Raw genomic sequence first — 288,358 nt, 5'->3', positions numbered from 1 at the left:
GCTTCATTATGTATGCTTGGCTATGAGCCCAGATAACTAACTAGTGCTAGAACACCTGCTCCTCAGTGAAAACATTGTTTGATTGACAACTTAACTCTTTGATCTCTACAGTCAATTTCACAATATTTGTTTACACAAGTTGTGGTTTCACAGATTTGTGGTTTTATTTGTTATTGATACTTTAAAAGGCCTGGATGATTGACACCTTTATTAGCTTGTAGACTTTTTATTCAAACATGTGAGAAAGTTGTGAATGAATTACTTTTTTAAAGCTTTTCTTTATACGCCCCACTATACACTATAGGGTTCATTAGTTCTAGAAAGTGTTTAGTGGGTCAATGGGCATGGCAGTGCAGTAGCTTGGTATAGAGGAATGAGGGGGCATGGATGAGCGGAAGGGCAGAGCTTGACATATGGGACATGAGGAGCCATGGGGGATAGGTGGAAAGCCAGGGCTTATAAGGTGGGTCTTTTAAACAGCCCGTTTCCATACACAGCAGCCCCTGTGCTGCCTCCGACCTCTTTCCCTGGTTGGCTGGGCTAAATCTAGCCCGCACCCACCCCCAGAAATGAAGATCCCACCTTTGCAAACACTTTTTCCCGAAGCAGGTGGGCTGAAGCGGGAATTTTCCCGACTCCCATTGCCCACTTTGACACGAGCAACTGGCTGGGAGCAGGTGGGTGGATGGGCAGAACCTGGCATAACTGCATGTTTGAACTAAACATTAGACCAGGAAGGTTCACAATTCAGATGTTACATTATCTTCCATTTATTTAAAAATCCAGGCAGTATTGTATATTTAAATAACAGGTCACAGATCAAAATTCATGATTTTTATCTGGTCATTCATCCCCAAGCATTCAATAAGTTAACCAAGAAGTTATGGGTTTGATTTTAGCCAACTTCTTGACACTTTGAGTCTCATTTGATTATTGCCAGCAAGCTCACAGTAAGCAAAGAATTTCTGTGGGGCCAGGAGAAGCATTCATTTTGGGAGCAGCTGTTTCAACAAACTGAATGGGCAGAATTTTGCCCTCGGATGGCGTGTGAGCCCCATCAACTCGGCGGCGGGCGGACAGCTGACCCCTGCCACTGAAACAGGGCCCACCGCCATTTTAAGTGGGTAGGCCAATTAAGGCTGGCTCAGCGGCATCCCTGACAGGAAGCACTGTGCACTTCCTGTTCTGGGGTGGGGGTGGGGGGCGGGGGGGAGGGAGGGATTCCCCATCTATCAAAGAGCGCTCTTTCACACATGCAAAGTCCTGTCTCAGGGAGATTCGTGACACGTGAGTAAAGTGTAAAATTAGAAACATTAAAAAATTAACATGTCCCAGCTTATGTGACACATAAACTTTATTACTTTTTTACAAAGCAGACATGAAACTTCATCCCGCCAGTGGGTGAGGTTTCATGTATTATCAGCAGTCCGCGGGGGCTCCTGGCCTGCCCGCCAGCCTTAAGGTTGGCTGGGCAGGTCTTTAATTACTTTAACTAGCCTGTCAATGGCTGATTTCGCTGTCCGCCCGCCTTCCTAAAAATTTAAAGGGACCGGGATGACGTTGGCGATTCCTCCCGAAGTCATCCCACGTCATTTTCCCCTTGGCAAGCAGACCCCACCCCCTAATCGCTGCAGGGAAAATCCTGGCCAATGGATGTCTGTGCTCTCAGCCAAGCTGTCTGCTGTCCATTTCGCAATGTCTGTTTACACAAGTTTAAGTGCTTTCAGGATCTGTGGTTTTTTTGTTATTGATACTTTAAAGGAATTGGTTGATTGACATGTTTATTAGCTCATACTGAAGACTTTTTTTCTATTAAAGACTTTTTTTCAAACATAGGAGAAAGTTATGAATTAATTACTTCTTTAAAAGCTTTTTTTCAAATATGCTACAATACACTATAGGGTTCATTGGTTCTATGCAATGCATTGGAGGTCATTAGCCATGAAAGTGCCATAGCCTTAGATAGAGGGCATGAGGGACCATAGGGGGTGGGTAGAAAGGCAGAGTTTGGTATGGGGGCATGAGAGGCCATAAGGATGGGTGGAGGGGCATGGCTTGGCATTGGAGGTATTGAGGATGCCTAGGGCATTGGTGGTGACATGAGGTGGCATGGATGGGACATGGGGAGCATTTGGAGGGTGAGGGATTGTGAAGGGTGAGTGCTGGAGAGTCTTGGTATTTTTATTTTAACTGGGACAAAGTCCCATGACACCAAGGTGGCTCTGCTAAACAGCCTGCTTCCACACCAAGCAGCCCCTGTACTGCCTCCGACCTCTTTCCCAGGTCAGCCGGCACCCATCCCCACCAACCCCACTCCAGAAAGGAAGATCCCACCTTTGCAGGCACTTTCTCCTGAGGCAGGAGCGGGAATTTTCCCGACTCCCACTGCCCGCCTCGAGGATGAAAATCCAGGCCTAAGAGTTGAAAAGTTTGCAACTTTAGGTTACTGTCAGCCTTCAGTGGAATTATATCTATTTAATTAATCTATTTAATCAGAGAGATATAAAATAAAATATCCTTGTAATTATTAACACCAGGCAAGAAGCAACTGCTAATCTTAAATTTTAATTATTTATACATATTTCTGTATTTCCTTTGCAAGACAAACAATGATTTTGGAGGTATGCCAGCAAGCTGACTGAAATGCATTACATTTGGTTAAAGTTCCAAGAACTAATGGCTCAAATAATGCTCATATAACAGCTATTTTAAGTACAAAAACATTCCCATATTTTTACTAAATATGGGAATATGCTAACAAATACCATAAATTGAACTTAAGTCCAATAATCTAACTGGCTCACTAAACTGTCCTCTGAAAAAGGCTGCTACATCTCTGCAGCTTCCAGCACAGGTTAAATATTAACAGAAATTTCAAGCTGATGATTCCATGCAGACCTATAACTTTTCGCATTTGAAACAAGTGTCAGTATCTTCAGTCTTTCTCAATTCTACAAAAAGATCACAGTGATTATTTAGCATCAGATGATTCAGAAGACCATAACAAAACCAGTTATCTTCTCATGGGGATAAACTAAAAGCATTTACAAAAAGATCAATGACTAAAAATGCATCTTAGGCAAGATCTTTTTTCAAAGGCTTTTTTTCTTCAGATTCAATTAAACTTATAGGCAGCTTCTGTGGACCCTGGAAGACTCCAGGGATCTGTGACCGACTGAGTATGTAAACATTGTGCACACTCCCTGGAAACCATGCCCGCACCTGCAGGATGCATTTATGGTGGTCGCACACCAGCTGCACATTCAGCGAATGGAACCCATTGCGGTTGATGTAGTCCACCATGAGTTGTGACGGAGATCTGAGCACCACATGAGTGCAGCCGATCGCACTCTGCATCTGTGTGCAACCCAAAATCTGGGTGAATCCAATCGCTCTTGCATCCTGGCTGTCCTGGTCCCAGGAGAAATGCACTGAATTGTGTGCCCTCGCAAAGATGGCATCCGTGGCCTCATGAATGCTTTTGTGGATGGAGGCTTGAAAAATCCAGAGGTCACCTGTGGAGCCCTGAAGGGAGCCACTGGCGTATAAATTGAGTGCCGTGGTCACTTTCATAGCCACTGGCAGCAGATGGCCTTAATGTCCCCATGGTGCCAATTCTTGCAGCAGATGGCATATATGACCAACCTGTTCTCTTACATGTGCAGTCTTCGGTGACACTCTTCTGGGTCATCTGCATGATTGAGAGGCAACATCTTTAGACCCTGGGTCTAGCTAGGTGCCAACCAGCAATGGCTCGCTGTAGCTCTTCAGCAACATGTATGGGAGCCCCAGCCACCCCTTCTTCCTGAGGGTGCTGTTCTTCCCTCTGCGCAGCCAGGCGCCTCCCTCGCTTTCTTCTCCTTTGTCTCTGCTCTCTGTATGCCATAAGCTAGGTCACCAGGCTCCATGTACTCCTCCTGCAGCATGAAAGAAAGAGACACATTGGTTAGTTCGGGTGTACTAAGAACCTGTCTTGGTTAAGTCTGAAGGCCCTTAACGTTTCCTGGAGAGTGCTGGCCACCACTTGGATGGCCAGAGTTTAGTGCACTGCATGTCTGTCTGAAACCCCACCCACCTCCACCCCAATCCACCTGACCGATTGGCGGATGCTTCACCCACTGGACTACATGCTGTACTCTCAGCTCAGGCGCAGGCATTCTCCTAACCCACACTGCAAGGCTGCACTGTTAACTTGAACTGTGGGGAGACTTGTCCAAACCTGAATGAAAACATTGCAAGGGGCTGTGATTGCCTCCACCAATGACTGCTCCATGGCCAGCTTTAGCAAGGAGATTGTACAACTCACGCAGGTGTCCAACTGTTCTGCAGTCCTCTAAAATGCTCATTAGTTTGCAATCTGTGCCCTAGGGGTGAAAAGGTCTGGAGCATTTGGTGGCACTTTCATGCCTCTGTGTTGCTTGAGTGGGCAGATAAGCTAGAGGGCTGACTCGAAGCACGTCAATGTGGTGGCACCTCAACTGTCTCAGCTGCAGAGGAATGGTCACTTTATACAATATTTCCCTCATGCATGGCCGCTTCCCTCCACCCACAATCCCACACGTGCTTGTGCACTACCTTTAGCTGCAGGGCGGCCGTTACCCCACCCCCCCCAAGAAGCCAGCCTCAGCCACAGTGCTGCCCTTGCATCATCGTGAAACCGATTTTGACCTTCCCGCCATATTGTCCGCTCACACCCGCCATGACATCTGATGACACCAGGCATGGAAAATTCCGTCCATTTTGTCTGATTTTTTTCATTATGCCTGCTGCTAATATCACTTCTGCCTTTTAACCATTTGCTGCTCTCCATTCAATAACTTCACTGGTCATTCTATTTATTTTCTTCTTTGTGTTTTTCTTTTTACTCCCCTTGTTCTGTTCCTTTTTAAATGCAATAGCTTCCTGTCCCGAGGAAGAGTCTTAGGCCTGATATGTCAACAATTCCAGCATTTTTTTTAAGTTTAGAATCTTGTTGATTGGGCACAGACAAAAACTCTTTGGAAACAAATATTAAAATTACATTCAATTAGTTGGGTGACTGTTCTTTGTCATGTTATGAATTACACTCAATATGCTGTACCGAAACTACTTTTGCATGTTGCTATTGAAGTATATCAGTCATCATTTACATTTTTGAGAGAGTTTGTTATATTCAGTGAACCCTACCTGCACAACCTCAGTTCCTTCAATTACCTTTCTGTAACATGAGACAGATGGACAATTCAAAGCATCATTTGGACTTCCTACTCCAATATATGATCGTTCCGGGTATGCTGGATCCCAAAACCTGCTGGAATAGAACTGTAGTTAATTTTAAAGTAACATAATTATAGTTTGTAAAAGATATAGCTGCAGTTGATTAAATGGCTGGAGAGAACTGTTACAAAATTGGTCTTTTAAGGCAGTTTCTATAAAAGCAGCTCATCTAACAGGTTAACTCAGCAGAGAAGGCTCTCTTGATGACTCAGTTGATGGTTCCACTAAATCATTGCCATTTTGTGGGGGAATTAGAAGGACTTTCTCCTATTTGGGTGCATGATATTATTCAAGCTAATTATTTCATAGGAGAGTAATTAAATCCTATTTTATCAGTAATCTAATTAGCTAGAAAGATCAAACGACTCCTGGGCAACAAAGTGGGTTGACTGAGCAACATAGGTCTTCACTGTCAGTGAGAAGCATTGGAGCCCTTAGTTATCTCTGTGCGACAGAGCTTTTAAGAGGCCCAAGGACAAAGACTGAACTGTTCGCAATGGTATCTGTGTTTTGATCAGCAAGTCTAAAGATTCTGCTAATTGCACCTTCTCACTATAATATATTTTAAATATCTACTATGCAATACAACTTTATCATGATATTTCATTAAACTCATAAAAGCACCAAGATGTGTTGGGATAATAGCTGAGTAGTCAAAAGGACAGGATTAAGGTCAATGGAAAAGATTCCTGAGAATCATGTGCAGGGTCAAACAGGTTACTTACTTTCAATAAGCCCATTACGTACTCCTATCCTGGCAATTTCAGCCCACAAAGCCTGTTCACAGTAAACATCCATTAGCAACAAAATAAATAGAACTCCAGCCATGATTCCACCCTCTGTATGCAAGATAATTATGGATGATAAAGGCCACCTAGCCCAGCTCATCTCACCCATCCAGAATGACATATAAACATGCGTATCAGGAGCAGTAGTAAGCCATTCAGCCCCTCGAGCCTGTTCAGCCATTTTGAGAAGTGCACAGCATTTAATTCTGTGCTCCTAAACCTTAAAAGTGACACCCCATACCCCATTCCACACCCCAACCCCACCCAACCCTAACCTCCCCTCAAATAGACCAGAGACTGTGTTACTATGGCCTGAATTTTTAGGTCAGCGAGCAGGTGTCATTGGCTGGCTCGGGAGTGGCCGGGAAATGGACTGCCGACCATGAACTGCCCCCGACCGCAATTTCACGCTGGCTAGTGTTGAGAAGCTCAGCGCTGCCAGGGTGGGGGCAGGAAGAGGGCGGGTACTGACATCAGCGTGGGCGCGGGCTAGCACTGTCAGAAAACGCCCTGAAGGCAGAGAGCTGCCTCAGGGAGCTAAAGACCTGAGAAGCATGAAATAAAGTTTTTAAAATCAGGAAAAAAAATGTGCAAGCACCACAATCAGTCACTTCAACATATACATTATAAAAATGCTGTCCATGGATTTTTCTTTTTCTTTCATTTATTAATGGAAACCTCATCCCACCTGTTGATGAGTGTTGCTTGAGTGGGCAGATAAGTTAGAGGTCCGAATCCAAGCATGTCAATTTGGCTGCGCCTGAACTGTCTCGACTGCGGAGGAATGGTCACTTTATACAAGATTTCCCCCAATGCATGGCCACTTCCCTCCCCATCACCCCCATACCCCTAGAGCGCCACCCCCCACCAACCCGCATGTGCTTATGTCCAACCATCAGTCCCGTGGACGAGGTTTGAAGAAAAATACTAAGGCCGCCTGGCCGATTTGCCCGTCCACCAGCTGTAAGGTTAGACGGGCAATGTAAAATTAAAGACAACTGCAACTCTAATTACCTTAATTGGCCTCATAATTGTCGGCAGGCACGCTTCCGACTTTTGCGCGTGCCTGCCCACCAAAATATTGTGCACTCGCCCAACATCAGCTCACACGATTTCGTGTCCAATCAGGTCAGGCGCGCACCCGCCCACCAAACCTAAAAATTCTGCCTTATGCCTGTTATACAGTTAGTAAGGACAGAAGATAGGAAGGATGAGGGATTGTGATTAGACAAGGTCATTTCCGTTATTTCAGTATTGCCGGGCCCACCAGACCATTTAAAGGAATCAGAGAAGAGAGTCTCTTGGGATTCTGTGCCATCTGGACTGTCGGGACCTGAGTGAGAGAGGGTTCATAGTCATGTGCCTTGTCAGTGGAAGATGATGCCGGGGAGGTCATCTGTGATGGGGGAGAAGAAATGGGTGACTGGGGGAGGGGAAAAGAGAGAGGACTGCAGAAAGAACAGAATCCAGACCATGCAGCTCAAATCGAAACTGAAATGAAATTTGTGGTGGTCGAGATCAAGTGCTACATGGGAGTGTGATCAAAGGGTGGGTGGAGATGCAGGTCAGTTCAGATGGACAACTGAAAGCGAACCCCAGTAGGCAACATTCAAATTGCGCAGGACACTGAGATGAGTGTTAACCATGAGGGATCCGCATGCATGGGGGAGGGCTTCCAGTCTCCGCTCCGAAAGGCCATGCCACACATACACTTTCCCTCCAGAATCACTCATGGGTCAGCTGCTCTCTCTGTGGTGACAGGTCTTCCGGGTTTCTTATTTCCATCCTTTCCCTGGAAGAGGAATCCTCTTGGCTGCAGATAAGGATATGGATGGAGCTGAGGGACTGGCTGGCTGAGGGTGTTGGTCCCTTGACAGAGCTTCCTGTGAAACAAAGTAGAGAAAATTAGTGCATGTCAGCAGAGTCAAAAGCAGGAGAGAGAGCACTCAGAGTTGTGTTGAGCGAGGGATGATGACGTGCAGGATCCTTAGGCAGGTGTTCACCACCGGCCTCACCGTCACTGCAGGCAGGGACCACATCCTCGCCAGTCAGCGTGATGGCACACTCCTCAAATTGAGTGAGGGGTCTAATGTGGGCCATTCTACCCCCAGTCTGGGACCTCTCCCTGCAGATGTGAGCCAGCTTCTCCTGCATTAAAACAGATGGAGAGAGCGTGAGCAGGACACACGGCACTGCCTGGAATGTTTGGGTGGTGAGGTGCGCCATGAACAAGAATGAGGATGTGAGCTCAAGAGGATATGAGCCTGATGGGGATGTGAGAGTATGTGTGAGAACTAATGGTGTTGTCCCTTCAGGTGTGAGATCCCTGTGGATGTGTGATGGGTTTGTGAGCTTGTGAGCTGAGAGTGATGAGAAGAGTAAGTTGCCCTGGTGGAACAGATTGGGAATTGGGAGGTTCCAAGCCTAGTTGGTAATACGCTGCCCATTCTGCAGCCAGAATGGGGATAGAGGACATTGTGTCAGGCCTCCGTGGCATCCAAAGGTGTTTCAGTGACACATCTTAAACCTGGGGACTGCAGTCTTTTTACCTTTTGTGAACATCTTCCCTGCAGTAGTTGTGGCCTGGAAGCGCTGAGATATGTGCATGCGGCTGGACTTTAAATATGGCGCCCGGCATGATGAAGTGATGAGGTGATGGCGGGTGGGCGAATGAGAGCCCGCCTCCTATGGAAACGGTGTGTTTCCCAGGAATGCATAAATAATGTGGTGGGATTTGGACAATATGGCGTGAAAGCCCGCCATCACGGCCGGCAGGTAAAATGTCATTTCACTCACCCGCTACCGCACTTAGTGCAAATCTGGGACAATTCCACTCTAAATGTTTCCATTGTAACAAGGGAGGACATGTTCATGCAGATTGTTGGAAGTTGCGCAGGAAATCCATGGGACTTGTTGGGGTACGTAAGGGCGATGCAGGAAAAGGAGTCCTGACTGAAAATGCAACATATCAAGTAGTCGCATTAAGCACAGCTGTAAAACCAAGTGTGAACACTGCTGTGAGTTCAGGGCAGGTGATTAAGATACATGAGAGCTATAAAGAATTCTTAATGAGTGGAAAAGTAACCCCTTATCCCTCAAATGAGACAGCTAAACCTATAATCATATTAAGAGATATGGGAGCCATCCAAACACTTTTGCCTGGGAAAGGCATAAGTGTTCCCCCAGAAAACACCCTAAAAGCCAAAGTTTTAATGAATGGTATTGGAGGGGATTGTATACCAGTACCTTTGTACCAGGTACACTTGTAGTGTGACCTCATGTCTGGGACATTGACGGCAGGGGTTGTTCAGAAATTACCCACGGATGGAGTTGACTTACTCCTGGAAAATGATTTAGCCAGAGCTTCTCCCATAATTACAGGAAACCCAAGTGAGGTTAAAGAGATGGAGCAGTTACAGGTAAAGGTTCCAAGAACTTTTCCTTTGTGTGTGATGATCCAAGCAATGACAAAAAAATTCCATCATCGAAAGTCAAAGTGATACCACAGACAGATATTTGACTATCTGAAACTTTCTTTAAGGACTTAGATAATCGAAAAAGATGCTTAATAAATTCTAATGAGGAAGTGGAGACCTCCTCACAGACCTGCAGATGAGGAGTAGACGGTTGTTCATCAGATAATGGTACTGCTCAAATATCGTAAAGAGACATTACGGATAACACATGAAATTCCTATGGCAAGACATGTAGGGATACAGAAAACTCAAGAACAGATAAACTGGCAGTTTTACTGGCCAGGTCTTCACAAGGACACATTGCAGTTTTGTAAAACATGCCATACGTGCCAGATGGTGGGAAAACCACAACATGCAATCAAACCGGTACTTTTAACACCTATACCAGTTTTTGAGGAACCATTTAGTAGGATGTTAGTAGACTATGAGAGCATTACCAAAAATGACAGTAGGACATCAGTATACTCTTACGGATATAACAACTCGATTTCCAAAGGTAATGCCTTTAAGAACAATTACAGCTATGGTAGTGGTAGAGAAGTTAACCCAATTTTTAAATCAATATGGATTATCAATAGAAATCCAGTTCGATCAAGGTTTCAATTTATGCCTAAAATTTTTCAATATATAATAAGTAATTTGGTCATGAAACATTTTAAGTCCACAGCATATCATCCACAAGCACAAAGGGCTTTAGAGAGGTATCACCAAATTCTCAAAACAATGATTAAAGTATATTGTCATGAATATCACCCCGATAGGGTCAAAGGACTGGACGTTCTTTTATTTGCTACCCCAGATTCACCGAATGAATCTACTGGTTTTAACCCTTTTGAATTAATTTATGGACATGATGTAAGAGGTCCTCTGAAATTAATCAAGGAAAGGTTTTTAGGACAGAGGGATGAATCCTCTATGTTAGATTATGTGTCCGGTTTCCAGGAACAGCTCACAGGAGCCTGCAAATTGGCTCAAGAACATCTTAAAATTTCTCAAATAAAGATGAAAGAATGGGCAGATAAGCAAGCTGTGACCCAAATATTACAACCAGGAGATGAAGTGTTAGTGTTATTGCCGTTACAGGGAGAACCTCTGAAAACACGGTTCAGTGGTCATACAATGTAATGAAAGGGTTGCTGAAGTTAATTATTTGATAGACACCCCTGATCATAGGAAAATGAATACCATCATAGGGAGGAGGATAAGAAGGAGCAGGTATGTCAAGTTGCAAGTGCAATAAAGGACGGAAGAGACAGTGAGAGTGAGGCAGGAGGAGGCTTAGACAGTTCACAAATTGAACCTTTTACTATCCAATTAGTTAACACTGAAATATTAGAAGAGTTAGGCTCTATATTTTCATACTTAGAGGTAGGACAATGAGACAACCTAGTGAGGTTATTTACAGAATTTAAAGGGATCTGTAGGGATAAACCCGAATGTACAACATTAGCCATACATGATGTGGATATAGGAGAATCTCATCCTATAAGACAGCATCCTTATTGCTTAGTACCAGAAAAACAGGCTCAGGTAAAAGCAGAGAACCAGTACATGCTGGAAAATCATCTCATTCAACCCAGCCAAAGCAGCAGGAGTTCCCCTTTGTGTTAGCGCCTAAACCAAATGGCTTGACCAGATTCTGTATAGACTACAGAAAGGTCAATATAATAACAAATGCAGATTCCTACCCAATTCCTCACTTGGAAGACTGTATTGACAGAGTTGGCAGTGCAATGTTTCTGACCATAATAGACCTGTTGGAGGGATATTGGCATGTTCCTTTAACACCCCAAGCTAAATAAATACCAACCTTTGTCATGCAAGACAGTCTTTTCCCATGCTGAAAGATGCCATTTCGACTAAAAAATGCCCCAGCAACTTTTCAGAGGCTAATGAACCAAGTGGTGGCTGATGTTCCTAACCGTGTGATTTATCTTGACGATGTGCTATAGTGAGGAATGATATAGGCGCTAGAGGGCAAGATGTTGAGTCTGTCTGGGTAGAAATAAGAAATAGCATGGGAAAGAAGTCCCTGGTGGGAGTAATCTGTAGGTCCCCAAACAGTAGCTCAGCAGCAGGGCACAGTATAAACTAGCAAATACTGGGAGCATGTAAGAAAGGCACGGCAATAATCATGGGTGATTTTAATATACATGTAGACTGGACTAATCAAATTGGCAAGGGTAGCCTCGAGGGAGTGTTCATAGAGTGTATTAGAGATTGTTTCTTAGAGCAATATGTTGTGGAACCAACCAGGGAGCAGGCTATTCTGGATTTGGTTTTGTGTAATGAGATGGGATTAATTAATGATCTCATAGTAAAGGATCCTCTAGGGAAGAGTGATTATAGCATGCTAGAATTTCAAGTTCCGTTTGAGAGCGAGGAACTTGAGTCCTACACAAGTGTTCTGGAGTTAAACAAAGGTAACTACATAGGCAAGAGGGCAGATTTGGCCCGAGTGGACTGGGCTGGAAGACTACAAGGTAGGACAGTTGATGAACAGTGGCAGATATTTAAAGAGATATCCAATTCCTCCCAAGTAAAATATATTCCAAAGAGGAAGAAAGATGGTAAGACAGGGAAAAAGCATCCATGGCTAAGCAAGGAAGTTAAAGATAACATAAAGGCAAAAACTAAGGCACACCAAATTGTAAAGGTCAGTGGCAGGCTGGAAGATTGGGAAACTTTTAAAGATCAACAAAGGATTACTAAAAAAATAATAAAAAGAGCAAAGGTAAATTATGAAAGAAAACTAGCACAAAATATAAAAACTGATAGCAAAAGATTCTACAAGTATATAAAAGGAAAGAGAGTAGCTAAAGTGAATGTTGGTCCCTTGGAGGATGAGATTGGGGAGTTAATAGTGGGGAATGCAGAAATGGCAGAGACGCTTAATCAACATTTTGCCTCAGTTTTCACAGTGGAGGACATTAGTACCACCCCAATAATAACAGGTAGTACAGAGGGTATAGAGAAGGAGGAACTTAGAACAATCACCATCACTAGAGAAAAAGTACTGAGCAAACTATTGGGATTAAAGAGTGACAAGTCCCCAGGACCTGATGGCCTACATCCCAGGGTCTCAAAGGAAGTGGCAGCGGAGATAGTGGATGCATTGGCTATAATATTCCAAAATTCCTTGGATTCTGGAAAGGTTCCAGTGGATTGGAAAAATGCTAATATAATGCCCATATTCAAAATAAGGAAATTGAATTTTGGCCTGTATTGCTAAAGGAATAGAATATAAAAATAGGTAAGTTTTGTTGCAACTCTACAAGGCATTGGTGAGACCGCACCTGGAGTACTGTGCACAGTTTTGGTCCCCTTACTTGAGGAAGGAAGTAGTTGCATTGGAAGGGGTTCAGAGGAGGTTCACTAGATTGATTCTAGGGATGTGGGCTTGTCTTATGAAGAGAATTTAAAAGGATGAGAGGAGATTTCATTGAGGTGTATAAGATGCTAAAGGGGATAGACAAAGTAGACGTGGAGCGGATGTTTCCCCTTGTGGGCAAGAGGCCATAGTTTTAGGCTAAGGAGTGGTAGATTTAAATCAGAGATGAGGAGGAATTACATTTCTCAAAGGGTTGTGAATCTGTGGAATTCACTACCTCAGAGTGCAGTGGATGCCGGGGCACTGAATAAATTTAAGGAGGAGATAGACAGATTTTTAACTAGTAATGGGTTGAAAAGTTATGGGGAGAGGGCGGGAAATTGGAGTTGAGGCCAAAATGAGATCAGCCATGATCATATTAAATGTTGGGGCGGGCTTGACGGGCTGAATTGCCTACTCCTGCTCCTAGTTCTTATGTTCTTATGTACTGATGCATGGTGATACTTGGAAATCCCACCTGAAACAGCTAGAAGCCCTGTTTAAAAAACTACAGTTAGCTGATTTGGTAATAAATCTTGCCAGAAGTGAATTCGTGAAAGCATGAGTAACTTATCTAGCGCATATCGTGGGGCAAGGCCAAGTGTTGCCAAGAACAGCAAAAGTGCAGGCATTGGTGGAGTTCCCTACCCCTAAAACTAAGCAGGAGGTCATGAGGCTTTTGGGGATGTGTGGGTTTTACCATAAATTTGTACCAAATTTCAGTACTGTAGCTGCTCCACTGACGGAGTTGTTAAAAAAGAAAGGCAAGGTAGTGTGGAGCGGAGAGTGCCAAATATCTTTAAGAAGGCTGAAAGCAATTTTGATCAATGAACCGGTGTTGACTGCTCCAAATTTCACTGAACCCAAAGTAGCAATTGATGCTAGTGACCCAGCGGTAGGTGCAGTCCTGTTACAAGAAGGTGAATTGGGCATAGAAGGGCCTGTGGAATACTTTTCCAAAAAGCTGAAGTGACACCAAAAAAGAGACTCTACAGTAGAAAAGGAAACCCTGGGCTTGATATTAGCTCCAAACATGTTGATGTGTATGTCTGCCATGGAGTCTTGTCTTCCCTACTTTGGTACACCCGGGTGTAGCTGAAAGATCATAAGCTAATAATTTTTTACCTTCAGAACTTGCACACTGGCCTGAATATTTTGGATGGCAGGATTTCTCTACCCACCATTCGAAGAGTCGGCAGGGACTCTGGCTGCCCTGCAGCCATTTCACACTCAAACGAGCATTAATTGGCTGCAGGCAGATCTTCCGCCCCTTTCTCGGGAGGAAGTCCCGCCTTAGAAGGCTGCCAGCCAATCTCATCCCTGCAGCAACAGGAGCTAACGTGTACAAAAGAGGAAGTGCCAATGCCTACGTCCAGGGATCAGACGGCAAAGTAGATTTTGGGGGTCCCAGGGTGGGGAGGGCAGGGAAGGCCTGGGGTTGGGGCTTGGGGAGGAGAGGTGGAGAGTGTGTATTTGGGGTTCCGGGGGAGAGGCCTGAACAGGGAGGGAGGTCAAAAGGCCACCAGACTTAGTGGGGGGGGGGGGGGTGCCTGAAGTCAGAGAGGGGCTTTTGATGGAGGTGCGCTCCCCCCAACCCCCACTTCCCACCAATAATTGGCCACTTAAGAGTCTCAACTGGGGCAAGGGAGGGCAGCCCATCCAAGGCCTTGCCCACTCCAGCGTAAAATTGCTGCAAGGTGGGGCGAGCGGGAACCCAGAAGGAATCCCCAGACCTCAACTCCTCTTTCATGCCAGCTCCTCATAGTCCTCAACTCCCCGATATTTCAAAAATCTATCTACTTCCTCATTAAATACTTTCACTTATCTACCTTCAACAACTCTCCAGGATAGAGAATTCCAGACATTCGCTACCCTCTGAGAGAAGAAATTCCTTTGCATCTCAGTTTTAAATGAATGTCCCCTCATTCTGTAACTATGGCCAGGATTTTGCCCTCATCGGGCATTCTCAGCTGGGGCGAGCGGGAGCGGGAACGGCCAGGAAGCTGACTGCCACCTGTGATCGGGCCACGACCATAATTTCATGCCGATGGGCCAATTAAGGCCCGCCCAGCATGAAATGTGTACTGCAGCGCTCAGCGCTGTCTGTGTGGGGATGGGGAGAGGAGGACGAGTGCAAAAGTTTGCATATGTGTGCAGGTGCACACATGTAAAGCTCCCTGAGGCACAGAGCTGAAGATGAAGATTTATGAAAATAAAAAGGAAAAAATTTAAAAATGTCCCCATGTGCCCTCATGTGACTTGCTGCAGATGTGGTCACTGGATCGTACTGGCGTCTACCACCTCCCACACACTACATCTGCAACACATCGCCTGCCCAGCCATCTCTATTTTATTTAATTAATTAATTTGGATGTTAGATATTTTTAAAGTGAATTTCTTAACTGTACTCTTCAGCTGTAATAACATCTCCTGATTTAAACCACTTGGCCAATCAAAAGAGACACAGAACAGAGAGCCACCAATCATCTATCTGTTTTCCTTTGATGTCACACTTCTGCTCTGACAGATAGAAACAGGTCTTCCTCTCACACTTTCTTCTAGGTGCTGCTGACTGCCTGTCCCAGGGTCCTCCTCTCACACTCTCCTCTACATATCATGCCATCAGCATATCATTATTAGGCCTGCCCACCGAAATCATCCCCACCTCCCCTGTTGGATTGTCCACCCACGTCGGCAGGAAAGCAAGCTGGTGTAGAACACTTCTTCACAACTGTGATGTACAGAAGTCGCAACTTACCCACCAGGGCTTTGCTCACATCACTGACATCCGAGGAGCAAAAGATGCTGGAGTCCGACACCATCAGCACACAGGAGGAACGTCCCATGGATGCTGGATGGATTCTCATGGACATGGCTTTGTGCGAAGCAGCCTACGGAGGTTGGACAGACACCATTGATGCTCATAACAGACGATGGATGAGGGGATGGGAGAGGAAGGCTCAGGATTGGCTGGGAGATGAAGAGGTGTTCAGGTGGGGTGAGTTTGGGAGGGGGAAATGAAGATGTCAGGATAGGGCAAGGTTGGGAGGGGGAAATGAAGGTGTCGGGGGGGAGGTTGAGATGGGGGAGGGAGAATGGGGGAGGAGGAGGGGGCAAAGGGGGAGAAAACGGCAGCTGGAGAGGTACCTGTAAGGGAGGTGGAAGGTGCAAAGGAAGGAGTGTGGAGAAGAGAGTGTGTCCGGGGGAGAAAGGGGTGCAGAGAGGAGAGAGTGAGAAAGGCGGGAGTAAGGGCAGAGGAAGAAGTTAGAGTGGAGGAAGGAGTCAGGAAGTGGGTAAGAGTAAGGCTGGAGAAAGAAGTGTGGCTGGAGAGAGGTAGAGCTGGAGGAAGGAGTCGGGAGGGGGGAGGGACTAAGGGTGGTGGTAGAGGTAAGGGTGAAGGAAGGAGTCAGGAAGGGTGAAGGGCTAAGCACATGGGGGAGTCCCCTGGAGTGGGAAGGCAAAGGGTTCCAGGGCAGGAAAGGGTTGGGGGGGAAGGGGTATGAAGAGGGGAAGGGGAGCAAAGGGGAGGATGTGCAAGTGAACATGCACAGGAGGGGTCAGATAGGTCTATGTCTGCCTCCTGGGGAGCGAACTGAGGGTGGGCGTGGTATGGAGGAGGGGGTGAGAGTGACCAAGGGCAGTGTTTTTCCTTGCTCATTTCCTTTACCTGCCTTTTTGGGCTCCATATTTCCCTTTTTACTTTCTTAACTCTGGGACTTTATCATTAGTCTGTGATAAATCCAATGCTGCCTTTTCATCAAAAATCAATTGACCTTATCCTGCTAGCCACAATTCTTTCAAAGGCAGGGGGTGGAATCGTCCTAGATTTGCACTAAGTGCGGTAGCAGCCTGGAAAAGCAACATCTTACTTGTCGGCCACAATGGCAGGTTTTCACACCCTACTGTCCCAAAGCCGCCACATTACTTATGCATTCCCAGGAAACATGCCCTTTCCATGGCAAGCGAACTGTGATTTGCCCACCCGCCATCACCTCGACACTTCATCACGGCAGGCGCTATATTTAAACCCCAGCCACACGCACACATCTCAGTGCTTTCAGGCCACAATTACTGCAGGGAAGATGTCCATGAGAGGCAAAAAGACTGCAGCCCTCAGGTTTAGCAACGTGTCACTGGAACACCTTTTGGATGCCGTGGGGGCCGACCTGCAGGATGGGCAGTGGTGTTACCAACTAGACTTGGGAGGCGGTGGCAGCAGTGGGCAGTGCCAATGCCCTGCAAAAGAGGACAGCCACCCAGTGCCACTACAGGATGAATACTCTCATCCATTCCGCCAGGGTGAGTCACTCTTCTCATCACTCTCAACTCATTCACAAACCCGTCACACATCCACAGGGATCTCACACCTGAAGGGACAACACCACTAACTCTCTCACACACCCTCACATCTCCATCAGGCTCATATTCTCTCGAGCTCACATCCTCATTCCTGTCCATGGCACCACTCACCACACAAACATGGCAGTGTCATTTGTCCTGTTCACACTCTCTCCATCGTTTTCATGCAGGAGAAGCCTGCTCAGATCAACAGGGAGAAGTCCCAGACCGGGGGTGGAATGGTCCACAATATCCCCCTGACTCACTTTGAGCAGTGTGCCATCACGCCGACTGGTGAGGGTGTGGACACTGCCTGCAGCGATGGCGAGGTCAGCGTCAAACACACAGCTGAGGATCCTGCACCACATCATCCCTGTCTCAATACAATGTGAGTGCTCTCTCTCCTGCGTTTGACTCTGCTGCCATGCATTAATTATCTCTACTTTGGTTCATGGGGAGCTCTGCCAAGCGACCAACACCCTCAGCCAGTCAGCCTCTCAGCTCTATCCACATCCTCATCTGCATCCAAGAGGACTCCTCCTCCAGTGAAGGGGTGGAAATAAGCAGCCTGGAAGGCCCATCACTGCAGAAGGAGCAGTCGGCTCACAAGTGATTCAGAATACCCCAACTCCCACATGGATCTCCCAATTACATCCCCCCTCCCCGACTACACCTCTGCCCAACTACACCGCTCTCGGACCACCCAACACCGTGCCCCCTCCCCCCAACCCCCCTGGACCACACTATTCCCCCTGGAATACCCTAGTTGGTGGGGGGTGGGGGATGTAGTCCCCCTGCCCACAGACCGCCCTAATCCCCCAAAGTCTACCCTATTCCACCCCCCAACCCTGCCAACTCACCCTTATACGCTTATCTTCTTCCTGAGCTGTCCTCAACTATAGCCTTGGGAACCCGCTGCGCTCCACAGATCTCACCCAGCCTGAGTTGGGAGGCCGGGCGAGACAGGAACAGCTGGGTTTCAAGGTAAGTAATTACAAGCTCAGCGGCAATCCAATTCATTTGTCATTCCACTGGAAGTTACAAGCCAACAATTTGCATTTATATAAAAACAAAATGCTGCGGGTCCTGGACATCTGAAACAAAAACAAAAATTGCTGGAAAAACTCAGCAGGTCTGACAGCACTGGGGATAGGAAGACAGAGTTAATGTTTTGAGTCCATATGACTCTTCATCAGAACTAAAGAGAAATAGAAATGTGGTGAAATTTGCATTTATATACCAACTTTAACATGGGAATCCCGAGACACTTGACAACAAATGTTAACCTTCTTTCTCCTTTTCTACTTCTATTTTTAATTCTAGTTTCCAGAGAAAGAGATCGCCCACAACCTTGATGTCATATTTGATCCCCAGGTAAGCTTCCAACCTCATATCAGTGTCATCACAATAGCTGCCTATTTTTACCTCCACAACATCATTCGCTGGGACCCTGCCTCAGCTTATCTGCTGCTGAAACTTTCATCCCCATATTTGTTGTCTCTAGACATGACTATTCCAATGCAATCCTGGTCGGCCTCCCATGCTCTACCTTCCCTAAACTTGAGGCCATTTAAATCCCTGCTGCCCGCTGCCCGTATCCTAATTCACGTCATGTCCTGCTCACAAATCACCCACATGTCAGGTATATGCTCTTGGTTAAGCGATACCTCAATTTTAAAATTCCCATCCTTGTTTTCCACTCTCTGCAAAGGGTTTTCCCCTCTCTGTCTCTAATCTCCCATCCCACAACCCTCTTGAGACACCTGCACTCCTCTAATCCTGGCCTCCCAAACATCCTGATGTTAATTGCTCCACCACTGGTGACCGTGCCCTTCAGTTGCCTGGGCCTTGAGCTCTGAGTTTCCCTCCCTAAACCTTTCCATCTGCTACCTTGTTTTCATTCTTTAAAGAGCACCTGAACATCGACTTCTTCAGCCACAATTTGGTTTATCGACCCTATCATTTCATTGTGTGCTTCGGTGTCATGCTTCATTTATAATGCTCTGTGAAGCACTTTGGTGCTACTTAAAAAGATATTGTCATTTACAAATTTTCTTATTGGCTGGAATTTTCTGACCCTGTTGGCGTCAGGCGTTATGTGGGGTTGGGGGGGTGGGGGTTGGTGGGGGGGGGGTGGGTTGCGGAGTGGTGGGAAACAATATGGCGAGAAAGCCAAAAATCAGATTCATGCCAGCATGAAAGCACAGCGGATTATCCGATGGTGTTCGCCATGGCGGAATGTGAATCTCACTGGACACCAGCATGAACCCAATTTGCAAGCTGATAATGGGATGCAAAGTAAGGCCTGACCGGAATTGTCCCTCCATGCCCGATTTACCATTATGCCTGTAGGAAAACATGCTGGCCCAGAACAAGGCTGAATAAGTGTGACACGCAGCAGTCAGGGCTTAGCATTAGGGCCTTGCTCAGATCGCGGACATCTGAGGAGAAGAAGGTGGTGATACACTTTGGAAGGAGTAATTTGGCAAGGAAGTATTCAATGAATGGCATGACACTAGGAAGTTCTGAGGAACAAAGGGCACTTGGCGTGTGTGTCCATATGTCTCTGAACGCAGAGGGGCATGTTCGTGGGGTGGTGATAAAGGCATATGGGACACTTGCCTTTATCAATCGAGGTATAGATTACAAAAGTAGGAAGGTCATGTTGGAGTTGTATAGAACCTGGGTGAGGCCACAGCTGGAGTACTGTGTGCAGTTCTGGTCGCCACATTATAGGAAGGATGTGATTGCACTGGAGGGGGTGTAGAGGAGGTTCACCAGGATGTTGCCTGGGATGAAACATTTAAATTATGAAGAGAGGTTGGATAGACTTGGGTTGTTTTCATTGGAGCAGAGAAGACTGAGGGGCGACCTGATCGAGGTGTACAAGATTATGAGGGGCATGGACAGGGTGGATAGGGAGCAGCTGTTCCCATTAGTTGAAGGGTCAGTCACAAGGGAGCATAAATTCAAGGTGAGGGGCAGGAGATTTAGGGGGGATGTGAGGAAAATCTTTTTTACCCAGAGGGTGGTGACGGTCTGGAATGCGCTGCCTGGGAGGGTGGTGGAGGCAGGTTGCCTCACATCCTTTAAAATGTACCTGGATGAGCACTTGGCACATCATAACATTCAAGGCTATGGGCCAAGTGCTGGCAAATGGGATTAGGTAGGTAGGTCAGGTGTTTCTCATGTGTCGGTGCAGACTCGATGGGCCGAAGGGCCTCTTCTGCACTGTGATTCTGTATGCTGGAGCCCTACAGCTGCTGGACCCTGGAGGAACACATGCATCACATGCTGGGTGGATTCACATGGACATGGCTCTGCCATGAAGCAGCTCACGGAAGGCGGGAGGTCTCCACTGATGTCTGGGGTCTGCTTTGGATCATCATGGTCTTGGCCATGGGCTGCTACGGATGATCAGCGATGGGTCGGAGGGGTGATCTAGCTGTGAATGGGAGAGAAAGGTGTACCAGGGAGTTGAGAGAGGAATGTCTAGTTATGACTGGGAGAGGAAGGTGTACTGGCAGTGAGGGGTGGGATGGGGTGTGTGGTGAGTTTGGGAGGGGAGGGGATGAAGGTGACAGCACTGGTCAGGTTGGTAGGGAAGAATAGGGGAGAGGGGGGAGTACATGGGACGGTGTAACAGGGGGAATGTGGCAAGTGGGGAGGTGTGTGTAAGGGGGAGGAAGCTGTAAGGGAAGGTGTTTGGAGGGCGGAAGGAGTTCAGAGGGGGGAAGGAGTTCAGAGAAAGGAGTTCGGAGAGGGAAGGTACCTGGGGGGGAGGAAGGTGTCAGGGGACGGGGGAGTAAGGGTGGAGGAGGGAGTAAGGATAGAGGAGGGAGTAAGGGTGGAAGATGGAATAAGGGTGGAGAAGGGAGTAAGGGGTGCGGGATGTTCAGGTGAATGTGCAAGGGAGGGGTCTGTGGAGTCAACGACTGTCTCCTGGGGAATGAACAGAGGATGGGTGTAGTAGGAGGGAATGGTGAGTGTGAGAAGGGGCAGAGGGAGCCAGAATGATGCAAGGGTGAGTATGCATCAGTAGTGGCAGAAGGGTCAGCAAGGGTGGGTGGTGGGGACTCGGAGGCAGACATGGACCCTGAGGTTGGGAAGAAGGAGCTCGGGGAGGTTAATGTGGATGGGGATTGGATTCGCAGGTCATAGAACCAAGGTGAGTAGATGGAGTTAAGATACAGATCAGCCATGAGCTAATTGAATGGCAGAACAGGCTTGAGGGGCTGAATGGCTTACTACTGTTCCTATCTAAGAATTTTAGAAAGCAATCCCCCAGTTGCCAGTCTCAAAACACCTTTATAACTTTTTCCACATTGAGTTGCCCCACGGGAGTAATATTCAATAAATAACAAAGTACATCTGGCCAGGCAAATTATATCAAGCCACCAGTGCATTGTTGGGAAACAAAAGAAACATCTTGCCAATCAGGAAACAGGGAAATATTGAAGCCCAATGTCTTAAATCACAGGCTTCACTGTATGGAAAATGTTGAGAGCTTTTGGAACACATTGCTATGTAATCAAGTTCCTTTAACACCTCTATTTAAGGATCATATCCCTTAAATTCACAATTTAAAAAAATGTGTAATTAATATCAAACTGATGTGTCAATTTTTTTAGAGCAGTAGCCAAACCACAGAGTACACTTTTGGAAAACATATTCTTGGGTAAAGCAGGAATAAATTGTACCAAGCTGATCATAACCACCACAAATCTGCAACAGCTTAATTACAGAAAATGTCCATAAAAGCTTTCAAAGATGTGATAAAATATCACAATTTGAAGCAAAGTTTCCAGTACACTTCTACATTAAGCTACTTCCACATGACTTAAAAAATACTCTGACGCAGTGATCTACACAGAGGAGAAGAGTATTATTTCAAGCAGAAGTCAATTAAAGCAGAAATAATTGTTTCAAGTGGTGGTAGAAATAGAATGGAAGTTATCCTGAGGTGCGCTAACTTTAATAAGAATGCATAATATGGTTATCTTTATATCCTAATTATGGGCTGAATTTCCCACCGTTGGGGGAGTTGTACAGGGATGGGTGTGAACTTGATCAGTGCCCCCGATCAGGGACGCACCGCCATTTTACCTGGGCGAGCCAATTAAAGCCCGCCTAACGTGACACTCGCCTGAAAGCGCTGAGCGCTCCCTGTGCGGGCGGGGGGGGGGGGGGGGGGGGAATCCCCTAAGTCAGAGATCTCCCTGAGGCATGGAGGTGCCTCAGGAAGATTGGTTTGACATGTGTAAACTTTAAAAAAGGGAAATAAAAATTTTTAAAACACTGTCACATGAGCTGGGACATATGAAAGAATTATTTTTAAAATTTTTATTGACTTTTAAAACACTTCATGAAACCTCATCCCGCCCATGGATGGGGTTTCATGAAAAATTCGAAGGCCGCCTGGACTCTTCACCTGCCCGTCAACCTTAAGGTTGGATGGGCAGTTCAGATAATTGAATTAATTACTATTAAATGGCTGTAATAGGCCTTTGACAGTTCGGCGGTCGTGCAGCCAAGTTGGCTGCGTGCCTGACGAACTGAAAATCTAAATGACGCACAGTGACGTCGGGACACCTGCCCAACATCACCGCACGTCATTTTACATGTCGGTAAGCAGGCCCACCCCCCTCGACGACCAGAGACTTCTGCCCAATAATTTAATGATCACATTCCTTGTTCTGTCTTCATCTTTCAGCTTCTCCCATTTTACTTGTGGTCACCACAATACTGGTTGATCACCCTTCTCAATCTCCTCCTATCATTGACCCATTCCTCTTCCAACCCCACTGTGTTTAAGTTTGTCATCTCCCTATCTTTTCATCTGGTCCTCAGCCTTCTCTTCTCCTTCCTGGCAGTCCCATGTCCATCACTTGCCTCACCACGTTTTTCCCCTCTCTCTGCAACAGGTATACTATTTCAATCTCTTCTCAATTACTTTTTTTGATGCTCACACAATTTTAACTGACCCCATGATGTGCTGGTCCCTGATCTTGTCCTTCCTCCTCATGCCACACATCCATCTCAGCATCCATATCTCATTACTATCCAGTCGCTGTTCCTCTCTCCTCGCAGTTGCTCAAGTTTCTGCACTATATAACAAGGCCAGACTCACAACTGTTTGTAGCTTCTTCCTTTCAGTTTCAGGGGTACTTTTCCATCACACAACACTCCCCTGTTTCTTCCCATTATTCCAGCCAGGGCTAATCCATTGCTTAATTACCATTTCCATACTTGCACCTTCTGCCACCACCAACCACAGGTATTTGAAACTACTCAGCTATCTGAAAGATCCGCCATCAATTCAGCATTTATAAAGCCTCAGAAGCGACCAGTACTGATTTGAATCAAATGGTGTAATTTGCAATGAGTATTGGTCGCAGATCATTGAAGGACTCATAGCTTGCTTGTTAAATTTGTGGATTTTTGTGAAAATTCATGTTCAGAAGTTCACATTTGGCATTAAATGCAATCATTAGGTATCAATGCTATCCAGGAGGATACTAGTGCAGCTTTCTACATGTTATGATGGAAAAATAAACAAATTTTACTGCTTAATTCCTAAATTTTTATCAAGAATTTCCTCACCCCATTTCATTCTCTGGTGCCTCTGCTGGGCTGATTCCACTAGGGTCACCAACTCTGGGGAAAAACAAGGGGCACTTCACTGGGGATGGGAAGGTGACAGGGTAAAGAAATGGTCAACAATGTAGGTAAAAAGGAACCACTGAGAAGTAACAGTGCAGTGGAATTAAATTTAAAAGTATAATAAGAAAGCTAGCAACTCATCAAGGCTCCTCAATAGTATCTTCCAACCCGCGACCTCTACCACCTAGAAGGACACGGGCAGCAGATGCATAGAAACACCACCACCTGCAAGTTCCTCTCCAAGCCACACACCATTCTGACTTGGAACTACATCACCGTTCCTTCACTGTCACTGAGTCAAAATCCTGGAGTTCCCTTCCTAATAACCCACATCTACTTGGTTGCTGTTCTTGAGTTCCTAATCATCGAGATCTAGGAGATGGCTGGCAATGTGGCCTGGGACAAGAGGCGAACACACATCAGCCTCCACCACATGCAGCTCACCATCAGCAATGACCAGGATCTCAACAAGCTGCCAAGAGGAGTCACCATAGCCCATGGTGGGATCCTCCCCAATACCCAGGCCATGCTACTGCCCAAGAAAACTGGACAACCAAGCAAGCTTTACACCTGAAGGGGCTAGATCAGCAAAAGGTAAAAACAGTGAATTTAAAAATTTTAAAGAAAGATATGTAATCACCCAATGCATGGCTAAAACCCACAAACTTGCAGTACATACCTCCCATCTTTAGTTCTTCCCTGATCCTGCTACCTCTGCCTTAAGCCAGCAACACCCAGCACCAAGCTCTCAGGCTGTCCCAGACCCTTTCCCTCCTCCTCAGGCCTACCGGAAATGTGCCTACATGGGACTGTGTGTCAACCCCCGCCCTTGTCTTGGGATCTAGCCTAACACCACCGCAAGAGATTTTATAACGAAGAGAAATGTTGGAGATTAGAAATCTGAGGTTGAATGCTTACAAGTTGATAGATATCAGGAATGGTGAATTCTTTCTCTTGCCAAGATCTGCCTTGATGTTTATTCTTGCACAGGATGCGGGTGTCGCTGGCTAGACCAGCATTTATTGTCCATCCCTAATTACACTTCAGAAGATGGTGGTGAGCCACCTTCTTGATCCGCTGCAGTCCATGTGGAGTAGGTATACCTACAGTGTTGTTATGAAGGGAGTTGCAGGATTTTGTCCCAGTGACAGTGAAGGAATGGAAACATTCTTCCAATTCAGGATGGTGAATGGCTTGCAGGGGAGTTTCCAGGTGGTGGTGTTCCCAGGCATCTGCTACCCTTGTCCTTCTGGGTGGTTGAGACCCTGAGTTTGGAAGGTGCTCCAGGAGGAGCCTTGGTGAGTTACTGCAACGTATCTTGTATATGGTACACACTGCTTTCACTGTGTGTCAGTAGTGGAAAGAAAAAATGTTTAAGGTGGCGAATGGGGTGTTATTTTGTCCTGAATGGTGTCAAATGTCTGAATGTTGTTGGAGCTGCACTCATTCAGACAGGTGGAGGGTATTCCATCATATTCCTGACATGTGCCTTGTAGATGGTGGACAAGTTTTGGAGAGTCAGTAGATGAGTTATCCACTCCAGAATTCCCAGCCTCTGACCTGCCCTTGTAGCCACAATATTTGTACAGCTGGTCCAGTTCAGTTTTTGGTCAATGATAACCCCCAGGATGTTGATAGTGGGTATTCAGGGATGGTAATGCTACTGAGTGTCAAGGGGGGATGGTTAGATTCTCTAGTTGGAGGTGGTCATTGCCTGGTACTTGTGTGACGTGAATGTTACTTGCCATTTATCAGCCCAAGTCTGAATGTTCTCCAGGACTTGTTGCATATGGACATTATATATGCTTTAGTATCTGAGGAGTCACAAATGGTGCTGAACATTGTGCAATCATCCCTACTTCTGACCCATGATGGAAGGAAGGTCATTAATGAAACAGCTGAAGATGATTGGGCCTAGGAGAGTACCCGGAGAAACCCCTGAAGCAATGTCCTGGAATTGAGATGATTGACCTCCAACAACCACAACCATCTTCCTTTGTGTTACATATGACGTCAAACCTTGGAGTATTTTCCCCAATTCCCATTGAGCATTTTTCCCAATTCCCATTGACTCCAATTTTGCTATGGCTCCTTGATGGCACAATCAGTCAGATTCTGCCTTGATGTCAAGGGCAATCACTTTCACCTCAGATCTTGAGTTCAGTTCTTTTGTCCATGTTTGTACCAAGGCAGTGATGAGCTCAGGAGTCGTAACCCAGGCAGGACCCAACTGAACTTCAGTGAGCAGATTATTGCTGAGTAAGTGCCACTTATTAGCACTCTCAGCGACACCTTCCATCACTTCGCTGATGATCGAGGGTAGACAGATGGAGCAGTAATTAACTGAGTTGGGTTTGTCCTGCTTTTTATGGACAGGACATACCTGGGCAAATTTCCACATTGCCAAGTAGATGCCAGAGTTGCAGATGCACTGGAAGAGCTTGGCTAAAGGCACAGATAGTTCTGGAGAACAAGTCTTCAGTACTATTGCTGGAATGTTGTCAGGGCCCATAGCCTTTGCAGTATCCAGTTCCTTCAGCTTTTTCTTGAGTGGAGTGAATCAAAATGGCAGAAGACTGGCATCTGTGATGCTGGTGACCTTAGGAGGAGTCCAAAATGGATCACCCACTCAGCACTTTTGGCTGACAATAGTTGAAAATTCTTCAGCCTTGTCTTTTATACTGAAGTGCTAACTTCCCCATCATTGAGTTTGGGAATAATTTTGAAGCCTCCTCCTTTGGTTGGTTGTTTAATTGTCCATCACCATTCATGATTTGATGTGGTAGGTCTGCAGGGCTTTGATCTGATCCATTGGTTGTGGGGTCGCTTAGCTCTGTCTAGCACATGCTACTTCCACTATCTGGCATGCAAGTAGTCTTCTACTGTAGCTTCATCAGATTGACACCTCATTCTTAGATATGCCTGGTGCTATTCATGGCATGATCTCCTGCACTCTTCATTAACCTAGGGTTAATCTACCAGCTTGATGGTAATGGTAGGAGGAGGGATATGGCGGACCTTGAGGTTAGAGATTGTGGTTGAATATAATTCTGCTGCTGCTGATCAGCCAGTTTTTTAGTTGTTAGATCTGTTCAAAATCTACCCCGTTTAGCATGGTGGTAGTGCCACGCAACATGATGGAGGGTATCCTCAATGTGAAGATGGGACTTTGGCTCCACAAGGACTGTGCAGTGTCATTTCTAACAACACTGTCATGGACAGATGCATCTGTAATATTTTAATAATAGTATTAAATCCTTAGGGATTCTGTTTTGGTTAAACTAATATTTATTAATTTTGTCTTAACTACCTTTTAAATAGTTCGGTTTGAATTTCTGTTTGGGAGATGATTAACAGTTATTAAAAACAGAAAGTGCTGGAAAAACTCAACAGGTCTGGCAGCATCTTTGGAGAGGGAAATAGAGTTAACGTTTCAAGTCCAATATGACTCTTCTTCAGAACTCTGCTGTGGAGGAAAGATCTTTAGAGGAGCTGAAGTCAGGGACAGTCTTGGAAATGACATTTGGTGGTAGGGTCAAGGCCCAGGAAGAGGGAGAAAGAAGTTTTGAGAGTTAGCGCTCAGCCTCTGCAAGGTAGAGGTCAGTTTGTCAGACAACAACAGCACCACTCTTATCAGCAGATATGATAACAAAGTCAGGATTGAACCTGAGAGAACAGGTTGCAGCAAGTTCAGGGACAGACAGGTTAAAGTGGGTGGGGGGAGCAGAGAAAGTAAGACAGCCGATGTCATGCCAACATTTCTCAATTCGAAGATCAAGAGTGGGAAAGAGACCAGAAGGAGGGGGCCAGATGGTGGGAGAATACTGGAGGCAGGCGAAAGGGCCCAAGGAGTCGGGGGAGGGATCCAGCTCAAATAAGTGAGCGCAGAGGCAAAGATGATGGAAGAACAATTCAACGCCATGCCATGCCTGAAATTTATTGAGGTGAGAGCGTAAGGAGATAAAACTGAGGGCGGACTTTTCCCGTGACCCCCATGGTGGGATTAATGGCAGGCCGGGGTGGGGGGCAGGGGGGCGGAGAATGCAGGGAGAGGTCCAAAAATCAGCTTCACACCAGCGGGATCTTCCGCCGCCACCCGCCATAGTGGATCACAATTTCTGCCAGAAGACGGCACGAAACTGATTTGCTCATAGGATATGGATGAAGGCCCGAACAGAATGGTCCCCCACACCTGATCATCCAAGGTGCCAGTGGGAAATCACGCCAGTCAAGCACACATCTGGACCAACGTGCTGTATACATCAGGGCTTACCTTACAAAGGCCTTGGACAGCTCGCGAACATGAGGACAAGATGGAGGCCTCCAGAAGCTGAACCATGGAACGCCATGTGCAGCACTGGGTAGGTGGAACATCAACCGCGTGGGTCTTTTCTGCACAGGAGCATCCGGGATGTGGCTGTTATTGGTGCAGCAACCTGTTCCAGGGTTCAGGCTGGTAAGCAGCTGGTGAAAGGCTGCAGGAGGTACGGTTGGCGGCGAGGGTCTGTGGGATGGGGGGTATTGAGCAGGTGTGAAGGGCATGGGGAGGTTGAGCAGGTGTGAAACAGCATGGGGTATTGTGTCGGTGTGGAAGGGCATTGGGGGGTGGTGCAAGTGGGAAGAAGTATGATGTGTCAAGTGGTGTGAAGGGGTATGAGGGGTGCAGAGGAGTTCACAAGGAGGGGTCAGTAGATGAATGGTGGATTCTTGGGGTGGCAAACTGAGGCTAACCATGGTAGGAGGGGCTGGTGAGGGTTAAAGGAGTCAGTGGGAGCTGGTAGGGTGGGAGGGGAAGGGTGTGGCTCTGTCATGTGAAGGGGCGCTGAGTGTTGTTGGTGGGGATGTGGAAACTGACTAATATTCAGAGGGTTGGAAAGATGAAAGTGGTATATCTACAGTTATGGGAGTGGGATTCTCAGGAAGGAAGGGAACCTATACATTAACTTGGATGGGATGGAAGGTGATGGAGGAGGGTTGAAGGGTCAAATGTGATATGCGGAGGGGGGGGGCTCAATGTTTATGGGAGAGGGGGGTGTGGATGATTGTGGGAGAGGAAAAGGTGTTAGAATTCAAACAGAACATCACTAGACCATGGCTGGGCTGGTCAGAACTATGCAGAGCCTCATGATGGAGATCTCCTGATGCTGCATGGGAGTTTGGTTCTCGGGGTAGATGGAGATGGAGGTCATCTCAACTGAACAACTGAAGGTGAATCCCAGCATATAGGTTTTCACAATGCTAGGGCACAAGGACAGATGAGAGTGTGAAGGGCAGAGGCTCAATATGCAGGGGAGAGTTCTTGCCCATGGTCCACAAAGGCCCTGGCAAATACCTTTACTTCTCTGCAGATGCAAAGGCTTAAGGGCTATCACAAATAAACCACATCAGACATGATTAAGGTGCAAATGAAGTATATTTACAGAAGTGTCATAACATTAACAATTATAGTGCATGAGAATGGATGCTATTTTTTAAATATTTTGGGGGAAAATTGTGTTATTGTGTGTGTGTGAATGTATAAATGATTTAATTAAGCTGGGGAAATGTTACTAGAAGACAGATATTCTGAGGGGTTTAAAACATGAAAAGATAGAGGTGTTAGGTTTGTGCATTTGTAATCAGATATTATAAGGGATTGAGGTACAAATGAATAGGTTGGATCTAACATTTGAATTTTTAGGTAAGTTGAGAGTTTGTTTGAATATCAAAGGGAAGTCAAAGGTTACAAGAAACATCTTTGCAACTTACAGGACTTCCATGGTTAAACAGAAGAGGATATGTTACATTATATTGACCCAAAAACAGAGACAAAATAAAAAAGTGAAATATTTTATATTTGGAAGGATTTGAGTTTCAAAAGGTGTGAGAACAATGGAAGCTGAGATGAAAGGGGGAAAAAAGTGTTTTAGAGTTACTGTGGGTAGCTGTTGGCTGTTGGATGGAGCTGCTATCTGTTGAGCTGTTAGCTGTAGCCATTGGCTGTTAGCTGTCAGATGTTGCTGTTAACTGCAGCTGTGGGCTGTTGGCTACGTTAGTAAGATCTCCTGTAAACAGCTCTAGGCTGGGAGAAGATACAGTTTGAATCAGCCATTCAGTCAAGCCAGAAAAGTCTTGGGCTGCAAAAAGCAGTCGCGTTCTGAAGTTTAGGATTCTCACAGCAGAGTCAGAAAGAATTTAAAAGGTCAAGTGGTATGCCTTTATAAAAGCCACAGCAGTTTGCTTTGGGTAATATTACTGGATTTTATAGTTAAACATCTATAAGGGATTGTTGCCTGGAAGGTGTTTACTTGTGGGTCTGACCAAGTAAGAAGTCTTTTGGGGGAAATGTTTTGTAAGACTAATGTTATCTGAGTAACTGTAATCTTGTATTCTTGTTAATAAAACTTTTACTTTTAATTTTTAAAATCTCAAAAGTGTTACTGGACTTCTTGCTGCTGAGATCAGAACGTTTTCTTCTCATTTTCAGAATACAAAAAAAGAAGAGATATGGCCCGTAAGCCAAGTGTCCTCCTGGGATTTGGTTTGTGCAGCAATTAGCATCTGCTGTGATCATAACAAGCGCAGCTGTACAACCACATGTGAAATCAAAACATCTTAATTTTTTTCTCCCTACCACTTCTAAGTGCACTCTAGACATCCACAGCAGGGGTAGAGGCAGTTTGATGACCAGTTAGTCCTGTTGCCTTTGATGACCTTGGCAGCCGTCTTCTCGAGACCCGAGCACTGGAGTGCCCCGGCTTACTTTCACTGTCCTGCTGTGAGGCAGCTGCTCCCTCTGCGGTGACAGAAGACGAGGTTGAAGGGGTCACAGGCAAAGGAGATTCAGAAGGGTCAGGCAACCTCAGAGAATCCTAGGTGGAGGTCCCAGAGTTGTCCTACTGCCGCTCCTCCACTCTTTGGGTGCTTGAAGGCCCCTGCTTGACTCCTTGAGGTAAAGGGGCACCTGGGGGAAGGTCGAGGTGCCCTGCATCCCTCTCATGGAGCCACTGCAGAAGCTCACCCATGGCTACAGTGTTGGAGTACAGGTCTGCGCACATCTCCAGTAGAATCTGCTGGATTAGTTTCTCCATGGAGACCTCCATACATGGACAAGTCGGCACCATTTCATGAGCCAGAAGATGAACAGCCTCCTCTGCCTCATGTGCCACCCTGTTGAGGGCCTCCGACACCTCTGCTTGGTGTTCCCCCACCACTTGCTGATTCTCCACCAGGATTTGGATGGCCGATTCCAGAGACACCAATACCCTCTGAGGTGTGTATCTCTGGTGGAGGATGCAGGTGTCTGCTGTGACACCTCTACAGGCACACTTTGGTCATCTGCGATGTTGTCGCCTCTCTCCGGGCTTACGTTAAAGCTAGACAGGGCTTTGTGCAGCTTAGCCCTTGCACTCTTCCTGGTGGCACCTGTAAGTGAGAGAGGAAAGCATGAGTGACTGCATGAGCTGCCTACAATACTCCCTTGGCCATGAGGTTTCTATGAGATGCATGCCCTTACTGGAGGGAGGTAGAAAGCCAATCTCTCCATCTCCGATGGCCTTGTCCCAGTCCACCTCTGCCAGCTGGGGTGCCTGCTCCTCGAAATCCATTAGTTCTTTCATGTTGGCCACCCTGCCCAGTCTTCTCCCTCTCTCGGCGATTATGGCTTAATTCCTCCTGCACAAATTGAAGAGAAAAGATGGTGTTGAGAGCAATTGCATTTTGCATCTAACTGTATATAACAATTCCATGTATCCTTCTCATGCTTCCAGTCTTACAAATAACCCATCGGATTGTGTGGCATGTGATTGATGCACTGCAAGTTGTCCAGAAGGGTTCTGGGCCAGCACTCTCCAGAACAGTGAGCCCATGATATAAGGATAAGGCTCAAAGAGGCATGTCATTTGCGGAGCTTGCTGGTGCCTTCAACACCTGAGCCCCTTACCCCCACCCCCCAACCCCCCACATTCCAGACAGCATGTGAGATCTCTCGTTGTGGAAGGGTGAGGGAGCCACCTGCAGAGTGGATGGACTGTATTGCCACTGAGGTTCATGTCCCATGTATTGTTCATTGAGGCTATTCTGAGCAGCTGAGGGTTCACTTATCCTGGCAGTGCAGCTGTGATCATTCTTCCTCTTGCATCATTGGAGGGCAGTCCTCTGTTGGAGGCCCTGGGCACTGATTGCCCTGGTGATCTGCTCCCATGCAGGGATCATCACTCTACTCAGCCTCCTCCCTCTGGAAAGAGGAAGTCCCTCTTGACTTTCACTTGGTCGAGGAGGATGCCCAGGGAGGCGTCACTGAACTTTTGTGCCAGAGATCCCTGTCCCTTCTTGCCATCTCAAATAGCATGGTAAGTTACTATCAGGACACCTTTTTAAATATGGCACCCGGGTATGATGGCAAGGAGTGTGCCATCCTGTCCGCCTTGCCGTGCAATAGGTCAGGAAGCCCCCAACTGCAAATTAATGAGGCTGGGGTCAAGCAATACTGTGCGAATTTCCAGCAGTCTCCACACTCCCCATCCCCACCCCTGCCATGGGACTTAGTCTCAGATTGGAAAATTCCATCCTGAGTCCTTTTCTGAACTCAGGTCATTCTAGGGATTGTGAGATAGAGCAACATGACCTCATTACCTTGAGGCTGTTCTTGGAACCTTACTAACAACTATTGGTGCAGGTTATTCGCACCAATAAGGTCCCACAAATTGCCATAAGATGAAAGACCAATCAATAGATTTTTCTTTGTAGTATTGGTTGAGGGAGGAATGTTAACTAACTCCCAATTCTTTCAGTCATGCTATTAGATCTTTACTGCTTGTTTGAAAAAATGAAAAACATTTGGGTTTAATGTCTCGCTGAACTTCCTAATTATATTTTGACTGCATTTCAAAACCCACCAGCTGTTTGGGAGCTATTAATGTGCAATGTAAATGCATATTCTTTCTTTAATGCTTCAGTCCAGATTGTGAATTCAAATCCTGATATGAGGCTTGAACCCATAACCTTCTGACCTAGAGGGAAATGTCCATACATGCACCAAACTTACTCTATTATAGCCTTTTTTTTAATAACAAGTGTTATGATCAGTTGAGGAGGGTTCAATGGCTCCTCTCTTGACTCTCTCCTCGTTTGACCACAATGTTTTGTTTTAGATCTACTTGTCAATTCAGTGAGTACTTAACTGTTTATGTGCTGTGACCATAAAAGAACCAAAAGGACAACCTTTCTTAAGTTTAACAATGAAAGAGTTTAGCTTTATTATACTTAAACCAATCTAAGTAAAATAATAAAATGCACACTGACTTTCTCACACACTTGGAAGTTCACATACGCATGAATGCAGATTACAGTGGTGAAGGATGGGTTTGCCAAATTGCAGCCCATAATAAAAAGGTACAGTCTGCTTGGCTGCCTTCAGGCTGAAGTCAATGTTCTCAATGCACCTGATTTAAAGATATAGATGACTGAGTTGTTTGTTCTTCTGGAGATGGAGAGCTGTTTTGAATTTGGTTAAGAAATCTCTGTCTGCAGCAGGGCATCTCTGGGTGATCACCATCAGCAAACAGTGCTTGCAGCTTACCAGATAGGTTGGAGAAAAACAGAAAGACGGGAGGGACCCCACTTAGGTCTTCTTTCTAGGTTGCTTGTCCTCAGATCTGCTGAAAAACATGTGCTTAAAACATACAAAGGGTTGGTGTGTCATGTGACCTTGCCTTTCCCAACTGCCAGGGGATTCAAAAAAAGACATTGCCCATGTATTCCAAAGGTAACTTGATTAGCTCATGTCTGGAAGTTATCTTAGCCTAGATCCCATTGTCCAAGTGATTAGTCTTATGGCCCATCTCCAATGGTTGAATACCTCAGGTGATTGCCATAGATGCTTTTATAATGAGACAGGAGATGTGAGTCCTTCACGCTCCCCTGAAGTCATTGTCTTTGATGGGGTTTGCAGACTGTCTCCTTAACAATGAATTGCAATGCAGAATGTACAGTAATGCATATTGAGGTTATCCATCTAGGCTGTGTGTTCACATTACTTTAGTATCTTAAAGCTCTGCTTTTAAAAGTTCAAGTTTTCGGTCAGTGGATTGAAAATCATTATTTGGCATAAAGCTCATCTTCATGACACCTCCACACCATGTGAAATGAAATGTGATGACAAGAAAATTTCATTGTAACATTTTAATTAAAAAAAGCACATACATTCACATCTCGATCTTCCACTGTTTTAGCTATGTTCAGTTTTCATCCAGGATGACTCTGTGCTGAGTTAAACTCGGGAGGGAGTTCCAGGCAGTTCCAGTGACAGTGAAAGAATGGTGATATATTTCCAAGTCAGGATGGTGAGTGACTTGAAGTGGAACTTCCATGTGCTGGTGTCCCCATGTGTCTGCTGCCCTTGTCCTTCTAGATGGTGGTAGTCATGTGTTTGGAAGGTGCTGTCAAAGGAGCTTTGGTGAATTCCTGCAGTGCATCTTGTAGATAGTACACACTGCTGCCACTGTTCATCAGTGGTGGAGGGAGTGAATGTTTGTGGATATGGTGCCAATCAAGCGGGTTGCTTTGTCCTGGATGGTGTCAAGCTTTTTGAGTGTTGTGGGAGCTGTTCTCATCCAGGCAATTGGAGAATAGTCCATCACACTCCTGACTTGTGCCTTGTAGATGGTGGACAGGCTTTGGGGGAGTGAGGAGGTGAGTTTTACTCACCACAGGATTCCTAGCCTTTGCCCTGATCTTGTAGCCACAGTATTTATATGGCTAGTCCAGTTCAGTTTATGGTCAATGGTAACTCCCAGGATGTTGATAGTTGGGAGACTCAGTGATGGTAATGCCATTGAATATCAAGGGGCAAAAGTTAAATTATCTCTTGTTGGAGAAAGTCATTGCCTGGCACTTGTGTGGTGCAAGTGTTACTTGCCACTTGTCGGCCCAAGCCTGGATATTGTCCAGGTCTTGCTGCATTTGGACATGGACTGCTTCAGTGTCTGAGGAGTCACGAATGGTGCTATATTTATATTACATTTGAGGAAATTAGAGTCTTTGTTCTTACCTTTTGAAAATCAATCTCATTAGCATTCTGAAGATCTTCTAAATCATGGTTTCTTCCCTTGTTAAATCAGTCTGAACTCCTTTGTCTTTAATGATACTGATTTATTTAACGTGTAAATCGGTTCCCTTCATCTAGTTAAGCCAGTTTGAAACGAGTTGTAGCAGTCTCCGTGTTAGTCTTTCCTTCTAAACAAAAGTTGAAGAAGTTTACTTTCTCGCTGTTTTTCCAAGTTCTTGGTAAAGTTTCCCTGATTTCTAGACCTTTTTATACGAACCTTTCAACGCTTCCTCCGCACCTTTTTACCCTGGGAAGGGAGCTGGGGTTTTGCCTGTTTGCAGCGGATCGATCGCCGCGGCCAGAAACTGATCAATGCTACACACAAACCTAAAAGGTAACTCACTAAATGTCCTATTTCAGTGCAATAGAACGAAGCATTTATACCAAAAAGAGAAGGATTCGCACATAGTGAGAGCGGCGATGCTCTACATGTACTTTGCTACTCATCAAGCCGGCTGACTCTCGGGAGAAGCGGAGCGAATATCACCCAAGATGAACGCACCGCTTTCCCCAGGCAAACGAAATCACGCAGTACCTTATATCTACCCTGGCAAGTGCACAAAGGAACTGCATCTTGGTTTTGTACAGGTGAAGTGTGTACCTCTGTGCGAAACAGATTCAATGTTGACTAAGGCAGAGATTTGTTTCACACAATGGCTTGGGGTTAGATACAATTACTTAGAGTACATTTCCCTCAAGATGAAGTTCATAAACGCTTTAGTGGAAAAGTATCTCTAATCTTACACAAGGAGAACAAACAATCCAAAGAATTTTATACTGGGCGGGGCAGAAAACCTCAAAACAAATCTGTATATCTATTGACATTTTTACGTTGATGTAACTGAAGTAAAAATCGATTTAAAACTGATGCATGCGTCCGAACGTCATCGCATGACATTTCGCTACTTCGTTCAGCGGGCGCACGCCTGAGGTGACTGCATGCCTGGCGAACTATCAGCGACCTATTAAGGCCATTAAAAAAGCAATTAACCTTGTTAAGAATGCTGCCTGTTGGCGGACAGGCGAAGAGCCCAGGCGGCCTTCACGTTTTTCATGAAACCTCATCCACAGGCGGGATGAGGTTTCCTGAAGGTTTTATAAAATAATTAAATAAATTTTGCAAACTTCACAAATATGTCCCAGTCCATGTGACACTGTCACATGATGGGAAATGTTTAATTTTTTTATTTTATTTATTAAAATGTTGTATTATCTACTTAATTTCCCTGAGACAGCTCCGTGCCTCAGGGAAATTGCTGTGCTCTTTCACGCACATGTGCGAAAGAGTGCAGGCCCCAGCTATCCCTCCTCCCCCAGCCCGCACACGCAGCTACCAGCCGTGCGTTATGCTGGGCGGACCTTAATTGGGCCGCCCGCGTAAATTGGCACCACGCAGCCAATCGTGGTTGGCGATCGGCTCCACGCCCACTCCCGCCAACCTGCCCGCCATAGGAAAAATTCACCTCATTAACTCTGTTTCTCTCTCCACAGGTGCTGCTAGACCTGCTGAATTTTTCCAGCATTTTCTGTCCCTGTCTTTGCATTATTGCTACAGAAACCTAGTCTCAATCTCACCTAACTCTGCATTTACTGATCAAACCAGTTAGACAAAAAGATTTTTCTCACTCAATTGCCTGGTTTGATTCCACAAACTTTTCTCTAATCCAGTCCAGCTCAGGCACTTTAGTCATTACTCCAATTCCTGCTCCGTGCACTGATCAGGCACTCGGGGACAATTGTTACTTCATGCATTGGCCAGTGATCCTGGTTGCACAACAGTGAAACAAAGACCTGTTTATCTGCTTCAGTGCATAACTTTCCTCATGCTCAGGACTTATGGCTGTCAGTCAATGATTGGTTTACCCCAGCCTTTTCCCATCAGGGTGCACATTTAAATTATTTTCACAACCAAGGGGACAATGAGCAATCTTTGGAAAGATAAGTTTGGCACAACATTAGACATGATCTTCAAAAAAAGTTGAGGCATGAACAAAAGAAACAATTTGCTGAGCAAAACAAAACAATGTCAAAGCAATAAATTGATCATTTAAAAAAATGAATGTTTAAAAAAGATGGCCATTAGAGTGAATGTGTGTGAATCTATTGATGAAACAACAAGCTGTTAGGCCATTGCAAAAAAAAACATGAAATCATAATAGGCAAGGGGGATGTTTAATAATTTGTGAACTGACAGTTGAAAATTTTAAGTAGGTAACTCATCCAAAAAGTTCTCTTTGATATGTGTCATGAAAATGTAATAATTTTCATAGTATTATTGTGATTTATTGTAGAGGTAGATTGATAATGGGGTTTGGATTAGTTTCTCTGAGTGTGGGTGTGTGTGTGTAGGGGATTTAATTGAATTGAAGACAGATGGTCAAGAGCTTTTGAATTATCAAAAGGGAAGCTTGGTTTGAAATGTTAAATACATAAACATGGTTGAAGTTTTAGAATGTGAGGTATGGGGAACATTTGTATTTTTAGATAAACCAGAATAGTTTGAATTTCAAAGGGGTGATGAGATGTTATACCTAGCCTTAAGAAGTTAAGCCAAATAGTGTGTTTACTTTTCCCAAAGGTTACTGATAAAAATGAAAACGAAGAAAGATTTATATTATTTGAAAAGTAAAGTTGCAAAGATATATAGGAACAATGGACTTTATATTAAAAAGTGAAAAACATGTATAAAGGAGATGGAGTTATGTGTAAGGAAGATGGCATTCTAAGATCTAACACAAGGGTGAAAAGCCTCCAACCTCTAGGCTGCAAGTTGCTGGCTACAGGAACCAAAGCTGAAAAAATTCATTTTGAATATCATTGTCCAGGATATTGTGTGCTTTGCCTGGGTATGTTGAAATCTATTTTGTTTTACTGTTGCCTTAACGGAGGTGTAGCTGACAGTCAGCTTAATTAGGGGAGCCACGAGTTATCATAGCAGTAATTTGTAGACCTGTGTATGTGTTTAAAATCTTTCATTTTATTAATAAATGTTTAATTTAGTTTTATAAAAAAAACCTCCAAGTCTTGGTGGATTCATTACTACTGAATTCAATGCATCTCAAAATAAAATACGAATTGCAAGACTGTTGTGGCAGCTGTTTCAAGTTTCCCTCTGGGATTTGAACAGCTCGGCATTTACCATCCACTGTGCCATAACATATGTTTAAAGTGAATATTCAATCATAGATTCCAGAGCTCAGGACACATCAGATTGAGGGTCTTTTTATTCATTCTTAGAATATGAGTGTTGCTGACAAAGCCAGCATTTCTTTCCCATTCCTAGTTAAAATTGAAAAGGTGGTAGTCAACTTTCTTTGTAAACCATTGCAGGCCATGAAGATGCTCCCACCATGTTGTAGCCATGGTATTTACATCGTTGGTTTAGTTAAGTTTCTGGCCATCAGTAACCCCCAGGATGTTGCTGGTGGGGAATTCAGTGATGATAATGCCAATGAATATTGTGGGAAGACCTTCTGTTGAAGATGGACATTACCTGGCACTTGTGTGACACGATCGTTACTCGCCAAGGAACTCCTGCAGTGATGTCCCGGGCTTAGATCATTGTCTTCCAACAACCAAAACCATAATCTTTTGTGCTAGATACAACCACTGGTGAGTTTTCCCCCTGATTCTCATTAACTTCAATTTTCTTAGGGCCCCTTGATGCCACACACAGTCAAATGCTGCCTTGATGTAAAGGGCAGTCACTCTTCCCTTCACCTCTGAAATTCAGCTCCTATGTCAATGTTTACACCAAAGCTGTGATGAGGTAGAGCTGAGTAGCCCTTGCAGGTCCCAAAATTAGCATCAGTGAGCAGGTTATTGTCGTGTAAGTGATAGCGCTGTTGATGACACCTTCCACCACTTTACTGAATATTAAGAGTAGGATGATGGGGCGGTAATTGGCTAAATTAGAGTTGTCCTTTGTCTTGTAAATTGGATGTACCTGGGAAATTTTCCTCTGTTATTGCTGTACTGAGCTGCTTGTGTTGGTGCTGTACTGGAACAGCTTGGGTACAGGCAGGGCTTGTTCTGGAGCACAGGTCCAGAGTACAACTGCCAGGATGTTGTCAGGGCCCATAGCCTTTTCCGTATCCAGTGCCTTCACCTATTTCTTGATATCACATGGAGTGAATCGGATTGTCTGAGATTGGTGTCAGTGATGCTGGAAACCTCAGGAGGAGGCAGAGATGGATCATCCACTCAACATTTCTGGCTGATGACTGTTGCCAATCCTTCAGCCTTGTCTTTTACACTGACATTCTTGGCCCCTATCATTGAGAACAGGGATGTCTTTGGAGCCTCCTCCTCAGGTTAGTTATTTAATTGTCCCCCTGCCTTCATGACTGAATGTGGCAGGACTGCAGAGCTTTGATCTGATTCATTGGTTTGTGTGCTCACTTAGCTCTGTCTATCACATGCTGCTTCCACGGTTTAGCATACATGGAGTCCTATGTTCTGACTTCACCAAGCTGGCATGTCATTTTTGATATGCCTGGTACTGTGCCTTGTATGGTCTCCTGCACTCTTCGTTGAACCAAGATTGGAAACCTGGCTTGAAGTTAATGGTAGAGAGAGGGATATGCAAGGCCAAGAAGTTACAGATTGTGGTTGTATACACTTCTGCCGCTACTGATGGCCCACTTCACCTCATGGATGCCCAGTTTTGAGCTGCTAGATCTATCCTATGTCTATCCCATTTAGCACAGTAGCACTGCCACACCACACAGTGAGGGCTACCTCAGTGTAAAGACAGGTCTTTGGCTCCAGAAGGACTGTGCAGTGGTCACTCCTACCAATATGGGGTCACTGACAGAAGCATCTACAACAGATAGATTTGTGAGGATGAGATCAAATAGGTATTTTCCTCTTGCTGCAGGCCCAGCTTGGCACATATATCCTGCAGAACTTGGCCAGCTTGGTTTATAATGGTGTTACCAAGCCACTCTTGGTAACGGACATTGAGGTCCCCCACCTGGAGTCCATTATGTTCCTTTGCTATTCAGTGCTTTTTTCAAGTGGTATTCAACATGTAGAAGAACTGATTCATCAGCTGAGGGTGGTAAGTAGCAATCAGCAGAGTAGTTCCCCTGCCCCTGCATGACTTGGTGTTGTGAGACTTAATGGGATCCAAGTTAATTTTGAGGACTCCCAGGGGCGGCTTCCTCCTGATTATATACTACTTGGCTGCCACCCCAGGGGTTGGTAATTGAGGAATCTGGGACAATGGTTTTCAGGTATGATTTGGTAAGTATGATTATGTCAAGACTTTGCTGGACTAGTCTGTGGGACAGCTCTTCAAATTTTGGCAGAAACTCCCAGGGGCAGAATTTTGCCCTTGGCATGCGGGCTGGACGGGGGCGGGCAGGGGCAGTCAGGGGCGGTCTGGAAGCTGACCACTGTCCGCGATCAGGCCCAGAAGGCAATTTCACACTGGCAAGCCAAATAAGGCCCGCCCAGCTGCCTCAGGGAGATGAAGATATATGGAAAAAAATCATTTAAAAAATAAAACTGTGATGAAACATGTCCCCTCATGTGACTGTTATTAATGAAAAATTAAATGGAAACCTCTTCCCATCCGTAGATAAGGTTTCCAAAAAAAGTGCAAAGGCCATTTGGCTCTCTCACATGCCTGCCAACCATAAGGTTGGACGGGCAGCGAAAAAATGAATTTAATTAACTTTTTAACAGCCTTAATAGGCCTTTTAATTGTTGGCGGGCACACTGCCAACTCCAGCATGCCCCCGCCAACCAAAATATCGTGCGAGTGCACGATGACATCGGAATGCTCGCCCAACGTCATCACGCATCATTTTACACTCGGTCGGGTCATGTGTGTTCCAGCCCAACGAGTGAAAAACTTTACCCAAAATTTTAGTCAGGAGGACTTTGCAGGGTCATCTGAGCAGTGTGTGTTTTTGTCTTTTCTGGAACCTATGTTGAGCTGGGTGTTTTATCTAGTTTTATTCTTACAATCTGGTAATTTTATGATCATTATTACCAAAAGTAGAGTTGTATTCCAGATTAATTAATTAAATTCCCTCAGCTGCCATGGTGGTATTTGAATTCATTTCTCCAGAGCTTTAATCCAGGTTTCTGGATTACTTATCTAGTAACACCATCACTACTACTGCCTTCTTAATAATAAAAAACAATAGTTTGTGGCTGCAAAAAATTTTAATGTGATAGATCAGACAGAATTATGTCAGTATGACAAAGACAGAATGAGTTGTGCAAAGAGTGAAGCTTAATTGAAGAAAGCTTGGTGATGGTATTATAAGCCAATCACAAATGCGGGGCAAAACAAAATTAACTAAACCAAAGCTAACTAAATGTGAAGAAACTAAGGCTGAAGTAGGATTGGAATGAATTGTTTGCTCAAAAGTAGATTCCAAAACAGAATAAGATATATTAAAAATTATAAGAAATGTGCAGCAATAAGAAAACCTGAATGCAAATCAAAGGTCATGGTTCATTATTAACTTACTCACACTCTGATTGAAACATGAGTGATCAATAGTATTCAGATTATGTAAATAGAATTCTAAAAAATAACATGGAAGTTCATGGACACCAGTGGTAAGTGGTATGGATAATGGGTTAATGATTATACAATATTTATAGCCAAAGTACGCAGAGCTTCTATGATCTTAAACTCTAAACAGTTATTTTAAAAAGTATTTTTTTCCTGCACTTTTTTGGTTATTATTTCAAAACATCTTCCATAATGTTGCCTTCTCCCAATTTTGCAGACAAACAAAAGTCATCCTCACCTGGGGTGTGATGCTTTCATAACTCCGGGTGCTCTGATGAGTTTTGACAAGTATAACAAGAACTTGCATATTTTAGTACTCCTAACATAGAAAAATGTTCCAAAGTGCTTCACAGAGATGTGAGAAAGAAATTGTGCTGAGCCAAAGGCAAAGAGATTAGCACAAGCCAATTTCTTGATTAAAGGGAATGATTTTAAGGAGAGTCTTAAAAGTGGGAGAGGGAGGTGAAGAGGCAATGGGGTTAAGGGAGGATGAAGGCACATGATTTGATGAGGGGAGCGAGGGGCCAAGATAAAACGTTATTTTATTGGCTGATGCAAGACCTGGCAGATTTTGTTAAGGAAAGGCTTACATTTTATTTTTAATGCCAGTGCAGTTTTTTTTATTTGCTTCAATTTCCACTTTTCTATTATTTTACAACAAATCCTAAACTGTTCATTTGTATACCGGGGAAAATTTGAGACAGCACTCCTCCTTCAAGCACAGGTACAAGAAAGTGAGTTGCAGCACCTACACACCCTTCTGGCTCAGATCTGCTAACTCAGCAGAGGCTAGGGTTGGCAACTGGATCTTTCCTACTTCCTGGATTAGTCTCATATTATACAATGCATTTAGCCATTTAACTACTGATATACTACAAATGGAGCTATTTTTAATCCCTTGTGTGATGAGTTGTCTGATGTGGCTCAAGTTAACTTGCTTTATTGTTTTTCAAAGGCAGGAAAACTTTAATGTCCTGTCTCACTACTGAGGAGGTAGTTTTATAAAAATTCTTTAAAAAGATCAACACCTTGTTCTGAGGAGATTTTAAAGGCCAAAATTGTTCTGGATTGGAAAGGGCCTTGCTGCTAAGGCAGATTACAGAAGAAATAATTTCTGCAGAACTCTGCTCAAATAATGTGTTATTTATTATAACATGTTTACACTGCAGTAGATTGGGCAAATATTTTGTCACAGTGTGGCATCCAACAACAAAGTCTGCAAATTTCTGCATTTTTAGTGTACCTTGCAATTTGAAGTCTGAATAGCACAATTTTACATAAAAGATTCGAGCATCAATAAAAATGTCTATATTTGAGTAATAGGAATAAGCTTGAGGAGCTAAATTGACTACTCCTGTTCCTATGTTCCTAACAAGTCATTGACAAAACATGAAGCCTGTTTTAGCAAACCTCAGGATACACCAAAGTGCTTTACAAGCAACAAATTCTGTTATGTATTCTGCTCCACCTCCCTTAAGCAGTATAAATGTCATCACATTTTTACTTCTCTTTAGCTCTGAATCAGAGTCATATGGACTTGAAATGTTAACTCTGTCTTTCTCTCCACAGGTGCTGTTAGACCTGCTGAGTTTTTCCAGCATTTTCTGTTTTTGTGTCAGATTTCCAGCATCTGCAGTATTATGCTCTTAATTCACTGCCACTTCTCTTCCAGGAATGCCTACCTTGAAGAAGTATTGCTCTGCTCTCTGACAGGATTTCCATTTTTCTCTTTTGCCCTGTTCACCTTCATTGCTTTCCAATTCCCTCCTGGTGTTTGACAAGGACTATACCAAAACTTGCTTTCACAGCCATATTTCCTTCCTCAGTGACTGTCTCCATCTCCAACTTACTACACTTGGATTCCAACTGAAGTTCCATCCCTCATGCTTCGAATCCACCCAGGATTACAAGTATCTCCGGGATATACAATGCTCCTCGGACTGCTGTTCTCGTCGCATCCTGAGATCCACTGTCAGAGCCGTGTGCCGCCATATGAACACACTCAACCTCTCCCTCCAGCAGCACTGACTAACCCTATCTCAAAGCTGTCCTTGTCCCTAGTTTCATTTTATTCTTCGTCTCATCCAAAGCCTTAACAAGAAATGTTGTCTCTTTCAGGTGCTAAGGAACGCAAGCTCCAACCGCTCATTGATACCAACACCCATCCAGGACCCTCCACCCCTTCCCATCCCTCTGACCCCACCCTGTCTTCTAATCCCAGCCATTGCCTTGTATTCACCATACCCTCTGACCTTCCCCTCTCTGATGCTGAACATTCAGTAATCAGCAAAGGACTCAGTTTCATACCCTTTCACCCTCGCCTCAATGTATACCAGGTTCAGCACTCTTCTTCTGCCGCCTTTGTTTCCGTGCTCACTTCTTTGGGCAGGAGACCTCTTCCCGTCTAACAGATCCTTTCTCCTGCCTCCAATATTCTCCCTCCACTTGGACCCCGCCCTCTTGGCTCTTTTCATTGAGAACTGTCGGCGTGACATCAGCCGACTCAGTTTCTCTGCTCCTCTCACCCGCTCTAACCCGTCTCTTTCTGAACTCGCTGCACTCTGTTCTCTCAGGTCCAACCCTGGCTTTGTTATCAAACCTGCTGACAAGGGTGGTGCTGTTGTTGTCTGGCATACTGACCTCTACCTCGCAGAGGTTGAGTGCCAACTCTTAGACACTTCCTCCTACCTCCCCCTGGACCATGACCCCACCATTGAACATCAAGCCATTGTTTCCAGGCCTGTCACTGACCTCATCTTCTCTGGAGATCTTCCCACCACAGCTTCCAACCTCATAGTCTCCCAACCCCAGACAGCCCGCTTCTACCTCCTCCCCAAAATGCACAAACAGGATTGCCTGTAGACGGATCATGTTAGCCTGTTCCTGCCCCACGGAACTAATTTCTTCCTATCTTGACCTCCGTTCTCTCTTCCCTTGTCCAGTCTCTTCCCACCTACATCCATGATTCCTCTGATGCCCTACGTCATATCAACAATTTGCAGTTCCCTGGCCCCAACCACCTCATCTTCACCATGGACGTCCAATCCCTCTACACTCCCCGGCACCACCACCCCCCCCCCCCCCCCACCAAAATGGTTGGAGGGCTCTCCGCTTCTTCCTTGAACAGAGGCCCAAACAATCCCCATTCACCACCACTCTCCTTCGCCTGGCTGAACTTGTTCTCTCACTGAACAATTTCTCCTTAAACTTTCTCACTTCCTCCAAATAAAAGGTGTGGCTATGAGTACCCGCATGGGCCCCAGTTATGCCTGTCTCTTTATGGGGTATGTGGAACATTCCTTGTTCCAGTCCTACTTAGGCCCCCTCCCACAATTCTTTCTCCAGTACATCGATGACTGCTTCAGTGCCACTTCATGTTCTCATCTGGACCTGGAAAGATTTATCAATTTTGCTTCCAATTTCCATCTCTCCATTACCTACACATGGTCCATCTCTGATACTTCTCTTCCCTTCTTTGACTTCTCTCTCTCAATTTCTGGTGATAGATTGTCCACCAGTATTCATTAAAAGCCCACCAACTCCCACAGCTACCTCGACTACAGCTCCTTACACCCGGCTTCCTGTAAAGACCCCATCCCATTCTCTCAGTTCCTTTACCTCCGTCGCATCTGTTCCAATGATATCACTTTCCAAAACGAGGCTTCTGATGTGTCTTCCTTCTTCCTTAACCGAAGTTTCCCACCACTGTAGTTGACAGGGCCCTCAACCGTGTCTGACCCATTTCCCACGCCTCTGCCCTCACACCTTCTTCTCCCTCCTAGAGCCATGATAGGGTCCCCCCTGTCCTCACTTTTCACCCCACCAGCCTCCACATTCAAAGGATCATCCTCCACTATTTCTGCCAACTCCAGCATGATGCCACCACCAAACACATCTTTCCTGCACCTACCCTGTCAACATTCCGTAGGGAGCATTCCCTCCGGGACACCCTGGTCCACTCCCCCATCACCCCCAACATCTCATCCCCCTCCCACAGCACCTTCCCATGCAATCACAGAAGCTGCCCCTTTACCTCCTCCCTCCTCAACATCCAAGGGCCCAAATATTCCTTTCAGGTGAAGCAGCACTTCACTTGCACCTCCTCCAATTTAGTCTACTGCATTCGCTGCTCCCAAGGCAGTCTCCTCTACATTGGAGAGTCCAAATGCAGACTGGGTGACTGCTTTGTGGAAAACCTTCGGTCTGTCCACAAGCATGATCCAGACCTTCCTGTCGCTTGCCATTTCAACACACCATCCTGCTCTAATGCCAGCATGTCTGTCCTTGGCCTGCTGCAATGTTCCAGTGAAGCCCAACGCAAACTGGAGGAACAGTATCTCATCTTCCAATTAAGTACTCTACAGCCTTCTGCACTTAACATTGAGTTCAACAACTTCAGACCATGAACTCTCTCCTCCATCCTCACACCTTTTTTATCCCCTTTTTTCAATAATCATTTTTATTTTATCCACTTATTTTTATTTTATTCATTGTTTTATCCCCCCCTTTTATCCTATTTTCAATTTTTATTCCCACCACCACCCCTCCCCCCCACCTCACCCCCAAGGGCCATCTGTCACTTGGTCATGTTGTTCTTTCCAGAGTGCTTACCCTTGTCTTGCTATTACCACATGCTGCTTTCTGACCTTAATGCCACCATCAGCACCTCCTTTAACCAGCACCACTACCATTAATACCCCTTTGTCCTATTGTTCATGACATCTTTGTTAATCTCTCCTTTGCCTCCACCTATCGCTGGCCTTCTATCCAGCTTCACCTGCTCCTTAAACAGTATAAGCTTAATCACATTTTCACTTTTTAGCTCTGAAGAAGTCATACGGACTTGAAATGTTAACTCTGTCTTTCTCTCCACAGATGCTGTTAGGCCTGTTGAGTTTTTCCCGCATTTTCTGCTTTTGTTTCAGATTTCCAGCATCTGCAGTACACTAGTTTGCTACATAGTTTATCTGTTTTTTCTCAGAGGACTGCAGAAATGACACTAGTTTTAAATCCACAACAGCTTTATTTACAATTCTTTAAAATATCTCAGCACCTACAGGATTTTTATAGAGTGGTCTCAACCCAGAAACCAGATCTTTTCAAAACCTCCCAGAACTCTGTGTGGTGTCAGGTACTTAGCTATCTAGTTCCACCTGTAGGTGTAAGAAATTAAGTACAGTGAACATAGATCAGTGAACAGACTAACATAATCACACACAGATCTTGAACTCTGCATCATTTCCCTTTTTAACTAAAGACATTATTTTAAATTTAATCATTCTAAACAACAAATTTATATACATCAAGTCATTTCTTAGAGTTCAACTTGTCTGCTCTCTCTAAGTACATAAATGTAATTAGATCTACGAATTTGAGGTTGTGTTTCTGTGTTGCGGTGGATGAAGAACTTCACTCATAGAAAAGGTAATGTATCCTTATAGTCACTGTCCTCATATATTCATCCAAAGCCCTCTTCTGATGAAAGCATTGTTACGTCCTGAGTACTGGTAGGTGTTCCTGTGTGTATGTTCTAACATGCATCTTTAATCCATTATTCTTGCTAAAGGCTTTGCCACAATAGGACACTGGTAGAGGCGGTCACCTGTGTGGCTTCAGACATGCACATGCAATGTTCTATTGCTGGCAAATTTCTGGGCACAATATGGACAAATCTTGTCCTTCTTCCAAGCATGCATCCTTTTATGACTTCTAAGCACAGAGGGAGTCAGAAAGGCATTGTCACATAGATCACATTTGAAAGTTAATTCAGTTTTCTATATCAGTAGATGTCTCTGCAGGGAGAAGGGAGTCTGAACCAAAGCCTGACATTCCTCACACTGGAATGGCTTCTCATCCAGTTGTGTCTTTTTGTAGTTCTTGTATACGTTTTACTGAGCAAATCTCTTTCTGCAAGTTTTGTATTTGTCAGGTTTGTCCTCACTGAGAATAATTTTTTGTGCAGTCACTTGATCTAGCTGTTTTAATGACTTACTGCAGAGCTCACAGGCATAAGGGCATTTCTCTGACTGGGTAATGATATAGCACTTCACCTAGTTTACACTTTTGAGTTTTTTGTCAAACTCCTGGCAATTGAAGACCTCGTGAATCTTTCGATGCTCCTGTAGGGTTGTAGCCGAAGAACATCTCTTATTGCAAACAGAGCACATCAGTCTCATCCAAGAGTTTCCTTTTGTGATGGTACATACATGCTGTACCTCACTCTCAGGAAAAGACGCTTCTGTATGTTGAACCGTTAATGCCTTCTTCTTCTTCGACAACTTCCACAACTTTGCAAAACAGCTCCTTTTCAAGCATGGGTTGCATTTCTTCCCTCAAGCTGGGCATGTTGTTGTGACATGATGAGTGTTTCCAGAATTTGGACACAGTTCTGATGGTATCTGACCATCATGAAGTATGTGTTGCTGAAACAGCTGAGATTTCCTTGTCCATAAGCCTTGCACTCGAGCTAATTGGACAGGCTGTGTCTGTGATCCTGAATCTAAGGGTACACTGCTGTTTAACCTTTTTGAATCTAACATGGCAGATCCGATTTGGACTGTCAAGGTAGTGGTTTTATCTAAAGTTAAGTCATCAACCTCCTTGAGGCAGATTCAAACTAATAAAAGAGAAAATTAGACAATTGTCAGGAAGATACTCTCCAAACAAAATGACTGATATGGGATAGACTTTCAGGGAGAATAGTGAATGCATAAAATCTGAGACACAATTGAATATTATAATAGGGTATCAATGTTTTTTTTAATTTTTGCCTCTTGTGAACAAAGCAATCAAGCTTGCAACCATGATAACAAAGTAAGGTGGTTGTGCTTCAGTTATACAGGGCATTGGTGAGACCACATCTGGAGTACTGTGTAGAGTATTGGCCTCCTTTTTTAAGGAAGGATATAAATGCATTGGAAGCAGTTCAGAGAAGGTTTACTAGACTAATACTTGGACTGGGTGTGTTGTCTTATGAAGAAAGGTTGGAAAGGCTGGGCTTGTATCCGCCGGAGTTTAGAAGAGTAAGAGGCAACTTGACTGAATCATAAAAGAGCCTGAGGTCTGTGTGAAGAGGATGCTTCCTCTTAGAGGTCTACAGGCTGGGAGAAACTAGTACTAGGGGCCACTGTTTCAAAATAAGGAGTCACCCATTTAGGACAGAGACGAGAATCTTTTTCTCTGAGGGTTATGTGTCTTTGGAACTCTATTCCTCAAAAGGCAGTGGAAGCATTCTTTAAATTATTTTAAGGCAGTGGTAGATAGGTTCTTGATAAGCAAGGGGGCAGGGGATGGTGGAAATGAAAAGTGGTAGGCGGGAATGTGGAATTGAGGTTACAATCAGACCAGCCATGATCTTATTGAATGGCCGAGCAGGCTCGAGGGGCTGAGTGGCCTACTCCTGCTCCTAATTTATATGTTAGTACGTTCATATGAAAAATGGGGACTACTTTAGGGGATACTGAGGGTGGAAGTGATTATATGGTAACAAGGGCAGCAAAGGCAGATGTAAGGGAGCAGTTAGGAGAGATGTTGTGCCTGGTGGAGAGCCAGAGGGAGTGGTTAAGCACCTTGGGATCTTTTCCTACTTTAAAGGGCATTATATAAATAAAAGTTGTTGAAGTTTGAAGGTGAATTATTGAGAGATTACAAGGATTTTTTCTTTTTTCCAGGGACTGATGAGGCTGGTAAGGGGAAAGATGCATTATTCTCAAACAACAAGTCTTGAGTAATCCATTCCTGACATGCTGTATACACCAAGGAGGATCTATTTTCAATATTTCCTATGCATTTCATATTTCATTAACCAAGGAGATATTCAGACTTCAAAATTGGCCAGTAATGGTGGACTGTTCCCTAGTGCATTTTCCATTGCAACATTTCTACCAATCAGAGTCCATTTGCCAACCAATCAGCATCCTCTGCTCATGCAGTCTAAATTGTTGTTCCCTGAGATTTGGGATTGTTGTGATTCTATCCTGATGAGTGCAAGACATAAATCTTCAACTCTCTTTTTTCAGCAATGCTTAAAACTTCTGTTTATTGTGACTCTTTGTTGTACCTCTGTCCCAGGGATATCAACAACATAGTTTGACTCACAAGGAGATTAGGAACAGGTAAAGCTCTCTATTGAATTTTTCTGAGGGTGTATTAAACCCAAGGTTATGCCAATGTTTATTTCCAAGCATATCTATAATGCTAAATTGAGAGACAGCCCCAAAATTGATCAAGCATTTATGCAGGGCGAGATTGAACAGATTAGCAATGGGGTTACTAATTTACGCTGTGCCCTACACTGCACTTGGTCTGATTGTGCAAATTTCTTTCCTTTGTTGATTTGATCCACTTGTGCCCCTATATTGCATCGTAGATGTTGCCTCAATAGCAACATAAAGAATACCCACTTGAAACACACTTGCACTGTAAACTCACTTTAGCGGAAGTGGTTTGTCAGCGCAATACATGATGCTGCCAAATGCATAATAAGTCTCTCTGACCACGTACTCGCTGAAGTTTGAGGAGTTTGTTCTTGAGCATGGTTTCAATTTTGATGTGCCTTCACCCACATCAAACAGGAAGAGGTATTTGCTGAGTTTAAACTCCTCTAACCACCTGTCACAAACCAGTGTCCAATGAAGATGATGATTCCGTGAAAATGTGGCTAGCTGATCTAGTGCACGTGTATTGCAGGCTACCCAAAGACTTGGCTGATTTTCACACACAATGTGATTGTCTGGTAGTAATGCCAGGCCTCAAGGCCAACCCAGGCACACATGCCTGTAAGCTTGACAAAAGGACCAAACAGTCATCCTCAAGAAGCATGACTATATTAACAAAATGCACACTATTCTTAATGATTGGTCCAAATTTGTATTAATTGCACCTACCACTAAGCATGACTGTGCAGCGCTGCTCAAAAGCAAGTTACAAAAAATGCTTGTTGGACTTGTGTAAGAGTAACAAGCTGCCTGCTGGTGTATATGTTAGGACTCCTCATGGTTCACTGCTTTCACTTTTGTATGGGCTGCCAAGACACACAAAAGTGATGTCCATTTACACTCTATCTTATCTATGACTGGTTGTTCTGCACAACATGAATTGGCCAAATGGTTGAGTGAGTTGCTACATCCAGTTGAGTAAGTTTTTCACATACACGGTGACCTTTGCAAGGACCAAACAAGATTTGCATATTGATAGCAATGCAGTGTCTATGGGCTCATTCAGCACTGTTAGCCTATTCACTAATGTACCGCTCAAGGAAGCCATAAACATTTCCATAGACACATCACTATTACACAGGGATCCAGACACGTCACCATTGTTTCAATCTGCATTGATTGAACTTATGAACTCAACAACTCATGCAGTTGAGTTCAGCTTTAACAATGCCATGTATGCCCACATATATAGTGTTGCCATGGGATCCTTTTTAAGCCGAACTCTCACTAATATCTTTCAGTTTCTGCGAGAAACAAGTCATCGATGGAATGACCCCCAACTATTTCTGATATGTGGATGATACGTTTGCTATATTTGAATCTGCAGCAGCATGTAAGAATTTCCTTACACACCTTATTGACCATCATCCTGTGCTCAAATTCACCTTTCAAATAGAGCAGTCAAACGAGCTCCTGTTCCTCGGTGTGCTAGTTGAGAAATCTGCCAATGGGTTCTCTACTACTGTCTACTTAGTCCACCTTCACTGGTTAGTTTACGTGTTTGGATTCCAATAGTTCCACGTGCTATAAGATTGGTCTTATTGGCAAAATAAATAAATAGGGCCCTAGCCATTTGCTCACAGTGCCAGTTTGATGCCGAAATAGGGCCCATCAAAATTAATTTGCAGGATAATAGCTATCCCTGGCATGAAGCTATTAATGTATATAATATTATTGGAAAATATTTTTCTTTTAAAATAGAGGTTTGGTTTGTGGGTGTGTCTTAATTGGATTAAGGCCAGCTAGTCTGGGTTCTTTGATGTGTACTAGTTTTGATACGTAAGAGATAGCATGCACTTGCATTTTTTGAATAGAGCATTCAAGAAGTGGGGTGAAAACTACCACCTGTCTAGCAAATATCAAGCAATATATCTATATTACTAATAAAATTGGTATCATGAAAAGGGTTTATTGTTAGAGAGGCTTAGTTCAGAGATTGGTGATACAATGAGAATTTACATTCAATGGGCTTTGCTAGGTACAACTTCAGCAGTGTTGTGTGTGTAGAACAGAGGCAATATGAGATCAACAGCAGCTGTAAGCCTCCAATTGTCTCCACAAGAACCAAAGTGAAATCAACCTCATTTTGAATTCTTAAGGTGAAAATGCTTTGCCTGGTGTTTGCTTAAGTCTATGGGTTGCTGTTACCTTAATGGAGATTAGTTTGGGAATTTGTTAAAAGTTATGATCATTGTAATTTGTAGCCATGTGTATATATATTTTAACCCATGTAAATTAATAAAATGATTCATTTAGTTTAATGTAAAACTTCAAGTACTGGTGGTCTGATTCCTGAGTTTAGAGTCGCATCTCAAACATAACACTTAAAATGATAGATTATGACAGTTGTTTAAAGTTTCCCTCTGGGATTTTTAAATAACACAGCTTTACCAACTGCTAGGTCATAACAATCCCTGTCAGATCATTGCTCACTGTATATTGTACAAACTCATGAATAGGCCACTTTCGGTCCTGAAAAGTGCCCGGTCTACCTCACACTACCCATAAGGATAAAATCTGAGCAATAGTTGAAGCTTGCCATTTCATGCTGCTTCTATGCAGTAGCAATACAAGTGGTATTCTCTAATAACAGGACTCTCCTGTCAAGCCAAAAAAGGCATTCTTCTTACCACACACAAGTGAGTAATGTGGCATATGAATTTCAGTGCTATTGTGATGCCAGTTATGTTGGCCATACGCCCCAAGGACTGGTCAATTGTATCAATCAGCAAATCCCTTCAGCTGTTCGCAACAGGCAAAGTACTAACTGTATTCAATCAGTCTGTGTTTGCAAAACTCAGGACATAGTGTCCAACATTACATGTGATTTTGCAATTGGACAACACTTACTAAACAATCCCGATTGTGTATGAATTATACTAACAACCAATTGTTGGGCTCGCAGCTGGCTCACTAGAAGATACAAATATTCAGACACAGGGTCCTTTATAAACAGAAAGAACATTTCCACACATGGCACTTTTTTTAACGAAACAAAAGCTTGGGGGATAGCCACTCGCTGGTTCATTCTCCATTGGAACATCTCTACCAGATTCCACTTGCCAACCAATTGGCACCCTCCTCTCATGAAATATAAATTGTTGTTCCACTTGAGATTTGCTTTCCTTGCTATTCTGTCCTTGAGTGCAAGATGAAAAGTTTTGACAGCATGTCTTTTTTCTCAGCAATACTCAAATTCTGTACTACCAAGCAAATGTCAATATTCTTCAATGTTCTTTAGCCTTACTGCAAAATTAATGAAAACGTAATTATTTAATACAGTAGCTCAATAATACATGAATATAGTCTGTTTTCTCTCCCAAAGAGGTTAACATTCAAACAGATCACATCAGAAATGAGACAAAAAATAACTCACAGAAAAAGTGGGAAATCCCAGGGATTTACTCTAAATCCAATTGTCATCTCCATGTATTGGCAGAAGGTTATTGCCAGAAAAAGGAGCAACTAAATCGGTTCATTTTAAAGATGAAATGTTGACCATTTAGAAGATCCAATGTTCTATCCTGGCATTTGGTTTTCAAGGGGCTTCCAAAATATTCCAATTGATTCCTATTACCTGGTTACTGTCAAAACAATTGCAAAGAATAAATTCAAAAGCATAATACTGCCGATGCTGGAATCTGAAATAAATAAATAAATAAACTCAGTATCTGTGGAGAGAAACTGAGTTAGTGCTTCAGGCTTGTGACCTAATCTCAGGCCTGAAATGAAGTAAGGGGACACATGGAGAGGAAACTATGTCCAAGTGAGGCATAAGACAGTGTGTAATTGGGAATTTAGTGCACATGAAAAGTTCTGCTAAGTTTTCTTATGTTTAAATTTAGATTAAGAGTCAGGCTCTGACATAAAGTTTTCAAACTTCAAGTTAGTTAAATGGTCCTGTTAAACAGGGAGCTGTTTGGCAGTGGCAGTTATCTGTCAATCAGACTAAAGTAGTTGGTTCAATGGGTGTTAATACTATAGCAGGAAGCTAAGCTAGCGACTCATCAGAAGCTCTCTATAAGTAATAAGATTTTTCAAACTGCATGGAATAAGAGAACGAATGGAAAGGAGATTATGCCTGAGTGTGTTGTTGGAAATTTGGTTCAGATGAGTAACTGGTGCGGTGGGGGGAAGAGTTGCTCCTTTTTTCAGCCTCCAGTAGCCAAAGAAGACACAAGTTCCTTCCCAGAATTAAAGGGTAACCTTGAGACAGTGGTGCATCTGTGGGGTTCAGAACAACCCAAAGAAAACTGAAGTGCAATATAACAGCAAAGAAGCTAAGTGATTGATTGGTGAGCATTTTATCTTATCCAAACTGGGAAATTTTAATTGGGCTAAGTATAATATTAATTGAAAAAATAAGACTAACGACCCCTCCAAAACTCTGGTAATTTATTAGTAAGGTATATTAGCAGTTATTAGTAGTAGTTGGGTATATCAATGATAAGTAAGATAAATAAATTAATTTACACATAATAAAGAAGGCAGGGCAGCTGACATATTGTTGTGATCGATCTGCATTAAGCGTCCATGGCTCGAGGAGCTTCAGCTCAAAGTCATTGAGCTGGAGACTGAGCCACAGACACTGTGATGCATCAGGGAGAGGGGAAAGCTATCTGGACACTTTGTCCAGAAGGAAGTCACACCCTTTACAATAGGCTCTTCTGATTTGGTTAGTGGTCAGGGACAGGAGGGTGTGGCTGCAAGTGAAGCAGTTAAAAGCATTAAGAAGGTAGAAGAGGAGGAGCCTCAGTCATTGAAATTGTACAATAGGTTCGAGGTTCTTGCAGCTTGTATGGATGAGGGCAGGGGCTGCAAGGTGGATAAGTGAACTGACCATGGCAGCATGGTATAGAAAGCCATTCAAGCGGGGTGAGTAAATAGGAATGTTGTGTCAGTAGGGGACAGTATAGTAACGGGGCTAAACACAGTCTCCTTAGCCAACAGCAAGGGCCCAGAAGTCTCTGTTGTCCGCCCGGTGCTAGGGTTCAGGATATCTACTCTGGGCTGGAGAGGAGCTTGCAGTGGGAGAAGGAAGATCCAGCTGTCGTGGTACATGTGGCTACCATAACAATATAGATAAGACTAGGAAAGGGGTTCTGCTTTGGAATTATGAACAGCTAGGGGCTAAATTAAAAAACAGAACCTCAAAGGTGATAATCTCTGAATTATTAAACTAAACCACAAGCAGATTGGCACAGGGTAAATAAGATTAGAGAGATGAATATATGGTTCAAAGTCTGATATGGGAGAAAATGGGTTTCAATTCAAGGGGCACTGGCATCAGTACTGGGGAAAGTGGGAGCTGTACCATTGGGACAGTCTTCACCTGAATCATGCTGGAACCAGTGTTCTGGCAAGTCGTATAACTAGGGTATCAGAGAGCTTTAAACTAAATAGTGGGGGGAAGGGGTCATGTGAGGGAGAAGTTGTAAATTAAAGGGAAACAACAAGATGATTGAGCAGGGTAGCGATTCGCCAGAGTGTGGCAGGAAGGGACAGGGTGTACAAACTTACTAGTGCACCAGGTAAGGTCAGAAATTGCAATAATGCTAAAAAAAAAGTTTAACCCTCTGTATCTGAACATGGGCAGCATTCAAAACAAAATGGGTGAATTGTTAGCACAGACAGAAATAAATATGTATGACCCATTAAGGAAGCATATTTGCAAGGTGACCAAAGCTAGGACCTGAATATTCAAGAGTATTTGACATTTTGGAATGATGGGAAGCTAGGAAAAAGTGGAGGGATAGCTCTGTTAATTAACTATGACATTAGTACAATAGTTAAAGATGAGCTTAGCTTGAAAGAGCAAGATGTAGAATCAGTTTGGTACAGATAGGAAATAGGAAAGAGAAGAGGTTAAACGCAGGATTAGCTTATAGGCCCCCTAACAGTAGTTACATTGTAGGACAGAATACATAAGAAGAAATAAATGGGCTGTATAAAAAAAGTACTGCAATAATCATGGGTGACTTTAATCTGTATGTAGATTGGGTGAATCAGATCAGCAAAGGTGGCCTGGAAATAAGTTCATAAGAGTGTAGTCGAGGCAATTTCTTAAAGCAGTATGTCCTATTGTCAACCAGGGAGCAGGTTGTTCTAGATCTGGTCATTTGAAATGAGACAGGATTAATCAATAACCTCATACTATCTAAGTGACAGCAATGATAAAATGTCACCTTCAGTTTGAAGATGAGATGTGTGGGTCTAAGACTTATGTTTTACACCTAAATGAAGGTAATTATAAGGGCATGATGGCTCATTTAGCTAAAGTAAATTGGGAAACTAGTTTAAAGGATAAGACAGTAGAGATACTGTGGCAGACTTTTAAGGAGTTATTTAATAACTCTCAGAAAACATTTATCCCAGGTAGAAAGAAATACTCTTTGAGAAGGATGCATCATGCATGGCTAAATAAGAAAGTTAAGGATAGTATCAACTTGAAAGAAACACTGTACAGTTCTGCAAAGACTAGTGGCAGGTCAGAAGATTGAACAGATTTCAAGAACCAGCAAAGAATGACTTAAAAGAAGAGGGAGAAATTAGAGTATGAGAAAAAGCCAGCTAGAAATATAAAAATACTTAGTAAGAGCTTCTACTGGTGTTTAAGAATGGAAAAGTGTAACTAAAGTGACTGTTCACCTCTAGAAAGTGAGTCTTGGGAATTAATAATGGAAAACAAGGAAATGGCAGAGGCATTGAACAGATTGTGTGTCTGCCTTCACCTGTAGATTACTGTGAAAACTTTCTAAAGATACTTGAAAATAGAGGCGAAAGGGAAGGTGGTACTAAAACAATTACGATCACCAGGGAAAAGGTACTGACAAGTCACAAGCACCTAGGGTCTTAAAATAAGTGGCTGCAGAGATAGTACAGGCATTAGTTATAATTTCCCAAAATCCCTTAGATTCTGGAAGGGTCCTAGTAGATTGGAAAATAGATAATGTAATAACTTTCTTCAAGAGACAGACAGAAAGCTGAAAAATATAATCCAGTTAGCCTAAGATCTGTCATAGTAAATTGCTAGAATCCATTATTAAGGAGATTATAGAAGGATACTTAAAAAATCTTAATGGGATCAGGCAGAGTCAACATGGTTTTGTGAAAGTGAAATCATGTTTAACTAATTTATTAGAGGCCTTTAAGGAAGTAAAAAGCAAGATGGATAAAGGGGAATCTGTAGATGAGCTGTACTTGGATTTCCAAAAGGCTTTTGATAATGTGCCAAATCAAAGGATACAATACAAAGTAAAAACCTCATGGTGTAGGGAGTCACATATTAGCATGGATAAAGGACTGGTTAGCTAACTGGAAATAGGGAGAGAGGAAACAGAGGGGAGGATAAATGGATCTTTTTCAAGTTGGCAAGCTGTAACAAGTGGAATGCCACATGGATCAGTGCTGGGCCTCAACTATTTACAATCTCTGTCAATGATTTGGATGAAGGGATCAAATGTATGGTAGCTAAATTTGCTGTTGACATCGATAGGTAGGAAAGTAAGTTGTCAAGAGGAGGCAAAGAAAGAGAATACCAAGGGATATAAATAAAGTGAGTGGGAAAACATTTGGCAGATGGAGTATAATGTGGGAAAATGTGAACCTGTCCACTTTGGCAGGAAGAATAGAAGAGCAGTATACTATTTAAATGGAGAGAGATTGCAAAACTAAGTGGTACAGAAGGATCTGGTTGTCCTGGCGCATGAATCACAAAAAGTTCATATTCAAGTGCAGCAAGTGATTAGGAAAGTAAATGGAACATTGGTGTTTATTGCAAGAGGAATGGAATATAAAATAGGGCAGTTTTACTGTAGCCGCTCAGGGCTTTTGTGAAACTGCATCTGGGGTACTGTATACAGTTCCAGTGTCCTTCTTTGAAAAAAGCTATAATTGCCTTAGAAGTAGTTTGAAGAAGGTTGATTCACCTCATTCCTGGGATGACAGACTTACCTTACAAAGAAAAGTTGAACAGTTTGGGCCTTTACCCATTAGAGTTTAAAAGAATGAGAGGTGATCTTATTAAAACATAGAAGAACCTGAGGGGGCTTAACAGAGTGGATACCGGGAAGCTGCCCCCTCCTTTAGTAGCAAATGCAGCAACAAATATATCCATTGCAGGGGTAATCACTTGTTGAAATACATAGCAGTGAGGAGGAGCGAATGCAGGTGCACTTGAGTCAGACAGCAGGGTTTGTTAATCAGAACAGTTCCTACAATTTTCAAGTTCTATTTCAACTAAATATCAGACCAGGAAGGTTCATAATCCAGACTTGGCATCAACTATTATTTAGTTAACAGTACTGTATGTTTAAATAACAGGTCAAAATACATGATTTTTATCTGATCTTTTCTCCCCAAGCATTCAATAAATTAACCAAAAAGTTATGGGTTTTAAATTTCGGCTGACTTCTTGACAATTTGGGTCTCATTTTATTATTGGTAGCTAGCTTGAGCAAGCAAAGACTTTTTGGGGGCTAGGAGAAGCACTCATTCTTAAAATCTTTTTTTAAAAAACCCAAAAAGTATCTCTTCCCAAAGCCCCATTCAGCAGTTCCTTTTAGTCCACTGGTCAGACTATTCAATGCATGGTACCAATAGGCAGACGCAACAAAGAGTGCATTCCACCCACTGGTACCTCAGGGTTTTATGTATGGCATGTTATAGAACCCCAATTAACATTACAAGTACGTTCCTGCCTGAAGGAGTGGGGTGGTCCCTTTGCCTCTTGACAGGGGTTTTCAGAGAGGGAGAGAGAGAAGGCTATAGAGAAATGAGGAGAGAAAAAGAAACCAACTAGCTATTATTGCGGAATTACTGGAATCTTCCACACAGAGGAAAGAGGTTTTAGGTCTTCTCCCTTGCAGGCTAGGAGCTATTCAGCTGCACTGCTTCTCCTGGTCAGGAGCCAATTAAAATGCTGTTGTCAGGCAGCTCCCTTGGTCCAGGACTTCTTTCCCGCACCATCCTGCCTTTCATGGCAAACTCTGTTCCAGGACTGCAACACTCTATATACCTCTCATCTTGTTCCAGTGGACATGTCCTTCAAACTGTAGCTACTGCAATCCCAATCCACAGGCCAACAGAAAACAAAAAGATATGTTATTTACAACAGTTCAACATAAATAAAAAGATATGTTCCTTACATGTCTCCACCCTTAAAAGAGATGAAACGGCATTTCAAAAATGCGTTTCATCACAAGGTACGTGACCCATGGACAACAAAACATGAGACTTACTTTCATTCATCCTTCCTCCCCCTTATACAATCTTCAGCATTTCTTACGCTTTTAACTTATTTTAGTATTTTACACATGGGATAACGCATCTGCGATCACGTTATCTTTACCGGCAATATGAACAATCTTTATATTGAATGGTTGAAACAATAGACTCCATCTAAATAGTTCCACATTTTGAGTTTTAAATTTTTCAATGAACGCCAGTGGATTATGGTAGTGTAGATTAGTGTTTCTTTGTTATCGTGTTGGACATAGACTTCAAAGTTTTGAAGAGACAACAAGAATGCTAGAGTTTCTTTTTCTACTGTAGAGTACTTGCTCTGATATTGGTTTAGTTTCTTGGGGCAGAATTTTGCCCTCGGGCGGCGGGCGGGCAGCCGAATTCCGCCACCGAAACGGGGCCTGCCACCATTTTAAGTGGGCGGGCCAATTAAGGCCCGGCCAGTGACCTGCCCGACAGGATGCAAGATGCGCTTTCTGTGCGGGGAGTGGAGGGATTCTCCATCTGTCAAAGTGCGCTCTTTCGCGCATGCGCGTGAAAGAGTGCACTGCTCCCTGAGAGTAAGTGCTGTCTCAGGGAGATTAGTGACAGTCTAAAAAACTTTAAAAATAGAAAAATTAAAAAAATTATTAACATGTCCCCCTCATGTGACAATGTCACACTAGATGGGACATGTTAATAAATATCACATAAAATTTATTAAAGTTTTTAAAAATGGACATGAAACCTCATCCCACTAGTAGATGAGGTTTCATGTATTTTCAGAAGCCCGCTGGGGCTCCTGGCCTGCCCGCCAGCCTTAAGGTTGGACGGGCAGAGTCTTTAATTATCTTAATTACTCTGTCAATGGCTTAATTGGCCATTGACAGGTCGGCAGGCGAACAGTTGATTTTGTTGTCTGCCCGCTTTCCTAAAAATTTAAATGGACCAAGATGACATCGGGGGTTCCTCCTGACATCATCCCGTGTCATTTTCCCGTCGGCAAAGAGGCCCCGCCCCCAAATCGTTGACGGGAAAATTCTGGCCTTGGAAAAGTATCCCACCTGCTTCTCTACCCCTAATTTATCATCTTGTAATAGGACTGCGCTTATCTCCAAGTCACTAACATCAATTGCCATTTTAAAAGGTTCGGTAGAGTCAGGGGCGGCCAACACTGGTTCATTTATTAAGATTGTCTTCAACTTTTCAAAGGCTACTTGGCATTCTGCTGACCATACCACTTTTGCCTATTTTCTTAACAAATTGGTGAGAAGTACAGCTATTGTGCTGAAGTTAGGCACAAACTTCCTATAAAACCTACACATTCCCAAAAATCTCAGAAGTTCTCATTTAGTTTTAGGAATGGAAACTTCTGTTAGAGCGTTCAGGTTTGCTTTTCTTGGCAACACTTGCCCTTGTCCTATGATCTGACCTAGGTAAGTTGCCCTTGCTTTTGCAAATTCGCTTTTGGCCAGATTTATGACTAAGCCAGCCAACTGCAATTGTTTAAACAGGTCCTCTAATTGCTTTACATGTTCTTCCCATATGTTACTATATATTATGACATTGTCTAAATAAACCACACAATTAGGTACCTCAGCTACGACCTGATTCATATGTCTCTTGAAATGTAGCTGGAGCACTTTAAAACCCAAATGGCAAGACTATACATTGGTACAACCCACTTGGTGTAACAAAGGCGGATATTTCTTTAGCCCTTGATGTTAATGGCACTTGCCAGTGCCCCTTAAATAGATCAATTTTAGAAAGAAACGAGGCACTGCCAAACGTATCAATGCAATCTTCCAACCGAGGAATTTGGTATGAATCTGTCCTCGTTACTACATTCACTTTCCTGTAGTCTATACAAAATCTAGTGGATCCATCCAGCTTAGGAACCAATACTACCGGTGAACTCCAGCCACTTTGGCTAAGCTCAATCAATTGATTGTGTAGCATATATTGGATCTCTGTTTCTAATTGAGCTTGTTTTTCTGGGCTCAACCAGTGATGATGTTGTTTTATCTGCACCGAGTCTCCTACGCCCACATAATGTTTAGCTAACGTAGTACATCCAGGTGTATTCCTACAAGTTCCCTTATACTTCCTAAGTAACCTTATTAATCTTTAACAAAAATAAAAATAAAATTATTAATCTTTCCTTGGTCCTTCCTCTAAATATGAGAACACAGTGTCTAACTGTCCCAGTATTGTCATGTCTAGTCGCATTGTAGGAGGTTCAATTTGGGCACTGTCTACTTCTTCTTCTACCTTTCCCTTACTGTCTCTATCATCCTCCACTACTCCTACCTCCTGGCACACTTGCTCTGTCTTATCTTCTCGGCGATGATATTGCTTCAACATGTTTATGTGACATAACTGTTTCTTCTTCCTACGCTCAGGATTATCCATCAGGTAAGTCACTTAACTAACTATCTTGTAGGGCCCGCTGAATATCGCTTTAATAATAATACCAATACTTCATCTCCTACTTGGAACATTCTAGTTGTAGCATGTTTCTCTACCCATTCTTTCATTTTGGCTCGGGAAATTTTTAAGTGCTTTCGTGCTACATTACATGCTCTTGTGACTTTTTGTAGAAACATGGACATGTAATCCAACATGGAGGAATCATCTTTCTGCTTTAGGAACCTTTCCTTAATCACTTTTAATGGACCTCATATTTCAAGACCATAGATCAATTCGAATGGACTAAATCCAGTAGATTTATTCGAAGAATCTCTGATGCAAATCGTAAGAAATCTAATCCTTTGTCCTAATCCTTTGGGTATACATAGCGATAGGTCTTAATCATGGCTTTGAGAGTCTGATGGTATCTCTCTAAAGCTCCCTGTGCCTGTGGGTGATGGGTGGTAGACTTTAGTTGTTTGATACCCAAATTGTTGATGATGTCCTGGAAAATTTTAGACAAAGTTAGAACCTTGGTCAGATTGTATTTCAACTGGTAGGCCATAACGAGTGAAAAACCAAGTTAACTTTTCCACTATCACCTTAGCTGTGATTGTACTTAATAGAATAGTTTCTGGAAATCAGGTTGTCATATCCATGATTGTAAGGATATACTGATGTCCTGCTTTCATTTTGGGTAATGGTCCTACACAATCTAATAATACCCAAATGAATGGTTCTTCAAAAACTGGTATGGGTATTAAAGGTGCTGGTTTAATTACATGTTGAGGTTTACCTACTACTTGACGTGTATGACATGCTTTACAAGATTGCTGTACGTCCTTATGAAGTCTTGGCCAGGTAAAATGCCTGTTTATCAATGCTTGGGTTTTCCGTATTCCTACATGTCCTGCCACAGGGATTTCATGTGCTACTCGCAATATCTCCTTATGATATTTGGGCAGTACCACTATCTGATGAACAACTGTCCATTCCTCATCTGCAGGTCTGTGAGGGTATCTCCACTTCCTCATCAGAACTCCGCTTTTAAGGTAATAGCACTCTGGAACTCCTTCAGCCTTAACTTCAGTGAGAGCTCATTGTACTAACTTGTTTAACTCTGGATCTGCTTTCTGAGCCTCAATTAATGAAGACATGCCAAACACTTTCTTTATGGATGAGGATAACTCAAAGGAAGTTTTCTACTCTAATATCTGCTCGTGGTATTACTTTGATTTTGTTTAGCCGTTGCTCTGATCACCACACATGATGGAAAAATACCAGGAACCTGTTCTTGTAACTTCTCCATCTCTTTAGCCTCTCTCAGACTTTCCGTAATTTTGGGCCAAGCTATAACCTTCACTCCTGCCAAATCACTTCCCAGGAGTAAATCAACTTCATCCATGGGTAATTTCTTAACCACTCCTACAACCATCGATCCAGACAACAAATCACGCTTCAATTGCACTTTGTACAATGGAACCGAGATATACTCTCCACTTATCCCATTTACCAATGCTCTAGCTTTCATTGAAATCTCTGGAGGGAAAACTAGGTCCTTCTCCAGCAAAAGAGTTTGAGTAGCTCCTGTGTCCCGTAATATAGTTATGGGTTTAGCTGCATCATTTGATGAGAGGCTATCTTCCCTTTTTACAAAAACCCTTTATATCTCTCATCTACCTTATTCACTTCACCTGCATTCACAGCTGGGTTTACCTCGAGACCCTTATTTGTAATTAAAACTACAATTTGATCCGTGGAATTTTCTTTCTGAGTTCCCTTTTCGGACTCACTTTTATGAACTGCATTAAGTCCCTTGGGCTTCCCTCGCAACTTCCAGCATTCTGAACGAATCTGTTCCACTTTATTACAATGGAAAGACTTAGGCCCTTGAGTTTCACCTCCATCTTCCTTCCTATTTGGGGAAAAGATCTCGAGATATTTCCAGCTAGCCATTCTTTACCCTGGCTACTTGCCTTCCTTTCACTCTCTCACTTTCTATCCTTTTCAAATTTATGAGGGTGATGGAAAGAAGGTCTAGTTTGATGGATCAGCTCATAATCGTCAGCCATTATTGCTGCCTGTCTAGCAATTGCAACCCTTTGGTTTTCAACATGGGTTCTTATTGCAGAAGGTAGGGAGTTTTTAAATTCTTCCAAAAGAACAGTCTCTCCGAGAACTTCACAGGTAGTTTCAATTCCTAATGCTCGTATCCACTGTCAAAACTACTTTGCTTAATCATTTCAAATTCAATGAAAGTTTGCCCAGGCTGTTACCTTAAATTTCAAAACTTTTGTCTGTCTGCTTCAAGGACCAACTCATATGCACTCAAAATAGCCTTTTCATAATCCCTACAAACCTCCTCTGGCAGTGAAGCATAAGTTTCCTGTGCTCTACCTGTCAATTTACTCTGCACGAACAATGTCCAGTTTTCCTTTGGCCAATTCATCTGCTTAGCTATCTTCTCAGATGAAATAAAAAAAATGCTTCAACATCCCTTTCCTCAAATTTTGAAAGAGATGGAACAATTTTAAACATCTGCCCACTGGGTTCTGATCTGGAAATATGTCCTGCATCACCTACCATTGTCTCTTTTTTAATCATCAGTATTTTAAGCTGGAATTCTCTCTCTTTTTATCTTTCCTCCTTTTCTAACTTCACTGTTTCTAATTCCCTCTGGAAATGCTCTCTCTCTCTCTCTTTCCTTTTCTTTCTCTGCCCTTTCTGCCTGTTCCCTTTGGAATGCCCTTTCTGCCAATTCCCTTTCAAATGTTCTCTCTTTCCTTTTCTTTATCAGCCCTTTCTTTTTCTGCTGTGTCTAGTTCCAATTTTTAAAAAATTTCCAACTGAATTTGAGCCCATTCCAATGAACCACCCCTTGAAGAACTCTGTCTCTCAGGTATTCCTTCCAATTTCAAATGCTGGGCCATCTCTTTGATTATCTATGCCTTCCTAGCTTTGTTAGGCAATCTTACTCTTAATTTACTTGCCAATTTGATTTACCTGGGCTTTTGGGATCCCTTGTAAAATCATCAGGGAAATTGCTCCCACTTGCAGGAAAGCTTTTTAGCAGTTTCCAGTGCCATCTTATTTTTGACAGTACAAACCTAGTGTTTCCTTTTAGCTTTTATTATGTACTAAGTCTACACCCAAATCGTCGTTGCCTTTTGTTCCAAAATATCCCGGACCCAAGCCCCCAAACTTTGTCACGACTCACTGGGGATAGTGCGTTGTATATCAAGCCCCACTGTTCCCCGAGTCGTAACAATTGTGAATAAGCTTGATCAAACCACCGGATTTCCCCAATTCTACCTGTTTAATCTAGGTTAACAGAATATGAGCATCAGGTTTGTAAACTTAATAAGTAAATAACTGTTTATTGAATAAACTGTCATTAACCAGTGGCAAAAGAAATGTGAACTGCTAATTTCTAACATTATAACTTAAACTCTATCCAATTCTCAAATCCCTAAACACACATTCATGCAAGACACATGAGACACACAAAAACATGGATTTTAAGGGTGGGATAAAACAGTTTAATACCACCAATTCCAGAATACAGGATTTGATGGGTTGATTTTGATTGATGTCTTCCAAATTCCTCTCAGATTTTGTTGATGACACAAAGTGGTTTTCCAGCACTTTCGGTATTTAGTTCACAGGTTGGGCACTTGCCTTTTAATTTCTGTAACAGTGGTTTTCTCTTTTGCCTCTTGGCAGGAGTTTTCAGAGAGTGCGAGCAGGTTATAGAGACAGCAGGTTATAGAGATATGAGGAGAAAAGAAAACAACTATTATTGTAGAATTACTGGAATCTTCCACACACTGGAGAGAGAGGTTTTAGGTCTTGTTCCTTTCAGGCTGGGAGCTATTCAGCTGCAATACTTTTCACGCAAAACCTGGTCACCTGGTCAGGAGCCAATTAAAATGCTGTTGTCAGGATGGCTCCTTCGTCCAGCACCATCCTGTCTTTCATGGCACACTCTATTCCAGGACTGCAACATTGTATGTACCTCTTGTCTTGTTCCAGTGGACATGCCCTTCAAACTGTAGCCACTGCAATCCCAATCCACAGTCCAACAGAAAAAAATAGACGTGTTCCTTACATTACTTAATATATCATTGCTAGATCTCAATGAATAGGTTTTGGAATGCACTGCTTAATTATTTAGGCAAAGCCATCAACAGACCAAGGAAAACCCCCATTCCTTTATCTGTCCTTCTAATTAGCAATTTTCATGATTATATTAAAGTTTAGTCTTCAATGGATCTTCACCATAAAAGCTTAAAAATATTAGTCAAACAATGACAAACACAAACCGTCATTTTCTTTCCTCAGAGACAAAACAACAGCTTGCAATTTTATAGCATTGTTAACATAAGAAAATGTCCCAAAGCATTTCACAGGAGCAAAAGAGAAAAGCTGACATTGAGCTATAGAAAGAAATATTATGACAGTAATTAAAACCTTAATTGAAGAGCTAAGTTTCAAGGAGGGCCTTAAAGGAAGAGAGACAGGTGCAAAGACAGATAGAATTGGGAGAATTTAAGAGCTGAGGGCCTGAACCATTGTTATCACTGCTGTCAATGGTAGGGAATCCACAAGAATCCATAACTGGAAGAAAACAGGGCTCTTAGAGGATTGTAGGGCTGAACGAGGTTACAAGATAAGGAAGATAAACCTTTTCTAAAAGGACCGCCATATCATTTCAAAGTTATAGGCAATAAAAAGGTCAGCAGTTTACGAATATTCATTAAAATCAAAAAGATTTCATAATATTTGCATTCTAGAATATTTAGATTTTTAGCACTTTAGAGTTTGAAATTACAATACTGATTCTATAATTTAGGTGGTACATACATTTAACAATGAGGTTGGGAATTATTTGAATGTCCATCTGTACATAGAATAGCGTGGTAATTCAGTAGATATACAAGAAAAGAAACGCAAATTGTCAAGTTAAAGAATTTGAAGAAAGTAGTATCCTTAATTTTTTGGTGGGAAGTTCCCAACAAGTTTTAAGGCCATCAATTATTTTGCCAGTGTCTTTGGTAAGGTCATTAAAATTACGTAGAAATTCAGGAAACTTGATTATTAGACAAGAATTAATTTTCTTTGCCAAAATAATATCTGTTGAAGTCTACGGAATGAGAATTAAAAAGTCAAACATTCGTTCTGCCTGTTTTTTTGGGGTAATTTAAATAAACTCTTACTAAACAGTTGTACATTTATTACCATTTTAAATCTGTATCTAGCAAATGGTTACTCATAATTTTAGTATTCCAGATTTTAATTAGATATTTCATATACTGACTATTCTCCCTACCATTTCTGATTTCTGTAAAGCTGCTCCCATCCGCCATACAAACAGGAACATTTATATGCCGACACACACGCACGTACATTACAGCATTACAACATAGGGATGATGCATAAGATCAAACTAATTGTAAAAGTTGAATACCTTGATATTAACCCACCCTTCCCCAATCCCAAGACACATGGGATAGAGTTAGAGTAGTTAAAAATTTTGAAACATGTTCCTAACCTGCTGCCTTTCAAGGTGTTGGATTTCATGGCATGTGAGTGCCCTCGTGTGGAGAGCCGGGATATTTTAATATTAAAATCAGGCTCCACTGTGCCATTGGACACTTGATTTCATACAAGTTTCCCAGTTTGACGTTAATACACAACTGAACAGTCTAACACAAGTGCAACAAGAAAACAGGCAATGCTGAATCTAGTTCCAAGAAATAAGTAAGGCAAGTAGATAATGTAATGTTAGAGGAACGTGCAAGAAACAGCCACTATATATTTAGTCTCAGTGTAAAAGCTGAAAGGATTGGATATAGTGAAAGGTAAAAGCAATTTTAAAAATTTACCTACACTATGTAGGTGTCACTATCTAGGCCAGCATTTATTGCCCATCCCTAATTGCCCTTGAGAAGGTGGTGGTGAGCTGCCTTCTTGAAACACTGCAGTCCCTGTGGTGCAGGTATACGCATAGTGCTGTTAGGAAGGGAGTTCCAGGATTTTGACCCAGCGACAGTGAAGGAATGGCGATATATTTCCAAGTCAGGATGAAGAGTGGCTTGGAGGGAAACTTTCAGGTGGTAGTGTTCCCATGTATCTGATGCCCTCTTCTTTCTAGATGGTAGCAGTCATGGGCTTGGAAGGTGCTGCCTAAGGCACCGTGGTGAGTTTCTGCAGTGCATCTTGTAGATGGTACATACCACTGCCACTGTTCATCATTGGTGGACGGAATGAATGTTTGTGGAAGGGATGCCAATCAGCGGGCTGCTTTGTCCTGGATGGCATCAAACTTTTTGAGTGTTGTTGGAGCTTGAACAGGGATTGATAAGGGTACCGACTAGATGTAGTCCTAACAAAATTAAAGGTCATTGCATAAAAAATTAAAATGGGACTTCAAAAGAAGAATTAGGACAAATCTGTGGCTAAACATGAAAGAAAATTTAAGATGCCAAGGTCTTGGAGGCAGTACAGATGAGGCTTACAAGGACGAGGGTCTCCAGTTGTATGGAGATATTGGAGGTATGTTTTGTTTTAATGGGGTTAAGGAGAAACCTAATAAAGGTATTCAACATTGAGGAGTTTTGATAGAATAAGTAGGGAGAAACAAGAGGGCATAAAAACTGGCAGGTAACATTAAAGAGAAATGGGGATTTTGTAACCATATGATAAGTAACAGATCAGGAAATGGTGCAGTTGATGAGAGATGCAATTAGAGTGCTATGAAATGGTTTTTACAGAAGATTATAGCAATGGAAATGAAAGTGTACAAGAGAAAGAAATGATAGATAATAACTAGATAAGGAAGTAACATTGTGACATGTCCCTAAGACATCAAAGATATCAAACATTTTTTTCCCTTATTTAAAAATGGACTTTGCTAAACCAAAAGATAGCTGCTACAGGTTGCATGACTCAAGATTGGCCAGTTTCTGGAAGTTTCCAACAGCAGTTACAAAGGCATAAGAGTTCCACTCTCATCTTTGTGGAATCTCTCAGCTCATTGTAAGAATCAATTACAATCCATGTAACCAGAGAACTATAACAAAGAGAGGGACATCAAAACTCATTATACCTGCAGAGGCACTAACAGCCACCATCTCACACCTGGCACTGTCAAGGTCCATTTCAAAAAGAAACTATGGAATGGAAATGGATGTCATTTGCATTTTTATAAGCTTAGCCTTTAGTGGAGTCCGAGAGTATACCAAGACAATAGCTTATCCAAACAGGGTCATTAATATGGCTAATGATTGGGACATAGTAAGCTATAAAACAAAAGCCAGGTCCAGACACCAGATAAACATCCCTTTATGAAATCATTGTGGAGGAAGGAAGTCAAATGACTCAAGTGACCATTTTGAAATCTCTATATTCAGTTGAGAACTCATAAATACACATTCTGCTGATTACCTCCAACCAGCAAGACCAACAGCAGGACTCCGGGTTAATCAAACAATCTGCAACAAGTCTCAGCCCCTTGAAGCCCATTTATCTGGGAGCCTCTGACCATCACCTGCTAAGCAGACCAAGTCTATGTACAACAATCTCATCTTGTTGCATTGCCATCCACGTTAATGGGATTTTGCACTGCTGTCTTCCACCAGGAACCCATTGAACTGGGACTTCTCCTCTGGACTTTAACTCTCCGGACTCTGGAAATCCGGATATCTGTTTCTGTGGTTCCTTTACTGTTAAGTTATTCATAATTGTAAAATTACTATTTTCTATCCCGATTACTGTATATTTGTGTTTGTGTGTGAGGTTGCAATCATCCATCTGTGTTTGAACTGTGAATAAACTAACCTTATGGTTTAATCATAAAGAGACTTTGTTGCGAGCCTCTTTAAAAAAATTGGACTTCACAAACTAAGGGTTTGGGGAAACACGCCACAGCCTATTTTTAAAAACACCTCTGCTTATGGGCAGATGGCGAGAGGATAAAGGAGTTCAGTTTCACCCCTCTCCCCTGTCTGTAACAATTGATAAAACTGTTTGATTTCTGGCACGCAGCCTAAATTACTGAAGATAGCCGGAGAAAAATTAAATAGCAGATGTCCTGATTAGTCTTCCAAACATTTTTGCATTTGAAATTCTGCCTGTGGGTCAGATGGTTACAAATGTAAAACCTTTGTTCAAAGAGGGAGAAAGTGATAAACCATCTAACAGAGATCACTCATGTAAGCTTCAAGAAGCAATAATACTGAATAAAATTGATACCTAAAAAGACACAAGTTAATTCTGGATTATTGAAGGTTTGCTGATAAAAATTAACCGCACGTTTTTTAATTAAAATATGGCAGCATCGAAGGTAATTGTTTGAAGGAGCAAAAACAGATAGTGGCGTCTCCCAGAAGGCAGTGTCGGAACTTTATATTTTTCTCAACGTATGTTAGTGATCTGGATTTGAGCATGGAGAGCACAATGTCAAAATCTGCAGACAGAACATGAATAGGGAGCACGGTTAATGGTGAAGAGGATTGTTAAGTGATGCCAGGGGAACATGGACAGGTTAGTGGATTGACTTCATTGGTGTCAAAATGAAATATGAGACCTTACATTTCGACAGAGAACATATGTCATAAATTTTTAAAAATTTAGAAAAAGGATTAGAGAATTTGTGAAACTTAAAAAATTTCCAGTACCTGTTTTTTTTCAGGATTTCCAGTATCTGCACAAATTGCTGTTGTAGTGGTGTTTAATTCATTGCTACTTCTCTTCTCAGTACACCTATCTGGAAGCAGTTCTGATCTTCTCTCTAACAGAATTTCTCGTCACCTCTTTTACTTTGTTCACCTTTATTTCTTTCTTTTCACCTATTGTTTGATTGTGTATCTACCAAAACTCGCTTGACAGGCACATCTGTTTCTTCAGCTTTTATCCCAAGTGGATTCAAGCTGAAATTCCACATTTCATGTTTTGGATCCACCCATGATTACAGACATTGGAAAGATATTCAGCATTCCCAGAACCACAGCTCTCACAATTTTCCAGGATACGTATTCTTAACTGCACTCTTCAGCACTGACTCACTGGCCCAGATTTTCATCTCGGGCTTTGGGAATACGAGTTGGGCCTATTCTTGACTTTCAAAACCTGAGCCGCCACCAAACTCCATTCCTGCCATATTACTGCCACTGAAAGATGTGGGCATGGAAGGGTCAGGGTGTGGAGGCAGGCTAGTTAGAAGGCTCACCTCACTTCATGGGGACAGCAACCCAGCTCGCAACATTATTCTTATGCCCCCTAAACCACATCCTCACACAGCCATGCTCTCTCATAACACCATGCCTATTCATGTATCTAACAAAACTCGCTTGACAGGCACATCTCTCTACATGCCCCTCTCCAAGCACCCAGTGTATCTTCCATAGACACTCATGCACAATCGACTATGGGGAGACCTCAGGAGCCATGTGCTTTAAATGGATGTTAAAAAAATAAACTTTTAATAATCTTGTAGAGTTGCTATTCAAACACTTCATACTGAAAAAAAACCCTTCAAAGCCATTCAAAAATGTAAATCCCCTCAAGTGGTCAATCTGTTGTAAAAACAAAAACATTAATTCTCTTACCACAAAGACAGAAAATCCTTTAAAAGCCTGTGAACACAGCCCCTTGCTGAGGTAGGTGGTTCTGTAACTTTGGAACTCCGCCAAGCATTCATGATATGCTATCAAAACAAATCCTTGCAAATGTAAAAAATGGATTTTGAAAAACAGGTGACTTCTTTTCCAAAGCTACAGGTGGTATATTTTCCATTTCAAAGGAGATTGCTTGTCAATCAATTGAGTGGAGCAGATAGTTCGATTTTTTAAACTTGCGACAGCAGGGCAATTTTTTTTCCAACTTAAAAGATTTCTGAACATTTAAAACAGTTCAAAACATGGCAGGAAGGTTTTCTAGCACTTTTTTTTTTACAGTTTTGAATGCATCACACCCCATTCATTCAATTATCAATGAACATACTGAACTTGTATTTCATAAGCTTATCTGTGCACTCACTTTTTCAGCCACAACTGTCTCCCCTCTCCCCCCACCCCAACCCCAACCCCCCCCACCCCCACCCCGCAACCCCTCCACCCCCAGAATACAGCTTATCAATTTCAGAATTCTCATTCCACCTGGAACCCCTCCATCTGGCTTTTCACTCTCTCTAGATCTTTTCAGTGGGAACTGAAAGTGTGCCATGCAGCACTCTGTTCTCTCAGGTTCAACCCTAACTTTGTAATTAAACCTGCTAACAAGTGTGATGCTGTTGTCTGGCAAACTGATATCTACTTTACAAAGGCTGAACCCCAATTATCTGAAGAAATCTCTCCTGCCTACTCACAGGCCACCAGAGACATCGAACCTCTAGCCATCATTTCTCAGATTGTCCCTGAAAACATAAGCGCTGAAAATCTTCCCTCCACAGCCTCCAAAGCTCAGTACCCCAAACCCATTTCTACCTTCTACCCAAGACCAATAAACAGCCATGCCCTGGTAGACCATTGTTTCAGCCTGTTCTCGAACCCCTTAACTGACTTCTTCCTACCTTAACTATTTTTCCCCCCCTCATCTGTGACTCTTGGGCTGCCTCTGCCATTTCAACCGTTCCAGGCCCTAAGCATCTCCTTTTCACCATAGATGTTTAGTATTACTATCCCTTGAACAGAAGGCCAACCGGTTCCCATCCACCAGCACCCTCCTTTGCCTTGCTGAACTTGCTGTTACGTTCAACAACTCGTAGACAGGAAAGACCTGGTTCCACTAGCTGAGGGGTCAATTACCAGGGGCATAGATTTAAGGTAATTGGTAGATGGATTAGAGGGGGCATGAGGAAAAACTTTTTCACCCAGAGGGTAGTGGGCATCTTGAATTCACTGTCTAAATTGGGGGTTGAGCCTGAAATGCTCAACCCATTTAAAAAGGATCTGCACCTGGAGTCCTGTAACTTGCAAGACAATGGGCCAGTTGCTGGAAAGTGGGACTAAAAATGAGTCACTAGTTTTTTTTTGGTCGGTGCAGAAAATGATGGGCTGAATGGCCTCTTTCTGCGCCCCAACTTTTCTATGGACTCCGCTTGCTTCCTTCAAATAAACACGTTTCTAGGAATCCACATAGGTCCTCACCACACTTGCTTTTTGTAGGTTACTTGGAAGATTCTTTGTTCTAGTTTGATGATAGTCCCCTCCTTCACATTTAGTTACAGTACGTTGATGGCTGAATCAGTTCCGCTTCTACACTCTTCGAATGAAGATCAATGGAAGCTCGAGGAACCACACCTAATTTTCAATTAGACACTTTATAGCATCCCAGGTACAACAGAGTTCAAGAATTTCAAATCATAACCTCCACTCCCAGGCAGCAGCTGCTGATGCTGTGGTTGTAATTTACAGTTCCTCTAAACTCATCTTTTGTTTCTTTTCTTGTTCTATTACCACCCATTTTTATTGTGCACTACCATCCTTTTGGTCATTTAATCAATCTTGCCTTCTACCCCATCATCAACTTTCCCTTTTGTGCTTATCTTACTTCTCCCACCACTTTTTCAATCTTTGTACTTGCTTAAAACCTATAGCTTTTTCCACTTCTGACAATAGATCATCGATCTGAAACATTTGGCGCAATTTCCTGTGCCAGCTGGTGATGGGCATGTTTGGCAGCATGAGCAGACAATATGGCAAGAAGGCCAAAAATCATTTTCACGACGTCGTGAAACCAGTTTGTAATCATCTGCTCTGCCCATGGCTGGCTGCATTTCCTGCCATCGGGAACCTCATTGTAATATGTCTGCATAAGGCCAGCCCGACGGACTTATCCTCCCACGTCGGCAGGAAAACACACTGGTGCAGAACACGTCTTGACAAGTGTGACATGCAGATGTTTGGACTTACCGCCAGAGCCTTGTTCACATCTGAGGTGCAGAAGATGCTGTAGCCCGACAGCATCGGGACCATGTAGAAATGTCCATGGCATACTGGGTGGATTCTCATGGACATGGCTTTGCTGCAAAGCAGCTCAGAGAATATGTAAAGTCACTGTTGAGCATCTGCTCACAACGGATGATGGTCAATAGGGTGGAGAGGAGAGGGTAATAGGGCAGAAGACGGCAACTGGAGAAGTAGGTGTAAGGGAAGGAGTGTGGGGGTTGGAGGGGGCAGAGGGAGTGCAGGTGTGGGAGGGCATGGCAGGGGGGTGAGAGAAAGGAGTGCCGGTGTTTGGGGAGGGAGGGGAGGGGGGCAGGAAAGGAGCGTGGGAACGGGGAGGAGAAAGAGTGCGGGGATGGGAGGGGCAAAGGAGTGCAGGTAGGAGAAGATGAAGTAAAGCTGGAGGAAGTAAGGGTGTCTGAAGGAGTCAGGAAGGGGGAAGGAGTAATACTGGAGGAAGAAGTAAGGATTTTTCTTTATTTGTTCATGGGATGTGGGCTTCGCAGGCTAGGCAGCATTTATTGCCCATACCTAATAGCCCTTGAACTGAGTGCTCGCTAGGCCATTTCAGAGGGCATTTAAGAGGCAACCACATTTCTGTGGGTCTGGAGTCACATTTAGGCCACAGCAGGTAAGGCCGCAGATTTCTTTCCTTAAAGGACATTAGTGAACCAGATGGCTTTTTACAATAATCAGCAATGGTTTTTTTTATGGTTACCATTAGACTTTTAATTCCAGGTTTTTATTGAATTCAAATTCCACCACTTGCCATGGTGAGATTTGAACCCTGCTCCCCAGGGCATTATCCTAGGTCTCTGGTTTGCCAATATCAGTGACAATACCACTACGCCACTGAACCACTGAAAGAGTCCAAAGAGAGGAAGGAGTAAGGGTGGTGGAAGTAGTAAGAGCATCTGCAGGAGTCAGGGGAAGGACTAGAGGAGGAGGGGGGACAGTCTGGGCAGGGAAAAAGCCCTGGGGCGGGGGGGGTGGGAGAGAGGAGTCATCCCAACACTGTGGGGGGGGGGGGAGAGAGAAGGGGAAAGAGTCCCAAAAGAGGGGTGGGGAGGTGGAGAAGTGGAAGGAGTCCCATAAAAAGGGGGAGGGGGGGGAGCAAAGGAGTCCCAAAGTGGGGAAGGAGTCCGGAGTGAGGGGAAATGTCCAGGTCAATGTGCAAGGAGGGCTCTGATGAGTCCATGACTGCCTCCTGGGGAGTGAACAGAGAGTGGGCATGTTACGAGGGAATGGTGAGAATGATCAAGGACATAGTAAGGCGGTAGGGTAAGGGTGCGACAGTGTCAGTAGAAGGGACGGCAAGGGTGGTTGGTGGGGACTCCGAGGCAGACACGGAGGGAGGGGAGGTTAATGTGGATGGGGGTGGGATTTTGGGGAAGAAAGGGAACATGCACGTTCACCTGGACAACCTACCAGCCTTTTCTTTCAGGGATATGGAGGGGAAGTGAAAGGTAATGCCAGGGGGGTCGACAGTGATGGGAAAAGGAAATGGGTGACCTGAAGACAAATGTTAGATGTACCATGCTTACCAAATTGAAGGTGAAATGAGAGTTGTGGTGGGTGAGACGAGGTGCTACGTGGGAGTGAGATCAGTGGGTGGGCAAAGATGCAGTTCAGCTGAGATGGTCAACTGAAAGCAAACCCATAGGCTATGTTAAAAATGCTCAGGACATTGAGATGAGTGCGAAGCTGGAAGGATCCACATGCGTGGCAGAGTGTTTGCACGAGGCTTGAAAAGGCCCTGACACATACACTTCTCCCTCCAGAATCAATCACACATGGGCTGGCTGTGTGCAGCTGAACTGCTAGTGAAGTGGGAAGGGGAGGCAATGCAGGGGGATGATTCACAAAGCCTCTCCATGAAGCTGAAAGACACCATTACACGTTATTCAGGGAAAGTTAATATACTTCCAGATTGTAGTGACAAAATGTGTTCACCCTTGCAACCAACTGTGATCATAATTTCTTAACTTTTGAACGTCTTATACTTCTAGTTGCTGTCCTGACATCCACAGCAGGGGTGGAGACAGCCTGTTCAACGGTTTGCCCTGTTACCTTCATTGCCTTCAGCGTTGGTATTCTGGAGAGCTGAGGCCTTGGGGGCCCCGGCTTGCTTTGGCTGTCTTCCTGTGGGCCAGCTGCTCCCTCTGCTGCGACAGAGGATGAGGTTGAGAGAGGTCACAGGCAAAGGGGACTCAGAGGGAGTGGGCAGCCTCAGATTCCTGAGTGGATGACCCAGGGATGCCCAGCTGCCGCTCCTCTTCCCTTTGGGTGCCCAAGGGTCCATGCCTGACTCTTAAGGGAAAAGAGCACTTGGAAGGGTGGGGAGGGGGGGGTGGGGGGGGAGAATGTCGAGGTGCCCTATTTCCCTCTCACGTCGCCACTGCAGGAAATCACCCATGGCTACCACGATGGAGTACAGGTCTGTGCACATCTCTGCATTTTGCTGGACCAGGGTCTCCATGGCTTCCACCATCCTCCCCATTGTGACCTTCATATGCACACTAGCACCACTTCATCAGAGAAGGTAGACGCACTCTGCTGAGGTCTTCCAAAAGCTCTGTGTATGTTCCCCCACCTTCTGCTGACTTTCCAGGATAAGTTGGAAGGCCAAATCCCAAGTCTCGTCATCTGCCTCAAACTCCAGATGTCTGTTCCCCAACAGTCATCAGTGCTGGGGAGCTCAGCTGAACCTGCCCCTTCTGCTGCAGACACACGTCCATGCATTGACCACCAGAGTGTGAACCCGAGCCTGCTCTAGATCTAAATCCCACCGAGGTGTGTAATTCTGCACTGGTAGATGGTGTGGGTAAGCACTGTGATGGATCTTCCAGCTTGCTTATTTCCAGTTTGTCAATGGAGTAGGTGGCTGGAGGTGAGAACGTAGACGGAGTTGAGGGACTGGCTGGCTGAGGGTGTTGGTCGCTTGGCAGAGTTCCCTGTGAACCAAAGTAGAGATAATTAGTGTATGGCAGCACAGTCAAAAGCAGGAAAGAACACACTCACATTTGCATTGAAGTGGTGCAGGATCCTCACGAAGGTGTTTGTCACCGACCTCACCGTTGCCACAGGCACGGTTCACGTCCTCACCAGTCAGTGGGATGGTACGTTCCTCAGAATGAGTGAGGGGCTTAATGTGGGCCTGGTCTGGGATCTCTCTCTGCTGGCGAGAGTCAACTTCTCCTGCATGAAAACAGTGAGAGCAGGACCCATGGCACTGCATGGAATGTTTGTGTGGTGAGCGGAGGCATAGTCAGGATGAGGGCGTGAGCTCCAGATGACATGACCCTGAAGGAGATATAAGATTGAGATGTAGTGGTGATGTCCCTTGAGGTGTGAGATCCCTGTGGGTGTGTGATAGGTTTGAGAGTGAGAGTTGAGAGTGATGAGAAGACTAACTTACCCTGGCAGAGTGGATGAGACCATTCATCCTGTTATGGCACTAAGTGGCTGTCCTCTTTTGCAGCGCATTGGCATTGACCACCGTTGTCACTGCCTCCAATGTTGGATTGGTGATGTTGCTGCCCCTCTTGCAACCAAAGCGTGGGTACAGGACATCATTGCGGGCCTCCACTGCATCCAAAAAGTCCTCCAGGGACGCATCATTAAACTGGGTGGGGGGCAGGCTGCAAACTTCTTGCCTTCCGGGGCCATGTCTTCTGCGCTGGAGTCCTGGGCTGGAAGCACTGTGAGGTGTTCGTGTGACTGCGCTTTAAATATGGCACCCAGTGTGATGAAATGGCAGGCAAATGAGAACCCATCTGCCATCAAAATGGCACATTTCCCAGGAATGCATGATTAATGAGATGGGATTGGGATGATACAGTGCAAAAACCTGCCATTAAAGCCAGCAGGAAAAACATTCTGTTTCCTGCCTGCGACCACACTTGGTGCGGATCTGGGACGATTCCACCCATTAACTCTTTTTCTCTCCAAAGATGTTGCCAGACTTGCTAAGCATTTTGCTTTTACTTAAGCAAGACTTAGGGGTTCAATTACACAATTTTAAGTGCAGAAAAGATTACTGATATTAAGAGTTGAAAATCATTCAACTTTAGGTTACTGTCAGCCTTCAGTGGAATATCTATTTAATTAATCTATTTAATCATAGAGATATAAAATGAAATATCCTTGTAATAAATCAGACCAGCCAAGAAACAATGTTAACCTTAAATTTTAATTATTTATTCACATTTCTGTATTTCCTTTGCAAGGCAAAGAATAACTTTGTACGTCATGCCAGCAAGCTGACCTAAATGCATCACATTTGCATTTTCTTCAGTTCCAAGAATGAATAGCTGAAATAATAATCATGCAAAAAAAAAGGCATTTCCAGTACAAAAAACATTCCCATATATTTACTAAAAAGGAATATGCTAACAAATGTAAATGTAAGTTGAAGTTCAAGTCCAATAATCTAACTGGCTCACTAAACTGTCCTCTGAAAGAGGCTGCTACATCTCTGCAGCTTCCAGCACAGGTTAAATATTAACAGAAATTTCTCACTGATGATTCCATGCAGACTTACAACTTTTCGCATTTGAAAGAAGTGTCAGTATCTTCAGTCTTTCTCAAGACTAAAAAAAACAACATAATTGTGATTATTTGGCATCAGGTGATTCAGAAGACCATAACAAAACCAGTTATTTTCTTATGGGATAAACTAAAAGCATTTACAAGAAGATCAATGACTTTAAAAATACACTAGTAAACTGCATCTTAGGGCAAGGTCTTTTTTCAAAGGCTTTTTTTCTTCAGATTCAATTAAACTTATATTTAATCCTCTGAACTAACCAATGTGCATTATTAAACAATCAACTCTAACTAAGTACTCAGCTAAAGATTACCACCACAGGTCTTAAGTTTAACTGATTTAAATACTGCATATCTCCACAGAGAAGGCTTGTATTTTCTCATTTGATGCTCTACAATCTGGAGTGACATGGGGTAAGGAATTCCCCTTGCAGTGCATTTACTCAGTGTCATTGTGGTTAAAGTCCATTCGTAAAAGCTGACTCAGTTTCATTCCACTAGCTTCCCCAACTCCCAAGTATTTGTTAATGTTCTGTGGAGACTAAAAAAGATTTTGGAAGCACCAATTTACATTTAATGATTCCAACCATTCTTGCTGCATGGACATATTCCTATATCATCACATGGGCAAATGCAAGAATTCATTGCAGAAATTTTTAAAGGTTAAAACATTAAGTGAAATCCCATAGTCAGGCCCTAAAAAAAACTATTTATTGATATAATTTACTCCAATTTATATTATCCTTTAAATTCTAAACCACTTTGGAATAATTCACAAGGGAATTATTTAGGCTACTGAGATTGTGAATTACTTTAACTGCATTATTCCTATAACGTTTTTGTATTAATTAAGTTCACAGACCCAGAATGAATGCAGAGTGAAGAAAACACATCGCTGGTTTATAATCTGCAATCAGTCATACCTCTCATTAGATACTGAATCCACAAAGACACTCTCAGGTTAACATTTGTGCAAGCTCATTTTCTTCAGTTGCAATGTTAATAGGGTACTAAAGTTTAAGCATCCGAAAATGTGAAGACATTGTTTACCATGAAAAATAAAAGCCCATTCTTTAAGGTTTTTTTTTTTGCAGGGACTTTAAAAAAAAAATCAGTATATAATCCTCTCCGACCTGTAATCAAGTACATTACTGTAGTAGAGGATAAAACAATGTACTTCAATTAGTTTTCATAATCTAACTACTACTTCCATACTTTGACAATCCCATCTCGTGAAGCAGTTACAATAAATCCCTGGGTGGTTTGGAAAGCAGCAAGATCTGTGATAATGTCATGGTGCCCAACTGGGAGAGATTCTGGACCTCTTCGGGGTACATCCTCTGATGATCCAGCTTTTTGCTTGTTGTGAATTTCCTTTCAAAACATAAATAGTTTTCATTAAACTGAAAAATGTGAAGATTAAATTTTAACATAGTCATTCAGAAACATGAATTCTATAAAAGGGCAGCCTTAGCCAACTTTTCTTCAATGTTTTTCAAATTTTTTTACTTAGCTATTGCCCAATACATAGCTACAAAGGGTCATGAAGCAATATGGCAGACTAAACAGACAAATTAAAAACATAAGTGCCAAATTAGTTGCAGTATATTTAAATGTTTTATCACACAGGTATTCTTGCGATATCCAGCATTATGTTTTTTAAACATTTACACACCTCTTGAAAAGGGAATTGGGCATAAACCTGTCAAAGTGCACAAGAATCTCAAATAACCTGAGCAGTTACAATTTAGAATATGACACATCATTGAAAAAAACAAAACTTAGGGCGATTCAGACCTTAGGAAATCCAAGCCATTCACATTCAATTAAACACTTAAGTCACTAAACATGGTGACTAATTTGCCACAGCAAGGCCCCACAAACAGAAATAAGGTGATTGATCAGTTAATCTGTTTTATTGTTGTGGTTGAGGGGTAATTGTTGGGTAGGACACCAGGAAAGCTCTCTGCTGATCTTCAAAATAGGTCGAGATTTTTTTGACCATCTGAATGAGCAGATTCAGCCTTGGATTTAAACATTTGATGATGCAGCACTTGGGTACTGCACTGAAGTCAGCCTAGATTGCATGCTCAGGTTTCTGGAGTGGGTCTTGACAGCACAACTTGATCACTCAGAGGAAATTGTGCTACCTCAAAAGTAAAGAGCATACAGAAAACAGAAACAACAAGTGCTGGAAATGGCAGATCTGACAGCATCCAAACAGAAAATAGTGTATAAATTTTCAGGTACAGAGACCATCTTCAGAACATTCATTTACAACTATTTCATCAATGTCAATTTAATTGCTTGCTTTCTCCCTCTTCTAGTGGCAAAAGTTCTAGCCTCCATTCAAAGGGTCTTTCCAGAAACGTGGACAAAAGCACATTTCATCATTCTCCAGCATATCTTGTGTGCATTTCTATTCTCTGCTCCACAATTTTTATTTGAAACCAAATTAAATAGAATCAATCCATTAGCTGGTTCAATTCTCTCTGGGTTTGAAAAGAAAGTAAAAAAAATAAAATTTGAATTTGATCTTTTCTTGGATAAATGTTGCCCCATCTGCAACTGATCTATCAACACAAAATAAACACACCACAAGTTTTTCTGCAAACCACTGTACAGTTAGATAAAAAAAAACTCAGTCATTTGTGTAAATCTGATTCCCTGGAAGCGGTTTTATTTTTCTCACGGGTGTGCCACCATTTTGGAGGATGGGAGTAGATTTAGCATTTGACATGTGCCCTTGCTCACTCCATCCATCAGATCACTACTGGTAAGCATGTTTACATCCTTATTGAACTTTACTTGCTTACACCAAAATTCCAATCCAGTGTTGTTTTTCAAACATGTCAGTTCTTCATGCCTTTCTTCCTAACCCCTTTGAGCTATATATCCATTCTTTCTTTCCAGAATGTTACTGGACTAGTATTCCTGAGAACACATGTTCAAATCCTACCATGGCCATTTGTGAATTTGAATTCACTAAATAAATCTGAAATAAAAAGCTGATATCAGTAAAAATGACTATGAAACTGTTGCATTTTCTTAAAAATTTAACTGGCTCACCAATCTGGTCTATATATGACTTCAATCTCCCATTGCCGTTGACTATTAATTGCCCTCTGAAATGGTGTTGAAAACCATCATGCAGTTCAAATTTCTAGAAAGTAAGACATTTTGTCTGACTTTTTCATTATGCCTGCTGCTAATATCACTTTTGCCTTTTATCCATCTACTGCTCTCCAATGAATAACTTTACAGGTCATTCTATTTATTTTCGCCTTTGTTTTTCTTTTTACGACCCTTGTTCTGTTTCTTTTTAAAATGCTGTTCACATGTAACAGTTTCCTGTCCTGAGGAAGAGTCTTAGGCCTGAGATGTCAGCTGACTGACTTCTGTTTCTCCACAGATGCCTGTCCTAACGAGCATTTCCAGCATTTTCTATTTTTAAACTCTAAATCTTGTTGAATAATACATATGCACAGACCAGAGATTCCGCTAAAGTTCTTTAGAAACATATGAGGTTTAGTTAGTTGGGTAGTTGGGCTTTATGTTATGAAATACAGTCAATGCTCTGTACCAAAACTATTGTTGTATATTGCTGTTGAAATGTATGAATCAATTAAAATCTTTGAGAGAGATGGTTATGTTCAGTGAAACTTACCTGTACAACCTCAGTTCCTTCAATTATCTTTCTGTAATATGAGACAGATGGACAATGCAAAGCATCATTTGCACCTCCTGCTACAATATATGATCGTTCCGGGTATGCTAGATCCCAGAACCTGCAGAAATAGAATTGAAAAATATTTTAATTTTAAAATAACATAATTATGGTTTGTAAAAAATATAGCTGCAATTGATTAAATGGCTGCAGGGAACTGTTACAAAATTGCTTTTATAGAAGGCGCCTTAAAAGACCAGCTCATCTGCCATGTTAACTCAAAGAGAAGGGTCTCTTGATGATTCAGTTGGTGGCTGAGGGATGAATAAAAATACACATTCATGTAGCACTTTTCATAAATTTAGGGCACCCAAGGTGCTTTATAGCCAATAACTTTTAATTTTAATTTCAATCCTGAGGATTGGGAGCAGTTTAGAATTCAGCTAAAGTGGACAAAAAGATTGATGAAGAAGGGGAAAATGGAGTATGAGTGTAAACTTGCAAGAAACATAAAAACTGACTGTAAAAGCTTCTATAAATATGCAAAGAGAAAAAGATTAGCAAAGGCGAACGTAGATCCCTTGCAGTCAGAAACAGGGGAAATTATAATGGGGAACAACGAAATGGCAGAAGAATTGAACACATATTTTGGTTCTACCTCCACAAAAGACACAAATAATTTCCCAGAAATGTCAGGGAACAGAGGGTCTAGTGAGAGGGAGGAATTGAAGAAAATCAGTATTAGTAAAAAAAATGATGCTAGAGAAATTCTCTACCACAGAAGGCCGTGGAGGCCCGGTCACTGAGCATATTCAGGAAAGAAACTGATAAATTTTTGGACATAAGGCACATCAAGGTCTATGGAGAGAAAGCTGGACTATGGCGTCGAGATAGAGGATCAGCCATGATCATACTGAATGGTGGAACGGGCTCAAAGGGCCAAATGGCCTACTCATGCTCTTAATTTCTAATGTTTTTATAAGGTCCTTTTGAAGTGCAGTCACTGTTGTAATATAGGAATCTCACCATGCAATTTGTAGGTGGAGAGGTACTTTGCAATTTGATAAGGGCTAGATATTCTGTTTTGGTGATGCTGGTCAAGGGATAAATATTGACCAAAATACTGGGGAGAACTCCCCTGCTCTTCTTCAAAACAATGCTATATATAATCTTTACATCCAGCCAAGGGCAGGTAGGGCCTTGGTTTAGTGCCTTATTCGACAATGCAGTACTCCATTATTGCTATACTGGAGTGTCAGCCTGACAGTGACAGTTTTGTCTCCAGTACTTGCAGAGCCTTGCGTAACTTGAGGCAGTGAGTATTTATATTGTCCAGTTATTAGGCTTAGTGCAAGTTAAAAAAATAAAAAAAAACTTACAAACCAAAAAAATGAATATGGATAGCCCAGGCTACAACATGCCAGAACAGGTTGTGTCACTGGATTGCAGTATGCAGGAATTTATGGACAGTGAAACTTCCCAGAATAAACACATCTGCACAAAATGTTTCTGTCTCAGTCAATGGGAATTGGAGGGTCTCTGATACATAAGGCAGAGGCACCAGCATCTGGACAGTTTGTTCCATATTAAAGTGTACATATAGAACAGGACTGATGTGATTGATAGTATATAGTGTAAGGAGAAGTTAGAGAATGAGGATCTGGAGATGTTGATCCTATTCAACTGTGTGATGACACATGTGCTTTGGATGCATGTATTTTCTTTTTGTGTGATGCCCCTTTAAGACTAAAGTGGTTTAGGATTATTCTGAAATCGGATAGCAGAAAAGATAAAACATACAAGAATGCAAGAAGTATGCCAGTGACTCTTGCAGAACAGATAAGTTAAAGACAGATGAGCAAGACAGTGCATAGGAAGTGGAGAGTGATGGTAACAATGGATCAGAATTCGTTTTCAAATTAAGTGGGGCTAAAGGGATCTGCTGTTATTTATGCACAAATGGTACAGCAACTTTTCACAGAGCCTGATTATGAACTCTTTAGGTTCCAAGAAATGTCCATGTGACCTAGGGTTGCCATGGGATGAACCGCTAAGAAGCAATGGGAAGACAGAAAGCTAACTGCCCCGAGGTTGGGTCAGCCTGTGTTTTCTGTTTGGCAATTCAGAACACACAAAATTCTTGTAAAAAGGAAACAAGCAAGTTTGTCTCTGAATGAAAGAGTTTTCTATTTGGCAGTTTTAGAAAGATCCTGGTGTTGAAGCACAGCTCTGAGAATAGAACAGAGACTGTGTTAGTGTGTGTGTTATAAGGATGGAAAGGACAGAACACTGAGGGCAGGAAGGGCAAGGGATTGCAAATTGGACAAAATCCATTTCTGCTATCCCAGTGTTGCCAGGGCCCATCAGATCATTTAAGGGGGTCCAAGAAGGGAGTCTCTTGGGATTCTATTTCATCCGGACTGTCAGGACCCAAGTGAGAGAGGGCTCAACCTCATGCACCTTGTAGGTGGTAACTGTGTCTGGGAACTTTGGATGGAATACAGCTGCTGGCGAATGAAACTCAAGGACCAAAACTATTGGATGGGAAGTGAGAAATCCTACAAAATGAAGGTCGAGCTGGAAAGACAGATTTAAAATGATCTCATATTGTACAGAAAGTAATGTGAGTGCTTTAACCACATGAGGCATTTTTCTGCTGTTTTGACTATTTGAAGTGAAATTTACCTTTTTATTTGAACTATCCTTCACTTGTTAATTAATGTTTGAGTTAAACTGATTTTAGTTGGTTTGTTACAATAAAGGTTTTAAAATTGAAATCATGTCCATCAGTTTTCTTTCCTTTGACTTCATGGGGATTCCTTTCTTTTAAATTATTGGTCTCTACAGGGATCATGATAACAGAAATAATGCACTTGTACCTGTAAAGGTGGAACAGATAGGAGCATAAAGTTGTAGGTGATTCAATAATTAGAGGAACAGATAGCATATTTTGTAAGCAAGACTGAGTACATCAAAGTATGCTGCCTGCCTGGTGCTAGGGGTAAGGGAGATCTTGAAATGGCTTGAAAGGATATTAGAGAGGAAAAAGGGAGGGTACAATCACTGTATTCCAAGTAGGCAAGAGGTCCTGCTTGAGAATACCAGGAATGAGCACCTAAACTAAAATACAGGACATCAAGAGTTATAATCTCTTGGATTTTACCCGAGCCTTGCAAATTAGCATAGGAATAAACAGATTAGAGAGGTGACCATGTGGCTGAAGTGAGTGGTGTGGAAAAAAGGGGTTCAATTTCGTGAGATACTGGCATCAGATTTGGGTGACACACCATTGGGATGGCCTGCACATCATCTGGGCCAAGATCAGGGTCCTAGCAGAAAGGGAGCGAGGGAGAGCTCAGGTGGAAAAGATAGTATTATTAATAATTCAAAAAACAAGCAAAAGCGAAGAGAATGGAGTAACAGTCAGAAATTGTGCTTTCACCAATATAGTTAAAGAGATAAAGTGATTAAGTCAGGAGAGAGAAATAAGAAAAATGCAAGTAAAACAACAGAGGTGAAGGATAGTTTAGGGTGTTAGCCTAAATAAGCATTCTTTAGACAACAAAACTTGAGGAACAATTTGAACGAACTGCAGATACAAATTAAACGTGGAGGGTATGAAACGGTAGCCATTACTTAAACATGGTTGCGAGGCAATCAGGTCTGGGAATTAAATATAAGGTCTATAAGAAAGATATGGAAAACAATAGTGGGGAGGAGCAGCTGCAGTGAGAAAGGATGAAATCATTTCGATTATAAGAAAGGATATACTGAGAGAGGTAAGCAAGCTATGGAGGCTTTATGGGTGGATATAGGAAATAGAAAAGAATTCAAGACCGTTGAGAGAGTTACGTACAGCAAGTTCCCATATAATGTTGCCCCATTTAACGTTGTTTCACTTTAATATCGATAAGTTAATGAGGCCCGTAATCTCTCAGTGTCGCAATGTCCGTTTTAATATTATTTCCCATGGGACCCAACTGGCTCCATTTTGGAGCAGCCTCTCTCTATACCCGACCATCCAACATACAGCCTCGCCTTGTGCCCAACCTCCGACTTGCTGGCTCTTCCCATGCCCGACCCATTCTCTTGCCAAATCTTTTGCTCCTCAGTTCACCCCCTCACCACTTCCCTCTCCTGAACCTGCGTCACCGTTCAAGACCCAGATCCGATCCAATGCTGGAGCTCCGGAGATGTGACAGTGCAAGTCCTGGTGGTGCAGACTTGCCAAGTTGGGGCGTTATAACCCAAGATTTTTTTAATGGCTGTCAAAGCTGCTCCTCCTGCCTCACTGCTCATTAAAAGTGAGTGTTTAGGGGAGGGAAGCAGCCAGCAGGAGCATTAAAAAAAACACATGGATTATAACAGTCCCAGCTTGGCACTTCTGCATTATTGCAACCCACACTTTCACAACCCTGGAGCTCTGGCTTCAGATCGGGTTTGGATTTTGAACGTAATGCAGATTAAGGAAGCAGTGAGAGGGTGAGTTAGAGAGCAAGAGAAAATTACATTTTGAAATAATTAAGAAAAATGTATTTTATTTTAAAAGTTATTTCATTTACCAATGTAGGAATTTAGCAATGTAAAATATTTCAACATTCAACAGGATCTGATGTTTTAATTTTTTTTCTGATAAGTAAGGTCCTATAGAACCTAACCCCAGTTTTAATATAGGTTCCCCATATGAATCAATGTTTCACTTAAAGTCACAATTTTCAGGAACGCAATCACAACTTTAAGTGAGGATTTACTGTATAGGCACTCTGGTAATAGCTGTGAAGTGGTAGAAGAGACAAGCATGGAGCAAAGTGGTTTTAATGAGGGATTTTAAATTTCTTGAAGATTGGGACAAGCAGACTGTTGCACAAAGAGAGATAAAGGGCAGAATTTTCCCAGATTTGCACTAAGTGCGGTAGCGGGCGGGTAAAACAACATTTTACGCACCAGCCGCGATGGTGGGTTTTCACACCACACTGTCCAAAACCCACTACATTATTTATGCCCTCCGGGGAAACACGCCATTTCCAATCTTTCGCCCGCCCACCATCACCCAACACTGCACCATGGGCGCTATATTTAAAGTCCAGCTGCAAACATACATCTTAAGTGCTGACAGCCCACCACTATTGCATGGAAGATATGGCCCTGAAACTGAAGAAGACTGCAGCCCCCAGGTTCAGCGACACATCCCGCGAGCATCTTTTGGATGCAGTGGTGGCCCGTTGGGATGTCCTCTACCTCCGCTCTGGCCGCAAGGTGGGCAGCAACAACACTAATCCAGCTTGGAAGGTGGTGTCAGTGGTGGTCAGCAGCAATGCCCTTCAAATGAGGACAACCACCCAGTGCCGCAAGAGGATGAATGATCTTCTCCGCTCTGCCAGGGTAAGTCACTCTTCTCATCACTTTCAACTCCCTCACAAACTGATCACACATCCACAGAGACCTCACTCACTGCCAGTTCAAGGGACATCACCATTCACTGTCTTACACTCACCGTCACTGTCCTCATCCCATCTATGGAACCACTCATCACCCACACAGGCCAGGCATACTCATCGCCTGGCCTAGCCTGGCAGGCATCTTGCTTACACTTTCTCCAACTCTACTCATGCAGGACAAGCTGACACACAACAGGAAGAGGTCACTGACCGCTTGCAGAATGCCCGAAATCAAGGTCCTCATGGGCTTTGAAAACAAAACCATCCAGCTGGCCAGTGAGGATCTGGACAGTTCCTGTGCTGACAATGAGGTCGGCAGTGCTCTACCAAGTCCAGCAGTGCAACGTAAATCAGACAACCATGCTGTGAGTAATGTGACCTGTTTCAAAGGCCATTGCCATGCATTAATTATCTCCCCTTGCTTTCACAGGCACATCTGTTAAACAGCCAATAAGAGTCCATGACCCAGAGCTTCCAATCAAGTCCCGAAGAAACCAAGAGGAATCTGGAGGTACCCTCCTTGAAGTCCCATCAAGCACTCACCCAAACCCTTCGCCAGCACAGAGAAACACACCTCGGTGGGACCAAACTTTAAAATAGCCTCGGGATCACAATCTGGTGAGAACATTGCACTGTCTGATTCAAAGCAGGCGGCGGCAAAGACCTCACTGGCATCCAGCACTCAGAGAACTGCTGGAGGCCGGGAATTTGCTGAGTCCAAGTTAGATGATGAGCTTCTGGGTTGGTCACATCACAGTTGCTGGAGCTGCAGAGGCAAGCTTGGGAACGTCAGGAAGGGACGTCCGCTGCACTTCTCAGATTGCAAGGCACGATGGAGGAGTCTGTCTGCCTTCACTCTGAGGTGATAGCACCAGAATGCCAACGAACCAAGATCAACATTGGTAGGATGGCGGCCACCATGTAGACCTTGGTCCATGACTTCGCTCCTGCACTGCTGCGCAGGCTCAACTCCATGGCTGATGCCATAGTTGGCCTCCAACAGTGTGTACGTGAGAGGGGTGCCAGGCAGCTCGATCTCACTCAAACTACCCTTGCTCCTCAAGGAGTCAGCCTGGGCACACACAGGGAGAAGAAAGAGCAAGTGCACACTCCAGGCCCATCCATCCAGGTGACTCCGAGAGTGTCTGGCCCATTGATTCCCCTCTTCCTGTGACCTCAGCAGCTCCAGTTCCACAGGCTGAGGAGGGTGCCATTGCCATACTGCAGGACCCCGAAAGCAGGCCGGGGCCCTCCAAGTCTCGGCCCTCAAGAGGACGCTAGCCAAGGTCATCACAGACAGGGTGTTGCAGTCAGCAGGCTGCCTCCACCTCCACTGTAGATGTCTAGGGAGCACCATGATGTAGCGGCAGGGTTAGGAAAGTTAAGGAACATTAGTTGCACATCCTGAGCACAGGTGTAAATCACTTGTACATACTGTTCACTATTGTCAATAAATTCCCAAGAATGTCTCCCTGCCTATGGCTCCTTGTTCTGATGAGCTGTGTTCTTGTCACTCAGATGTGAAGCCTTTCTGCACAAGATAAAGGCAAGTGTCTCAGTCCAGGGCCTCTTCCCTGTGCTCTGTGGAGCCTTCAGACCAAAGTGATGGTCCAGCCTCACACTCCCTGGACACATTACTGATGCCTGCACCTTGGCGGTGCTTGTCATTACTGCCAGCAGGCAGGCGCCACAAAGTTCTCTCACTCTCTCAGCACCTTTAAGGTGGGGTGGCCCTCATCTATTTAGCATCTGTGACTACCTGAAGGCAAACAAAGGACCACATGCTTTTCAAATTTCATGGCTGCGTCTCTATTATATGACCCTGATCACAGAGCACAAGCGAGCTGCCCTCAGCCAGACATTCTCAAAGGCTATGTGAAAATTTATGGAGTGTCCTCACTGCAGGTCGTCATCATCCTCCTGCAATCGAGTTACTATCAGGGCCTCCATTGACAGGAGCTTTCTCATAGAGGGTATTTGTGCAGCCATAAGCCAAATGTTCACAGGTGCAATGTGAGAATCTATGGCGTCATCACACTGCTTGTCACCATCCTCCATAAATCTAGCAACTATGAGGGCCTCCCAAGTGCACCTGCCTCGTCTAGCCAGTGCGAGGGCCTCATCCCCGTCATTGTCACCTCCGAGGACCTCTTTACCCTCATCCCCGTCAGCGTCTTCCTCATCAGAACATCTCCTCCACCTCCTCCTCAGCCAGCTCGTCTGCCCGTTGGAGCGCCAGGTTGTAAAAGGCGCAGCAGACAACGATGATGCGTGTCACCCTCTGTGGACTATATTGCAGGGCTCCAGCAGACCGGTCCAGGCACCAGAACCTCTTCAGCATCCCGATGGTCTGCTCCACCAAGTTGCAAGCTGCAGCATGAGCCTCATTATACTGTCGCTCTGCTGCAGTCTGAGGCCACCGCAGAGATATCATCAACCACTGCCTCTAGCCCTTGTCTCCCAGGAGCCATCCCTGCAGCTTTTGTGACCAACTGGAAGACTCCAGGGATCTGTGACCAACTGAGGATGTAGGCGTCATGCACACTCCCTAGAAACTGTGCGCACACCTGCAGGAAGCGTTTCTGGTGGTCATATTCCAGCTGCACATTCAGCGAATGGAACCCCTTGCGGTTGATGTAGTTCACTGTGTGCTGCGATGGAGATCTGAGCACCACAAGTGGTCAATGAAACCCTGCACCTTTGGGAAACCCGAGAGCTGGGTGAATCCAATCACTCTTGCATCCTGGCTGTCCCGGTCCCGGACGAAATGCACAAAGTTGTGCGCACTCGCAAATATGGCATCCGTGATCTCATGGATGCATTTGTGGGTGGAGGCTTGTGAGAGCCCACAGAGGTCACCTGTGGAGCCCTGAAAAGAGCCATTGGCATAGAAATTGAGCACGGTGGTCACTTTCACAGCCACTGGCAGTGGAAGCTCTCCATGTTCCCATGGTGCCAAATCCTGCAGGATCTGGTAGATGTGGCTGACCAGTTCCTTAGACATGCGTAGTCTTTGGTGACACTGGTTCTTGGTTATCTGCAGGAATGACCAACGGCGTCTATAGGCCCTGGCCTGTGATGGCTCGGTGTGTGCAGGAGCCCCAACCGCCCCTTCTTCCTGAGGTTGCCGCTCCTCCCTCTGCGCAACCAGGAGCCTCAGTCGCTCTCTCCTCCATCATCTTCATTCCCCGTAGGCCTTCAGGCATACAGCTAGTTCACCAAGCTCCATGATCCTATTGTAGTCCTCCTGCAGGACGAGAGAGACACGTGGTTAGCATGACTGCACTAAGAACCTGTCCTGGTTCAACGTGCAGGCCCCTTAACAATTCCCGGAGAGTGCTGGCCACCACTTGGATGGCCAGAGATCAGTGCGCTGCATGGTTGCCTGAAACACCACCACTTCCACCCCAGTCCACCTGACCGATTGGCAGCAGATTTGCCCATTGTACTGCATACTGTGCTCTCAGCTCAGGCGGAGGCATTCTTCTAACCCGTGCTGCAAGGCTACACTGTTAGCTTGAACCATGGGGGAAGACTGGTCCAAACCAGGATGCTGACATTGCAAGAGGTTGTGAGCCCCTCCAGCATTGACTGCTACGTGTCTAGCTTTAGCAAGAAGAATGCGCGATGTGTGCAGTCGTCCAACTGTTCTGCCATCCACTAAAATGCTCATGATTTTGCAGGGGAGCGGGAGGTGAAAAGCTTTGGAGCACCTGGTGGCACTTTGATGTCTCAGTGTTGCTCAAGTTAGCAAATAAACTAGAAGCCCCGACTCCAATCATATCAATGTGGCTGCGCCTGAACTGTCTGAGTTGCAAAGGAATGGTCACTTTATACAGGTTTCCCTAATGCATGGCCATTTCCTTCTCCCACCCTATCCACACCCCGAATGCTTGTGTGCTATATACAATGGCAGGCCCTTGGCACCCCCCACACCACAAGTCGCCTCAACCTTAACCCTGACACTACCCCCCCCCACCACCAAGTGCACATCATCTATGTGCTGTTGTGAAACATGTTGGTGTGCTTTCCCGTCGACAGACAATCCTGCAAGGGGGACGATTCCAGCGGGCTACCCTGATAGTGATATGCTGATGTATGACAATGAGGTTCCTGATGTCCGATGGCAGGAAACACAGCCCATCTCAAGCGGGCTGAGCAGATGATTGCGAACTGGTTTCACACTGTCGTGAAACCGATCGCGCCATCATGAAACTGATTGTACCATGTTGTCCGCTCACGCCACCGATCACGCCTGTTGCCAGTGGGCATGGAAAATTCCGCCCAGACAAGGTAAGGAGGGAGAGGGACAGAGACAGAGGGGGAAAGGAAAGCAAGCAAAAAGTTGTGTCAAGTTTCGGGAGCGTTGTGGGTGACACACAGAAGCTAAACAACTCGGGGCTTGTTTGGGTGATTTAGTGATATCCAATTTGAATTCTTATAGTGTTTCTGTTATGTTCAGTGATTTATTTTATTCTGCATGCTATTCCAGCTTGGAATGCACATTGCTGCACATGCACAGTATGGTATTTCAACTTGTACGTTGGTTTTTCCTGGCAAGAAATGTCTGAAGGTACCTAACTCCGGCTTTAACATCGATTCCCATGATTCACTTAGAAGCTGTTTCACTTAACGTTGGGATTTTCAGGAATGCAACTTTAAGTGAGGACTTACTGTATTAACAATAAAGGAAGAAGTCAGCATGCCAGACATCCCAAAGAAACAAACACTGAGTCAGGGACAAAAACTCACCAAAATTAACAAAAGCAAAGTAACAGTATTGATGAAAATAACAGCACTAAAAGAATGACAAATCCCCAGGTCCCAATAGTTTCCATCCCAGTGCTCAAAAAGGAAATTAGGTGAGAACATTGCAGATGCTTAACTATGATGTTCCAAAGATGTCCTGATTCAGGAACCATTCCTTTAGATTGGAACATTGTGCATATCATTCCGCTAGCAACATCCACGCCACAAGTGCCAGGCAATAACCATTTCCCCTTGACATTCAATGGCATTACCATCGCTGAACCCCCATTATCAACATCCTGGGGTTATTAACAACCAGAAACTGAACTAGACTAGCCATATAAATACTGTGGCTACAAGTCAGAGGCTGGGATTTCTGCGGAGAGTAAGTCACCTCCTGACTCCCCAAAGCCTGTAAACCATCTACTAAGCATGAGTCAGGAGTGTAATGAAATACTGTCCACATGCCTGGATGAGTGCAGCTCCAACAACACTCAAGCAGCTCGACAACATTCAGGACAAAGCAGCCCACTTGATTGGCACCACATTCGACATCCACTCCCTCCACCTTCACCACCACCAATGCACAGTGGCAGCAGTGTGCACAATCTGCAAGATGCACTGCAGCAACTCACCAAGGATCCTTTGACAACACTTTTACAAACCCATGAACTCTACTATCTAGAATGACAAGGGCAGTAAATGCAGGGAACTTTACCACCTGCAAGTTCCCCTTCAAGCCACACACCACCCTGACTTGAAACTATATTGTCATTCCTTCACTGTTGCTGGGTCAAAATCCTGGAACTCCCTTCCCAACAGCACTGTGGGTGCACCTACATCACATGGACTGCAGTGGTTCAAGAAGGCGTCTCACCACCACCTTCTCGAGGATAATTGGGGATGTGCAATAAAAAAAAATGCTGGGCTCATCCCATGAATGAATAAATAAAAAAGGAAAATTGTGCATATCATTTTGCTATTTAAGAAATGTGAAAGAGGAAAACCAGGGAACTTGACTAGTTGGCCTAACATGTGTTGTCAGAAAATTACTAAAGAATAAAGTGACAGAATTTTCAGCTGAGCAGACAGCCAACATGAATTTGTAAAGGCTATGTCATGCCCTTGTGATAATTCTTTTTAAAAAGGTGTCAAAAATAATGGACAGGGAAATGTCTAAGGGTATTTTATTTATGTGGGGTGCCAGAAGGCATCTGAGTCACAAGAGTCTGTTAGCCAATGATGAAACCCATGGAATTGAAAGCAAATTATTAGCCAGTTTACAGTAGCTTAAAATTACAGCAGCAAACATAATTAGCACCTCCATTTCCTGCAGTATGGATAATGCTAGATACAGTGGGATGGAATTTTGCTTAGGTTTAGGGATCCCAATGTCAGGATCACATTTGGATTGAGAAAGTCATCCAACACAATTTTCAAAGCAATGGCTAAAGGGCATGCTCACTGTCCAATTAAGGACAGCAGGCGGGCTCTGGAAGCTGTGGTTGCAATAGGAAGCCCTTGAGCATCGAAGTCTGATGATGCAGTTAAGGGAAAGGGAAAGCCCCTCAAGAATGGAAGCGCGCAAAAAAAATTGGCTACACTTGCCAGACCACCAGTGTGGAGGGGGCAGCACTTTACATTTAAGTGTAGCAGATATGAGGTGGCCTCAAACTGAACGCAATGCACTGGCCCCATTCTGTCACCAGGAGGCCACCTCCAGGCATCAGTTGGCCTGAGTAAACTTTTAAATGATTTAATTTAATTATGTTAACCGGCATATGGGTAGCTATTGCACTGCCAGAGCCCCATCCAGGAGGCAGGAAGATGTCAGCAGAAATTCCAGGCAATCTGCCTCTGGAAGGCTTCCAAAATCCAGCCCATTATGTGGATATGTACTGCTAGGCCCTTAAAATACAAAATAAAACTGATCTTTTAAGCAAAATCAAATAAATTCCACCCTCCCCACTTCTAACCAATAACTATCCAAAGTACATCACCTTATCCTCATATCTGACCCAGCAGTTAGTAGCAGAGGATTTCCATCTGCTGGGCTGCAGTAGATTCCATGGACACTATGTGTTGATGGCTAAACATTAAAACAAAAAAAGTTAATAAAATACAATCAATTAGACCTTGAATTTAAAAGAAAATAAAAGCAAAATATTGTGGATGCTGGAAATCTGAAATAAAACAAAGCACTGGAAAAACTCAGCAAGTCTGGCAGCATCTGTGGAGAGAGAAATAGGGTTAAAGTTGCAAGCCCAATAGGACTTCTTCAGAACTGAATTTGACCTGGAATTGACAGACCTTAAATCTGTCTGCTTATCAACATTATAATCCAGCCTCTTCATAATACAAATGTGATGGTGCTATCCATATTGAAATAAATTGAAGCTGATCTCCCATGGCATTGCACATCACGAATTCAGACCAAGGGCAAAGCCTGTGGGTGAACAGATTATTGAACCAACTGAACCTACTCTACAACCCTGACTATAGTTGCTTTTCCCATGGCCTCTTGAGCTTACTGCGTCCATGAACTAGCCTCCTGCTCTCTTCAGCCCATTCTCACAAAACAGCTGCTCAACTCTTCCTGGCCCAACAGATTAGCTGACATTTTAAATAAGTCTCGTTCCTTAGGCGCTACTCCTCTGCCTTTCAAAGTGGTCGTATCAACCCTTCCTCATGAAATGCAGTCTCAACTTCTCTCCTTTCAGACTACCACCTCACTCCCAACTCCCTTTTCCGCTCCAAAATCCTGAAACATGGGTGTCACCTCGCAAATACATGCCCTCATGTCCTTTCTACAGCAGAAATACATCTCTAACCGAAGGCAAAAGCAGCATTCTCAGTGAGCATGGTGTAGTATACCTTCTCATCCTCTCTGCAGCCTTTGACACAGTCAACTGCAGCATCCTTCTACGACATCTCTCCTCCATGGTCCAACTCAGTGGGACTCTCTTAACTTGGTTTTATTCTTACCTATTCTACTCAGAATCACCAACGATAGCATCTGTTCCACAGCCTTACTTCTCAAGTCAGCAAAGGCCCCCCTTCTTTTTCCTGATCCACTTGATACTTCTCGTTGTTACCATTTGGAGATATGAGATTACTTTCCACAATTTACTTGAGTACTGCACTACCTCTTGTGCTGTTAAACTACCTGCCTGGCATTTAACTTGGATAAATCAAATTTCCTCCAATTAAACAAAGGTAGGACCAAAGTCATCATCTTAGGCCTCCCCACCACAAATTCTGCACCCTTGCTAATGACTCCAGCTCTCTTTCTGGCAACTGTCTCAGGTTGAATGAGAACGTTGCAAACTTGGCATCTTTTTTTACCCTGATCTGAGCTTCCAGTCCCATATTTTCGCAGACACAAAATCCACCTACTTCCGGCTCTGTAATATCACCCTGCCTTCACTTCTACCTCAGTAGATCTGATGCTGAATCCTCCTGTATACTTTTGTCATTTTCAGACTTAACTATTCCAATATTCTCCTGACTGGCCTCCTATCCTCTATAAATCTGAGCTCATCCAAAATAATGCTACCCATATCTTATCCCACTCACACGTCAACTCTGTCCTCATTAAACTAGAATGTCTCAAATTTAAAGTTTCTATTTCCACACTTAAATCTTTTCATAGACTCATCTATTCCTAATCCCATAATCTGCTCTAGTCCCCAAACCACAAATTTTCTGTTACTTTGATTCTGGCCTCTTGTACACCCCACTCCCCCCCACACCTCATCTGATCCCTTCATTGGTGGTTTTGCCTCCATTCATTGAGGTGCCCAGTTCTGAAATTGTTTCCCTAAACCCCTCTGCTTTTCTAGTGCCCAGACTGCTTTAAGATTCTCCTTCAAACCAATCTCTTTCGCGAACATATGGTCACCCTTCTAATATCTTATTCTCTCGCTCTGTGCCCATACTTTTGATTATACCTCTTTGAAGCACTTAGGGATATTTTTTAAATTTACACTTAAAGCACTATATGATGCAACAAGTTGCTGTCATTGCCTTTAATTGAATCATTGAGATCTGCCATTGAAGAAGTAACAACATTCAAATAGTAGTAAACAAACTCCAATTTTTTCAGCAATGCTCAATTGCAACTTTTTCTGTCAAGTTTTTCAATGTGGATACAAAAGGACAGACATATTCCATCAGCAAGGTTTTGGGTATATTTGAAGAGCCATCTGGAGTTTAGTCCAAAGTGATGTTCTCATAAAGCTTTTCTATGTGGAGTGATATCGCAGTTCAAGCTTTTCTATGTGGAGTGATATTGCAGTTCAAGCTTTTCCATGTGGAGTTATATTGCAGTTCCAGAGGGAAGAAAAAAATAAATTTCAAACACCTCCTTTGAGAGAGAATCTTCAATAATGAACAGGGAAAAGTTGTGTGGAACACGGTATAGAAAAGAGCACTTTTTCTCAATTGCAAAGAAAGGCACCAGTACTTTTGCCCTTAACCTCAACATTAACAAAATGATTGTGTAATTAATCTACTAATCAGGAGGCAGAAATAGGAATTAATCTTAACAGTTAAGATCAAAAGTCCGAAGGTTTAGCCACAAACCTGCATTTCAGAGAGAGGTGGAGCACTGCTGGCCCAAAGGGTGAATCGCCTGTCTCCAGTTTCCATGTCCCACATTGAAACTTCATTGTTTCCTTGGACAGCTGTACAGGTATGTCAAAATAAGTGAGAAGTAAAATAACCACTTTTCAGCGTGCCGGGTTCCCATATTTACAATGACACGGTATAAACTAAATACTTAATAGAAAAACATATTTGCAAAACTTATTTTCTATTGTTTTCAAATGGCCTCAAAACAAGCAGTAAAATAATAGAAACATAAATTAGAAAAACAGAAACACAAAAACAAAAACAAAAATAACCTCAAAGTGAATTCCAATCATTTATTTAATCAATTGGAAAAAAAATTAAAGATTAGGACTCAATCACAGTTACTGAATATTATTTGAAACACAGAATTTAATTGGAGAGCGGAAACAATGGTAGTTTTGTTGTTGTCATCAGATGCTACAGAGGGCTCAAATGAAAGATTATACCACCATCCCCTTTTGCTTTCTACTCCGCTAATGTGCTAATATCTGTCTTGCTCCAGTGGAGAGGTGCTAGTGGACTTTACCCAAAGAGGGAGGAGTTAAAAGGGGATTATCACTGAGCTTCTATTTGGCATATTTTAACAGCTGACTCAAAAACATCATTGCCATTCATTTGGAAATGGCTAAATAGAGCTGGGGAGGAAGAGAAATTTCCCTTTTCCTGGTTCCACATGTTTCAGATGTTGCTACCTTGAAAACACTATGGCAGAATTTTGCCTTTGGTGGGCGTGCGCTCAGCAGTGGGTGGACAGCCAACCCCCACCGCCAAAACGGGACCCGCCGCCATTTTTAGTGGGCAGGTCAATTAAAGCCCGCTCAGTGGCCTTCCCGATAAGAAGTACATAGTGCTTCATGTGTTTGGGGGGGGGGGGGGGGGGGGAGAGGAGGAGGGGAGAGAGAGAGAGAGAGAGAGAGAGAGAGAGAGAAATCCCTAGCTGTCAAAGTGCGCTCTGAGACTAAGTGCTGTCTCAGGGAGATTAATGACAGTGCACAAAAGTTAAAAAATAGAAAAATAAAAATATTAACAACATGTCCCCCTCATGTGACAATGTCACAAGAGATGGGACATGTTAATAAAAACTTTATTACATGTTTTAAAAACGGACATGAAACCTCATCCCGCCAATGGATGAGGTTTCATGTATTATCAGGAGCCCTAGTGGGCTCCTGGCCTGCCCGCCAGCCGTAAAGTTGGACAGGCAGGTCTTTAATGATCTTAATTGGCTATTGACAGCTCGGCGGGCGGACAGCTGATTTTGCTGTCCGCTTGCCTTCCTAAAAATTTAAAGGGACTGGGATGACATCGGGAGTTCCTCTCGATGTCATTCCGCATCATTTTCCCGTCGGTGAGCAGGCCCCGCCCAAATCGCTGACGGGAAAACTCTGGCCTATAGGTTACTTACTTTTAGCAGAAATGGGAATGGGGAGAGCAATCCTCACTTCTTCACTGCAAGAAATTACTCCGTTTCACATTGAATGGGAAGATCCTCACTAGTATATCTCATTGCCAGAGAAGTGGCAGCGAAGCTTCAAAGTTTTCAGAACAGGCATTAGGGACAGCAGGGAGCAGGGCAGAATGTCAATGCAGTAGCCCCTCGGTTTGGAAGCGGATGAAAGGTGGGTTAAAACAAAGTGACAACCCATCAGGAAGCTGCCTCCAACCTTCCAGCTTCTATGCTTAATTGAAGCGGGCTAGGCCACGTGCAAGCAACTCCTTCAAGAGAGGTGGGTTGTCAATTTCAGTATGTTAAATTGCTCAATTACAGCAATGTTAACATGGATTCTGCAATTTAACTGTGGGCCCATGGATTTCCTGGAACTTGCCAGTGAAAGCAAGGCAAGAACACAGGGGCAATTGAGGGCACTGAAGACATGGCAAGGAAATATCCTAATAAGTACAGAAGCCTTACAGCTTTACTTACCTGCTGGTGTGAAATACCCTAGTCACAGTAACTGCGCCGAGAGGTTACCTTGACAACTTTGCAGGTTTGTATATCTGGTCTCCACTTTGGACCTCTGATCAATCAGTTCAGCATGATGTTACTTATGTGATTCTACTTTGAACCTCAGTTGAGGACCAAGATGACCAATAGGAGCACGAACAGACTGACAACTCCACAGCAGACTGGGTCAAAAGAGAGGCACAGCTCACATGAGGGCATAATGACACAGGGGATTAGTTTCCTTGCCATGTCATGCCTCATGAGGCTCAGGGTTTTGTGTCAGGTAATGGTAAACATTTGCAGCCTGTGAAACAATATCTGCTGTCAAGTTGACCTGGTGGCCAGGGCTGACCAGTGGCTATCAAAGTCACCATCGCCCTCAATTTCCTTGTCTTTGGATCCTTGCAGGGTTCTGCCAGAGACAATAGCATGATCTCGGGGGTCAGTGGCTCAGAAATGCACAAGACATTTGTCATCGATCAGTGCAGACTCGATGGGCGAAAGGGCCTCTTCTGCACTGTGATTCTGTGATGAGGCCTGTAAGGGCGAGTAGATGCTTGCGTTTGCAGCTCTGGCTGGCTTCACACAGGTGCAGTGCATTATCATTTACATGGATGTGACAAGCAAGGTGCACATAGATCACCCAGGAGCATTCACCAACTGCAAGGGCTTCTACTCCATCAATGTGCATCTAGTGTGCAACCACAAAAAGATGTTTATCCAGGTGTGCGCAAGATACCAGGACAGTTGCCATGATCCCTTCATCCTGCAGCAGTCTGACATCTCTGATTTTCTAGCACCTTGAAGCAGGCTAGCTGGTTACTCAGAGACAAAGGATAACCATTTAATTGTGGCCGACAACAACCATCTGGAACCCAAACAATGAGGCCCAGGAGCCTCAATGATATAGTGGAAAATGGTAATGAACCGCAACTAACATTAATAATGCATTGAATTTACCTGCAATGACCCATGACTGGCAGAGGGGGTGCATAAGCAGACGTCGAATGCGAGCTCTGGCTGGGTGACAATGACTTGAAATGGGCAGCTGAAATCTCATATCCCAACAAGCCATAGTACCATTACTTGTACCTTTATATATAAAAAAACTGGTTACAAAAATAACTACAGCAAGCTGTACAAGCTTCTTCATTTTAAACACTCAAAATGATAATTATCAGAAATATTATTTTTGCAGTGTATTTGGCTGCAAAATAAGCCAAGTAAAATTTATCTGCAGAGTTTTAGTAGGTTGAATCACAGATACATTTTACTATTTCCCTTACCCAAAAATTACTGAAACATGCTACATTACAGAACAAAACTTGGCAAATATGGAAAATAATACTTACCTATACATAACCAGCATTGATGTATATCTACAGCAAAGGAAGTTGCCAGTCCAAGTCTCAAATCATGCTTTAATGTCCAGGCATTTGTTGATGATCTCAGGTCCCAACCAACTAAAGAACCGTTTACAGTCGCGTATGCTAAAACAGACTGTGCACCTGCATTAAAATGATGAATGTCCACCACACAGCCATCTTCTTTCTGGTCCAAAGCTCTTGGAAAACAAGATTGCAAGTATGTTTGCGAACATGAATGCAGTGGCTAGTTGCTTATAGTCAACCCTATGTTAAACACCAGTAATACTTAGCAAGAAGATTGATTTTATAATTACATTGGTTTTTGAACCAGAAATCTCTTCTCCAATATTGAGATCATACCATGCATTTATAAATAATACAAACCTTTATCTTTCAATTCTAGGTCCCACTTTTAAAATTGAGATACCTTACCACAGAAGAATCAACAGCAGCTTAAATTCAAACTCTGGATAACAATTTTATCTGGCTTAGATTTACAGCAGTTGTCAGATAGTTATATTGAATCATATTAATATAATTCACCTTTCCAGCAATGAGATGAATTTAAGCACATGTATACTTTCAGTTGACAGAAATCACACAGGAGTGCAATTGCTGTTCTCAGTAATACAATGATAAAAAGTTAAATTTATATTAATACGACTGTAGCTTTAAAACAAAAGAACAATCTGATTTGAGATTAGAAGATGTTGATGATGAAATCCAATTTACCAACCAATTTCTGGTATTAGGAATTACTAATCAAGCGCACAAAGGTGCAGCAAGGGTCCAAGCATAGTGTCAACTTGTAACTCAGAACATAAAGGAAGTTGCTTCAATATTAAATTGTTAAAATGCACATAGAATTATTATGAATACTACATGCAAGTTAGACAGTCTCTTTATAGAGAGTTATAAATAGGAAAATAGAACGAAGGAGAAATGCACCTTATGAACAAGGAAGACTTCCATTAAAGTTAGTTGTGATGTTGACAAAAACAAAAGAAATAGAGTGGGATGGGATCAGTGAACATTAATGAATGTTGTTTTTCATCAAAATGTGCCTGCATCTAAAAACATTTTTTTTTTAAAAAGTTGTTAGTTCACTTTAATAACAGGAATTAGTGTCTGCTTAATCCATAAAGTGTATCTACTTATAAAAGAAGGGGCATAAGAACTGGCAGTTTTCCTTAGAAACCGCAGGACTACATCAAACATTGTGTAATGTACACAGCTAATGGGTTGTAGGCTCAATATAACTATATTTGAAACTTTTTGTGTTTAAAAACTGGGTCAAAGTCTTCACAGAGGCATATCATGAGGGTCCATTTCCTTTTTTTTTACACAGCTGTTAATGTGTTGAGCAATGTACCTTTGTGTTCTATTTCAATGCAGTCATTTAAGCAATGCACTACTGAAGGAAATTAGTCCTTTGCACATCTTGATAAAAATGCACATGCAATTATTGTGCTTATGCCATCACTCTAAGAAGTTAACCGTGCAAAAGCCAGAACTCAAAACAATCAGCATTGAATCAGTGTATAAAACCTAGCAATCAATGATTTCAAAAATCTGGCATACATGTTACAGGTGCAATGGTCTTCCTTTCTGTGGAAAAAAAGATGATAAATCACCATAGAAACATATTCTGCCAGAGCTTGTACCATGAATGCCTTGGCTTCCCTAGTCTGGTACACCCAAGTGTAGCTGACAGATCATAAGCTAATACTTTCATCTTCAGTACTTTCACACTACTTTGATGAGTCACAGTGTTGTGTGGTAAATGCTCTTACCCTCACAGGTTGAAGCAAAATAACTAAGTAGGTTTCTACTACGACAGCTGGGTGCTAACTATAGCGTTAATAGCAAATTGACAAGAATGATTAGATTGTTTGAACAGTATCAAGAAAGGAGTGGAATGAAGTATGGCAACACACACATTATGAGTTTCAACACACATTTAGAAACCACCCAACGAAAGGTTATACAAATGGCAATATTAAGCCCCAATTTAGGTATGTTAAAAGTAGGGGCATGGCAGGCAGCAAGGACAAATAATAGACAAGGGGCTCAGTCATTTTGGAGACCCTATTTTTGAAAGAATTGGGGATCACAGGGTAAAATCAATTATTTTTTGATGAAAAGGCAGCATTGGATTCACTGTGGACACTAATGAAAATTTCCCAGAATTATGAAAATAAAAAGGGAAATATGGAGCCCAAAGAGGCAGATAAAGGAAATGAGCAAGGGAAAAGCGTGTGATAAAACGGAGAAAGAATTATTGCAGGATGAGGAGTTTTGACAACAACTTGCATTTATGTACCATCTTTCACATAGAAAAACATCTTAACAAAACATGTTAACTTTCTTCTTCCTTTTCAGATATTTATTTTTACATTGTTTCTGTGGAAACAGGCTGTTCACAACCCTGAGATCATATCTCATCCAAAGATGGGCTTCCAACTACATATCTATGCCATCATAATTGCCAACTATTTTCACCTCCACAAATTGCCCACTTTCCCCGTACCTCAGCTTATTGCCCTGCTTTTGTTAACTTTAGCCATGACTATTCCAAAGCAATCCTGGTCAGCCTCCTATGTTCTATCTTCCTTAAACTTGGTCATTTATATCTCTGCTGTCCTTGACCTTACGCCATGTCCTATTCACAAATCACCCATACGTTAGGTAACTCATATTGACTCCAGGTGAAACAATGCCTCAATTTTAAAATTCCCACCCTTGTTCTCAAATCTCTCCATGGATTTGCTCCTCTCGATCTCTAATCTCCCATCCCACAACCCTCTTGAACATACAAACATACAAATTAGGAGGAGGATTAGGCCACTTGGCCCCTTGAGCTTGATCCACCATTCAATAAGATAATGGCTGATCCAACTGTAACCTCAACTCCACATTCCCACCTACCCCCAATAACCTTTCACCGCTTATCAAGAATCTATCCACCTCTGCTTAAAAATATCCAGAGACTCCACTTTCCCTGACTTTTGAGAGAGTTCCAAAGACTCACGACCCTTAGTAAAAAATTTTCATCTCTGTCCTAAATAGGTGACCCCTTATTTTTAAACAGTGCCCCTAGTTCTAGATTCTCCCACAAGAGGGAACATCCCTTCCACATCCACCCTGTCAAGGCCGCTCAGGATCTCATAAGATTCAATCAAGTCACCCCTTACTTTTCTAAACTCCGATGGATACAAGTCTAGTCTGCCCAACCTTTCCTTATAAGACAACCCGCCCATTCTAGGTATTAGTCCAATAAACGTTCTCTGAACTACTTCCAATGCATTTAAATCCTTCCTCAAATAAGGAGGCCAATACTGTACACAGAAAATTAAAATCAATTCATCAACTACCTCACTAAACACTTGTTTTAAGACCCTAGGATGAAGTCTATCAGGACCCAGGGACTTGTCAGGCCGCAAATCCAATAACTTGCTCAGTGCCACTTCCCTGGTGATTGCAATTTTCTTGAGTTCCTCCCTCCTTTCCATTTCCTGATTTAGAACTATTTGAGATACCTGTGCTCCTCTAAGTCTGGCCTCTCAAATATTCCAATATTAATCGCTCCACCACTGGTGGCCATGCCCTTCAGCTGCCTAGGTCTTAAACTCTGAATTTTCTTCCCTAAATCTTTCCACCTGCTACCTTGCTTTCACCCTTTAATGTGTCCCTTAAAACCCACCTCTTTGGTCACACTTTTGTTAATTTGCCCTAAAGCTTATGTGATTCAGTGTCTCATTCAACTTTTAGTTATTTCCTTTTATGCCACCCTGTGAAACGCTTTAGAGCATTTAAAGATGCTACATAAAAACAAAATGTTGCTGTCATTTACAGATTTTCTTTACATCTTTAGGAAAAGGAACCTGAAGTGTATGATGGTCATATTTACACCACCATTACTATTAGTGCTTAACAAGTAGAATAGTGTTCAAGCACATTGTACAAGAGGGAATAACACAGGGTCCACAACTGCTGCTGGATTGGTGCAATATAATTTATTAATGTTTAAATGGGAATAACAATAACGTAAAAAACATTACAAAGAGATACACATAAAGTAGTTATAAACCATGGATGTTTTTATAAACCATGGATATAACACCTAAAATTAGACTGAATTTGTTTTTATACAAGAACCCAATAAGAGAATTTGTTGAAAAGAATAATAAATGGAGGGGAAGAATTTTTCTGCTCTTAAAACAGAAGTCCAGACAAAATAAAAAAAATGGAAAAAAATATTTCCCCTAATACTCTTCATTTTAGTGAATAGTAAATGCAAGCTTTTTATTCACCGCTAGATCTTTGAGAAGACTTAAAAAGAAAATGATAAAAAAAAGTTAATTTCGACAGAACGTATACCTGCTCTGAAGAGAATGTATTTTAGGTGATTTCGGGGGTTTGCTGGCCTCAATTCCTAGCAGCTGGATAGTACCATTGTCTGAAGCTACAGCAAGATAATGGGAGCCCTGGCAGAAGGCCAAAGATTTGATTTTTCCTCCAATCCGAGAATAAGTCAAGATTGACCTACAGATAAAGACAAATTCAGCAATGAAAAATTATTCACAGCATTGAATGTCTCAAAACTAAATAAATACAACAAGCTCCACAGAGAACTGCAATTTGCTTCAGCCCAGAACAATGAGATGTAAACCTTGACTATAACAGCTGCACTTCTAAAGAAAACACTTCTTCACACAAAGGGTATTGGAAATCTGGAACTCTCCCTCCAAAAAGCTGTTGAGGCTTGGTGAATTGGAAACTGTCAGGTTGAGATTGATGGATTTTTATTAGGCAAGGGTTATGGAACCAAAGATGGAGTTAAGACACAGATCAGCCATGATCTAACTGAATGGAGAACAGGTTAGAGGGGCTAATGGCCTACTATTCCTATCTAAAAGCGTTAGAAAACAATAATCCAGTCATCAGTCTCTCAAAACATTTATATTATATACTCATCTATAATGAGTTGTCCCACAGGAGTAATATTCATCAAATAACAAAATACAATCTGGCAAAACAAGTTACATAAAGCCACCAGTACATTGTTGGGAAACAGAAGAAACATCTTGCAAGTGCTAAGATAAAAGCAAAAAACTGCAGATGCTGGAAATCCAAAACAAAAACAAAAATTACCTGGAAATACTCAGCAGGTCTGAGAGCATCTGCGGAAAGGAACACAGTTAACGTTTCGAGTCCATAAGACTCTTCAACAGAACTAAGGAAAAATAGAAAAGAGGTGAAATATAAAGTGGTTTAAGGCGGGGTGGGACTGGCGCAGCTGGATAGAGGGCCAGTGATAGGTGGAGATAACCAAAAGATGTCATAGACAAAAGGACAGAGAGGTGTTGAAGCTGGTGATATTATCTAATATTTGCTGCATTGTTCCAGTGAAGCTCAATGCAAACTGGAGGAACAGCACCTCATCTTCCGACTAGGCACTTTACAGCCTTCCGGACTGAATATTGAGTTCAACAATTTTAGATCATGAACTCTCTCCTCTATCCCCACGCCCTTTCCAATTTTCCCCCTCCTTTTTGTTTTTTCTAATAATTAATATATATTTTTCTTTTCCCACCTATTTCCATTATTTTTAAATGTATTTCCATGCATTGTTTTATCTCTAACTTTTAGTCTTTTTCGATTCCTTCACCCCGCTCCCACCAGGGCTATCGGTACTTTGCTTGTCCTGCTTTCTACCCTTAATTAGCACATTTTTTTAGATAATATCACCACCTTCAACACCTGTTTGTCTTTTTGTCTGTGACATCTTTTGGTTATCTCTACCTATCACTGGCCCTCTATCCAGCTCTTCTTGTCCCACCGCCCCCCCACCCCCAAAACCAACTTATATTTCACCCTTTTTCTATTTTTCCTTAATTCTGGTGAAGAGTCATGCAGACTCGAAATGTTAACTGTGCTCCTCTCCACAGATGCTGCCAGACCTGCTGAGTTTTTCCAGGTATTTTTATTTTTGTTTTGGATTTCCAGCATCCACAGTTTTTTGCTTTTATCTTAGATTGCACCAAGGATGAGCATTGAGCCCCTTCTTCAAATGGCTGAGTAGGCTTAATGGGCCAAATGGCCTACTCCTGCTCCTAATTTGTATGTTCTTGGCAGTCCCATGTCCATTATTCACCTCACTACATTTCCTCTCCCCCTCTCTCCACAATAGATGCTCCCACAGCCTTCACTGACCCTATCTTGCTTATCTGAATAGAAATAGTCAATGATGTTTACAGATTACATTGAGATACGTCATGGTGATAGTGAAAGCGTGACTGAGTATCTGAAGAAAAGTACTGGAAGACAGCGGCATGAAGATCAGTATACCGAAAGATCTAATACATGGACTGTCAGTTTGAGCCTAGGGAAGAGGCTCAGAGCGAAAGTATAAAGATTATGGGTGAAGACTTGAGAGAAAGTGACTAGTTGTTGGCAGAAGATGGAAGTATGGAAATTAAGTAACAGATTAACTCTGGATGGAGTAATTGGAACAAGTGGAGTGTTATGGATAGAAAAGTATCTGAAACTGAAAGGGAGAACTTACAAGATAGTTGTAAGAAAGGTTTTGTTATACAGTGCAGAAACATGGGCAAAAGCAAGAAGAAAGGAACAGTGACTGGATACGAATGAGATGCAGATGCTGAAATAGATGTTTGGAGTGATGATGAAGGGCAAGATCAGGAACCAGGACATCATAGGGTCAGTGAAGGCTGTGGGAGCATCTATTGTGGAGAGAGGGGGAGAGGAAATGTAGTGAGGTGAATAATGGACATGGGACTGCCAAGAACATACAAATTAGGAGCAGGAGTAGGCCATTTGGCCCATTAAGCCTACTCAGCCATTTGATAAGATCATGACTGGTGTGATTGTGGCCTCAACTTTATTTTCTTTCTACTCCCTATAACCTTTGACTCCCTTGTCATTCAAGAATCGATCTAACTCAACCTTTAAAATATTCAGTCACCCTGCCTCCATATCTCTCTGGGGAAGAGAATTTCACAGACTAATGACCCTCTGAGAAAAAAATTCTCCTTATCTCCATCTTAAATGGGAGACCCCTAGTTCTAATCCCTCTTGCAAGGGGAAACGTCCTTTCAGCATCCACTCTGTCAAGCTCCGAGAGGACCTTATGTTTTGATAAGGTCATCTTACATTCTTCTAATCGCCAATGGATAATGCCCAACCTTCTTTCATAAGATAACCCCTTCATCCCAGGAATCAGTTGACTGAACTCTCTGAGCTGCTTTCATTGCAGTTATATCCTTTTAAGTAAGGAGACCAAACCTGTACATAGTACTCCAGATGTGGTCTCACCAATGCCCAGTACAACTGTAGCAATGTATCCCTACCTTTATATTTATCCCCATGCGATATTCCATTTGCCTTCCTAATCACATGCTCTGCCTGCATACTAACTTTTTGTGATTCATGTACCAGGACACCCAGATCTCTCTGTAGCACAAGAATTCTGCTATCTCTCTCCATTTAAATAATATAGTGCTTTTGTAGTCTTCCTACCAAACTGGATAAGTTTCCCACATTATGCTCCATTTGACAAATTTTAGCCTACTCGCTTAAACTATCTATATCTCTTTGCAGATTTAATCTTCTTTACAACTTACTCTCTTACCTATCATAACGTCATCAGCAACTTCAGCAACCTACATTTGGTCCCTTCATCCAAAGCTATTTACAATTTATGTCAATGACAAGGCCCCAGCACTGATCCCTGTGCCACTCCACTGGTTACAGCTTGCCAACCTGAAAAAGATCCATTTATACCTACTCTCTGCTTTCTGTTAGCTAACCAATCCTCTATCCATTCTAATATGTTACCTCCTACAACATAAGCTCTTATTTTGTTTCGTAACCCTTGATGTGGCATTTTATCAAATGCCTTTTGGAAATCTAAGTACACCACATTCACAGGTTCCCATTTATCCATCTTGCTTGTTACTTCCTCAAAGAATTCCTAATAAATTAGCTAAGCACAACTTCGCTTTCACAAAGCCATGTTGATTCTTCCTGATTACATTAAGATTTTCTAAGTGCAATGCTATAACCTCCTTAATAATAGATTCTTGCATTTTCCCTGTGGCAGATATTAGGATAACTGGCCTGAAGTTTCCCACTTTCAGTCTCCATCCTTTCTTGAATAGAGGAGTTACATTTGCTATTTTTCAATCTGAAGGGAGCTTTTCAATATCTACAGAATTTTGGAAAATTACAACCAACACATCTATTATCTTAGGGTCTTAAAATAAGTGGCTGATAAGATGCAGGCCCATCAGGTCCTGGGGACTTGTCATCCTTCATTTTTAATAGATTTCTCAGTACCTTTTCCCTGATGATTGTGATTGTTTCACCTCTTACATTTCCTTTCACCTCTTAATTGACAAGTATTTTGAGGAATGTTACTTGTGCCTTTTAGGGTGAAGACAGACCTATTTCCTTATTTCACATTATTTATTCCCCAGCCTCATTCCCTAAGGGACTGACACTCACTTTGGTTACTCTTTTCCTTTGTAAATACTTGTAGAAACTCTTAGTATCTGTTTTTACATTTCTAGCTAGCTTTCTCTATTTCTCCCTCATTTTTGCAGCTATTCTTTGCTAGTTTTTAAATTCTGTCCAACCTTCTGACTGACCACTAATCTTTACGGAATTGTACTCTTTCTTTCAATTTGACACTATCCTAATTTCCTTAGTCACAGATGATGTGTCCTTCTTAGAGTCTTTCTTTCTCACTAGAGTATATCTTTGAGAGTTATGAAATATCTCCATAAACGTTTGCCACTGCATCTCTACTATCCTGCCTTTTAATCTAATTTCCCAGTTAGTTAGCCAGATCTGTCTTCATACCCTTGTAATTATCTTTGTTTAATTTAAAGCATTAGTCCTATGCCTGAGAGCAAAATTCAATCATGTTATAATCATGAAGGACAAGTGGAAGGTCCAAGACCAGATGGGTTTGGAAGATGAATGGAGACTGACAGGAGATGAAGAAGGGTAATGATGCAGCATTGTACTGACCTAAGTAAAATGGGAGAAACTGAAAGAAGAGCGAACAAGGAGTGTGATCACCAAATTATAAATATGATATAAAGATAACCATATTATGTATTCTTATTAAAGTTAGTGAAATTTATGATTTCCATTCTATTTCTACCACCACTTTATGCAATATATTCTGCTTTAATTAACTTTTGCTTTGAATAATGATTGTCTCTTCCATGTAGATCAGCATATCTTTAAAGTCATGTGGAAATAGCTTAACATAGAAGTGTACTGTAAAATTTGTTTCAAATTGTGACTTTTTAATCATGTCTTTGAAATACATAGGGCTAGATCTTCCATTCCGTGGGGAGGGTTGCATCCCGGAGGTATCCTAGAAGATCTGTGGGGACCCCTCAAACCCCCTGGAAAGACTACACAGAAATTGCCCCAGAAGTTTAAACTTCCATTGGCCAATTACTCTGTGTCTGCAATAATCCACAACTCCAATTGAAGTTGGAGGCTTTGGATCGTTCGACTCTCTTAGCAGAATAGGTACCCAAGAAAAGTTAGAAGGATTAAAACCACTTATAAATCCTCTGTGCCTATGGCTACCTAATACCCCCTCTCCAATGATTATCCCCCTTTCCCCTCATCTAACCCCGCCCTCCTCGGACTATCCTCCAATCTTCTGACTACGTAAACCCTACCCACATAGACAGTTACATTCTCTCCTGTCAAACTGGCTGGGACCTTTAAACTTAGGAGTTTATGGCAGCTAGTCAGGTCAAAAGAGGATAAGGCTTCACTTCTCCTGACACTGTTGTCCTACACAGAAAAGAAGTCTCCAGGAGCAGCTGTGCTGCACATTTCTCAGGTGGCCCAGGTCAGAAGTCCGGGCAAGAAATGTGCAGCGCCAGCCTAGGGTTAGTATAAAGGAGTGGCAATCCAACGGTGATTGCCACTCCATGAAAGAATTGGCCTAGAATGCATAATATGGTTATCTTTATATCATATTTATAATTTGGTGATCACACTCCTTGTTCTCTCTTCTTTCAGTTTCTCCCATTTTACTTAGGTCAGCACAATCTGCTTCATTACCCTTCTTCATCCCCTGTCAGTCTCCATTCCTCTTCCAAACCCATCTGGTCTTGGTAAAAACAAAAAACCTGCAGATGCTGGAAATCCAAAACAAAAACAGAATTACCTGGAAAAACTCAGCAGGTCTGGCAGCATCGGCGGAGAAGAAAAGTTGACGTTTCGAGTCCTCATGACCCTTCGACTTTCACAACGCCATGTTGACTCTTCCTGATTACATTAAGATTTTCTAAGTGCAATTCTATAACCTCCTTAATAATAGATTCTTGCATTTTCCCTATGGCAGATATTAGGATAACTGGCCTGAAGTTTCCCACTTTCAGTCTCCATCCTTTCTTGAATAGAGGAGTTACATTTGCTATTTTTCTGGTCTTGGACCTTCCACTTGTCCTTCATGATTATAACATGATTGAATTTTGCTCTCAGGCATAGGACTAAAGCTTTAAATTAAACAAAGATAATTACAAGGGTATGAAGACAGATCTGGCTAACTAACTGGGAAATTAGATTAAAAGGCAGGATAGTAGAGATGCAGTGGCAAACGTTTATGGAGATATTTCATAACTCTCAAAGATATACTCTAGTGAGAAAGAAAGACTCTAAGAAGGACATATCGTCTGTGACTAAGGAAATTAGGATGGTGTCAAATTGAAAGAAAGAGTACAATTCCGTAAAGATTAGTGGTCAGTCAGAAGGTTGGACAGAATTTAAAAACTAGCAAAGAATAGCTGCAAAAATGAGGGAGAAATAGAGAAAGCTAGCTAGAAATGTAAAAACAGATACTAAGTGTTTCTACAAGTACTTACAAAGGAAAAGAGTAACTAAAGTGAGTGTCAGTCCCTTAGGGAATGAGGCTGGGGAATAAATAATGTGAAATAAGGAAATAGGTCTGTCTTCACCCTAAAAGGCACAAGTAACATTCCTCAAAATACTTGTCAATTAAGAGGTGAAAGGAAATGTAAGAGGTGAAACAATCACAATCATCAGGGAAAAGGTACTGAGAAATCTATTAAAAATGAAGGATGACAAGTCCCCAGGACCTGATGGGCCTGCATCTTATCAGCCACTTATTTTAAGACCCTAAGATAATAGATGCGTTGGTTGTAATTTTCCAAAATTCTGTAGATATTGAAAAGCTCCCAACAGATTGAAAAATAGCAAATGTAACTCCTCTATTCAAGAAAGGATGGAGACTGAAAGTGGGAAACTTCAGGCCAGTTATCCTAATATCTGCCACAGGGAAAATGCAAGAATCTATTATTAAGGAGGTTATAGCATTGCACTTAGAAAATCTTAATGTAATCAGGAAGAGTCAACATGGCGTTGTGAAAGCGAAGTTGTGCTTAGCTAATTTATTAGGAGTTCTTTGAGGAAGTAACAAGCAAGATGGATAAATGGGAACCTGTGAATGTGGTATACTTAGATTTCCAAAAGGCATTTGATAAAACGCCATATCAAGGGTTACGAAACAAAATAAGAGCTTATGTTGTAGGAGGTAACATATTAGAATGGATAGAGGATTAGTTAGCCAACAGAAAGCAGAGAGTAGGTATAAATGGATCTTTTTCAGGTTGGCAAGCTGTAACCGGTGGAGTGGCACAGGGATCAGTGCTGGGGCGTCAGCTATTTACAATTTATGTCAATGATTTGGATGAAGGGACCAAATGTGGGTTGCTAAAGTTGCTGATGACATTATGATAGTTAAGAGAGTAAGTTGTAAAGAAGATTAAATCTGCAAAGAGATATAGATAGGTTAAGTGAGTAGGCTAAAATTTGGCAAATGGAGCATGATGTGGGAAACTTATCCAGTTTGGTAGGAAGACTACAAAAGCACTATATTATTTAAATGGAGAGAGATAGCAGAATTCTTGTGCTACAGAGAGATCTGGGTGTCCTGGTACATGAATCACAAAAAGTTAGTATGCAGGCAGAGCATGTGATTAGGAAGGCAAATGGAATATTGCATGGGGATAAATATAAAGGTAGGGATACATTGCTACAGTTGTACAGGGCATTGGTGAGACCACATCTGGAGTACTATGTACAGGTTTGGTCTCCTTACTTAAAAGGATATAACTGCAATGAAAGCAGCTCAGAGTTCAGTCAACTGATTCCTGGGATGAAGGGGTTATCTTATGAAAGAAGGTTGGACAGGTTGGGCATTATCCATTGGCATTTAGAAGAATGTAAGATGACCTTATCAAAACATAAGGTCCTCTCGGAGCTTGACAGAGTGGATGCTGAAAGGATGTTTTCCCTTGCAAGAGGGATTAGAACTAGGGGTCTCCCATTTAAGATGGAGATAAGGAGAATTTTTTTCTCAGAGGGTCATTAGTCTGTGAAATTCTCTTCCCCAGAGAGATATGGAGGCAGGGTGACTGAATATTTTAAAGGTTGAGTTAGATCGATTCTTGAATGATAAGAGAGTCAAAGGTTATAGGGAGTAGAAAGAAAATAAAGTTGAGGCCACAATCACACCAGTCATGATCTTATCAAATGGCTGAGTAGGCTTAATGGGCCAAATGGCCTACTCCTGCTCCTAATTTGTATGTTCTTGGCAGTCCCATGTCCATTATTCACCTCACTACATTTCCTCTCCCTCTCTCTCCACAATAGATGCTCCCACAGCCTTCACTGACCCTATGATGTCCTGGTTCCTGATCTTGCCCTTCATCATCACTCCAAACATCTATTTCAGCATCTGCATCTCATTCGTATCCAGTCACTGTTCCTTTCTTCTTGCTTTTGCCCATGTTTCTGCACTGTATAACAAAACCTGTCCTACAACTATCTTGTAAGTTCTCCCTTTCAGTTTCAGATACTTTTCTATCCATAACACTCCACTTGTTCCAATTACTCCATCCAGAGTTAATCTGTTACTTAATTTCCATACTTCCATCTTCTGCCAACAACTAGTCACTTTCTCTCAAGTCTTCACCCATAATCTTTATACTTTCGCTCTGAGCCTCTTCCCTAGGCTCAAACTGACAGTCCATGTATTAGATCTTTCGGTATACTGATCTTCATGCCGCTGTCTTCCAATACTTTTCTTCAGATACTCAGTCATGCTTTCACTATCACCATAACATATCTCAATGTAATCTGTAAACATCATTGACTATTTCTATTCAGATAAGCAGGAAGAAGGGGCTCAATGCTCATCCTTGGTGCAATCTAAGATAAAAGCAAAAAACTGTGGATGCTGGAAATCCAAAACAAAAATAAAAATACCTGGAAAAACTCAGCAGGTCTGGCAGCATCTGTGGAGAGGAACACAGTTAACGTTTTGAGTCTGCATGACTCTTCACCAGACCTAAGGAAATTAGAAAAGGGGTGAAATATAAGCTGGTTTTGGGGGCGAGGGGGGGCGGTGGGACAAGAAGAGCTGGATAGAGGGCCAGTGATAGGTAGAGATAACCAAAAGATGTCTCAGACAAAAGGACAAACAGGTGTTGAAGGTGGTAATATTATCTAAAGGAATGTGCTAATTAAGGGTAGAAAGCAGGACAAGCAAACTACAGATAGCCCTGGTGGGGGTGGGGTGAAGGAATCGAAAAAGGCTAAAAGGTAGAGATAAAACAATGCATGGAAATACATTTATAAATAATGGAAATAGGTGGGAAAAGAAAAATATATATAAATTATTGGAAAAAACAAAAAGGAGGGGGAAAATCAGAAAGGGCGTGGGGATGGAGGAGAGAGTTCATGATCTAAAATTGTTGAACTCAATATTCAGTCCGGAAGGCTGTAAAGTGCCTAGTCGGAAGACGAGGTGCTGTTCCTCCAGCATGCGTTGAGCTTCACTGGAACAATGCAGCAAGCCAAGGACGGACATGTGGGAATGAGAGCAGGGTGGAGTGTTGAAATGGCAAGCGACAGGGAGGTCTGGGTAACGCTTGCGGACAGACCGAAGGTCTTCTGAAAAGCAGTCACCCAGTCTGCGTTTGGTCTCTCCAATGTAGAGGAAACCGCATTGGGAGCAACGAATGGAGTAGACTAAGTTGAGCGAAGTGCAAGTGAAATGCTGCTTCACTTGAAATGAGTGTTTGGGCCCTTGGACAGTTAGGAGAGGGGAAGTAAAGGGAAAGGTGTTGCATCTTCTGCGGTTGCATGGGAAGGTGCAGTGGGAGATGGTTGAGGTGTAGGTGGTGATGGAGGAGTGGATCAGGATGTCACGGTGGGAACGATCCCTATGGAATGCCGCCAGACGGGGAGGGGGGGGGGGGGGTGAAGGGAAGATGTGTTTGGTGGAGGCATCATGCTGGAGTTGGCGCAAATGGCAGAGGATGATCCTTTGAACGTGGAGGCTGGTGGGGTGATAAGTAAGGACAAGGGGGACCCCTTCATGTTTCTGGGAGGGAGAAGAAGGTGTGAGAGCAGATGCGCGGGAGATGGGCCGGACACAGTTGAGGGCCCTGTCAACCATCATGGGTGGAAAACCTCGATTAAGGAAGAAGGAAGCCATGCCAGAGGAACTGTTTTTGAAAGTGGCATCATCAGAACAGATGCGACGGAGGCGAAGGAACTGAGAGAATGGGGTGTGAGGAGCTGTAGGAGTCAGTAGGCCTGTAATAGATATTGGTGGACAGTCTATCACCAGGAATTGAGACAGAGAGGTCAAGGAAGGGAATGGAAGTGTCAGAGATGGACCATGTGAAAATGATGGAGGGGTGGAAATTGGAAGCAAAATTAATACATTTTTCCAGGTCCAGACGAGAGCATGAAGCAGCACTGAAGTAATCATCGATGTACCGGAGAAAGAGTTGTGGGAAGGGGCCGGAGTAGGACTGGAACAAGGAGTGTTCCACATACCCCATAAAGAGACAGGCACAGCTGGGGTATGCGGATACCCATAGCCACACCTTTTATTTGGAGGAAGTGAGAGGAGTTGAAGGAGAAATTGTTCAGGGTGAGAACAACTTCAGCCAGACGGAGGAGAGTGGTGGTGGATGGGATTGTTCGGGCCTCTGTTCGAGGAAGAAGCAGAGAGCCATCAGACCATCCCGGTGGGGGATGGAGGTGTAGAGGGATTGGATGTCCATGGTGAAGAGGAGGCGGTTGGGGCCAGGGAACTGGAAATTGTTGATATGATGTAGGGTGTCAGAGGAATCAGGGATGTAGGTGGGAAGGGACTGGACAAGGGGAGAGAGAATGGAGTCAAGATAGCAAGAAATGAGTTCTGTGGGGCAGGAACAGGCTGACATGATCGGTCTACCGGAACAGTCCTGTTTGTGGATTTTGGGTAGGAGGTAGAAGCGGACCGTCCGAGATTGGGAGACTATCAAGTTGGAAGCTGTGGAAGGAAGATCTCCAGCGGAGATGAGGTCAGTGACAGTCCTGGAAACAATGGCTTGATGTTCAGTGGTGGGGTCATGGTCAAGGGAGAGGTAGGAGGAAGTGTCTGCGAGTTGACGCTCAGCCTCCGCGAGGTAGAGGTTAGTGTGTCAGACAACAACAGCACCACCCTTGTCAGCAGGTTTGATGACAATGTCAGGGTTGGGCCTGAGAGAACGGAGTGCAGCAAGTTCAGAGAGTGACAGGTTAGAATGGCTGAGAGGAGCAGAGAAATTGTCAAGCCAGCAGTTCTCAATGAAAAGATCAAGAGAAGGTAAGAATCCAGAGGGAGGGGTCCAGGTGGAGGGAGAATATTGGAGGTGGGTAAAAGAATCCGTTGAACAGAGAGAGGACTCCTGCCCAAAGAAGTGAGCACGGAGACGAAGGCAGCAGAAGAAGAGTTCAGCATCGTGCTGAGCCCCAAATTCATTGAGATGAAGACGTAAGGGTATGAAACTAAGTCCTTTGCTGAGCACTGAACGTTCAGCGTTGGAGAGGGGAGGGTCAGGTGCAATCTAACTTAGGCTTCGAAGCACTCACTCTCCCCACACTGCTTCTTACTCTTGTCTGGTACTGCTTGTACTTCTTGTAATTGTATCATCATACGTTGTTTTCAGGGAATTCATGAATTCTAGCACATCTTCAGACTTTCTCCCTGGCATAGGTCTTCTCTAGATCGATTAATGAACCTTCATGTTACACTGGCCTTCCCCATCACTTTTCTCAAAACAAAAACGGCATCGGTAGTGCTTCTTCTGGGCCTGAAACCAAACTGACCTTAATTGATTTCCACAATTTTTCTCATTCACATTCCATGTTCTGAAGCTCGTTATGTAAACCAAAAGCATTTAGAGAATGACAATCGTACCTGGTGGTTGTGGTCTTTCCCTCCATCTTCTGGCTATCCCAAATCTTCACAGTTCCATCATTTGAGCAGGTAGCAAAAATTGAATGTTCATCAGAGACACGAATCCGGTTCACTGCTGACTTATGTTCGTGAAGATGTGCAACTAGAAGCCCTTTGGGATGCCAGCCTAAATAGACAGTGAAGCTCAGTAACACAGCGTAGAATTAAAGTAAATCACAATCCTCAAACTGTTTATATCTCTCAGCACATACATGTGCTGATTTATAAATATATCAATGTGAATGCTAAATACAAATTAATCACCTAAACTGTGATCCTTGGTCATTAAAATCATACATATCAAGTGAAAAGCAATTTTAAATTGGACAGCATAATTCCGTACTCATGTTTAAAAATGACAAGCATCCAAGCTGACATTTAATAAATTCATGATTAACTAGACAATGTCTGAGGCAAAGACCATTGCGTCTTTTAAGGGAAAATTGTATGAATACTGAAGCAAATGAAGATAATAGATTGAAGAGTGGAATTAATTTTGAATTACGCTGCAAAGAACCAGCAAAGATACTAATAAATGCCACTGGTGTTGTAAACTTCTATGGTTCAATGTATAAGAACAAGTTTTATTTTTAAAAAACAGAAGCTGTTTTAGTTTGAGAAAGTAGGGAATTCACACCTAATCCTGAGGTGATTTAAGTTACTTAATTCCGTTTGCCCCTCAATGGTGCATAATCCTTGGAAGGAAAGAATTTTGTGCATCAGTAATAAAGGTACAAATAAGGTACATATTCTAATGAGTATCCAACAACACAGCACATAATAGGCAAAAGAATATAAAAAGCTAAGCTCCAGTTGTTTTTATTAAACAACTTGATGATTTATTGTTTGGCAGATAAATATTTTTAAAGGAGCCTTTTTCTACTTTTACATTAAAAGTCAGTAGCTAAAGGTGGATAACATTCTTTCACATGGGCCTTTTGTGGCCTTCATATCACAACATGGATTGGGACAGAGTGTTATTTGTATTTACTACTTAATAATGGATTGGAAGGACAAGCTTCCATTTTCTTCTCCCCATGTACATTATTGGGGTTGGGGGGGGGGGGGGGTGCAGATGGTGAATGCTGGTTTGAAGTTGGGAAACCAGAGGTTTCTCTCAGGCTCTGCCAAAGTCTAGAGCAGGGGGAGACAGATCAGAGACTTCAGCCAGACACTACTGGAGGCCACAGCAAGGGGTGATTGGAGGACACAAAGAAGGTCAGAGGCCAGTCCAGGGCCGAAGGGGCAGGGGGAGCGATGGTACAGAGATAATCAGCCCTGTGGAGGAGGTTGAAAGGGTTTGGGAAGGGAAGAAAAAAAGAGATCAGAGGGGTATATCCAATCACACAGCCTGAATGAAACAGGTTTACTGGATGCAGCAGGCAAGTCTCTTATTTTCTAAATCTAGCACTCCTCACTTTCCTTTAGCTACTGATTTCCCAAGGTCCAGAAAACTCAGCCAAGGTTAAATTTAAAATGCTGATTAAATGAGTCACACATATTGACCTATATTTTAAGTAGTAATAATAGTAAAACTGTTAGCATTCGCCATCATAACTCCTCTGAAACTGACAGCAGCTTCTGCATTTCGCACATGCCCAGCTTAAAGGTGGAAGCTATCATTAATTTGACACGTTTCCATTGGAAGCACATGTGAAGTCCCTGCAGATGGCAGATAACTAAACTGGCAAGAACCTCCACTTTTACATCATTACTGTAGCTTCATTGTAAAAACCCTTGAAAAATGTCAGCCTTGTTAAATTGGGTTTTTAAACTAAGCATAAACATCATAATTACTACTGAACAACCTTCCTGGCCATGAAAATCTAATTTTACATTTGTGGCTTGTCAGTTTACCCCAAATAATAAAAAAAAAATCCACATATTTTGAATTTTTAAAAAAAGTTTGTTAATGCTATTTCAGCATCTACTTTAACCCCAAGTATATATCCCAGCCTTTTTTTTTGCTCTCTGTAAAATGATTCTAAAACTTGCTTTTAACCTCCTGGTATGCCTTCTATAATGCTCTTCAATATGATCAGCTGCTTACTCTGCTTGATGACATCAGTTGGATAGATGCTTGACAATTCCCTTGGGTTAGTGCCAGATTCAAATTGTCAGGAAAAAAGTGTGAAACCAACATCAAGTCTTTGCTGCTGATTGCAAAACCTGAACCAATACTTAAATAGCCAAGTATGTCCTGCGAGTTGGTTGGTTGCTTGTGCCCATCCCACCTCTGTTAAAACTAATGGTTGGGTTGAAGGCAGGGTTCAAACTTTTACCATTCCATTGTGACCCAAACTAGCTCAATCTGGGGGATTAAAACACCTCACTGCTGCTTCAGTTTTCAATCCACATTATAAAGTTAACCCTGAAATTAGGTTTTCCTAATTAGCATGGTTGCGATTTGGATGAGCTGAATCAATGTACTCAAACACTAATCCAAAAAATTGGTTATCTAGTGCCTATAACAGTTTTTATTGCACAATGTTTAATAATCATATGCGTAGGACTTGCTAGTAAATAAATCCTAAAGAAACTAAATTGAAGTTGGTTTAAATCTAGTTAGCCTTTTGTTTTGTGTACCTGGTGGTGGAGGTTTGCTTTCCCATTCAGCACTTTCCATCAACTGTTTTGCCATTCGTTCAGCATTGCACTGCTCTCGCTTCTGTTGAATAAGGTGCTGGAGCTCAGTGGCACATGTAGTAATGCGTCGCTGGTATGCAGAAGGCAATATTGGAACATTTCCACTTTGCAGAACTGATAAGGAAGAAGTTGTCTTCTTCGTTAGGACTCCTGACCCTTCAGACACCTTCAAAAGAATTAATGAAAGGAGGCTGGATTTTTCAAGCATTAAATCATTGAGCAACAGTAATACTAAAGCTAATGCATTGTCAGCATATATTGAACAGCCACACAGATCACAAAGAAACATAGCATGTTGGCATTTGGTCCATTTAGTTCATCGTTCTATTGAAGCCAACAGTCGACATCACATCATTCAGCCATGTCAAACAATTCTAGATTTTTTGCCTCTGCTACCATACCTGCAAAACCATTCCTAGGTGCTGAATGTTCTTGATAGAAAGGAATATAGCACTGGTTTTGAGCTTGCCTTTTACAGGTTTAACAGTTTAAAAATCTCCAACACCAATTCACTACCTGAATGAATAAGGCTCAAGACTTACAACAGTTAATTTCCAGGTTGATTGGCAGTCATCAACATTTATCACATTGTTAATAGGGTACTTGTGCTTGTAATGGCAGTAACTTCTGTGGCATGTTTGGAGGCAAATACAGCAAATTCCTAAAGAAAAACGAGGATGCCAAGTGCGATATGCTATTTCTGCGAAGTTGACCATAAGACATAGGAGCAGAAATTAGGCCATTCGGCCCATCGAATCTGCTCCGCCATTCAATCATGGCTGATAAGTTTCTCAACCCCATTCTCCCGCCTTCTCCTCGTAACCTTTGATCCCCTTACCAATCAAGAACCTCTGTGTCTCGGTCTTAAATACACTCAATGACCCGGCCTCCACAGCCTTCTGTGGCAATGAATTCCATAGATTCACCACTCTCTGGCTAAAGATGTTTCTCCTCATCACTGTTCTAAAAGGTCTTCCCTTTACTCTTGAGGCTGTGCCCTCGGGTCCTAGTCTCTCCTACTAATGGAAACATCTTCCCCACGTTCACTCTATCCAGGCCTTTCAGTATTCTGTAAGTTTCAATCAGATCCCCCCTCATCAATAACAATAGAGTGTCACAACTCAGGTAACCTTTAGATATTCACATTTAACCCCACATTTTCATTTGAATTTGCTGTACCGTTTACTCATAAGTAATGGCGAGAACATTTAGCCTTGCTGTTATTTTGAATTCTAGCAAATTCTAGCCTAATAATTTTTCAATAAAAACTTTGCTATGTTAAAAACAAGAAAAGCAGGTTTGACTGCTGTCTCCCACAGAAGCTGCCAGCATTAGGATTTATGCCTATTGACAGGATGAGATTCATTAAGAATTCCAATTTATTTCCTATCATAATTAGTTAACAGCATGGATCCCATATATTTAAAGTGTTAGGACACTTCACAGAAAACAATTGGTGAGTGGAAGAAGCCTTTTCCAGTGGTTAGGGAATTGACTATTTTCTGCATTGCAGCATAACCCAAGCCAAACAATAAATTCCAAAAATGACAAACTGAAATCTTTATTTTACAAAGGTGTTGTTGGTACATCTTTCTGAAGGTATTTCATCTATTTTGCAAGGCTGATAATTGGTTCTGAACTGGTTCTGTCCAACACTACCAACTAGCCATGTGGTAGTACTCTCACCAGAGCCAGGTCATCGATTCAAGCCCACTCCAGACACTCAGAAGTACAAAATCTAGGTCAACACTCCATTGCAGCACTTCAGCATTACTGCATGACTATCTTTCAGATGAGAGGCCCAGTCTGTATTTTTAAATGGATACAAAGGAGCTCATGCCCTATTCAAAGAATAGCATGATCATTAGAGTCACAGAACAATATCGCACAGAAGTCCATTCAGCCTATCAAGTGTATGCCCTCTATTTTAAAGAGCAATCACATTATTCCCACTTCTATGCTCTTTCCCCATATGCCAGCAATTTTTTTCTCCTTCAAATATTTACCCAATTCCCTTTTGAAGATTACTATGTTACCAACCTATCAGGCACAGCATTTCGAATCCTAACCACTTGCTGCACAAGTAATTTTTTTCTCATGTTGCCTCCAGTTGTTTTGCCAATCATTGCAAATCTGTGCATTATGGACAACTTGGCCATTGAAACAGTTTCTCTTTATTTACTCTAACTAAACCCTTTATGATTTTTTAATATCTCTATCAAATCGCCTTTTATCTTTCTATGCTAAGAGACCAACTCCAGTCTATCTTCCTAACTGATTCTAAGGATAAGGAATTAATTCTAGTAAATCTCTTCTGTACCCTCTCTAAAATTCTCACATCAGTCCTTCCTCTCACAAGCAGAAAGTTTTCACTATCAAATAAAAGAGTTGAAAACATTACTTTGTTAGTCATGAGGAATGGTATGTTTTCAGTTCTAGAGTTCCACTGACCTGATCAACATTTATGTGTCAGTCAACAATGCTGAAGCAGATCAAATGGCCATTTGTCTCACTGTTACTTGTGGGACCTTGCTGTATTGAAACAGTGATAAATTTTATTCTTGAAGAGCACATGGGTTTGATTGCGGGTGGGGTTAAAATTGAAGCACACCCAGAGGGGCATCACAGATGTTGAACAGGCTTTTGCCCATGTTCATTGTTACTTTTTTTCCCTCACTCCAAACTTCTTCAACGTGCATGCTTGGAGCACTCCCATTAAATACTGGAGTTGAGATTGTGTCATGCAAATCCATATATCCGCTACCGTTGACTAAGTGGGAAGCCCTGAGGTCAAATAAGTGTCCGAGTTAAAAAGCTGCCTTTTCTGCCCTATGCTTTCTTCTGAGTTTCGGGTGGGCTAGACCTTGCAGCAAAGAAATTACAAAGAAACTGCTTCTAGTCTGTCATCCTTAAATGGCTGAGAAAATTTAAAGGGTTGTGACTCCACGGGCAAAATAAAAAGAGGTGGTAGCTAGAAAGGAATATAAATTCACATCCGCACAGTAACATTGCAATCAATCCCGTTTGATGGCTAACGACACATGTGCTGCTGTGGCAAGGCGGCTCAACCTGGTTTGTGAAGATATTTCCCATAAGATGGCAACGTATAAAACAGTTAAGATTCAACAATAAATTAACTACAGAGCCTGTATGAGAAGATGGCATACTCAAAGGAATATGGTAAGACTAGCCAACAAGGTAGATGGATCAAGGCTGTAGGCTACAAAATGTTGCCTATCAACCTGTTCTATGGTTCATGCTTGTGCATGTCAATCAACACACAACTTTAGCTCTTTCATTGCATCTCAGGCACATCTTTAGCAGAATTGTTATTTACAGTTTAAAGTCTTGCTACATTCACATCTTTCAATGGCATTACTGAGTCATTTTAACACAACCTGGCTGCATGACACCCAGAATGGGGCAGAGATTGGGTATTTTTATTCAGTGGAAAAGGAAATGGAAGTGGTGTGCTGCTCAAGCCCTATAAATACTTCACTTAGTAAGTCTTCTGGTAACTTAGCAGCAATAATTAATTATTTTCTAGGATGTTTAAAAACACATCTTACGATGATGAGCAAATAAGAATTGTTCCTCCTAAAAAAAACCATTAATAAAAAATTCAAAAATGTTGCAAAGTTACTAAAAAAGAAAAACCAAAACATTAAAAGATACTTTAACATCAGAACAAATCCTTAAAAGTCTGTCCCCATATCAGAGCTCTATCATTCCTGGAATTCGACTTGTGATCATTTTTGAAGACATGTTCAAACGTTAGGAAACTGCACAAGACATTAATTTGAAATGTTTCTGCATGACTTTTTGGATGTTATATGACATGAAAAGTACATAAACAATCTACTGTACAAGATGCAACAGGGCAGAAAGTGATCAACAGAAAAAAACTGGGTAGAAAACATGATGAAAGCCTGCTAGCCCAATTTTCCTGCAATATCAGTACCTGAAACTCTTAACAAAGGTTGCAGGAGTAATGAAAACAATATGCTCAAGTCTTAGAGATTTAGATCACTGAGGTGACTGGATGCATCAGATGGGCTAAATCCTCTTTTCTAAGGTAGGCAGCTTCAGAAACAGAATATCATGCTAGCGTATTCAGGACCATTTTCTGAGGATGGGGTTAAGGGTGTTATGGAGAAAACCACACAATGCCTGACCTAGCATATCAATGCCATTATTAAATGATAACTGTGAAACAGTCAGGCAATACCATGAAAGTCAACAACAGAAATAAATGAGAAAAATTAATTTAAACATGGTGAAGTTTCTATTAACCTGTTGCAAAGCTGGATTAGTGGTGATCATCATCCCTGGTGAAGACTCTGATCGGAGACTCTTCCCAGTGGCATTTTCCTGGTCCCCAGGGGCTGCAAGGACTTTAGTTTGAACAATGTTTGAAGGTTCAAGAGAGCCAAACATGCTCTTCCATTCTTCGTTCAAATTTGAGTCCTGTTTCACATGTCTTCTTGCTGATATTGGATACCGAAAGACAAAATTGAGTTCAGCTAGGTAATTATCTTATGCAATCTTATCAACTATTTAGAAATTATAATTCTGGTCTTCAAACTGATAACTCATCAGGACTTTAACCAGAATTTTCAATTTGCTTTTTCTACTTAGTTTAATAACAATTTGATGTATTCCAAATTAGAAAGAAACTATGATTGAAAAAAGTCTACAAATATAACTTGGAAAAAATTTGAACTAGATCATTTTATAATGAGGCCAATCTGCTTCTGTTAAACAGAAATTCTGGCACAAATTACCATGTTTGCACATGAAAAAAACCTAACGCAGTCTCATTTCTCGGGACCAACCACTGCAAAAACCAAAATCCAAAAAGAATACATATTTTCAAAAAATGATTCACTGAAGGTCATCAGTATGACTCCTTCAGAAAGGCAGGGGACTTATTTGAAAATATCAATATATTTGTTCGATTTAATTGTTCTTTCCGGAAATTCATTGACATAATTAACGTTGGGAGCTCATTCCTATACCTAGGTATGTGTTGATCCTAATTGTTTTGAGATAAACAGTCCAAAAACCCTGAATGTTCTGTTAAAGCCAAATTCCAAAAAATGAATTTAGTTGTTGGCTAAGCCACAATTATTCCACACATACTTAGAAGAATATCTATATCAATGTTACAAGACCACATTGCTTAGCAGTTTTTCTTTTCATTTTAATGTACAATGTAGGTAAAAATAAAGTTATATTTATGGTTCAATTTCAAAGCATCATTGCTTTAAGCAAGGAATAAATTGCACCAGTGATTTTTCCAGTGTTGTAGTGCAATGACTCAAGCAATGCACAGAGTTTTGAAGCAAACTTCCCCCTGCAAGAGTATGTAAATATGGCAGTCATATGTACTTATTGCAGAACCCCCACCCATTGATCAATGGTGATCACTGGGTATTAACAAACTCGTGTTTTAAAAGCTACTGAGCGTGAAAGTGTCTGGAAAGGGTTGGAAGCGACATTTTATATCATCACATTTTAAAAGGCCACTACTATACACAAAAAATTGTGGCACAGCACAAACTTTACTGCCAATCAACATACACTTCATGTTCTATCTAATGAAAAGGTGTATTTCTAAGCTCCCGACCTCAGTTTTGTGATCAGCAGCAAACAAATGGCACTTATCACTTACAGCTTCCCACAGGTTTTATGTGAGCAATTTGCACAGCAATTTAATGATTCAGATTTAGTGATTCAGAGTTTCATTCTCTAAAGGGGATCTGGGAACTGAGTAAGCGGGCCAAGCAACAGGTACATCTTCAACCAGACTGGAGAACCCTCATTGAAACATAGAGTCTAAGCCAGGAAGTGCAACTAACTCTTAAATCAATATTAAATGATGTACAGAAAATGAAATAAAGAGGGGGAAAAGAAGAAGGGGTTGATAGAGGGGAAAAAAAAGAGAAAAATAAAAAGTTTTTAAAAATTCTACCAATAATTAGAGAGGTTGTTTGACAGTAATTAAAACTTACCACAGTATTAAAAATTCACCTGCACTTGATGGATAACCCTTAATTTTTTTTGGTTAGTTTCTAGTGGGTAAATAACTCAACTTCAAGCTCTTCAAGTGTTTAATTGTAAAATATCCTAGTTACATACACATATACACTTAGGGCTAGGATTTGCTTTAACCTCATGATTAAAGTTTTTGAGTCCGGTTTACTTATAGATATCTTGCAGAGCTGTACTGTCTCTGAAAATACTGAATTGGTTAAAATGATTCATTCCCAGGTTGCTTTGGGACTTGACTTGTCAGGTTAGCTGACAATCCGCTTTAACTGTTTGCTGAAATTATAGGATTAGGATTTTTGTCTCTTACTTGTTTTCATGGCCATGTTAGGAAACAGTTAGCCAAGGCTGTTTTAAGAGGAGTAGAACAATTATGACAGGATAAAAACATGCTGGCATATGTTGTTTTGTCAGAAATATATATTTTCTAGGGAACTTGTTCATAATAACACGTCATGTCATAACCAATTACAAGATATGTGAGAATCAGACTATAGAGAACTCAAGTTTTTTTGATCAAGTTGTAGAGAAGAGGAGGATTGATTGGAAAGGAACAACAACGACAATGCTCTACCCAGAGAAAGAAAACATGGCTGCATTGCTTATTTCTCTGGAAATCTACTGCTTAAAGGTATTGCATGATATTTGGTCTTTGTCACACACAATAATTGCAAAAATATTGTAAGTCATAATCTAGTGTCAAAAATTAAACCAGTTATAGAATATAAATCTCTCAGTAAGCTACTGGCATAGAAAAGCTTGTGGAGCAGCTGGGCAACTCAGACAGCAACTTCCTGATTTTTGTTCTTAATTAACTATGCATGTGATGTTGGATGCTGATGTCTTTTTATCTAATAATGGTGAGCACTGATAACCTCGCTGTTATACTTATTGCAAAATCCAGCCTTCTAACATCAGTACGATTGCCAGTTCTACAAAGGCTTAGAATGCATCTACAGGCCATGCTTCTTTTTTGAATTCTGAATCAAAAAGTTGCATCATATTCATTCCATAATTACATAATCCTGTTGCTCCCAATTATAAACAAACAAGAGAAAAAAAGAGCTCTACCTCGTTTATCATCATTTTCTTGTTTTGTCTTGACAAGGTCAATGTGTCTTCCAGGAATTCCTAGAGCAGCCAGGTCAAACACACCACTCTGACTGCTGTCATTCATGTGGCTTTGGTCCACCACATTGGCTTTGGCCTTGTTTGACTTTAGCATGAAATCCTTCAGAGCTAATAGCTTGTCTTCATCTGCTTCAGTCATCCCCTACATTGAGACAATGAGTCACATGATAAATCATTTTATCAGAAACAGCTGGAAATTGAGAGATAGCGTTCAGGTAAAGCAGGGTTGGGGAATAATTAGGCCATGAAAAACAGATACAATTCAATCTCCACTTTAATATCATACATTCTATCCTTATTTTAAGTAATGCCTTGATTTTATGTTACTTGTTAATTAATGAAAACTTACAACAATCTGGGAAACAGAGTTGATTGAGGTTTCTCTGGAACGCAGCCAAGAAGGTCAGTGCTACCACTGGTTGAAGGACAAAATGACGATGTGACAATTGCGCAAATGGTTTCCATTAATAATGTGGACACAAGGACTTGTAATGGGAAAAGTTGACAGAAAAATACATGCAGTTGAACAATTTCTATTACAAAAATAACTGATAAAGTTCTTAATGCTTTGGACTGCTGTAAAAATTAAACTGAACTACAGGACAATGTTAAAAATGTGCTAACCTATTTTTATACTGGTGATGCTAGAGGTTTCTATAGGCCAGTAACAGTATTAAATAAATTCATGTAGCTAAGAAAAAGTTTCATATAGTGGTAACATAGCAATGCTTTGGGAATGAAAAAAAGCATTGCCCTATCTATCCTACCATTCTAAAACATGCCATTAACTTCCTCACTAATTCTGGAACTAATAACCCTGTACCTCCTTGCTCTTATGTGAATTTATCTAGTTCATAGTTTTTAGTTCTACATACAGTTAATTGTCTGGTCAACTGTCTAATGAGCTGTTCAGAATTTTAGATCGATAAACTACAGTAAATTGTCAAATTTCTCTATTCCTGTACTCTCCTCCAGGAATGCCCACTTTGAAGACAGCATTTCCATTTGTCTCTTCTACATTTTTTGCCTTCATTACATTCTGTTTCTCTTCTCATGACTGATCAGATATTTAGCAAAATTTGCTTTCACAGCCACAATCTTCCTTGTTTCCTGCTCCAACTTATTCCACGTGGATCCCTACTGAAATTTCACCCTCCATGTTTGGGATCCATCAACTATTAAAAATGTCTCCTAGACAGTTGGCATTCGTCGAACTGCTGTTCTCACTGAATCCTGATATCCACACTCAATGTCATACGACGTCACATACCTCTCTCAGCAGCAACACCAACTCACTATCTCAAAACTGTTCAGGTCTGCAGTGTCATTTCATCCATTGCTTCATCTGGTTCGTTAATAAAAACTTTTATCCTTCCTTTCGGTGAGCAGCATGTCAAGCTTCAATTATTCACGAGTACCAACGCACCCCCCACTCCGGATCCTCTTTTTCCCCATCACCTCCCTCTGACCCTATCTCTTCTTCCAATCTCATCCTGGGCAGTGTATTCACAACCTTCCCCTCCCCAACCCTGAACAGTGCGTCCTTAGCAAAGGCCTCAGCTTCATTCCCTTATGCCTGCATCTCAAATGGCTTTTGAGCTCGACACAATGCTGACTCCTTTGCCATCACTTCTGTGCCCACTACTTTGGTCAGAAGTGTTATCCCACACAGAAGACTCCTTTTACTTGTCTTCAGCAGTCTCCCTTTATCTGGACCTCCAGCCCCTGGCCTTGTACCATCTCTAGATCTTTTCAGTGAGGGCTGCCAGAGTGACATCAGCCCTCTCAATTTCTCTGCTTCTCTTCCTCTCTCTCTAACCTGTCTCCCTTGGAATTTGCAGCACTCCATTCTCTGTTTAGGTTCAACCCTAACATTGTCATCAAATCTGCTGACAAGGGTAGGTACTGTTGTTGCCTGAGAACCCGACCTCTGCCTAGTGGAGGCCAAATGCTAATTCTCCAACATTTCCTCCTGCCTTCCCCGGACCATGACCCCACCACCGGATATCAAGCCACCCTTTCCAGGACTGTCACTGGCCTCAATTCCTCTGCAGATCTTCCCTCTTTGACCTCCAATCTCAAAGTTCACAAACTGTCATTTCTATCTCCTTCACAAAATTGTGAAACAGCCTGTCCCTGTCCGCTGAACTCTTCCTCCTATTTCAATTCTCTTTTTTTCTCCCCTTGTCCAGTCTTTTCCAACCTACATCTGTGACTGTTCCAATGACCTCCAGCACTTCTAATAGTTACTGGTATCTTGGCCCTAACCACCACTCTTTACCATGGACATCCAAATCCCTCTACACCTCCAACCCCTATGAGGTTGGTCTGAAAACTAACTTTCCTTTAATGCAGGCCCAACTAGTCCCCATCTGCCACCATCCTCCTCCACCTGGATGAACTTGTTCTCATAACATCTCCTTTAACTCCACTCCTGTCCTCCAAATAAAATGTGTTGCCATGAGTACTCGCATAGTCCTAGCTTTGCCTGCTTTTTGTGGGATATGTTGAACTTTCTTTGTTCTAGTCCTACTCAGGCTCCCTCGCTCTCCTGTTTTGACACATTGATGGCTACATTGGTGCTATTTCTTGCTCTCACCTGAACTGGAAAATTTGCTTCCAATTTCCAACTTTCTCCTAGCATCACATGGTCCACCTCCAATTCCTCCCTTCCTTGGGTTCTTTGCATTTCCAGTCATAGCCTATCAATATTCACTTTAAGCTCACCAACTCCCACAGCTACCTTGCTTATATTTCCTCACACCCTACCCCCACAAATGTTCTATTCTATTCTTCCAGTTTCTCCATCGCATCTGTTCCAATGAAGCCTTCTATTCTTGCGCTTCCGATATATCTTCCTAAATTCTCAACTAAGGATTACACCAGCACCCACCATGGTTAACAGGGCTCTTGTGTGCATCCGTTCCATTTAGTGCATTCTACTCTCACTCCTTTCCTCCCAAAGTCAGGATTGGTTTCCCCATGTCCTCACCTTCCAGCTCACCAGCCTCCACATTCAACAGATCATCCACCACTATTCCCACCGTCTCTAGCGAGATGCCACCACCAAACACATCTTTCCCTCCTCTTTCCTTTCAGCATTTCAAAGGGACCATTTCCTCCACAATACCCTGGTCCAGTCCTCAATTATCCTAACATCCTTTCCCACTTCCACAGCACATTTCCATGCAAGCCCAGGAGATGCAATACCTCCCCTTTTACCTCTCTTCTCCTCATCATCCATGGCCCAAAACATTCCTTCAAAATGAAACAATTTTCTTGTACTTCTTTCAGTTTGAGTATTGCTGAAAAAAGAAACATGCTGTTGAAGCTTTTCATTTTGCATTCATCAGGACAGACAGAAGAATACCAAATTTCAAAGGGAACAACAATTTATGCAGCACGAGAAAAGTATGCTGATTAATTGGCTTTTTTCAATTTAAAGTTTTTGCATTTAAACAAAAGCTTGGTGGATAACTCTTCCCTGGTGCATTCTCCTTCACAATGCCTCAACTAGAGTTGACTTGCCAATCAATCAGCAGCCTTTTCTCATGCAATACAAATTGTTGTTCCCTTTGTAATTTGGTATTCTTGCATCTGTTCTGATGAGTGCAAGACAAAGCTTTGACAGCATGTCAGCTTTATTCAGGAATACTCAAGCTTTGTACTATCAAGCGTCTATTTCTTTCAGTTTAGTATACTAGATTCACATCTCATGATATAGTCTGCCCTACATTGGGAACACCAAACATATTGGGGACAGATTTGCCAAACACCTCCATTCAGTCCGCAAGCATGTCTCTGAGCTTCCAGTCGTCTGTAATTTTAACTCTTCACCTTGTTCCCTCGCTAACCTTTCTGACCTTAGCCTCCTGCAGTGTGAAGCTCAACACAAGCTCAAGTAGCTGCATCTCATCTTTCAACTGGGTATTTTACAGCATTCTGGACTCAACATTGAGTTCAACAATTTTTGAATTCAAACTTCTGGTCCCCATTTTATTTCCTATTTCATTGCCGGATTGGATTTTTCTCTCTCTTGTTTAACTTTTTTTTTTATTTTCGGAGAGCAGCTGTTCAAGATGTCATGTACATCTCCTCTAGAGTTAAAATTACAGATGACTGGAAGCTCAGAGACATGCTTGCGGACTGTATGGAGGTGTTTGGCAAATCTGTCCCCAATCTGTTTGGTTTTCCCAGTGTAGGGCAGACTGTATCATGAGATGTGAATATAGTATACTAAAATGTCATGTACACCTCCTCTAGGCATTTCGTTACCTGACCCATTATCACTCATTCTGATTTTGTACCATAAGCCCTTTTGTCATTTAATCTCTCCTGCCCATGCTATCACAGACCTTCCCTTATATTATTTTTCTCACCCTCTCCCTTTCATTTGTTTAAAACCCATTTCATCTCCAACTTTTCCCAGTTCTAATGAAAAGTTCATTGATTTAAAATGCTTGGTTTGTCTGTTTCTCTCTCCAAAGATGCTGTCAGACCTGCAGAGTATTTCCAGCATTTTCTGTTTTAATATGTGTATTCCTGGGTCAGGCAGCTGACAGCTTTTATAGTTTGTTTGGGTATTCGCTAAATATACTATATAGATAAGTGCTCGCCAAAGAATAGCTCCAGAACAGCACAGATAAGTCAATCAAATCAATATTTTCATAATGAATATATTTTTAAAAAATGACTGAAGAATGCATTACATGTGTCTAGATTTCAATTTTTTTCCCTTAATGTTTAAAAGCTTATTCTAACTTTTGACTGAAAGAGGTGGATTAACATCATCACATTGATGTTGTAAAGAAAATTACATTTAATTTAGATGGAGTAAAAGTTATAAAGGGCACTATTTTTAGTAGGTGAAAGATATGTAGATTTTAATTACTCTCAAGACTGCTATAATGGATAGCTGTTATATGAGCAACAAACTAACCTGATTTCATTTGTTTTTACATGTATACATAAGTCCATTAGCACAGGTCTGCCATGTATCAGACATCATAACATGTTGCAGAAAAAAAAATCTTAAAACACACAAAGAAAATCCGATATTGGCATGGAGACCAAAATTCATCATTACTTCCATCCAGTCTGCCAAATTCCATCATCAAACAATTAAACTCAGACTGGCTTGAGGTTATGTTATTTAACAATTCAACCTAGTTGTCTTAAGACAAACAGTCCCAGCTTTTGTCCTCGGTGCCTCATCCAAATGGTCAATGCAATTGAAGATTCTCTATATTCAGGCATATGTTGAGTATTACCTGAGAAAGTAGTTTCTTTAACAGCTGTGCAATAGTTGGATCCTCTGGAAGTGGACATTCCAGCAGGAGTCCATTGCGTATTTTCTGGCGTGAGTTCAAGTGCTTGTACAAGTTCAATATGTCCTTTGATCGTAACACGTAATCAAATATGGAACGGTTGACAGGCTCCTTGAGAACACTCAACAACACAATTTCCTTGTCTATCTGTAAACATTCCAAAACAAGCTGTTTGAAATACGAATACAACTGAACTAAAAACGCAGGTTAATATCTGTATTGTAAATCAGACCTCACCTAGCATCATCTCTAAAAGATATAAGCTTGATCTTCAGCAAAGTACCTACGGAGTCAGAACAACTGAAGATGGTGCTGCGCTAAAATATGAATTTGAATCAGTTTTTCCTCCCTTTATTTATGTCACTACATGGCCTACAAGGCTGTGTTTTTGATGTTCTGTTCTCAGGCCTCAGCCAATGCTTCTTTTCAAACAGGCCATAAGAAGCATTCAAGAACAAAAGCAATTCACGTTGACAATCAATTCCTTTTGTGCCAGGCTGATTAAGTTCGAAACCGGCTGGCTGAAAATCTTACTGATTCATTCATGAATTCCAATGTTCCTATCTGTATTCTTTTTAATGAACTTTGTATTATGGCTATGCTACAAAAAAAGTTTAAAGTCTGAAAGACATTCATTAACAAGTGAACAGGGCACTCACTAGAGTGCATACACATGCTGTTCTAGCTCAACATTATTACATTACGCAGCTCTTCCTTGAGGCTTTTGCCTGCCTGGCTTATGCTCTCTAACTATAAAGCTGAAAAAAGAATTATTTTTATTAAGAGCTTCCAGCTCACTGAGAAGGCTTCAGGTCAATCCACATCCACAAGCTGCTCTGAAAATTCTGCTTCATTTTGTCAGCTGTGACAAATTCCACCACAACAGAGATAATCAACAACATTCTAAATAAAACTCACCACACTCTCAAAAAAAGAAAGGGTCATTTGCCCTATTTGCTAATATTAACAGATCCTTTAAAAAATTCCAGGATCCAGATCTTCACCAAAAACTCATTGGTTCTTCTTTGGACCAGATCCTGTCTAGCAAGTTCCACTGAAATCTGTCCAGTAGTTTGAGATATATTGTTCACAAACAGATTGACAGACTGACAAACAGGTAAAAATATTACACCACCCACCTTCAATGGCAAAGGTAACAAAGTAATTCAACTGGCTTTCCACTTGACATTTCCACAATCATTCAGGTGAAACAATATAAATGTATGGATACATGGAGATAACATATAGCAAAGTGATATACCAAAATTGTTTTAGGCTCTTCATGTATGGAACTATTACTGAAGTGTGGTTTACTGCAGTTGGAACTACAGAAGGACTCACTCTACAAACATGAAAACCACAATATGATACTTAATCTACTCAACGAAGAAATTCTGCATTTGTGAATGAACTAATGTGATTTCAAAGTGTCCCAACCTAATATCGCTGAAGACATATTTGGATTAGTGCTTTAGTTCAATCATGATCACGAAAATAGACAGACAACTTACTCTCAGGCATTTACAACTATCAGTCTGTGGCTGGTTGGTAGGAATCAAGGTAGCCAACGCAATTTCCAGCTGAAGAAAACCTAGTACTTGATATACTGCAATAAGCCCCAGCATCATTGTGAGCACAATTTAAAGATACCCTGACAATAATCTCATTTGACTAACATAATTAAATAATTTAAATTGCCAAATCATATTATATGAAATTAAGTACAGAGAAGAATAAAAAACTGCTAGAGCTTGTTACAAAACAATCAAATGCAAACCAGTAAACTATAGAACAAACCAAATTACTTTTACTGTACCTGTATTATTGGTTGGGAGATGAATGGGCTGAGATATGGCATCAATTTACAGTAGACATCAGCAATATTCAGGTGCTGTGCTACCACTGTTATGAACCCTACAGCTCCATAACGTATCCAGAGATTTGGGTGGCACAAAAAAGGTGCTAATATAAAAAGGTAAAGAGGCATGTTAAAAAAACCAAACCTTGGCACAACACACAAAGCTACAGAGAGATGTAGCTGGATAGTGTCTTCTGCACTTTGGACAAGTTAATTCAAGCAATTTAAACAAAATTAACAATTTAAACACAGACAGATAAATGCGAGAAGTGTACAGCATTGCATTTACTCAATTGCTGCAGAAATCCACTTTCAGATGTCTGTCAATCCTACCAATCCTTCAAAGAAAATCATAATCTTACCCTGGAAGCTATATCCCCAATATTCTTTATGGCAGCAGTCAAAAACTCACTGTGCACAGAAATCAGATGGGAGGAGCAGGTTCAATGAACATCCCATCCTCAATGGTGACAAAGCCCAACATGTTGAGTACAAAAGATAAGGCAGAAGCGTCTGCAACCATCTTCAGCCAGATGTGCTAAGGCTCCTATCATCATAGAATCTAGTCTCTAGCCAATTCGAGTCACACTACATGATATCAAGAAACGGCTGAGCACACTGGATACAGCAATTGCTATGGGCACTTTAACATCCCAGCTATAATACTGAAGGCCTGTGCTCCACAACTAGTTGTGGCTCCAGCCAAGCTGATCAGCTGATGGGTATTCTATGGCTAATGACTCACCTCCTGACCCCCCCAAGGCCTTTCCACCATCTGCATGGCAAAAATCAAGAGTGTGATGGAATACTCTATACTTGCTTGGGTGAGTGCAGCTCCAAAAAAATGCAGGAAGCGTGACACTATTCAGCACACAGAGCCCTCTTAATTGGCTTCATCCACCATCTTCCACATGCACTCCCTTCATCACTGGTATTTGAACTCATGACCTCTGGATTGCTAGCCCTAGTTCAGTACCATAACCGTAACATTAGGTTACTACTGTACCCAGTGTGTCTCAGACCTTGCATGACTGCCGAAGACATTCAGGAAGGTAATTCCCAAAGTTCCCTCTGAAATTATTTACAATTTTCCCCCTCCAATAATAATTAGGAATAGGGGCTGGCAGCATAATTTCATTGATAAGTCTGATGGTGTTTTCTTTTTTCTTTGTGCCCTCATTAAATAGATTGCTTTTTTTAAAAAGATCTACAGCTGTTCTTCAGATAGAAAGTACTCCCAAGATTGCATTTTGTTATAAGCAGTTAAATTCCAAAAATGGATTTGCACCCAAAAAACAAATAAATTAAACTGTAACAAAAACAGGACAAAAATAGCAAAATTTCAACTAGCTCTTTACAGGGTTACTGATCACCCAATTTCTTGGATTTTTCGAGTGATTTCTCTTTAACAGGCTAATTCCCATGTCTCATTAAATGCTTTTCTGATCCTTATAAATTACTTAGGATTGTTAATTATGAATCATACTGATGTCCTTACAAGAACTGTTCCTAACTGTTCAGCTTTTATCTACACACACAAGAGAAAATCTACTAACCACAAAACATTCTCTTTAGAAGTTTTTGAAATGCTTAATTGAACAGTGAATAAGGTAGCCAGTCATTCAAGAATGGCATAAAGCAAAACCTTTTAAAAAAAATTAAATGTAGCGAGAGATGTTTAATTATTGTTTTCTACTCCTCCATCACTTAATTTGTAAAGACAACGTGCATACAGATCTTAAATTCAATTTCCCATATGTTACCTGATTTCATCCACAACATCAGGAGTGCCAGAATTTGCCTTGGGGCCCCAGTCCAGGGAGAGGAAAATCAGCTAAACTTCTTGCTTCCAATCACTATCTGGACAACACACAGCACCTTTTTCTCCACACAACCACACCACCCACTGCAGCCCCCTCCCCATCCACCAAATCAGAAAGCATACTTGGTTAAGTTAGGAATGGTCTCAGCTCTGCAGCATGGTTGAACAGCCTGTTTGACACTATGTCTGGACTCAATGAGTAGCCACTTGGTGGAGATTGCCGTTGGTGACCACTACTCATTTTAATGGTGTGTTTCAGCACAAAAACGCTAGTTTTTTAAAAAAGGAAAACACCTTTTATGCAAAACTCAATCTCACCAATGTCACTGGCAAACTCATAGATGTGAGGTTTTTGCAGAAGTCCCAACTGACACATGCAGGTCAGGGCATTGAGGGCTTTATAAATCACAAACTCCTCGGCATCACTGAGTCCTTGTTGAAGAAGAGGTTTAAGGATTGATGAGCTCTGCCATCCAACATAAGCTGCCACACCTGAAAATATAGCACAACTTGAAATTAAGAGCATCTTTAATCTTCTGAACAAAATCTCAAAAAGATCGTCCTCAATGGGATGTAATTTCCCTAATAAAGAGGTCTCAAAAGGGTCTCTTGGATCTGTTTATTGTTGATTCATCACATCAAGTTTTCTCCTTCAAATTAAAAGCACAGAAAAATAAAAAAATCAGACAATTCTACAATTTGCATTATTAAAGCTAATTGCTATAGAACAGCAGGCAGTGTAATTTTATAAACAGAAAATTCTCTGCCACACATGGTCCCAACTTGCCTAATAAGAATGTATGAATTTAAATTCCAATTCAAGCTTGATTTGCCTCAGTGTCCTACTTACTGGAAGGCTAATATCCTACAGCACCACTCAAAGTATTGAAATAACATATACTATGTGCTTGAGAGTGTGTTAGATAATCGCTGTAGATACCTATCACATTACAAAAATACACAAACAATATTTAGTGCAAGGAGGACACCTTGAAATGGGAGAAGAAATTAGACCTTTAACAGTTTGCTTAGAGAAATAATTAAATGTTTAATTCCAGATTTTGTTAAACAGATTAATTTTACCAAAGAAATTTGAAAGAATCATGTATTCAGTTTATGTCATCTGTTGTATACTCATTGTATACTACTGTCTTGATGAGAAGCAAAATACTGTATATACACAGGTTTTGGCATCATGTGATGGCTATTGAAATGCTTTTACAGTGAAAATAATAGCACTCAGTCACTTGATGGCACAATACTAGCAAAATAAAATCAACGATCTCTGAGCTTCAAAATTTGAGGTATATTTTGATCAGCTTCTTACACTGTTTAGGTCTACAGATATCAAAACAAAGTTTCATTTTCTTCCCTATAGTAATTGTATTTAAGTAAATAATTTCTACTATAACCTGTCATAAATATTAAATGATTAGGTACTTTTGAAATTACAATTTTATTATTTACTATCAATGTAAATTTAAGTTTGAATGGACTGCATTTCAACTTCTGTTTGCACTTTTAAAAATATATGAAAATAATCTCCCTTTTAAAAAGGAGAATGGATCAGTTGGTAGTTCATGTATTATTAGTTCCAGTTCTGAAAATTGGGATTTCCAGACTCCAAGTTATTGAAATACGTCTTATTGCACCACCTTGTGGCCAGTTCCATCAAAGTAGCTTAGTTGCTTTAGAATTAACATCCAAAATGCAGCAAATACTCCTAAAATTAATATTATGTTCCTGAAACAAATTATATGTTGCACATACAAAGTAATTAATTACAAATCTAAACATATTCACTGCCAGTTTTAATATTATAACAATAGTAGCATTCAAAATTTTCTTTAAGAACCATTTGTAAATAGAACCCCTTCGTTTCTGAAAGACAATGCCAGCTACCCAAAAGAAAATAATGCTATTAATAGAAATGTCATTGCAAGGCATCAAATACAGAAACTGCATCAATCAGATGAGCTTGCAGTTTGAAAACTGTGGAAAATTCTATTCAATAATGACTCAAAACAGACTAATGACACAAAAAAAAGGTACATTTTCGTGAGGTTACAGGCTTTGGGCACCAATAAGTTGTTATACAGTGTAATCAAATCCTTAGCTGTTTGTGTTACTTTTTTCCCCCCTAAAAATTGATTAAACTAAACTTGAAACATCAACATGCATCGTTAAGGATTTTGAAATATATGCAGCAAATGGAATCAATTTAGATATAGGGTGAACATGTGCAAAATACCAAACAGGAAAATGTACAATGGTAGTAAGCTTAAAGAAAGAGAAGCTAAGTTCAGAGGTGCACATCGTACAGGTGTCAACGTGTCAACAGAAACAATGGTTTTCAGATTCCAGAAGGATGTGATTGAATAGGTTGGAAAAACCTCATACTAGATATGATAAACCAAATACAGCAATGGAAGGTGGTTCTTATCTACAGATAACAGATGCATTGGCGGTCATCTTTCAAAATTCTATAGACTCTGGAATGGTTCCTGCAGATTGGAAGGTGGCAAATGTAACCCCACTATTTGAGAGACAGAGAGAGAAAAAAATGTGGAAATACAGATCCGTTAGCCTGACGTCAATAGTAGGGAAAATGCTAGAAACTGTAACAAAAAATGTGATAACAGGATACTAAGAAAATAATGGTAGGACTGGGCAGTCAACATGGAGCCAAGAAAGAAAAATCATGTTGAATAAACCTGTTGGGAGTTTTTTTTTGAGGGCGTAACTGGCAGAATAGACAAGGGGGAACTGGTAGATGTGGTATATTTATTTTCAGAAAGCTTTTGATAAGCTTTTGACAAGAGGTTAATAACTAAAATTAGAGCTCATGGGATTATATATTGGCATGAATTGAGAACTGGTTAACGAACAGAAACAAAGAGTAGGAATAAATGGGTTATTTTCAGGTTGGCAGGTTATGATTACTGGGGTACCACAAGGATCAGTGCTAGGGCCCCAACTATTCACAATCTATATCAATGATTTGAATGTGGGGGTTAAATGCAATATTTCCAAGTTAGCGGATGACATAAAACTATGTGGAAGAATGAGTTGTGAGAAGGGTGCAAAGACGCTTCAAGGGGATTTGGAGAGGCTAAGGGTGTGGGCAAAAATTTAGCAGCTGGAATGCAATGTGGAGAAATGTGAGGCTATCCAATTTGGTAGGAAATACAGAATTTTCCTTAAATGGTGAGAGGCTGGGAAGTTTTGAACTTCAAAGGAACTTGGGTGTCCTTGATCACTGAAAGCTAACATGCAAGAACAGCAAGCAATTAATAAGGCAAATTGTATGTTAGCCTTTATTACAAGAGGATTTGAGTATAGAAACTACAAGTAGGCCATTCAGCCCTTCGAGCCTACTGTGCCATTCATTATGATCATGGCTGATCATCCAACTCAATAGCCTGCTCCCACTTTTTCCCCAATATCCTTTGATCCCTTTTACCCCAAGAGCTATATCTAACTCCTTCTTGAAAACATACAATGCTTTGGCCTCAACTACTTGCTGTGGTAATGAATTCCACAGGCTCACCACTCACTGGGTAAAGAAATTTCTCCTCAGCTCAGTCCTAAATGGTCTACCCTGTATCTTCAGACTGTGACCCAGGGTTCTGCACCCCCCCCACCACCCCCCCACCCCCTACCCCCCCAGCCCCACCCACCCCCCCACCCCCTACCCCCCCAGCCCCACCCACCCACCCCCACCCCCCCCCCCCCACCCCCTACCCCCCCAGCCCCACCCACCCACCCCCACCCCCCACCCCCCCAGCCCCACCCACCCACCCCCACCCCCCCCCCACCCCACCCCCACCCCCCCCCCACCCCCTACCCCCCCAGCCCCACCCACCCACCCCCACCCCACCCCCACCCCACCCACCCCCACCCCACCCCCCACCCACCCCCACCCCCACCCCCCCACCCCCTACCCCCCCAGCCCCACCCACCCACCCCCACCCCACCCCCACCCCCCCCACCCCCTACCCCCCCAGCCCCACCCACCCACCCCCACCCCCCCCCACCCCCACCCCCCCCCCCCCCACCCCCCACATTCAGATAATAATCTGCCTTCCTGTTTTTGTCTCCAAAGTTGGATAACCTCACATTTATCCACATTATGCTGCATCTGCCATGCATTTGCCAACTCACTCAGCTTGTCCAAATCACACTGAAGCATCTCTGCATCCTCCTCACAGCTCACCCTCTCACCCAGCTTTGTGCCATCTGCAAATTTGGAGACGTTACATTCAGTTCCCTCATCTAAATCATTAATATATATTGTGAATAACTGGGGTCCCAGCACCGATCCCTGCAGTACCTCACTAGTCACTGCCTGCTATTCAGAAAAAGACCCATTTATTCCTATTCTTTGTTTCCTGTCTGCCAACCAGTTTTCTATCAATCTCAATACACTACCCCCAATCCCATGCGCTTTAATTTTACACGCCAATCTCTTATGTGGGACTTTGTCGAAAGCCTTCTGAAAGTCCAAATACCCACGTCAACTGGCTCCCCCTCATCAACTCTACTAGTTAAATCCTTGAAAAATTCCAGTAGATTTGTCAAGCATGATTTCCCTTTCATAAATCCATGCTGACTCTGTCCAATTCTGCCACTGTTTTCCATGTGCTCAGCTATTAAATCTTTTATAATGGACTCTAGAATTTTCCCCACTACAGGCATCAGGCTGACTGGTCTATAATTCCCTGTTTGCTCGCTACCTCACTTTTTAAAAAGTGGGGTTACGTTGGTTACCCTCCAATCAGCAGGAACTGTTCCAGAGTCTACAGAATCTCAGAAAATTACCACCAATGCATCCATTATTTCTAGGGCCACTTCCTTACGTACTCTGGGATGTAGATTATCAGGCCCTGGGGATTTATCAGCCTTCAATCCCATCAATTTCCCCAACACCATTTCTCTCCTAATACTGATTTCTTTCAGTTCCTCCCTCTCACTAAACCCTGTGTACCCCAACATTTCTGGTATGTTATTTGTGTCCTCCTTTGTAAAGACAGAACCAAAGTATGTCAGCCATTTCTTTGTTCCCCATTATAAATTCCCCTGTTTCTGACTGTAAGAGACCTACATATGACCTCACCAATCTTTTTCTCTTCACATACACAGGAGTAAGGATGCCATACTGCAATTATATGGAGCCTTGGTGAGACCATACCTGGAGTCTTGTATGCAGTTTTGGCCTCCTTACCCAAGGAGAGATATTGTTGCACTACCTCTATGGCAAGAAAGGTTCACTAGATTAATTCCTGGATGAAGGGATTGTCCTATGAGAAAAGATTAAATAGATTGGGCCTTTATTCTCTGAAGTTTAGAAGAATGAGACGTGATGTCATTCAAACATACAAAATTCTTACAGGGCTCGACATTGTGGATGCAGGAAGGGCTTTTCCCTTGGCTGGGGGTTCTAGAACCATGGCAGAGTCTCAGATTATGGGGCAAGCCATTTAAGATTGAGAGGAGGAATTTCTTCACTAATAGGGTGGCGACTATTTGGAATTCTCTGTCCCAGAGCGCTGTTGAGACCTAGTCGTTGAGCATATGTAAGGAGATTGATAGTTTTCTATATATTAAAAACATCAAGGGATAAGGGGATAGTGCAGGAAAATGGTTTTGGAATAGATATCAGTTATGATCTCATTGAATGGTGGAGCAGGGTCAAATAGCTGAAAGGCCTATTCCTGCTCTGAGTTCTTAAGTTCTCATGTTTATCAAGTCAGAGTCATTATGCCACTGAAGGAGGCCAATCAACCCATCAAGCCCTCAAGAGTGCAATCCAGTCAGCCCCAATCATCCCCCATCCACCACTAGCTCCCTAGCTCTGTACATTTATTTCCCTCAAGTGCACATCCAACGTCACTTTAAAATCACTGAAAGCCCCTGCTTCCACCACACTCTTAGGCAGCTAGTTCTAGGTCATTACCAAAATGCTACGCAAAAATAATTCTTCCTCACCAGCCTTGTACCGCTTGCCCAATTCTTGTTTATTTTTTCCATGGGATGTGATGTCACTGGCAAGACCGAAATTGTTGCCCAATCCAAACTGCCCTTGAGCTGAGTGGCTTGCTAGGTCATTTCAGAGGGCAGTTAAGAGTCAACCACATTACTGTGGGCCTGAAGTCACATGCAAGCCAGAACAAGTAAAGAAGATAGATTTCCTTCCCTAAAAGGACATTGGTGAACCAGATAGGATTTTACAACAATTGATGATAGCTTTGTGGTCACTTTCAATGATATTAGCTTTACATTCCAGATTTATTAATTGGAGTTTAAATTTCATCAACTTCCATGGTGGGGCTTGAACCCGGTCCCTATAGCATTAGCCTGGGCCTCTGGATTGCTAGTCCAGTGACATTACCATTATGTCACCATCTCCCCCTGATTCTCCTAGTCTTTGCACCACTGGCTAAATGGAAAAGCTTTTCTCTGTCAACCTTATCCAAACCTGTCATGATCTTGTGCACCCCCATAAAATATTCCCATAATCTCCTTTAGTCCAAAGGGAACAAGCCCAGGTTCTCGAACCTAACCTTGTAGCAAAAATCCCTCATCACTTAAGCCATTCTGGTAAATCTCATCTGCACCGTCTCCAAGGACCCTCGTGTCCTTCCTTAAGTGTGGTGACCAGCACTGTCGAAATATTCTTGTGGTCTAACCGGAGCTTTATAAAAGTTCAGCCTAACTTCCCCTCTTTTTGTACTCAACACCTCTATTTATGAAGACCAAGATCCAAAGCGCTTTGCAAAGTACTCTCTTGAAGGTCCATGCAGATAACGTTTTCTTACAATCCACGTAGAAAACGTTAAGTGCATTCCCTTCATCCACCTTCTCTGTTACATCATCAAAAAACTCAATTAGATTAACCAAGTATAATCTGCTTTTTCCAAATCTTTGATTAAATCAAATCTACCTTACTGCCTACTAATTATTTTTCCCTGATTATTGTTTCAAAAACTTTACCCACCACTGATATTAAACTGTTAGCTTACAGTTACCACAAATATCCTAACACGCTCTCTTGAATAAGGGTCACACATTTGCCATTTTCCAAACTGGCATTTCCTTCATATCCAGAGGATTGGAAGATTATGGCAAGCCCTTGCACCATCTCCACTTCCTTTAGCATTCTGGGGGATGCAAGCCATCCAGTCCAAGCACCTTATCCACTCTAAACATACCCAGCCTTTCCAGTACATCCTATCAATTTTCAATCCATCCATTACCTCTACCATCTTCACCTCTACCTGTATTTTGGCAGTATAACTTTCCTTAGTGAACACAGATAGAAAGGATTTGTTTAAGTATCCTAGTTTCACCCTGTGCCTCTAAGCATATATCACCCTCTTTGCCCCTAATAGGATCCACCCTGCCTCTTACTATCCACCTACCATTCACAAGCCAATAGAAGATCTTTGAATTCCATTTTATGTTCAGTGCCATTTCATTCTCATACTCTCTCGCTCTTTATTAGTCTTATTTCTCTCATCACTTCCACTCTCAGCTTATTTATTTGGCCGACTTCTCATTTGAGGAATTCACCTGATATTCATCATGCACCTTCTTTTTGTGTTTCATCACATGCATTATCTACATCATACAGGATGCCTTGCTTTGGTTTTCCTGTCTTTTCCTCTTTTTGAAATGTACCTAGCCTGTATTTGAAACATCTCCTTCTTACAGATCACCCACGATCGGTTACAGGTTTTCCTGTCAATCTTTGGTTACATTTTAATGTGGCTAGATTCCCTCTCATCCCACTGAAGTAGCACTTTTCCAATTTAGGAGTTCCACTTTAGATTGTTCCTTGCTCTGCTCCATTACAAATCTAAACTTTATGGTACAATGATCATTCTCACCCAAGTGTTCTCCCACAGACACATGGTCCATTTGGCTCACCTCAATCCCAGCACTAGATCCAGGGGGTGGAATCCAGGCAGAGGAATTGCAAGCAACAGGTCTCAGCTGTCCATCCATGATCAAGGTTACAGTTTGACGAGAAAAGGATGCACAGCTGTAGCAATACAACAGAGGAGGCATGGAAAGTAGAATCCACAGAAGCTGCAAGTCACTCTTAGCAAAAGGACCAATGGCAGCATTCTGATGATTTTTTTTTTGTTCTTGCAAGTTTTAATAGACATTAAAAGAGATAAAGTAGGCTTGGAACACCTCAGACTGATCAAAGCACCAGACATAATGGGTAGAATTTCACAAGAAGGGTAAAGGCAACCATAACTGAACAAATCTGGAGAATGACACCCGATGGAATGGGAAAAGGAAGGTAAGAAAGTCGTGTTAGCTTGTGTTTGTTACTTATCTGGCTTAAACATAAGAATCAGAACAGTAAAATGCAATTGGACCAGGGAATTGTCAACACTTTAGGCATCTACAAACAGAAATATGCTGCATTTCAGCATAAGTATCTCATGAATTTCAAATATGTTTTTCAGAAGACAGACAATTACTCTATACATAAATTCAATATCAATATCACAAAATTAACTCCTATTATTTAATTGAAACATTATACAAAATAGTTACGTTTTTATTAAAGGGCCAGTAATAAATTGATTTCCTTTTATTAAAAATAATATGGAAGGTTAGTATGATTCTTTTATATAGGCAAATATATACAGTAAGAAAGTTTCAAAATAAATTTTCAACAGATATCCATTATTTTAATTTTAGAGCATTATTTTGATTGGGTGTACCTGCAGTACAATAGTAGTCTCATACTGCCATAAAGAGGTACTGTACTTACCAACAATACTATCAAAGAAAGCACCTCGAAGGTGCCAATCATTTTTATCATTCAAAAAGGTGATCATGTGCGACAGGAGAACATCATTAGCTTTTTGACGTCCAAAGAACACACAAAGCCGAGTTATACCATTCTCCATTAAAGTCTGTTTCACTATATTTTCTGGGTCACTCAACAGCGTCACCACTTTTTGCTGAACCATCTCATGGAGAGCTTGCAATTCTACAAACATAGGATTCAGTTCAGTACTAGCATTCAACTGTAGGCTTCTAGAAGATAAGCAAAATATTTCAACAATTGCATCTTAAGTTGCAGAGAACAAAAAAAATTATAACTTTTAATGCAAAAGAATTACCCGAGTCATAGTTTTCATTGGGGTGTAGCATTTCCTCTATTTCTTCACCATTTAACTCACTTTCCACATTCAAATTATTTAATTGGACTATTTCTAAAAAACGGAGGGCAGTCTCAGCCAAAAGTGCTATGTTTTCTGTTCAAACACAATAACATGAATTAGCGAAAGACAATTCAGCAATTAACTTTCACTTAAACAAATGTTATGTTTCCTGTACTATTACAGTTAGTGTTTTGCCCATTTGGAACAAATACTAAAGATTATAAAATTCAAATACCAGTCTACTGTGACGTGATACCGTACCAAGGGAGAACTGAAAATAATGGAGTGTGTTGTACCTGAATTGAGCGAACTGTTTTCCTGATTAAGTCAAAAACTGAATAACCTTCATTTATATTGGGAGCAGTGATGTATCTTTAAGACGTTCCAACAGTTTCACTCATATACCACAGTTCAATATTCCAACGTTTAACGATGCCTCATTTCAGTGTCAAGATTTAGGCCTCGATATCAACAGGGAGGTGGAAAAAGCGCAGGGAGCCTGGTGGGAGGTGGTGAACCTGGTATGGTCAGGGAAGTGGAGACATGCCCAATTTTAATGGCAGGACCTCATTTAACTCTGCACTGACTTCTGCCTGATGGCCAGAGGTCAAGAGTAGGAATGTAGCAGGAGAGCATGGTTAAGGCCCCATTATTCAGTGGAAATAGGGCTTCTAGGAGATTGAGGATTGGGGTTTGGAGGCAATAGTGCGGGGTAACAATATAATAGTAATAATAATATAATAGTAATAATAGCCAAAGTGTGACAGGAAGGGACAGAGCATATAAATATAAGAGTGAACAGTAAATATGGTCAGAGTAGGGAAAAATAGCTCTAAAGTAACAGAGGATTCAGATGAAGGGAGATTTAGAAATCCAATGATTAAAGTTGAAGCAATTGAAAAGCATACAAATGTGGGTAATGACATGATAAATGGGACAGAGTGCTTCATGGTAGTAGTGCACCGGATAGTAATTAAAAAATAAAATTAAAGTCACTTTATCTGAAGGCACAAAGCATTCACAATAATATCAGATGAACTACTGGCACAAAGAGTTAAAATAGTTTTAATCTAATTGCCATTACAAAAAGACAGTGACCAAGGTTGGGAAATAAATATTCTAGGATAAACAATAAATCGAAAAGACAGGCAGAACGGAAAAGGGGGTAGGGGTAGCTTTGATAATGAAGTATAGCTTAAGGACGTTAGTGAAAAAGGATCTTGGCTCAGAAAATTGGAAGTAGAATCAGTATGGGTGGAGATTAGGAATAGCACGGATCAAAAAGTGCTGGTGTGGGTAGTTAATAGGCCCTCAAACAGTAGTTATATGTGGGTCAGAGCACTAAACAATAAATTATTGGAGCTTCTAACAAAGGCAATGTTGTGGGGTACTTCCATGTAGAGTGAACCAATCAAATTGGCATAGGTAATATGAAATAATTGTAGAATGTTTTTGTGACAGTTTGCTGGAGCAATATGTTATGGAACCAACTGGGGATAAAGCTATTTTAGATCTAGTATTGTGCATCAAGGCAGGGTTAGTTACTAATGTCACAATAAAAGATCTTCTGGGAAGGAGTGATCATAATACAATTGAATTCCACATTGTGTTTGAAAACAACATACGCCAATCGCAAACAAGAATCTTCAACTTAAACAAAGCCAACTGCATATAAATGAAGGAAGATCTGGATAAGATTGATTGGGTAAATAGAGGAAAAGGTATGGCAATAAATAAAAAATGGGCAACGTTCAAAGAAATAAATTTAAAACGTTCACCAAAAATACTTTACTTTGAAAAACAAAATCTCAGTGAGAAAGATCCAGACTTGGTTTACTAAGGAGGTTAAGGATAGTATTGGACTAAAAGAAGAGGTTTATAATGTTCCAAAGAATAGTGTAATTGGAAGTGTTTTAGAAACCAGCAAAGGGTTGCCAAAAAGTTAAAATAGATTGTAAGAACTTTTACAGATAAATAAAAAGAGAGTAGCTAAAGTAAACATTGGTCCCTTAAAAGAGACAGGAGAAATTATCATGGGGAATGTTGAAGTGGCAGGCATAGATACAAAATATTTGTTCAGTCTTCGCAGTAGAAGAAACAAGTTACATACCAGAAATAAAGGGAAATTTAGGGGCAAATAAGAGTAAATTGGGGTAATTAATATCAGAGAAAAAATACTGGACAAGTTCAAGAAACTAAAATCCAACAAACCCCCAAGGGCCTGATGGTCTACATCCTAGCGTTCTAAAAGAGACAACTGCAGAGATAATGGATGCACTAACTATGATCTTCCAAAATTTCCTAGATTCTAGAATGGTTCCAGCAGATTGAAAGTTAGAAAATGTAACATCCCTATTCAAGAAAGTGGGGGGTGGGGGTGGGGGGGGGCCGGCGGCACAGAAAGCAGGGAACTACAGGCCAGTTAGCCTGACCTCAGTCATTAGGGAAGTTCTGGAATCTATCATTAAGGAATTCTTAACAATGCACTTAGCGAAGCTTAGTACAATTAGAATAAGTCAAAATGGTTTTATGGAAGTGAAATCCTGTTTGACTAATTGATTAGAGGTTTTTGAGGATGTAACTCGTAAAGGGGAACCAGTAGATGCAGTATACTTGGATTTCTAAAAGGCATTCAAAAAGGTGCCACATAAAAGGCTACTACACAAGAAAGGGCTTATGTAATGGGGGGGGGGGAATACGTTAGCATGGATGAAGGATTGGTTAACAGGCAGGAAACAGAGAGTCAGAATAAATGGGGCATTTTCAAGTTGGCAAGCTGTGAGTATTGGAGTGCCACAAAGATCAGTGTGGGGCCTCAGCCATTTACAATCTATGTCAATGACTTAGGCAAAGAGACAGAGTTACGAAATGAGTTTGCTAACAAGACAAAGCTAGGTGGGAATGCAAGCTGTGAGGACAGAAAGAGACTGCAGAGATATAGATGGCTTAAATGAGTGGACAACATGGTGGCAGATGGAGTATAATTTGGGAAGGATGAGGTTATTCACTTTGGTCATAGGAATAGAAAAGTAGAATTTTTTTTTTAAAAAGGGTGAAACTTCTAAGTATTGATGTTCAAAGAGACACTTGGGTACAAGGAACACAAAAATTAAGGCCTTCACGCTTGCACAGCCCTGCACTATGCAACAGACTAAAGATGTGAACAGCAATGTAATTTACTCATTAAAAAAGCACCAGGAAGATTTTACAATCGCTACAAGACAAGATCTGCGCACTTAGAAATGATCAGCAAGTGCTTCCTCTTCACCGAATCACATCTAACAGTATTTTATTTTGGGTTTTGCATGCATATGCTAGTGGAGTATGGTCTATACAATCCTGAGTATGCTAATAGCCACACTAACAACCAATTTAAAATTATCAGTTGAGCTCACAACGTGATAAAAGCAAAAAATTGCAGATGCTGGAAATCCAAAACAAAAATACCTGGAAAAACTCAGCAGGTCTGGCAGCATCTGTGGAGAGGAGCACAGTTAAGCGCTCACAACATGACTCACTTTAAACTTGCTCAAAGTGACATACTTTCTGCAGACAAAAGGAATACATTAAAGTCGTGCCTTTTTTGAATTACCTGGGAGCTTGGGGAGCATATAGCTCCTCACTGCTTTCTCTATGGTAACACCTCAGCCAATCAGAGTTGACTCGCTAACCAGTGCTCTTTTTTCCTGTACTTTAAACTTGCAGTGATCGTTTGAAATTTGGCATGGTTGCATTTGTCTTACTGAGTGCAAGATGAAAAACTTAGGCAACATGTCTCTCCTATCAGCAATATATAAAAAAAAGTTAATTGAACCATTTTCTATGTCAAACTTATTATTTTAGGAACACCAATATATTGGCATATTTAATGTTTCTTAAGTTTTGTTATAGTAGACAAGATGTTGTAGACAGCAATGTGAAATGAATCATTTTCATAACTGAGGCTGACCAGATTCATAACTCATGAATGACGACATAAAACATGTCACTTCTGTTTAGTTTCTCAAATGTACTTTTCCCTAATTTAAGGGATTTTAAAATTTGTATTAGATGAAGCTAGTCCACTGGACACATATCATCTGCAACTAGTGCATACTTAGAACCCACTATAGAACACAGTTGAAATTTTCAGACAACAATCCTTACCTGCATATGCCAATCTGACAAGAGTTGCTTCATCCTGAGCTAAGTGGGCAATACCTGGTAAAATGTATTCAGGGTAAATATTGACATCATTGCGCGGTACCTCTTTGACAAGAGCCAAGACTTTTGTCAGTGTCCTGACTGCTTCAGCTCGTACCCTAGGTATGAGGTCATTGGCAAAATGCAAGAGATAAGGTGTTATACGATCAAGCAGAATCTCGCCACTTAGTCTGGGTGCCAAATGGAGAATCAGTTCCAAAGCTGCTAGTTTAGAATCACAGTACTTGAGTGTCTGCAAGCAAGAAGTGATAACCGACACTAAAATAACCAAACCATGCTCTTTGGTTTCTCCATCATTTTTCTCAGTCTGGTCCTCTCCACAAACATTTTGCAGAATATTTTCTAGATCTTTCCGTATAACCAGGATGCGTTCATCAGCAGACTGGAAAGTCTCTTTTGCAAACTGTGCCATGTATGGCTGCAGAAAAGTATAAAACAGTTCTGGGAAAGCTCTTCCCCTCTGTTGTTTAAGATATTCTTCTGCTGCTAAACGTGCATCTGGGTCACGCTGAATCATCTGACTGACCTGCAATGCAAGAAGATCAATGATCCTATCTTTGAAAAAAAGATAAAAGATCTACGAATGACTAGCTACTGCTTAAGCATAACAGACCCAGCTAAACTAACTCTAATTATAGGAAGTGCTTTTATGATACCCATGGGACAGGGTAGCACTAAAAATGATCATCAATAACTTAGAAAAACTGTGATGATCAGCTTCATTGTGCTCCATAGATATTTAAATTAGTTATTACATTTTGAATACTTACTTGGTATGTAACTGCTTGGCTTTTCAAGCAAAGATGGTGCTTAGATGCAACGGTCAAAGGATTGTCAGATCAATAATCCAGGAAGTACAAATGAATTCCTGCAATGGTTCTCTGGGTAAAGGCACTGCCAACTATTGCACTAAGCCACACATACCTGAAGATTCTAAATTCATTTCACAGTCAGTACTTGATTTCAGGCACTGGAATCAGCCTCAACCCCTTGTACTAAGAAATGGGAGGGGGAAAATAAGTAAATAAATAGGCCACGGCCTTCGCTCTATGATCACTGTCTAGTAGTTGTCCTGGAAACAGCATGAATGCAAGTATGAGAAAAGGATGGAGCTCATTTATAATGCACTCCACGCTCAAATAGACTGTTAACATGTGCTAACCACGCTCGCATGTAAAGAATGGCCACTGTGCAAGGAGGGATGCGTGGCCTATGGAATTGTAAATCAACAAGTTACCACCTTCGAGGCCGAAGTGGTTCAAAGTAGAAAAAGGAAGTTCAAATAGTGTAAAATAATCGAGGGTTCATATGGTTACATTATCAATGGAAACCTAACAGTGGTTACAGTAATATAATGATTATTGTACTACACTCAGCCTATAATTTGAAAGCTCAAATCACACCGTGACATACTGTAAAAGTAGATTCAATAAATTTGATTATTTAAGGGTTAGCTCCAGAAAAACAACCAAAGAGCATATAAAGCCAACTGGTTCATGCAGGGAAAGAAACCTGTCACTCACTCTTACTCAGACTGACTCTTCATGCCATTTGAAGCAAAAAAGAAAACCACTTAGTTCTTAGGGCAACTAGATAGGCTATAAATTTCAGGATGTGGATGTTTCTGAGCAATAAAAAATACTCACCAAGAGCACTTGCAATGGAATGCACCACTGCATGTATCTTACAATTGGCATTGCTTATTTTCTTATATTATAGAACATGATTATTGCAAGATGGTACAATTTTTACCCCAAATACAATGCCACCGATGGAACAACATACTTCAGTACACTAACATATGCTAATTTAGTTAGCATATTACAACTTTATGGCCAAACATTCCACTACCCTCAATTAACAGGTTCCCTGTTTCATAAACTATAGCACATAATGTGTATAACGGCTGAGTGCAGTATGATATTTTGTGGTGAGGTCTAGCAATAACGTTACAAGCTCTATGCACATATTTCTGAGATGTTATGACCCCTTCCTCATAACTCAATATACTTGAGTATATTTCAAAATGGTTTCAAAAGCTGTATATTTTACATTTACTCCAGCATATCATTGCCGAAAGTATTATAATAAGCATTTTATGTTGCTTGTCTATGCTTACCAGGCCTCTTATGTTTAAGTCCTCAATCTTGTTCAGCACCTGCTCATGGGAGAAATGTCCATTTCTGTAAGCCAGTAATTGGGATAGATCAAACATAGGCACTCCCTCTGTGAACAGCTCTGCAATAACACACCCTACACAGGGTGATTAAAAACAAGTTCTAGTTACGTTATATATTGTATATATCACAAAAATATATAAAATACACACAAATACTTGTATTACAGACATATACTGTGCATCAACTGTAGAAAATTATTTTCTAACTACTAAACAGCATAACAAAGCTGCTTCCTAAAACTTTGATTCTTTGTGCATGTCAGTTACAAAGAAATTCATTTTATGCAATCAAACTTATTCCATCAGCTGAAAAATACACGGCAGTTAATCTTAAAATGTGTGGTCTAATGGAATATTTAATGGCAGCAATTTCCCTCCCAAAGAAACCTCCTTCGCAGTTAGACAAGTTGTAATAAATTAATGCAATTTGGAACTTTGTCATACATGCCACATGTCAAAATGTTTTCAAATACTATTTGTCAACTAAAATCTGCATTAACAAATATAAAAAGAGTAAGTTGCTGCACTAATGAATGATGGTCCATTTTTTAACTATAAAAACTAGGATTAATAGTCTGTGGCCAGTCTATACACTTCTGTTTTGTATCCTATTTGTGTTTTTGCTTAAGTAATTAACACGTGTAACATCTAGGAAAGTAGTTTCAAGTTAATGGGGCAGAGGTTGTGCTTTAGGCACAATCGGCTACTGGGAAAAAACTGCATCAGTTTTGGAAAGTGGTTTCTTGCCCTCAAGTTTTTGCACAAACTAATTTGCATAACAGCAAAAGTAAAATCCACCTTGATATAGCACAATCAAGCAGCATTTGATTTTTAATTTTGTGGCCTTAAATATATTAAGGATTTTATTTTAGATTGGTAACATGATGCAGTTGATTAATGCAGCTGAAAATAGGTTTAATCATTGCCTGTGAATAACCAGATTTTAAGCAACCGAAAATAACTTCTAAAAAACTACACATAATAATTTATTAGTTATAGTGATGTACAGTAATCAGTTTCTTTGTGATTTAAAAAAAACATTGCCTATGGTTTTAAAACTTGCTAATTAGTGTACTACTATCCAAAAGAACCAGCTTAATTTTAACAGCCTCCTTGAAAGCCCACAATGGTGATAACTCAATCTGGGGTGTGTGGTCAATTTTGTGGGCTATGCCAGTTTCTAGTGGAATATTATTAAACAAGCATGATAAAACAAATCAAACTCAATTTGTGCAGGATGTAATTTGCACTTAAAATTCCACTTTTTTTGTGATGTGGCCAATTTCCACCAGAAACTCCAGGTCAATTAATCCATTAGCCTGCAAAAGAGAAATTAACAATCAGAGGTATAGTCATTAGCTATGGGTTCCTGATTAACTGGGATACAACGCCTTAAATCAGCTTTTAAACAATATTGGGCTAAGTGACATCCCAATCCAATTTCCCCATAAATCATTTAGCGTCTTAAAAAAATTCCACAAAAGGTATGTAATGGTAGAAGCAAATTCTTAATTTTACAATTATTTGTAACTATTTAATGTTATAGTATACAAACACAGAATTACCTGGAAAAACTCAGCAGGTATGGAAGCATCTGCGGAGAAGAAAAGAGTTGATGTTTCAAGTCCTTATGAACCTTCGACAGAACTGAGTGAATATTAGGAGAGGGGTGAAATATAAGCTGGTTTAAGGTGGGGGGCGGGGGGGTGGGTGTGGTTGTAGGGACAAGCAAGAAGTGATAGGAGCAGATAATCAAAAGATGTCACAGACAAAGGAACAAAGAGGTGTTGAAGATGGTGATATTATCTAAAGGAATGTGCTAATTAAGAATGGATGGTAGGGCACTCAAAGTACAGCTCTAGTGGGGGTGGGGTGGAAAGACTAGCAAGGCATACAAGATTTAAAAATAATGGAAATAGGTGGGAAAAGAAAAATCTATATAAATTATTGGAAAAAACAAAAGGAAGGGGGAAGAAATGGAAAGGAGGTGGGGATGGAGGAGGGAGTTCAAAATCTAAAGTTGTTGAATTCAATATTCAGTCCGGAAGGCTGTCAAGTGCCTAGTCGGAAGATGAGGTGCTGTTCCTCCATTTTGCGTTGGGCTTCACTGGAACAATGCAGCAAGCCAAGGACAGACATGTGGGCAAGAGAGCAGGGTGGAGTGTTAAAATGGCAAGTGACAGGGAGGTTTGGGTCTTTCTTGCGGACAGACCACAGTTGTTCTGCAAAGCAGTCACCCAATTTACGTTTGGTCTCTCCAATGTGGAGGAGACCGCATTGGGAGCAACGAATGCAGTAGACTAAGTTGGGGGAAATGCAAGTGAAATGCTGCTTCACTTGAAAGGAGTGTTTGGGCCCTTGGACGGTGAGGAGAGAAGAAGTGAAGGGGCAGGTGTTGCATCTTTTGCTTGGGCATGGGGAGGTGCCATAGGTAGGCATTGATGAATAGGGGGTGATGGAGGAGTGGCTCAGGGTATCCCGAAGGGAATGATCCCTACGGAATGCCGCCGGGGGGGGGTGAAGGGAAGATGTGTTTGGTGGTGGCATCATGCTGGAGTTGGCGGAAATGGCGGAGGATGATCCTTTGAATGTGGAGGCTGGTAGGGTGATAAGTGAGGACAAGGGGGACCCTATCATGTTTCTGGGAGGGAGGAGAAGGCGTGAGGGCGGATGCGCGGGAGATGGGCCAGACACGGTTGAGGGCCCTGTCAATGACCGTGGGTGGAAAACCTCGGATAAGGAAGAAGAAGGACATGTCAGAGAAACTGTTTTTGAAGGTAGCATCATCAGAACAGATGCGATGTTATGGTATGCCTGATACTACAAGGGATAATACATGAAAACTAATAGGTCTTAAAAAGGTACCTACTGACTATTTCAATATACTTTTATAAGATCATAAGAAATAGGAGTAGGAGTTGGTCATCCAGCCCATTAAGCCTGCTCCACCATTCATTAAGATAATAGCTGATCTGATTGTAGCCTTAACTCCACTTTCCTGCCTGTTCCCGATAAGTCTCAACTCCCTTGTCAATTAAAACTGCCTAACTCAGCCTTGAATATATTCAATGACCTAGCCACCGCTGCTCTCTGTGGAAAAGAATTCCAAAAACTAACGACCCTCTTGAGAAAAAAAATTCCTCATCTCCATTTTTAAAACTGTGGACCCTAGTTCTAGTCCCTTCCATAAGGTGAAACATCCTCCCAGCATCTGCACCATCAAGCCCCCTCAGGCACGGCCTGAATTATGACGTGCAGCTCCTGTTTATAGAACAGCTGGGCCTCAGTGGTTCCTTGCAGGCGTTGCCCATCTTTTACCAGGACCTGATCAAAGTCTGGAAAGTGGTCGCCTCGCGACGCAGCTCTCCCCCGTCAGGAGTAGCAGCTATCGTCAGAGAGCCGCTGCTCAGGAATCCGCCCCTCCGTCCTTTTCAGTGGTTGGCGGAGAGGAGGGCTGTGGCTGCAGGGGTGACCAGGATCGGGGACGTGCTGGGTGGCGGAGGACCGGGCTGGATGCTCCCGCAGGAGTTGGCGCGACGCGCGTCTGTGAGTGTCCAGGTCGCAGCCGATGCCATCCAAGACCTGAGAACGGTCGTGCTCGGACCCGACGTTATTTTGGGTCGAGGTGGCCCAGATGCGCGGTGGTCTTCCGTCTGAACATTCCCCTGTTCGGACAGAATTCCACATTGGCCCCAAGCCCCGAACCCTCCCTCGGGTGCTGGTGCCCCACAATATGAGCCGCCTCGGGGACATGCCCTCCGTGCCTTTTGGCACGGCAAAGAGGGGCTTTTTGTACGGACTGCTGCTGCACACCTTCCATTTTCTCGCCCTTGTCCGTCGCCCGGACACGCCCTGGCGTGCCTTGTTGCCGTCCGGCGGCGGAGGCCCCCGATGGGAGGCCCTCTACGGAGGTGTCCTCCCCCTTTCTATCGGAGGGTGTTGCATGCAGCAGTCCCCTATAATAAGAGGATGCATAGGTTCACGGACTCTCAGGACACGTGCCCTTTTTGCGGTCTTGTGGAGTCCGTGGACCATGTATACATAGGGTGTTGTAGGCTGCACTCCCTTTTTAGTTACTTGAAAAACCTTTTATTGATGTTTTGTTTGCACTTCAGCCCCACGCTCCTGATCTATGGGCACCCGGTGCGGAAGGGGGTCGGGAAGGAGGAGGACCTCCTCGTGAACCTGCTCCTGGGCCTGGCAAAGTTGGCCATTAACAGGTCCAGGCAGCGGGCGATCGACAGGGGAGTCCCACCCGATTGTTTGTCCCTCTTCCGCGGCTACGTTCGCTGCCGGATGTCCCTGGAGAGGGAGCACGCGGTGTCTGCTGACACTCTCGAGGCCTTCCGTGCTCGGTGGGCATTGCGGGGACTGGGGTGTTTTGTTGACCCCTTTAATCACATTTTGATTTAAAGTTTGTAAGGTTCCTTTAAACTTTGTCCTTGGTTTTACAGCTGACCTGAATTAGGGGCTGTGCCTGATTTATCCCAATTTTGTTGATTTGGTTTTCATTTAAAAGATTATCAAGCCCGCTCAGAAACTTATATTTCAATAAGAACACCTCTCATTCTTCTAAACTCCAAAGAGTACAAGCCCAACCTACGCAACCTTTTCTCAAAATACAACCCATGGAATCAGCCTAATGAGCCTTCTCCAAACTGCTTTCAATGCAAGTACGTGCCTCCTTAGGTAAGGAGATGACAACTGTACACAGTACTCCAGGTAAGGTCTCACCAATGCCCTGTACAACTGTCGCAAAACTTCCCAAATTTTATACTCCATCCCTCTTGCAATAAAGGCCAACATTCCATTGTCATCCTAATTGCTTGCTGTACCTGCATACTAACTGAGTTTTCCAGTTTCACATTTACGAACTTTTACTGGAGTTGGAAACTGCTTTATCAACCTTCAATCTGACAGAGAAGTGAATGACTTTGCAGAAATCAAGTTATTTTAATCAAATGTGTACATGTAGCTTTAGTGGAAATTCCAACTTTGAGGATTGATTGGTGGGTCCAATTGATAGTGATAATGCATTCAAGTTGGGTTGCTTACAGGAGAAATTTGAAGACAAGAAAGAATTTTGTAAATATAATCCCAAACATGTACATAGTAAATTTTCAGCATGTTTATTATTAGACTAATCTGTGAATATTTGAACACACCAACAACTGTTGTGACAGTTCACAGAAGTATGTGGCACAACATTATTCTAAATTTCTAAACTGCATTGGAGAGTGAAAAGTTGTATGAAAGTTTAAACAGGTATAAGACAAACTAAACATTAGAAGTCTGAAGAACCAGAGACTGCCAGGCAAGAAGCACAGTGGAAAACATTAGACATAACAATTAAATAATAAAAGGGGTTGTGCTTTTAGATACAGACTTGACTTGGAAGAACACAAATTGTTATTTATGCTGCATAAATTGTGAAGGATTAACTTTGACAGTCAATTATTGTGACCTTGAAAACTATTATAGATTACATTAAACTTTAAGAGTTTACATTACATTAATGTTGCATTGCTGCAAGTCTAAGACCTCATGGCTCTTTTTTTGATCATATTGTTTTAGACTTTGCAAATACAATTAAATAATGTAGCCGTGAATAATACATCCAATTGTACCCTATTCATTCTAAAAGATAATGAGGACTGAACTCCGGGTTTAAATGAGTCTCTGCAGAGCTACAGTTACTTCTTGGGGATTTGCCGTGGCTTCAGTTATTTAATTGAATCCATTTATGTGCAATAACTCCTGGGCCAGATCAGAAAAGAAACACTAGAAATGAACCCAAATCCCTATCCATTGTCCTAACGACTGCTAAAAACAGAGGATGTTGATGACACTACTTTATTCATCGCCAGTAACAATATCTGGCCATGCATTCTCTTAGTACTGCAAATAAGTGGATCACTTACTCACGTTTGTTTATAAGTGTACAAATAACGTCTCCTAAAGCAAGGTCACCAAAACTACATTAACTGATAATAGATCTACTAGTGGACATGTCAACAAATTTCACTAGTTTCTATCTGCAATGCAGTCGAAATATTTAATCTAGTTCCTTGACAACAGCACACTATCCTTACGCTTCCAGGCCTGGGTTAAATTCGACAGAAGCTGAAAATATAAAATCTACCATTCTCTGCTCCTCATAAGGATTTGATAGATGAGTTTAAATTCACTGCCTATTTCTTGGCACCTTTGCAAACAATGTCTGTCCTTTCGCTTCCACACTATTTTCAAATCTCCCAAACACTATTTATGAGATAGCAAGTTGCATGTACTTCTATCTAGTTTACAATACTCACTCATAGCAAGGTCTTGGGGAACCCAAACACTACGTGGGTAACGATTTTGCCAAACATTTCCATTCTGTCCACAAGCATGATCATGAACTTTCCAGCTTTCTTGGAAAAAAAGTTCTAACAGCAGGCGACTGAACTAAATTCCTTCTTTATGATCACAATTAGCACGATCTGATTCTTCGTCGTTTCCTATCTTCCAATTCTGACTAAGGGTCTAAACTTAAGGGCCCGTTCTCTTTTTAGATGTCGATAGTATGCTCACACTTCTCTAAATCCATTTCAGATTTTCAAAAAAAAAACTCAGCTGTTTTATTTAACTCAACTTAGTTCACAGTGCACAGGACAAACTGCTGTGACTTATTTGTTGAGAGCTTTACCCCTGTGCCTGGCCAGGTTGTGCTTATTTCCCACTGGTCGTACGGAGGAGTAGGCCAGTGTAGAGATGGCTCATCGCTCACCTTAGTGATCACAGGAGTCTATAATTACAATATTCCCACATTGCTTCTCTCAGTACATGGGCAATTACAACTGAGGGATTCAGTAAAGAACCATTCGCTTCGAAGAAAATCGGCTTCTGTTCAGTTGAAAGCGTTACCTGCAGAGAAGATGTCCATGGCTGGTTTCAGCTCTCCCCTCGTCCTCTGGTTGTTGTGAGTCAGATCCACCAGCGGGGTGGTTGGGTCTCTGGCCGCCTCCAGCTCGGTGCTGAACATCGTCCCGTCCACAAAGCGCTCGGGGGCAATGTAACAGGTCCTCCTCCTGGAGGTGTCGAAGAAGTAATTGAAGTCGGCCGGGTTGTCCTCGGGCAGGTAGGTGGGCTTGAAGCTGGCGAAGTCGGTGAGTAGCACCCAGTTCCAGCTGGTCACCATGACGTTCTCGGTCTTGATGTCGCCGTGGCGGACGCCGGCCCGGTGGGCCTGCTCGAGGGCGTTGAGGAGCTGGAAGGCCACCCAGCGCTTCTCGGTGTTGCCGAGGAAGGGCCGGGTGCTGATGCGGTCGTAGAGGTTGTCGCGGGCGTACTGGCGGAAGAGCAGGGCGGCCCGCTCGCTGAAGCTGGCCCGCTGGAAGGGCACGCAGTTGGGGGCGCCCAGCAGCCGCTGCCGCAGCTCCTCCAACTCCTGCTTGTAGGCGGTGAGCGGCAGCGAGGGGTCCTGCACGGCGAACACCTTGACCACCACCAGGCCCTCGCGGTGCTTGGCCCGGGCCACCTTGAAGAAGCGGGTGCTGCCCAGGCTCTTGTCATACTCGAACTCATGGATGTCGGAGAAGTAACTGTCGACCGAGAGGATCTGTGAGGGGGCGATACCGGCCAGCTGGTTACCCATGGCAACCGGGGCGGGCGGGAGCAGCGCGAGAACGGCGGTTTAACGGCTTCAACGGTCACTCATCCAGCCAAACACAGTCAATCAACATCAACACGGCCGCCGACTTTCTCCGCATTCCCTGCGGCCTCTTGCGTTTCTTATCCCTCCCCAAAAGTCATTCCCAGCAGCGCAAATGGTCCAGCTGCGAATTTATATATCACCTCCGGCTAAACCCGAGTTTTCAGAAATAAAGCAACCCCCCAAGCTGTACGCGTTTGGACCGGTTTAACGCCGATGGCCCGGAATCACACAAGCCGATTATCATATGTGTGTGTGTGTGTCAGTTAATCGGCGACTGGGGGGGTGTCCTATTTCTGGCGGCTTCCTTCCTGCGTCGAACTCCGGAGGAAGATGGCGGCGGTAGCAGCGGCAACGTAAGGATTGTTTTTGTTTTTGTGTGTTTTTAACCCCCCGAGCAGGAACCGAGGCGCACCGACACGGGGGTGGGGTGGATAGATGGATGGAAGGAAGCCGAGTTGTCGCTGGCGCGTGCAAACTGGATGGGATCTCAAACTGAAGTATTCCCCTACCCCTCATGGAAATGGCACTGCACAGTGAACACAGTTTTGCTTGATAAAAAAAAATACCTGGTACCATTTGTAGTGGGAATGGATGCTTTAAGACTTATTCAACAGCAACAACCAGAAATGAAATGAATGCAGAGATGGCTGGGCGACAAACATCAAAGGGTAGGGGAGCCATGGAAGCTTTTCATGCTTTATGCGTCCCCATAAAGTCTTTGATAATCTCAGTCGCTCTGCGTTGATGCGATTTGTTTGGACCTATGTGTTGTTAACTCTCATTAGTAGTAAGACGCCGTCTTCTGTTTAAAGTGCTGCTTATGCATTAATAAACTTCTTCAACATTAAATAAAATCTCGTCGCTGAGTGTCATGGAAAGATGCTCACTGTGGCCCGGATTTCGCGGTCAGCGGCAAGGCAAAGGAGCTGACTGTTCTGTGGAAGGGTCATGAAACGTCAACTTTGCTCTTCTCCGCCGATGCTGCCAGACCTGCTGAGTTTTTCCAGGAATTTCTGGTTTTGCAAAGGTGCTTACTGTTGACCTCGAAGAAAAGCTGTACGCAAAAACCTAGCTATCTCTAGGAAGTGCATTTCCTCTCTCCCGATGGTAGTTTAAATCTGGCACCAATTAAAAGGGGTGTCTTGACATGCAGCATCAGTGAAGTCGGCAACCAGGTCGTAGCTGAATCATATTGGACGATTCACACACACACAATGCAGAAAATTAGAAGCACTTGATACCCTTCACTTTAAATTTAAATCTCCAGCCGGTGAAATAAATGATTATGATTGGATTTGCGTGAAAACTAAAAAATAAACTTTTTTTTAAAAAAGAAAATTAAAATGTGGTATTTTTATCACTACGGAGAAATATGACAACCCCACCCATATAAAATTAGCCTTGTCCAGTAGTAATTTGTAAATTAGTACATTGGTAAAAATCCAGTAAACCTTATTCAACAAGGTAACTTTTTCAAGGGTTTTAATAGTGAAACTAACAGCAGACGTGTGGAAGTTTTCATCAAATCCTGATTGTAATTGAGATTGCAGTCTGAGGGATCCCTATGGAGGGGCATGAGATCAGTTACAGCAACCTCTGGATTTCTCCATCATTCTGAGCATATCCAAACTCCCAAAGTTGCTTAGTTTCAGTGGAATAATGATGGCAAACTCTGGTAGTCTTGGTGAAAAGGATCTGTTACAGGATAAAAAGAAAGAACTTGCAATGATGAAACATTTTCACCACCTCAGGACCTCACAATACAGTTTACAGCTAATTATGTATTGTTAATGTAATCATCATGCAAAAGAATTTGTGTGCAACAAGATTCCACAAACAACACTGAGATAATTATCAATGCTAAAAAATGATCATCTTGTCAATTGAGGGCTAAATATTTACTAGGAAACCAGAAAACACTGCTGTTCTTCTAATCATGTCATAGCATCTTTCTTAACCATGTGAGAGAACATAGGAACAGCAGGAGGCCATTTAGCGCCTCTAGCCTGCTCCACCATTGAATAAAATCATGGCTGATCTGTATATTAACTCCCATCTACCTGTGTCGGTTCTGCAAACCCTAATAACTGTGCCTAACAAAAATCGATCAATCTCAGTTCTGAAATTTTCAACTGACTTAGCCTCAACAGCTTTTTGTTGTTCCAGATTTCCATGCCCTTTGTGTGAACAGCCTAGTTCAAATGTTAAGGTTAAGTTCTCTTGTTCTGGACTCCATCCACCAGAGGAAATACTTTCTCACTATCTGCCCTAAGTGGTTTAATCTTCTCAAAATACTTCAATTAGATCATCTTAATTTTTAAAATTCATTTACAGAATGTGAGCTTCACTGGCTGGGTCAGCATTTATTGCCCATCCCTAGTTGCCCTTGAGAAGGTGTTGGTGAGCTGCCTTCTTGAACTGCTGCAGTCTGTGTGGTGTAGGTACACCCACAGTGCTGTGATGGTGAGTGGCTTGGAAGGGAACTTCTAGGTGCTGGTGTTCCTATCTGTCTGCTGCCCTTGTCCTTCTAGATGTTAATGGTCATGGGTTTGGATGGTGCTGTCTAAGAAGCCTTAGTGAATTCCTGCAGTGCATCTTGTAGATGGTACACACTGCTGCTACTGTGCATCAGTGGTGGAGGGAGTGAATGTTTGTGGATGGGGTGCCAATCAAGCAGGCTGCTTTGTCCTGGACAAAAGTGTCAAGCTTCTTGCCTATTGTGGAAGCAGCACTCATCCAGGCAAGTGTGGAGTATTCCATCACACTCCTGATCTGTGCCTTGTAAAGTGGTAGACAGGTTTTGGGGAGTCAGGAGGTGAGGTACTAGTACATGATTCTTAGCCTCTGACCTGCTCTTGTAGCCACAGTATTTATATGGTTAGTCCAGTTCAGTTTCTGGGCCCCACCCCCCCAAAGGAAGTTGATAGTGGCAGGATTCAATGATGGTAATGCCATTGAATGGCAAGGGGCGATGGTTAGATTCTCTCTTGTTGGAGATGGTCATTGCCTGGCACTTGTGTGGTGTTCATGTTACTTGCCACTTGTCAGCCCAAGCCTGAATATTGTTTATTGTTCAAGTCTTGCTGCATTTGGACATGAGGAGTCCCTAATGGTGCTGAACCTTGCACAATCATTAACAAATATCCCCACTTCTGACCTTATGATGGAAGGAAGGTCATTAATGAAGCAGCTGAAGATGGTTGGGCCGAGGACACCACTCTGAGGAACTCCTGCAGTGATGTCCTGGAGCTGAGATTACTGACCTCCAACAACCATTTTCCTTTGTGCTAGGTATGATTCCAACCAGTGAAGAGTTCTCCCCCTGATTCCCATTGACTCCAGTTTTGTTAGGACTCCTTGATGCCACACTCAGTCAAATGCTGCCTTGATGTCAAGGGCAGTCACTCTCACCTCACCTCGGGATTTCAGCTCTTTTGTCTATGTTTGAACCAAGGCTGTAATGAGGTCACGAGCTGAGTGGCCTGGTGGAACCCAAACTGAGCGTCAGTGAGCAGGTTATTGCTAAGCAAGTGCTGCTTTATAGCACTGTTGATAACCCCTTCCATTACTTTACTGATTATCGAGAGTAGACTGATGAGGTGGTAATTGGCTGCTTGGATTTGTCCTGCTTTTTGTATACAATCTTCTAGATCCAAGGGAACATAGGTCTAGTCAATGCAATCAGTCCATATAAATTAATCTTTTAGCCTTAATATCACTCCAGTGGATCTATGCATCCCTCACCCAAGGCCAGTATATCCATTCTGAGGTGTGGTGCTCAGAGTTGAATGCAATATGCCAGATGGAGCCTAGGTAACATTCTGCACACTGTAATAAGATCATAAGATGTAGGAGCAGAACATTCAGACCATCGAGTGTGCTCTGCCATTCAATGAGATCCTGGCTGATCTGATGATCCTCAACTCCACTTTCCTGCCTTTTCCCCATAACCCTTGATTCTCTTACTGATTAAAAATCTGTCTATCTCAGCCTTGAATATACTTAGTGGCACTACAGCCCTCTGCAGTAAATAATTCCACAGATTCACTACCCTCTGAAAGAAGAAATTCCTCCTCATCTCTGTTTTAAATGGGTGACCCCTTACTCAGATTATGCCCTCTGGTCCTAAACTCACCCACAAGGGGAAACAATCTCTCAGCATCTACCCTGTCAAACCCCCTAAGAATCTTGAATTTTTCAATAAGGTCGCCTCTCATTCTTCTAAATTCCAATGAGTACAGGCCCAACCTACTCAACTTCTCCTCATAACAAAATCCCTCCATACCTGGGATCAACCTAGTGAACCTTCTCTGGACTGTCTCCTATGCCAGTATATCTTTCCTTAGATAAGGGGACCAAAACTGTTCACAGTATCCTTGGTGTGATCTGACTGGCGCCTTGTATAGTTTTAGCAAGACTTCCCTATTTTTATACTCCATTCCCTTTGAAATAAAGGCCAACATTCCATTAGCCTTCCCTATTACCAGCTGAACTTGTATGTTAGCTTTTTGGGATTCATGCAAGAGGACTCCCAAATCCTTCTGTGCTGCAGTCTTTCTCCATTTAAATAATATTCAACTCCTCTATTCTTCCTCCCAAAGTGCATAACCTCACATTTTCCCACATATTCCATCTGCCAAGTTTTTGCCCACTCTCTTAACCTGTCTATATCTCTCTGTAGACTCTTTCTGTCATCCTCACCACTTGCCTTCCTGCCTATTTTTGTGTCATCTGCAAACTTGTTGATAATACATTCACTTGCCTCATCTAAGTCATTTATATATGTTGTAAATAATTGTGGCCCCAGCATTGGTCCCTGTGGCACTCCACTAGTTACAGGTTGCCATCCTGAAAATGCCTCATTTATCCCAACTCTCTGTCTTCTGTCAGTTAGCCAATCCTCTGTCCATGCTAATATACTACCCCCAACACCATGGGCTCTTATCTTATTAAGCAGCCTTATGTGCGGTACCTTATCGAACATCTTTTGGAAGTACAAATATATTACATCCTCTGGTTCCGCTTTACCTATCCTGCTTGTTACCTTCTCAAAGAATTCCAATAATTTTGTCAGGCGGGATTCACCTTCATGAAGCCATGCTGACTCTGTTTGATTATATTATGCACTTCTAAATGCTCTGCTATTACATCCTTTATAATAGACTGTAACATTTTCCCAATGATGGATGTTAAGCCAACTGGCCTATAGTTACCTTTTTTTTGTCTTCCTTTTTGAATAAGGGCATTGCATTGGCAGTTTTCCAATCTTCTAGGACTTTTCCAGAATCTGAGGATTCTTGAAAGATTACTATCAGTGCATCCGCTATTTGTGCAGCTACTTCCTTTAATATCCTACGATACAACCCATCAGGTTCAGGGGACTTCTCGGCCTTAAGTTTCCCTCGTACTTTTTGCTAGTGATAGTTGTATTTATTTCCTACCCTCCCTTTTGCCCCTTGATTATTTAGTATTTTTGATATGCTATTAGTGTATTCTACTGTGAAGACTGATGCAAAGTATTTATTCAACTCCTCTGCCATTTCCTGGTTCCCCATTATTATTTCCCCAGCCTCATTCTCAAAGCCTATATTCACTTTGGCCCCTCTTTTTTTATATATATTTAAAGAAGCTCTTACTGTCCGTTTTTATGTTACTTGCTAGTTTACCCTCAACGTTTATTTTCTCCCTCTTTATTATTTTTGGTCACCTTTTGTTGGTTTTTAAAACTTTCCCAAACCTCTGGCTTACCGCTTAATCTTTGCCACATTATATGTTTTTTTTTCTTTCAATTTGATATTATCCTTAACTTCCTTGGTGAACCATTGTTGGTTTATCCCCTTCCTAGAATCCTTCTTCCTCAGTGGGATGTATCTTGTGAGTCTTGAATTATTTTCTTAACTTCCACCACTTTTTGTCCCAGCCTTCTTGCGAAATAGGCCAACACTCTATGTGCCTTCTTAGTTTTGTTGTACTTGTCAACTAGCTTTTAGTGATTTCTGTAATTGGATCCCTAAATCCCTCAGCTCATCTGCAGTTCCTAGCTTCACGCCATTTAAAAATGTTCTGATCTATCTTTCTTGGGCTTACAATGGAATGCCTCACATTTTCTGGCAATTTTGTCCACTCACTTAACTGTCAATGTCCCTTGGCAACCTCCTGCTCTCATCTACACTATTTACTGTGTCACCTAACTTAATGTCCTGAACAAACTGAGATTTATAGCCCTCTATTCCTTCATGCAAGTCAATGATAAATATAGTGAAAAGCTGTGGCCGCCACCACTAATCATATCCCTTCAAATTGAGAGCAGACAGACCTCAGTGTAATCTTACCTATAAGACAACATCTGCGACAACACTCCCACAGCACTGTACTGAAGTGTCAACCTCCATTATGTGCTCAAGTCTTTGGAGCTGGATTTGAATCCATAATCTTCTGACCCAGGTGAAAGTTTTGCCATTAGCCAAGGCTAACATCTGCTTTGAGTTACCTTATCGCATACATTTTGATCATTACAAGTTATTGACATGAAGCTGGCACATAAAACAAAACCTGATTTATGGAGAATAATACAGTATGCAAGCAATACCATTACCTGCTATAGAATAAAATGTGGAACACAGATAAACCCTGTGGGGGGAGGGGTAGTTCCACATATTTCTGTGTTTTCATGGAATCTCATACTACTTAGCAACTACTAGCTAATTTGCTGGGAAAAAATAAATTAAAAGGCACATAATGGTCTGGAGTTAATGATGAGCTATGACGTAAGTGCAGATCAGGATATAATGATCACTATTGTAACCAGAATTTCCTCTGCTGCTCATCACATTGCACTTCCTGGTTTCCTACATATCATTTTGCTGAAGAAAGAGACATTTTTTGTCAAAACTTTTTGTCTTGCATTCATCAGAACATTTTGCAAGAATATCAATATAAGGGGAAAACAACTGTATTAGAAGAGAGTGCTGATTGATTGGCAAGTGGGCTCTGATTGGTAGAGACAGTGCCATGGAGAATGCACCAGTTGATGGTGACTGATAGGCAATTGGCAAGCATTTTTTGAAATTTAAACCAGGAAGCTTGAATCTGATTGGTGAAGGTGTTGCCCTAAGGAATGAGCCAGTGAATGCTGTCACTTATTTTGTTTAGCTGAAATCGACGTAATGTGTGTACATGTTCTTTCTGTCTGCAAAGAATAGGGCCCTGTGTATTAATATATGTAGCTTCCAGTACACGCAAATGTGCCACACTGAGCCTGACTGACAATCTTAAATTGGTTGTCAGCGTAATTCTTAGCACAGAGGTTTATTTAGCAAATGTTGTCCAATCGCAGAAGCACATCTAATGTTGGACACTGTGTTTTGAGTGTTGCAAGCACGGGCTGGTTGGGTACAATCTGTACCTTGCCCATTGCAAACAGCAGAAGGGACATGCTGTTTGACATGATCCGTCAGTCTTTGGGACGTACAGCCTACATGTACTGGCACTATGCCATATGTCCAAGTTTGCCAATGGCACAAGATTGATGGAATAGTTAGTGTACATGGGATCATAAAATTACAAAAGGGCATTGATAGATTAAATGAATGGGCAAAACTATGGCACAGATTTCAACACAGGTGAGATGATCCATTTTAGGCCAAGAAAGGATAGATCCAAGTTTTTTTTAAATGGTGAAAAGCTAGGAACAATGGAGGTCCAAAGAAACTTAAGGATCCATGAGCTCGGAATGCTAAAATGTAGTAGACAGTTACAAACAAAATGAAGAATCTAATTAGACTTTACAACTAGAGGGCTATGGCATAGGGGAAAGAAGTTTTTCCAGAGCTATTCAAAGCCTGGTTAAACCACATTGAGTATTGATACAATTCTGGGTACTGTACAAAGGGTATATTGACTTGGAAGGAATGTAACACAGATTCATCAGAATGTTACCAGGACTTCAAGGGTTAGAGGTTGAGAAGAGATTACATAAACTCAGCTTGAATTCCCTGGAAAATAGTAGGTTAAGGGGCGATTGAGGGTTTTAGGATTTTGAAAGAAATTGATAGGGTAAATTGAGAAAAACTTCTTCAACTAGTGGAGTCTAGGATAAGGGAACATAACATTAAAATCAGAGCCCAGCCATTTTGGATGGAAGTTACGAAACAATTATTCTTACAAAGGGTGGTAGAGATGAGTAACTGTCCTTCATAAAGCAGTAGAAAATTAGCAAAGCTGAGATCAATAGATTTTTGTTAGCTTTGTGTATTAAGGGATATGAAACCAAGGTACGCAGATGGAGTTGGGATACAGATCAGCCATGATCTCATCAAATGGTGAAAAAGGCTTGAGGGGCTGAATGGTCTTCTGCTCCTTAATATTCTTTAAATTTGAAGGGTCATGAACTCAGGAAAAAGCAGGCTTGGTGAGCAACTTGGCTGTTTGACACTCTAGATGTTATTATGCCAAAAAGAAAACTTGGTTAAAAGTAGCATACCAAATTTGTCATATTGGATTCATTAATATGCATTCATTGGCATGATACCACTGATGCAGTTGCTCCAAATCACAGATTTCCTTGAATTATTAAAATGACTAAGTTACATCTCCCAGTAACTCCAGGAAAAAAATACTTTCAGCCAATCGGGACAAGATGGTCTTGCATTGAGAAAGGTGGACATTGATTGATCACCATCTTTAAGATGTTGCCAATAAAATTTGCACTTGTCATTTGGAAAATTTTTTTATCAGGATTCCTTAAGCACAACTTTGCCTCCCACTTGTTTGTATTTGTAAAAACGAATTTATACTATATTGTTCAGTGCACTGTAAATGTAGTAATCTCTTTTTTCTCAAATTTTGATGGTATGTCTATCCTGCTTATCACAGTGAGTACTTTCCCCTTGTTCTTTTTTATGATGGAGAGCAACAGAAAGGAAATTAATAGCATGAAGTTGAAATATTTACTCAATAAGGTTTTATTAAAGGACTTTCACTATCTATTATCAATGCTGGAATAGCCTTAACTGCATAATGTTTCCTTGCTCTCCAGCAAGTGAAAGCAAATAAAGTGCCATGAATTACATATTCCATACAACTGTGGGACTACAATCTCAGGCATGAGATTCTTGCCAAATGTAGAAGTTATGGCTGGTCTGTTATTTACTCGATATGCAGTACTCCTGTTACCATTAGATTTTTTCTCCAAATGCAATTCCCCAGACACATGCAAAAAATAATATTAGAACCAAATAGTTATGATGATTCCCACACTGTCTTCAGTAATCTGTGAAATAAAATATTATGGTTTCTGCTTGTGCTAATCGATTTAATACTGTTCCATCTACCGATTTAAGAACTGATAGAATAGCTGACCCATGTTCCTTTTTCAATGTGAATATTAAAAAATTGTAGGGAACACCTGATATCAGCTGCAATCAAGTCAAGCAGATTTATAAATAAAAACAGAATATTAGACACAGTTAAGTCACTCATCACCTGTGGAAAAAACAAACCAGTTCATATTTCAGGTGTAGAACTTTTATCAGAACTAATGGATTTTTAACCATTTGTGTATCTGCAAATTTCAAATGTAAAGTTACAGATCATTTTCACTTAAATTTTGTTTGTTATTGTGGGGTATTGTGAGACCTATCCAGTTTCAATTCAAAAAATGTCTACATTTTATCTTCCATGAATTCAGTTTGTTGTGGACACTGGAACTTTTCCATTGGTAGCCATGGCTGCTGTTTTGTTAATGTTTTTTTTTGTCTTAGCTTTATTTCTATTAGCCTAAGTGAAATTTACACTTTGGTCTGAAAAGTTGTACATTAATGACAAATTTATATTGACTTTGTTAACTAATTTGTTCATTTCTGGGGGGAAAAAGGAAAGAAATTGAAAGCATCTGCCTGGAATTTGAATGTAATTATGTCAAATCTTGTTTAACTAGGAAGTGTTAGTCCAACTTCTTCACATCTCCATTCTTTTTAGTCCTTCATTTGTCACTGTGAAAAACATTAAAAGTGGTACCGTTTTTGATTAATTGCACAGGATATCTTTATTTCCATTGCACAAGCTTGAACATTAAAGAAAAGTATAAATTCAGGCTGGTATCCCATATTCTTCAGTTTTCTATTTGAGGCCTTGATGTTTCTGACAGTTTCCTTTTAAATCATGGACTCATGATCAAATGAATGAGAGATGGTCACACCTACTTGAATTTATATTTTTTGAAATAGATGGTTTAGGTAGGAACTGTATTGTTAACTACCAATTTTATTTTTGCTTCATTATAATTTTACTTACATTAAGTCTGTTTTTAGTTTTTAGCCTGAACTTTATGCTTTGTCAGCATGGTTTTTGCCAACACTTCAGTGCGAATTGGAGGATACAGTGGTAAGCCAAACTATTTTTGCTACATACGCTAACATTGTTAAGATTTATTGTACAAAATGGCATCTAATCTCATATTTGAAGTCATGTTTAGGCCTGTGGGAAGTGAGGTTTTTCCTGTGGAAACTGAGCAAATGTATTTTGAAGTTCAAAAAGTAAAAATTATTATACACAAGTTAGAGCAGCATTCTTTATATTCGCAATGCCTATTGGAAATTTATGTCATTTTTGTTTAAAAAGACGAATTTTAAAAATTATCTTAATTAAAATATTTTCCAACAGGATAATTTGTTACACATTTTGGAGTGGATTTTCAGTCCAGGAACAGGAAATAGAGGTCGGGATGTTTCAGGTGCCGAACCAATCCCTAGGGAGTAAACAGTTACTCATTGGTATTTCCAAGGGGGCGCTCCTCTCATTGGTCTGGAGACAGGTTCCCTGTCCACTTAAGGACAGTGGGAGGGCTCTTGATCCTGCAGAGCCAATCAGAGGCCTTGTAGCTTGAAAGGAACAGGAGGCTGCAGTGGAAGTTAAGTAAAAGAGAAAGTGCTTCAACCCATGCGGCGTTGCTTGCAGGCTCCCAGGGGCTGGGTCCTACTTTCAAAGGCACACAGTGCCTGATTGAGGGACCCAGCATCGGGAAATGGTTGTCGGCTGAGAGCTGACCTTCTGCCCTTCTGTCAATGCAAGTTCTCCTCCCCTGCCATGCCCATCCTACGACCCAGTCATCACTCACCTGTGGCCTGAGATCCAGCAATGCTCAGGTGGGTGTCATATCGGCAGCAGCCACCACCTCCATGTCGGTGCTGCTTCCAATAGAGTTGCCAGTCTCTGATTGGCCGGCAGCTTGGTTGGTGGGACTTCTGTCCCTTGGGTCGTTGATCCTGGAGAAGGCCTGCTGCTGTCCAGTTAAGTGCCTGAATGGTACTTAGTTCAGTAGGCCTTCCCGAAAAGAGGTGACGGTGGGTTCTTGCCAGCTCCTGAGCCCCCTGTCACCTCCATTAAATACTGCCCAAAGAATCTGAAGAAGAAAATAAGTTAACTAAATGGGCAAGAGGTGGCAGATGGGATATAATATGGGGGAATATGAGGCTATTCACTTTGTGGGAAAAATAGAAAAAACATTTTTTAAATTGAGAAACTATTAAAGCTGGTGTTAAGGGATTTGAGTATCCTCATACTCGAAGAAAGGAATTGGACATCAAGTGATATTTGGTCATTATTTCAAGGAAGCTGGAATACAAGAGTGAGGAAGTCTTGCTCCAATTGTGCAGGACTTTGGTGAAACCACAGATGTGGTACAGTGTAGAGTTTTAGTCCCCAACCATGCTTTGGAGGAGGTTTAATTAAGGTTGACTGCATTGGTTCCTGGGATCAAAAGGTTTTCCTGTGAGAAGTGTTTGAGTAGAATAGGCTTATATCTAGAGTTTAGAAGAATAAGAGATGATCTCACTGAAACATCTAAAATTCTTAATTGGCTTGATAGGGTAGCTGCTGGGAGGATGTTTCCGCTCACTTGGGTGTTAATAATTCAGCGTCAGTCTCAGAATAAACATTTAGGACTGAGATGAGAAATTTCTTCACTCACGGGGTTGTGAACCTTTGGAATTCTCTATCCATAGTGGGCTGTGGATACTCAGTCATTAAATATATTCTAGGCTCAGGTTGATAAATTTTTGGGCACTCAAGGAATGAACAGATATGAGGATAGGGCAGGAAAGTGGAGTTAAGATTAAAGATCGACCATGATGTTGAATGGTGGAGCAGGCTCAAGGGGCAGTATGGTCTATGCCTGCCCTTATTTCTTATGTTCTTACATACTTTGGTGATGTAAGCTGTTAGTATCGGAGAAGTAAATGTTACAAGTCGTGGTAGATTGAAAAAAAAATCTTTCTATTTTTAGTTTTTATTTAGTTGGGTTGACAGAGGTCATCTTTAAATGGAAGCTATGATATTGGGTGGATTGTGGATGTATTTCTCTATTTTAAATCTAGTAAGAAATTTCTGACGTACATATAATTCATGATTATAAGATTTACATATTTAACCGATGAGCGCGCTATAGAATCAAAATGGTCCCAGGTTTTCTACAGTGTAAGAGATACAATCGGTACAGTTGTAAGTTTGGTTTCGCCGGTCCAGATGCGGCAGTACAGAGAGGAGGCTCAGACAGACACAGTTCTCTCTTAGTTTCCAGGCACGTCCTTGTCGCTCCTCCCCTGCCATGTGAAAGCACAAACTTCAGACGTAATACCATCATCAGCACGGGGGGCGGGTTAGAAAAATGTCGTCAGATTGCGTCTGAACAATACCAAATTGGCTTCTTGACTTTACATTAAGAGGAGGCAACAAAAAGAAAACTGACAAAAAAGACGGGTTCGCCAACTTTTCGAAGGTGATTACACAGGAGAGAAGGATTCAGAGGTTGGATCTGACTTTAATGTAAGTGAAAGAGGAGAAAAATGGGATCCGCGGTATTAATTTGCAACAAATCATTCTTTCCTTTGTTACATCTATGGGAGACAGAGGGTGGAAGGAAGCTCATTGTCTTCCGAAGGGTGTGTGTTCCATTGCTGAACCTAGAGGCCACTATGACCCTACGGGTAGGTACTACCAGCATCCAGTTTAAGGGGGAATCCATAATTTTGCACAAGTAAAATAATGCTGGTAAACGGTCTTCGCCTTTTTCTCTCCAAAATGAATGGAAATCAGAAATGGAATTTTGAGGAAGGGTAGATGAGCAATTTATCTTTTTTCTTAAAGGTGTGTAAAATAATTACATGTTCTCTGAATTGAAATCGCTAAAAAGGAAATCACAATGGCCCCTTCTAAGTCAAAAGCTTTCTATATATGTATTTAGCGATAGTTGCGGTATTCAAAATTTTTCCGACCTTCTGACATGTATCCATTCCAAAGAAATACTAAGCATTTTTGTGGTTTAATCCGAAGATGACGATAACTATTAGTTTATCACACTACGTTATTTCTGACTTCAAGTTGCCTTTTGAAAAACAAAAGCAGCGTGCTTTTTTTTTCCACATTTAGATTTGAAATAGCATTGTAAAGTAAGGCGTGAGTGTATTTTTATAAAGCATCACAAAGTGGCGAGCCTGTGTTAATTTAAGTAATTGCAACTAAAAGTGCCTGATAGCGTGTGATTTTTTTTCTCTCTTTTTGTAATTTGGCACCTTGCACTCAAAATGGGTTTTCCCAAACTGGGTTTTCCCTCCGGCTGCTACTTCCTGTTTGAAGTGCGTGAAACAGTACTTCGGGTAATTCTGAAAATGAAATGTGTGGGCAGCTTAATAGTTTAGTATGGGAGGTCAAAATTAAACTGAAAAATGTATGTTGGGACTTTTAGAATCATACAGAATAGAAAGAAAGGGTCGTTCGACCGATTGTGCCTGTACCAGCTCCTTAGAAAAGCTATTGTGAGTCCCATATCCCATCTGTTTCCCCATAGCCCTTCATATCTTTGAAAATGAAATATTTAGTATATTTACTTTTAGATTTAGATTCTCTTTCCCTCCTCCACTATATAACTGTAGGTTTTAAAAATTCTTCCATTTGCAATGAAAATTACCAATTTATCGTAGTGATAAAGTAACCTGCTAGATATCTATCTGCAACAAGTACATGATTTCACCTAATCTTCCAGGGCATGAGACCATGTGAAGATTTAGTAATCCTTCCACATCGGAGGATAAATCAATGGGTTGTTCACCCTGAGCTAATCTTAAATTTCATAACATTGGAAGATTAAAATTAGATCTCTTCGAGAGAGGAGTGTGAAAGTCTAAAGAACAAAGCCAACTAATTTATTTTAAAATTCAGGTTATTTCTCTAATAATTGACATCAGCTATGAGATAGGCATGTGTGCATGTGTTTCTACTTGTGTGACTTCATCACCACTCAGTAATGCCCACACACAAGCTTATCACTTCTAAAAGCACGATAAACATTTTGCCATTGTATAATCTTTGCAGCACATCACAATGTTAGTCTTGGGTGGTAGGAGGGAGTAGGTGTGCTTATTTGGGTCAACCTAGACAATAGGAACTTTATTTTAAAAAACCTAAAACATGCTTGATAAGAAATGTAAGCATAAATATAGATATAAAGAGCTTTCTGAGCACTGTAAATGTTTGTTCTTGCTAAATGGTAATGAACTTAATTCTGAGAATGCATTTAAAGGAATATATATCATTTCTGCTCCAGCCTTGCAGTCAGAATCCTGGCCTATCTATGAGCCTCCCATGCAAGATGGCCGTGGTCAGTAGAGCTGAGGATCACATCTGTGCCCATCTAGTTTCCAATTCTGCATTCTGATGCAGCACACTAGGCTACAGTTAAATCATTTTATTTAAAACATGCTATAATTGTATATTTAAATCTCCTCTACCCAACAGTAGCAATATTTTTTAAACCTGTATTTATTACTTCATTGAAACGTAATGCAGATTTTTTTTTTCAAAAAAAAGCTTGTCTCTGCCCTTTCCAATTGTTTCCCCACTTTAAGAGGGTAACTGGATCACCAGTGAAAATGCTGCTCCAAAATCAGCAGGCAGGAGTGGTGCTGGAAGAAGGATCAGGCTTGTGGAATGAAAACAGAAAATACTGGAATCATTCAGCAAGCCAGGCAGCATCTGAGAAAGATAATGTTAACATTTCAGGTGGTTGACCCTTTGGTCGAACCTGTGGCTGGCTTTGCAGTACTATTCTATTTCCTCTGGTGAAAAACCGAGCATCTGCTTGATGCTATGTGCTCTGTCCATCTGTCTTCACCCCACCCCCTTTGATTGAACAGATTGTTAATGGAATCCTTCAAAATGAATCAATATTGTGAATACAGAAGTAAAGGATTGAAATACAATAGAATTTGCAGCTGTGGAAATGCAGTACACTTGTAACTGTGATTGTTAAGATTTCAGTGAAGCATTATGGTTGATCAGTGAACTATTCATGTGGGTGCATTGTAACTTTTTCTTTCTGTTGCATTTTTAGCAAAGCTTGGCAATGAGCACATGAAATCTTTGTACCACATCCATTTCAGCCATGAAAAACATAAGTATAACATGGTTGAATCATATTTTTTCAATTCAAAATGGGATTTTCTGAAGAAAGCATTATAAGTGCTAATTATGTAGGATCTTTCACAACAAAGGATATCTCAAAGTGCATTAAAGCCAAACAATTACTTTTGAAGTAACACACACACACCTTAAACCAGCTTATATTTCAACTCTTTCTTGGACTCGAACTCAAGTTCTGTCGAAGGGTCATGAGGACTCGAAACGTCAACTCTTTTCTTCTCCGCCGATGCTGCCAGACCTGCTGAGTTTTTCCAGGTAATTCTGTTTTTGTTTTTGTAATTAATTTTGAAGTGTAGTCAATGTTGCAATGTAGAAAGCTGTGTGAAAATTGGCTAGATCCTACAAACAGCAATGAGATAATGACAAGGCAATTTTTTGTAATGATATTGGTCAACAGATAAATATTGCCATGGTCACCAAGGGAAAAGTTTCCCTGTTTTTCTTCACATAGTGCCGCAGCTGGGATATTTTGTTTACCTGAAAGGGTCAATGGAGCCTTGATTTCATATCTTATCTGAAAGAAGGCATTTCCAACAAGCAGCACACTCTCTGTACTGAACTGGAATGCCAGCAGAGATGGTGTGCTCTTGACTGTAGATTGGGGCTTGAACCCATAGCCTTCTTCCTTGGCTGGTAGTGTTACTAACTGAGCCAAGGCTATATATTTTTTACTAAGGCAGCCTTCCATCTCGTTTGCACCGTGATTATCAACTCCATGTTAAGCATTGTCTGATGTGGCTCAGTCCCACCCCAACCTGGCAGTCTCTGCTGCATTTGCTGCAGTGTGCTGAGAAGGTGCAGAAGAGCCCTCTTCTTGGCCACCTGAGCATTTTGTTTCTGCTTGCCTCTTTCAAGGCCCTACGAAACAGCCTCCAGAGGTCACAGCCATCAGCAACCATCTCCCAGTTGTCAGTGTCAATGTCTGCCATCTTCATATCTCACTTGCAGGTGTCCTTATAGCGGAGGTATGGACGCCCAGGAGGTCAAGACGCAGTGGCCAGTTCACCATACAGAAGGTCTTTAAGTATACAGCTGTCATCCATCCAATGAACATAGCCGAGCCAGTCCAGACCTTGGCTTAGTAATGATGATGGAATTAGCATCCTCCAAGACTTCTGAATTGGCAACATTGTCCTGCCAAGAGATGCCGAGGATTTGTCTAAGACAGCAGAAGAAACTATTCAACCTTTTCTCCTGCCTAGCACATGTAGTCCAGGTTTTACCACTGTAGATGAGTGCACTGAGAATGCAGGCTTGCCAAGACTGGCATGTATAATATGCCAGACTAAAGTACTGGTGAATACAGGTCTTGTTAGTTGTGGGAGAATTATAAAATAACGAATTAAAAGAATCTCAAGAACTGTAATGCACAACATAATAGTTAATGGTTTACACATCTTGCTATCCAATGCTTCCTTCCTTGTCTTCTGTCTCAAAAGGCCTAATGGTAGTTCTGTAAGTGGAATTTGTCCCTCGTGATCTTGGAAGGCTGTTTTCTCCACTCTGTGCTTGATTTGTGTATCCAAGATGCTAACCATAATATGTATTTAAGATAAGGAATAAAAAGTAATATTTACTGGTATGCCTGCTGTACTTTGGGGAAAGGAGAAGCATACAAGAATATTTAAGCATATAAGCAAATTACTGGCATTTTGGTGGTATTTATTTTCGTTAATAACAGAGAACATTACCAGGATGAGGGAAGGAGCTGCAGGCTGCACCTTGATCTAATAGGAGCAAAGAGATTTTCCAGGAATATTGATGCAGCAATCCAAAATCATTTAATCCAGATAGCTAGGAGTGCAAGGAGATAATTGGATCCCACATGAAATATATCATTAGGAGCTGTGTGAAGTGTTTATGTGTGTGTTCTCCTATGGGATTGCACATCTGTTCCCTTCAGAGGGAACAGGGTTAGAGGATAGGGAATAAATGAACTAGTATAGCAAATGCATTTCGTCCCCATTTTCTAAGCACATTCTGTACACATTACATGTAAAACTTTGGTCCTATATAATAACTTTGGCTGCTGAACTATAAGCTCCCACAGTTTGAGAATTGGAGCTGGAGGATAGAAATGTCTCTATTTTGCAGCCTGATGAGCTGAGAAAAATAAAATGGAACAAAATAAAATGTGCTGGAAACATTCAGCAGATCTGGCAGCATCAGTGGAGAGAGCAAGAGAGTTAATGTTTTGGGCCGGTGACCTTGTCTTTTGTTCTTTCTCGCCCTCTGTCGTTCCCTGTCTTTGTGCTTAAAACCTTTTGCATCTCTCAATTTTTTGAGTTCTAATGAAAGGTCATTGACTTGAAACATTGACTCTGTTTCTCCCTTCTCAGATGCTTTAGACCTTCTGAGTATTTCTGGCGTTTTCTATTTTATTTCAGATTTCCAGCATGCACACAGTGTTGCTTTTGTAAGAATAGTTGCTACTTCCAGTAAATCTCATATAAGAACAGCTGATTCAGATTTTCTGTGTCCTGGGGAGCTGGCCTAACACTCGCTATTGGGACTGCAATGTATGATTGGGCAGTTTCCGAAAACACTGGAAATTTTGATCAGTGATTCTAATGAACACATGCTGCTGTTTATAGCTAAACATTCCCAGTCCATTGTTGCCATTAGCTTCGCTCCTAATTTTTTCCCTTTGATATTTCAAAGGTAATTTTCATTACTTTTCTTTATTATTATGGGAGTGGTAAGATAATATTTCCTGCTAATTCCTTGTTGCCCTTAGAGCACTAAAAGAAAGAACTTGCATTTGTGCAGCATCGTTTATGTCTTCAGGATGTCCTAAAGTGTTTCACAGCTAACAAATTATTTTTGAAGTGCAATTACTGTTGCAGTGTGACATGCAGCAAGCTCCCGCAAACAGCTACAACCAGGAGAGAACACCTCTGCTCTTCTAAGAGAGAGTGCACGTTAGAGAACATACAGGGCCTTGATTTAATGTCTTGTCGCACCTGAAAGACGACATCTTCAGCAGTCTAGCGCTTCCTGAGTAGGGCACTGGAGTGTCAGCCTAGACTTTGTTCACAAACATCTGGAGTGGGACTTGAACCTAGGAATATAGAAACAAGAGTTAGTTCCTTGAGCCCTTCTGACTCTGTTATGGCACAGCGCATGGTGAATACTGAGCTGCTCAAGTCCCAGAGGGAAACTTGAAACAGCTGCCACAACTGTTTGTGCAATTTGTATTTTTATTTCGAGATGCTTGCCTTGAATTCAAAAGTAATAAGTCTACCGAGTCTTAGAGGTATTTTACAAAACTAAATTAAACATCCATTAATAAAAGAAATTATTTTAAGCACAAAGTCTATAAATTACCACTACAATAACACCTAGCTCCCCTTATTAAGCTGACTGTCAGCTACACCTCCGTTAAGGCAAGAGTAAAACAAAATAGATTTCAACAGACCCAGGCAATGGACAGTGATATTCACAGTGAGTTTTCTTGGCTTCAATTCCTGTAGACAGCAACTTGATACATATAGGCTGGAGGCTTTTCACACTTATTAGATCTTAGAATGCCTTCTCCTTGCAAATAACCTCATCTCCTTTATACAGGTTTCTCCCTTTTTAATGTAAATTCCATTGTCTTAATATGTCTTTGCAACTTTACTTTTTCCATAATATAAATCTTCCGTAGTACTCATATTATCAGTAACCTTTGGGAAAAATAAACACAGCCTCTTATGGCTAGGCGTAAGTCCTTACCATCTCTTTGAAATTCACTACTCTGGTTTATCTAAAAATGCAAATGTTCCTCACACCTCAAATTCTAAAATTTCAGCCATGTTTACATATTTAGCATTTCAAACCTAGCTTCTCTTTTGATAACTCAAAAGCTCCAGATTTGCTGCCTGCAATTCAATTAAAACGCCCCACACACAGCCTCATACAGAGAAACTAATCCAAACCCCACCATTAATCTACCTTTACTGTAAATCACAATAATATATTAAAAATTATTATATTTTCATGACGACTCTTTGATACAGTACTCCCTAGCCCGAGATTCCCCAACCTGCAGAAATTTCTCTTTATAATTTAGCCCTTGGTGTCCAGGTAACATTCTGGTAGATCTGTGTTGCACCCCCTCCAAGGCCAGTATATCTTCCTAAGGTGCTCTCAGTGCTCAAGTTGCAGTATAACCAGGACTTCGTATAGCTGAAACATGATTTCTACCCTGAAATATTCTAGTCCCCTAGATATAAAGGCCAGTATTCCATTAGCCTTCTTGATTATTTTCAGTATCTGTTTGTGACATTTTAATGATCTGTGTAACTGGACTCCCAAGTCTCTAGGCCTCCAATGTTTCTAACTTTTCAATAACTACAATTTGTATAGCACCTTTAACATAATAAAACATCCCAAGGCACCTCGTGGGCATTAGATAACAAAATATCACATCAAGCCATGTAAGGAGATACTAAGGCAGGTGACCAAAAGCATGTTCAGAGAGGTAGATTTCAAGAACTGTCTTAAAGAAGGGATAAAAAGTTGAGAGATGAAGAGGTTTCAGGAGAGAATTCCAGACCCTAGCGCCCAAGCAACTGTAAGCATGGCTGCCAATGGTGGCATGATGAAAATCAGGCATGCTTAGAGGCGAAAATTAGAGGAGCACAGGTAACTTGAACAGTTGTGGGGTTAGAACACTAACAAAGATAGGGAGGGGCAAGGCCCTGGAGGGATTTGAAAACAAGAATGGGAATAATGAAAATCAAGGTGTTGCTTAACTGGGAGCCATTGTAGGTCAGCAAGAACAGCAATGATAGGTGAGCAGGACTTTGTGAGAGATAAAACATAGGCTGCTGAGTTCTGGGTGACCACAAATATACAGAAGGTAAAACTGGGAGGCTGGCCAGGAGTGCATTGGAATAATCCAGTCTAGAGGTAATAAAAGCATGAATGAGGGTTTCAATGGCAGGTGAGCATAGTGCTGTTGGGAGGATGTTCCAAAAATTGAAATTGGCAGTCTTAAGGATGGCATGGATATGTAATTGAAAGCTCAACAATCTGTTTCAGCCTCGGCCAGTTGCCAGGGAGACAGTTGGCGCCAATGACTCAGCAGCAGAATTTGGAGGGGATCGAAAGACAATGGCTTCAGTCTTCCCAATATGTAGTTGGAAGAAATTTCTGCTCATCTGGTATTGGACAACAGGCAAGCACTGCGACAAGTCATAGACAGTGGAAGGGCCCAAAGGACTGGTGGTCAGGTAGAGTTGGGTGTTGCCAACGTACATGTGGAAACTGACGTGTTTTCAGATGATGTCGTCGAGACCCAGCATGTAGAGTGAGAAGTGGCAGAGGGGGTTGGTGGTGGCCCAAGGGCAGATCTTTAGTAATGATGTGGGATCAGGAAAGGAAGCCATTGCAGGTGATTCTCTGGCTAGAATTAGATGGGTAAGAATGGAGTCCAGCAAGTGCAGTCCAACCCACTTGGACGATAGTGGAGAGGTCTTGGAGGAGGACGGTTTGATCTCCTCTGTCAGACAGGTCGACAAAGGCAAGGAGGGATATTTTCCCTTTATCACAGTCACGTAGGATGTCAATTGTGACATTGCTAAGAGCTGTTTCGATTTTGTGGCGGGGTGGAGGGATTCAAACATGGAGTTTGATGAAAGTTGGGCACGGATTTAGGAAGTAAGAACATGTCCAGGACCTTTGGAGAGGAAAGGGAGATTGGAGATGGGGTGGTAGTTTGTATGGGTGGAGGGCTCGAGGCTTGGTTTTTAGAAAGTACCCTGTTCTGTTCTTTTGTAGTTTCAATGTGGATGACTTCACATTTGCCTGCATTGAAATCCACTTGCCACAGTTTTGTCCATTCCCTTAAGCTGTCAATATCTCTTTGTATTTTATGCTTTCATCTACACTGCTTACAATGCAGCCTATCTTTGTCATCAGTAGATTTGATTGTGGCTTTCTGTTCCACCTTCTAAATCATTAATAAATGCAGTGAATAATTAAGGTCCCAATACATATCCTTGCGGGGCACCACAAGTCACATCCTGCCAATCTGAGTACCTGCCCAATATGTTTACTCTCTGTCTCCTGCTAGTCAGCCAATGTTCTCATCAGGTCAATAATTTGCTTTCAATTCCATGAGCTTCATCTTCACCTAGTATTCTCTTATGGGGGACTTTATCAAATGCCTTCTGGAAGTCCATATAAGATTCTCCTGTCTACTACTTTAGACATCTGTTCAAAAAAGTTCAATCAGGTTTGTCAAGCTTGACCTCCCCTTTACAAATCCATTCTGGCTGTTTGATCAGCTGAAAATTTTCAAGATGTTCTGTCACCCTATCCTTAATTATAAACTCCAGCAATTTCCTGCCAACAGATATTAGGCTAAATGGTCTAAAATTCTCTGGTTTTCCTTCTATTATCTTTTTTAAAAAGTGGAGTGACATGCAATTTTCTAATCTAAAGGAACATTTCTGGAATCAAGAGAACTTTGGAAGAGAGAGAACGTTCTGATTCAGAGATGTGAGTGCTACCTCTGACCGAGAAATCAACCACTGGGTGTAAGCTGGAGTGGGTAGGGGGTGGCAAGCACCTCCCTAAGGACAGTCAACCAGTTTGACATTTATGACAGCCCAGCATTTGTCACAGAATCTCATAGTGCTGAAGAGGCCCTTCGGCCCATCAAGTCTGCACCGACACGTGAGAAACACCTGACCTACCTACCTAATTCCATTTACCAGCACTTGGCCCATAGCCTTGAATGTTATGATGTGCCAAGTGCTCATCCAGGTACTTTTTAAAGGATGTGAGGCAACCCGCCTCCACCATCCATTCCAAACCGTCACTACCCTCTGCGTAAAAAAGTTTTTCCTCACATCCCCCCTAAACCTCCTGCCCCTCAACTTGAACTTGAATCCCCTCGTGATTGACCCTTCAACTAAGGGGAACAACTGCTCCTTATCCACCCTGTCCATGCCCCTTATAATCTTGTGCACCTTGATCAGGTCGCCCCCTTAGTCTTCTCTGCTCCAAAGAAAACAACCCAAGTTCTTCATAACTTAAATGTTTCACCCCAGGCAACATCCTGGTGAATCTCCTCTGCACCCCCTCCAGTGCAATCGCATCCTTCCTATAATGTGGCAACCAGAACTGCACACAGTACTCCATCTGTGGCCTCACCAAGGTTCTATACAACTCCAACCTGACTTCCCTACTTTTGTAATCTGTGCCTTGATTGATAAAGGCAAGTGTCCCAAATGCCTTTTTCACCACCCTACTAACATGCCTCTCCGCCTTCAGAGAACTAGGGACACACACGCCAAGGTCCCTTTGTTCCTCAGAACTTCCTAGTGTTATGCTGTTCATTGAATACTTTCTTGTCAAATTACTCCTTCCAAAGTGTATCACCTCACCCTTTTCAGGCTTAAATTCCATCTGCCACTTATCTGTCCATTTGACCATCCCGTCTACATCTTCCTGTAGCCCAAGACACTCAACCTCACTATTATCCACCCGGCCATCTGCAAACTTACTTATCCTACCCCCCACATAGTCATCTATGTCATTGCTATTATTTTGTTCTAGCCAACAATAAATAGGATTTATTCAATTAAATTCTAAATTTACTTATCAAATTTCAAAATATCTAGTCTCCACAATATTTTTGGTAATCCCAACTGTTTCTGTTTCTGAATGTCAAATTTATCTTGATTTTGTCTTTTCTTGCTCAATTTCTTTTACTGTTAAAATAGGCCATTTTGCTCAGATCTTTTATATGATTCTTAATTAACCCATGACCACCCAACTTCCCTTCCTGGCCCCCGTGCTAGCTAACATTATAAATGCTTACTTCTCCTCAAGTACTGTCCACCTCATTTTTGAACCCCCAGGCATTTATTTCTGCTTAAAAAGTCCACCTCGATCGCTCTATCTACGACCCCATTTCCAGCTTCCTCACCTCTCCAAGGTCCTTGAACATGTTACCTCTCGGATCCACATCTATTGCCTGCAACTTCCTGTTTGAATCCATTGAACAGGCTTCTGCCCCTCCCATAGCACTGAAATGGCCCTAAGCAAAGTTGCAAATTATATTTCTTTTTCATTGACTCTTCTACATGAGTGATCACACCACCCTACTCTAACACCTCTCCTCCATTGTTCTCATTGGTGAGATAACTATTTCTTGTAGAGGGTCATGAGGACTCAAAGCGTCAACTCTTTTCTTCTCCGCCGATGCTGCCAGATCTGCTGAGTTTTTCCAGGTAATTCTGTTTTTGTTAACTATATTTTGTTTCCACTTTGCTAACTTGATTGAAGCCAGTGCATCTCTTGCAATGGCTTATTTTGTCATCCTAGTGGTGTCACCTGAGGAGACCATAGTGGTCCTGCACCCACCTTTTCAACTGCTACTCCTTAGCATTATCTGCAAACGTGGGGTCAATTTCTACATGTGTGTTAATAACACCCAGTTATACTTTAATGCCACCTCTCTTAATCTTTCAATTGCTTCTTGTATCAGACTGGTTGCCTCACATCCATACTTAAATGAGCTATAATGTACTCCGGCTAAACATTGGAAAGGTCAAAGCCTCAAGCACAAACTTAGCACTCTTGACACTGACAGTCTGTCGCTTCTGGCTACTACCTCAAACTAAACAACCCAGTTGAGAACCTCAACTTACTGTCCAAGGCCAAACTGAGTTTCTGGTCTTATACACACTCAATGACAAAAGAGGACCCATCTCCCTCTGCATAACATTCCCTTATCTCAGCCCATCTGCCAATGAAGCCCTCATTCATATCCCCTCATCTTTTTGTTACTGCAATGCTTTCCTGCTGGCTTCTATGAACTTTCCCAAAGCCCTCTCCTGATTCCAGTCTTTTAGCGCAGCTTCCCCTTCTGTTTACCCCACCTATGCCTAACTCTCTCATTCTGATGTTTGTTCTGTTAGCTAATCTGAGGCGAGACAGCAATTTTTAACAATATTTATTCATATGATAGAAGTGTCGCTGGTAAGGCCAGCATTTATTGCACTTGTTGGTGAGTTGCTGCCTTGAACCATGTAGTATAGGTACTTCAAAGATGCTGTTAGGTAAGAAGCTTCAAGATTTTGACTGAGGCGATGAAGGAATATTTCCCAAGTCAGGATGGTGTGTGACTTGGGGAACTTTCAGATGGTGGTATTTCCATGTGCCTACTGCCTTTGTTTTTCTAGACAACAGAAAAGTCATGGATTTGGAAGCATAATGCCATATGAAATAGGAGCAGGAATGGGCCATATGGCCACTCAAACCTGCTCTGCCATCAGTAAGATCACGGCTGATCTGATTATGGCCTGAACTCGGCTTTCTCACCTGCCGCCCATAACCCTGATTTCCTTGTAGATCAAAAATCTGTCTAACTTAGCCTGGAATATGTTCAATGACGCAGCCTCCACTGCTCTCTGTGGTAGAGAATTCCAAAGATTAATGACCTTCTGAGAGAAGAAATTCCTCTTCATCTCTGTCTTAAAGGACAACCCCTTATTTTGAAACTGCCCCTTAGTTCTAGATTCCCCCAGGAAGGGAAACATACTTTCAGTATCTACCCAGTCAAGAATCTTTTTATGTTTCAATGAGATTACTCTCAAGAAACTTCAATGAGTACAGGCCCAACCTGTTAATCTTTCCTCACAAAACAACTGCTTCATCCCAGGAATCAGTCTAGTGAACCTTCTCTGAACAGCCGCCAAAGCAAGTTTATCGTTGCTTAAATAAGGAGACCAAAACTGTTTGCAGTACTCTAGGCCTGGTGTCAGCAATACCCTGTACAGTTGTAGCAAGACCTCCCTACTTTAATTCTCCATCCCCATTATAGTAAAGGCTAACATTCCACTTGCCTCCCTAGTTACTTGCTGTACCTGCATGCTAACTTTTTGTGTACATCCCTCATGTACAGGGATACCCAGATCCCTCTGTGCTGCAGCATTCTGCAGTCTTTCTCCATTTAAATAATATTCTGTTTTTCAGTTCTTCTACTAAAGTGGACTACCTTACGTTACCCCACATTAGACTCCATCTGACAAACTTAAGCCCACTTACTTAACCTATTTATCCCGCAGATGCTTTCTGCCCTTCTTTACATTGATGAGTTGCTGCATTGAACTTGTTGATGGCATATACTGCAGCCACAGTGCCCTGGTGGTAGTGGGAGTTGATGTTTAAGGTGGTGGATGGGATGCCAATCAAAAAGACCGCTTTGTCCTGAATGGTGTCGAGCTATTTGAGTTGAGTTGTTGAAGCTGCACCCACCAGGCAAGTAGAGAGTATTCTATCACATTCTTGACTTGTGCCTTGTAGATGGTGGACAGGCTTTGGGGAGCCGGGAAATCAGTTCCTGCTCTTGTAGCTCAATATTTATATGGCTAGTTCAGTTAACTTTTTGTTCAATTGGTGGAGGATTCAGTGAGCGTGATGATGTTGAAATTCCGTGAGTGGGGGGTAACGTTCTTCTGTTGGAGATGGTCATTCTCTGGCACCTGATAGACAGATGTTTTTTGCCACTAAACAGCCTAAGTTTGAATGTTGTCCACATCTTGCTGCATGTGGGTGTGGACTAGCTGTTCTGGGACAACTTAGCTAGAGATGTGACTTGTTTTGGAGCACAAGTCTTCACTACAATCTGGATCTTGTCAGAGCCCATAACCTTTTCTATATTCAATGCGGTCAGCGGTTTCTTGATATCACGTTGAGTGAATCAAATTGGCTGGCTTCTGGGATTATTGGAACTCAGGAAGATGCCGAGATGGCTCATCCACTTGCAACTAGAAGTATCAAGTGGCTTGGCCTTTCCTTTTGTACTCGTGCTCGTGTCCCCATCGCTGAGGATGGGAACATTCATGGAGTCTCCTCCTCCTGTCAGTTGTTTAATTGTCTACCACCAATCATAACTGGATGTAGCAGGATTTTAAAGCTTAAATCTGACCCATTGGTTGTGGAATTGCTTAGCTCTGTCTATCAAATGCTGCTTCTGCTGTTTTAGTAAGCGCGTAGCCCTATGTTGTAGCATCACCAGGTTGACATCTCATTTCCAGGTGTGCTGCTACTGGCATACTTTCCTCCACTCCTCATTGAACCAGGATTGATCCCCTGGTTTGATAATTATAGTGGGGTGAGGATATACTGGGCATGGAGGGTACAGATTGTGGTGGATTACAATTCTGCTTGTAGCCCACAGCACCTCATGGATGACCAGTTTTAAGCTGACAAATATGCTCTGAATCCATCACAGTGATAACGCTATGCAATACGATGAGGGTATCCGAAGTGTGAAGGCCGGACTTTATCTCCACAAAGAATATGCAGTGCTCATGTGTATCAGTACTGTCATGAACAAATGCATCTGTGACAGATAGATCAATGAGGAAGAGGTCCTGTAGGTTTTTCCCTGATGTTGATTCTTTCCTCTGCTGTAGGTCGAGTCTGACAGATATTTCCTTCAGGACTCGTCTGCACAATCAGTAGTGGTGCTGCTGAGCCACTTTCGGTGATGGATATTGATGTTCCCCACCCAGAGTAAATTCTGAGCCTTTTCCACCCTCAGTGTCTTCTAAGTGGGTGCTCTACATGGAGGACTACTGCTTCATTACCTGAGTGAAGGTAGGTAGGTGGTAATCAGCAGGTAGTTTCCTGGCCTGTGTTTGATCTGATGTCATGAGAGTTGCTGAGGACTCAAAACTGTTCCCTGCCAACTGTGTACCACAGTGCTGCCACCTCTGATGGGTCTGTCCTCCCTGTGCAATAAGACATACCTTGGGATGATGATGGAGCACTTTGGCTGAAGGGTTTGATTCAGAGTTTGACTAGATCAGGCTGTTGCTTAACTTGTTTGTGAGACAGTTTTCCCAATTTTGGCACAAGTCCCCAGATGTTAATGAGGAGGCCTTTGCAGAGTTGATTGGGCACACCAAAGTCTTGCATGGCCCAAAGCCTTGGTCAGTGTTGGGTGATCCGTCTAGTTTTATTTTAAACGTTTTTGTAGCACTTGAATACAACTGAGTGACTCGCTAGGCAAATTCAGAATGAGATAAAAATCACCCACATCCAGCAAAAGAGGTGTTAGGTTTAGTATTGGAACGTGCTTATGTGTGATCAGAACTAGGCTTGGTTTTGAAACTCTTGATGGTTAAAAAGAGGAAGATAATGCCAAGGTCAAACTTCAAGAATGGCCAGTTTGGGTTAGGTACAGGAGGGCTGGCAGAACCAATTAAATAATTCTTGAAGGGGGAAAAAAATCACACAGAAATGTGAGGAGAATGCAGTTCTAACATGGTTATTTATAATGCCCTTTTGAGAAAACTTTCTGAATATTAATTAGCTATTGTGACCTCAAATACATTTGGCTGTTCTTCAGTTTGGATGGCCTGTAGCAGTACTGTATAAAATAAAAACAAAAAAACTGCGGATGCTGGAAATCCAAAACACAAACAAAAACAGAATTACCTGGAAAAACTCAGCAGGTCTGGCAGCATCGGCGGAGAAGAAAAGAGTTGACGTTTCGAGTCCTCATGACCCTTCGACAGAACTTGAGTTCGAGTCCAAGAAAGAGTTGAAATATAAGCTGGTTTAAGGTGTGTGTGTGGGGGGCGGAGAGAGAGAAAGAGTGGGAGGTGGAGTGAGGGTGTGGTTGTAGGGACAAACAAGCAGTGATAGAAGCAGATCATCAAAAGATGTCAACAACAATAATACAAAAGAACACATAGGTGTTAAAGTTAAAGTTGGTGATATTATCTAAACGAATGTGCTAATTAAGAATGGATGGTAGGGCACTCAAGGTATAGCTCTAGTGGGGGTGGGGAGAGCATAAAAGATGTAAAAATAAATAAATATTTTTTTTTTCTCTTTTTATAATGGAAATAGGTGGGAAAAGGAAAATCTATATAATTTATTGGAAAAAAAAGAGAAAAGGAAGGGGGAAACAGAAAGGGGGTGGGGATGGAGGAGGGAGCTCACGACCTAAAGTTGTTGAATTCAATATTCAGTCCGGATGGCTGTAAAGTGCCTAGTCGGAAGATGAGGTGTTATTCCTCCAGTTTGCGTTGGGCTTCACTGGAACAATGCAGCAAGCCAAGGACAGATATGTGGGCAAGAGAGCAGGGTGGAATGTTAAAATGGCAAGCGACAGGGAGGTTTGGGTCATTCTTGCGGACAGACCGCAGGTGTTCTGCAAAGCGGTCGTCCAGTTTACGTTTGGTCTCTCCAATGTAGAGGAGACCTCATTGGGAGCAACGAATGCAGTAGACTAAGTTGGGGGAAATGCAAGTGAAATGCTGCTTCACTTGAAAGGAGTGTTTGGGTCCTTGGACGGTGAGGAGAGAGGAAGTGAAGGGGCAGGTATTGCATCTTTTGCTTGGGCATGGGGTGGTGCCATAGGAGGGGGTTGAGGAGTAGGGGGTGATGGAGGAGTAGACCAGGGTGTCCCGGAGGGAGCGATCCCTACAGAATGCCGATAGGGGGGGTGAAGGGAAGATGTGTTTGGTGGTGGCATCATGCTGGAGTTGGCGGAAATGGCGGAGGATGATCCTTTGAATGCGGAGGCTGGTGGGGTGATAAGTGAGGACAAGGGGGACCCTATCATGTTTCTGGGAGGGAGGAGAAAGCGTGAGGGCGGATGCGCGGGAGATGGGCTGGACACGGTTGAGGGCCCTGTCAACGACCGTGGGTGGAAAACCTCGGTTAAGGAAGAAGGTGGACATGTCAGAGGAACTGTTTTTGAATGTAGCATCATCAGAACAGATGCGACGGAGGCAAAGGAACTGAGAGAATGGGATGGAGTCCTTACAGGAAACGGTGTGTGAGGAGCTGTAGTCGAGATAGCTGTGGGAGTCGGTGGGTTTGTAATGGATATTGGTGGACAGTCTATCACCAGAGATTGAGACAGCGAGGTCAAGGAAGGGAAGGGAAGTGTCAGAGATGGACCACGTGAAAATGATGGAGGGGTGGAGATTGGAAGCAAAATTAATAAATTTTTCCAAGTCCCGACGAGAGCATGAAGCGGCACCGAAGTAATCATCGATGTACCGGAGAAAGAGTTGTGGAAGGGGGCCGGAGTAGGACTGGAACAAGGAATGTTCCACATACCCCATAAAGAGACAGGCATAGCTGGGGCCCATGCGGGTACCCATAGCCACACCTTTTATTTGGAGGAAGTGAGAGGAGTTGAAGGAGAAATTGTTCAGCGTGAGAACAAGTTCAGCCAGACGGAGGAGAGTAGTGGTGGATGGGGATTGTTCGGGCCTCTGTTCGAGGAAGAAGCTAAGGGCCTTCAGACCATCCTGGTGGGGGATGGAGGTGTAGAGGGATTGGACGTCCATGGTGAAGAGGAAGCGGTTGGGGCCAGGGAACTGGAAATTGTTGATGTGACGTAAGGAGTCAGAGGAATCACGGATGTAGGTGGGAAGGGACTGGACAAGGGGAGAGAGAAGGGAGTCAAGATAACGAGAAATGAGTTCTGTGGGGCAGGAGCAAGCTGAGACGATCGGTCTACCGGGGCAGTTCTGTTTGTGGATTTTGGGTAGGAGATAGAAGCGGGCCGTCCGAGGTTGGGCGACTATCAGGTTGGAAGCTGTGGGAGGGAGATCCCCAGAGGAGATGAGGTCAGTGACAGTCCTGGAAACAATGGCTTGATGTTCAGTGGTGGGGTCATGGTCCAGGGAGAGGTAGGAGGAAGTGTCTGCGAGTTGACACTCAGCCTCCAGGTCAGTCTAGAGGTCAGTGCGCCAGACAACAACAGCACCACCCTTGTCAGCGGGTTTGATGACAATGTCAGAGTTGGACCTGAGAGAATGGAGTGCAGTAAGTTCAGAGAGAGACAGGTTAGAATGGGTGAGAGGAGCAGAAAAATTGAGACGAATAATGTCGCGCCGACCGTTCTCAATGAAAAGATCAAGAGAAGGTAAGAATCCAGAGGGGTCCAGGTGGAGGGAGAATATTGGAGATGGGTAAAAGGATCCGTTGAACTGGGAGAGGACTCCTGCCCAAAGGAGTGAGCCCGGAGACGAAGACAGCGGAAAAAGAGTTCAGCATCATGCCGAGCCCGAAATTCATTGAGGTGAGGGCGTAAGGGTATGAAACTAAGTCCTTTGCTGAGCACTGAACGTTCAGCATCGGAGAGGGAAGGTCAGGGGGTATAGTGAATACACGGCTGGGATTGGGATTGGAAGATGGGGTGGGGACGGAGGGACAGGCCGGGGTGGAGGGTCCTAGAAGTGTGTTGGTGTCGATGAGTTGTTGGAGCTTGCGTTCCTTAGCACTTGAGAAAAAGAGAAAAAGTTTCTTGTTGAGGCGTCGGATGAGCCGAAGGATAAAATGAAACTGGGGGCACGCGCAGCTTTGATAAAGGGTACGGCGGTGCTGCTGGAGGGAGAGGTCGAGTGTGTTCATATGGCGGCGCATGGCACTGAGTGTGGATTTCAGAATGTGATGGGAACAGCAGTCCGAGAAACGTTTTATGTCCCGGAGATACCTGTAATCCTGGGTGGGTTCGAAACATGAGGGGTGGAATTTCAGTTGAAATCCACGTGGGGTAAGTCGGAGATGGAGACAGTCACTGAGAAAGGACATGTGGCTGTGAAAGCAGGTTTTAGTAAACACCTTGTCAAACACCAGGAGGGAAATGGAAAGCAAGGAAGGTGAGCAGGGCAAAAGAGAGATACGGAAATCTTGTCGCAGAGAGGAACAGAACTTCTTCAAGGAGGTAGGCATTTCTTGAAGAGCAGTGGCAGTCAATTAAACACAGAGATAAAAACAAAAAAACTGCGGATGCTGGAAATCCAAAACAAAAAAAAACAGAATTACCTGGAAAAACTCAGCAGGTCTGGCAGCATCGGCGGAGAAGAAAAGAGTTGACATTTCGAGTCCTCATGACCCTTCGACAGAACTTGAGTTCGAGTCCAAGAAAGAGTTGAAATATAAGCTGGTTTAAGGTGTATAAAATAGTCGTTTGGTAGTACAGAACTTGAGTATTGCTGAATAAAGACATTTTGTTGAAGCTTTTCGTCTTGCACTCATCAGGACAGTCACAATACCAATGTCAGGGGAGGCAACAACTTTATACTGTATGAGAAGAGAGCACTGATTGGCAGGCAAGTGAACCCTGATTGATAGAGGCATTGCCATGGAAAATGTAACGGTTAATGGTGACTAACAGTTAACTGCCAAGCATTGTTTGAAATTTTAAACCAGGCAGCTTGATTCTGATTGGCCAAGGCATTGCCCTGAGGAATGAACCAGTGAATGGCTATCACTTATTTTGTTCAGCTGAAACAGGCGCAATGTGTGAACATGTTCTTTCTGTCTGCAAAGAACAGGGCCCTGTGTATTACTGTTTGTAGCTTCCAGTACACGCAAATGCGCCAGTCCCTTTCTCTGCTCACATTAGGCAAGGTACAGACCATACCCAACCAGCCCGTGCTTGCAAAATGCAAAACACAGTGTCCAGCATTAGATGTGATTCCACAATTGGGCAACATTTGCTAAATAATCCTCAGTGTGCTAAAAATGACGCTGACAACCAATTTAAGATTGTCAGTCAGGCTCTGTGTGGCGCATTTACATGCACTGGTAGCCAAATATAGTAATACACAGGGCCCTGTTTTTTGCAGTCAGTAGTACTATACAGTTGGTATTGTTATTCCACTACTGTTTCCCACAGTTGGATGAATTCAGCAGATTACAGCTGTATTCCTGCTTTCTTGTACTGGACTGTATTTTTCAGGCAGCATGATGCAATGGTGGATGCATTAGGATTATGGTTCCATCAAACACCTTTTTTACAGATGAGAAATGATTATTTGAACAGCATTGCACACCCTCAGCTCCTCAAAAAATTTTGTGCATTTGAAGATTGAATGACATGGTATGCGTAAATTCAAAAGGTTTGTCCTGCAAATTTTCCTGCCTGATAGTCAATATTTGACAATCGGGTTTAGTATTCTACCCACAATCCACATTATCACTCTTTACATTTCTCACTTCTGTTTGTAAAATTGATCAGGAAATGTTGATCAGAGAGCACTGGAATTTGAGAGTGAGACCTGAATTTATATTGTGTTTTATCACAGTTCAAATGTCCCAAAGCGCTTCACATATAATTCATTACTTCTTGGCAGCAGTAACTGTTATGAAAGCAAAGCGTGACTTGCCTCTGGTTTCCCTCCTGTAAATAACGAAATTAATGTTGATACTATAACATAATTTTATTTTGATAACTGAATATTTTGTTAATGGATAATAACCCATTGAAATTCGACTCAAAAGTTATATTGTATTTTCTGTTAACCTTGTACTACTCGAAACCAAAACCCCAATTACTTAGTTGCTAAATATTATTTTACTTTGAATAATATACCTTTCAGTAGCACAATTTATTTTATACAAATTTATTATCAGAAAATGAATTCATCCTACATACCATGACCTTATCAAGTTTGCTAACTTGCGTAAACAGCTGTGATCTCAGGACCGACTCTGGAGGATCTGATGGTAACTTGGCACTATTTGCATTGGAACTGCTTCTGGTTGTTCTGATAACATCCAATTTGTAACTTGAGCCTTGCTCCTTCAAGTTTTCCAAATTTGTCTTTAGACTGAACGTTATTAACAATCTCAGTTACATTTTTAACTTCCAGTAAATGTATTAGCCATTATCATATATTTTCAGTAACTTGTGTTGTATGTAATCTATTGTCTTTACTTTCCCTAACTTCTTTTGAATTTCTCCCTTTCATAATATATTCCAACATTAACACTCCCTGAATTTTGACATGCCATTGATTTCCTCCTGAAAAGGAACCAGATAAATATTTGTTTGGGAGCGTGGTTCGAGAGAGAGGGGAAAAGACTAAGATTAAGTACTCTACTAGACACAGTTTCTGTAGGGCTGGATAGGTTTGGAAAAAGGTTGGAGATTGATTGTGCAGTACATTTGCTTGGGTTGAATACTGGAGATGATAGACTAAATTCTGAAAATATTCCACAGATAATGAATTAAGGGTTATGCTGTTGTACCAGTAGATAACCAATTCCCATAAAGGGCAAGATGTTTAGATAGTTTTTAGGCTCAGTGCGATCAGTTACCTCCCAAGAAGTATTCATGCCAGACTTGAATTTGTAACACCCAGTAAGAATTGGAGAGCTAGGGCAAACTTATTCTGGGGAGGAAAGGGGTAACATATCTACATATTTCACAGATGCCACACCTACTTCAAGACAAAGAACTTCATTGATGAAGTTTAAAACTGCAAACAATTTTTTAAAGTGACTATTACCAAAGTGCAAGACAAGAGTTATGTTTTGTCATCTATTTCTGAGGGATAAGAATCTTGTCTTTCAACCTTTGTATGTTTGAAGGTCAATAAAACCACAATGGAACAAAATACATAATACATAATTGATTTCTTTACAAGGCAATAACAGTTGAACAGAATGAGCCACAGGATTTTCTTCACTGAATGTGAGCAACACAGATTTTGAAGGCTAAACAGAGAAGAAAACTGTCTTACATCTGTACTCCAGAAAGCCTGTTGGTAAAGGATAGCACTTGAACAAATTCTTACTCAATGCAACTTTTAACATATGCAATATTACATGTATACACTTCGTAACTATACCCCAATTTCAGTGTATGTCTCTTTATATCTGGTCAAATGGAACCCCCCAATTAATGCCCTCCATCTGCATTAAATTAAACATAATTGATATAACATTAACACTGCAAATGTTGGAGGTCTAAAATTAAAATAGAAAATAGACAACCACAGGTGATGCCCCAAACATTTCCATTTGAGACACAATTCTCAGCTATGCCTTCTCATCCAGCACACAGTAAAATTTGCCACACTTGACCACCCATGCTCGTCTAACACTGCTCCCCTGCTGTCCAACTCAGTGGGATTGTCATCACTTGGTTCCACTCTGGACAACCACCTTAACATCTGGAGTCCCAAAAATTCTATCCTATGCTTCCTCCTCTTTCTCATGTACTTCCTGTCACTTGACTGCATTCAAAGACATTGCGCAGCTTCCACCTGTATGCTGAAAACACCCAGCTCTATCTCCACCACCAGTATTGACTGCTTATTGCTTCTCTGTTGTCTGCCTGTTCTCTGACATCCAGTCCTTGATGAGAGCAAAATACTGTGAATGCTGGAAATGTGAAATAAAAATTGAAAATGCTGGAAAAACTCAGCAGGTCTGTCAGCATCTGTGGAGAGAGAAACAGAGTTAACGCTTAGAGTCTAAAGAAAAGTCATACGGACTCAAAAATTTAACTGCTTCTTTCTCCACAGATGCTGCCAGACCTGCTGAGTATTTCCATCATTTTCTGTTTTTATTTCAGTCCTTCTCATCAGTGACATTTTCTTCGGCCATGTTACAAATACCACATTTATATTTCTGATTCTGGACTTTCCCAAGAAATGTCTCCAGTTGAACCAGACTATTGACATCCTTTATATTCTATTCAAGGTGAACTTCAATCTCATATACTCCCCACCTCAAAAAGTCTGCCTTCTTGTACTTCTGTACACTCCCTACCTCAGCCCCATTTGCTACTGAAACTTTCATGCAGGCTTAACTATGCTAATCCTGTCCTAGCCAGCCTCCTATTCTCTCAGCTCTTTAAACTTCAGCTCTTCCAAAACTCGGCTATCCGAATCCTATTTTGCACCGAGTCTCATTCGCCCATCATTCTTGACCTATGTTGACTACCAGTGCAACCCCAACACTTACAATTTAAAATGCTTAACCTTTTGTTTAAAAGCTTTCACTGGCCAGCATTTATCCCTTAATTAACAGTCAGAACAGATGACCTGGTTATTTTATTTTCAATGCTGTTTCTGGGACCTCGCTATGTAAAAATCGGCTGTTGTTTCTACATTAGCAGTATTTATTGCCCATCCCTAATTGCCTTGAGAAGGTGGTGTTGAGCTGCCGCCTTGCACCGCTGCAGTCCATGTGGTGTAGATACAGCCACAGTGCTGTTAGGGAGGGAGTTGCAGGATTTTGACCCAGTGACAGTGAAGGAACAGCAATACATTTCCAAGTCAGGATGGTGGGTGACTTGGAGGGGATCTTCCAAGTGGTGGTGTTCCCATGTACCCGCTGCCCTTGTCCTTCTAGATAGTAGTGGTCGTGGGTTTGGAAGGTGCTGTCTAAGGAGCCTCGTTGTGTTTCTGCAGTGCATCTTGTAGATGATACACATTGCAGCCACTGTGGGTCGGTGGTGGAGGGAGTGAATGTTTGTGGATGTGGTGCCAATCAAGTGGGCTGTGTTGTCCTGGACGGTGTCAAGCTTCTTGAATGTTGTTGGAGCTGCGCTTATCCAGGCAAAGGGAGGGTATTCCATCACACTCCTGACTTGTGCCTTGTAGATGGTGGACAGGCTTTGGGGAGTCAGGTGATGAGTTACTCGTTGCAGGATTCCTAGCCTCTGACCTGCTTTTGTAGCTACGGTATTTATATGGCTAGTCCAGTTCAGTTTCTGGCCAACGGTGACCCCAGGATGTTGATACTGATGGTAATGCCATTGAATGTCAAAGGACGATGCTTAGATTCTCTCTTGTTGGAGATGGTCATTGCCTGGCACTTGTGTGGCGCGAATGTTACTTGCCATTTATCAGCCCAAGCCTGGATATTGTCCAGGTCTTGCTGCATTTGGACATGGACTGGGGTAGGGAGGTCAAGACCTAAAGTTGTTGAATTCAATATTCAGTCTGGAAGTCCAGTGAAGCCCAGATCTGAGCTCTGCAGTCCTGCCACATCCTGTCACGAATGATGGTGGGCAATTAACAAATAACTGGAGGAGGCTCCACAATTATCCCCATCCTCAATGATGGGGGAGCCTAGCACATCAGTGCAAAAGATAAAGCTGAAGCATTTGCAGCCATCTTCAGCTAGAAGTGCTGAGTAGATGATCCATCCCAGCTTCCTCCTGAGGTCCCCAGCATCACAGAAGCCAGTGTTCAGCCAATTTGATTCACTCCATGTGATATAAAGAAATCGCTGAAGGCACTGGATATTGCAAAGGCAATTGGCCCTGACAGCATTCTGGCGGTAGTACTGAAGACTTATGCTCCAGAACTAGTTGCAGCCCAAGCAAACTGTTCCAGTACAGCTACAAACCCAACAATATAGAAAATTGTATGTCCTATCCACAAAAAGCAGAACAAATCCAACCCGACCAATTATCGCCCCATCAGTTTACTTCTCGATTATCAGCAAAGTGATGGAAGCTGTCATTGACAGTGCTATCAAGCGGCACTTACTCAGCAATAACTTGTTCACTGCCATTCAGTTTGGGTTCCGCCAGGGCCACCAGCTCCTGATATCATTACAGCCTTAGTCCAATCATGGACAGAAGAGTTAAACTCCGGTCAGAGTCCCTGCCCTTTACATCAAGGCAGCATTTGACCGAGTGTGGCCTCAAGGAGCCCTAGCAAAATTGGAGTCAATGGGAAGCGGGGTCGGGGGAGGGAGGCGGGGGGGGATCTCCATAGGTTGGAGTCATACCCAGCACAAAGGAAGATGGTTGTGGTTGTTGTAAGTCAATCATCTCATTCCCAGGATATCACTGCAGGTGTTAATCGGTGGTGTCCTAGGTTCAACCATCTTGCTGCTTCATCATTGACCATTCCTCCATCATAAGGTCAGAAGTGGGATGTTCACTAATAATTGCACAAATTTTAGCACCATTCACGACTCCTCAGATACTGAAGCAGCTCGTATCTATGTGCAGCATGTCCAGAACAACATTAAGGCTTGAGCTGATAATTAGCAAGTAACATGCATGCCACACAAGTGCCAGGCAATGACCATCTCCAACAAGAGAGAATCCAGCCATCTCTCCTTGACATTCAATGGCTTTGCTGTTGCTGAATCCCCCACTATAAATGTTCTGGGGGTTACCATTGGCCAGAAACCTAAACCCCACCCCGGCGACTGCCCAAAGTCTGTCCACCATCTATAAGGCTCACGTCAGGAGTGTAATGGAATACCCTGTACTTGCCTGGATGAGTGCAGTTCTAACAACAATCAAGAAGCTTGACACCATCCAGAACAAAGCAGCCCGCTTGATTGGCACCTCCTTCAACATTCACTCCCTCCAGCACCAACGAACAGTAGCAGCAGTGTATACCATCTACAAAATGCACAGCAGGAACTCACCAAGGCTCCTTACTCAGCATGTTACAAACCTGCAACTTTACCACCCAGGACAAGGGCAGCAGATGTGTGGGAGCACCATCACCCGCAAGCAACCCTCCAAACCACACACCATTCCTGACTTGGAACTATATCACCGTTCCTTCACGGTCACTGTGTCAAAATGCGGAAACTCTTTTCCTAACAGCACTGGGGGTGTACCTACACCACATGGACTGCAGCAGCTCAAGGCAGCTAACCATCACCTTCTCAAGGGCATTTGGAGATGGGCAATAGATGCTGGCCTAACCAGCGATGCCCGCATTCTGAAATAATTTTTAAAATGCGTGGATTCGTGTGATGTTACAGAGGTGGAAATAGACCATTTTTGTGATGGTGCAGATATGTGATCAGAAGCTCATCTTAGAGTCCAGTGTGACAACTAAGTTGTGAACAGTCTTGTTTGGCCTCAGACAGTTGCCGGGGAAAAGGCTCAAGTGGATGGCTAGGGAATGGAATTTGTGGACAGTACCGATGGTAAGTATTTAGTTGGAAGGAATTTCTGCTCGTTGTCACGTTGCTTGTCCAACATCCAGCATTCAGTGTTGATACAGTGGAAGGGTCGAGAAAGGTGGTGGTGAGGTACCACGGGGCGTCATCAGTATACATATAGAAACTGACGCTGTGTTTCCAGGTGACATTATTAAGTGGCAGCATGTGAATGAGTAATTGGAGGGGGCTGGAGTTGGATCCTTGAGGGAGTATCAGAGATTACAGTGTGGGAGTAGCAAGAGAAGTTATTACTCATGATTTTCTGCCTGCTACTGAACAGACCAGATTGAAACTAGTCGAGTGCAATTCCAACCAGCCAAATGAGAGTGCAGAAAGATTGCAGGAGGATGCTGTGATCAGCTATTATGTTAAAGGCTGCAGACAGGTAGAGAAGGATGAAAAGAGAGAGAGTGTCGTCATAGTCACATAAGATGTTATTTGTGACTGAGTGCTGTTTCGGTGCTAAGAAATCGGAGCAGGAGAAGGCCAAATGGCCCTTCAAGCCTGCTGTGCCATTCAACAAAATTATGGTTTCTTGATCTTGGCCTCAAATCTACTTTCCTGCCTGTTCCCCATCACCTTTGACTCTCATATAGTTCAAAAATCTGTCTACCTCATTCTTGAATATCACAGCTTCTGAGAGAAGAAATTCTTCCTCATCTCTATCTTAAGTGGACAGCCACTTATTCTGAAACTATACCTCCAGTTCTAGACTTCCCCATGAGAGGAAATACTGTCTCGGTATCTATCCTGTCAAGCATCTTCAGAATCTCACTACGTTTCAATAAAGTCAGCTCTCAGTTTTCTAAACTCCAGTGAGTATTGGCCCAGCCTGCTCAACCTTTTCTCCTCCCAGGAATCAACCTAGTGCACCTTCCCTGAACTAGGAACAGGCAAAGGCCATTCAGCCCATTGAGCCTGCTCTGCCTTCAATATGATCATGGCTGACCGAACACTTCAATGCTTTTTACCCACGCTACCCCCATAACACTTTACATTATTGTTATTGAGAAATCTAGCAATTGTTACCTTAAACATACTCAATGACTGAGCTTCCATGGCTCTCTGGGGTAGAGAATTCCAAAGATTCGCAACCCTCTGAGTAAAGAAATTTCTTCTCATCTCGGGCCTAAGTGGCTTCCTCCTTATTTTGAAATTGTGTGCCCCTGGTTCTGGACTTCCCAACCAGGGAAAAGATCACCTACATCTACCCTGTCTATTCCTTTTAAGTATTTTGTAGGTTTCCATGAGATCACCTCTCATTCTTCGAAACTCTGGAGAATACAGGGCCAGTTTCCTCAATATCTCTTCGTAAGATATTCCTGCCATCCCTGGAACAAGTCTGGTGAATCTTCATTGCATTGCCTCTATGGCAATAATATTCTTTCTGAGGTAACTTCTCCAATGCAAGTATATCCCTCCTGAAATAAAGAGACCAAAACTGTATGTAGTTCTCATAAGTATGGTCTCACTAACCCCTATACAGTTGTAGCAAGACTTTTCTACTTCTATACACCACCCTCTTTGCAATAAAGGCCAACATTCTATTTGCCTTCATAATTATTCGCTATATCTGCACGCTAACTTCTAGCAATTCCTGTACAAGGACACCCAGATCCCTCCATACAGTAGCATTCTTTAGTCCCTCTCTATTTAAATAAGGTTTTGTTTTTCTATTCTTACCAAAGTAGATAACCTCACATTTTCCAAAATTATACTCCGTGTGTCAAATCTTGCCCACTCACTTAACCTATCTATATCCCTTTGCAGACTCTTTGCATCCTCCTCAGAATTTGCTTTCCCACTTTTCTGTGTAGCCAAATTTGCTGGTGATATAATATACTCAGTCCCTTCATCCATATCAATATAGATTGTAAATAGTTGAGGCCCAAGCACTGATCCCTATGGAAGCCACTAGTAACAATTTGACCACCTGAAAATTACTTTTTTTTATCCTGACTCTGTTTTCTGTTAGTTAGTTGACCACTATCCAGGCTAATATCTTACCTCCAAAAACACGAGCTCTTATCCTGTATAGTAACCTTTTTTGTGGCATCTTTTCAAATACCTTTTGAAAATCCAAAACATTACATCTACTGTTCCCTTTTAATCTATCCTGCTGGTTACATCCTCAAAGATGTAACATTGACATTTGTCAAACAAGATAAAACCACATTGTGTTATGATTTTTTGATTTTTTTCCCCTGCTATTACTATCTTAATAATGGATTCTAACATTTCTCTGATGACAGATATTAGGTTAACTGGCCTATAGTTCTTGCTTTCTCTCCCTCATCTCTTGAACAGGGGTGCTTTATTTATGGTTTTCTAATCCATTTGGGACCTTTCCAGAATCTCTGGAATTTTGGAAGATTACAATCAATGTATCCGCTATCATTGCAGCCACTTCTTTTAAGACCCTAGGATGCAGGCCATCAGGTCCATGGAACTTGTCAGCCTTAAATTCCGTTATTTTTCTAGTACTTTTTCTCTGTTGAGAATGATATGTTCCTACTTCCCTTTTGCCCCCGATTTTCTATTATTGGGATGCCTTAACTGTCTTCTATCACAATATTTGTTCAACATCTCTGTCTTTGTTTACTCTTGTTAATTCTCCAATCTCATCCTCCAAGTACCTGAATTTACTTTGGTTACTCTCTTCCTTTATCTACTTGTAGCAGCTCTTATAGTCCTTTGTATTTGTTGCTAGTTTGCTTATATATTCTAATTTCTCCCTCTTTATTAATTTTTAGTTATCTTTTATAGTTCTAAAATTTTCTTAACCTTGTAGTTTGTCTAATCTATTCCAGATTGTACGTCTTTTCTTTCAATTTACCATTCTTAACTTAGTTAGCCGCGAATGTTTCATTCTTCTTGTAGAATCTTTCATTCTCAATAGAATATGTGTGTTGAGAATTCTTAAATGTCTGCCACTGGTTACTGTCTTAACCTTTTAATCTATTTTCCCAGCCTACTGTAGCCAACTCTGTCATCTTAATTTTGTAATTGCCTTTATTTAAGTTTAAGACACTAGTTGCACACCCATGTTTCTCACCTTCAAACTGAATTTGAAAGTTACCGTGTTATGATCATTTTCCCTAGAGGATCCTTCATTCTGGGATCATTCATTAATCCTATCTGACCCTTGTTGGTTCCAAAATGTATGATTCCAAGAAGCTGTCCCAAATACACTGTAGGAACTCGTCTTAAGGCAACTTCTGGCAATTTGATTTGTCCAATCTATAAATTCGAGCACCTTTCTTGCAAGCCCCCATTAGTTCTTGATTTATACTCTATCTTAATAGTGCAGTTACTGTTAGGGAGCCTGTAGACTACTCCCACCAATGACTTATTTCTCTTGCTATTTTTCTTTATCTCCACCCAATCCGATGCTGCACCTTGATCTTCTGAGCCAATACCATTTCTCACCACTGCACTAATTTTATCCTTTATTAACAGAACTACCCCACCTCCTTTTCCTTTCTGCCTATCTTTCAGAAATGCCAAATACCTCTGTCAGTTCCCAGCCTTAGTTACCATAGAACCATGTCTCTGTAATGTCAGATCATACCTCTTTATTTATATTTGTGCCATCAATTTATCTGTCTTGTTATGGATGATATGTGTATTCAGATAAAAAGCCTTTAATTTTGTCATTTTGCCATTTTCCTACTCTGGCCCATTTGCTGTTGCACACTTCTACGTTTGTAGCCTCTTCCCCTTGCTGTCACACTCTGGTTATCATTAACCCATATCACTACAAAAACAAAAACAGAATTACCTGGAAAAACTCAGCAGGTCTGGCAGCATCGGCGGAGAAGAAAAGAGTTGACGTTTCAAGTCCTCATGACCCTTCGACAGAACTTCTGTCGAAGGGTCATAAGGACTCAAAACGTCAACACTTTTCTTCTCCGCCGATGCTGCCAGACCTGCTGAGTTTTTCCAGGTAATTCTGTTTTTGTTTTTGTTTTGGATTTCCAGCATCTGCAGTTTTTTTGTTTTTAACCCATATCACTATCCTACATTATTGCCATGTCCTTTCTCTTTAACTTTCTAAATTTCGCCTCATCTGAACCCTTCCCAGCACCACCGACCACCACCATCCCGCACCACTCCCACCCTCCCCTGCTAACTATTTATTTAGTGTAAAGCTCTATATTCAGCTTAGTTATTCAATTCAACAGGGCACTAGTCACAGCACAGTTCAAGGTAGGGTGGCAGAGGCAGAAACCTGATTGGAGGGATTCAGGCATCAACTTCAGGAAAGATGGGCATGGATTTGGGAGGCAACAGCATGTTCACAGACTGTGGAGGGGAAGGGGGGATTGGTGATGGAGTGGTGTTTGCAAAGAAAGAAGAGCCAAGGATATTTTTATAAGGAAAGGTGAGATGACAGGAAATTGAAGAAGAGTGGGACTGTACCCAAGGAGAGAGAACAGCTAACATGGGAGAAAGGAATGGAAGTTGGGTGGAAATAGCATTGAAGGAGCAGAAAGTGGGTCTCAAGAACAGAAGAAACTCTGGACATGAGGAGAGATAGGAGAAAAACTGCTCCCGTGAGATTTTGTGCCAAACATAATGAACATCTGTTTGGGAGGGTGGATTTTATGGAATCTGCAAGAGTGGGAAACATGGCAGGCAGAGTGACTCGATTTGGTAAGACCATAAATTTTGCTTTCCTGACAGCAGGTTCAAATTTAGAGATTAACTCAGCGGTGTGTTTGTGCCAGGCTGGGCCTGGTGCTGCCCTGTGGTGGGTTCTACTTGTAATATATTTGCATACCATGGATACTCATTAAAATTTTTTGTAGTCAAGTTCTACATTCATGATAATGTCAGCAGCACACAAGGACCTCATGGCACCAGTTTACATATGTTCAAAGGTGGTGTGCAACAATTAGCTTTGTGCAGTTGTAACTGAGGTCAGCGGTTTTCCATGTTGAATACTGTGCACAAGAGAGGGGATCAGGAGAATGGTAGCTTGCACAGAGGCTCAGCACTGGCAAGGACGACTCGATAACGAGGTGGGGGTGTGGAGTGGAGTTGGGCATGGATAAGTGGAAGAGGGATCCAGGGAATGACAAAGGGTGGGTTCAGGGCATGGAGGAGTGAAGTGGCCTGGCATCCTGAATGTGGCGGGGGATGGTGGGAGCAGTCATTCAAGGTAAGAAAATGAGGGGCCTAAAGGACAGTGTTAGTACTGTTCACATGTGGGTCCATCTCATGGTGTCGGCTGGCAGAGTCTTTGCCGGGTTTTGATTCCACGTATGACTATAATTATCCCTGCTGAGAGTGAAGGGAGGGCCAGCTGTGTTTGCAGGTTCAGCCATGTCCCACAGAGTGGCGAGTAAAACAATGGACACTAACATGAACATTTAATAAGGAGTGGACGCAAAAATACAACATTGTTTCTTCCACAATATAGAAATATCCTGAATTCCCATGTAATCACCCATGCGTGCAGACCAAGCTAGCCTCACCAAATAACTATGATACACAGATGAAAAAACTGAAACCAATGTAATGTGAAGCACTTACAGGTGAAATTTACATTTGAAAAACATTTTTGTGTTCTCAATAAGCCTTACTTTAATGGCAGTGGAGTTGGGCAGGAAAGCTGATGAAGAAGCCTCCAAGAGGCTCTTACCTGCAACATTGTCAGCTGATGGTGGGTTTCACCACTGCAAAGCTTCCCCACCACATGACTGCACCCACCATTGGCGCTTTAAATTTTAATTGTAATTGTGTGGGAACCAGCTGAAAGCAAGAGAGCAGAAGTGGCTGGCATACACTTCCTGTTCCGCTGTCAGGAACATTGCACTATGGTTAAGATTCAGGAATAATAAGTGTGCAGTAAATTACAACTTTTAGTTGTATTGTAATGTCATTATTTTACTGAACTTTAGATGCCTGGGCTAATTTAAGAAAATAGGAGTTCTAATCTCAACAGGTTAGTTTGAGTTCAACTTCTTCAGTTCTTTAAAAATAAATCTGAAAATGAAAAGCTGGAACCAGAAGTAATGTCCTTAAAGCTGCGTCATAAAAACCCAACTGGTTCACCAATATCCTTCAGGGTAGGAAACCTGCCACCTTTACCCAAGCTGGCCTATAGGTGATCCCAGTCCCACACCAACATGGTAGTCTCCAAACAACCCTCTGAGGTGGCTTAGCATGCTGCTCGGTTTTATCAAAGAAGGCAGCTCATCACCACCTTAAAGGCAGCAAGGATGGACAATAACTGGCAGGCTTGCCTTCAATGTTCACATCTTGCATATTCATTTTTAAAAATTACATCTTAATCATTGAATCTTACTGATTTTTGGGTGGGGTATCAGCTCCAATAAACAGAAAAAACTGACCTTTTGATCGCTCTTAGATTTCCTTTTGTGGAGCCATAGAAGCCTGGAGTCTTCGGTTTGATCCCTATGGGATAGCCAGTTTGGGTACCCATTCCCGATCACTACTTGGAAGCCCTTGCTAAGAGATCCATGCATATGGCAGTCTGTGAAAGATGGACTTGGCCTTGACTGATGCCTCTTGGAATTGAAAAGCTGATGGACAGTCACCGTGCAGGTTTACCTATGAATTCGGCTGCTTGGGAAGAAGTGACTCATGCCTATAATACTGTGCTCCTTAAAGGAGACTGAAGACTTCAGGAATTTTGGAAAATTGGCAAGAAAATCACCAGGCAAAAGAACATGCCAGGCTAGTTATGATGTCAAACAGAGGAACCTTATAAACCAAATTACTGCATTGGCTTATTGCCAGCTATCAAGTCATCCTCACATTGTGTTTCTTCACTTTCAGCTCTCATTGTCTTTGGCTCAGCTTAGAGTAATAGTTCTCAAACTTTCATCTGCAGACCACTTAGAAAGGGCAAAGACCTCACGAACCACATACCCGTAATACCCCAGCTGCTCTCATTTGCCGCTGCAAAAAAATCTCATTAGAATTAATGGGAAGAATGGCATTGCTTTTTGTGTGTTAGGAACTAGAGAAAGTTTAAGCAAGTTATATGTATAGTTGTGCGTGTTTGGAATAGGTTTTAGCTTTAAGTTTTAGGTTTAATTTATATGTTTTTGTGGATTAAAAGGCTGAAACCTAGGTCTAGTTTCCTTTAGAGTTTTCTCTGGGAGAATGTTGCCTTCAGGTCTATGGGTTCGTTTGTATACATACATTTTAATTAGGTTCAGTGTGAGAACAAGTTCAGCCAGACACACTGAACAATTTCTCCTTCAACTCCTCTCACTTCCTCCAAACAAAATGTGTGGCTATGGGTACCCGTATGGGCCCCAGCTATGCCTGTCTCCTTATGGGTTATGTGGAACATTTCTTGTTCCAGTCCCACTCCGGCCCCCTTCCACAACTCTTTCTCCAGTACATCGATGATTACTTCAGTGCTGCTTCATGCTCTCGTCGGGACTTGGAAAAATGTATTAATTTTGCTTCCAATCTCCAGCCCTCCATCATTTTCACGTGGTCCACCTCTGACACTTCCCTCCCTTCCTTGACCTCTCTGTCTCAATCTCTGGTGATAGACTGTCCACCAATATCCATTACAAGCCTACCGACTCTCACAGCTACCTCGGCTACAGCTCCTCACACCCCGTTTCCTGTAAGGACTCCATCCCATTCTCTCAGTTCCTTCGCCTCCGTCCCATCTGGTCTGATGATGCTACCTACAAAAACAGTTCCTCTGACATGTCCTCCTTCTTCCTTAACCGAGGTTTTCCACCCACGGTCGTTGACGGGGCCCATCTCCTGCGCATCCGCCCTCACGCCTTCTCCTCCCTCCCAGAAACATGATAGGGTCCCCCTTGTTCTCACTTATCACTCCACCAGCCTCCGCATTCAAAGGATCATCCTCCACCATTTCCACCAACTCCAGCATGATGCCACCACCAAACACATCTTCCCTTTACCCACCCACCGGCAGCATTCCGTAGGGATCATTCCCTCCGGGACACCCTGGTCCACTCCTCCATCGTCCCCTACTCCTCACCACCTACCTATGGCACCTCCCCATCCCCACGCAAAAGATGCAACACCTGCCCCTTCACTTCCTCTCTCCTCACCATCCAAGGGCCCAAACATTCCTTTCAAGTGAAGCAGCATTTCACTTGCATTTCCCCCAACTTAGTCTACTGCATTCGTTGCTCCCAATGAGGTCTCCTCTACATTGGAGAGACCAAACGTAAACTGGGTGACTGCTTTGCAGAACACCTGCGGTCTGTCTGCAAGAATGACCCAAACCTCCCTGTCGCTTGCCATTTTAACACTCCACCCTGCTCTCTTGCCCACATGTCTGTCCTTGGCTTCTGCATTGTTCCAGTGAAGCCCAACGCAAACTGGAGGAACAGCACCTCATCTTCCAACTAGGCACTTTACAGCCTTCCGGACTGAATATTGAGTTCAACAACTTTAGATCTTGAACTCCCTCCTCCATCCCCACCCCCTTTCAGTTTCTTCCCCCTTCCTTTTGTTTTTTCCAATAATTTATATAGATTTTTCTTTTCCCACCTATTTCCATTATTTTTAAATCTTTTATGGCCCCCACCCCCACTAGAGCTGTACCTTGAGTGCCCTACCATCCATTCTTAATTAGCACATTCGTTTAGATAATATCACCAACTTCAACACTTCTGTGTTCTTTTGTCTGTGACATCTTTTGATTCTCTGCTCCTATCACTGCTTGCTTGTCCCTACAACCACACCACCCCCTCCACTTCTCATCCCCCCCCCCCCCCACCCCTAACCTTAAACCAGCTTATATTTCACCCCTCTCCTTGGATTCACCCAGTTCTGTTGAAGGGTCATGAGGACTCGAAACGTCAACTCTTTTCTTCTCCGCCGATGCTGCCAGACCTGCTGAGTTTTTCCAAGCAGTTCAGTTGGCAGGATCATTCCGCAGAAACTGCCAGAGCAGACAGGAAGTGAGCTGCAGGGAGCAGTTCCCAAGAGAGAAGCAGAAAGCCCCGAAAGCCAGTGAGTGGGGACAAAAGGAAGTCCCAGGAACACTGTTAAGTCAAAGCACAAGAACAGGAATCAGGAGCAGATCCTGTTCAGTGGAAGTGAAAGCAAGGAGCAGAGGAGCAGGCTCCAAATTAAAGAGAGAAAGCTGCAGGTAACTGACCCAAGGCTAAATGTGCTTGCGAGAAGCCAGATGATCTGAGGAGACAGCCAAAGATTGGTGGGCATATGAAGCAGTGGTGTCCTGTTGGCACGGCTGAGTATCTGAGAGAGTGTGCTTGGAAGGTAAAGCATGAACGCATGTGGTGATCCAGGGAGCAGAACATCACAAGGAGAAATCGAGACCCTTATGGAAGGCGTCCGAGAGAAACTGTCATTTGGGAGAAGGTTCCAAAGTGAGTTCCTCGAGAGTGGAGATTGGAAACCCTCATGTGAAAGATGGGGTTCAGTGAGACCATTTGGCTCACGGTGTGACAAGCATCTGGGGGGAGTTGATAGCATCTGTTTGTGGTGCTATCTGTCAGTTGGTTTCAGTGTGGTGTGTCTGATCACAGGTCACCTATTGGTTTACATCGACTATGTACTTACTGTGGACATTAGAGTTTAAGATAGCTTTTGTAACTTATGTTATCCTTATGAATCTGCATATATCTGTAAAGGCATAGTTGTGGGTGAAGGAGTATTGTAATATCATTTATTTTTTCTTGTTTAATAAATGTTTTATTCTTCTGTTAAAGTTCATCAGCTGACTCGTGTGACCGTTCAATAGCCACTCTCCACATTTCTAAACAAAAAATAAAAATTGGGATCTATCAAGCCGGGTTCCACCCTGGGATCTGACTTGTCCAGTAGTAACATCAGCTGGGATCATAACATGTGCAAGACCCCAGTGACGTGATGTCTGGTTCCAAGTTGGAGAACTTCAGCCTCATGTCAGGCTCCACATTTCCTCATCTTTGTTTTTAACCCTACAAGTGTTGAATCTGATCTCACAGTTGTAAGATGTAATAGTACCATAAACCTTAATTATAAAACTACTTTGTTGTTGCTCATGTTTATAACAACTCGTGCTGTGCACATGGAGTTGGTCTGGTTGTGTGACATCACTCAAGCAATGAGGGTTTTGCCCATGTCTTTTCTTATGGCCTTGATGGGTCAGTAACTTGCATTTTGGACCACCCTACAGGACCGCCTGATGAAAAGAATTTAAATTGAGTTTCTGTAAATCGAAGTGCCCGTGCATCAGTGAGATTCCATTTCCATGTGAGCTAGTTACTAATCTGTTGTACTAATTTGCCATTTTTTTTGCACTACTATAGTGCAGTGTTAAGTTCTTTCGTTCTATTTTGAATCCATTGGTAGCAGCTAATTACTGGTATTAATTTTATACTATGTCTCACTTTTACAGAGTAGTGATGCCTTCCAAAATCCCAGTTAGATAGTCCAAGTGTTGGAGCTGAGAATCACCAAATGTTGTGGAACTGATTACATCCCCTCTTTACTCCATCCATTTCCCCCTCCATCTTGCTTTAAAAAATATATCCAAACAACGTTGTGTGGGGTAAGAGAATTGGTTAAATAGGTGTTAGCAAAATTTATAATAATACTGGGAATGGGATACTCAAGGACCTTTAAAAATCAGTTTTTATTGCCGATTAATGAAGCCATTTTTCTCTTAGTTTTTAGCATCAGAAAACAGGAGAAATTAATTTGAACCTTCAAAGGATAAGTGTCTGGGATAAACAACAAAAAAAATGTTATTTTGAACCTCATTAAACTCATTTTATTACTTCAGCAGGGATTAAGTAGAAAGCAAACATGTAGTTTTGAAGGGATGAATCATTCATACATTCAGGCTTTGGTGTGAAACATGTGAAGTCTGATTTCATGAGCCAAAGATTCAGCTGCGATCATAGGATCCTGTGAGGCTTCCTATTTTGTGGGGTCCAATCTTGCCTCCTCATGTGCTCTCTTTATGCTGTTGTGTATTTTATACAATATACAATCCTGCCTATCGTTATCTACAATCTTGCATTATCAGTTATTTTATACTATGTTGTCCTACCACACACACCATGTCTTACCCTGTCATCTATAGGAAAAGGGGCAAATCTAAACATTTGGACCACATAAAGTGGGATTTCACAAAGCCATGACATACCTCGAATTTCACCAATATAAGAGGTGGCCTATAATTCTGCACCTTAGAGTGCAACACTCTTAAAAAAGCAAAGCTCTTAGTCCATATTCAAAGAGGAGCAAGTCCATCGCAGTTATATAGTTTTAATATCATGAGTCAGTGGTTTGCAGCCAAACAGTGTATTTATTTGGATAACTTACTGTGACACATCTGTAATTTCACTATTTTCTGGTCGCTTGGGATTAGAAGGGTCATTTATGTCAATTTATTCCTCTCATTTTTAAACAGCCCATGAACAGTAGTGTCACCTAACTCAACCTCGAATTATTTATTTTCCTGAATTTGGCGCTGCCCATTGGGTTTTAAGAAGTGAGCAAATCAAGCTATGTGATGATAAAAACATTGTTTTTTCTAATAATTTATATAGATTTTTCTTTTCCCACCTAATTTCTTTATTTTTAAATGTATTCCACCCATGGTTTATTTCACCCCACTCTCACTAGAGCTACGTTGCTTGTCCTGCTCTCCAATCTTAATTAGCACATTCTTTTAGATAATACCACCACCTTCAACATCTCTTTGTGTTTTTGTCTGTGACATCTTTTGGTTATCTCCTCCTATCACTGCTTGCTTGTCCCAACAACCCCCTCCCCCCATTAAACCAGCTTATATTTCACCCCTTTCCTATTTCTACTTAGTTCTGTTGAAGGGTCATGAGGACTCGAACGTCAACTTTGCTCTTCTTCGCCGATGCTGCCAGACCCGCTGAGTTTTTCCAGGTATTTCTGTTTATGCTATGTGATGATGTTACTTGCCCACTTTTGAGATCCTTTGAGAGCTCTTAATTTTGAGGGAGAACGGCAGCCAGAAATTGTTTTAACTAATCCACCTTTCTCTGGAAAGATTGGTCGAAATTTGTATAAAGTTGATGTTAAAGACCGCTGAAAATCTTGCATGTTTCCATTCTGTGCTATCTGTCCACTTCAGGTAAAACACGATGAAAATGTGTTACAGTAAAGAGCTCCCTCTGCACAGTCTGAACCTTGAGTTTTTAATCTCCGTGTCAATTCCTGCATCAGTATAACTTTTTTGTCATTTTAATGTTGAATATTTGTTGATGTTCTAGTATCATGTACAAGAAAAATTTTAGCCTCCTTTTTTCAAAGCTTGCCAAGGAAATCTTCTATAACTGAAAGTTGTTAGTGGGCAGATGCTCACTGCGTACCCCTAAATATCTGGAATCATCTCAGCTTTCTTGTTCTGATGCTTGAATGCTGTTTTCCTGCAGACTTTAATAAACACCTGCCTGGAGCTGCATTCTGCAATTAAAATTTGTGCAGCATTAGCATGAACTAATACCCTGTTTAAACTGTTGCTAATCTGTTTTATTTCCTGGGCTGTTGTGATGAATTTCAGGACAAGCGTTTCTGGGATCTTGTAATGATCAGTACTTACAAATAGAAACTTAAAAATAAAAGTTACTTCAGTTTTATGAAATCTCCAGTGAAAACTATGACTTTAGAGCAAGAATGTTGACTTGGTGCCAAATGCCTGGTGGTTTTGGAAGGTTGTGTGTCCGCCCACTAATTTTTCATTTACAACAGATTCTGCCAGCCCACTTCACAGAAAGACTGCAGCTGCTTTCTGGCCAATCCCTCCCTTTAATAAAATGGTTCTCACTGCAGAAGTAGCTGTATCATTTTGGATAAATGCATTTGAAGAAAAATATTAAAGAAAAAACATTTCACAGTTTTCAAATGCTAAACTGCTTCTTAGTTCCCATGTTGGATGTGAATATTTGAACTCTGGAGGCTGTGAGATTCATTAAATTCTCGATGAGTAAGTACATTTCATTGTTTCTGAAACTGGACTTTTATTTTGCACTTTTGACAGAAGAAATATGAGTCTTAAATTGATACTAGCAGAATCAAGTTGTTTAGTAATATTTCAAAGTTAGTGCAAACTGCTTATGGTGCAATTATTCAATACAAAGAGTTTCTCATCCTTGTTGGTTAGTCTCAAATTTTTTATATAAAGATGTGTCCTTGTGAATCCTAGTGCATACAATACAACCAAAAAATCAAATAATCAGGAATGTGCAGTACAGTAAAATTACATGAAAGCAACCCCAGATACAAGACAATTATGTGTGTGTGTATGCATGTACATTTTTAAACACATTTCAGATGTCATACCTGTGAATTTCTGTCACATTCTTTCAAAAAAAATGCACTACACTTTAATATCAATGCAGGATATCATTGTGTTTAGAAATCCTAGTTTATATATTCGAGTTAAGTAGAAACAATTTCGTTTGGTCATTTTCATTCTTCAAGCAGTTATTAACCCCTCCTTGTCTGTAATGAGAGGCTTATATTCTTAAAAACAGAAACAAGTTCATCAGAATGTTTAACAAAAATTACCAGTTGAAATTATTGTTAGTGCAGAATGATTAGTCTAGAATAATTTATAGCTGGTCAGGATAGGGGGAAGGCTTGGATAATCAAGCTTCTTGGGCATTTGAGGTTTGCAAGAAAGGTGGGTTTGTTTTCTTCAGTTTCTGGTTACCTCAAAGTGTGACTTAATGTTCATAATGTACAATCAAGGAATGGCTTGGTATCAGATTAAGTAGGATTCAAAGTGAGAAGATCCAAGAACAAAGATTAGATTTTTGCACTGCAGATTCTGTATCTTGATCCAGCTTCATGTTAATGACTGGCTTTAACGTTGTGTTTTTGCCATATAAAAGATATTGCTTTTTGGAACCACAAGTTGATATGCATTTTCCATTCTATTTTTCACATGTGCCTGCTTCTACTAGGAGTTTAGGAACAGGAATAGGCCATTTAGCCTGTTATGTCATTGTTAGGTCATGGCTGATCTGTATCTTAGCTCCATCTACCATATTGCCTAAAGAGATTCTGTCAATTTTGGTTTTTAATATTTAATTTGACCTAGCCTCAGTTGCTTTTTTGGGGATCGAAGAGTTCCAGATCTTCACTGCCATTTTGTTTGAAGAAATGCTTACTAATATCAATCCTGAACGGCCTAGCTGAAATTTTAAGTTTATGCCCACTTGTTCTGGACTTCTCTGCCAGAGGAAATAGGGTAGGTACACAGGAACTATATACTTAACTCAATTAAATCATCGGTTAATCTTATACGCTCAAGGGAATGCAAGCCTAGACTGTGCAAATTTCCCTATAATTTAACCCTTTAGCCACAGTATCAATATTGGTGAAACTGAGCTGTATCCCCTCCGAGGCCAGTGCATCTTTCCTGAGACAAATTGTACGGAACTGAACACTATACCCTAAATGGTATATAACAAGACTGTTAAGCAACTAACATAAGGTCCACATCTTTGTATTCTGGCTTGCTTGAGATAAAGGCCAACATTCCATTAACCATTTATTTTTGACCTGTCCAGGAGCTCATAGCGATTCCTGCCCCTAAGTCTCTCTGCTGCTCTGTAGTTCCTAGCTTCTTGCTATTTAGGACATACTTTGATGTATCTTTCCTGGGTCCAAAGTGGATGGCTTCACACTTCCAGACACTGCCACAGTTTTTCCCACATATACTGATACAGTTGGTGGAAGAACAACAAGGAAAAAAATAAGGCTGTCTTTTGGCAGAGAATAGTGAAAGCTTCAGTTGTTGTAGTTTTATCTATCTTGAGCACTAGCCTCCATTGTGTTGAACAAAAGGGACATTTCATTTTGACTAGCCCAAGACATTTAAATTAGTACAGCAAACTGGAGGAAGGAGTGTTTCAAAACTCTGTGACCACAAGATTGATTAACTCTTAGGACCTGATGCACATTCCAACTTTCACATTTATATAATTTTTTTAAATGGCAAATGCATGAATATTCTCATTAAGTGATAGCTGAGTGAAATGTTTTATCATTGTCACATTTGGATTCTTGCTATTTGAATTCCCTATGTGTTTGGTAGCTTACCTCTTTGTTACATTTGTGTAATGTCACTTTGAAGTTTTACAACAGCAAGCACTGCAATGCATAATACAGTTTGGATCAGTGTGACCTGCACTTTGATAAATCAATCCTATTAAACTTTGCTTATGCTGCACATTTCTTAGTAAATACCAAGTCATATATGCAAAATATGTATGAAAATTTTCTGAGAGGACTTTCCAATATGAAAAACAGCTTGGCACCCTGTGAAAACAGCTCTGGATGTTCAGTCCATCTGATTGGCGCATATAAGGTAGTGGCCACAGGCAAACCTACTCTGTCAGTTACATGTCTGTTACAGCAAAGATGCTGAAGGGTTCTTAGAGAACGTGACACTGCTTGAGAAACTGAGGTCTTCCCTCAGTAATGCAAATTGAGTCCTTTGGGAAGTGACCAAATTAGTAGGATACAGCAGAACGTTAGATGTTGGGTGTTTAATTTACAGATCATACAATTTCTATTCCAAGTCGCAGGCCACTTGGACGTAAATCACTGTTCCTTCATCATCACTAAGTCAAAATCCTGGAGCTCACTGCCTAATGGCGTTGTGAAAGTATATTCACTACACACTGCTGCAGATAAGAAAAAGGCCCACCAGCATCTTCGAAGGTTGGGCAATAAATTCTGACCTTATTGGAGACTCTCCCACATCTCTAGCATGAATGTTTTAAAACAATTTAACATGATAGCAATGATCATGTTAAATCAGATGATGTGATACTACATAATGACCGTAAAGCTGATCACTTAACAATTTTTATTTAATGAGAGAATTTTACAGATCGGAAAGTTTTGAATTCTCAGATTCCAGGTCAAAAGCCCTGACCAATAACATTAAAGGATGGTTTAAAATACAAAGAAATGTTCAAAATCCAAAGTAGCATTTGTGTGTGGATTCAAGTCATATAGGTCGATACTATTATGCATATATTCCATCTGGCACACACAAAATACTGTCCATAGTAGATTCCTACAACTGAATTGCAATTTAGAATAGTGTAGTAGGCCATTGATCAAAAGCAATGCAGAATCATAATTTCTGGCATGTTGCAAGGGAACTAAGCATTTTAGGGGAAAGGTTGTTTGCGTTCTGATATTTATGCCTCTGGTTGCTCTGACTTGAATAACAAATGGCTCATGGATGTTTGAGAAGGGATTAAAATTGTAATAAATGCTGTATTATATTCCTGCAGTGAGGCTGTCAGCAACTCAGTTTTAGGATGTTCTTTGGTGAAATCCTTTGGTCGAGCCCCTGAAAACACTGTTGCAGTTGCCCCACAAGATTTGATTTTCCACCGTTGCAAATAAATCAGTGGAAAGTTTTGATATGTTTTAAATTGCCCAACGGTTTGCAGCACAAATTTAGATTTCAGTATGGCAATCTCTAGCTCAGATTTGCTCACTTGATTTTTTACAAAGACATCAACCAATCACCTTGATTCTACTGTTGTTAGATTAGTTTCTGTTGTATAATCAACTTCTGATTTATATTATTCTATTGAAAATCATAGTCTTAAGCAGGTAAACATAGGCATCAAAGTAAACCTTACAGCTGTTCACTAAACAGCAGAGGAGAGCTTGCCTCGCTTCCCAAAATGCATTACGTCATAGCTTAGCCCCTTGCCGTTTGGACGACAATGAAGCCCCAAATTCAAAGGACATCAAGAAGATTCTTGACGCCGTCGGTGTTGAAGCTGATGGTGAGCAACTGAATAAGGTCATCAGTGAGCTGAAAGGCAAAAATGTGGATGATATCATCACTGCAGGCAATGCCAAACTTTCAAGTGTCCCTGCTAGAGGTGGTGCTGCTCCATCTGCAGCTGCTGCTGTTGAAGATAAAGAGGAGAAGAAAGAGTCTGAAGAATCAGATGATGACATGGGCTTTGGTCTAAAAAAAAGTTAACCATTTACACATTGTGGACAACATATGGGAGTAGGTCCAAACTTAGTAGGTAGATGGATTTTTCACAATTTTTATAAAATCTTGCATTAAGGCAAGTACAAAACACATTGAGAATTTATTTGGTTGGGTCATCAGTATTACTGCTCCAAGCTGCATTTTGCCATATCGCACACTTCACGTATTAAGAAAGGACTTTAATAATCAGGATGCTTTTGTTTCTGCCCAGCTACTGTTAAATTGCCTCCCGATTCTTGCATATGTCAGTGCAAATAAGATGACATTAAATAGGTTTACAGTATTTTGGCAAATAAACAAATTGGGCAGAATCATGGAAAGGACTTGATTTATGTCATTAAATGCTCCTAATAAATTGGCTGGTGAATCATTATCCCTCACTGCTGGAGCATGCCCCAGTGACAAATTTACAACAACATGATTGCTTTCAGCCAACTTGAGATTTAGACTTGTTTTTGTGAAAACTTGGTCATTTTTTTTTCAAGAGCACTCTCACTGTGACGTGACTGCTTCCTTTTGTTTTCTTCCATTTTTGAATTGTTCAGCATCAGTAACATTGAAAACTGTAACAAGGCACTCAAGGTCTTTTATTTACATTCCTGAATATAGCCTGCCATTTCAAATCCAGAATCCATGAGGCATACTTTTCTGAAATTAACATATTTTGGAGGCTTTTCTCTATCATTTTTTCCTGCCAACTTTCTCCCTTGCCTCTCAAGCCCAACTCCCCTTCTGAAGGAATTGAATCCTTGCTGAGGTATGATTCCAAAACACAAGTTGTTCTCTTGATACCTCACTCACGATTTGAGTGTAGAATGTGTTTCATGAGGGACTCTTTGATCATGAGGGAGCTATGCAGCCAAACCCAAATCTGTTCCCATTGTAGAGTCCATAGAACAGAGATGAGCAGGAACTTTGAGCATTTTGTTCCCCTCCCATAAGATGGGGGTACTGACACTTGGGCTTCCTATTTCATGAACATAGAAACAGAAATAGATCATTTAGCCTCTTGAGCCTACTCTGCCATTCAATAAGATCATAAGCTGCGGCCTAACTTCAGATAAGTACCCTTTGCTCAATATCCCTAATACTTTTGCTTAACAAAAATCTATCAATTTCTGATTTAAAATTAACAATTGAACTAGCATCAATTGCATTTGCAGAAGTGAATTCCAAACTTCTAATGCCCTTTGCATGCAGCAGTGTTTCCTAATTTCATTCCTGAAAAGTATAGCTCTTAATTTTTAGACTATGCCCCAAGTCCTAGATTCCCCAACCAGTGGAAATAGTTTATCTCTATCTACCTATTGTTCGCCTTAATATTTTGAGAACTTCCATCAAAACACCTCACAATCTTCCAACTTCTGAAAAACAACCCTAGTTTATGTAATCTCCCTTTATAATTTAATCCTTTGTGTCCATTAATATCACTCTGGTAAATCTGCACTGCACTCTATTGAATACCAGTGTATCCTTCCTTGTGTTTGGAGCCCAAAATTTCTTACAGTACTCAAGGTGTGGTCTAACCAGGAATTTGAATAGCTGAAGCATGACCTCTACCCCTTTGTACTCTAGTCCTCCAGATGTGAAGGCCAGCATTCCATTAGACCTTTTGATCATTTTCTGTACCTAGGACCCAAAGTTTCATCAGACCTCCACTCTTTGTTGACTTTCACTGTTTAGAAAGTATGCTTTTCTATCCTTATTTTTAGGCCTCGCATATGCCTAAATTGAAATCCATTTGCCCATTCACTTAATCTATCAATATTGCTTTTTACTTTATGCCTCCACCTACACTGCTTCCAATGCTGCCTATCTTTGTGTCATCAGCAAATTTGGATATGTAGCTTCATATTCTATCATGTAAAAGACTGAATATTTGAAGCCCCAACACTGTTCAATGAGGGTTTAGTACACAATACCAATTAAAGCACCTGCCCGATATTCCTAGTCTGTCTCCTGCTACTCAGCCAATTTTCTAAAAGGTCAATAGCTTGCCCTCAATTCCATTACCTTCAACTTTAACCAACAGTATCTTATGAAGGACTTTATTAAATGCCTTCTCGTAGCCCATATAAATAACATCCATAGAAATCCACCGATCCACTGTTTTAGTCATCTCTTTTAAAATTTCAGTCAGGCTCATCAAGCTTGAGCTCCCATTTACAATTCCGTGACTGATCAGCTGAAAATTTTCAAGGTGTTCTCACACTCAGCACTTAATTATAGACACAAGCAATTTCCAGACAATAGGCAGTAGGCTAACTGGTCTGTAATTCCCTGGTTTTCCTTTCTCATTTTCCTTAAATCACAGAATGACATGCACAACTTGCCAATCTAAAGGAATGGTTCCCGAATTGAGTGTGTTTTGGAAGATTATAGTGAGATGAAAGTATAATAATTTTCTTAATATTTTTCTGGTTTATTGTGAAATAGGTTTATTGGGGTAAGAATGGTTGGGCTTGTCTTTGTGATTTAATTACATTTGGAATCAAGTAGACTGCAAGCTTGGAATCATCAAAAGAAGCTAGGTATAGAAATGTGCTTGACGTGGATGCTGGTATGTAAGGTGTGAAGGGATTGTTGGATTTCAAAGGGACCTTAGTCTGTTTACAACTAGCCAGATAAGTAAGGTTAAGGAGTGTGTTTATTTTTCCCAAAGGTTACTGACAATATTGGCAGCATAAAGTTTTTTATTATGAGGAAGATGCAGTTTCAAAGATATATGGAACAATAGAATTTACATATTAAAAAGAGAGAAACATATATAAAGGAGAATGAAAAGCTATGTGGAAGAAGGCCATGTGAGATCTAACAGGAGTGTGTGAAATAGCTTTAATGAAGGCTCCAGCCATGTGTGCACGAGTCTGCTATGTAACGAAACTGAAGTTGGGGAAAGGGCATTTGTAATTCCACTGTCAAGTGGGTATTGTGTTAATTTGCTGGTTCTGTTTTAAATCTAAAATCTATTTTGGACCATTGCCTTAAAGGGAGTGTAACTGGAGGTCGTCAGGTTAATTAAGAATTTTAGGAGTTATTATAATAGTAAGTAATTGTAGTCTTATGTATGTGCTTGAAATCTTATATTTTGTTAATAAATATTTTAATTTATAAAATTGCTAAAGTTTTTGGTAAACTTATTATTTCTGAATTCAATGCATACATCTTCTCGTAATAAATACAAATTGCAAAACCATTGTGATAGTGTGACCAAGTTTCCCTTGTGGATTTGGTCCACCCAGCATACATCATCTGCCACATCATAACAATAGTTAGGTTATCTTCAATGTTCCTGCCTATTTCCTTTAAACGCTAGATGGAAGCTGGGGGGAGGGGGGGGTTGCCTTTTGTTCATTACTGTTACTTTGCTTATGTTAATTTTATGTCTCCCTGTCTCTGATTCAGTATTTGTTTCCTGGTAGGTCTGGCATGCTGACCTCTTCCGCTGCTGTAAATACCGACATAGTGCCTGCCATTTCCTTATTTTCATTGATAATATCACCAGTATTTGTTTTCCAAAGGCCCCATATTGCTCACGACCACCCACTTGATATCTTTTGTAAATTTCTTTGCATACTCCCTTTTTGTAGCTCTTGCTGTGTAAGATGCTCACATGATACTCAGTTTGGGCTCCACAAGGAGCACTTGGCTCCAGACCTCATTACAGCCTTGGTCCAAACATGGACAGTGGTATGACCTTTGCTATATTGCCCAAATAGTCAATATTCATGTGTAACCCCAATAGTGATTGTTGGTGGACTCTTTGGTTACAGGGAATGAGAGCATTCTATCTGACCTTGGCCCTTGTCTTAAAATGCACACAGTTGCACTTTTTATCCATAGTCAATGAATTGCAGTCATGACCTGAGAATGTAGTCAACCTCCCTTCTGCCCCCCACCCCCCCTTCTGTCTACCACCACCCCCTCCCGCCGCAACACACACACACCCTAGTCTGGGAATGCTGAGTAAGCCTGAGTCCCTTGAAACCAAATGGTCACCATTGATTGTTAAGGCAGCCAAGTTACCTGCAAGATCTTGTGATGTTACATTTAAAGAGTAAGTGTTAATGTTAAATTATTAAGTATCACAGAAACCATACACAAATTCTACAAAAAGGCATCTTGTAAACTGTAAATAGCAACTATTGGCACTACTGATTTTTCTAGTGAATGTTTAAGGATTATCTGAACCACTCTCTGTTTTGACTTTCCAGCATCTGGACTTGGTTTATGGTAATGAGAAGTCAGCTCTTATGATATACAATGGAACTCTATTGGTACATGTAAGTAGTATGTGAAAGTATGGCAATGCCAACATTAATTACAATGAGCTATCTCATCCATTTCACAATCTTTCTCTGCAGTGGATCCATGTTTAGGCTTAATCTAAACTCCTGTTTAAGTTTTGAATAAAAGTCTTGGAGAGATGCATACTTCAAATGTTTTTTTAAAAAAACTATTCTATTTAAATTTTGCATGTTGGCTCTGAAATAAATTAGCTAAATTGTATGAAAACACTGCTGCAGCAAATACAATTGTGATCATGATTTTTGAACATGTGGGGTTTATTTCACTGCCTCCACATTAGCCCTGGTATAACAAAATAAAAATGATCTCCTTATTTCCTTTTCATAAGTATTTCCCGACTTCCAAAGCTGCTGTTAACTATCAAATTATCCATCATGGAGAATCCTGCCTAATCACCAGTTGCCATTGGCTTTTGGTCAAGATTCCAGTGGTAATGCTACACACCTCTGAAACTTTGATCTTGCCACTTTCAATCTTTTGAGAGCTTGAAATCTAATTGCAATCCCTTTACTTTATTTCCATTTATGGACATCTATATGCTGTTCATGCAAGGAAATTTGGTATCTGAGTCTTTTTTTCTGTGTCAAAAGAATATGTGGATTTAATTTTGGTAACAAGAAATGACTGTGCTTCATTTGGTCACCTTAGGGCATTCTGTACATGTAACTAGTAAAATGAGTTTAAGTAGCTGAATTCAAATGTGCAAGTTCTATGATCACCTTGGGAAGCCATGTTAGTAGCACCTTAGAATTGTTTCCCAAATGTCAATGTTGCAACTCTGCAGCAGGGACACGGAGCCTGTTTTAATAAGTAACCATTAAAGAAATTATTTAGTGCTTTTCACTACCTCAGACACCCTAAGTAATTTAGAACTATGGTAGTCAAATTGTACACAAGATCCCACAAATAGCAATGTAATAGTAACCAGATAACGTGTTTTCATGAGGTTTGCTGTGGGGTAAATATTGGCCAGGAAACCAAGGATATCTGCCCTACACTTTTGCAAAATAGTGCCATGGAATATTTCACTTCCACCTGAGAGGGCCTTAGTTTCATACCTCATCTGCAAGATGACACCTCTGACAGTGCAGCACTCTTTCAGTACTGAACTGAAACGCCAGCTCAGATATCGTGCTCAAAGCTCTGGAGTGGGACTTGAATCCACAATACTGACTCTGAGGCGAGAGTGCTACCACTAAGTAACAGCTAGCACATTAAATTGCAAACCAGTGAAATATTGAACACTGTGAGGCTGGCCATAAACAGTATATTCCTAGATCTTATGGTGTGTGTAATGAAGGCACGTTTTGCTTTAAGAAGTCTTGTACAATTTAAAGTATTAACCAAATTGTTTTACCAGAGGTTGGGTGTTTACTATTTAAATAAATGTCATTTCCTAATGAATGTTCTTTCACTCCCAACAGAATAGTGATTATATTTATTATCGTCAAAATCTTCTTCTACATCTGCTGGTATCGTTCAAGGCAGCGACAACTAGACGCTTATCTGAGCAATCCACGGAATGCCCAGATAGTGATTGTCGGAGGCAGGGCCTACCTTCATCAACTCTGTGAGCGGCAAAATGTAAGTGACCATAGTTCTCTGCTTCCTGTGTGAAGCTAAGAATTGCATGTAATTTGAATGAAATGCAAATTCTTGCAGTCTGACTTTGAGGCAAGGACGTAACTGCAAAAATATTTAAATTAATTTTGCCACAATAGCCAGAATGGATGATGAAGATGGGAGAGAGCAGACTGAAGGGGGTTGAAGAAGGCAGGTATAATCTTGTTGCTTCCCTTGTTTATCGCCCTCCAAATGCTTCCTTGGGATCGACAGCTTCATTCTGTGCTGATATTGCAAAGAGTTGATTTTTAGTAATACTGATGAAATCAAAATACATCCTACCAGACTTAAGTCAATAAATGTATGTGTCTTCCCTCAGCTTTTAAACTGGTACATTTTATCATTCAATTTTATGTAGGCCTTTTGTGAAAATTGGTGCATTAATTTCTATTAATCTTCAGAGTATTTCATAAATACATTAAAGAAGCATTTGCTTTTTGAGTTGTAATGCATGCTGTCACGTGAATATTGAAATAATTAGCTGTGGTTTGTTCAGGTTTGCTTTAGTAGCTGCCCTATCAATATGCATTCCTAATGAAATACCATGGCTTATTTTCTTTGTTCTACTTCATAATGTTAGCTAGATGAATCTTAACCCAGTAAATTGTTTCTGTAGTCAGTTTCCTGACCATAGTTTCTATCCTTTCCAACTTTAAAGGTGTAAACTCTGCATCGCTGATACATCTTAAGTAATGCCTCCATTCTTTACCATTCCTTGCCTTAATAAGCTCAGAAATTGTATCCTAGAAATTGTACCTCTTCATGAATGAGAGATGGAGCATGCATCTCACAAGTTACTGGAAACCTTTTAGTTAAGGATGACAAAATACTCAGTTGGCTCAAAGCACTCCACCTCATCTCACAGAATCAGTTGGCACAGGAGACCATTTGGTCCATCATGCCTGTGTCAGCTCTTTCAAAGAACTTTGCAATTAAGCCCCAATTCCTCACTCTTTCCCCATGCCCCTGCAATGATTTTCCTTTTCATGTGTTTATCCAATTCCCTTTTGAAAGCTACTGCTAATTCTGCTTGCACTATCCTTTCACATCATACTAATTCACTGTGTTAAAAATAATTAAACAAATTTCATCTCCCCTCTAGCCCTTTTGACAATTTATCTTAAAACTGTCTTATTCATTGAACCAGGGTTGATTCCTTGGTTTAATGGTACTACTAGAGTGAGGGACATGCCAGGCCATGTGGTTACAGATTGTGGTTGAATACAGTTCTGCTGCTGATGACCAACAGTGCCTCATGGATACTCAGTTTTGAGTTGCTGGATCTGTTCTGAATCTATTCTATTTAGCACAGTGATAGTGCCACACAACACAATGGAGGGTATTTATTTATACTTTCATGGGATGTGGCATCGCTGGCAAGGCCAGCATTTGTTGCCCATCCCTAATTGCCCTTGGAGTATGTGACTTGCTGGGCCATTTCAGAGAGCAGTTGAGAGTCAACCACATTGCTGTGAGTCTGAAGTTATATGTAGACCAGACCAGGCAAGGATGGCAGATTTCGTTCCCTAAAAGATCAGAAGGGTTTTTACAACAATCAATGGTAGTTTCATGACCACCATTACTGAAATTAGCTTTCAAATCCAGATATTTTTTAAATGAATTAAATATATTAATCAGTTAAATTTAAATTCCACCAGCTGCCATCGTGAAATTTGAACTCATGTCCCCAAAACATAAGCTAGGCCTCTGGATTATTTAGTCTAGTGATCATACCACTCACCTACCATCTCCACTGGATATTTTATAAATTGCTATATTAAAATTGGCTTTCAATCTAGAGTTTTCTTAAGTGAAATGAGAGGTCCCTCTCAAAAAGTTGTCTTTGAGTCACTATGACTAGATAGAATCTTGTCTATGGCTGTGATTTATCTATTTTAACCTGAATTTTGAAAGTGTTTGGGAGGGAGGAATCCAATGCTTTTACTGAATATTGGTCAAAAATTGGGAATTTGGTAGGTTGAACAAACTGGGTTTCAGCCTACCTTCTTTTGCTTTAAAAATCAGAAATTATTTTCAAAGGTTGATAAAATGAGCAGGGCACGGGATCTGCCACTGTCTAGTGCTAGAAAACCAGCAAGGAAATTTGCATTAAAAAAAAAATTGATACAACCTCTACAGGAGTTCCACAATGTATTGAAAAAGCAGGTGGGAGTAACATTATTAAAAAGATGAAACATGGTTAAAAGCCACAGCCTGCTTTGAAATGGATTGTAATTTGCTAATTCTACTACGGTTAGTTCAGCAAACTGGGCGTGAGATGAGGAGAGGCTGGAAGTGGAAAATATAACTGAATAATTACAGGAAATGTTTCAGTAGGCAAAGCAGAATTCCAAAGCCAACATCTCTTTAGTGTTCATGAAACGAGCTCAAAGATTGTAATTTGATATCGGCAATCCTGAAACATGAGTAGCAGCAAATGGTATGGCAATACAGATATAAACAATTTGAGCACTGGATTTCCAAAGGACTCTGTTTCTTCATAAAACTTGTGTGAACCTTTTCTCACCCAGACTAACCAACATTGTGTCAATAAAAGCCACTATCTGTGTAGTAGTCTCCACTGTGAGGCATTGCATGTTGCTTATCTTTTTCTTTTTTCCTTTCTCCCATCACCGTTTAAATGTTGCAAATGCTGAAAAGAGAGACATGTTGCCAAAGCTTTTCACCTTGCACATATCAGGACAAATGCAAGAATGCCAAATTTCAAACGGTTGCAACAATTTATACTACAGGAGAAAAGGGTGCTGATTGAACATAACATAAAAAATAAGAGCAGGAATAGGCCATTCAGCCCTTCAAGCCTGCCCCGCCGTTCAATAAGATCATGGTTAATCTGCCCCAGGCCTCAACTCCTCTTTCGTTCCAGCTCCTCATAGCCCTCAACTCCCAGATATTTCAAAAATCCATCTGCCTGCTCTTTAAATACTTTCAGTGATCTAGTCTCCACAACTCTCAGGGGTACAGTATTCTAGATGTTCACTACCCTCTTGAGAGAAGAAATTACTTCACATCTCAATTTTAAATGAGTGTCCCCTTATTCTATATCTATGTCCCCTAGTTTGAGATTCCCCCACTAGTGGAAGCATCTTCTCAAATACCCTGTCAAGCCCCCTCAGAATTTTGTATGTTTCAATAAGATCACCCCTCATTCTTGTAAACTCTAATGAATTAAGGCCTAACCTGTTTAGCCATTCTTGATAAGTCAACCCCTTCATCCCAGGAATCAAAGCCGAGTGAATCTCTTTTGAACTGCCTAATGCCAGTATATCCTTTCTTAAATACAGGGACAAAAACTGTACACAATATTTGAGGTGCACCCGGACCAACACCCTGTATAATTGTAACAAGACTTCCCTATTTTTAAACTCCAACCCCCCTAACAATACAGGCCAAAATTCCATTTGCCTTCTTAATTACTTGCTGCACCTACATGCTAACTTTTTGTGTTTCATGCACAAGAATATCCAGATCACTCTGCTGCATTTTTTGGGAGTCTCCCTCCATTTAAATAGTCTGCCTTCTGATTATTCCTACCAAAGTGCATGACCTCACACTTTCCCACATTAAACTCCATCTGCCAAGTTTTTGCCCATTCACTCAGCCTATCTATATCCCCTTGCAGATTCCTTATGTCCTCATCACAACATACCAACATTGGTTGGCAATTCAACTCTGGTTAAGACATTGCCATGGAAAAAAGAACAGGGATCTACAGGCTCCCCAAGCTCCCGGGTAATTCAGAGAAGATGAAAGCTTGAACATATTCCTTTGTTTGCAGAGAATGAGTCCCTGCGCCTTGCATACAAATGTATGTTGCTTCTAGCAGGCATAAATGAGCCACATTACAAGCTCGATTGATTATCTTAAATTGGTTGTAGTATATCCATTAGTACACTTGGGATTGTTCAAGTGCTTTCTAATCGCGGATTCACATCTAACAGTAGACTGAATCGCAGTGCTGGTGTGATGCCAGATCTGTAGGCCTAATGTCTCAATGATTGGCTGATCAAATCAAGTAACCTGTTCCTTCAGTTGTTTGTAACAAACAATGTACAGATCATACTCAGCCAGCCTGGGCTTGCAAAACCCAAAGCAAAACATCCACAGTTTGATGTGATTCCGCAATTCGGCAGCACTTGCTGAACAATCCTGAACGCATTAATAACTGCACTAACAACCAATTTAAGATAATCAGTCAAGTTTGTAAAGTTGCTCATTTACGCTTGCTAGAAGTGAAGTACTTTCATATGCAGGAACTTGTTCTCTGCAAACAAAATTGCCTGGAGGCTTAAGAAGCCTATAGCTCCCCATTGTTTTCTGCATGGCAACACCTCGGCCAATCAGAGTCAGCTTGCCAACCAATCAGTACCCCTTTCTCCTGTGGTATAAACTGTTGTGATCATTTGAAATTTGGTATTCTTGCCTTTGTCCTGATGAGTGCAAGATGAATAGCTTCCTCAATATGCCTCTTTTCAACAATGTTCAAATTCAAGTTCAAAATCCAAGCAACCATTCTGTGTTTAGTTAAATTCTGATAAGACAACAGGACACTGTTACACAGTTCTAAAGGGAGTGCAAGAGCAGAGGGACCTGGGTGTATATTTTCATAAATCATTGAAAGTGGCAGAGCAGCTTTAGAGATTAATAAAGTATACAGCATCATAAGCTTTATTAATAGGGTCTTGGGCAGTCCCTCGGGATTGAGGATGACTTGCTTCCACTCCAGTTCAATAGGTTCTGAGTTGGCTGCGATCCAAGTTGCGAACTCTACCACATACAGGGCAGGTAGTGCTGATAGAAAGGTTGGTTGGAGGCTTGTGTGCTCCTTCCAATGCCTCGACTTTACCTCCTCATGTTCCTGTCGAAGTTTTTCTGTGCCTTCCTGTTTGTCCCTTCTCCATTTTGGTCAGTCGCAAGCTAGGGACTCTCATGAGTCAGGAGGGATATCTGACCTCTTCGGGGATGCTTTGAGGACAGCCCTAAAGCATATCTGCAGTCCTCCGGGGAACCTCCAAGTTCCAAGCTGAGCAGTTGGTGTCAGGTATACAAGCTACATGTCCCACCCAATGGAGCTGGTTTTGAGTGATTAGCACCTCGATGCTAGAGACCCTCCTTTTGGAATTGAAGGATCTTGTGATGGCACCACTGGGGGGTATTTCTCCAGTGCTTTGAGGTGCATGCTATAGGTTGTCCAAGTCTCTAAAGCACAAATCATGGTGGGGAGCTCTGCTGCCTGGTAAACCATGACCTTGGTTTCAGGTTTGAGATCCTGAATCACAAACACTCATTTTCTTAGTCAGTCAAAGGTTGAGCTGGCACATCGGAGGCAATGATGAATTTTGTCGCTACATTTACCTTCATCAAGAGGACCCTCCCAAGAAATGGAAAATGATCCACATTTTCCAGGAGTGGCATTATTGGGGTATAGAGTACAGAAGCAAGGAAGTTAAATTAAACTAGTAGAGAACTCAGGTTCAGCCTCAACTGAAGTATTGCGTCCAGTTCTTCATTTGAGTCTGCAGAAAAGATTCATGAGAATGGTTCCAGGGCTGAGGGGACATCATTTACGTAGATAGATTTGTAAGTTGGGATTCTTCCTTCTGAAGACAAGGTTGAGAGGAGATTTGATAGAGGTATTCAAAATCATGAAGCATCTGCACCGAATATATGGGGGACAGTTGTTCCCATTGTTGGAAGCATCAAGAATAAGAGGGCACAGATGAAGTATATGGCAAATTAAGCAATGTCAACATGAGGAAAAACTTTTTCACGCAGCGAGTGGTTAGGATTTGGAATGCACTGCCTGAGTGGCGACCAGTTCAATCGAGGCATTCAAGAGGGAACTCAATTATTATCTGAAAAGGAAGAATGTGCTGGGTGACAGGGAGAAGACGAAGGAGTGGCAATAATTGAATTGCTCTTTCTGAGAACCAGCATAGACATGGTGGGATCAGTGGTTTCCTTCTGTGCTGTTACCATTCTGTGATACGATTATGGAAGACATAGTAACCTCCTAACAAAATTATGGTAACAGTAATATTTACGTGTGTGTGTGAGTATAATGTACATATTACAAAGAAGTATCTACAGTAATGTGTCCTCTAAGGTCTGAGACTGGATTCTGAAACAAATTGCCCAGACATTCTGAAAATGAATTAGAGGGAACTTTGGTCTACAGTATTGGTAACGTAATAAGACTGGAACAACATAAACTGGGAAACAATTGATCTGCTTTGATAGCATTCCAAGATGTGATTTGAACACCTTGCAGTGATGTTTTTGTATTGGGCCCAGAGCATTGAAAGGTTAATAAAGCTGAAGCTGAACACTTGACCGGAGGGTAAGTAGCCTCATGAGCACTGTAGTTTCCACTATTCCAGGTTGAAGCACTGAGGGTTTTAATGTATTAAAAAGTATGGGTTTTGTATTTTTCACTGTATTGCATTTTTACATTTTTTTGTTGAATAAATTAAATATATTTAAAATGTTATGAAAACTTCTTGATGCAAATTGAGATGTAGTGAAAGGTAACAATATTGCTTACTACTACTTTTATTGCAGAGTCCTCTGTGGTATAGTTGGTATGGTGGCCAAGATGACAGCTCGATTGGAGAACCTTCTGGGTCACTACCTCCTGCTCCTTCTTACAGCCAACTAGAGGTACCACCTCCATATGAAGCGGTGTCAAGAGGTCAAACAGGTGCAATGTCAATTCCTAATTCTAGAACTTTAGTTTTTTTTTCAGTTTTTACAAATGTCGCATTTCCTTCATTAGGCATTTTGCTTTCTTTCAACAAATGATGCCTATCTCCTTTAAGGAGTAAAGCTGCTGTCTAATTGTGAAGCTTTGTGGCATGCTTAGTTCCCAAAAGAGCCAACGCGTTTTTAAAGTCACACTCGCCTTTACGCAGGCCACACACTTTTCTTCCTAAGTTCTCCCATGGTAGCGTCTGTTTCTTTTGTTATTTAATCTATAATCCATACAGAGGCAATAGTATTCTTGTAGCTGGCATTAGCCGGTAACATGCTGTTCTTAAGGTATCACTCGGTTTACTTGCCTGAAAACATTCCGGTTAACACTGTTATGGGTGAAACTAAGTTTGGGAGTGGTACTTGTAGCTCTCTCTCTTTTAAAAGTAAAAATAAATTGACTGTAAAGTTCATTTTAAATGCTTGTCCATTTTCGCCAACTTGGAAACCCACGAATAGCATGTATCTCCATGCCAGGCCTCTCCAGTGATGTCTATTATGGGGAGCAACCCAGAGTGATTGCAGGCATGAGTTAAAACTGTCCCAAGGTCTCGGCAGAGAAACCCAACACCAGAAACCACACAATAGTTGGGAAACTGCATCTTCTAAATAAATTTTGCACTAGCAAGATTTGGAGAGAGAATCAGTCAAAGTTTCTTTACAGTGATAATTTGTGACAATTTACGAAAATCTGGCTCCTAAACTTAGGAAAAGCATCATAAGTCAGGACTTTTTCAGTTAGCCATGATAGTCAGATGTCCCCTCAGGCTTGATTCATATTAAATAACCTCAAGGATCTGGGTATTTTATCTGATTATATTGCATCCTCTAAGTACTGACAAGAAATTAATTTAAATATTTACATTGTTGTAGCACACATTGCTAGTGCGATATTTTTATTTCCATGGTTATAAATGTCAGTTGTTGTGATTATTTGTTTGTGCTGAGATCACTAAGGCCATGAATGCAGTGTATTGTTGGCCTTTAGTTGCTTGGTCTAAAATTGATGGTTGGACAGATTAGCTCTATGCCAATGCAGGAACCTGCAGATAAATGAGCAGTTTAGTTCTGATGATAAATGTATGAAACAGTACTTTGCATCAAAATCCAATATATTTAGCTCAGTTCAAAGGAAATAAAAGGGGTCATACTGACATGCAATTGGAGAAGAAATTCAGTTTCTGCCCAGTGAACTGAGAATATTGCAGCAATACTTAGCTGATAATCTGCAACAAAGGTCCTTTCCTAGAGTGCATTTGCTGAAAGTACCATTTCACTACTCTGGAAGCTCTGCCCACATTTCTTAAATATGTCAGAGTGGGTGTTAATAACTTTAAATCCATGCGGTCAGGTACACTTGTAGTCATGAAATTTGCTATGCGTGTCTCTTTCTCCCACTCGTGTGTACATATGTATAAATTATATATATGTACTGGAAATTTAATCAAAAAACCCCTGAAACTTCCATCCTTATCACCTTAATTATACTACCATCCTTTAAAAATACTGAGAAACCAATTTCAGGGTCTTATGCTGTAATGTTGATTATGAAGAGTATTTTAACACAGAGAATTTTCTTTTTACTTACCCGCACAGATGACTTAAAACCTCCACCATATACAGAATATGCAGCCGGAAGTATTGAAGAAGCTCGTGCCCTCTCTATACCGGAGGGGTATGATGCTTGCAGCTTGAGTGATGCCCCTCCTCCGTACACCCCTAGCCCATCGGTCGAGACTGAACAGCCGGATAATGTGACACCACCTAATGCCCAGGAGACGGGCAGTACCACTACAACAGGCTCACCATGTCAAGTCTGAAAAAGATCTACCACCTGCGACTTCTGTGGAAAGTTACCATTCTTTTTCTTCGGAAAAAAAATCCAAAGCACCTGAATTTTTCTTTTTTGTTTTGTAAAGATTTGATTTTTTTGTACAGTTAAAAGACATTTACAGTGGTGCACTATATAGAACGTATTGTTCTCTGTTTGCTGCTATCAGCACTACCTTCTCCCTTTGTAAACATTAATCGCACTTTCCAAGGAAGGGCCTAAGGCAAAGGATGATACCACATTTCAAAAGATTGTACACTTGTCAGTGACTATAATGTGCATGCCCCTGTGCTGGGAGGGTTGGGGTTGCTGGGGCTGGGGGGGCAGAGAAGTACTCAGCCATGTGACCAGACACTGCCAACCCAGGGAGACTGAGACTAGAAATTCCAAAATCTAAGAGGCGCCTCATGAGCTCGTGGTTACAAATAAAGAGAAGGCAACAATTATCTGGTGGGCGCTAGGATCATCTTGTGTTCTAGTGTTATCAGAGTTTCTTCAAGGTCATTCCTTGTATTCTATACTTTGTGAAGTTTTGGCAAGACTGCATCATTTGCCTGGAAAGGAAATAACCTGCCTCTTGACAACATGAATTTTAGATGAGCGCACAAAAGTGTAGACTTTGAAGAAGACCTTTCTGTCCCAAAATTAATTGCTAGTTTCCTGCAAAAAGAGTATTTTTATAGTATTGTAATTTTTTTAAGCATTTTGTGTGATTTGACTTCCCTCCAAGCTCCATTCCTCAGAAAACAAAACTTTCACCTTCAGTATGAACATAAAAAGATCCAATTGTCTCAATGATTGTGTAGAAAGAAACTAAATTCCTTTGTTATGGACTTTCAAAACAAAAGAAATGTTTGCTATTTGGCTATTTGTTTGAATTGAGGAATGATTGACCTGTTTAGTTCTCTGAATTATGAGAGTGGAATTTATTGCTAAGCCTAATTCTGGTCAGCCCACATGCTATTAGCATCCTGAAACACTTTAACATTTTCCCACTTATTTTATTACCAGTCTGTATTTTGGTAAGGCTTTAAAAGCGTGTCCACTCAAACCCCAGAGCCTTGGAATTGCCTGGATTGAATCTAGATTATTAGCATGGATATATATCCTGTGGTTTTTGTTCAAGTGAAGTGTTAATCTGAATCTTCTTCAGTTCTTCAAGCTTTTACTTGTTATCAATGTTTTTCTCCCCACACTTTGAACCAACCTCCAAGACATATCGAAAGTTTCTAAATGGGTTTTTCTTTTTTAGAGGTTATTTAATTAAATGGATAGATAGCTTTGTCGATCATGTTTCTTGTGGATGATATTTTTGAAAGCTCTGAAATTTAACCTCTTACCTAAATTACTTTGCTGTAGGGGCTTTCTGTTCTGGGGAGGGTGGCGCTTTCCTTAATTTTATTTTTCCAGTTGGTTGAAATTAAAATAGATTTTGACAGTATATTAGACCTGTGTTTATTTTTGCATGAAGTGTCTACAATTGGTAGTTTTGCTTTGGTATTGTATAATGGTAGAGCATATCCCCCACTCTACCATCATCACCAAGCCAGGGGATCAACTCTGGTTCAATGAAGAGTGCAGGAGGGCATGCCATGAATAGCACCAGGCATACCTAAAAATGAAGTGCCAACCTGGTGAAGCTACAACACAGGGCTACTTATGTGCCAAACAGCATTAGCAGTAAGTGATAGACCAAGCTAAGCGATTGCACAACTAGCTGATCAGGTCTAAGCTCTGCAGTCCAGCCACGTCCAGTAGTGAATGGTGGTGGACAATCAAACAACTCTCTGGAGGAGGAGGACCCACAAATATATCCATCCTCAATGATAGGGTGGCTGGGGGGGAAGGCAGCATATCAGTGCGAAAGACAAGACTGAAGAATTACAGCAGTCTTCAGCCAGAAGTGCTGAGTGGATGATCCAGAGGTTCCCAGCATCACAGATGCCAGTTTTCAGCAAATTTGATTCATTCCACATGATATCAAGAAACAAGAAGTTTTCAGGAATACTGAAAAGGCTATGGCTCTGACAACGTTCTGGCAATAGTACTGAAGACTTGTGCTCCAGAACTTGCTGCACCCCTAGTCAAGCTGTTCCAGTACAGCTACAACACAGGTATCTACCCAGCAATGTGGATAATTGCCCAGGTATGTCCTGTACACAAAAAGGACAAATCCAACCCAGCCAATTAAAGCCTATCAGTCTATTCTTGATCATCAGTAAAGTGATGCAGGGGATCATCAACAAATAGTGCTATCAAGTGGAATTTGTTCAGCAGTAACCTCACTAACGCTCAGTTTGTGTTCCACCAGTGCCACTCAAGTTCTGACCTCATTACAGCCTTGGTTCAAATATGGGCAAAGCAGCTGAACTCCAGAGGTGAGATGAGAATGAGTACTCCTGACATCAAGGCAGCATTTGACCGAGTGTGGCATCAAGGAGCCCTAGCAAAACTGGAGTCAATGGGAATCAGAGGGAAAACTCTGCTGTTTGGAGCCATACCTAGCACAAAGGAAGATGATTGTGGTTGTTGGAGGTCAGTCACCTCAGTTCCAGGAAATCACTGCATGTGATTCCTCCAGGTAGTGTCTGAGGCCCAACCATCTTCATTTGCTTCATCAATGACCTTCCCTCAATCATAAGGTCAGAAGTGGGGATGTTTGCTGGTGATTGCACAATGTTCAGCACCATTCACAACTGCTCAGATACTGAAGCAGACCATGTCAAAATACAGCAAGACCTAGACAATACCCAGGCTTGGGTTGACAAGTGACATTCATATAACACAAGTGCCAGGCATTGACCATCTCCAATAAGAGAGAATCTAGCCCTTGCTGCTTGACATTCAGTGTCATTACCATCATTGAATTCCCCACTATCAACATCCTGGGGGCTGCCATTGACCAGAAACTGAACTGGACTAGCCAGATACGGTGGCTACAAAAGCAGGTCAGAGGCAAGGAATCCTGTGACAAGTAACTCACCTGATGCCCCAAAGCTTATCCCGATCTACAAGGCTCGAGTCAGGAGTGTGATGGAATACTCTTCACTTGCCTGGATGAGTGCAGCTCCAATAACATTCAAAGCTTGATGCCACAAAGGCCAAAGCAGTCCACTCATTGGCACCCCATCAACAAATATTCACTCCCTCACCACTGGCACACAGTGGCAGCAGTGTATACCATGCACCTTCTCTCAACCTCAAAATTTGGGAATGCCAGACTCAATCTTGTACAAAGTCAGTGCGTCATTTGCAATTCTATATTGAACCAGTGGTTGCATCAGGAGTTGTGTGAGTATTGAACAGAAATCTTGAAATTCATGATTCTAACATTCTCTCGGATAATTTATGCATGCCTGTTTGAGGTTTGTACAGCTCTTTCTACTAACCCATTAGACGAATGATACGGTGCTGTTCTGAGGTGTTTAATCCCATTTCGGTTCACAAATCCTTGGAATTCAGTACTAGTGAAAGCAGTACCATTATCTGCCACAATAACTTCTGATAGACCACGTACACTGAAGCATTGGCACAGTTTTTCAATGGTTGCACAAGATTCATACCCATCCACTTTCTTGTTTCAATGATTACAAGAAATATGGTACCTAGAAATAGACCTACACAGTCTATATGTAGTCTAACCCAGGATCGACCAGACCATTCCCACGGATGCAGTGGAGCTGAAATGGGCAACTGCTCCAGTTGCCCGCAATGGAGACAGTGTTCAACTATTTTTTTTTATATCACTGTCTATACCTGGCCACCAGATATAACTTGGTGTGAGCATCTTCATTTTTGAAATACCAGGATGTGCATTATGAAGTTATATCAGTAGTGGTTCTCTTCCTTGCAAAGGGATGACAACTCTTGCTCCCCATAAAAACATGCCCTCTTGACAACTCAATTCAGATTTACGGAAATAGAACGTTTGAACACGAACAGGGGAGAGACCTCATCCTGAGTGAAACAACCAAAGTGAGTATGGGTATTGTCAATTTGATGCACAGTGGAAATTTGGTGCAGAGGGGAAGAGGTGCTCTTTGCATTTTTTCTTTGCTTTCCAACTTCTTAAATCTTCAGAGAGTGGTCTTGCCCTGCTGCAGCAGTAGATGCTCCAAGGGAAAGAAATGACTGGTAAGTAGTGGGTAAGGTCGTGTAAGTATTTACTACTTTTATCGCTTATAGTTTAAGGTGTGGTTTACGGTTTGTATATTCTGTAGTAATGGGGATCAGGAAAGAAGGGCCCTAGAGTAATTGATTTAAAAGATTTAATTTAAAGGGATAAGTCATGGCATGAGAGCTCAAAGCCTTGGTGTGCTCCATGTGGGAAGCTGTGAACATTTCCAGTGCCCGGGGCCAGCACGTGTGCAGGGAGTGTGTCCAGCTGCAGCTCCTGGAAGCTCAGTTTTCAGAGTTGGAATGGCGGCTGGGGACACTGTGGAACATCCACGAGCCTGAGAGCATAGTGGATAGCATGTTTAGAGAGGTGTTCACACCACAGCTGAAGGGAGTTGAAGAAGGAACGGAATGGGTGACCACCAGGCAGTCCAAGAGAAGCAGGCAGGTAGTTCAGGAGTCCGCTGGGGTCCTGCTTGGAGGTTGGTGAGAGTGCTGGTTCCTCCAGGGAGTGCAGACAGAGCCAAGCTTCTGGCACCACAAGCAGCTTGTCTGTACAGGAGGGGAGGAAGAGAGGAAGAGCGATAGTAATAGGAGATTCTATAGTCAGTGGAACAGATAGGCGCTACTGTGGCCATCAATGTGACTCCAGGATGGTTTGTTGCCTTCCTGGTGCCAGGGTCCAGGATGTTACTACACGGCTGCAGGGCATCCTGAAGGGGGAGGGTGATAAGGCAGAGGTCATGGTACATGTTGGTACCAATGACATAGGTGGAAAGAGGGATGAGGTCTTGCATTAAGAATTCAGGGAGTTAGGCAGTAGACTAAAAAGCAAGACCTCTCGGGTTGTAATCTCTGGATTACTCTCAATGCCATGTGCTAGCGAGCTGAGAAATAGGAGAATAGTGCAGATCAATACGTGGCTTAAGAGTTGGTGCAGGAGGGAGGGTTTTAGATTCCTGGATCACTGGGACCGTTTCTGGGGAAGGTGGGACCTGTGCAAGTTGGACGGTCTACATCTGAACCAGAGCGGGACTAACATCCTTGCGGGCGGGTTTGCTACTCCTGTTGAGAGGAGTTTAAACTAATTTGGCAGGGGGAGGGGGCACAATGTTAGCAGAATAGGGACACATCATAATACAGTAAAACAATCAAGTCAGAGGGAGTACAGCTGCATTAAGTTTCAAGAGAGTAAGGCAAGGCTGGATGACCTCCACTTTAATGCCAGGAGTATTACAGGTAAAATGGATAAGTTACAGATGAAGATTGACATGTGGAATTGTGATATAGTAGCCATCACTGAGACATGGTTGAGGGAGGGGCAGGATTGGCAGCTCAACATTCTGGGATATAGAATCTTCAGGCGAGAGAGGGGAGGGGGCAACAGAGGAGGAGGCATTGCATTATTAGTTAAGGAGTCAGTTACTGCAGTAAGGAGAGATGATATCTTGGTGGGGGCATCGAATGCAGCTTTGTGGGTAGAGCTTAGGAATAAAAAAGGGGCAGTCACGTTGTTAGGTGTTTATTATAGACCCCCAGATATTCAGCGGGAAATTGAGTAGCAAATATGTGCATAATTTGCGGAGGTGTGAAAAAACAATAACAAACATTAGGTGATTTCAATTTTCCCAACATTAATTGGGATAGACATTGTGTTAAGGGCTTGGATGAAGTGGATTTCTTGAAATGCGTACAGGAGAACTTTTTAGGTCATTATGTAGAGGGTCCAACAAGGGATGATGCATTGCTGGACCTAATTCTAGGGAATGAAGCCAGATCTGGTGGCTGAGGTGGTGGTGGGGGAGCATTTTAGTGATAGCGACCACAGCATGGTACAATTTAAGCTTGTTATGGACAAAGAAATAGACAAGTTGCAAAAAAATGTTTTAGATTGGAGAGCGGATTTTATTAAAATAAGGCAGGACCTGGCCAAGGTAGACTGGGAACAGCTACTTATGGGGAAATCTACAGAGGAGCAGTTGGGGGCGGTGGGGGGCGTTCAAAAAGGAAATGGGGAGGGTACTGGCTCAACATGTTCCCTCTAGGGTGATAGGAAGGAGTAACAAGCGCAGAGAACCATGGATGACCAGAGATATTCAGGATACGAAGAGAAGGAAAAGAGGATTTTTGCAGGTATAAGGGAAGCAAGTCAGCGGAGGCATCAGTGGAGTACAGAAAGTGCAGGATGGAGCTTAAGAAAGCAATTAGGAGAGCAAAGAGGGGATATGAGAAAGTTCTGGATGGTGAAAGTAGGGAAAATCCCAAGATATTCTATAAGTATATCAATGGGAAGAGGATAACCAGGGACAGATTGGCGCCCATTAGGAACCAAGGGGGAAATCTATGGGTGGAGACAGAGGACATCGGTAGAGTGTTGAATGAATACTTCACATCCATCTTCACCCAAGAGAATGAGGATGAAGGTATCGAACTCGGGGAGAGAGACTGCGAGATTCTTGAGCAAATTGATATAGGGAGAGATAAGGTATTGGAGATGTTGGCAGGCTTAAAACTGGACAAATCTCTAGGTCTGGATGATTTGTGTCCCAGACTGCTCAGGGAGGCAAGGGAGGAGATCGCAAGGGCTCTGACCCAAATTTTTACTTCCTGCCTGGCCACAGGAGAGGTGCCAGCGGACTGGAGAACAGCTAATGTGGTTCCGCTAGTTAAGAAGGGTTGTAGAGATAAGCCAGGGAATGACAGGCCAGTGAGTCTCATGTCAGTGGTAGGGAAACTATTGGAGAAAGTTCTGAAGGAGATAATCTATCTCCAGTTGGAGAGGCAAGGTTTGATCAGGAATTGTCAGCATAGCTTTGTCAGAGGGAGGTCATGCCTAACAAATTTGATTGAATTTTTTGAGGAGGTAACCAGGTGTGTAAATGAGGGTAGTGCAGTTGATGTAGTTTATATGGATTTCAGCAAAGTCTTTGACAAGGTCCCATATGGGTTACTTATAAAGAAGGCAAATCCACATGGCATACAGGGTCATTTGATTAGATGTATTCAAAATTGGCTTAGTTGTAGGAGACAGCATGATGACAGAAGGATACTCTAGTGACTGGAAGACAATATCCAATGGTGTACCACGGGGATCTGTGCTGGGTCCCCTATTATTCGTCATTTATATAAGCGACATAGATGACCATGTGGGGGTTAGGATTAGTAAGTTTGCGGATGACACAAAGATTGGCCGGGTGGTTAACAGTGAAGTTGAGTGTCTTTGGCTACAGAAAGATATAGACGGGATGGTCAAATGGGCAGAAAGTGGCAGATGGAATTTAACCCTGAAAAGTGTGAGGTGATACGTTTTGGAAGGAGTAGTTTGACAAGTATTCAATAAACAGCATGATACTAGGAAGTCCTGAGGAATGAAGAAACCTTGGCGTGTGTGTCCATAGATCTCTGAAAGCAGAGGGGCATGTTAGTGGGTGGTGAAAAGGCATATTGTACACTTGTCTTTATCAATCAAAGCATAGATTACAAAAGTAGGGAGGTCATTTTGGAGTTGTATAGGACCTTGGTGAGGCCACAGCTGGAGTACTGTGTGCAGTTCTGGTTGCCACATTATCGGAAGGATGTGATTGCACTGGTGGGGGTGCACAGGAGATTCACCAGAATATTGCCTAGGATGAAACATTTAAGTTATGAAGAGAGGTTGAATAGACTTGGGTAGTTTTCATTGGAGCACAGAAGATGGAGGGGCGACCTGATTAAGGTGTACAAGATGATGAGGGACATGAACAGGGTGGATAGGGAGCAGCTTTCCCCTTAGTTGAAGGGTCAGTCATGAGGGGACCTAAATTCAAGGTGAGGGGCAGGAGATTTAGCAGGGATGTGAGGAAAAACCTTTTTACGCAGAGGGTGGTGACAGTCTGGAATGCACTTCCTGGGAGAGTGGTGGCGGCGGGTTGCTTCACATCCTTTAAAAAGTACCTGGATGAGCACTTGGCACGTCATAACATTTAAGGCTATGGGCCAAGTCCTGGTAAATGGGATTAGTTAGGTAGGTCAGGTGTTTCTCGTGTTGGTGCAGACTCGATGAGCCGAAGGGCCTCTTCTGCACTGTGAGATTCTGTGAATTCTTCAAAGGCTTGCGCATTTGACCACCTTTGCAATATCTGTTCACGGACTCTTGCTAAAATTGGATCCTGGTTTGTTCAAGTCTTTATCTGTCTCGCGCAGACTGGTGAATCCAGGAAATTCAACATGAGTACTATCTCTTGGGATACTGGGCCATTTGTAATGCCATTTGGCAAAGGGAGGTGACTGAGGGCATCTGCATTTGCTATATGCACGCCTGGACGGTGCATAAAAGTGTACTCCATATGCTGACAAAATTAATGCACACCCATCTTCGCATTCTAGCAAAGGCTATCAGTGAGATTGCCACATATTCACCAAACAAACCCAATAGTGGCTTGTGATCTGACATTATGGTGAAGTGTTGACCGTGTAAATATTGATGGAACTTCTCTCCAAATACGATCGATAAGCCTTTTTTAATCTTTTGTAACCTTTCTCGGTTGCAGAAAGTGTTCTGGATACATATCCTATTGGTCTTTCAAATCCATCCATCTTGATATTGCTCCGACTTTGTAGGGAGATGCATCAGAAGTGAGTGTTAATTTCTTAGACGGGTCATAGTGCATTAGCAGACATGATGAGTGAAAAAGCTTTGTGTCTCTTATGAAGGCTTCCTCTTCATGTGCCTTGCAGGACCATTTGTGGTGATTCTTCAATAATAAGTGTAAAGGAGATAACACTAGATAGGTTAGGCTAGAATCGGCCGTTATAATTTACCATGCCCAAAAAATACGTGAGCTCTGTGATGTTGGTAAGTGAGGGGGCTTCCTTGATTGCCCTGACTTCCTCCTAATGGATGCAACCCTTGGCATCCACTCGGTGACCCAAATATGTGACTTCCTTTGCTTGGAAAGTGCACTTCTCTTTTCAAACGAATGCCAGCCTCCAAAAATCTCTCCAGAACCTCTTCACATGTTCTGCTTTGGTGAATCCTGTGATCAGGACCTTGTCCAGGTACAGTATAACTCGGGGGAAGTCCTTATAGCAGGCTTTCCATGGTTCTTTGGAAAATCGCGCAGGCAGATGACACACCGAAGGTTTGGTGTGCATATTCGTACAGGCCCTTGTATGTGTTTATGGTGACATAACCTCTTGATGCATTGTCCAGCTCCAGTTGTTGGTACGCATGGCCCCTGTCCAGTTTGGTGTAGGATCATACTCCTGCAAGTTTAACAAACAGATCTTCAATCCTTGGTATTGGGTATTTGTCTAATTTTGCAGCATTTTTCACAATAATGAATTAATATCACAACAGATGTGAGTGGTTTGATCTGGTTTCATCACAGGGACTATGGATGCTGCCCATTCTGAAAACTGGACTAACTATTATCTCTAACTTCTCCAAACAAGATAATTCCTTTAAAGCATAGGGACAGATATTAACTTAAAAAACCAGGGTGTTGCTTTAGAATCCACATATATTTTCCCCAAATCATCTTGGAGTACTCTGTCATACTTTTTTAACAACTCAGGAACTCCTCCTGTTCAGACTTGAAAGATTTCTGACCAGCTTAGTTTAATTTCTTTCAACCAATCGTTGCCCAGAAGACCAGGTCCTTTTCCTGTTACAACCATTATTGGTAGTTGGGCTTTCTGTTGCATGTAGGATACAGGTACAGAGGTGTGTGATGCCTTTTACCTGTATTGCCTCTCTAGTATGCGTTTTTAGCTGGTTTGCTCCAAACTCAATGGCTGGGTACCTTCTCTGAGGTATTTAAAAATGTGTTCTCCCACCGCTATGGTCGATGCTTCTGTATTAACCTCCATGACTAGATGCTTCCCATTTACTTGAAGGGTAACCGTGATTGGTTCAGTTTTTCCTGGCCTTCAGTGTGTGTAGAGAATAGATGTCAGTAACAGCAGCTTCTGGTTCCTCTGGTTCCACTTCATTTAACTTGACCTGCTATCTGAATGGCTATCTTGATCTAGCCCTGCAATATTTTACAACGTGTCCTTTTTTGTGATAGTAGTGGCATTCTGCCTCTTTGAATCTGCAGGTTTCGGGTACATTTTGACCCCTACATCAGTAACACTTGAATTTCTATATTACTAGTGAGCTGCTTCCAGCTTTTCTTTCGTTTTTGTAGTAGTGTGGAACGTGTCCTGCTTCGCAGCAGCCTCCCTGATCTTCATGCCATACCTGGCGGCAGGACCCCCCCCCCCCCCCCCCCCCCCCCCCCCCCCCCCCCCAACAACTGTAGAAAGGTGTCATGTCGCACACTCTACAAAGCCTGTGAGTCCCTCTCAGCAATCTCCATTGCTAGCACTATTTCCATGGCACACTTCGGGTCTATCTCAACTTCTGGAAGCAAACACCGCTGAATGATGTTGTCATTTATGCCGCAAACCAAACCATCTCGCATGTTGTTTAAACATCACCGAAGTCACAGTGCTCCATTAACTGTTTTAACTTCAAAATGTATGTTGCAATCGACTCACTGGGAGGCCTTTACTCTAGAGTTGAACTTGAATCTTTGCATAATTACGGAGGATTTAGACTGAAGATTTCCCTTCACGAGATGTACTAGCTTGGTGAAGGATCTGGAATTTGGCGCATTGGGAACCATCGAACTACAGTTTAAGTTATATGTTTTACTCCCGCAGGCACTTAGGAGAATTGCCTTCTATTTCTTCTCCGCCATTATTTCATTAGCCACAAAGTAGAAATCGAACAGCTCTAAGTACTGACTCCAGTTCTTGACAGATGAGTCATATGGGTCAATTCTGCCAAAGAGTGGCATTGCTGGTGAGTATACTTCTTTCTTCCTCTAAAAAGTTGAAATACCCAGTCGCAAGGCAAGGTGCTGTGTTGGCATTATTTATTCTTGCCACCAGATGAAGGGCTGGTTTCTTGTAAGAAACAGTAAACTTTATTTACAGAGCTCTTGATGAAGCTACATGCTTGTTCTGAACCAAGGCTAGAAAATTCCGCCCCCTAAGATTCCCCGTGTTTCGGGCTGATTCGTCTGGAAGGTCATATGATCCCCATAACAGTAAGAAAAGGTTTAACTTACAATTACTGCACTTACCTCATTTCCATAACTGTACCATCAATATGCGTGGCCCCAGCACATCCCTAGTATCCATTTTGGTGAAAATGTCCTCTGCATTTTCCAGGGGGGCTAGGCTGTGTTCTCTCGAAAGCTGCACGGAAGAAAAGTTGCAGCAGTGCACTGCAGTTTGCTGGGTTGCTGGGTAATTGGTTTTGAACATTTGAAGAGAATCCATGTCGCTGCAAAGTAAAGAGGTTTCTGCGATTCAGTAAAGTCACCCTGAATCGCGCTGCCGACTGGGTGAAAGTAGGAGGGAGGCCATATTTCCAGTGTGGAGCAAGAAATCCTTCAAGCTGAACCTAAATAAGGAGTAGGAGCATGTCCTAAGGATAGTCAATGCCCAGAATGTAGAAACACAGACTAGGCAGTAACGCTGAAAAAAGTTTATAAGTGCATCACATATCACACCCAGCACACTGACACTCTGGGCTCGCTTCTAACATCCTGACCCTACACCTCACCCACACACACCTTTTGAAGCATACCAGCTGTGCACATTTCTCTCTGCCCCCTCCTAATTCCAATTAGTCAGCTATGGAAGGCATCACCCAAACACTGACACTCAGTCAATGGCATTTTGCCCTGTCTTGCAGGAAAAGGATGTCAATGCAGACTGCAGGAGAGAAAGTCAGGTTGTATACGTCCCCACATTGCCCTGGTGGAAAAGATCCATAAATATGTGGCATCCAATGCTGCTGAAGCAATCCTGGATGGCAGCAACTTGCTGCCTTATATTCCTCTATAACTTGCTTGTCAACCTGTTGAATATGTCGGAGGCCAAAAGACAATGGAAGTTTTTTTATTGTTCTATTCATGGGATGTGGACATCACCGGCTCAGCCAGCATTTATTGTTCAGAGGGCATTTAAGAGTCAACCACATTGCTGTGGGCCTGGAGGCCCATGTAGGCCAGACCAGGTAAGGGCAGCAGATTTCCTGCCCTAAAGAGATATTGATGAACCAAGTGGATTTTTGTGACAATTGGCAATGGTTTTATGGCCATCATTAGACTTCTAATTCCAGACTGTTATTAAATTCAAATTTCACCACCTGCCCTGGTGGGATTCAAACCCGGGTCCCCAGACCATTGCGCTCAGTTTCTAGAACACTAGTCCAGTCGGCAATACCACTATACCACCACCTATAAGCTGTCAAAAGATGAAAGTGTCGTGGATGCTTCTAGGATAGAAGATATTCACTGATAAAAATTTATTTGTATGGTCACACACAAATTATGTCTTTATTGAATAGGTAAATAGAAGGGTGTATTATATTTTACTAACCCAGAAGCAAAGACAAGATGAAAACATGAAAGATCTTATATTCAAAAGGGTTTGAGTTTCAACAAATTGTGAGAACAATGGCACTTAAGATGAAAGGAGGGAAAAAGTATTTTAGAATATCAGTTTGAGCTGTTAAGGTAGCAGCTGGAGTGTTTGAGCTGGAGCTGCTGGACCTGAGAGGAAATGTTTGAATCAACCATCCAGTCAAGCCAGAAAAGTCTTGGGCTGCAGCAAGCAGTTTTATTCTGAAGTTTGGATTCCACAGCAGAGTGGAAGAGAGTTATAGGTCATCTAGTATGCCTTTATTAAAGCTACAGCAGTTTGCCTTGGATAATATTACTGGATTTTATAGTTAAGTACCTATAAGGGAGTGTTGCCTGCAAGGTGTTTACTTGTGGGTTTGATGAAGTGGAGAGTCTTTTTGGGGGGAATGTTTATAAGACTAACCTTAATTATGCAATTGTAATCTTGTGTGCTTAAGTTTTCTTTTATTCGTGTTAATAAAACTTTAACTTTTAATTTTTAAAACCCCAAACCCCAACAGCATCACTAGACTTCTTACTGCTGAGATGAGTACATCTTGTTTTCAGAATAAAAAAATAAAGGTCTGGCCTGTAAGCCATGTTTCCCTCTAGGATTTGGTTTGCACAGCAATTAACAATAGCTGTAGTCATAACAAATTTGGGGGATCTTTGCGGGATTATTAAAATTTCTTGATTGGGTTCGAGTTTATGAATCCAAGGGATAAGGGATATGAGTACGAGAAGAACACTGAATTCAGGAGTTTTGTGTTGAGGGCTTCTAAAGTGGCTGGGCTGAAAAATGGCTTTGAAAGTTGATACTAATTTTCTGAGAGTGGAAAATGTAACTGTGAAGTATTTGAAATCTCTGACTAAAGCTCAGTCAAAAGATTTAATAGATAAAGTGCAGGTAGAGATAAAATCAGAATTTTGTAAGGCTGATATGGTTAAAGTACTTACTCAGCATTTAAAGTTGGAGGAAGGGATACCTGAAACTAGTGTGTCTTAGTTGGTAATCAATACATGGGCCAGAATTTTCTGTTCAATTGTGGGGTTGGGCCCTGCACATCGACACATAAAATGATGCGCGGTAGCATCGGGTGTGCGTCCCAATGTTTCCAATCTTTCGTTCGGCGGGCGCGCACCAGAGTCGGCTGCACGCCCGATGAATTGTCAAAGGCCTGTTTAGGCCATTAATAAACCAATTAAACAAATTGACAGGGCTGCCCATCCAACCTTAAGGTTGGTAGGCAGGCAAAGAGCCCAAGCGGCCTTCACGTTTTGCATGAAATCTCATCTTGGGCGGGATGAGGGTTCATGAAGATTTAATTAATGAAACTTTTAAAATTATGAAAATTCATAAACATGTCCCAGCTCATGTGACACTGTCACATGAGGGTACATGTCTGAATAATTTAATTTTTTCTATTTTTCCAACTTTCAGTTTGAACTTTATCTCCCTGAGGCAGCTCCATGCCCGCCTGCGCCTGCTCCTGACTGGCCCGTCCAACAGGGAGAAAATTCTTCCATAGTCTTTGTGATCCATCAGATTTCAGCACCTGTTCTATCAACACCTGACCATACACAGCAGTTTAAGTTGGCTATTGATGCCAGTGTTGTAGGGGTTGGTGCTGTGTTACAACAAGATGAAGAACCAGGAATTGAGAAGCCGGTAGGATATTTCTCTTTAAAATTGAATGTACTCCAGAATATATATTCAACTATAGCGGAAGAGAATTTAAGCTTGAAAGTGGCTTTGCGGCATTTTGAAGTATATGTTGCAAACAATTATTCAGAGACAATTATATATAGTGGCCACAATCCTTTGAAGTTTCTGGAAAAGTTTCCGAACAGAAATACAAGCCTATTTCAGTGGAGTTTATTATTGCTTCTGTTCAATTTACAAATTATACATGTGGCTGGATGATAAAATTTGATTGCAGATGTGTTGTCAAGAATTTAAAATTCAAAAGACTTGGATATTGGCAAATGGAGAATGGACTAGAATGAATTCTATTTTACAAAGACTTGTATAGGTTTTCATGGTTAATGCACAAACACTTGTCAACAGTTAAAAGTAATAAGGAATAAGAAATGGGTTGAAAAATTAAACCATCTTTTTGGAATTATGATGGTTCATTTTTTGTCAAGGAGGGAGGTGTGAGAAAAGGATGTTTTTTAATACTTTTGTGTAATACTGTTATTCTGTGGAAAAGGCTGTGTGTGTCTGAGTGTGTGCGTGTGTGTATGATTTAATTAAGCTGGGCAGACATTCATAGGAGGCACGTTGTCTGGGGAGTTTGTGACATGAAAAGTAGAGTTTGCATTTTGCATTTGCAGTTTGTGGTTGTGCACTCTCTTCACCTGCTCGCGGGTGGTCTCCTGGTTATCAAAGTTTCTTGAATGACAGCTGCTGGCACAAATTCACAAGCAAAGATACTCAATTTCAGTGGATCCATCATTTATGAGATAAGTACAATAACGTTTGCAAACTAAAAGCAAGTGCCACAAGACTGCTGTCATGAAATCAAATGTCATGTGATCAAATCACCAGGAATGCCTCAAATCAGGGTTACTTAAAATGATTTTATGGTTTTGTGAAGTATAAGCAAGGTGGCAATGCAGAAGAGCAAATTAAGAATTCACTTTGTTGTTCAGCTTGAAATATTGGATTCAGCCTGTAAGCCAACAATTATTTTGTGTAAGATGCTGTGCTTATTTTGGGTGAATAAAGATGAATTAAGTTTGATAGCATATCTATGTTACTACTTGGCAACAACAGCATGCATTTATATAGAACTTGTACTAAGGATCACCTGGTGACTGCACAGCCCAACTTCAAAGGGAGCTACATCGAAGGCCTTTTGTATTTGATAACCCTGGATTGTTGGTGGAGACTGAATGCCTTCTAAGACAATGGCCTCTTAACCATTCCTTTTAACCCATAATGGCAGTCCTGAAGACCAGGCTGAATTCTAGACCTTGGATAAGCTATCCTTTGTTGAAGCCCCTGTGATGAGGTAATGTCACGTGACTTAAGCCTTTGGCTTGTTTAACAAGTTAGTAATGCCTTGCTGAGTAACATTGCTCTGTCTGCTGTTTAGCATCTGACCAGCAGGCCATACTGAAAGAGCTCTGGCATAGGTTGGACACCTGGCCCCACCTATCATGCTTCTGCTCGAAGTTCTGTATCATCTCCTACAAGACTGATTCATCTCTGCATGACTATCTCATCTTGTGAAGTCCACACCACCCAAAGTGAATTCTGCAACATTGGAGGCAAACAAATCAAAATGCCTTTCTGTTTACGGATGGGTGGTGAGAGAAGATATTAGTGCTGTTTAAATTAAACCCCCTACTGTCCTTAACATGGGCAATGGAGTTTTGGATGAGCTCAAACTTACAAAGGATGGAAGATGGGAAGTGAGCCAAGGAAACATTGAAGTAGTCGAGTCTAGAAGTAGCAAAAGCATGGATAAAGGTTTCAGCAGCAGATAAGCAGAGGCAGAGACAGGCACGGTTACGGAGATGGAAGTAGCAGTTCTTGGTGTTGGAGAGGATATGGGGTGGGAAGTTTAGCTCAAGATCAAATGAGAAACCAAAAATGTGACTCTGGTTCAGTTTCAGACAGTAGCCTCTGAGTGATGCAGGACACTTGGTTAAGGACCTGAAATACTATTTTAAATTAAAATGCAAGAGTAGGACAAGGAACGCAGTGTAAAAGTAATATAAGTTAAAACTAATATCAGGATCATTATTCACATGGAAATCAACTTATTGAATCGACTTCCTAAAGCAGTAGTAGAGGAAAAATCCCTGGAATCTTTCAAACGATTGGATGCTGAAATGGTGAAATTAGGATCTTTCTGGATGGATAGGTTATGATGGGCCACATGTCTTTCCTCATCTGTAATAATCTTCTGATATGAGGACTATAGTGTTGGTGCTTTTAGTACAGATAACTATGGAATGTGCCATTTGTTGTAGGAGTGTAATCCACTTGCATATTACTTAGCTCCTACTAGTTGGACACTCGTTAAACTACATCAGATTAGATTTGTTTTTAGCAAATTTAGGGTCAAGGACAACTCAAAGATGATAAAATCCTATTTTATGGTTGAGCAAGCTTGGAAACATTTTGTTTTGTACATGGCTTCAACTCTAATGCACTCGGTGTTCTCATTATCCTTGAAATAAATACACCCAATAACTCTCAGCTTTGAATATAAACTGCATGGCAATTACTTTATTTTAATAGCCTTGATAAATTTACAGCAAGAGCAGTCAAAAGCCTTTGGCAAACTTCAAATTCTGTCTAAAAAATCTTTTATCTGTTACTTGTGTGATGAACACATTGGGCAACTGTTCAATTTTTCTCCCGCCCTAAACTTAAAATAATTTCTGTGCGGTTGCTCTTCACTCCTTCCCGAATGATTAATGCATTTCACAATTGTTTCTCCCCCTGCCCCCCCCCGCCCCCCCAACCCTCAGACACTATTGAAATTCTAGGCTGGATTCAAATCACTGTTTCAAAGACTGTCAATATCTTTCAAACACTCTAGTAAATATCAGTCTAGATGCAAAACATTGGAGTTAAATTTGCTAACTCCTGAAAAACAGATGTGGTAGGGGGGGGTCATAGTCTGTGATTAGCCTGTACTTCATTGCAGGCAGCACCTTTTAAATTGACACTTTCTGCTGTTTTAAATGATTGCATCCTGTCAACACTATCCATTGGCTTCTTGCATCATCAGTGACATGATATTGCAAGCAGCTCTCACTAATTAAAGGTAGCTTGCAGCTCTTAAAGGAGGTGCATTGTGACTGCAGCAAATGATTGGAGTTTTTCAAAAAGTAAATCTGGGTTGTAACACTCGAGGTCTTAGTACCAGAGATGGAAAATAAAAGGGCTATCCTGTATCCGCAGCAGCCCAAAAGCAGTCAACCTTTCTGTGGTGGTCTTTTGCTTATTCATTCATGGGATGTGAGCTTTGCTGGCTAGGCCAGTATTTATGGCCCATCCCTAATTGCCCATGAGAAGGTGGTAGTGAGCTGCCTTCTTGAACCGCTGCAGTCCATGTGGTGCAAGTACACTCACAGTGCTTTTAAGGAGGCAGTTCCAGGATTTTGACCCAGCCACAGTGAAGGAACAGCAATATATTTCCAAGCCAGGATGGTGAGTCACTTGGAGGAGAACTTCCAGGTGCTGGTGAAACCATCTGTTTGCTGCCCTTGTCCTTCTAGATGGTAGTGGCCATGGGTTTGGAAGGTGCTGTCGAAGGAAGCTTGGTTAAAATACAGATGGCCATAGAAGACTGTCACAAAATGAGAGAATTGTAACTGCTGTCAGGACATTGGGCATTGACCTGCATAATGCATTGCCTGTGGTCCCACACCAGCGGCACATCAAGGGAATGAAATCCCTTTCAGCTCATGAAAATGGTCCCATACGCATGAGGTGCTTACAAAGCAATGTCCATGGGGAAGCCTGCAATTCGTGCAAATCCTTCTGTTTGCTCTGGTTGCTCGTTCTTGTATATTAGACAGCAAAAATAAAAACTGACATGGAGAATGGCCAATTCACATCTGACTTTATTGAGTCATTGTGTACTGCACATGCTTTGGCACCTTATCTCATTAACATAATCTATGAATGCATTTACACTGCTTCTCCTAAAAGAAAATTACTTTTGTTTACTTTCAATAGCGCACATGGCATAATGATATCTGGCTATTTTTAATCTACACCTACAAATCAAGTTTAATAACTAATTTATGAAGCCTTCCTAATACTCGTTCAGGTATTGGCGCAGAGTCAGGTTTTAGACTGATTTTTATTCTGTACTCAGAGAAGATCTCAGAAATTGGTACTCCAGCCACTGAAGTGGATCATGCTCACGTTAGGGTTCATCCCTTGCTGGGATCATGTGTTCGACATGAACATTTCTTCTCCTTCCATTGAACCATGTCCTTAACCATCTCCTCATCAAAATCCCAACGGATATATACCCTTTAGTGGAGTGTGGGGTAGTTCTAAACTTCAGCTGGAAATTAGCCAATGCTGTTTCATAGTTTTGAATACTCATGCACACATGTTTCTTGAGTGTTTCTTTAACTACCTGAACAAATCTTTCAACTTCAACAAAAAATGAAAATGCTGGAAAAACTCAGCAGACCTAACAGCATCTGCGGAGAGAAAAACAGAGTTAACTTTTCGAGTCCGTATGACTCTTCTTCAGAGCTAAAGAGAAGTAAAAATGTGATAACATTTTTATTATTTAAGGGGGGTTGGAGCAGGTGAAGCTGGATAGAAGGCCAGCAATACACGAAGGTAAGGGAGAGATTGACAAAGATGTTAAGAATGAAAGGGCAAAGGGGTGTTGGTAGTCGTACTGGCTAAAGGAGGCACTGTTGGTGGCATTAAGGTATGGAAGCAGGATGTGATTATAGCAGGATAAGGGTAAGCACTCTGGAAAGAACAACATGAATAAGTGACCGATGGCCCTTGTGGGGGTGGGGTGGGGGGAGGGAACGGTGGTGGGAAAAAGGATCAAAAATAGGATAAAAGATGGGGATAAAACAATGAATAAAAATGAAAATAAATAAAAATAAGTGGATAAAAATAAACATTAAAACATAAAAATGGTTATTGAGAAAAGGGGTGAGGATGGAGGAGAGAGTTCGTGGGCTGAAGTTGTTGAACTCAATGTTAAGTCTGGAAGGCTGTAAAGTGCCTAATCGGAAGATGATGTGCTGATCCTCTAGTTTGCATTGGGCTTCACAGGAACTTTGCAGCAGGCCAAGGATGGACATGTGGGCATGAGATCAGGATGGTGTGTCGAAAGAGCAAGCGACAGGAAGGTCTGAGTCCTGCTTGCAGACAGACCAAAGGTGTTCTGCAAAGTGGTCAGTCTGCGTTTGGTCTCTCCAACATAGAGGAGACTCCATTGGGAGCAGTGAATGCAGTAGACCAAATTGAAGGAGGTGCAAGTGAAGCACTGCTTCACCTGAAAGGAGTGTTTGGGCCCTTGGACAGTGAGGAAGGAGGAGGTAAAGGGGCAGAAGCCTTTCAGCTTCCTACATTTGAAGCTTGGATAGTAAAGAGCAGTGCGAGAGTATGTGTGTGTGCAAGAGAGAGGAGGATAGGTTTGATACCATTTTGCTTCATTAAATTTTGGAATGGAGCCGTTATCTGAGACAAGCTCCTGAAATAATCCATGACATGAAAGTTGAGGAGAATTTTTTCAGGAAGTGAGTGGTTAAAATCTGGAATGCGCTCTCCAAGAGTATGGTGGAGTCAGGCTCAATCGAGGCATTCAAGAGGGAATCGGGTTATTATCTTAAAAGGAAGAATATGCAGGGTTATGGGGAAGAGGCAGGAGAATGGCACGAGATGAATTGCTCATTTGGAGCACTGATGCAGAAACAATGGCCCGAATGGCCTCCTGTGTTGTAACAATTCTGTGATTCTATGACAAGCAATAATGAACCATGACTCGTTTATTATTTTTTCAATATTGGTGTGTTGATTCATATGCTTTATTTTGATCCACTTCAAGCAGCTATCAAATTGTCATTTCCTTTTTCACAAAAGTCCACAAGAATTCTTTGAAATGGTCAAGACAACCATGACTGCAAAGGGGTTTTTGGTGGCTTGTTTCTACAGTTTTGGCAGATAGTAGCAAGATTTGCTTGCCAATGATTATAGATAACTTTGTGGCCAGGCCAATACACAAAACCTCTTGCTGTGTGTCTCATACTGACTGTTCCTGTGTGTTCAGTATAGAGTTCTGCCATAACCCTATCTCTCAAAGAACTATGTGCCACCACTCTGTGATCCCAACTGATGCAGCCCTGTTCACATGACAGCTCATTGCAATGATTGTGGAATGATTTCAGTTCATCATATGAACACTGGTCGAATTCTGTCCATCCAATGAAAATTTGTAGCCTCTTTAATGCAGAGTCTTTCTGACTTGCACAAGCCCTGATCGCACAAATAATGCAACACTCCTTACAAAACATTATCCATTGTAGCTTGGAATACTTTTGGAGAAGACTTCATACAATGAGGCAGCTTTATGTAGGAGTGTGACTCTATGGATGGAATTGTCCAAAATTTTCACTAGGTGTGGCAGCGGGCTGTTACGACACAGAATTTGGTGAAGGCTGAGTTATTTAAAATCCCAGAGGGAAACTTGCATTACCTATATTTTCAATTAGTATGTTTGAGATGCAACTCTGAATTCAGGACTAAAATCACCAGGCCTTGAGAGGTTTTTTATATAAATTAAACATTTATTAATTTAACAACAAATGTAAACACATACACATGTTTACAAATTACTACCATAACTTTTAAACAAATCCCCAAATTAATCACTCCGAGGTAATCTTCCCCAAGGCAACAATAACCCATAGACTTAAACAGACACCAGGCAAAGCACATTTTTATCTTACAAATTCAAAATGGGCTTCATTTCAATTTGGTTCCTTCGCACAGTTGTAGGCGTACAGGTTTAGATCTTACATGCCTTTGACTTATACACCCAAAATTCTTTTCTGTATATACCTGGCCTTCCCTTTGAATGCAAATTCTCATTGTATCACCAGGCCCTTTGAACTTCACCCCCAGTCTTTGAATGGTTTATTCAAAAAATGCAAATGTCCCCCCCCCACCTTACTGTTTAACATCTCAAAACTACCATACATCAAAGCACCCAGACTAACTGGCTTTAATCCAATTATCATACACACACGCCCACTCCCACAGACATAAGTCCAATTTAAAATAATTTCCAATAACGTTATATACAATAATATCTTCATGACAGGGCAGGTAAAACGGTGTTTTACCTGTCGGCCGCAATGGTGGCTTTTCACGCAGTATCATCCCAAACCCACAGCATTAATTATGCATTCCTGGGGAACACGTCATTTCCATGGCGGCGGGCTCTCATTTACCCGCCATGCCATCACCACGCCACTTCCATCACACCCGGGCACCGTATTTAACATCCAGCCGCATGCCCACCTCTCAGTGCTTCCAGCCCATGACCGCTGCAAAGAAGACATGACCCTGAAAGACTGCACCCCCCAGGTTCAATGATGCATCCCTTGAACACATTTTGGATTCAGTGGAAGCTCGCCATGATGTCCTCTATCCCTGCTCTGGCTGCAGGATGGGCAGTAGCGTGACCAACCAGGCTTGGGAGACGGTGACAGTGGTGGTCAGCATCAACACCCTTCAAAAGAGGACAGCCACCCAGAGCTGAAAGACAATGAATGATTTCCTCTGTTTCGCCAGGGTAAGTCACACTTCTCATCACCCTCAATTCACACACTCATGCCCATCACACATCCACAGGCATACTTATCATTTGCCTGGAAGGTGCCCTGCTTACACCCCTCCATCTCTATTCATGCAGGACAAGCTGGCACACAACAAGAGGTCACAGACTAGTGGAGGAATGCCTGAAATCAAGGTCCTCACGGACTTTGAAAACAGAGACATCCAGCTGGCCGATGAGGATCTGGACCGTTCCTGTGCTGACGGTAAGGCTGGCGGCGCTTCATCAAGTGAGGATCCAGCAGTGCAACAACCATCAGACAACCATGCTGTGAGTGATGTGTCCTGTTTCACAGGCCACTGCCATACACTGATTATCTCCCCTTGCTTTTGCCGGAACATCCAGGAAGCAGCCAAGGGTGGGCACGCGCATGTCCTCCAATCAAGCCCTGAAGAAACCTCTGAAGAGGAATCTGAAGGCACCCTCCTTGAAGTCCCATCACAGCGCTCACCAGCGCAAAGACACCCACCTCAGTGGGATCTAGCTTTATAGTAGCATCGGGACCACAATCTGGTGAGCACTGTCTGATCCACAGCAGGCAGCGACAGGGACTTCCCAGGTATCCGATACTCTGAGGACTGCTGGAGGTCAGAATTTTATTGAGTACGAGTCAGACGACGAGCCTCTGGACTCAGTCGTGTCACAGTTGCTGCAGCTACAAAGACAAGCTCAGGAACATCAGGAAGGGATGTCCACTGCACTCCTTAGATTGCAAGGCACGATGGAGAAGTCTGTCTGCCTTCAGGCTGAGCCGATAGCACCAGCATGCCAACGCACTGAGGTCAACACTGATAGGATGGCAGCTGCCATGGAGACCTTGGTGCAGGATGTCACTTCTGCATTGCTGTGTCGGCTCAACTCCATCGCTGACACCATGGTTAGCCTCCAACAGTAAGTACGCAAGAGGGGTGCAGGACATCTCAATCTCATTCCAGTTACCCATTCTCTTCAAATAGTTGGCCAGGGGACCTTGAGCACACATAGGGAGGAGGATCAGCAGGTATACCCCCTGGGGCCATCCATCCTGGTGACTCCGCGAGTGTCCTTCCCATCCGACTCCCCTCTTTGTGTGACCTTAGCAGCTCCAGCTCCACAGGCCAAGGCAGTGTTGCCACTGCCACACAGCAGGATCCCAATAGCAGGCTGGAGCACTCCAGGTCTTGGCCCTCCAGAGGGCGCCAGCCAAGGTTATCACAGACAGGACGTAGCAGTCAGCAGGCTGCTGCCACCTCCACTGTGGATGCCTGGGGAAAACCAAGACATAGCGGCTGGGTTAGGAAAGTTAAAGAGATGTAGTTGCACAGCCTGAGCATGGGTGATGTGAAATCTTTCTGCACAAGATAAAGGCAGGTGTCTCAATCCAGGGCCTCTTCCCTGTGCTTTGTGCAGCCTTCAGACCAAAGTGATGGTCCAGCCTCACTCCCTGGATATATTACTGATGCCTGCATCTCGACGGTGCTTGTCATTGCTACCAGAATATTTTGGGCAGGTGTCAAGAATACTATCTTTCTCTCTGCACTCTCAGTACCTTTAAGGTGGGGCTGCCCCCCATCTCTTCAGCATCTGTGACCAGTGACGCTGTGCTACTGAAGGGCTCAGGTGCTGAAGGCAGACAAAGGATCAGATGCTTTTAAAGTTTCATGGCTGCGTCTCTATGACATGACCCTGATCACGGAGTGCAAGCGAGTTGCCCTCAGCCAGACAGGAGCCAGACATTCTCAGAGGCTATGTGAAGATCTATGGAGTGTCCTCACTGCATGTCGTCATCATCCTCCACAAATCTAGCGACTATTAGGGCCTCCACTGTGTCTCTGTGACAGGAGTATTATCACAGAAGGTATGTGTGTTGCCATAAGCCAGACTGGAGTCAAACATTCATAGTTGCAATGTGAGGGCTTATGGTGTGTCCTTACTACATGTCATCAACATCCTCCACAAATCTAGCAACTATGAGGGCCTCCCAAGCATGCCTGCCTTGCCGGGGCAGTGCGAGAGCCTCATCCCCGTCATCATCGTCCTCGAAGACCTCCTCACCTTCATCTCCGTCAACATCCTCCCCATCAGAGGAGACTTCCAGCTCCTCCATCACCTCCTCGGTCAGCTCCTCTCCCTGTTGCAGTGCCAGGCTGTAAAGGACGCCGCAGACGACAACAATACATGACCCCCTCTGTGGACTATATTGCAGGGCTCCACCAAACCAGTCCAGGCACCGGAGCCTCATTATCAGCATCCCGATGGTTTGCTCCACCAAATTGCGAGTTGCAGCATGAGCCGCGTTATACCTTTGCTCTGCTGCAGTCTGAGGCTGCCACGTGGGTGTCATCAGCCACGTCCTCTGCGGGTAGCCCTTGTCCCCAAGGAGCCAGCCCTGCAGCCTCTGTGGACCCTGGAACACTTCCAGAATCTGTGACTGACTGAGAATGTAGGGGTCACACACACTCCCTGGAAATCGTGCACACACCTGCAGGATGTGTTTCTGGTGGTCGTGCACCAGCTGCACACCAGCGAATGGAACCCCTTGTGGTTGATAGAGCTGATAGCATGTTGCGACTGAGACCTGAGTGCAGTCGATCGAACCCTGCACCTTTGGGGAAGCCCAAAATATGGGCAAATCCAATCGCTTTTTCATCCTGGCCGACCTGGTCCCAGGCAAAATACACAAAGTTGTGTTCTCTCACAAAGATGGTGTCTGTAACTTCGTGGATACATTTGTGAGTCAGGGCTTGTGATATCCCATGGAGGTCACCTGTGGAACCCTGGAAGGAGCCACTGGTGTGGAAATTGAGCGTCGCTGTCACTTTTACAGGCACTGGCAGTGGATGCCCTCCATGTCCCCGTCTCCCCAATCCTGCAGTAGCTGGGAGATGTGGCCAACCAGTTCCCTGGACATGCGCAGTCTTTGGTGACGCTGGTTCTCAGTCATCTGCAGGAATGAAAGGTGGCATTGATAGACGCTGGTTCTAGCTAGGCACCAACCAGCGACGGCTCGCTATGGCTCTTTGGCAGCGTGTGAGGGAGCCCCAGTCATGTCCTTCTTTCAGAGGGTGCTGTTCCTCCCTCTGCAGAGCCAGTCACCTCAGTTGCTCTCTTCTCCATCGTCTTCACTCTTTGTAAGCCACAAGGCATACAGCTAGGTCACCAGGATCGACAATCCTGAAGTACTACGCCTGCAGGATGAAAGGGAGGGATGTGTGGGTTAGCATGGTGTACTAAGAACCTCTCTTGGTTAAGTCTGAAGACACCTTAATGCATCCCAGAGAGTGCTGGCCACCACTTGGATGGCCAGAGATTAGTCCACTGCATGGCTGCCCGAAACCCCAATCACATCCGCCACATTCCACCTGACCAATTAGTGGCAGCTTTGTGCATTGAACTGCATTCTTTGCTCTCAGCTCAGGTGCAGGCATTCTCCTAACCCGCACTGCAAGGCTGCATTGTTAGCTGAACCATGGGGGAGACTGGTCCAAACTGGAATGATGACATTGCAAGGGACTGTGAGCACCTCCACCATTGACTGCTCCAAGGTCAGTTTAGAAAGGAGATTGTACAACATACCCAATCATCCAACTGTTCTACAGTCCACTAAATCACTCATTAGTTTGCAGTCTGTGCCCGAGAGATGAAAAGCTCTGGAGCACTTGGTGACGTTTTGATGCCTTTGTGTTGCTTGAGTGGGCAAAGAAGCTAGAGGCCTGACTCCAATCATATCAATGTGGCTGCGCCTGAACTGTCTCAGCTGCAGAGGAATGGTCACTTTGTTCAAGGTTTTCCTAATGCGTGGCCGCTTCCCTCATTCAGCCCTTCCCCACCCACGCATGTGCTTGTGAGCTACCTTCAACCGCAGAACAGCCCTTCCTCTCCCCCCACAATTCGCCTCAACTGCAGGGCAGCTCTTGTACCCCCCCAACCATCTCCCACAGTCTCTTCAACCGCAGGGCAACCTTTGCCCCCCACAAGTCACCCACAAGGCAGCCCTTGCCCCCTCTCACCCCACCCATGTTGCCTCAACCGCGTGGCAGTGCTTGCCCCTCCCCCAACTCCCGAGTTGCCTCAACCACAGGGCAGCTCTTGCCCCCTTCCCAAGTTGCCTCAACCACAGGGCAGCCCTTGCCTCAACCCCCGATGCGCTCACCTCTGAGTTCCCCTCAAAGTGCACGCCTTTTATATGCGAAACATGTTAGCATACAATCATGCCAATGCGGGTGGACAAATCAATGGTGGTGGGGGGGTGGGGGGGGCCAGGGAGGGGAACGATTCCAGTGGGCTGGCCTTATAATGACATGCAGATGTATTACAGTGAGGTTCCTGATGTCCAATGGTGGGCAACACAGCCAGGCATCTGTGGGCAGAGCAAACAATCGCAAATTGGTTTCACAATGTCATGAAACTGATTTTTGGCCTTCTCACCATATTGTCCACTCATGCCACTGGACGCTCTCAATGCCAGCGGGCACAGAAAATCCCAACCTTTGTCTGTGTTTACCACAAGGTACTGCTGATGCTCTCTATCCACATAGAGTTGTGCATAGGCATGGGACAAATCCAATTTTGTGAATAGTTTGGATCCAACTACCTCTCCATACAAATCTTGGAAGACCGGTAATAGATACTGCTTATCATACACTGTGACTTTGTGGTGCTTGAGTAGTCTTTAGGTTTCGTATGACTTGGGCACTGCTGGTATTGGAGTTACCAAATTGCTGTAATCAGTTTTCACTAGCGTACCATTTCTCTCTAGCTTCTTTAGTTCCTCTTCAACCTTGGTTTTGAGAGCATAAGGAATCGGCCTCGCTTTGCGATATACTGGTTTTGCATCAGGCCTGATTCAGATATGCGTTTTCACACCAATTGTGTCTTTGTCGCTGTCATTGAAAATGTTGCTGCAACTATTCAATAGCTGATCAAACTTCTTAAATGCCTCAACTTGGAAAAAATGCTTCCTGTCTAGCTTCAGCTTGTGAAGCCAATCCTTGCCCACTGATGCTGGCTTGTTGACAAATCTCGCTATAACAATGGGCAACTTGAGCAGTATGCATCATACTACCACAAATCATTCCATCTTGCAGAGACATGTGTAATGAGATTAAATTGTTTTTCTGTGTATATTTCTATTGCACCAATGTACTGCAAACTGTGAGGTGTTGCTTACATCTCCAGCAGCGGTGTGAAAGGATCCAGACACACATGTTAGAGGCCACACTTAACATTAGCAACCACAGGCAGTGCTGTCCTTGCTGTGCTTTGAGGTTGCAATTGTGGCTGCAGTAGTTGGCAGTTTTAAGTCATGACCTGTTTTGTGAAGTGAAGACATTTCATATGTCAGTTCACACTCACTCAAAAGCTGTCAGCCAATAGCAAACAGAATTTTATTACCCAGCTGCAACTCTCTTCCTCTTCCAGTGCATTAAGCTAACAATAATTCACTCAAAATAATTAATGACAAGAAGCATTAGATCAATCTAGTTTAAAAAAAACTTGCACAACTAATTCAGAATATTGACAATGTTAGTGTAGGCAGGATTTAAATACAGCAGCATTGACAAACTGTCAAATAAACTATGCCACAAAAGAAAGTTCACAAATTTATGCACTATGACAGCATTGTCTGGTCTTTATGTAATATTTATGGTTTAAGAATCTTCTGTTAAATTTTGATACTACCATTACAGATTTAACCATGATTACACCATGGTGACTCTGATTTGAGGGAACAGAATGACAGCTAAATTGGGTTCTGTAGCAGCCATTTTAAGCACTTAGCAGCAGCCCAACAATTAAAAATGGGGACTGAGAAGCACTTGCACACTCCAGATGGAGTGCCAGATGCTATCTTGGTGAAGTTGTGTGTACACACACCATACTAACAGCTGGCAGCATGCAAAACAGACAGATGTCAATCAGTGCATAATGCTGATTGAAGCCATGCTGTCATTTTGAACTCCATACAATCCCATGTCTTAACCTGAGTTAAACAGAATATAGGATTCCAACCCCACTAGTGCAATTTAAAAGGATCACAGAAGTTAGCTTCTGGATTATTTCTTTTGGCTGCTGGTGCATGTTTTTGGAACTTTTCTGTACTTGTCTAAAGTTTGAAGAATCCACAGTGAGTGGCCTGACTGATGCTGTTTTCTTTTCTGGAAAGTTAACATGATTGAGAGAATGAAGAAAGACCATCAAACATGCCAAGCTACAAGGAGGAGGAGGGGAGAAAGCTTCTCATCAGGAAGTATTAACTGCAGTGGATCTTTAAGGAGCAATTTTCTTACTTCAAATTCAACGAGGTGTCCTCACTTCACAAAAGAGGTTGTGACTTAAATCTGCTGACTGCTGCAGCCACTTTTGCAAGCTCAAAACATGACAAAGACAGCATCGCCTGTGGTTGCTTGTAAATGTGGCCTCTAACATTCCTGCGTCTGGATCCATCCAGACGGCTGCTGGAGTTTAAGTAACATCTCACAGTTAGCAATACGTTGTTGCAAAGGAATGTCACTGACATCTTCTGTATACAGAGACAACCTAATCTCATTCCCTCTTGCCAGAGACAAGCAGTATAATGACTTCTGGTAATATGATGCATGCCGCTCAAGTTGCCCATTGTTGTAGCGAGATGTGTCAACTAACCATTACTGAGTAAGGATTGGCTTCACAAGCTGAAATTAGACAGAAAGCATGTTTTCCACGCCTCATCCAAGATACCATTCTTGTAAGTCACTTCTACGCCCACTCCAAAGTCTTGGCATCCTTGCTAAAGTGCGGTGCCTAGATTTGAACACAATACTCCAGCAGAGGTCTATCAGCATTTGATTAAGGTTCCTCTATTGATAAAGCCAAGGATCTCAAGTTTTCAGCAAACTCCTCAACTTGTCATGCCATACATGTGTGTACATGCAAATCCAGGTGTCTATGTTCCTGTCCCTTTAAAATTGTACCATTTCATTCTTAATGCCTCTTCTCATCCTTAAGACCAGAATTAAACACTTCACACTTCTTTGTCTTAAATTTCATCTTCCTATATGACCTCCTAAAGTTTGTTACTACCTTATTCATGTTTACTATATTTCAAAGTTTCACAACAATCTGCAAACTTTGAGATTATGCCCTATACAAACCATTAATATATGTCAACAAGAAAATCATAGAATAGTTACAGCACAGAAAGAGACCATTCAGCCCACCAAGCCCAAATTGCTCTGCAAGAATAGTTTACCTCGTCCCAAACCTGGCTCTTTTCCTGTAGCCCTGTAAATTTTTCCCTTCAGTTGCTTATTCAGTTCCCTTCCAAAAGCCATGACTGAATCTCCTCTACCATCCATTCAGGCAGTGTATTTCTGATCGTAACTACTCGCTGCTTTAAACTGTTTTGCTCATGATGCCTTTCGTTCTTTTGTTAATCTCTTTAAATTGGTACCCTCTGGTTAATTCTCAGCCCTGCCAGGAATGTAAACAGTTTCTGTCTACTCTGACTAAATCTCTCATGGCATTGAACACCACATTAAATTTCCTCTCAACTTTCTCTGATCTAGTCAAACATGAAATGCCTTTAACAAATCCATGCTGACTTTCATTATTACTTTCCTTAATGCCAATTAATTTTGTTCTAGGTTATTGTCTGAAAGTTTCCTCACCACCAATGTTTCGTATTTAAAGACAGCAGTGCTTCTCAGTGCTTTCTTATCGTAGGCCTTTATTGAACTGATCTCTAAGATGGCAGCTACAGAGTTGAGTGCTGTGGTACTATTGCATTTCAAAACCCAAACATCCCCCTTTTCTTAATGAACAAATGACAAATTTGCATGCACAATCATATGTAACTCTGAGTTACCCAAGTTATCCACTATACACTCACTGTTCACATGCTTAACAAACTGTTCATTATTCTCATCTGTTGCTGCACATGCATTGTGCACACAGTCTTTAAATCATGCAGGTCTCTTAATAATACATGTAGCGTTGTCCTTGGCTGTTCGTCTGTGTGATGTTCCTTGTCCAGAGATTGTCGTTCCTGTGGCACTTGTTGTCATGGCACATGTTGTTGTTCCTGTCTGTTGTTGGAACAATTGGACCTTTGGGATTGATTGTCATTCTGTACTCCCTATAGCTGGTGAGGTCCCATCCTACTGACTGGCCGACTGCAGTGAAGGAACAGTTTCACTAGTTGTTTGTATATGCCTGCAGCTGCACTTGTACATTTGGTTGTTTACTTCTACCGCATATGATTGAGGTGACAATTTCTCTACGCATATGCCAAGTTTCCATGTGGACTGACTGCTGTTGAGAGTGTTGAAGATTTGCACCCTGGCTCAGCTCTGGCAAAGATTTGGCAGATTTGTCAAAATATAATTTGGCTTCCTGCCATTTCAACTTGATTTCTTCAATCACGCCTGCTACTACTTCAGGTTTCGGTAGCTTTTTAGCCATTTGAAGAGTAGTTTGCGTGCGACATGACATTAGTCTTTGGACTGAACTATTTTCCATGCCTTCAGTCGGTATGTTTCTCTACTTGAGGATTGCCTTGTATACATCTGTGCTCGATTTGCTTGATTACTTGATGATTCTTTTGGCGATTTTTCATTGCCACCTCTGCCTTTCCATTTAACTGGGGATTGTGCAGAGATGCAGTGTAGTGTTGAATTTCCCAATCCTTTGTGAATCGGCTGAACTCTTCACTCATCAGCTGAGGGCAATTGTCACTCATCACAATTTCTGGAATGCTGTAATGACCAAAGTGTGCTTTCAGACATTCTACTTTTCTCTTGCTGTCACTGAAGTCAGTTGGCCTACCTCCCAGTAGTCAGAATAGTAGTTGACAGTGATAAGATCAGTTCCTGATAGAGTGAAGAGTCTTCCAGCTTCATCCATGGCCTGTCTGGAATGTCATATGTCATCAACGGCTCTCTAGCTTGTTTAGCTTGGTACTCGTTACAAGCACTATACTGGCCTATGTGGTCTTTAATTTCATTGCTCATGTTTGGCCAGTAGAGCAGTTCCCTTGCCTTTCTCAGACGATTCAATCCCTTGCATGGATGCGCATCAGCATCTCCCCTCCCATCTCCTTGGGGATTGCTGACTCTATTTCCTTTGCATAAGATGTCATCTTGGGTGGTCAATTTATCCTGGTATACCCCATATGCTGTTGTGACCACAGGTGTGTCCTTGATGCTCTCAGGCCATCCTTTCATCACTACTTCTTGTAGTACTTGGAGTGTTGCATCATGTTGGGTAGTTTGCTTGATTTAAGCAAAGCGCTTGCCTGTCAGATTCAATGTCTCTGCTGGGATGATGACTTTTAGATCATGTCAAGCTGCTGCTTCAAGTTGATTCTCTGTTAGGGTTACCAGCCCAAGCTTCAGGCTTTCTCCAGCTGTGGTGCGTGGCTGTTGCGTCACATCTATGATCTGGAACTCTAAATCTTCCTTCTTGTCATTGCATTGGGCTCTCAGACTAATTTGTCCTCATTTGCATTGTGCCATCATATAGCCTCAACCTTACTTTCGAGTGCTTCAGTTTTGGGTCACCATGTTGAGGTAATTCACACAGGTCTGTGAAGGTCATTATGTTGTATGATGCACCAATATCTATCTGACACTTCTTGTTCACTTGATACTCTCCTTCTGTGGTCATCATTGTAACAGTCACAAGCTATTTCTTACCTATAGCTTGATGGAACCAACCTGTGGCATCATGTACAGTTCTTCATCAGACTCTTCTACTGATATGCTAGGCTTGTATAAGCTTGCTTTGCTTCTTTCTTGCCAAACACTCGTGTGTGAAATGATTCGGCTTCATGCAGTTAAAATACTGCTTTCCCCACACTGGAAAATCCTTCTTTTGCTTTTCATGATGCCCTCCATAGCATTTGCATCCTGCCCTTTGTCTGCAATTACTCTGCTCTTTCAGCCTGTAATACCTCTCGGCATAATGTATCTCCTGGTCTGCTCTGCCAGACATTTGACCTAATTGATGTTTCACCATCTCTGCATTTCTACACAAATTTATCGCTTTCTTGGGTGCAAATTTCTCCTCTTTTGGCAGACCTTCTCACACTGAGGGGTCATGTATGCCTAAGAGTATTCTATCTTTAATCAGATCATCTTTTAACTGTCTGAATTCACATGATTCTGCAGGCTGTGTTACAGCAGTCACTTACTGATCTACAGTTTCCTTTTCACTTTGAGCTCTAGTTTTGAATATGCAGTGTTCATAAGTAATATTCATTTGGGATTTAAAGTGTTTGTTCAAGTCCTTCAAAATCTCTGCCATCTGTTTCCTTTGTTTCTCAGTCAGACTTAAAGCAGGATACACTTTGTAGCAGTCCCTCCCAACTGTGTTGGAAGTGTGGCTACTTTTATCGGTTCCAGCTTATTAATTAAACCTGTTGCAAGCTCATAGTTTTGCCAATGCAAGTAGAAAAGCTGCCAGTTCTTTCACGTATTGCCTTTCATTTCGACTGGAGCTAGGATTGGAAAGTTTAGTGCCATGTTCACTCACCCAATATTTACTTGCAGCCTTTGGTATGTATTTGCTTTTGCTTTTTAGCAGCTTTTAGCAGATTTGAAATTTCGAAGCCATGTCTTTTCTCCACCCTCTGACAACATGTTTCGTGTTTAAAGACAGCAGTGCTTCTCAGTGTTTTATCCTTGTAGGTCTTTAGTGAACTGATCTTGAAGATGGCAGCCTACAGAGCTGAGTGCCTCATGGCAGAAGTCATCGGACTACAGCAAGCCACTTAGGACATGTAGTACAGTTGCATTTCATTTGTAATCCTGCTGTTCTCTGGTACCATCCCCATATCTAAGGAAGATTGTGGCCAGAATTTGTGCATTTGCCACTCTTACTTTCCTCAGTGACCTAGGATGCATTGCAGCAGGACTGGGTGAGTTCTCTACTTTGAGGACTGCCAACCTTTTAAATATCTCCTCTCCGTCTTTTTATCCTATAAAATATCACCAGTGCTCGTTCTTTACTGCTCCATTAGCAGAATTCTCTTCTCTGGTCAATACAAATGCAAGTACTCATTCAGTACCTCAGCCATGCCCTCTGTCTCCACTAGAAGAAACCCTTTTTGTTTCCTAATCAGTCCATCCTCCCTTTGACTATGCTTTCATTATTTATGTGTTTATAAAGTACTTTATTTATCCCTTTACGTTAGCTGCCAATTTATTTCATACTGTCTATTTGCCCTTCTTATTTTCTTTCTTTTATATCTCCTCTGTACTTTCAGCTTGATTCTCTACGATGCTATGAACTGTACAATTGTTATAAGCCTCTTCCTTTTGTTTCATTTTAACCTATATATCTTTAGTCATTCAGTAAGCTCTAACCCTTCCCCTTCATAAGTTTGTGTGCACTCTGTATCCAAACCATCTCCTCCATGAAGGCCTGCCATTATTTAATTACTGTTTTGATTACCAATTTTTGATTTCAATCCACCTGGGCCAGTGCCCTTCTCCAGTTAAGTATTTTTATGTACCATAGATGTCGACATACAAGTCAACATTTGAAACCTCGAAAAATCCCTCCAAAAACAGGCTATATGCTGAGTATAAGACTGAACTGCCAGTGAGGGTCTGAGTGGATGCCATCTTTGTCATTCTCCATGCAAGTTCTGCTCTGTGTGGGTGTGTCTTAAACGCCCATGCAACTTCGCTACACAACCCCAATTGCCTGTTTGATAACTTGCACCCAGTTTTAAGGTACCAGTAAGTAAAACATGCATTTATGTGGAAAATTGAGGCTGGTAGTAATGTAAGTAGAGCATGTCTTGGTTGAAAAGGGGGAGTCGACTTAAACAACTAGTATGTGCAAAAACATGATTTTGGGGCAAAAGAAATTGAGTCATTTTATATGCCAGATTGATTTATATGCTGTGATCTATGGTACCTTCTCCTCAAATATTCTGACAGTGCAGTTGAACACATTTCAGGATTCCTCTGTACTTTGTCCTTTACGCTATTATTCCATTAATAGGATAATATGATTAATTATTAGGATATTAATAGGATAATTGAAGTCTCTCATCACTACAATAGTTTTTTTTTCTGTTACTACTGTGAAATTTTATTACTAATTATTACCCTAATCCCTTGAATGCGAGAAACTTTCTTCGTTTCCATTGTACACAGTAAAGGACCTCAAGGTAGGCAAACCTGATTGACTAATCCCTACAAGTCTGATATGAATAATTATGATCATACTTTCATTTTACAAAACATTTGCAGATTTGTAGTCAGCTAAATCAGGATTAAGTGCACAAAATAGAATAAAGGCTAAACTATAAATGTGATATGTCAGCTGTGGCTCAGCATCTCTGGGTTGAAAGTTTGTAGATTCAGGTTTCAGTCCAGAGACTTGTGCAGAAAATCTAGGCTGATATTCCAGTGCAATACTGAGGGAGCACTGCACTATTTAAGGAGCTGTCCTTCAGATGAGATGTTAAATTGAGGCCCTTCCAAGTAAATGTAAAAGATTCCATGCAATTATTTTGGAGGATGGATTTCTCCAGGTGTCCTGGCAGATCAACTAATATCAGCTCATTCCAATCATTGGCTCTCTGAGTCTTTCAGCCTGTCGCAGGTATTTCTCATTGCAGTTTGTGGGACCTCAAGTTGTGCATATCAGCTGCCCAGTTTCCAATATTACCAGAGTGACTGTGTTTGAATTGTATTTCATTGATTTTAAAGCACTTTGGTATGTCCTGGGGTCATGAAACATATAGATTTTAGGATTGGTAAGTGTGAGGTTATTCATTTTGGATACATATAATTTATTTTAAATTAGCGAGAAGCTAGGAACAATGAAGAGTCAAAGACATTTAAGGGTCCCATTCTTACTAAATACTTTTTATTCCTAGATTTCAGTTGTCTCGATCCAAATTCTGCATCCATTTTACCTTAAAGTTTCTTCTTCTGACCATACTGGTGTGTTTAATTCTGTTCTGATTGCTTTGCTATCATTCTCTATGAAGCATGTGTCAATGCCTTGATGATTTAAAATGTTGTCCCATTCTACTAGCCACGTTAACAATTTCATGCTTTGCTAATGTCAAGTAACTGAGTATAACTGAGACCCATTCTTCAGTGCAAGTTCATCTTGCGTTTCCACATGTTAGTTGTTTCTCACACACCGCATCACATCTGCAAACTCACACCAGTATCTCAATACCACCTGTGCCATTCAGAAAAAGCCATTCTTGGACTTTCAGTTGATGAAGAGAGTGACTGTCTGAAGATCTTTACTTATCTTCCTGTGAATGCTCCGATGTCTCAGATAGTGGCCACACTATAAAAGGCAGTTATCTTAAAATGTTCATAGTAAGGATGTAATCATGTCCAAGAGAAAGCTTTCATTTTTTTTTCCTCTAGACTTGTAAATTTTGTACTATGTTAAAATAATGGATTGAATTCTGATTTTTCCAATGTTGTGCTGACCTTATCCCAATATTCATTTTTTAACTCTTGGAACAGCCGGATTTAATTTTGCTGGCACCACCTCGTGATGCACAGCAGGGTATATTATCATCTGAGTTTGAACCAACACTAATCCATTTAATTTTCAGTTAGCTGAACCATGTACATCATGGGGCTGGCCTAATCCATAGCACCATGTGGTCCCTTGTACAGGATTCAAACACACCCAACCTCTCATATTTTTGCACTCCAAATCTTTCAATGGATTTTTCCAATTCCGATTTGTTGGCATGATTTTCATATTGCTATCTTCTTTCTGAAGTGGGGCATCCTATTAATTCCCATTCTATCTTATTCATGAGCCCCAGAGGAGCTTTCCAGTCCAATACAATATTTTCATAATACCTTTAATACAAAAATCATATATTCTCATGTGATCCCAGTTATTAAAATATTTTATCTGTTTGTTCATTAGTTTATTTGACCATTTAATTTCTCAAAAAACCCCATTATATTATGCTTGACATTTTATCATTTCACAATTATGCCAAAATTCAAATAGCAGTGTTAATGGGCTGACAGGTTTTGTCAATGTTAATTTATTTCCCCCAAAATAACTTGCATTTTTTGATATTCAGAAATAACCTAGATTACTTATCCACGTTTTAATTTTAATAAAAACTTGATTGTTTCTTGAAATATTCTCTTTGAGTGCTTGAGATAGCAACTTACTTCATCAAATCTCAGAAACAATGATTTCCAGGCTTGGTGGTGTTGTACATTACAGACAGAAGTATTTATAACTAGATTAGAGGTAACTACCATATCTTCCTATCTCAACTACTTTGTCTCGTAAGCTAACAAATGGCCTGAACGGATTAAAGCCCAGTCCCTGAAATGTAAAGTCTTTTGTCCAATTTGTCACAGTGCTGTGAGATTTGGGGCCAGATATTCATGCCTGCATCCATGTCAGAAAGGAGGCAGGCTAGCAAAAATATGCCAGCAGGACCTGATTCCAAGATTTCCATTCCCATTCCCGTCGCCGACGATCATTAGTGACGTGGGATAAGGGTGTGGGCAGCAACCCTGCATGCAGAACTCCTGACTTTGCTAACTCCATTGTAAGGGTGGGAATTTCAGAGCCCCTACAATTTTGATGGAACTGCACCAGCTTCTGAAGGTGATGTGGTGCACATCAGCTTATGGCGTGCAGCTGAGAAAACTGAGTCAAGACTTGGAGTTTGGTGAGAGGGGGAGTTTTAAGTGTTCATTTTATTCTTAAAATCTAAACTAGTCTGTATTAGCAGAAACTGAAAAATACTGTGTAAGCAGGCTAAGTTCTTTCTTGCAATTTAGACAGGGTAAACTCACTTTCATCTGTAGGATCTGAGTAGTTAATTAGCTAACTGGTTGAATCTGGTTATGCTAGCCTCACTTCAGTTTATTGTAAATTCGGGGCTCTTTAGTGTAGCCGAGGCAAATGAAGTGCAGCTGAGGAAACTGAGTGAAGGCTTGAAGTTTAGTAAGAGGGGGTGTTCTGTGAAGAGGACAGGAGAGGATGCATTTGTTTCCTTTTTCTATCTTTCTCATCTTGTAGGAATTGGTTCTTGTTCTGCTACCAGGAAAGGAGCTAGCTTTTTGGTGACTATCTGCTAAGTGGGTAAGTGCTATTCTATCCCTAAGGTTTAAAATAGTACACAAATTGGTGGTAACGTTAATAAAATCTATTTAAAAAAGCAACATAAATAAGCAATTAATATAATTAAATGATTATTTAAGACACATTAAGGATGGCAAGACAGGTGATGTCACAAGGCTGAAGCATATGGGAGCTCCTGGATAACATTGTGATTCAGGACAAACACACCTGCAGTAAGTATTTGCAGCTTGAGGAACTTCGGCTCAGAGTTATTGAGTGGAAGCTGAGCTGCAGAATCTGCAACACATCAGGGAGGGGGAAAATTACCTGGATGCTTTGAACTGGGGGAAGTCAGAACACTTAGGATAGGGTCTTCTAATTTGGTCAGGGACAGGAGGATGTGACTGCAAGTGAGGCAGGTAAGTGGACCCAGAGGGCAGGAGAACAGGAGTGTCAGCCTCTGCAATTGTCCAGCATGTTTGAGGTTCTCTCAGCTTGTTTGGATGAGAGTGGGTGCTGCAGGATGGATGAGCTGGCTAACCATGGCACCATGGTACAAGAGCCCATTCAATTGGGGGGGGGGGGGGGCGTGGTAGGGGAAAGGAACGTGGTGTTAGTAGGGGACCGTATAGTGAGGGGGATTGACACTGTTCTCTGTAGCAAAGAGCGAGAGTCCAGACGGCTGTGTTGTCTGCCTGGTGCCAGGTTTCAGGACATCTGCTCAGGGCTGGAGAGGAACTTGCAGTGGAAGGAGGAGGATCTGGTTGTTGTGGTCCATGTAGATATCAATGACATTGGTAGAACTAGGAAAGAAGTTCTGTGTAGAGAGTATGAGGAGCTAGGCACTAAATTGAAAAACAGAACCTCAAAGGTTATTATCTCTGGTTTATTACCTGAGCTGCATGCAAATTGGCATAGGGTACATAAAATTAGAGAGATGAATACATGGCTTAATGACTGGTGTGGGAGAAGTGGCTTCCAGTTTGTGGGGCACTGGCACCAGGACTGGGGAAAGTTGGGGCTGTACCATTGGGACGGTCTATACCTGAACCAGACTGGGACCAGTTTTCCTGTGAACTGCATAACTAGAGAAATAAGTTTTAAACTAAATAATGGGGAGAGGGATCAAATGTGGAATATCAAAGAGTGGAGACAAAGTAAAAGATGAAAAGAGTATTATGGGAAATGAGGGTCAGAGAATGGCAGGAAGAGACAGAGAGAAAAAACTTAAGAATGCACAAAGAATCAAGACTAGATGCCACAAAGATAACAAAAAGACGAAACTAAAGGCTCTGTATCTGAATGCACATAGCATTTATAACAAGGTAAACAAATTAATAGCACACTTTGAAATTAAAAAAATGATCTGATAACCATTATGAAGACCTGGCTGCAAGATGACAAGGATTGGGTCCTGAATATTGAGGAGTGTATGACCTTCAAGAAGAATAGGAAGCTAGGCAAAAGTGGAAGGGTAGCACTGTTAATCAAGGATGGCAGTTGTGCAGTAGTTAGAGATTACCTTGGTTCATGGGATCAAAATGTCGAATCGTTTTGGGTGGAGAGAAGGAACAATAAGGGAATGAAGTCACTATTGGGAGTGGTCTACAGGCCCCTAATAGTAACCATAATGTAGGACAAAGTATACAAGAAGAAATATTGGGTACCTGTAATAAAGGGACAGCAATAACTATGGGTGACTTTAATCTACATGTAAACTGGAAAAATCCAATTGGCAGTATTAGTCTGGACGAGGAGTTCATAGAATGATTTTGAGATAGTTTGTTAGAGAAGCACATCCTGGAACCAACCAGAGAGCAGGTTACATTAGACTTGGTACTGTGTAATGTGACAGGATGAATTAATGACCACAGAGTAAAAGCACCCCTAGGTAGCAGCAACCACAATATGATTGAATTTTATATCGTCAAAAATTTTGCGTTCCATGGGTGGGCGCGCGCCCGACCCAAATAGATGTGAAATAGCGCAAGATGACATTTGGCGAGCGTCCTGACGCCATCGCACACTCGCACACCCCAGAAGCGCTTAATGGCCAGCCAGCATGAAATCACAGTTGGGGGCCGATTGCTGCCAGAGGCCCATTTCCCAGGCCCACCGATTGCATGTGCCCAATGACCAATTAATGATACAATTAACAGCAATTTTACGTGGCCCATCCACATTTGCGGTTGGAGGATGGGCCATTTTTGCTCAAACCTCGATCCAGGATGTGAAGAAATCTCCGTGGGGAAATAAAATAAAAAGAGATATCTGGGAACTGTTTTTTTTAATGAGACATACTTTCAGGTGTTTGATTTTAGTCATTTCCTTTACTCTGTGAAGGTCTGCAGCTCCCTGGGGCAGCTGTCTGCCTTCAGGGAGCTCTCCTGAAGTGCTCACCCGCAGCCTTGGTTAAGTTCATGCCCATCCTCTTCCCACTCCTCTCCCCACACCCTCCTCCACCCCAGAAGTGCTGAGCATTTCAGCACGCGTTTCACACGTGCCAATTAACAGCCAGCCAGCATGAAATCACAGTCGGGGGCCAAATGCCGCCAGTGGCCCATTTCCCGTCACTCCTGGGCCCGCCGATTGCGTGCGCCCGACGACCAAACAATTTAGGCCATCCAGTTTGAAAGGGAGAAGAAAGGGTATAAGACTAATATTTTAAACTTAAATAAGAATAACTATGTAGGTATGAAAGCTGAGCTAGCTGAAATGAACTCGCATACTAGGCTAGGGGATAGATCAATAGAGAAGCAGTGGCAGACATTTAAGGGGATATTTCAGAATACATAGAATAAGTATATTTCTACTATAAAGAAAATTTCTAAAGGAAGAACCCACAGTTCGTGGTTAACTAAAGAAGTTAGGGAAAGCGTCAAACTGAAGGAAGAAGCATACAACTGCGCAAAGGTGAGTGGCAGGTCACATGATTGGTCAGAACATAAAGAACAGCAGAGAATGACTAAAAGGTTAATCAGGAGAAAAAAAATTACAATATGAGAGGAAGCTAGGTAGCAATGTAAAAACGGATATCAAGAATTTCTACAGGTATTTAAACAGAATAAGAGTAGGTAAAGTGAGTGTTGATCCTTCAGAGAGTGAGAATAGGCAGTTAATAGTAGATAATAAGGAAATGGTGGATAAAATGAACAAATATTTTGCTTCAGTATTCACTATAGAGGATACAAAAAACATTCCAGTGATAGCTGAGAATTGAGAGGTGGAGGGATCTTAAAAGAGGTGGCTAATGAGGTAGTGTTAATGCGTTAGTGTTAATTTTCAAAAATTCCTGAAATTCTGGAAAGGTTCCATCAGACTGGAAACTAGCAAATATAACCCCTCTATTCAAGAAGGGAGGGAGGCAGAAAACAAGAAACTATAGGCCAGTTAGCTTGACGTCTGTTGTGGGGAAGGTTTTAGAGTCGATCATTAAATAAGTTATAGCTGGGCATTTAAAAAAGTTCAAGGTAATTGAGAAAAGCCAGCATGGTTTTATGAAAGGGAACTCATGTTTAACCAATTTATTACAGTTCTTTGAAGGAGTAACATGTGCGGTGGATAGTGGGGAACCTGTAGACATACTGTACTTGGATTTCCAGAAAGCATTTGATAAGGTGCCACATCAAAGGTTATTGAAGAAAATAAAAGCCCATGATGTACAGGGTAACATTTTAGTCTGGATAAAAGATTGGCTGGCTGGCAGAAAACAGAGAGAATGTATAAATGGGTGTTTTCTTGATTGGCAGGATGTGACGAATGGAGTCCCGCAGGGGTCTGTGCTGAGGCCTCAACTTTTTACAATTTACATCAATGACTTGAATGAGGGGAGCAAAGGCATGGTAGCTAACTTTGTAGATGACTTAAAGATAGGTAGGAAAGCATGTTGTGAAGAAGACATAAGGAGTTTGTAGAGGGATATGGATAAGTTTAGTGAGTGGGCAGAAATCTGGCAGATGGAGTATAATGTGAGAAAATGTGAAGTTGTTCACTCTGGCAGGAAGAATAAAAAAGCAGAGTATTACTTAAATGGAGAATAACTGCAAAATTCCGAGGTGCGGAGGGATCAAGGTGTTCTTATGCATGAGTCACAAAAAGTTGGTATGTAGGTACAGTATGTATTCAAGAAGGCTAATAGAATGCTATCCTTTATTATGAGAGGAATTGAACATAAAAGTAAGGATGTTATGCTTCAGTTATACAGAGAATTGGTGAAACCACTTCTTGAATACTGTATGCAGTTTTGGTCTCCTTATTTACGGAAGGATGTAAATGTGTTGGAGGAAGTTCAGAGGAGGTTTACTAGATTGATATATTGAGCAGGTTGTGTTATGAGGATAGGTTGGGCTGGCTGGGCTTGTTTCCACTGGAGTTTAGAAGACAGAGGGGTGACTTGGTTGAAGTGTATAAGATCCTGAATGGTCTTGACAAGGTGAGCGTGAAAAGGATGTTTCTTCATGTGGGTGAGCCCAGAACTAGGGGGCATTGTTTTATAATTAGGGGTCGCCCTTATAGGACAGAGATGAGGAGAATTTTTTTCACTGAGGATGGTGCGACTTTGGAACTCTGCATCAGAAGGTGGTGGAGAAGGGGTCACTGAATATTTTTAAGGCAGAGGTAGAGAGATTCTTGTTAGGCAAGTGAATCAAAGGTTATTGGGGGTAGATTGGAATGTGGAACTCAAAACACAAACAGATCACCCATGATCTTATTGAATGGTGGAGCAGGCTTGAGAGACTGAATGGCCTACTTCTGTTCTTATTTCATATGTTTGTGTTTGTATGTTCATATGTTCTTAAAAGGTAATTGGCAAATTAATTGACCAGCATTGTGAAAGTGAAAAAGTCTTCAGATGCATTAGAATACATTATCTATTGGATAAAATACTCTGCTGCATTGAACAATATTGATGGTCAGAATTAAGTGTATCAATTGTCCACTGTGATTTAATCCTTTCTTTGAATGGCAGGTTAGACATCTGTTTCTTTGCTTCAAAGCTTGAACAGATGGGTGAACTCTTTGAATACTTTGGGGCTTTAATGTATTCAGCACTGGAGGTGCAATGGAATCTCATTATGAATGTTTGGCTGGGCTCTAAACCATTAACGGATTCAGCTCAGCATGTATTATTGATAGTGGTCAAGGGGAGTGTGAGTTTGTTTATCTTGACAGTTTTATTACCATGTAATACGATAATAGTTTTTGTTAAGTGGCTTTTGAACATTTGTTTAGTTGACAGTTTTTTTAACCACTTAACTGGATAATATTTTTAGTGGATTTTCAAAGGCTGTTTGTCTATCTTGACATCTTTATGAGCAACTTGGACTTCCCAATCTTATTATAGGACTCAACTGTTCTGTACATAGCTGATATGGGGTGAGGTGCCAGGATGGGGAGGGGGGGTGAAGGGGGACAGTGGTGGTAGGGTATGGGGTGGTGTGGGTGTGAGAGAGTGTGGAAGTGGGTGAGTGGGCATGGGGGAATCAGAAAGGCTATGGGGACTTACAGGGGTATGGGAATAGGGATATGGGAGTTCGGGGGATTTGGGGTGTTGGGAAAGAATGAGGGTATGGAGGGGTTATGGCAGTAAAGGGAAATGGTGGGTGAGTGGGCAAGGTGTGAGGGGATATGTGGGGGGAATGGGAGGATAATGAAGGGATATGGGGCTGAGGGGTTATGGGGTGGGAATGGTCATGGGGGTGAGGGCAGATATGGAGGGCATGGGGCTGTGAAGGGGCATGGGGTGAGGGGGTCAAAGAGTGAAGGGTTTGGGATGACAGATGCAAGAGTGAGTGAGGGATGGGGTTGAGGGTTAGGGAGCCTCACACTCATTTGCTGAACTGGGTTGACATCTCAGTGAATAGAAGAGACCTTTTAACCTCCTCTCTCTGACATCTGCCCGCTACTATTCCTGCCTTGGACCTGCTTTAGGAGGGACCAGCTTCAACCCTTCCCTGCCTCCCCATCATGAAGATAGTGCAGGTGGGAACTTCTGGGAAGGAGGCGGTATTAGGATGTCGGGAAATGATCCGACTCACGATTTCTATCTCCAAGAGGAAATTCCAGCTCTTGATGTCTACAAATAAGTTCTTAAATTCTTTCGTGCACTATCAGTTCTCATGTGGTCCTGGAAGACATTGTCACCTTGTTTTTAAGAAAATACAGTGGGGGTGGGGGCGGGGGTCTCAACCCTTTGGAGATGGGTTTGGAAATATGGGCAATATAGTGGGGAAAGGTGTCAAGAGGGGAGCCTGACATCTTTCTGCCTTCATGACATATTGCAGGTGGTGGCGATTTCAGCAGCAATGACTGCATGCAGGCAGCCAATTGAGGCAATTGATTACCCAATTAAGGGCTACCTCCTGCCCTTACCAACATTTTACTGGCCTGGGAGGGGCCACTGCTGCGTGGGGAGACTATCGGGTAAATCCTGGCAACCTCCCAGCAGGTTCACAGGGATGTGCCCTCCTACTTAGGTAGTTCATCGCCCATGGAGGGGCCTCCAGCAGCATTAGCCATCCCTGCAATGAGGGCTTCACCGCTAGAATATTCCCCCTGCCCCTTCCCCATCCAAATTACCAGGGCCTCCTGCCTGGCCCTGGCTTCCTCAAAAAGTTTCACTTGTCTTTGGAGGTGCCTCAATGCCCTCTGGTTGGGTTGGCTGCTCTGGAAAGTGAGCCACGATTCTCAATTGGATGGTGACCCCAGCAGCAGCCCATGAACAGGTTCCAACCTGCAAAATGCTATCCCAGGGGGCTTAAAATGCAGCCATGTGCACACCGCTCAGTACTTTCAGTCCAGGACTGCTGCAAAGAAGACATGACCCCAAAAGACAAGAAGGTTGCAGCCCCCTAGTTTATGACAAGTCTCTTGAGCGCCTTTTGGACGCTGTGGAGATCTGCCATGATCCCCATTCTAGGCTAAGACCAGCAAGCCAGATAACCAATCCAGCATGGGAGGCAGTGTAGCGAGTGGTCAGTGCCAATGCCCTGCAAAAGAGAACAATCATCCAATGCCGCAAGAGACTGATCGGTCTCATCTGTTCCGTCAGGGTAAGTTACTCTTCCTATCACTGTCAACTCACACACTCATACATCCAGAGGGATCTCACAAGGGACAACACCACTAACTCTCACATGCACCCTCACACCTCCATCAGGCTCATATCTCCTCAAGCTCACCATCCTCATTCCATGCAGTGCCATGCGTCCCGCTCACACACTCTCCATCTGTTTCCACGCAGGAGAAGCTGGCTCAAAGCAGCAGGGAGAGGTCCCAGACATGGGGCAGAGGAGCTCACATTAGGCTCCCATTCACTTTGAGGAGCGTGTCATGCTGACTGGTGAGGAAGTCGACCGTGCCTGTGGTGAGGTTGGCGGCAAACACCCACATGAGGTTCCTGCACCACATCATCCATCTCTCAATGCAAATGTGAGTGCTCTCTCTCTCTCTCCTGCTTTTGACTCTGCTGCCATACACTAATCATCTCTACTTTGGTTCACAAGGAGTTCTGCAAAGCGACCAACACCTTCAGCCAGTTCCTCAGCTCCATCCAGGCCCTCATCTTCAGCCAAGAGGACACCTCCTTCATTGAAGTTAGAAATAAGCAGCCTGGAAGACCTGTCACAGCGCTTACCCACACCCTACACCAGCACAGAGAGACACACCTCGGTGGGACCTAGATCTAGAGCAGGCTCAGATTCACAATCTGATCATCGCACGGACAAGCGTCTGCAGCAGGAGGAGAAGGCAGGCTCAGTGAGCTCCCTGGCACTTGGAGGACGGCTGGGGAAAAGGCATCTTTGAGGTCCGAGTCAGGTGACAAACCTCTAGATTTTGCTTTCCAACTCATCATGGAGAGTCAGCAGAAGGCTTGGGAGCATGACGCAGAGTAGTTGGAAGCCCTCAAAAGAATGGCAGGCAAGTTGAGTGTGTCCTCCTGCTCTCTGATGAAGTGGTGCCCACATGTGTGTATGGAGGTCTCCATGGGAAGGATGGTGGATGCCATGGAGACCCTGGACCAACAGAACACAGAGATGCGCGCAGACCTGCACTCCATCGTTGTAAACATGGCTGAGTTCCTGCAATGGCAATGTGAGAGGGGAACAGGGCACCTTGATGACCCTCCAGGTGCTCTTTCCCCTCAAAGAGCCAGGTCAGGGCCCTCGGGCACCCGAAGGGAGGAGAAGCGGCAGCTGGACACCCCTGGGTCATTCACTCAGGAATCTTAAAGGCTGTCATCTCCCTTTGAGGTTCCTTGCCTGTGACCCCCTCAACTTCATCCTCTGTTGCCTCATTTGTAGCAGTTGACCCACAGGATAACCAAAGCAAACTAGGGCCCCCCAGGCTTCGGCTCTCCAGAGTCCCATGCCAAAGTCATCAGAGGCAACAGGGCTAACCATTGCACTGGCTGTCTCCACCCCTGCTGCAGATGTCAAGGCAGCACCTGGAAGTCTAAGGCATAGGAAAGTTAAGAAATTCTGACCACAGTTGGTTGCACGGGTGAACACATTTTGTCACTTTACAATCTAAAAATATGTTCACTTTCACTGAATAATGTGTAATGGTGTGTTCCAGCTACTAATCACACTGCCATGCAGCACTATTTTTGCCCACCATGAGCCTCGTTTCACTTTCGATTTATTAAGCATGGTAGCAGTAGTTCGTCTTGCGGTCCCCTCGTCCTTTCTCTTCCCTCAGTCACCCATTCCCTTTCTCCCATCACTGCCGACCCCTATGGCATCACCTTCCACCTCCCCACCGTCACATACCACCACAACCCTCTTATTTTTGGAATGTCCAGGTGAACATTCATGTTCCCTATTTTCCCCAAAAATCCCAGCCCCATCCACATTAACCTCCCCAACCTCTTCCTTCTCACCCTCAGGTTCCATGTCTGCATCTAAATCTCCACCAACTACCCTTGGCGTCTCTCCTCAGGTACCGTTGCACGTTCACCCTTCCACCCTACTGCCTCAATCTGTCCTCAGTCATTCTCATCATTCATTTCTACCACACCAACCCACACCAACTCCCCTGGGAAGCAGTCATCAACTCCACAGATCCCTTGCATGTTCACCAGGATATTTCCCCTTCCAAACTTCCCCCTTTGGAACTCCTCCCCCACACTTTGGAACTCCTCCCCCGCTTTGTAACACCCCCCCATCCTTGGAACTCCTCCCCCTCTTGGAACTCATTCCCCACCCCCACTTTGGAACTCCTTCCCCTCTTGAAACTCCTTCCCCCTGCCTCACCTGGACTCCTTGCCCTCCTTACTCCTTCCCCCACCCCTACTCTTTCCTCCACCCTTACTTCTTCCTCCACTCTTACTGCTTCCCCTCTCCGGACTCCTTCCCTTACTCCTTTCTCCTGCAAATCCCCCACCTCCCCTTACATCTACCCCCCCAGTTGCCGTATTCTCCCCTGTTCCCCGTTACCCCCTCCTTCCCCATGCTCCCTCCTCCCAACCTCACACCCCTTAACACCTTTGTTTCCCCACTCCCAACCTCAACCTCCCCAACACCTTCGCTGCCCCCCTCCCAACCTCATGCCCACCCCCCCCCAAACACCCACTGACACACCTTCCTCTTCTAGTCGAACCTAGACCTTCCTCTCTCAGTCCCTGGTAAACCTTTCTCTCCCAAACACAGCCGGATCTTCCTGTCCACTCAATGATCATCTGTAACAGACTATGGCCAAGACGCTGAGCAGACCCTCAATGGTGACTTTTCCACCTTCCGTGAGCTGCTTCGCAACAGAGCCACATCTGTCAGAATCCACCCAGCATGTGATGGATGTTCCTCCAGGGTCCCGTTGCTGTCGGGATCCAGCATCTTCTACTCCTCAGAAGTTCGCAATGTGAGCAAGTTCCTGATGATAAATCCCGACTTCTGTACGTCACACTTTCAAGATGTGTTCTGCATCGGCGTGTTTTCCCACCAAAGTGCTCAGATGATCCAGGGTTGGGGGATCATTCAGGCGAGCTGGGCTTATAATGATATTCAGATGTATTACAATGAGGTTCACGATGTCCGATGGTGGGATACACAGCCCACCATCCGTGAAAAGAGTGGATGAACGCAAACTGGTTTCACAACATCGTAAGGTTCACTCTTGCCGCCAAACATGTCTGACGCTGGTGGGCATGGAAAATTCTGCCCTAAAGAAAAAGTTTGTTTTCACAGTTAAATAATACCTTCAACATTCTTACACCAAAAAGATTTGAGGAGGAGCTCACCACAGCCTGTGAGCTCTGAGCATTCACACAACCATTTTAACACAACAATCTTTCCTTTTCTCCCTTAAACCAATTTTCGGTTTCTGATGTTTGAAACTTAAATTAAATGTTTTGAAAAGTTCAGACTAGATTTCTGTCAGACATCAGAACAAACATAACTTTAAGTCTTCAAGACTGAAGCTTATCTGTTGTAAAACAAACTTTTCAGTTGTCTTTCACAGTTGAAAAACTAAATCTTTAGTCAAAATAAACCCACACCAGCATCTTTAACTTAAAATGTAATAAAGTTTTTATACTTTTCCAATTGTGGGTGCACAATCTTAAACTGATGTGAACAGTCTCAACAATCACATTCACACTTTCATACTTTTTGCAACTTAGAAATATGGATTCCTGTAATGGGTTATGAACTCAAAATGCCAAATGTTTTGTGGTATTCCCACTTCTTCAGCCCAAGGAAAGTTTAGAGCTTCAGCTGGTTCAAAACGAAAACATAACTCAAGTTTCTCAGAAAAATACTCAAGGGTCTACATACATAGAGAAGCTATGTAACAAAATTATGCTCCCAACATTCAAGGCAAGACTACAAAGGGTTAGCGATGTTTTAGCTCTGCAGAGAAAAGCAAATGCACACACTGACATGAGTAGACTTCCATTTGCAGGAAACTTCCCACCAGACACACAAATACAGGAAATAAAATCCAATTGCGTTTCCCTTGAAAACAGAATGTGATGCCTATTCTTTTTCTCACTGCTTCTAGCTTTTGCTTCCGTCCTTTTTTAACTAATTTCTTTTCTTAACCTTAACCTGGTGTTTTCTTTTTGCCACTCATTTACAACATTTGAATGCTGTAACACCACAGCCTCCTGCACAATCTCCTTTCTTCCTCTTACGTCCTGTTCTGTCTTCACTCTTATTTTGTCTTCTTTTACTTGTAAATCCTTCAACAACCCATTAACCCCAGCCTCCTGATCACTACCTTTTGTTCTTTTCCTCAAGTTCTTTTCATAACCCAGTCTTTTCACAAACATCATCTTTAAACTGGTTTGGATTTGCCATAAGCCAAACAACTGTTGGCATACCACAATGGCAGGTTGCACCTTGCATCCATTGTTCTGCTTCACACACCAGTCTTTCTCCACTTAAGATCACTCAAACCCAACCTTCATTTAAAGATAACTCCCCTGCTATATAGATAGGTGAGAATTTTCTGCTCCCATTGGTGGCTGGCATCATGGTGGACATGAGCGGACATTTTGGCGATAAGACCAAACATCAGTTTTACGCTGTTGTGAAACCAGTTTGCAATCATCCACTCCGCCCGTCAATGGCGGGCCACGTTTCCCACCGCCACACATCGAGAACATAATGTCAATACTCTAGCATCTCAGTATAGGCCCTGCTTGCCAGAGTCATTCCCCCCCCACCCCGCGCTGGATCATCTGGGCAAGTTTCACAACTGTACATAAGCGACGTGCACCTGGTGAGCTACATTTCACCTGAGACTTCGAAGTTTGTTTCCCTACCTTGCTTTGAGCAGCATCATGGTCATCAGTGCCAGGCTTTGCAGACAACACCACATCACTTTAAGGAGGATTCAGGGTCAGGCCTCTACCTACCAGGTCAGCAGTAAGGCGGGGGTAGCTTTTCAATAGCTGTAGGGCTAGGGCTTTCTTGGGGAAGTGGCCTCGGGCAAGGGAAGAGGCTGCAGAGTGAAGGCTGAACTGGGGAAGTGGGGTATCTCAGGGTGTGTGGCGGCACCTGTTGATCTGTGTAAGTGGCCTCAAGGTGGTCAGGGCTGAGGAGGCAGATTCTAGAGGAGATGAGGCCAGATGGAGATGTGATAGTGTGTGCGAGAGGGTGGTGACGTCCCTTGAGCTGACAGTGAATGCGATGCCAGTGAATGTGTGATGGCTTTGTGAGTTTAGATTGATGAGATGGTTGCTTTACCCTGGTGGCATGGATGAGATCGTTCATCCTCTTTCTGCACTGGATAGCCAACCTCTTCTGTGCAGCTTTGGCACTGACCGCCACTGGAACCACCTCCCAAGGCAGAGCGCTGCGATTGCTGGACCTCCTGTGGCCAGAGCAGGGCTGGAGGACATCATGACGGGCCTCCAAAAGGCATTCCATTGACGGGTCACTGAACTTTCCTTGGCTTTCAGGGCCATGTCTTCACTGGAGCAGTCCTGGGCTACAAGCATTGAGAACTGTGTGCACGGCTGCTGTTTATATATGGCACCCGGAGTGAGTAAACAGTGTAGTAATGGCATAGCAAGCAATTCAGAACCTGCTTGCCAGCGAGATGGTGTGTTTCCTGTGGCTGCATAATTAATAAGGGAGGAAGTGGACGATTACGGCATGACAACCTGTCATTGGTGGGTAAAATGTCTTTCTTCACGCCCACTACCGTACTCAGAGCGAATTAGGGATGATTGCGCCCTTAGTTAATATTTCATCCATGTTTTCCTCTCTAAATTTGAATGTGCCATTTTAGTATTCTTTACGCAGGCCCACACAGTGATGCCATTTCTATGGCCTGAAATTTTCCCGTGTCGCCATTTTACGGCCCGCCCGGCGTAATGCGCGTCTCCAACATCACACATGAAGGGGCAGGAGCTCAATGTCCACCGGACCCAATGGAGACCAAGCGGCCTATTCGAAAACAGCACAGGCAGCTGTGCGAAGGCTGCCATTGACTTTGCAATGCCATACAGATACAGAACATCGTTGCAAAATAGGGCAGGCGGGAGGGTAGGTCAGCGGGGCAGTCGGCCCCGAGGTTTTCTGATGAGTGTCTCATTGCCCTCCTGGAGGAGTGGCAGCATGCCGGGATATCCTTGTCGCAAGGGACAGGAGGATGTGGCCCCTCCCCAACCTCACCAAAAGTGCCTGGGAGGAGGTGGCATCCAATGTCAGCTCCCATGATGTGGTGAGGCTCACAAGGGTGCAGTGCCATATGCGCTTCAATGATCTGCGATTGGGAAGGGTGAGTATCGTGTTGGATTGTGTCACGTAGCACAGCATTTAGGTGTGCCCCCCACACCCCACCCGACCTCAGAGTTCTTAGGGTGTGAGTGGCAAATGTCAATGAGGCAGCATCTGGGCAAGGGGGTGAGTCCTGGCTGCTTGGAATGTGTCTTGCGGCTCCAGGGTCACGAATTAGCTGAGCCCTGCAAGTTTTTCCTCAGGTGGGGTTGGCCAGGCTGCAATAGCAATGCAGGTGCAGGGTGGACTAATCAATGGTCCTCTCTGCTTTCAGGAGAACTCAGCCCACAATAACGCTGAGAGGCTGCGGACTGGCGGAGGAGTACCCCACCTTCTAATCTTGACCAGATACAAGCAGGAGGCACTGGAGCTGGAGAGGTGCCATGCGCCCAGATCATCCAGCTGTGGAGAGGTTGGGGTGCCACAGGGAGGTAAGAGTGCAGTGCACTGAGGTCAGAATGTCTGTAATTGCAACCATTCTACTCTTGTCTCTATATTGATTTGAGCCTCCAAACATGGAATCCCCATTGATAATGGAAGGAGGAGCACATCCTGATCCGGGTGCCAGGCATGCACAGTAACAGTGTAACGACTTCAACTAATCACATATCCTTGTTCTTCCTTTCAGGTTCACCAGAAGCCCGTCGGGGTCAGGAGCCTGAAGGACCACTGCTCACTGGCCATTCACAGAGGATGTAAACGCAGCAGCATCACACCCTCTAAGCCAGGCAGACACCAGCGCAGATACCAGCACCTCGGTGGGAATTCGGTTGTCAGCTAGTATCTCAGTGCACAGAGGTGAGGGCACTTCACAATCACTTGAGGTGCAGGCGGAGGCAGAGATTGCCCAGGGCGCCGGCAGCTGGCCACCAGGAACATGCTCAGTCGATGGCTGATGATGTGCCTCTGGAGTTGTCCCTGAGACAGCAGTTGCTGGAAGTCCAGCAGGGGGTGCAGGAGGATCTGGCGGAGATACATGAGGGAATGCGTGCCATGGTGTCCATTGTGGAGGAGTCCATGCGGAGTATGAGCAATGCAATGACCCTCATGGTCGAGCGCACTGCCTTCTCCATGGAGAGAGTGGTGACTCTCACGGAAAGGCAAATCCAGGAATCAATCAGGGATTCCTGGAAATGCGCTCGGACCTGCAAGCCCTCACACCAGCAATGACCTCAGCTGGCCAGTGTCAGTGTGGGAGATGGATTGGGCACCCAGTATTCCAGCTTGGTGCCCATCCGTCAATGGTGAGCAGGGAGTTCCAAAGTGACCTGACGTTGGCTCACGAGCTGCTTGTCGTCTCTGCGGGCTCCTCCTCAGGGCGCTCCAGATGAGGACAGCAGATCCTCCGCCTCTCTACCCCAGTGACTGCGGCATCCAATGAGGCTGCAGTGACTGGGGTGATACCAGCTGTGCCATTGGCTGTTCCCTCCCAGGCAGGGCCAGCACAGGCTCCATGGGCCAGAGGACACCCACCAAGGTCATCAAGGCCAACAGGACAGCAGAGTGAGCAGGCTGTCTACAATGCCAGTGCATGCGAGGGGGGAGCACCTAAATGTAGCACCTGCAAACACAAATGTAAATCACCTTAGGCACAAAACGGGCTTCTCACTGGTGTTTTTTTTTGCCCCACTTTTAAGTTCTTTATAATTTGGTCTGATAGAGAACACCTTTTACATTTAATTTGATTTATGTATGCCAGGCTCCACAGCAGTAAATGTGTTTGTTTTCACCAAGCCTCTGGGTGCTTCATTAGTTTTGCTAATAAGTGATGTTATGAATGACTTGTTTGTCATTGAGCTTTATTGAAATGGCACATAGTGCATGTTGTTCACCAAGCAAATATTCCTGTCAGGTATTGAGAGTAGAGCCTGCAGCCCTGGCATGTGATGGTGGTTTATCTTTGGCAAACTAGCTGAAGGAGCATTGGGTGAAAGCCTCCCGACTGTCCCTGCCTCCCTGGAGGTTGCCCAGGCCAGCGTCTACCCCCTCAGCGTTCTCCTGAGCGTTCTCGACCTTGGATTCACTACTGGACTCATCGTCTGCTGCCAGAGCAGCTGCATCAACATCTTCTTCCTCCACTGTGTTCCTCCTTTCCAGCGCCAGATGGTGGAGAGCATAGCATGCAACCATTATCAGTGACCCATGATCTGGGGGGTATTGCAGTGCGCCCGCTGAACGATCCAGGCATCAGAAGCACATCTTGAGAGGACCGATGGTTCTCTTTACCTTCACCCTTGAGGAGGCATGGCTCCTATTGTACTGCTGCTCAGCCTCTGTTCTTGGATGATGGAGAGGTGTCATGAGCCACCTTTTAAGGAGATAGCCCTTGTCACCCAGCAACCATCTGTCAAGCCGGGCTGGAGCACTGACGAACCTCAGCACCTTGGAGTGTCTCAGGGCTTAAGCATCATGGGAGCTGCTAGGGTGCCTTGCACAGACTTGCAGAATCTGCATCCTATAGTCACACACTATCTGCACATTCATGGAGTGGAATCCCTTCCCGTTGACGAAGGCACCCGGCTGACCTGCTGGCGCCTTGATGGCCACATGTGTGCAGTTGATTGCACCCTGGACGTGGGGGAACCCAGCAATGGCTGCAAAGCCTCTGGCTCACTCTGCCTGGCTGGCCTTGTCCATGCGGTAGGGAATGAAAGTCAATGCACGTCTGAACAGACCCTCTGTCACCAGCTTAACACAACTGTGGACAGCTGATAAGGATACTCCATGAAGATCACCCACTGACTTCTGGAAAGTGCTGGAGGCGTAGAAGTTGAGGGCCACTGTGACCTTCAGAGCCACTGGCATGGAGTGTCCACTCACATTGGGTGGAGCTGATCTCAGGGCCAATCATCTGACAGATGGAGGTCACTGTTTCCTTTGAGAGACGGAGCCTCCTTCAGCACTGCACCTCAGACATATTGAGATAGCTGCATCGCCGCCTGTAAACCCTGGTAGCAGGATAGTTGCGTCTTTTGCGGCCCCTTCCGCCTTGCACTTCCTGTTTGCCCTGCGCCCCTTGTGCTGTGCCTGTCCTCTCACAGGTGGCTCCCCTGGAGGCTGAATAGTGACAGCTGGCTTCCTCCCCCTTCTGGCCCTCTCTTCCTCCTCAGAGGAGACCATAATCCCCAATCCCAGGGTTAGGGAAGGCTGTACGATACCTGGAAGGCCCCAAGTGTTATAATTCCTCCAGAGTCCTGAACTGAGGCCTGTTATTTCTGTCAAAGCAGCTCTGAAGTGAAATGAAGTTGGCCTGTTCACACAAGCAAATAGCAGTAAATTGTAATCTAAAGTTCTAACAACTCTCATTAGTGAGCCCACTCATCCCTCTTATCCCGCCCGTGGATGAGGTTTTTGAAAATGTGGCCTACCCGCCCCGCCTGTAGCACCCGTGTGACGCTCTGAAAATCGCACGGGCTGCGCAAAATCAAATGCAATTGGTGCCTCAAGGGCCTTAACTGGCCCGTTAATTAATGGCGGGTGCGCCTCCATCCTCATAGCATGCCCGCCTTCCAAAATATCGCGATGGTGCACTGTGACATCGGGATGCACGCCCGACGTCATCGCGTGTCATTTTCTGTGCCAGCGTGTCAGGCCTACCCCCGTACACCGACTGTAAAATTCTGGCCTATATGTCTTTTTGTTTTATAACACCCACTCAGATTAATCATTCGTTTTGATCCTCGATTTAGAAGAGAACAAATAAATTACTCACTTAATGGGATTTGTTTATTTATACACATGATTAGAGATTTAAAATGATTACAGAAAATGATTACAGATTTAACAGGTTGAGAAAGAAGAAGAGGAAACAAAATAATCATAAACAAACAAAACTGCTGTTTTTGCTGCACCCCCAGCAAATATATACTTCATCAATTTCGAGCATCAGAATTTGTTTCCAGTAGGTTTGGTCATACAATCGCTCAAAGTGACCAGCTCCTGTGTTCATTGTAGATACTCCTTCCGATGCTCAGTTGGGATCCAGCCTCTTGACTGCATAAAGGTCTCTGATGTGTTGTCTTTTATACCCTTTTTCAGGGGATGAACTGAGGTTACAATTTTGACAGTGCTATACCGTCCTATGAATCTTCTCTTAAAAACACAATGCCCAATTATATTCTGAGCTCTTTGTTTAAACCATAAGGTTTGAACCCACCCAGAAACTGTCTATAATATAAAAGCAAAATAATACGGATGCTGGAAATCTGAAGAGCAGTTCTGAATAAGAGTCATATTCTCTCTCTCTCCACAGATGCTGCCAGAATTGCTGAGTTTTTCCAGCACTTTGTGTTTTTATTTCAGAAACTGCCCAACTTTTTTCAGATTTCTTTTATTAATTTTCCATCGCTTGAATCCCCTTGTAGTTAATCTTCCAGTTAAAGATATTTGTAGAATTTGTCAGAAACGTAGGCCCCATTTTTTTCAAAGTTGTACAGTCCCCAAGCTCTATTCCTCATAATCCAAATACCAATGTCTCCCTTTACCTACTGTATCTCTTTATCCTTCTTGATAGCATTTGTTTCATTTCACTGTCTCACCGCAACTCAGCACATTTAATTAATAAAAAACTGATAAACAAACATTTCTTCTATCAGCTTTGATTCCAGCTTCCTATTGCATGTTGGCTGAATATCAAGCTAAAACATACGTCAATTTGCTTCTTACGATTTTATGATTTTACATCATAGTAAAGTCTAAAACTATCCTTTTATTGTGCATGGTAAAGGTTTCAATTATTTGCTTAAAGGTTGCTAGATCTCTTCCTCGTTCCAATTTCACAGTCAAGTAATGGAAGTCTTCTATGTGCTATGAACTAGACTGGAAGATGGGAATCATTAACTCTATGGTCTCAAACTTACCTGTTGTTCTTATGTTTTGATTAATCTTACAGTGCTGGTGTGATAACATTGGCCTGATTGCTCTCAATGCATTGAGATTTTGATCTCAGTCAGATGTCACAGGCAAGCCACAAGCAGGCACTCAGAAAGTCCTCATTACTGTGTTGCCAGAGCAACTGAGCAACAAGAAGAAACAAGAGGTGACAAAACTTAATTTAGTAATTAGTCCAGTGGGGTGGGGTTCAGGATGTGCGAGGTAGAAGAAATTAATCTTGAATTATAACAATGTTCTTTCAGTCTCCCACATTTTATTTAATAATATGCAATGAATAAATCAGAAGATGGATTTGGAAGTTTTACATTCAAAAGTAGAGACCCTTGTGATTGATTTATTTTGTTTGAACCACCAGTTGAATTGATTAAACGTTAATAGCCTGAGGAAGAGGGCATTCAAACATCCATATGTGGAATTAGTACTTACTTTAATATTTGGGATAGGAAGGAACCATCAGTATAATCCTTCTGAACATAAAAAATAAGAGCAGGGGAGTTGACCATTTGACCCCTCGAGCCTGCTCCATGGTTGATGTGATTGTGGCCTCAGCTTCACTTTCCTGCCTGCCCCCCACATCTTGTCCCCCCTGTAGATCCAAAATCTGTCTAACCTCAGCCTTGAATATATTCAATGACCCAGCCTCCACTGTTTTCTGCGGTAATGAATTTTAAAGATTAACGACTCTCTAAGAGAAGAAATTCCTCCTCATCACTGGTTTAAATGGGATAACCTGAATTTTGAAACTGTGCCCCCAACCTAGTTCTAGATCCCCTCATGAAGGAAAACATCGTCTCAAGCATCTACTCTGTTAAGGCCCCTCAGAAACTTATGTTTCAATATGATCACCTCTCATTCTTCCAAACTCCAATGAGTATAGGCCCAAACTGTGCAATGTTTCCTCATAAGTGAACTTCATCTTCCCAGGAATCAACCTAATGAACCTTCTCTGAACTGCCTTCTAAGTCGTGTACAACTGTGACAAAACATCCCTACTTTTATACTCCATCCCCGTTGCAGTAAATGCCAACTTTCCATTTTCCTTCCTAATTACTTGCTGTACCTGCATGCTAACTTTTTGTGATTCGTATATGACACCCAGACTCCTCTGTACTGCAGCATTCTGCAGTCTCTTTCCAGTTAAATAATATTCTGCTTTTCTAATCTACCCACCAAAGTGGAAAACCTCACATTTTTCCACATCACACTCCATTACCCAATTTTTTTTGCCCACCCACTTAGCCCATCTTATATCTGCTTTCAGATCCAGAAGCCAATTCTGTGTGACATATAGTTAGACAAGCTGCCTTGTTTTCCCATCTCCATTTATTTTATAACTATTAAACAGGGGTGTTCAAATGAAATGGAAAAATACCGCGCAATATTTTTCAATACTCCTATGATCTTTCCCTTGGGGTGCTTGCAGCAGTGTCCTGGAGATTAATTTTTGATTCCTGGAAACACTGGGATAATCCTGTAGAATTGACAACCCTTGGCTGTCTCTCCTTCTCAGCCATAACCCTCCTTAATCCCCCAATTTACTTGTTCTGTCTGGTAGTCTCCAACCCATTCAATCTTCATGGATTCAAAAGCTACCTCTGAGTGCCTTTTCATGCAGGATATAAATGATGGCCCGGTTATTAAATGGAACCACCAAAAAGTTAAAATTCCTTGTATTACATCTGCACAGCAGTTGAATCAGCTCATTTGGTGCTAAACATCCAGTCAGTACCACAGGAAGATGCTAATGTGCTCCATGGATTAGGAGCCATTCAATTACATGCATTAGTTTAATCCATAATAGCTAATGGCTAGTAAAATGAAAATGTTAAATCCACCTGCTATCAATGTGGAACAAAATTAATGTTTTATATTGGTTTGGAATTGATAATTTCAAAAGTATTCTGATGGAGTCCTGTGCACTTCCCTTCGGAAGTCTGTGCACACAACTTGGACCTGACTCTTGATTATCTGGCCATGTAACACCCAAAAAATAAGTGCTTCACTGCCCAGTTTAACTCTCCGTGGTGTCATACCTTTTGGTAATTTATGTTTTAGTTTAATATATGAATGTTTCTTCTATGTCACAATCCAAATGGCCATGAAGGAAATGGGTTTCTGCAGTGCTTATAACAGCAATGCTATCCCCAAGAATTGTTACAGGTTCCCTTGAATGTATTCCTACGGATTTCAGAACATAACCTCCCATGTCCAATATTTTTATAACTAATGAATTAAACTATTCAAAGGGAATGGAAAAGTGGGATGTTGGGTGGAACTCCCGACATCACCCCACCCCATTTAAATTTTCAGGTAGGCAGGGGCTCAGCAGAATCAACTGTGCGCCCGCCAACCTGTCAATGGCCAATTGAGGCCATTGACAGAGTCATTAAAGTAATTAATGGACCTGCCCATTAAACCTTAAGGTTGGCGGGCAGGCCGGGAGCCCCGGCGGGCATTAGAAAAAGCACAAAACCTCATCCACAGGTGGGATGAGGTTTCATGTAGGTTTTAAAAAATGTAATAAAAGTGTTTGAAAGTGATGGACATATCCCAACTCATGTGACAGTGTCACATGAGAGAACAAGTCAGGGATATTTTTTTCTCTATTTTTAAGATCTTTTATTGTGGAGCCGATGCACATTTGCGTACGCGCGAAAGAGCGCACTCTCGGCTCAGTGAACTCCTCACACCCCCCACACGCACAGGGAGCACATAGCGCTTCCATGCGGACAAAATGGCGGCGTGCCCTCAATCGGAGCGCCGATCGGAGGCGCACCTCCATGTACCCGCTCCTAAACTTCCCTCCCCAATGGGGGCAAAATTTTGCCCTATGATTTTTTTCTCCCATATTGCTTGCAGCAATGTTTGGCTGATTAGTAGTCAATTGTTTAAGATTCCAAAACAATCCTGGAGAGTTTGCAACCTGATGTCCAAAGGGATAAGGGGAACCAGTTACCCAAGTTGTTTTCCATCAAACTGCGACATTCACACTTTCTTAACCCAACTTCTAGATCTGCTGTGCCCAAAGAAGTGACATAGGAGCTTTTTTCAATATATTTTTCTTAAGAGATGGCACATTACGACTCTGTGGTACTCTGGCCTGGATTTATCCATTTTCAAGGTGCCAGCCATTTTGATTATATTGTTCAGTAGGATATTTGTCAACTGATGTCACCATTATGCCAAAGCAAATTGTGAAATAGTCACAGCAATGCTCCCGAAGGACAGGTCTCATAGTTCGCAAACCTATGCAAGCACCTTCTGTAACCAGCCTCTGGATGGTGCACTGTCTGCAATGCAAACAGGTTCTTCTTTTGATTGTCCTGCCAGCAGGAAACCTGGCTTCTGTTCAACTCCCTCACTGCAGCCCGGATAGGATAAACCTGGGTTACAAATTTTGGCATTACCTGATGTCCTCCAACTCTCAACGGGCTGGTCAGATCTCTTAATTTTTAATTGGTGTCTTAAACAGTACAGGGCTCGTAAACTGGTAAAAATGTCTTGAACAGTATTATTTCAATGGGGGGAAGTTGCTCCGTAGAATACATCAAAAGCAAGCACATGAGCAGTTTCTATCATTTCTGCAACCTCAGGGAAAGCAGCAGTGAAATGCCCTAATATATAATTTATAGGTCAGTCCACAGAGACAAACATTCAAGGCAGACAGGAACAGGGCCACTTCATTGAAATTATTAATCAGCTTTGCCCAAAAGCATACATTTCGGCAGTTGACTGTTGTCAGGTAGATGATGAAGCAAAGTATGAGTAATAATTGACCAAACACCCAGAAAAGGAGGAAGGAAGTAATTACCGCTGCTTGTGGTTTAAGCCAGTTGCTTCTCTTTTTTGGTGAATTTCTCTTGTTGGACAGAAACAGGATCACAATTATTTTAACATAGCATGGAATAACAATTAATAATGGTATCAGGAGCTGCAAAATGAACAAATGAACCAATGAGCCCAAGCCAGAGAGGGATGTTGTGTTGGAGATGACATTCACACCACAGTAAAACTTGTCATTCCTATAAATGTACTTTGTGTTTGAAACACCAATAACAGCCACTGCAATGGCCAGGATCCACATCAGTATTGTGAAAAACACTGTAGACCTTTCTGTTTGAAAATATACCGGGGTCATCGGATGGAGAGCAGCCTTGTATGTAAAAATGCTTAGGGCACAGGTGAACAGAAGGTCTGCAGTCTCTGCCAAGTAATAGGCAAAGTTAGTACAGATGCACATCGCTTTTCCTAGTTGCCAGTTGTACTCAGTATTGACGTACATTGTCCATGGTAGGTAAGCTAGTAGTGAAATTATGCTTACCAATGTCAGATTTAGCGTGTACATTCGTATAGTTGTCCAAGGTCTTGCGCTCCTTAGCATTTGAATGATTTGGAACAGGCTAATTAAGATTCCTGCTGGGCTGAAGATGTAAGAGAGGATTGAGAGGACCTGAGACAACTTTCTGTCAATCAGGGGGCAGCCATTTACAGCAGTGAGTGGGACTAAGTATTTCGTCAGAATCGTGCAGTTTGTGCTTGAGTTACCTTCTTTTGCCGCAATAGAAGCCAGTAGATTCATGTCCATTTTCAGTGGGGTTACCAACCCTACAGAAACATAAACGATTGTTCACAATAGATAGCAGACTTTAAAGGACAACTAATACACCACATAGCATGTTGCACTACAGATTTCGTATCAACAGAAAATATCAGTCCATTTTGAATGGAAACTTCCAGCTCACCACAGCTGCCTTCAGGTGGAGCAGACACAATGAAAGATATCTGCAGTTGGGTACATTTTAAGATTTTGCACTTCTAGTGCTGGGCCTTCACATGACTTTTGGAAGGCCAGCTGCAGAAATAAGGTTTTTTTTTGTTGAATTATACTTTCACAGGACATGAGCATCACTGTCTAGGTCAGCATTTATTGCCTGTCACTAATTGTCCTTGAGAAGCTGGTGGTGAGCTGCCTTCTTGAACTGCTGCAATCCATGTGGTGTAGAAACATCCACAGTGCTGTTGGAAGGAAGTTCCAGGATTTTGACCCAGCGACAGTGATGATATAGTTCCAGATCAGGATGTTACTTGGCTTAGAGGGGAATTTGCAAGTGGTGGTGTTCCCATGCATCTGCTACCCTTGCCCATAGGAGCATACAAACATATGAACTAGGAGCAGGAGTAGGCCATTTGGCCCCTCGAGCCTGCTCCTCCATTCAATTAGATCATGACTCATCTGATTATGGCCTCAACTCCACATTCCCACATGTGCCTGGTAACCTTTGACTCCCTTGGTAGTCAAGAATCTATCAGCCTCAAAAATATTCAATGACCCTATACCCTCCTTCCAATTGGTGGAGGTCGCAGGTGCTGTCAAAGAAGCCTTGGTGAGTTGCTGCAGTGCATCTTGTAGATGGTACTGCTGCCACTGTATGTTGGTGTTGGAGGGAGGGAATGTTCAGGGTGTGGTTGGGG

At 42.3% G+C, this 288,358-nt stretch overlaps 2 protein-coding genes across 9 annotated transcripts; one reads left to right on the top strand and one right to left on the bottom strand.

The window, feature by feature from the left end:
* Positions 1–77,477: 77,477 nt before the first annotated feature.
* On the bottom strand, positions 77,478–158,315 carry pik3r4 (phosphoinositide-3-kinase, regulatory subunit 4). The gene is made up of 19 exons (XM_041185041.1): positions 157,319–158,315; positions 150,353–150,486; positions 148,177–148,759; positions 143,989–144,123; positions 143,634–143,855; positions 135,161–135,334; positions 132,979–133,124; positions 131,106–131,309; positions 125,776–125,977; positions 122,947–123,140; positions 118,594–118,819; positions 115,969–116,134; positions 104,031–104,195; positions 99,636–99,847; positions 99,244–99,375; positions 96,291–96,391; positions 93,707–93,795; positions 81,520–81,640; positions 77,478–79,226 (listed from the first exon to the last, which is right to left on the bottom strand). Exons 1-19 carry the CDS (start codon positions 158,046–158,048, stop codon positions 79,056–79,058), a joined length of 4,107 nt encoding a protein of 1,368 aa, XP_041040975.1. The 5' UTR covers positions 158,049–158,315; the 3' UTR covers positions 77,478–79,055.
* On the top strand, positions 157,393–229,256 carry si:dkey-118j18.2. Of its 8 annotated transcripts, none has more exons than XM_041185046.1 (8): positions 157,393–157,532; positions 168,419–168,491; positions 170,679–170,930; positions 185,003–185,186; positions 217,497–217,565; positions 219,015–219,174; positions 225,796–225,934; positions 227,581–229,256. In XM_041185046.1, the coding sequence occupies exons 5-8, from the start codon at positions 217,546–217,548 to the stop codon at positions 227,802–227,804; spliced, it is 543 nt and encodes a 180-aa protein (XP_041040980.1). In that variant the 5' UTR covers positions 157,393–157,532; positions 168,419–168,491; positions 170,679–170,930; positions 185,003–185,186; positions 217,497–217,545; the 3' UTR covers positions 227,805–229,256. The 8 variants fall into 8 exon arrangements, with proteins under 8 accessions (XP_041040980.1, XP_041040982.1, XP_041040981.1 ...); XM_041185044.1 differs by lacking the exon at positions 157,393–157,532 and adding an exon at positions 158,355–158,461; XM_041185048.1 differs by lacking the exon at positions 170,679–170,930.
* Positions 229,257–288,358: the final 59,102 nt, after the last annotated feature.

The sequence above is a fragment of the Carcharodon carcharias genome, chromosome 3 (assembly GCF_017639515.1).
Source record: "Carcharodon carcharias isolate sCarCar2 chromosome 3, sCarCar2.pri, whole genome shotgun sequence".
In the NCBI taxonomy this organism is placed as follows: domain Eukaryota; kingdom Metazoa; phylum Chordata; class Chondrichthyes; order Lamniformes; family Lamnidae; genus Carcharodon; species Carcharodon carcharias.
The sequence above is the reverse complement of the archived record's forward strand: the minus strand, read 5'-3'. Positions and strand labels throughout refer to the sequence as shown.

Coding starts and splice junctions, on each gene's coding strand:
- si:dkey-118j18.2 (XM_041185047.1), top strand. CDS start 217,546: ATGGAACTCTATTGGTACAT. Junction 217,566..219,014: donor ATGGAACTCTATTGGTACAT/GTAAGTAGTATG, acceptor CACTCCCAACAG/AATAGTGATTATATTTATTA. Junction 219,175..225,795: donor AACTCTGTGAGCGGCAAAAT/GTAAGTGACCAT, acceptor CTTTTATTGCAG/AGTCCTCTGTGGTATAGTTG.
- pik3r4 (XM_041185041.1), bottom strand. CDS start 158,048: ATGGGTAACCAGCTGGCCGGTATCGCCCCCTCACAGATCCTCTCGGTC. Junction 144,124..148,176: donor TGTCAGATTGGCATATGCAG/GTAAGGATTGTT, acceptor GTGTTTGAACAG/AAAACATAGCACTTTTGGCT. Junction 93,796..96,290: donor CACCTCTCTCTGAAATGCAG/GTTTGTGGCTAA, acceptor TTTAATGTTTAG/CCATCAACACATAGTGTCCA.